Source organism: Scophthalmus maximus, chromosome 22 (assembly GCF_022379125.1).
Source record: "Scophthalmus maximus strain ysfricsl-2021 chromosome 22, ASM2237912v1, whole genome shotgun sequence".
Taxonomy (NCBI): Eukaryota; Metazoa; Chordata; class Actinopteri; order Pleuronectiformes; family Scophthalmidae; genus Scophthalmus; species Scophthalmus maximus.
The window spans coordinates 10,693,456-10,981,813 of NC_061536.1; the positions used below are offsets into that span (position 1 = coordinate 10,693,456).

A 288,358-nucleotide genomic window follows, 5' to 3' on the forward strand; every position below is an offset into this window, starting at 1 on the left:
GATTGCAGGGAGCATGACACATCTTCATGTATGCTCTGGAAAATAACGATATGTAAAGTTATTTCCTTTGTAAGTTATTGGTTGACTCATCTTTAAAGATTACAAATGAGGCAAATAAGGTTTTTAACCTATATTTTTTAAAAACATCCTTTCCCCAAACTGAACTCCATTCACCTGCATGCTGTAAATCTCAGAAACTGATATCTCAAAGACAAATAAGACCAGAACTATATGCATGAAGAGATATCGAGTAGTGGGTACGTAACATCAACACCAACCTTTTACCGTGCTGCTTTATTAACTGCATGTGCTCAATCACCCGCAGGACCAGCAGACACAGCCGGGAGCAAGAGGCCTGAACTTGCCCCTGAGAGCGTCGGCCGCCAACAGCATTGTGATGAGAAAATCCTCTGACTCCTCCCCCGAGGACCTGGCGTCCCCGGTGGCGAACGGCAACGGAATGCTTCCGACCGGCTCGCGTCTGGACAACAGCGTCATCTTCAAGAGCTACAGGTCGTCGTCCATCGATCAGACGGCGGAGAACGGAACGGCCCACCGGCCGCTCTTCCGCACCAACTCGCTGCCCGATGCGGGGCCGCCGATCGACCGCCCGAGCGGCGCCGGACCGAAGGAGTTCGGGGACCCGGCGGCGTCCCGCTTTGAGCGCTTCCCCTTCCTCGCGAACTCCACCTCCCCGTCCTTGTCAGGCTCCTTGACCGGAGCCGAGGACCCCAGTTTTCGGTTGACTCGGCCCGCGGCGCTCAGCTTCGGCGCGCCGCCTTCCAGCGACAGTCCCACCCGCCTCCTCAGCCCCACCAGCTCCATAGACCATCACAGGCCGTTCACCACCACAGACTCCCCCTTCTCTTCGTTCAGCCCGTCACTGGGGATGGGGATGGGGATGGGGATGGGTGCAGGCGCTGGGACGCAGGGCCCTCCCATCCTGCAGAGGAGCTTCAGCAGCGAGGGCTCCGTGGGGGTCCAGCACACTTCACTGTTCAACAGCTTTCATGGAAGCTCCCTGCAGCAGAGCAAAGAGCCGGAGCCTGACAAGGGCCTGGTCACAAAATACAGAGCCTTCCCTGATGCCTATGTGAGTATTATTAACATTGTCTTTGTTTGTTTTTTTAACTCGACATTAATATTTTCCCCCAGGTGACATTTAAATGCATACACTTTTCAAGAAATTATTAAATGCCAGGTTGCGCAAACTCGATATTGCCGAGGAGAATGGGGATGTTCACATTTTGGAGGAATTTCTTCTTGCGGAAAATGTTATAAACTTCCCCATTGTGGGACGGGTAAAGGTATATCTGATCTTATCTTAGGTTGTAGAATGTGGAATTAATTTATGTAAGAGCAAGGCCTCAGCTCAGGGAAGATACATGCACACAGTGTATGAATTATGTATCTGCAGTCCAAGGCAAAAAGGTAACACAATGAAAAATGTAATTTGTTTACCAACCTAAAACATATATATACTTCAATTGGTAACTATTAATTAAGTTTGTTTGACTTAAAGTTAATACTGTAACTCAATTGATATATATTCAATTAATTTGTGTGTTACCAATCCAGTCATTTTCCTCTCAAGTTGGTAAACAATTTTCTTTTTTCAGTGCAGGTTTGGTGGAACACACTATTCTCAGTCTGCCCAGTAGCCACATCTACATTAACAGCTTCCCCAACATCTCAGATTCCTATGGATGCACATGAGCCACTGTACATCGTGTGTGTGTGTGCACTTATTACATAGGCAGCTCTCGCAACATTGCAGCTTACCGTACAATGGGGAGAGAGAGATGGACTTCATACGTGTTGTGCACATAGGACGTGTGCTTGTATACCTCCCTGTCTACCATGTCAGGTACATGTGCATGCTATTCCCACCGAGCGTCACGAAATCCCAACGAAGAAGGGCGTGTAATCCAGACTTGTGTTTGCACGCATGTACGGACTGGTTGTTCCTTGCAGGCATTCGCATGTTAATGTGATGGGCTGAACTGTCGAATGTGATGATTTTTATTGGCAAGGACAAGAACACCTCGCAGTGCACACACACACACACACACACACACACACACACACACACACTCTCTCTCTCTCTGACTTTCCTTTTCTAAGTCAGGGTTTTTTTATTTTCATTTTCCTCCCAACGAAAACATCATTTTTGAACACACGGGCCACTTCCAGTCGCTTTTCCTGTTTCACACCTCTGCAGAGGAACCATACAATCTTATTGAGCAACTCCACATTCCACTAACCCTAACAGTTATAATAACCCACGGTATATGTCGTAAGCGCCGGTGAGCGCCGAGGAGCCCGGAAACACACCAACCGCCGAAGGGGGACCCCTGAGTGACGGTTGTGATTTTTTTGCGTGACAGGCAGTAAATTCCTTCTCACTGTTTTTTTTATTTTTTTTTCAATTCATTTTAAATTTATGACGCTGCTCCCTGCGGTGCCGTCGTCGATCATTTCGCTGATCTTTTTTGTATTTCTCCCCCCCGCCCTCCATGCCGCCGCACGTGACAGTGCAGGCTCGTCGCGTCCGCGCAAATACAAAAGGAAAAAACAATGTCTTTTGTAATCGCAACGCAAATGCTTGCACATCCGTGATCAAACACAAACGCTTGGGTCCAACATGAATCTTACATGCTCACATTGCCGACTCGGACACGGAGGCCGACGCGGAGCTCGGGGGCCTCTGCAGATCTGCGGGCGGAGATATCACCGCCCGTGGATGTTGTACGTTCTTCCAGACAGGAATTTTTGAAAAATTGAAAGAACTTGCAGCAGGGCCTTTATGAAGAAGGGAATGGACAGAGGGGGAGACGGTGTTGTCGCCGCACTTGTGTCACAAACACATAAAACTGCATTCCTGCCCGTGATCTCTGCGGCGGAGGCACCTGCTCATGGGCGGACACCCGCATACTACACATACGTGCGCCAGTTTTGTTTGAACTGGCGGGGGAAGGTTACTAAACTTTCCGCAGGCAGCCGTGAGGCCTATATCGGCGTCAAATGTCGATTTTTATTTTTTTCCCCTTGGAAACGTTCGCGTGGCAAATGCCCGCTGACGGCATCAGATGCACGAGATCAAATTCACCGCAATTTTGGACCGATTCTGTACGTCTTGGGGTTGGTGCAGACTCATTCTTGGCTCGTGTCCCCACGGACAATGAACAGGCTTCCGTCAGCGAGGGGGCGGGGATTCTGCTGTGACCGCTTTCGGTCGACCGATAAAGCAAAAGCGTTGCTTGTAGAAATGACAACGGAGCTCAAATATACGCGTATTCAACGCCCAGGACATTTTGAGCACGTAAGATTAACCCCCCTTCAAACCAGTCGTTCCTCAGCACGGGGTGATGTAAGTTGTCCTGATCATTTAATCCTCCTCGAAAACACTTTCTTCTTTTTTCTTAATGTCAACTGGTCGCTCCCCACCCATCCCAGCTCTCTGTCTGCTCCTGCAGAGACACACCTCGCCGTTCACCTTTTTCCTCATTTTATTTATTTTTTGCTTGATATTTGATGAAGCAGAGTTGACAGTGGGGGCGGAGTGAAGAGGAGGCGGAGGCGTGGGAGAAGCGATCAACCGTTCCCCTCCGACGTGTTTCTCTCCCCGGCGCTGTTCAGCGGCTACACGCGACACATGTTCGCGCACATTTGGAAGCGGCTTTTTGCCGAAACTGCACATTCCATCCGCGGTGCCTAATGTCTTTTTTTTATGGGACGGCGCGAACCCGTGCGTGTTTTTATGATTCAATCAGGCGCCGAAGCAGCAGTGAGCTCATCCTCTCCTCGGGAATGTTGCAGATGCTTGCGTGAACTATTCATTGTTTTGTTTTTTATCAAAATAAAAGTTGGGAAGATTCATGACGAGTTGAAATCATGTTGAATATGTATTTGACAGACAACCAATACTGGCCTTGCATTTGATTTTCATAAATGCTTTTGTCTTGCGCAGGTGATCTGAGGATATTGATGTTACGGTTTACATTTGATTTTTCAAAACAAGCCCTTTGTAACTGTAAGTGTGATGTCAGGGCCGTACAGTCTTAACATATCCGCGGCTCTCGGAACCGACAACGCACTTTCCTGCTGCGAGTCCAACTCCGGTGTCGCGGTCAGGCGGCTTGCGACGCCACGCGTCAGTCAGCGCTGCGCCATTGTCTCGGAGTTGTCCCTCGTCGGTCGAGTTGTCACTCGTCGGTTTTTGGATCCGGCTTTTCCGCCCAAACGCATCCGTTGTGAAGAGTTTACATGTGAGTGTGTTATGACAGGGGGGTTGGGGATTGTAAATGTGAACTCTCAAATCTGTTTGTGCAGAGTGACAGCAATTCCAGTGACAGCACTGTGTTGGATTGACAGGAATTATTGATTTCGGAGAAACGAATCTCCAATTACTTCTAAATTATAGAAGTAGACGAAAATGAGAAGGACACTATAAGAAAGAAAAAAAAATGATTTGATCGATTGCTTGTGAGGTAAATAACTTCATATATGATGGGGTCCAAAGTCCGAGACCACTGTCCCACGAATTCTCTCACGTTTTGACCCCCCACTCTATGAAAATGCCTGGAAAATTGGTTCTGGTCGCTCTCCCTGAGTTTGTCATTGACGTTATGAAGGGTTCACATTTGTCTTTTTAATGGCAGGAGAATTTCCCGCGCGACGTTTTGCAGACATCAGCGTTCTCACGTACAAGCCCCCCTGGAAAAATTCAGGAAATTGCCGACCTCCGGTGCGTGTCTGAACGCAGCCCACGTGCTCTCACGGGAGGCGTCTGAATCTCATCTTAACCTTTAATATTCGGGGAATTGGCTGCATGAATTAGTGTTGCCGAGGTGACTCACGCGCTCTTTGGTGAGTTAAGTTAACGTTTCTTAGGTGTGACCCGACTTGACTAAATGTCAACGCCGCGGGGGGGAAATTAAATAATTAAAAAAAACATACAGGAATTCTGCAGAAAGGTCAAGCTCTTGTAAAACGCTCTGTGGTGGGAAACTGTTTTTTTTTTTTTTTGTTCGTCCTCGGCTCACTTTCGGGCCTGTGCACCCTTCTGTCCGTTAGGGGGGAAATCTGGGGAAATTTGTTCATGTGTTTAATTAGAAGTAATTAAACACAATCCAAATGAAATTAGAACAGAGGAGCCTCTTGGTAACATGATCCAGATGATAGCCTGTTTCCTACAGAGCTCCCAGAGAGAAGAGGCCGAGTGATACCTGAGACCAAACAACACACACACACACACACACACACACACGAACACACACACACACACACACACACACACACACACACACACACATGAACACACACACACGAACACGCACACACACGCACACACACACACACACACGAACACACACACACGAACACACACACAAACACACACACACACACACACACACACTCTGTAGTAAATATCTATTTGCAAATTGCTCCGTGCCAACGCGCTACCACATTCCAAGTCCCACTTAAAGCAAACATGCAAAAATCACATCGATACCCCCAGCTGAGGTTTGGACAGTGAGTTCATTCACTAGTCGCCGGTTCTAACTGGATCATTTTTGTTCTTCCAGTGGGGGCAGTAATAAGTGAGCATCGGGTTAAAGCACAAGGAAGCGGTTTAACACCCGTCACAGAGGGTTCTTGTTCCCGCCGCGATGACAGACGGCCTGTGTCGTCGCTCGCATGGACGTGAACTATGTTAGGGTTGTTTGGCAGGTTGGCGAATGCGCCAGGTAGAAAACTGGATGTGATGTGTGCTGATTGCCGGGGTAATTGCATAATTACATTGTTTACCTCTGCCAAGGAGTTAATGTTCCTGTTTGTCGGTTCGTTGATTACGTTTTTTGTTTTTTTCGGAGAGCTCTTTTCCTGAGCTTCTCTAAGCAGGATTACGCAAAAACGTCAAACCCGATTTCCACTAAACTTTTTTCTCTGGGCGCCGGCATGAGCCCAATTCAGTTCTAAGTGGGGATGCAGATTTATGGTGTAACGATTGTCACTTCCTTTAACTGCGATAAACGACTGTAAACACAGTTACACACCTCTTCCGTTCATTCTTCTATATTTGTTTTTTATGAGAACTTGACACGGGGCGGCACGGTGGCGCAGTGGTCACCTCGCAGCAAGACGGTTCTTGGTTTGAATCCCGCTTCCGACCCATCGTTAATGAGCATGCTCTTCCAATATTTATCATATATTCATTTGTACACCCATCTTGACTTTTACCGTATGAATAACTTGCCAACTACCACGTATATTAGAGAGTTTGCTAAAATGTATATATATATATTTTCTTTTCTTTTTCTTTTTCCACAGCTCACTAAAGAGAAGGAGCACGGGAAGCTCAATCCTCGTCCCGGCAAGGTGAGTCTTGCCGCACGCACGAGCACAAAGGCACTCAATAGCCGCTCTCTGTTATGATGCATGATGCAAGTTGACATTCAAAAAGACAGACGCAGGAATACCGAGGGGGGAACTTGTTTAAGCACGACACAAATGAAGCTGTGGTAGATTTGATCTGGCAAAACTGCAAAGACGTCCATAGTTTTCCAAAGTTTTCTTGGAAGCCGTTTCCCCATTCATTAACATCTGTCACATAATTGGTTGACCTGAGGGCGATTGATACAAGACTTTAACTTTACTCTCCTTTAATTCTGGTTTCCTTTCCGGCCTCGTGGATAACTGCTCTTTCGTAACCACCCTGCCAGGAGACCTCACTGACATCGAGATTCCATTCGTCCCGCGTACCTGCTGCTCGTCCCTGTTTCCAAAGGCGGCCGCGTTAATTGTTAACTTGAATGTCATCAAATGTCAGGCCTGCTCCCGCACGCCGCCGGGTAGCGAACGCCTCCTCACCGAGGCCGCAGCGCGAAGGACTTCCGCACATTTAACGGTGGATCTGACATTTAGGCCTGGGAGCTGAACGGACGGAAAAAAACATGTCTGTGCTGCATATGCGAACGGGCCTATTAGTGCCTATTAGAAATTTGCGTACTCGTGTTCAGCCTTAAGACACAAGGAAGTTCTTATCCTAATGATGTTCAGGTCCTAATTCTACCGTGTAATCTGTCTCCTGCTCATTTGTACCGTGTGCAATTCTTCAGTCTTCAGGGGACGAGCATGAAAATTTAAGACTCACGCTTTGCCGTATGAAACTGGCTATTTTATACCCGGTCTGTTCTTCAATTTTACCCGTAGACGTATTCTTTTCTGCGGCATAGTGTGAGCTCTTTTGCCGGCAGTAATTTCTCTCTCATTATTCTCATTTGACCTGCTTCGCTACTGTTATCGTTTTGTCACCCGCCAAGTAATTTCTCTCCCCAAGCGATTTTTTCTAATCAGCGTGTCTGCCTCGGGTCAGGCCTCGAACGGCCTTTTGCTTTCAAGAGGGTGGAAAGTGTCTCACGTCTGCCCCCTGTCTTCCCTAGATGTACATCTTCGACCAGCCGGGCATGTGCGGCCAGAGGTTCGAGGTGCGCAGCGACGTGGTCGACGCCACGTCCTGGGAGCTACAGGAGACCATCTCCATCAGGGTCGTCAGAGGAGGGTGAGCGCGACCTTGTGGGCGTCTCCGGCCGTGTCCTCACTCATTCCAGCTTTCGCCCTGAGAGCAGGAGAAAGTTGCGTTTTCTTCTCGCAATTCAAGTGTTCATTAACAGCACGCTTCCAAAATGGTTGTATAATATATAATAGGTTTTTTTGTAGTGTGCATGCATACATATTACTGCTCAGAATAATTGTAGGTAACATGGGGATACACACGTGCACATCTATACCTCATACTGTTTTTCACAGCGAACGTTGTGACATGCAGACGTGAAATGAACGACGGCTGAATTGCATTCGGCTGCCTCAGTTTCAGCGTCCTGGTGCCGACTCACTGTGACACTATCCATGTTGTCAGTGTCACTGGTGCCCCCCCCCCCCCCTCCGCGCCTCGTCTTTCTTGAAATGCGAGTCTGTGTTTGTGTGTGTGTGTGTGTGTGTGTGTAATTACCGGTTTCCTCAGAATAAACCCCCTCTCCGCGGCCTTCAAAAAAAACAAAAACAGAACGGCTATTGATACGGTGTGGACACGCAAATGCCACCAATAGCTGACACACCCGCGCGCAAGCTTAAACACACACACTCGCCGCGGATGTGGAATGTTTGGCCGAGCGCGGCCAACTATGCGAGCCTGCGGTCACGCCGCCGCTTTTTGCCCCTCCCCACTCGGGGTGAGGCTGGGGGGTGATGCTGTCAACTCATGCGGCGCGCACCCACTGCGCCTTTGCCCAAACCACACGGCGATATGCCATGATAACACGTGGATAGAAGATTGACACTTGAGCGTTGGCGTTCAAATTACAGGTTTGAATCGAAAACAAACAACCTGAACTCCGTGGCATTTAAAAAAATTCAAGACGAGTATTTGCACTATTAAAAAATACAATATCATTTTCGTTATTCATCCAATAGGTGGATGGATGCCACATTAAAGGGCCTCAGCTTTATTCCACTACATTCTGTGACAATTATGGCCCTAATCCTATGATTTGCGTCAGAGAAGATTTAGAGGAAAAGTCAAATTGTCAGTGAAGTTACTGCAGTCAGGACATTTTCCTCAACTTTTCCTGAGGGGGGGGACATTTCCCAGAACTTTTCCTGCCGGACCCCGGGCAAAATGTGCAGAAAATGTCCGAGTCGGGAGCCCGACCAAAAGAGGTGACAGCAGGAACTCGAAGGAACTGAAAGATGGCTTTATAACTCTGGCCCCGTCTTTTTCTCTCCCCCCCCCTGCTCGTCACTAGATGGGTGCTGTACGAGAAGCCCAACTTCAAAGGGGAGAAATTTGCCCTGGACGAGGGCGACATCGAGCTCACCAACCCCTTCAGCCCTCCGGAGGAGGAGGAGGAGGAGGAGGTGAACGGACAGAGGGAGGCCGGAGAGCAGAACGGAGACCCGGGCGACGAGCGGACAGAGAGCGCGCCGGCCAGGAGGTTCATCGTCGGATCTCTGCGGAGAGCCGTCCGGGTACGTCGAGTTCGGTTCACGCCTTAATGTGTTGTCACGCTCCTGGAGACCTGATCTAATAAAAAACTGTACTCTGCTTTATTATTGGCTCGAGTATTATCTCCCTAACAGAGTGGTTACAATACTTCTCAGGGATGTTTTGCCGAGTGGCTTTTCAGTGACTGCCTGCTCCTTCACTCAACAGCGCCATCTAGTGTCGAAAAATAAGTACGTGGACTTGTTCCACTGATCTTGCGAATGGGAATTACAATTTTTAAAATGTACTGAACTGTTTTAATGGACTGGATTTTTTTGCCTCGTCATCCACCACAGTAGCTGTTCAGCTTGGCCCGTGCAGAGATAGTTACTCTAGTCCCACAACTTTTTTTTTAGTCCTGCGGCAACAAAAAAATGTCCACGAACAGTTGACAGCTCAAAAGTAGTAATGTAATTGAGAGTTAATATATAGCACAAGACCCATTAAAATCTCACACATTTCAGGAACATTTATATAACTGCCACGTTTGACTGAAGATGAAATGAGTAAAACTAAATTCTTGTTATCATAATTCAATACATAGTCAGTGTGTTTTACAACTGCTTAAACTATAGAACATATATTGCATCAGTGCGAATTTGGAAAATACAGCTGTTGACATATTTGTGGTATTTCGGAAATTGTGACGCCATCATATAGTGCACTGACACATGTATTTTTTACAGTGTATTCAGAAATGAATTTTAACAATACATTTCTTCTCAAGTCACAAAAAAAAGGAAAAAGATACTATTCCTTAAAAATATTAATGTTACGTATGTACAGTTAATAAAACAAGCTTTTTAACGGCATCAGAAAACATGAATGACTACTTTAAGATTTCATTTTTGTCCAATACTATTCTCGCAGGTTCCACCATCCTCCTATTTTTGATGGTGAAATAAATATTTTGTCCGCATTTGGATTCAAATTCGTGGTCTTATCTGATAATATATCCCACTGAGGCCACGACGGCACACGTGTTCTCAGTTCCCTCGGGGCCGTCAGCATTACTACAACCTGTGGTGACTCTTAACGCTCTTCCGCCTCAGGACTACAGCGTCCCCGAGATCAGTCTGTTCCCGGAGGAAAACGCCGAGGGGAAGAAGGTCGTCTTCAGAGACACTTCTGACGACGCCCGGATTTTCGGCTTCCCCGTTAAGGCCACCTCCATCATCATCAACGCTGGGCTGTGAGTCATGAGATCACGAGTTGGGAGAAAATGCGTGGCATTATTGAAATTACATTGTAACGCATTTCTTTGAATGCTGTTTTGTAAAAATCACATCGTATTCTCTCCTCCTCAGATGGCTCGTGTACGCACAGCCCTTCTTCCAGGGTGTACCGCGTGTCCTGGAGGTGGGGGGGTACTCCAACCCTGCAGCCTGGGGCGTAGAACAGCCCTATGTGGGGTCTTTGCATCCGCTCAAAGTAGTAAGTGGCAATGGACACCGTCATAGTTATTAACAAGCTCCTCCAATTATGTCCTTTTATGATGTGTGTTCGAACGTGTGTGTTGTTTTTTTTATCATAGGGGGAGCCAAGAGTGGAAAATACGAGTGAACCCAAGGTGAGAAAGTAGAATTATGCCACGATTATGAATGCTTCCGCTTGATATGAGTGTGATAACGAGTGACGCCTTCGCTCCGCCACCCTCGTGCCCGCAGCTGGTGATCCACGACAAGCCGTACTTCTGCGGGAAGTCGAGGACCATAACCGCCAACATGAGAGACTTCATGACCAGAACGGACCAGCAGCAGGCGACCTTCATGTACAATGTGGGCTCCCTCAAAGTGCAGGGAGGAATGTGAGTGAGCTGCTTTCTAATGTCCGTATTCACTGATTGATTCACTGTTCATGAGCGAGCTACGCTGAAATGGAGAAGGCGAACGAAAGGGTGCAAAACAAAACAAAGGAGCTGAAAAAATGAGGTAGTAAAGTTAACGTTAGTTAGGAAAAAATACCAAACGAGGTGATAATTTTCAGGAGTTAAAAAAACCAGAAGTGCAAAAGAGCAAGGCTGCAGACACGGGGAAAAGAAGAAAACGAGGACTTTTAATTCTAAATGGCTGTCGGGTCGTATTTTTTAAGTAATATTTATGTTTTTATATTTTGCCATCAACGCAAATAAAAACAATTAAAAAAAAACAGGGATGCTTAAATTTATTCAGTGGCATCCCATAATCTGGTTTAATTTCCCCTGGAAAAAGGATTTGGCTAGTGGAAAATCTGATTTTAATAATCTACTCGCCATGTTGGCTGGTGATCCAAAAGGTCAATTTCTAAAAACCCTGCATGTAATACCACCTGGGACCACTAGGGGGAACACAAGTTGTATGCTGCCTCTTCAAAGAATTGGAGTCCGATCACATTTGAGTGTTTCTTTTATTTGTATTAACCCCTTTGTCTGTTTGTGGTGCTGCAGCTGGGTGGGCTATGAGAAGGAGGGGTTCAGAGGCCACCAGTACCTGCTGGAGGAGGGAGACTACCAGGACTGGAGGGTGTGGGGCGGCCGTGATGCTGAGCTGCGCTCCGTGCGGTTGATACGAGCAGTGAGTTACTCTTGATAAGGACGGATGTCACTCTAACTCAACTTTTTGTTACAGAATACTATTTTGATATTGTATATATATTACAGGAGTACACATCAATAGAGATGGGTTCCAAAACATGGTACTAAATGGGCTCTCAGGCTATATTAATAAGGACTGTAATATTGACGAGCTCCAACGATATCGGTTCTGCGCTCAGTAGTGGACAAATCATTAAAAAAAATGTTCTTATCTATTATTGCGACATGAAAGTTGTCCAAAGTTGTCAAACTCAATTGTCTGTGATGCTTTTTCGGTGCACAGCAGGAATGACTTTCCTAAATTCCAACTTAATGGCATTGTTACTCTGTTCAATAACAATGAAGGATTTTTATTCTATTCTATTCGACTAAAATTAATAAATAAATAAAACATTCTTCAGGAAGGAACCGGATTCATGACAAGGTTTTGTCTAATCTGGGTGTTACTACTTTGGAGTACATGTTGCCACTATTTTACTATATTTGTCTTTTAACAAAAAATAAATAGACTGACATTTTCAAAATAAAATGACAGAATCTTTCTTCAGACTCACAGAAAAATCTTGGTGGTTTTTTTGTGTGTGTTTGAATTCCACTTGCCCCTCAGTTTTCCTCCTCAGGAAGGTTTTCCTCATTTAGACAAGGTTAACCCGTTGCCTTGCTCTTCTGCAGGACCTGTCAGACCCCCTGATGGTGATGTTCGAACAGCCAGAAGAAGAGCAGGAGGCCATGCCGGAGGAGAACACCTTCGAGGTGACGGAGGCCATACCCGACGTGGAGCTGTTTGGCTACAAGACGTCCACGCGCTCCATCCACGTACTCAGCGGGGCGTAAGTTGAAGGATGCTGCGCTCACCCGCCTCGTGCAACATCGGCGATTAACGAAGTGGTGCTGCGATACAATAACCAGGCGACTGATTTATTGTATTCTATTTCCAGTTGGGTGGCCTACTCTCACGTGGACTTCTCTGGGAACCAGTACATCTTAGAGAAAGGCTTCTACAATAACTCGGCCGACTGGGGCTCACTGGACACTCGCATCTGCTCAGTGCAGCCCATCCTCCTGGTGAGGAGCCGCGTGGGCACGAGGGGCACGAACCCATCGGCAAGATTCGATGGGGGTGGCATGTTTCTCATATGTTTGTATGTTTTTTGCAGGCTCCGTGCGACAACTCCAGGACCAGGAATGAGGTGAATATAGATAGATTTATGGATAAATGGAAGGATGGAGGTACTTTATTGATCCCAGACACCAAACTAATATTTTAAAAAATCAACAATGCAAGAAATACAAATTTTTAAAAAAGCCAAAAAATGCTAAATCTATGCAAGTATAAGGAAAATTCATATAAAGAATGTACATAATATCAGTGCAAGTGTGTAATATATTGTCTTTAGATTCTCAGTTTTATGTTGTTTGATGCAGCTCATCTGATATAAGGCTAGTGTCTCGTGTCCACAGCTCGATCTCAGTTTTAAGATCTGTTATTTGCTGTGCTGTGACAGAATTATGGCCCGGGCTTGTTAAGACAGATGTGCACTTCATTGATTGCCCAAAGGGCAGCAGATGATATCATAGCCTATAAATTTGGATATGGCCACAATATCGCTCCTCCGTTTTCCTTCTCTGGTGTCTGTCAAAGTGCAAATGTTTTAACGCAAAACTTTTGGCATGAGGTAAATCATCTGCTGCCTCGTTGACTTTCTTCCATGCTGGGAAAACCCCCAATTTTTCTTTACACGGGAAATTATTAACCTCAGAGAACAAGAATAAAATTCTAATTTTCAGGTGAAAGGCCTCTAAGACAATGACCCACCGACGTTTATCCCGTTATTTGTGCTTTTTTAAAATCCATAACTTGCATGTGGAAATATATTAAATTGTACCTTGTAAGTAGAACACGCTTTCAAAACACTCCATCAATATTGCAGAAGTATCACATTAAAAGGCTACGATATGAAAGATAAACATTAAAAACTGATTGGAAGAAATCACATATTAAGTCCACAAATGTGTTGATGTGACCTCTGACCTTGTTCCTCCTCTCCCCTTTTGTCAGATCGTTCTGTACTCTGAACCCGATTTCCAGGGACAGTGTCACCTCTTCGACCGCAACCAGGAAGCGGTGTCCGAAAGATTTCTGACCAAGTCCTGCCGAGTTGCGGGTGGAAGGTAAGGAACCATCGACCAAAGCGGGGAGACTGCGGGACAAAAATGAAACACAGAGGAATAAAGAAAAACGGACAACAAAGTGTCGTTATGAGGTCAGGGGGGATTATACAGCGAGTATGTCACCGCTGATAACAATTTTAAATCTCTGTGTTTCAGCTGGGTGCTCTACGACAATAAACAGTACTCTGGGAGCATGTACGTCCTACATGAGGGAGACTACCCCAACCTGACGAGCATGGGATGCCCCGCCGCCTACGCCGTCCGCTCTGTCAAGGCCGTGCCGACGGTGAGCAAGCTCTCTCTCTGATTGGCCCCCCACGCCGCGTAGACTCCCCTGGGCCTCTCGCCGCCGTCCTTGCCCTGAAACGCCTCCGTCTCTCTCTCCCCGTCCAGGCGTTCGCGGTTCCCTCGCTGTCGCTGTTCGGCCTCGAGTGTCTGGAGGGCAGAGAGATCACCACGGAGACGGAGATCCTCAGCATGGCCGGCGAGGGCTTCAACAACCACTTCCTGTCCGTCAGGGTCAACAGCGGCTGGTAGGTGTTGGCCTCGCGGCCGGCAGTTTTCGGTGTTCGGGTCGGGTTAGTGCCGCCGGTGTGTATTTGCACCGACGCATGGTAGCGCGTGTTAGTCAGCTGACCCAGTGGATTGACTAAATTAAACAATACCAATATGCTTGTTTTTTTTGCTCGCCTCTGTGTCCCGTGGGACGGTCAAGTCACAAAACACAGGGTGCGGTCGAATCGTCCTTCCGATCTGCCGTTCCTTGACCCCGAGTGGACGACGTCATGAGGACTCGTAGGACGACAGAGAATCCGACAAAAAAAACCCCACGTCATCGCGCGACGGCGGATGTTGGTGAAACTACAAATTAGTACGAAGATGCGCTACAACAAATGCAGCGGGGCCCCGTCCAACATGTTTCAGTGTTTTGAATATCGTGTAGAAAATCCCAACAGCCCTCCTCATGGCTGCCGATCAAATACTTCCTGGTCACTTTGAGATTTAGGATACTCCCTCAGACAATTTGACAATTCGACCGCACCCACAGTCTAACTGGGCCTCTCTCTCTCTCTCTCTCTCTCTCTCTCTCTCTCTTCCTCTGCAGCTGGGTGATATGTGAATACAGCAACTACAGGGGGCGCCAGTTCTTCCTGGAACCCATCGAGATCACCAACTGGCCGAAGTTCAGCTCGCTGCATACTATCGGCTCGGTGTATCCGGTCAAACAGGTTCGTCCAACAAGTCGCCTGTACGACCTCTTTTTTTCTCCTCAGAGCCAGAGGGTGCACACCTCAACGGGCGGAGTATCCATCCTGACCCGCTGGTCACTGTTTAATCATGTCTTTTTAGTCAACCTCCTTGTCTTGTTATAACTTTTTGGGGTCTCATTTCTTCTTTTTAAGCACTTTGTAGCACACTATTATTATAATTTCTACTACTACAGCAGAAAACCCTAATTGAATCTAAAATAAAATAAACAATACGTTATCGTTATGATAATAATGATGAATAAATAATGGTTAAATAAACCTTCATAAGAAGAATGTGTTGGTTTAAACTGTGTAGGAGAATCAGTTTCGCGTTTTTACAGTACTCCATTCCCATGAATATCAGCAGAATTTGACACCAATTTAAAGCTCCAATCGTTTATAAGTACAAAAGCCACATTCCAACCAATCCTAATGTTCTTTCATGTGTGAAAGTGAGACTGCTCTGTGAATCTCTCTTTTGTGGTGCCTTGTCTCCTGCAGGGGCACCGGGTTTTCCGCGTCAAGAACCAAGAGAGCGGCCTGTTCCTGTGCGTCCAGGGCGGAGTGGAGGAGATGAAGTCGGGGCGAGTGGTGGTGGCGGCGGAGGCGGAGCCGATGAGCGACATGTGGTTCTACCAGGACGGCCTCGTCAAGAGCAAGGTAATGCGTTGATTACAAAAAGATTATGATCTTGCAAAACCAAAATCTGAACCGGTCTGACCGTGTCCTCTGTGTGTGTGTGTGTGTGTGTGTGTGTGTGTGTGTGTGTCCTTCCTTCATACTGTAGCTGTCCCAAACCATGAGTCTTCAGGTGATGGGCAACATCGAGCCGGCAGCCAAGGTGGTTTTGTGGACAGAGACCCGGCAGCCGATCCAGACCTGGAAGACCCAGATGAGAGGCCTCATCACCAGCCTTACTTTCTCCGGCATGGTCCTGGATGTCAAAGGTACGATGAAAGAAGAAGAAGAAATAGACAACGGGCATTTGGCAATTCCCTTAATTGTCTTAAAAAAATAAAAAAATAAAAATGATGCAGCTTGAACCCGAGACTCTCTGAATTTCAAGCTGAATTTCATAAAATGATACTGTAAATTAAATTCCAGTTGTTAATTCCATACATAATTTAAAATAAATGTGCTGATCACTGTAGCGTTGCCATGACGACTCCCCCCTTTTCCTCTCCTTCAGGGGGCAAAACGTACGACAAGGACCACGTGGTGATAATGCCCGAGAACGACGAGAGGCCGAGCCAACAGTGGGAGATAGAGTTTGTCTAATAAAACCCTTGTTCTTCGTTCTTTCCCCTAAGCAGTGCGTCCACAGTGCCTTTTTTTTTTAAATTTCCAAAAATATTCCCCTTTGCATTCCGGGAAGTGGGACTCGACCGCTGTCGCCGTCGTTATGATTCTTTGATTTTTTTTTTTTCCCGCCCCATCGGAACTCCGCGACCCACGGCCACTCGTGTGAACTCCCTGACGAGGCCGCTGCGCGCTGCAGGTGAACGCTTTGCAAAGTCAGATAAGCATTTTTAATTCTTTCGTTTATTATTCTGTGCCTTGACCTGTTGCCTGCACCAGGAATGAAAAAGCCCAACTGAATGTATTTTCTGAGGCCGCGTTGAGCTGCTGCACAGCAAAAACCCTCGTATCCAGATGTATTCCACGGACTCTCTCTCTGATCCCAATCTGATCATTTGTTTACGATATGAGTATCCACACTTTGAATCTCCGTGTTTGTGAGATCGAAGGCTCATGCAAATTTCCCGACAGTAGACGCACGGGTTGTCGACACCTTCACACTGTGTTGACGATATGGGGAAAGCGAGTTTGAATAATTCATTCAGGACACTGTTTTCCGATCTAACGCTGCAAGCAGCTCGTGACAGACTAAGGCCAAAAGAGTGCGCGGCATTGTAAGAAGTGTATTTTGTGCTTTTTAAAGATATTTTTATATGCTGTGTATGTATCTGTCTGTCTTGTGGGAAATGTTATGTATACATAGAGTATATCCAAAAAATGAGCCGCGTGTGTCCAGTTTCTGCTAAGTTACTCTATTTCTTTTTGTTTTTTGTCGAAAATCTCTGTTGCCGCAGCAGCTGTATGTTAATACTTGGAGGGGACGATATAATGTAATATTAAAGGGAGTGGTTTTAAAATGTTGAAAAAATAAATAAATGTTCTTAAATAAAGCACATTTGTACCATGTTTTCAACATACTGTACATCCTGATTCCACTGTTAAAAGAAATCCACTATGTCCAGCCTCTAAAACTACTGCAAAGACTTACCCTGATTCCTTTACTGTATGCTTTGCAGTTTAAATATAAAATCTATACATAAAAAATGGATTTAAAAAAAAATCCCCCTCCCACAGGGGGTGGTGCGTCTTCATCAAGCTGGCTTGTGTCCGCAGTTCATTCTGAATAAAACTTAGACATGATGCGTTATGGTCACTCAGCTGCTTGTTATCAGGCAACACAATTAATAATAATTCCGCTGTTGCATGACTTTATAGTCCATGATGCAGCGGGATATTATAAAACAAGCACATTCAATTGATAATAGGAAAACAAATTTTTATTGTCACTGAAGATCGTAAAACAAAATCATGCGCAGCAGCACTCAGTGTGTGCATAATATATTGCCAGGTTATTAAATTATAATCACAAGTATTGAAAGCCAAAGAGCCAATAAAAGTATGGTCTCTGATCTTAAAGATCAGTGTATATCACACACATAGTACTGTCCTAAATATGACGCACACATATATCATGTTTTAATTGTTTAAAACTAAATTAAAAATACAGACTTTATTTAACCATATAAGCTTCATTGTTTTCCAACAGAAAGAGTTCAAAAGAGATCATCTGCACATTTTCAATTTGCTCCAGGTTTCATTCATTTATTTAGTTCTCCTTTGTTGCCATGTATAATGATGTATTGTGTGTGATGAATGCTTTGTTCTAGTACTCTTGGATTACGTCCCTGCTTTGCATATGTTTGGTTTTAAGCACGTGATGGCCAACGCATGCAGCTAAATATTGCAAACAAGTAAGTATAAGTTAGGTTGGATATTTTATAAATGCAGGTTGGGTATTTGTTTATAATTCTCTTCACATCCCACGCAATACTTCCTCTTCATCCTGACGTTGTATGTGCGTACATACAGTTTTGTTTTTTTTAAAGCAATGGTGTATGAATAAAAAACAATGGCAGCCTTTGTATTAATTATTTCATATTACATTTTATAAGAATATTGTCTTTTTTATTCATTTTTGATTTTAACGCGATCTTACTATCCTAATAAATAATGTGAATTCAGAAATTATAACAATCACATTTCAAACATCTATATTTTAGTCTTAACAGTCTTTCTAGCATAAATCTTCCCAGCCTTTACACATGAAATAAATACAAAAACAGTCCGCTGTGTCCCCTCCAACAGGTATTTGTAGCCTCAATCATCACATCACTTTATCAATAACAAGTCATTCCTGATGCCACATGAAGTGCAGATCCATTACGTTAAATAGCATGCTCCTTTGAACCACCAGATTTGTCAAATGCCTTCATTTCATCAATAAACGTTGTATATTTAAGAACAACTAGCAAGTGTTAAACATACAGTACATTAAAAAGGTTTTAGGTCCATTCTAAACTAGTGTCTTCACTGGAGGACACGCACATTCAGTTCACGTTAACTTTTGTTTAGACTCACACACGTTAAAGAGCAAGATCGTTTTTTTCCTTGAGGAGAGTCTTGCTATTTACCGCTCAGGGGCAGAGCTTGTAGAGCAACAAAGGCCCCAGAGGCAACAGCAGAGAGGCTTTGACTCCTGAGCCTCCATTGGGCGCGGTGGTGGTTTGGGTGGTTGTTGTTGTCGTTGTCCCAGTTGTTGTGGTGGTTGGAGATTTGGTCGTAGTTGTGCCGGATGGGACGGCCGTTTTGGTGGTCGCTGTGGTGGTCGTTGGGGCTGTTCTAGTCGTGGATGGCGAAGTAGATGTAGTTGTTTGGGGGGCAGTTGTTGTAGTGGTTGGAGATTTGGTCGTAGCACTTTCCAAAATGGTCGAAGCAGTGGCGGTGGTGGTGATGGTCAGAGGGGCAGTTGTTGTAGCGGTAAGCGAATTACATGTAGTCTTTAGGGGGGCAGTTGTAGTTGAGGATAGTACAGTTGTTGTACTCGTTGGGGGGGCAGTTGTTATAGTGGTTGGCGAAGTAGATGTAGTCGTTGGGGGGGCAGCTGTTGTAGTGGATGGCACTGTAGTTGTAGTCGTTTGGGGGGCAGTTGCTGTGGTGGTTGGCAAAGTAGTTGTAGTCGAGGATGGCAAAGTAGTTGTTGTCGTTGGGGGGACAGTTGTTGTGGTGGTTGGCGAAGTAGATGTAGTCGTTGGGGGGGCAGTTGTTGTAGTGGTTGGCGAAGTAGGTGTAGTTGTTGGGGGGGCAGTTGTTGTAGTGGTTGGAAAAGTAGTTGTTGTCGTTGGGGGGGCAGTTGTTGTAGTGGTTGGCGAAGTAGATGTAGTCGTTAGGGGGGCAGTTGTAGTTGAGGATAGTACAGTTGTTGTACTCGTTGGGGGGGCAGTTGTTATAGTGGTTGGCGAAGTAGATGTAGTCGTTGGGGGGGCAGCTGTTGTAGTGGATGGCAAAGTAGTTGTAGTCGAGGATGGCAAAGTAGTTGTTGTCGTTGGGGGGACAGTTGTTGTGGTGGTTGTCGAAGTAGATGTAGTCGTTTGGGGGGCAGTTGTTGTAGCGGTTGTCGAAGTAGATGTAGTCGTTTGGGGGGCAGTTGTTGTAGTGGTTGGTGAAGTAGATGTAGTCGTTGGGGGGGCAGTTGTTGTAGTGGTTGGTGAAGTAGATGTAGTCGTTTGGGGGGCAGTTGTTGTAGTGGTTGGTGAAGTAGATGTAGTCGTTTCGGGGGCAGTTGTTGTAGCGGTTGTCGAAGTAGATGTAGTCGTTTGGGGGGCAGTTGTTGTAGTGGTTGGTGAAGTAGATGTAGTCGTTGGGGGGGCAGTTGTTGTAGTGGTTGGCGAAGTAGATGTAGTCGTTGGGGGGGCAGCTGTTGTAGTGGTTGGCAAAGTAGTTGTAGTCGTTTCGGGGGCAGTTGTTGTAGCGGTTGTCGAAGTAGATGTAGTCGTTTGGGGGGCAGTTGTTGTAGTGGTTGTTAAAGTAGATGTAGTCGTTGGAGGGCTAGTTGTTGTAGTGGTTGTCGAAGGAGATGTAGTTGTTGGGGGGGCAGTTGTTGTAGTGGATGGCACAGTAGTTGTAGTCGTTGGGGGGGCAGTTGTTGTAGTGGTTGGCACAGAAGTTGTAGTTGTTGGAGGGGCAGCTGTTGAAGTGGTAGACGGAGTAGATGTAGTTGTTAGGGGGGCAGTTGTTGTCGAGAATGTAGATGTAGTTGTAGCAGCAGTGCTGTTTTGTCCTTGAGTCTGATTGGGAATAGTAAGAAAAAATCATATCAGTCAGTGGGAATTAACTTTTACACTACCATAAGGTTAAAACTGCCCTGCAGTTTATGTCACAGCAAGCACAGGAGTTCTGCAATTGGCAGGTTGCTATATGCACCCGGAAGTTACACTCATGGTTTAGAAATGAAGTCAGTGCATGGAGCAAGTGTATAATATCTATTTGGATAGTATTTGGATTAAAAAGTACAAAGTACCAAAATATGTTTTTTTCAATAATGCCGTATATGTGCTTTAACACAATTGATTCAATCACTTTTAATTGGCGAAACCAAACTTGTGCGACCCATATGAAGCAGCTGAATGCCAAAAGTAGTTACCATCTATCTAAGAACATGATTCACTCAATTGCGTTAGAGAAAACTCTTTTTTTTTTTACTTTTTAAAAATAGTTTGTATGTATGTATGTTTGTAATGTATTCTGTTGGATAGGCAAACAAATTATGCTAAAAATTAAGGCAATATAATACTGTCAATCAAGAATCAAGAAATGTTATTGTCATTTCCAGATCACGTTGGTACATGAAAGGAAACGAAATTATGCACTCGTAAGTCAGCAGGGTGTACAGCAGGGTGCTCAGGACGCACCCCTGGGTGGGGGGCCGGTGTTGACGATGACAGGGAAGGATGAGATGTTATGGATTCTGACAGTCTGTGGCCTGTTGGTCAAAAAGTCCAGGACCCAGTTGCACGCAGATGGGCTCAGAACGAGTATTGCCAGTTTGTCCACCAGGGTTTGTGGGATGATAGTGTTAAAGGCCGAACTGAAGTCCAGGAAGAGCAGCCTTACATAAGTGTCCTTATTCTCCAGGTGGGAAAGGGCCAGGTGGACCACAGCCGAGATAGCATCATCAGTGGAGCGGTTCTGTCAGTATGCATACTGGTGTGGGTCAACGCCGGGGTCAAGGTGGTCTTTGATGGTGGCCATGACCAGCCGCTCGAAGCACTTCATAATGATGGGGGTAAGTGCTACCGGGCGGTAGTCATTAAGGCAGGACACATTCGCGCTATTCGGGACGGGGATCATGGTGGCAGTCTTAAAGCATGTTGGTACCGTCTGCTGGGAGAGTGAGGTGTCAAAGATGTCTTTGAGCACCTCTGAGAGCTGGTGTGCACAGTCCCTCAGAACCCGCTGAGCCCGCCCTGGGACCCCCTAACCTGCCCTGTGACCCCCCCCCCCCCCCCCCCCCCCCCCCGCCCCCTTGATTATGCATCGTCAACTGTGTCAAGTGTGTCGTGATACGGAAAAATGGAGAAATCGAAACGCAACCATGTAAGTACAATACATGCAACTATCTCTGTATGCTTTCTCTACAGAAGATTATTTAAACTATTCCTCATCTTAGGATCACAAGGATATCCATCAATAGTGAATGAGTACACTAGTTCTTATAGCATTGGTACTCTCTTCCAGGGCATGTAGGCGACTACTGAGCTTGCACGCCTGAGTGCAGGCGTGTGGCGGGCCATCACGTCACAATAATATTAGTAAAAAATGCCAAGGTTGGTTTTTTTGTCCCAGTCTAGCCCTGTTGATGTAATACCATGATTAGAAATAATTATGCAAGATCAATCAAATCACATGATATTACCTTATTTCAGGATTAACTGTCTAAAAACCTACTACAGTAATTTCGAGGTTATGAATGTCTACCTTTGCCAATATGAGAGCCAGTGTTAAAAATCCCGGAGCCAGCATCTTCATGGTGGAGAGCCGAGAGGAGGCAGAGATGTTCATGAAAATGTTCCTGCACAGATGGAAGTCGGACGAGTTGTTGGAGGCTGTGAACGTTTTTCTGTCCTGTCATCGCTAATATACAGACGTGTCACGCTCCAGGAGGGGTGAATTTATGCAAACAGCATAAAGTGGCCATGCATCCCAGAGCTTGGTCGTGTGCAAGACAGTGTCCGTGTTTGTATGATTGCAGGCTCATGCAAATGTCCTGACTGTAGAAGAACCAACAACATACACCCTGATTCCACTGTTAAAAGAAATCCACTATGTCCAACCTCTAAAACTACTTCAAGGCCTTATCCTGATTCATTTACTCTATGCTTTGCAGTTTAAATATAAAATTAAAAAAGGGAAAAAAATGTTGTTTTCTGGTTTCTGCTTGTGTCATCTGTGCAAAAAAACCACACAAAAAAACGAAACAGTTGGAGCATACCTTGGTCTGTGTGTAGTCACCACACACACGTCTCATATTTCTTTGAGCTCCGCAGGTGAACAGCGCGGCGGAAGCTGCGCAGCACAGAGAACTGGATCCTGGATTAAACCCACGAGAGGGAAACATGAGGTTCAGTGCTTTCATCGAACTCATCGCGCAGCTCTGTGTTTTTTCAGTTTTGAAAAGGATTCATGAGTTTTGCAAGTGTATCACATTGTCACCACTGGCAGCCACCGAACGCAGGCGGTGAAGAGGCCTTTTGTGTACTGCGGTGACGCAATTTCATTTCCCCCTTTGTCAGGGACAACGTGAGCTCACCTGTTTTGCCCCTAAAACCTTTGCTGTGCGCAGATAAGCCCGGCATGTTGTCTGGTGGGTTTTGCTTATCCGCCCCATCCCGGTCAAAAGCTGTGAAATGCCAAAGATGTGACTTGAGAAGGGGCCGGGGGGTGGGGGGGGGGGATTTACAGTCTACGGTCATTTCACAACAAGGGTCACCTGTATGAAACAAACTCGACTGTCTGGATTTCCCCATTCGCAAAGGAATGTGAGTATTTTCTACGGGCGGGCTGTCAAAAGACATCCAGCAGACCAATGGCGTGCGTGGAAGGCGTGAGGATGCCGGGTGGTGATTGGTCAGAGGAGCTGTGAGGAGCTTTGTAGCGGTTGGAGAGGGGGGATAGGTGTGGCGTAGCAAAGGTGGGACTGAGACACAGTGCTGATTAGAGGAGGGCTGTGAAGAAAGAAAAAAAAACCCACCTACCACTACCTCCACACCTTTCCACGGCTGCCGCAGCGTTCCGTCGCAGGTAGGTAAAAGTTTGCTTTCTTTCTAAAGATGTAAAAATGTAGAAAACCACAGGTACCACAGCTCTAGGCATGTTGTTTTAACTGTTGCTCAACCTCCTTCATGCCTGATATAACTGTTTTGTTGAGACAACCGCTGGTTCCATATAATAAACTCTCATTAAATTATTAACTCCATTTGTGCAATCTAAACCACCAAAGTTGGATCTAATGTCATTCACTTTACGTTGGTGTATTTAATCATATGAATGTTATGAACCATTTTAGTCACACATTCTTTCTTTCAGGTGAAACAAAACCATGGATCCGGATTATTTCAAATCTCACGTGAGTAGCCTTCTTTTCTTTTTTCTCTCTCCTACGCTCTCACGTTATTAACTTTGTTTGCTAAGAAGCCTTGTTTAGTTGATAACACAATCTTGTGCTCTGATTACCTGCATACTCTCTATTCTTATCCGCAATGTTGTCACTTTGCTCCGGAGGCGTTCCCGCCATGCTGGAGTGCTACAGTGTACTTCCCCTGATGATTTTAATGTAAAAAAATGACGACCGAATAAAAGAGGTCACCTCAGTCCTGCGTTGCCTGGTTTGATTTCTGTGACTCGCACTGTCGCAGCGCTTCCCCCGACGGTGCCTTCCGGGAGTGTCGAATATTTGTCATTCTTTAAATTCGAGCACGATGAAAACTGACTTGGTGTCTTTGCTCGCCTTTCGTCGACGCCCTCGCGGTATGTCCGCCGGTCCATCATCGCGTCGCTCCTTTGGCTTGCGCTGCAAAAGTTCCAGCTTGTTACCTGCCGGTCAATCCTCGTGCATTTGATTGAATCAGACAGGATCTGTGACCGCTGTCGGGATGAGTGTGCACCTTTTGCGCTGCTACCTATCTCTGTTCATCATACAGGAGATGTGCTGGGGTACCCTCGGAACCGTGCGGCCCTTCTCCAACTTCCACCCCGACAGAGATGTGGTGGAGATCCAAGCAGCGCTGGACAAGAAAGGTACTGCACTTCTGCGTATGTGTGTGTGTACACAATCCTGCATCTCTTCTGCCAGTTAGCGTGCGCCCCTGCGCACTTTAAATGCTCATCGAAATCACGCTGGAAATGCCAAACATGGTGTTCCCTGCGCAGATGCGTTGACCCTGGTGAGGATCCTGACCAATCGGAGCAACGCTCAGAGACAAGTGATTGCCAAGACTTTTGGGGAGACAACGCAAAAGGTAAAGAACACAAACGAACTGAATGGGTTTACAGCAAAATTTGGAAATTTAGAAGCGCCGCTTCCAAGCAGGCCGATAATACAGGGTGCAACCCTTCTGTTTGCTCATCTGTAACTTCCAAGTGTTTGCTGATCAAATGCTATTTGCACTAAAGGGATGGAACGCACCTTTGTTTGAGGAGTGAGTTGAGCAGTATACACTTGGATAATTTGACTGTGAGTCAATACTGTGGGTAGGTCTTCAGTTGCTGGGTCACACCATATCTTATTTTACATTTAGTGTAAATCCCTCTTCAGCGGCGAAATCCCACTGTATCAGAGGATCTTAAAGAGTCCACAGAGGGGAAAGGGAAGTTGGCTTTCAAGCACAGACTTTACATGAAGATGGACAACATGTCAGCTCCCTAAAGATAATGACAAATCATCTGGATCGCCCCCTGGTGGCTAGCTGCAGTACAGGTCAAAAGGGCCCGTCTCCTCCGGGTGGGACATGGGACAAAAATCAAAAGTGCAGGTCAAAGAAAAAGGTTTGTGTCATTTTAGGGAGTTCCTATCAAACTGATATCAAATCGTTTGAATAAGTTATTTCATGCTAAAGTATGAAAAAGATGTGAAACATCATGTTCTCCATCTTTATATTGTGCTTTTTTCCCCGGTTTCATGTAAAAATGCATTTCCCGTGTATGTGGTTGAGTAGACACACGGTATCAAAGTGTTAAGCATTATTCATGCTTGATATCATTATTTTTTCCCTCTAACTGAAATGAATTTCCGATTCAACCCAAAGGTTGGTTTTTTTTGTGTGATGCCGCTTCGTCCTCAGTGTGGAGACATACACGCGACCCCAGACATTAATCTCAAACGTAAGGAAACTCTGTTGCTTCTCCAGGACCTGGCTGCCGGCGTGAAAAAAGCTCTGGCTGGAGACCTGGAGGTTCTGCTGCTCGACCTGCTGATGCCTTCTCTGCAGTATGAGGCTCACCGCCTGCAACAGGCCATGGCGGTGAGTGACTGCTCCCGTCTATACATATTTGAGGGGGCTTGGGACCGTCTGTCTGTCATACCCCATGGATGTATTATATTAACTGTGTGTGTGTGTGTGTGTGTGTGTGTGTGTGTGTGTGTGTGTGTGTGAGTGTGTGAGTGTGTGTGTGTGTGTGTGTGTGTGTGTGTGTGTGTGTGTGTGTGTGTGTGTGTGTGTGTGTGTGTGTGTGTGTGTGTGTGTGTGTAGGGTTTAGGCACCGATGAGGAGACACTGATGGAGATCCTGTGCACACGCTCTGGAGAGCAGCTTCAAGAAATCAGCGCGGCGTACAAACAATGTAAACTCACTTTCCTCGTCTTTCCCCACTTTTTTTTTTAATTTATTTTTTTTACTGATCGTTGTGGACAACCCATTATCTCTCGTTCGCAGTGTACAAGAAGGACCTGGAGAAGGAACTGAAGGGAGAAACCAGTGGAGACTTTGAAAAGCTCGTCCTGGCTTTGCTAAATGTAATCGTAAAAACACTTGATTTTAACAAAAAACATCACTCACAGTAATCATGGCTCTCCATCATTCATGTGAATAATGTTTTGCGCTTTGTCTGGGATTATTGCCTTTAACTGTGACCCTGAAATTGCAATGAATTGTATTTTTCACTCCTCTCTCCCAACAGAAAGAAAATGTCGCCGGTAGTGTTCAGAGAGATATTACGGTATTATTTTCCATGATTTTTGTTCATCTACAGTGGCCCCTGAGGGTCCCAGCTCAACAACATTTGCAGAAAACGCCTCGACGTTTCGGAAAACGTGACAATATTTCAGAAAATCCAATCCAATCCATTTCATTTGTAAAGCACATCTCACAGAACATAGTTCACCAAAGTGCTGCACATGCATGAAGTTAATCAAATAAATTCATGAAACCAACCAACATTTCGGAAAACACAACAATATTTCAGAAAACGCAATAAAATGTCACAAAACACAACAACAGTTTGGAAGACACAACAATATTTCGGATATGTTTATATGAAATGTTTCTCCAGTGATTTACTGCTCATTACACATTACCTTCTCATATATGTGATTAATATTCAGCATATATATTTGGCACAAGAGCATCAGAGAGCGTAGACCTCTGCTGAGCAATGCTGAGCGATCCCCCACCTTTTATCATTGCTAAAATAGGAAGAAAAAAAAAATATCTAAAGAAGGGGTGACACACATTTGTCTTATAGAAGAAGAAAGCTGGCGCTTGCATCCCTTGCATGGAGCATGTGGTGATTTTTTTTCTTTCTATTCTCCCAGTCTCTCTTGGCGTCACTAAATGGGAAAAAAGCAGATGCAGGACCGTGGATCAACATACTGACGTCCAGAGACTCTGACCATCTCAACAATGGTGAGGCCGCACTCGATTCTGTCTTGCACATTCCCCGCACATTTGTTTCTGTGACTTAGAAAGTCGCCAATTGTTGTTATTGGCTCGCCTGACCTTGCATTTCATGGACAGTGTTGATGGGCCTGGAGCTGGAGAGCGGACAGATGGTGGAAGAGGCGGTGGAGAAGCGATTCGCGGGAGACCTGCGACTGGGTTTAAAGGTTTTGGGTAAGTTCCGTTTGAGACCGCGTGTACATTGATTGGTGTGTGTCGTACGTGTTGATTATTCACAGACATCTCCTCGCATCTGTGTCATGGCAGTGGAGTGCATTCAGAGCCCTGATGTCTACCTCGCTAGGAGACTCACCACACTGAAGGTAAGGCGCGGTCATCATTCGACGTTTGACTGTTAAAATACGTCAATGATCAACCCATTGTCAGTTATGGTGTCATTCGCTGGATTATGGGCACGAGGAAGTCCAATATCTCATCGTATCTCATTTCTCATTTGTGGGTGTTTCTCACATCCCTGTTACTCCCGTTATATATGCATATAATCCCATTGAAGGCAAAATGTTTAATACATGTAGTAAAAAGTTCCAGTGTCGGAGATTTTTTCAAATACAACAGTTCCCTCTTGCAGACATCCACAGTGCAGGGCATCATGGTGTCCCACTCTGAGGAAGATCTGCTGTGCATCCGCGTCGCCTACCTCAAACTAACAGGCACCTCTCTCTACACTGCTCTGCAGGTGGGTCACACGGACATAATAGTGTCATGAGCACAACACTCACATGTGCTCTTTTAATTCTTTCAAAAATATAAAATGCGGCCCTTTAACATGTGAGCCTCATCGTTTTCCAACAGAAAGAGTTCAAAGGAGATCATCTACAGGCGCTGCTCGCCATCTGCCGTTCTGAAGATTAAACAAAAGCTGCACATTTTTAATTTGCATAAGTTTTTGTTCATTTATTTAGTTTTCCTTTTTTGCCATGTATGATCATGTATCGTGTAATAAATGTTATGCTGCAGAGCTCTTGCATTCAGCCCTGCTTTGCATATGTTTTTGTTTCCGTGACGTAATGGCCAACACATGCAGCTAAACATAACAAAGTTTATAGGTGCAGATTGGGTATTTGTTTTTATTACTCCTCAAATCAACCGTAATACTTCCTCTTCACCCTGATGTTGTATCTACGTACATACAGTATTTTTTGTAAATGGTGCGGTCATACTTCCACTAAATGGTTTATGGATTAAAAAAAACAATGTCAGCCTTTATACTAATTGTTTCATATTACTTTTTATTAGAATATTGTTCTTTCATTCATGTTTTGATTTTAAAGAAATGTTAATATCCTAATAATGTGTATTCATTCTTTTCAGCCTTTACACACAAAATAATTACAAAAAAAGCTGTGTCCCCTCCAACAAGTATCTGTAGCCTCAATCATTACATCACTTTATCAATAACAAGTCATTCCTGATGCCACATGAAGTTCAGATCCATTACGTTAAATAGCATGCTCCTTTGAACCACCAGATTTGTCAAATGCCTTCATTTCATCAATAAACGTTGTATATTTAAGAACAACTAGCAAGTGTTAAACATACAGTACATTAAAAAGGTTTTAGGTCCATTCTAAACTAGTGTCTTCACTGGAGGACACGCACATTCAGTTCACGTTAACTTTTGTTTAGACTCACACACGTTAAAGAGCAAGATCGTTTTTTTCCTTGAGGAGAGTCTTGCTATTTACCGCTCAGGGGCAGAGCTTGTAGAGCAACAAAGTCCCCAGAGGCAACAGCAGAGAGGCTTTGACTCCTGAGCCTCCATTGGGCGCGGTGGTGGTTTGGGTGGTTGTTGTTGTCGTTGTCCCAGTTGTTGTGGTGGTTGGAGATTTGGTCGTAGTTGTGCCGGATGGGACGGCCGTTTTGGTGGTCGCTGTGGTGGTCGTTGGGGCTGTTCTAGTCGTGGATGGCGAAGTAGATGTAGTTGTTTGGGGGGCAGTTGTTGTAGTGGTTGGAGATTTGGTCGTAGCACTTTCCAAAATGGTCGAAGCAGTGGCGGTGGTGGTGATGGTCAGAGGGGCAGTTGTTGTAGTGGTTGGCAAAGTAGATGTAGTCGTTGGGGGGGCAGTTGTTGTAGTGGACGGCGAAGTAGATGTAGTCGTTGGGGGGGCAGTTGTTGTAGTGGATGGCGAAGTAGATGTAGTCGTTGGGGGGGCAGTTGTTGTAGTGGACGGCAAAGTAGATGTAGTTGTTGGAGGGGCAGCTGTTGAAGTGGTAGACGGAGTAGATGTAGTTGTTAGGGGGGCAGTTGTTGTCGAGAATGTAGATGTAGTTGTAGCAGCAGTGCTGATTTGTCCTTGAGTCTGATTGGGAATAGTGAGAAAAAATCATATCAGTCAGTGGGAATTAACTTCTACACTACCATAAGGCTGAAACTACCCTGCAGTTTATGTCACAGCAAACACAGGAGTTCTGCAATTGGCAGGTTGCTAAATGCACCCGGAAGTTACACTCATGGTTTAGAAATGAAGTCAGTGCATGGAGCAAGTGTATAATATCCCTGTTAACATTTTCAAGTATTAAGATTAAAAAGTACAAAGTACCAAATAAAATTTAAAAAATCAATAATGGCGTATATGTGCGTTAACACAATTGATTTAATCACTTTTAATTGGCGAAACCAAACTTGTCTGACCCATATGAAGCATCCGAATGCCATAAGTAGTTACCATCTCTCTAAGAACATGATTCATTCAAGTAATTGCGTTAGAGAATACTCTTTTTTTTACTTTTTAAAAATAATTTCATCCAGTCATACATTAATACTCTTGTTGTTGCACCGGATTAGAGATTCTGTAATGTATTCTATTAGTATTTTAAACTTGGATAGGCAAAAAATTTATGCTGCAGTCACCCTGAACATTTTTCTCAATTAAGGCAATATAATACTGTAAATACCATTATGAGAAATAATTATTAAAAGACCAATTAAATTGCATGATCTGACCTTTTTAGGATTATCTGACTAAAAACCACAATGCTGTTGCCTTGTACATTTACAGGAAATTCAAAAGTTATGAATGGCTACCTTTGCAAATATGAGAGCCAGTGTGAAAAATCCCAAAGCCTGCATCTTCATGGTGGAGATCCGAGAGGAGGCAGAGATGCACCAGAGATGTTAATGAAAATGTTCTTGCACAGATGGCAGTCGGACGAGTTCTTGGAGGCTGTGAACCTTTTTCTGTCCTGTCATCGCTTATATACAGACGTATCACGCTCTAGGAGGGGTGAATTTATGACGCACAGTATAAAATGGCCATGCATCCAAGAGCTTGTTTGAGGATGTTTGCATGACGTGTGTGTGTGTGTGTGTGTGTGTGTGTGTGTCCGTCTGTTTTCGTGCATTTGTGTGTGTGCCTGGATTAATCTTTAATCTTAATAAACCCAAGTGACATCAATTCAAATATCCCTGTGCTGATGGAACTCCATGAACTGAATTCAGATAAATGAGTCTCGTTCCTCCAGGTGAATAATTGACATACTCACAAATAACAAGGAAATGGTCTGTTCATTTATTTTCCCCCTTGAATTTGTTGTGGCATAGAGGTCATTTTAATTCCAGGAAAAACCCTGAAGAAAAATGACAACCAATAAGGAAAGTTAACCATCTCTTGTTAGTTTGATAGTTTGAACCAGCTCTGATAGAGATAATGTCATGCTCATGTGTATAATATTGTCTTCGAATTTGATTTGGCAATTCTTGGATCTTTTATAACTTTTATTGCTTTTTTGCTTTTTAATTATGCTCTACATTTTTTTCGCTTTGTTATCTGAGGTCTAATGAATTGATTTTGTCTATTTAGCTATTTTACCTTGTGATAACATACTGAGTGCAGTTGCACAAAAAGAAGAATCATGCTTCAATGATACCATCTTGTGTGATACCGTCTTTGTCAGTGCACCTGCTGACTCTCATAGAAGTCAGTCTTTTATCCTGTTCTTTTTTCATGGATCATTAATGGGCCAGTAAACAAAACACAGTGATAGTGATGAATGAAATTTAATCACATGACTGTACACGAGCTGATATGACACTTGTTCTACCTGATTAAAGTAGTGGTTTTTTTTAATAATCTCAAAATGAAATTCATTTGTGATTTCAAGGGATATGCTAGGAGGGTTGTCATGTTAAAGAGTAGACGGAGTCCAATATTTGGGCGTTGGCTCAGTATTCATTTCAAATCTGCTTTAGCTCAACAAAAAGCTTTATCCTTCCTCAAACATAATTTACTCACACAATGCAATATAATACAATACCTTGACTGACTGCTGCCTGTAGTGTGTCCTGCCAACAGATACCTGTTAGATATCACATTAATCTCTTTTGTTCAAAAAAGAAAAACACAGCAGCAGGTATCCGTCACACAGCACGCGTTACAAAATATTTTAAAAATATGAGAACCATAACATATTTATGGTAACATCTTTCATTCTGTTTATTGGCTCTTGGATGTACCAGTATGAATTTGATACTACTGCTACCACTTCTAGGCTGCTGCTTTTTTCCTTCACATGTCAATAAGTAGGCCGACTCTGTCAGATTGACTTGTTAATCATTTCTTGAAATCATGAACCAGATTTTAGTTTCACACGAACAACTGAAATTTGACATTCAAAATCAATGCCAAAGCGCTTGAAGGATCAAAGAACCGAGCAACAGGCCGACAGAGGTGAAGATGTGGCTCTGTCCGTTCTTGGTGGTCATTGGATTTGTGCTGCCAACACTCGCGGCCATTGTGGGTGTGGTCCTGGTTGTGGAGGTGCCCGTGGTAGTGGTCATCTGGGAGCTGGTGGGATTGGTTCCTGTGGAGACGCCAGTGGTGCTGGGATTGGAAGGCCGGGTTCTATCGGATGTGCTAGTGTATGTCATTGCCGTCATTGGTGATGTAGTCATTGGTGATGTAGTCATTGGTGATGTAGTCATTGGTGATGTATTAGGTGACGTCGTCTGGAAAAAGGAGAGGAGACAGAAGGAGAAATCCATAACACATTATGGCACCGTGATTCATGCCACAGAGCATATCATTTTGTGTTACATTATAAAAATACTGCAACAAAAAAGCATGTTTTGTTTTCAAAAAATTGGCAGTCGTTTGAGAAAAAATGCACAAAAATACAGGCGACTGGCTGTGGCTCAGGAGTTAGAGCGGAGCGTCCGCTAACTAGAAGGTTGATGGTTTGATCTCAGGGTCCCCCATTCTGTGGGCCAAATGTGCCCTTTGGCAAGACACTTAACCCTGAGTTGCCCCTGATGACTGTGCTGGTGCAGTGTATGAACGATGTGTATGATTGTATGAATATGTGTGCGGATGGGTGAATGTGACTTCGTCAGTACAACTAGAAAAGTGCTATATAAAATTCAGTCCATTTTACCATTTACTAATGGAAAATAAAAGTGCAGGCCATCAAAATTTGTGGACATTTTACGATGACAAATATGTTTGATGACCCATTGGGGTGAATGCATACATTTATTGAAGATTCCATACTATTGTTTTAAGACAAAGAACCTATAAAAATAAGATAATGTTTTATTTCTAGCTTTGTGAAGAAGACTTTTACCTGTGCGCAGGCAAATCCCAGCAGAGCCAGTGAAAACAGTCCCAGGACATTGTGCTTCATATTGGACCAAAAAGATGATTTCCTCTTCAAGGTGAGAGCTGCAGGTAGCTGTTTTAAAAAACTTCCTCAAGGTTTGGCTCAGTCGTATTCTTGTGTGTCCTCGCTGAGGGTATCAGTTTTTGTAAAGTGTGCATTTCGAGAGGCTGGTCTTTTATAAGACACTCAGATTATTCACCTGATATCAGTTTGGACTCAGTCTCCACCCCAGTGATGAAGCACCAATGCAAAACCTCTCACCTGGCCCAGTGAAATCAATCCAGATGGATGGATAAAAGACGTACCCTGATTCTGCCGCCTTGCTGCCTCTCTAACAGCTTCACCGCAGCTCTTTTCCTCTAAAATCCTTTATATATTTATCTATTATTCAAGATTTCAAGAGAGCCATTTCTTGGCGAACATTGGTTTATTCCTCCCACACCACCTCTGGGCCAGATATAGTCAGTATGCAGAGATTTGGGTGTCTGAACAGGAACATTGATACTCGCGTTTAAGGTCATTCTTAATATCTCTTGGTCCACAAGTTTTACAAAACTGCTCGAAATGACTGTATCCAGCCGTCAAGGAGTTTATGTTTTCATCGCCATTTGTCCGTCCGACTGTCATCAGGATTACTCAGAAAACATTGAATAGGATAGGGCATGACCCAAGGAGGAACCCATTAAATTTTGGAGCAGATTAATGTGCAGACATGTTTTTTTTTCCTTTCTTCAACATGTCTAGATAGGGCGTTGGCCTTAGCGGAGGTATACAAAGGCTAAATGGTGCCACCTCCGCTTACAGCATGCAGTTAACCCTAAAACGACAAACATGGTTTTTGCTTTACATTTCTGTATGCGAATCAACTGAAATACACGGATGTGAGTGAGCTTTAAGGGGTGATGGTTTCAACTTTGGACAGATCTTGGCTAGCTGTTATGGTATCAAACCTTTTAATCGAGATAAAGTCTTCCTGCAGCACAGCGTGTTGGTGACAAATCGCTTGTGGCCACTCCATGCAAAGGTCATGCCCCTGCTGCTCGAGCACTTGGTATGTTGCTGTGGTTGATAGAAGTCTAAAGTTCATAAAGGAAATGGACTCTGTGGGTTATATAATATGTGTCTGGGAATGGGAGTGAGCAGTGGACGACAGTGATTATCCAAAGAGAAGGGATTAGTGAGGGTTGAAAATAGTGAAGTAGGTCTAATATATTCAGTTTCACAGAATTGTAGCAGTAGGGGAATTGCAAATTAATATTCCGGTCATTGATACGCAGGTGTGAAACAGTCACAAACTGAGGTCATACATCCAGCGATATGTGTCCCTTACCTCAGTGCCGCCCAGTAATGCGAAGGTCACACCGGCACAGAGCACAAGCATCCCCGATTTCTTCATCATGGTCTTTAGCTGCTTCCTTGGTACTTTATGGCTGTACCCAACCTTTCTGTCTCCTTATTTTATACCTGCCAGCTCCTCATACTGTAACACGGATGCTGATAACTGTTAGGCAGCATGAAGTGCGGAGCAGGAAAAAAATCATACCGTATACACTGTACTCTGAAGCGCTCCCAATCTACCCCGCAGATTAAAAGCACAATATAATTAAAGCACATGTTGTGATGGGTGATTTGGAAATCAGGGACTGTCCCACACCAAACAGTGGAACCAGGAAATATTGTGTCACCACAATATTTGATACAAAGCAGGTGAATAAAGAAAAAAAAATCCATGTAAATAGCCAACAAATTCTAAAACTACTTTTATAAAAACCATAATGCCTTTACTTTTCGTAACTCATCATAACTTTTTCTTGGATACTTTGCACATTCTCTCCTATGCGCAATCTGCATCTCTTAACGACATGCTGCACAGATTTTTCTATATATTTAACTTTGCTCTTCAACTTGAAGTTCATTTCTTTATCTCCCCCTTGGACTTGGAGTACTTGCTTTTTTTTCTTTTTAGATTTGCTTTATCTTTCCCCTTATTTTTCTACTTACTAAGTTTGATATGCACCAAAACCCCAAAAAGCTATTTCTTTGTATGTGAAAACCTTCTTGCCAACAAACACGATTCTGCCTCTGGTAACAATCTAAAGGACAGAGACAGTGAAACACATTTTGTTCCTGTAACAAAAGGTAACTCTTTGTGTTATCTGTGAGATCACAGCAGGTCCTTTGTTGGCGCTTTATCACGTGCGTTATCTCCATGATTAATATTTCCTGGTGTCTCACATTTGAATGTGTCTGAGAGATAACACGGTGCTCCGTGTCATCAGCATCACTGGACACTCCTGCTACACATGTAACTTGTGCATCTACGGTTTTGTTCCTCTACTTTTCTGTTTTCATGATGGGGTCCGAATCAATGCCTGAAGGTCAATAATCAAGCATTACACAATAACGTGCTGTTTTGTGGTCAATTTGATTTTACATGGTTTATCCGATGAGTGCAACTGAAGACGTCAAGTAATGTTTTATTGCCTCTGGAGGTAAATTGAATTTAACCATAAAAAAAGAAGGGGCTTATTTGATGCTCAAAAAGACGATCACATGATCTATGAATGTCCGTGGAAACTTTCAGCATAATCCATCCAATAGTTGTTAAAACTCACCAACTAAGATTACACATATTTTTATCAGTAGTTGACAAACATCTAAATAATATGTGATTGTATTGTTTTCCCGGACAATCAGAGTTGTATTCCTTCTAAAGATTCTCCACACGGTGTGTTTTTCTTTTTTTCAAACAAAGGTAAAGAATGGTCTCTGAACAGTAATGTAATGTGTGGGGTGTTTTTGACACTTTGCATAGTGGAGCTACTTTGCTATGCAAATTGCAATCAAATAAAACTAATTTAAAGTAAAATTTAAGGTAAAAAAATGTCAGGATCTGAAATGCTCAATTGTTTCATGCTATCCCTGCTGCCCCCTGCCATCAGTGGGCTTCTGGGACCAAATCTCCTGTGGGACAATACAAAAATGACATTCTTCTATAGTGAGTTACTACATTTTAGCTTTTATCAAATGCCGATAGCAACTCTTGACGTTCATCTCAGACCCACTGTGCAATAGTGCAAAAATAAAAACAAGATAAGTAATATATACAATAAATACATTCTAAATAGTGCAAAAGTAAGAGGAGGGGGGAGGATGTTGAGCTTCCTGACAGCCTCAACACCCTCCCCAAAATGTCTTTAATTTGTAATGGATTACTTTTATACTGCAGAAGTGCTTTTAGCTGCTCAATGATCTAAATACTCTGAGCAATCTATGATTTAAATTGTTCCTGTCCATCAGTGGCTGTAAGGTATTTGTGCCGATCAGCTGCTGACACAGTCGGTGGTGTTTACAGCGTCTCCACCTGGTGGCGGGAAACGCGTCCTTTTCCCTGCCAGGAAGTGACGTCACGAAAGCGGTAACGGCTCTCTGAAACAAATCGATGGAGAGGTGGCGTCAAGCTGGAGTCAACATGGCTTCTCTAAAATAATAGATAAGAGAAGCTCGATTTGGTTTTTGGCGACTATCAGGGCGAGGGGGCGACGCTCACACAGAATCCGGCCGCAGGACGCTGTTGAATTTCGGTAGGCGCGGTCTTTTCCTTCTTCTTTCTCCGGGCTAGTTAGCATGCTAGGCGGCTAACGAGCTAGCGCGCCTCCGTACACTTCCTTATTGTTTAGCTTTAGCCTAGCTAGCTGCGAGGGTTAGCGTCTGTGTCTCTCAGCCATTTAAAACACTTGTTGCTCACCAGAATAACAGTTTTTGGGTCTTGTGGGATTTGTTAACAAGTGCACCATGCATACACACAGTGGAGGACATAATATTTGACATTAACGTTTTGAAACGTCAATGTTTAACAGTTGTGTAATGTCACTAGGTACATTCAGTGAACTTGAGTACAAATCTGTGGTTTCTGCACTTTGCTTCAGTATTTTCTTTTTTCTTCCTCCCAACTACATTCATGAGAGAAGCATAATGATTTTATATATTTTGCTATTATTTAACAGCTTTGAATAATAGTTTATATACTGCATATATATTTTTTAATGTATTTATATATATATTTCTCTTTCTCAGGTGAAGTTTATTATAACTTGTGTTTTGTATTTTACTATTATTATTATTATTATTATTACTATTTTATTGTTGGTTGTGATGTTCTTGGTTTTTGCCTGCTTTTTTTTTCTGGAAAGCACTTTGTAACCCTGTTAAGAGAAGTGCTATAGAAATGAAGTTATTGATTAATTATTATATGTTTCTTGAGGTCTGGAATATTGATAGGACAAAAAAAAGTATGGTAAAGGTGCCACTTTGATGTCAGGGATAGTTGTGGTGGGAATTATCGAATCGATATGTCAAGGAAAGTATTGAACACATTAATTAGTTGAAGTCCTACATTAGATAATTACACACTTCAACCAGTTTCAACAGAAACAGCTGCGTTCACATTATTGCTTGTGATATAGTGATCTAATGAAAGTTAGCATTTTCCTGCCTTAGATACTTTTAATTGATTAAAGGGAAACTTTCCTCCAGCTCTGATTTTCCCATTGGGCACATTAGTCATATTTGTGGTCGTGGAGTCACACCATGCTTTTGCTCTTTATCTCTTATCTCAGTCAAATCCTGTTCCCCACAGGTTTGTGCAGTGATGGCAGCTTCCCTACCTCAGAAGCCGGGGATGGCGGGGATGCCCCCCCAGCAGCAGCAGCCCCACCTGCCGCCCGGCGGCGCCTCAGCCCAAGGTCAACAGCCCATGCCCCCCCAGGGAGCCCTGAGAGAGATCTCGCCAGTGTTCCTCTGTCGGATTGGACAGGAGACCGTCCAGGACATTGTTACCCGCACCATGGAGATCTTCCAGATCACACGAGCCACACAAGTAATGGACACTGCTATTTGTCTAAGCCTGTCAGCTAGCTGTTTTTAAATGTTCAAATAGCATCAAATTGTCTAATTTTATTTGCGCACAGTTCTATAACTGATGAACGATGTGTTTCTATGATGCAGCTTCCTAATGGGGTGACTCAGAGCCAGGCGATGTACCAGGACCGCTTTGGGAAGCTCCAGGAACACCTGCGGCAGCTCGCCCTGCTCTTCCGAAAGCTCCGGCTCCTGTACGAGCGCTGCGTGGAGATGACCTCTGACCTGCAGGAGGGGCCAGCAGAGGTGAGGGAGAAGCCCATGGTTTCTCCTGAGATAGGAGTTTGATGTTAAAAATGATAATAATCTGAAATATTTTTGCTTGGAGGGAATATATCATCGGTGCTTTCATCTTTGCATTTTTCACACACTTTCTTTTCTTTGTATCAAAACCAGAAACATCGTCACAAAGTAAGACAAGCGGAGCCATTCTAAAACTTGTTCTGTATGTGTTCTGTGTCTTCAGATCGTGCCATATGTTGGAGAGGAGCTGCTTTCTGTCAAAGTGGAGCCCTGCAGCTCCGCTGTCAACCAGGAGAGAAAACAAGTTCTAGAGGTGAGTGTCTGCTTTTCACTTCGTCTGAAGTAATAATCAGAAGTTGAAGATAATTATTACAAAACCCTTTTTTTTAATTTAGTGGTGTGTCCCCTATAATCCTGAAGATACTGGAACCCAAACTAAAGATCCCACACTGCTGTTGAATGTTAACTAACATAAATATGTCTTAGGTTGTGAAATATTACTAACTGACTTTAAAAAAAACAACTCATTCCAGATATTTTTTTATCAAAATGGAAGAACATTTAAATTACCAAGAAAGGGAACAGTCATACTCAGCTGTACTCAACTGAACAAAGTTTTTTTTTTTAGATTAATTCAATGTTTCAGACTATCATTCCCTCCCAAAAAATCCCAGTAATAACCTCTAGGTGGCAGTGCTGACATTGGCCACAGCAGCTACTTGGTGTGATGGAGAAATTAAATAATAAATCCCATGTTATTCGGACCTAAGATACCTTTTCAAAATCGGCGTGTTGTTTTTCTTTTATTTCTTGTTTTTGCACACATTAGACTAAATAATCCAGAGTGGGATAATATTTTTCAGACAAGTTAGGAAATTGCCACCAGGCACCCAGGAGCAGGTTGCCCGAGGCTGATGAGCTTCTTTGTTTTTATTAACAGCATCCGCTCCAAAACTTGCTCTTTCTCCCCAAAATCCTCCAGCAGCAGTCTTTTTTGATAAAGAAAAGCTCTTATTAACCGTGAGTGATTGACACATGCATTTCTTGTCGTTGACCCACAGAAGGTACGTCAGAAGAACCAGGAGATGAAGGTTCTGATGGATCAGATGAGGAACCTGCTGTGGGACGTCAACGCCATGCTGACACACAGGAAGTAACGCTTCACAAGATCAGCTCCCTTTTTACAGAGGTGAATTCCTCCACAGGAGTATAGACTGAATATCGGCAAACACCAGGTGAAAATAAGGGAATTTCTCTTTTGATTTTGGATATGGAACTTTCCCGCTTTGGGTGCACATCCTCTGTGTCGGCACACTGTCCTCACGATTTCTGTTTGCTGGGGAAAACTATAAATAAGATAAGGCTTAAATATGGATAAGCTTGTTTCAACCGCAGCCAACAATTCCTTTGTTGTGCAAGGCAGCCGACAACCCTTTCTTTGGGATTGCCAAGTTATTTTATGTGTTTATACAAATAAGTTACGGTCCTCTGTTGTCATACTATTTAAATAATGAGTTGAAACCTGTGTTGCCTCAAGTAAAAACAGAAAAAAGTATCTTTTTTCTAAAAAAAATTAAACACCATATTTTTGGTGTTTTGCCCCCAGGTTCTGACTTGACACTAGACAGACTTGGATTCAGCAGGTAATTCTCGCAGAAAGCCCAGGTGCTGATGTGACGACTGTGTTTACAATAGGAACAGTCGCCCTTATTATGCTCTGTCGGTTGTAAAAACACTATAAGTTCAGAATTCTAATTAGCCCCATGGCAGCTATGTATCTCAGGTGCTTTGTACATAAAGTGTGTGTGTGTGTGTGTGTGTGTGTGTGTGTGTGTGTGTGTGTGTGTGTGTGTGTGTGTGTGTGTGTGTGTGTGTGTGTGTGTGTGTGTGTGTGTGTGTGTGTGTGTGTGTGTGTGTGTGTGTGTGTGTGTGTGTGTGTGTGTGTGTGTGTGTGTGACTGTGTGACTGTGTGTGTGTGTGACTGTGTGACTGTGTGTGTGTGTGTGTGTGTGTTTTGAGATGAGCTTCTTGAGAGTTCGACAGCACACCTGTTTACCCTGAGGGTTTTTTGAGACTTGCTTGCCTGTGAATTTATTTTTGTAAACTGTGGGATAAAAGCCCCATAAAGGTTCATTCTTTTTTTGAATAAAACAAAACTTTTAAAACAACATTTCCAAACATGTACTGCTTTTAAATACAGGATTGACACAACTCCATTGTGGCAATTCCAACCCTGAGGGCCGATGTGGGGATGCGTGTTCTTTCTTCATGACGAGATGATGTATAAGTACTTCAAGGCGTTTCCACCTACACATAATGATGCATATTCCAACCCTGACCCTTTGTTCTCATCTTTCTTTATGCACCAACAGCTCATCTTTTCCTACACTGCACCAAGGCATCAAAGACCATGAGAATGCTTTTAAATTGGCATAATTTCACATGGAATTGTTCTTTATGCCAAGGAGAAATACCAGTATTTCAATGATGCCAACCCTTCGGATATGAAAATGTTCTTATCTCAGTTTTACAGGTTTACATGGTATGAAAATAGGTTAATTGATTTTAATAGTTTCTAGCTAAATCCAATGCATAGGATGATAGGATTTCCACAGTACTGAACATTTATAACAGTTAGGGATACAGGACCAATATGAAGTCAGTCTGTTTTTGCCTATTCATTCCTCATGATTTCTGGTCTGTCAAATTTTTTTTTTCAAGAAGTTGAACTAGGCCCCCTTCATTGGAATAGGGTTGAGATTATTCCCTGCGGTGGGAAAGTGGCTAATTAACTTTTGGTATTAACCTGTACAGTGCCTTCAAATGTAGCATGACGCAATCTGATTCCATAATCTCTGCTGAAAATGTATGTCCTCTACTTCTTATACTGGACCGAGTTGTCAAGTAAGTGGAGAAAAAAACTTGGGAGTGTCTGGGGCACCTAGCCAGAGTTTGCGTTTACAAATCATTTTATTGGTTTTACAGTTAGCATTTTGATGTGAAATTATCATGTTTTTGTTTTTTTAATGTTGGCAACAGTCCCCTGCACAGTAACGCTGAGACACATAGACAGCCGGAGTGCATGGCACCGATACCCGTTCCTCGGGTTCTTCTTGCATGAGATAGCTATTTCCTTCTTATTGTCACCGCAATAGCACTGAGAAGTGTTCAAACGAATCCTTTAAATGCTGTCCAATCGAGATTGTTCCTTCTCAGTGAGACGCCCTTTTACAGGGGCCCCGCTCAAGGCCCCTGAATTTCTTCCTTTGTGGCCCTACCGGACTCACGGAGGTGGGAGATTCATTTGACGCTCCTCTCAAACTTTATAGGCCCGTTTCTCTTCATATCTAAATGTATAATAGTCAAGAACAGTCCACCAGGGTCTGCCTGATGTTTGTACTCTGTCCTTGATGCTGATCATCTTGTCCACATCCCAGACAGTCCTTGAGTACTGCATCTTGACTTGTCCACCAGTGATTGGACAAATTGTCTGTCCAAAAGGCCACTAGACCAGATGCTCCACGCCAGTCTTTCCATCAAGTTCACGCCCTCTCCAGGTCTTTGTATTTCTTGCGGAGGACCGACACTTGGTCTTTGAAGAGCACGGGGTCCAAGCGAAACTGCGAGTGAACCAGGGGCATGTAGCCAAACCAGTTGGCGAAGGCGTTGACACACTCCTGCCGCTGGTTGAAGTGCTCCGGGTTGGCCCAGGGGACGCTCTTCGTACCCTGCGAGGAAAAACAAAGAACCTCAATCAACCATCCGGTTCATGTCCTTTCGCTTGAGTAGCCTACATCCGCAGACTTGAGCCAATGAGACCAAAAATGGTCTACCTACCTGTGGGCTTGGCAACTCTTTGTACTGCTTCCTTTGAGCCACTTTGATCGGCGGCAGGTGGGTTACGGCGGCGACCAGGAAGTTCATCAGGATGTCCTCGCAGTTGGACGTGCGGTCCACCAGAGTCCGCAGAGACTGCGGCAGGTAGTGGGAGAACAGGTAGTGGTAGTACCTGTGGGGACAGGTGACAGTGTTACACATAAGTGTGCACTATGATTAAAATATGAGAACGTGGGTAGGACGGAGAAAAAACAGTTTCCAGATACTTCGGAGAGCAAGCGGACATAGTAATCATTATTTTTAGACACAAAGATCACAGGTTCAATTCCCAAAGCTGCTGATGTCAGGAAAAAATTAACTATGAGTAGAATTTAAAGTTTGCCGCTTGCTTTGTTAGAAAACTTTGAGTAGAATACCGTTTGGTTTTATGTGCAATCGTTTACCACCTGTTTTTTAGTACATTTGTCTGTATTATTGCAAGAGAAGAAAACCTTTGGATAAAAGAAAATGTAATAATAATAATAACTTCTTTTTCATGGCTCCTTTCAAGGGACCCAAGGGCGCTTTACATTTCACACATAAACACACAGTAGGCCTTGGTGAACCGGTGGGTACTGATTCAACAAGTTTCATAGTGACATCAAAAACCTTTTGAGGTGAAAGTTTCAGCCGTCTGAAACAGATGAGACGCACTCTCTTGCTTTGTTGATATTACTGTGAAAAGGTTGTCGTATTGTCTTATCATATGACCCACATTCTGCCTCCTCTATATTCGTACAGTGTTGCCAGAGTTCGAGCGGTGACGTCTAAAATCAATACGCGTCATCTGTCACATCTAGTCTTAAAAAAGGCAAAAGAACAAAACCGTCATCTACAGGATCGTTTGGGCATTTTCAAACGACAAACACGTCTAACAGACTCTAATTTACCTAAAAAGCAGAAACTACTGTAATGTGTTAAACCTGGATGCTCTGTCTCTCCATTATTAATGTCTGATCATAATTTCAGTCTTGTACTTGCAGAAAAATACATCTACCTTAGATGAGCAAACCTTCTTGAACACCTTGCATCATACAGAATAACAGGATCTCTACATCAATGATCACAGGTGGAGGTCGGAGGCAACCGGCATCTTTATGCTAACGGGCACAGAGGCTGTGTGTGAGTGTGACATACAGAAATGAGAAGGCGGTGGGGATGTATGTTGATGATATGTATCTGGGACAATTTAACCATTTCACCACCAGTGGGGGTTTTGCTATTATAGTGCGCGACCAACCTGTGGTTCAATGCGTATGTTCTCTATTCCCTCAGTTTTCAAGAACGGGGGGGGGGTCGTAGTGCAGAGCTGTAATGGTGCATTATCTTTTTACTTGTTAAACATATAGAACAGTTAGGTCATTTGATGATTTTGCATGTAAAAGACCAATAAGGGGAAACTGACCATTCACAAAGGAAAGAGCATTTGAGGTAATGCTGATGAGTCATAAAAAAATACCATTGGGCCGAACTTATGGGCTGTAAGAACGGCTATTAAAGCATCCTGTCTGTGCAGTATGTGCATTCATATTTGATAACTTACATCCCCGCGTCATTGCACATATGGACTTGAGGCTTTTTAAAGTACACCTAAAGTAATTCACCTTTTTTCCTATCATCCGCATATGGTCATATCGTTGGCATTATTTATTTCTGTGATTGTTGTTTTCTAGGTGGAAGAAAAGAAACCTGAATGTCATGCCACCCACCAAGCCGTCTGAAAGGCCGTCTGTTTTCATCTGAGTCGCTTAATAGTGGTGTGTGGATCAATACACAAATATTGATGAATCCGATTTTCTAAACGTGTCTCTTCTAGGATCAATTCTCATTACCAGATCGATGTTTAAACTCAACACTAATTTGGGGTAAATGTGTATTTCTTATTCAGCACATTTGAAAGTTACTACACCACAACTTTTAATCTCCTAATTCCAAATCTTACATTTTAAATCTCTGCAAGCACAGAACAATTTGCAGTGCATTGCCTGCTTGTTGTAACTAAATAATGAAAGCAGCGGCTGGATATTAAAGCTAATAGTGCAGTGAATGTATTTTGTTTTTCTTCTTCAGTGTGGGTGTACCTGTGGTAGAAGGCGGCCCCAGTCAGGACGATGGAGTAGTCGTTGGTCCACTTAGAGGTGTAGCCCCAGGCGCGCTTCAGAGGATCCCAGAAGTGGCTCCTGGGAGGGTAGCCCACGATCCGCTCAGGGAAACTCCGCCACACCAAGAAGGCAAAGTTCACCTATGAGTGCAGACATTAAACACTTACTACTGTTGGACTTTTTCAGGAATATAGATTTTTTTTGTGTGAAAAGCACTGACACATACCTCACTGGTCAGTAGGACTGTATCCTCGTCCAGACTCAGCACTGCCTCTGTCTCTATGGCAACTTGAGGTAGGAACCGACTGGTGGTCTGGGAGAGGAGTACAGTAGAGTAATATAAATCTTAGTTCTGCTACTGTAAGCTATGTGTTGTCGGGCATTGAGCTTTGAGAGATGTTGAGGCCGAGGGAGACGATCGTGTTTATAGTAAATCATGAGTGAGGGGGAGAAAAAAAAGACGGGGATAGTGAAAGGGAGACAGAAGAAAGGTTGAGAATGAGTGACAGTCATGAAAGCAAACGCCTCGCGGATCAGTGGACATGTCGGATGTACACGAATGGAGAAGAGCGATGGAGAAAAAGACCAGTGAAATAGAGATGCCATAGATACAGCCAGAAAGAATTAAACAAACGGAGCAGCTGACAGCTTGTCACGCTGTCGCTCAAGACGTCAGCGTGGGCTTTCGGTGTGAGCGGGCGCGGGTCCTCACCTTCCTCCTGCCATCTGTCACAGTGAGGGGGACGGGCATGGGGGGCCATTTGCTCCGACTGGGTGGCGGCTTCTCGCTGTTCCAAAGAATGATGATCTGCAGCAGCAGCAGCAGCAGGGGAAGGGAATTTTACATAACACGTACACAGATGCATTAAATTAATCAAGAATAACCGGTGACATCAATCCAACAGAAGGGGCTGGCAGAGGTATGATTCCTCGCCACAATGTTGTGTTAAGCACATTGTGGGAGATAAGATAATGTGAAAGACAACATGACCTGTGCAACTTTAGGTGCTTGGTTTGTACTTGATCCCCAACTTCACTTAACCTTGATTTATTATTCATTTTTTGAATTCCCAGAGTCTCCAGATTCTGTCTTTGAATATCATTTTAGGATCATATCACTGCGCCAGCTATTGTCACAGACTCGGTTCAGACTTGTTGCTATGGCTCCACAGCGTTTTTCTGCACAAGAGGCACGACTACAGGCATAACAACTGATATTTCTATCATGTTTCTCTGTTACTTTGGTTCAGTTTCAGTTTCATATTCATCCTGACAGTTTGGATGCTCAAATCGGATCTGAACGAGGGCCTTCGAGTTTGTCTCGCTTACCTGTGAGCAGTACTTTGACTTGGAGACCACCTGAAGCAGCTTCATGATTGGCTGAGACTGCGAGACCAATGGGGAGACGGCCTGTATGACAGCAGTGAACTCCTGACCTGGACTGACCCCTGAGTGAGGTCACGAAAAAAACAAAAAACAGAAGAGAGTAAGAGTTTGTAAGATGCTGGTCTAGACCAGAAAGGTGTAAAATTATATACAGTATCAGTCCATCAAAGATCATCAAAACAATTTAAAATCCCTGTGCACATTTAAAAAAAACTTTACTTTTCTGGTGCAATGGATACTGCTGACAGCGACGTATAGGCCATGTTTCACCAGGACTGTACATTATCTATGTGAGCAAGTGCATTTTCCATAGGGCGCAAAGACTCTTGCCGTGATGATATTGTGGAAATTACATATTCACATAGTGGCTTTTAATTGCTTGGGAAAATAACAACACACGACAATATTTTTTTTTGCAGTATTCTGAAATTTTAAAACAAATCAGATTGGAAATATTTGACTGTGATTTGCTGGCGCTGTGTTGATTTTTTTTCATCTCTACCACCAAACCTCTCATCTAATAAAGTCTCATCGCCATCCTTAATGTGCAATCAGAACGTGTTTGTTGAGCACACTCATTTGAACCAAGTGCATGTTTACCTAATCCCAGGTAGTAGAAAGGGAAGTGTGCAAGGTGGGTTGAGTACTCTGGCAGGACCAGCAGGCCTCCTGGCAGCGAGTTCCACATGTACTTGTTCCTCGATATGTGAGCAAACACGCGGTCCTTGATGATCTGGCAAGGGGGGGGGGGGGGGGGGGGGGGGGGGGGGGGGGGGGGGGGAAATGGATGACGTGAGAAGTGGAGAAGAACACGTTGGCTTTGTGTAGTGAAGTAGCTGTTGTGCTCATCTAGTATAAGCCTGCACATTCAATTTCCCCCACCCCCCATAAGCCGGTGGATGAGAGTCTTGGAGCTTAATGTACACACCACTGCAATTCTAGCACTGACACACTTGTGTGGACGTATTACAGCGATCCCTAATGCTCTGTGTACCTCCCATTTTACGCCAACAGGAGGTGTCCATGCAGCGGCGGCAGCCGCAGCCGCAGCACCATGGATCCACTCTGAAGCCGTCTGCCTCCCTGACCTCAGGCTGACTGCACAGCTGGCTCCCGTGGAAAAGAGGTTCCCCCCTCTGCATGCTGTATGTATATAAGCAGCTTATCACCAACCTCCAGAACCTCTCCTTTATTATCTCTGGCATGAATTCCCGGCATCAAATACTACGGAGGGCTGCCAGACCTGCCCGTAGAAAACATATTGAGTGCAGAGCCCACATCTGATTTCTTCAGATTTCAGCAGGGTTAAATCTGTGATTCTGTTCGCCACATTTTTCTGTGTGCTAAAATTAACATTGGCAGCGTGTGCAAAAGCCACCGTGAGGGGGTTATTTCTTTTTCCTGGGGTTAACTTTCAAATGACTTTCTCTTAGCCGGAGCAAATACCTTTGAAGTACATTTCTGCTCATCGGGGGGGAGAAAAAAAAGGAAAAGAGAAAAAAATTGTAAAATAAAAAGATGAACAGAGATATATATGAGCTATTGCTTCATCCTGTGAAAATCAGGGGGAAACTAATTCAGGCAAGTTCTCTGTTTCTTCTGTGTACTGCCATTGAGTCTTTCAAAGATTGAACTTCTTCTGAACCACACCTGTGGCACCTGATGAAAAATAAACATTTCTCCAAGGCCGATAATGGCGAGCGGCCGGGCAGAAAATGGCAGGTCGGGGCTGATATTTGCAATGTAATGATATATCATTTCTATACATTGGGGGATTTCTCTGAGACTTCAGGCAGATCGGATGTGGGCTCCTTTGAAAATGTTCAGAGGACCTGCAGTACAACGCCGAGATCGTAAAAGAGTCGAAATTTAGAGCATGGGCCCCGATCCAACCCCGTAATCATAATGATAGAAGGTTGGTTTGAGTCAGATGTGAAAGCCCCGTTGGAAAGCCTTCTCTGAGAGAGAAGCGATGATAGCACACAGGCAGTAAACTGCCGAGAGGTGGCAACTATATGGCCGCGCGCGCTGAACAGAAAACCTGTGTTTATAGCAGTGGCTGCTTCTTTTTGTAGATGTTTTCCCTGGAAAAGGGGAAGGGAGCTGCATATTTCTAAACAGAATTGCATGCTTGCATAAACGCTAAAGCATTCAGAGTCGTAAAACATTCCAATGAGGTTTCCAACTCCGACGCCGAAAGCAACATTGCCCCTACGTTTGAGGGGGTTCGCAGAGGTCATGGTGGTCGCACCGGCGATCGAGAGATTTTGACAGAATGAATGCGACGAGGTGCGACATTATTAGAGCGACGACCAGCATTCAAAACAGATTTGACGAAAAATAGGTTCATTCCAAAGATTTTTTTTTCCTGTTGAGTTCGAAGCACGAGAGAGTCCGAAATGAAAAGAAACTTTCATGGCTGATACACTATAAACTCCTCGACAAAAGAGCAACTGTTTCTGCACAGTTATGAGACGGGAATTACGGGCACATTAATGAGTGTTGCAAATGTTCCTTTTTTCCTATTCTTTCTCACGAATTACGTGACGCACAATCCTCTGTCTGCAGGCTGCTATGTGCAAACCCCAAAAACTTCTAAGTAACTGGCATGGGGTTTGTTGTCTCTTTGGTATTTCTTTTCATTAAAATGAGACATCATAGCTATCAGCAATATAAATCATGATATCTCCAACTTAGAATTACAAGTTCAAATCACTCGCCGACTTTTCTTAACTAGAGTCCTAACTATGTGACGCGAACACTCCTAGAGCAAATAAGATTCTTTTGCTTTGTCGCACGCTGTGTGTGTGTGTGTGTGTGTGAGTGTGTGTGTGTGTGAGTGTGTGTGTGCGCGCGTGCGCGTGTGCGCGTGTGTTTGTGTATGTGTAAGCTGACCTCCAGCGTGGTGAGGACTATCTTGTCCACAGAGGAAAAGTAGGCTTCCCACAGCATCTGGGTCCTCTGCCGCAGGGCCAGGACTCTCTCGTTCCCGACTGCTCTCACCGTGGACGGCACCTGGAGAGAAAAGTCGACGGCGAGATTCAGACGTGGAGATAAGGGGAAAAAAGAAAAAAATGGCAAAAAGAGTTATACTTGGGTTGTATATGTTTTTTAGAGCGAGTGATGCCTCTTTGGAAAAGAGAGAAAGAAGTGATCCAAACTCCGTTAACTGGATTGAGTGGCTGCTTAATCTGGCTGCCTCAAAAACCCAAAACATTTTACACAGAGCTTGATTTGGGGCCTGCAGTTCGGATAATTGGACCTTAATTAGAGAGGACTTTGGTGAATTGCCGAAATTGATTTCATCACTTTGAGTGTTAAGCTCAGCGGCTCAGTCGAAGTGGATGAAAGTCATGTCGAGCTGAGAAAAGCGTGCGCAGTTGACTCCCTTAAATTCTTCAGTCCGCACGCAGCCAACGCATTGCCTAATGACTGCTATAAGCACGCAGGACGCTAAATCTCTCGTTTTGAAAGTCTCGCCTCGATCTGTCAACCACACTGTTACTGCTTACACACCTCCCTTCCTCCGCGGCTCCACCCAGGGTTTTAAAAAACAAAAGATCTCCCCGTCCACACGTTTGCGTTTCAGTTTTCCAGATCAGTGTTAATCCCCGTCCACGCAAACGTGACCATTCACGTACTCTGTGCATGTACATACCCGCGTGAACGGGAAGCAGATTGCCTTCTCTGCAACGGGTTACATACAGTAGATGCTAGGAACGAAAAAACGAAAGTTGTGAAAAGTATGCGCAGGGATGTCTTCTCTTGGACCGATGGCGAGGTGGAACTAGTACCCGTCCATACTACAACGCAGTTCCGGCGTTTCCAGTCTTCTCAGTCTTAGGTTCCGCGTGAACGTTAACAAACAAAAACGCAGTGATGTGGATGTAGCCTGCATTTCGCGAATTCAACTTGCCACCTATTTCTCTTTTTCCCTATACCCCTTCCTCCTCCTCCTTTTCCTTTCCCCCCGTAGTACACGTGAAGGACAGCCGTGTTCGTCTGAAGCGTCCGCCCACAATCGAGCGTTCCTTTCGAAAGCCTCGCGCCCCCTAACCTCACATAATGAACAGTGTGAATATTTGCACGCGTGTGTGTGTGTGTCGTGCGGGTGAGGTTTCAATGTGGGGTGCCTTTTGCGGGCTTGCGGAAATGCCACTGATGAGGTCAACTCAATCAATCCCAAGTCCGGCCCTAATTTGTAAAAATGCCTCCCGTGCAGTCTGAGCTCTCGGGGCTCGTTCCTGTTCATTAGCCGAGTGCCAATCCATGTCCCCTATCGGTGGAGATCGAAGCGGATCAATGCAGAGGAGACATGATGTTATTTGTGTGAAGGCAGAGAGATACGGTTTGCTGCTGCGCGTGAGTGACGCACACGCGCACAGAGGATGGATTAAGGCTTCTGTGGCTGTTTGATCTCGAAAGGGGCCCCAACCTGTAACCACACTGTTAGATACAGGTAATTCCTGCTTTGTAGCCTCGTGTTGGTGGATGTTTCCCAGAGAACATGATTCATTTCAAACCCGGTGAACCTCTTTGTTTTCGCACCGACGTAAACGGGGAACGTGTTGGCCTTGGGTCTCCAAATAACCCTATTAACTCTGGACCATCGTTTCTATTTCACTGCAAAAGATCCCGTCATTTCTCTGTCCTCGTTTTTTGCTATTTAACGTAATGGGAAATCAGGTTCAAAAATCCACAAGAGATGGGCGGCATAACATATAATTGAGACATTGAGTGTGTCGTAGTCATTTAGATCGCGGTACGTATCTATCTGTCGGGCCTCTTGAACAGTGTATCATATCAGGACATCCTCAGGAGTGCGATGTCTCAGATGTCAAAAGAAAAAAGCATCAGGTCTCGGGAAAAACCTCTGTCAGCCTCAGGTGAAGCCGAAACTGACGGACATTTCAACATGACAGGTCACCAAGACGCGGAACACTTGTGGAGAAGCTGTGAGAATACGGTGACAAAGTCTTTGTTGTTGACAGCGACTAACCTCAACTACTAGAAAACGAGTTGTTTTGTTCGCTAAGACGCCTGTTGGACTGGATGTGCTGGACAAGTGTGTACTTGTGAGTGAGGGTGTGTGTGTGCGTGTGTGTGCGTGTGTGTTTGGATGTGGGTCTGTGTGCAGATGCATATCCGTGTTACCTGCAGCAGTAATCTCTCGTCTCCCTCGATGACCGCCTGGTTCCACTGAATGATGTCAGAAAAGGGCAGCTCCCAACCGTTACTCAGCAGCACGGGGATACACGCCGCCTGGACACACGCACGCGCACACACCCACACACACACACACACACAAACGCACGAGTTTAGCGAGTCTTAGAGAGCTTTGTGCTCTGATCAACTGCGGTTTACAATTCAATCAGTATAATTTAATCTGATCGGCACTGTGATTTAAAAACTGAGCACACAGTAATATGATCAATGCTCTCGTGTGTAGATGTACGTGTGTGTGTGTGTGTGTGTGTGTGTGTGTGTGTGTGTCTTAGACCCCTGTAGGGTAGCTGGGATGAGCAGGAACTCATATCTCTCCCTGCCCAGGGATCCCTGGGGGGCTTGTCAAACACTGTCACTCGTATGCACGCGAAAACACAGATGTGGCTGACAGGCGCTGACTCTGTGTACCAATTAGGTACAACTACTGAGGGGACATACGCGGGGGAAACAGGTTCAGTGCAGGAAAAGAGGGAGAGGGATGCGGGGATGAGAGGAGAGTGAGAAGGAACCGGTTGAGACGCGAAGACATCAGGCTTTATTGAAGTTGATTTTTGATGTTGCCTTATCCCCTCTCCCACTGACGGCTTTTTGATGTTGTTCCACTTTTTTCTTTTCCTTTTTTTTTTCCCGGGCTTTCCGAGGCCTCCTCTGGTCTCTCCCCCTCTCTCCGTGTGTCTATCACTTCTTCTCTCTGTACTCCTTTTTCCATTCCATTTTCTCTCTCCGCTGCACTCGCTCTTCCTCAGTCGACTTGTGGTCTGGAGTGTTGACGGGTCTGGGTGTTATTTTTCCCACCACTTAGTATTATTATTATTATTATAATGTCTTCTTCTTCTTCTTCTTCTTCTTCTGCTTCTTCTTCTTCTAATTAAACCACCAGAGAACAGCAGCAGCAGCAGCAGCCAAAATGGTGGACATCAAACGTTCTCTACCCGGTCCACCGGGGCTTCCACGCTCCTGCATTTCATCTGAGAACAGACCTGCTGAAGGACACTCGAGCAAATAGGGCAACTTGTACGTGTGTGTGTGCACGTGTGCGTGTGTTCGTGTCGGCCACAGGTTACAGCAAGGTCACCCAAAGACTCTCAGGGTGATAATCCAATGCCTCTAAATTTGAAATGCAGCCCAAGGCCTGCCTGAATCTTCCTCCCAGGGGACGAGGCACTCTGCGGGTGAGTTTCAAACACTTCAAGCGCTCCGCTGCCTGGAGGTAGGGTAATGTGAAAGCCTATGTGCTGTGTAGTTTCTTTTGAGGGAGGGGGGAGGTTTGTTTGCATTGGGGGATGAAGAAAGGGGGGAGTATAGTTGGAGGAGAGCGAACGTGTGACTCTGTGTATATTGGAAAGCTGGCAGTAAGTTTGCCACCACGCTGGTAATTGCCACTTCTTTTGTGGGCCCTGCTGGCATCAAAGGGAAAGTAAAATATATATATAACTGAAAAAATCTAGTGGTTTGAAAGAAAAAGAAGGCGAGAGGAGGGAGAGAAAGAGAGAAAGAAAGGACAAAGAGATGAGACAGGAGGAGAAAGGGACCGTGACTCCTGCCCGGTGCCGGGCCAAGTGGGTTGTGTGTGGATTTGTCCATTCAGCAGACATCAGCGGTGGGGCAGGCTGCCACTTCTGTGTATGCTTCCGGACCATTCATGCTCGCGCGCTCACACACACACACACACACACACACACACACACACACACACACACACACACACACACACACACACACACACACACACACACACACACACACACACACACACACACACACACACACACACACACACACACACACACACACACACACACACACACACACACACACACACACACACACACACACAGCCCCGGAGAGCAGTGCGGCCAGGGAACATTGTAGCAGCCGGAGAGTCCAGTGTTTTGCAAAATCTAAAAACAGCCCCTACTGCTTCCTGCACCGGTGCGAGGCTGTCGACTTGGGTGGCACGGAGACGACGGCAGGGGACCAACTGCTTTACACCGCTCGCTCGCTCCACCGCCTGCGGTTCCCTTCATTGTTTTGTGCACTTCGCGCGTTTCACTGATGGACGTAAAACTAACGATTCCCATTTGTAGTGTGTGCGCGCGCGAGAGCCTCCGCGTATCTTAATGGACCCGTTTTTGTTTAAAAGGCCTCGAAAACGGCAAATAAAGGCTTTTACGGCGAGATCGCGAAGACACTTGCAGATGTGACCATTAAGGTGTCAATAACCAAGGAGACTAAGTAAACCACGGCTCTGGAACGTAAACATTCTGCATGCCGTGCACTTCCATGCTGATTTAACTGTATATAAACTGGGTCCCGTTCAACTGTGGCCGTTTCCCGTAAAAGTGTAATTTAGTCTAACAGTGTAATGTAGAAAGAAAAATGCTGCAGCTAATGCTTTTTTTTTATGATTGTGGTTTGCATGTTGGGTCATGGAGGAACTACAAAGGCCGGAAGTGCTGAGGCTCAGAGTCATTGTCATGTTGAGAAATTGCGGGTGAAAAGCATGATAACATGGCTGACGATATGACGGTGCACATTCTAAAATCATTTCTTTATTCCATAATAACATCCAGTGGGGTCCAAAAGTCTTGAAGGACCACTTCCCCCACCGTACGCTTACCTGCAGTGACTCCAGGAAGCGGAAGGAGCCCAGGCGTCGACCTCGAGGCACCAGGCAGAAGGTGGAGTTGTGGAGGAGCTCCTGGTAATCAAACCTAGCAAAGAGAAGAGCAATCATGATTTATTGTATATGTATATTTTTATTCTATTTTATTTCAGGGTTTTTTTTTAGCAGGAAGAAGCAAATCAAAGAGAATGCTTGATAAAAAAGGATGTCTATAAGAAAGATGAGGTAATTGCTGGGATTGGCCATTGAAAAGTATCTGGAAATATTTTTATAATCTTTGTCTTTTGTCCTTGTAAAAACAGGGTGAAAAAGGGAGACGGTAATTATGTAGTTGGACCTGCAGATTGACAAGTATACGGGTTACGGAAAGTCAAGTCCAGGGAGGATCAATAAGTGCAGTGGAGGAAAGACACCAAATCAGAAAGTAGTCTGAAAAAAATCTATGACGGCATTAAAATTAATTGGATATTAGACACGACCTGAGTAGATATGTAGTTTGTTTATTCAGCCCTTTAAAAGGTTGAAATGTGAAAGATCGAATCAAACGACTCGCAGAGGCGTCTAATTATCAGCCCGCCGGCGTGGTGGCGGGCGACACTCGCTCTCCCTCTGATATACGATATTCAACAGCTGTCACACATAAAAAGTCGATTTTTCATCGCTGATATTTACTCATAACGGCTCAGATTATGAGCGGTCATGAATCTTCCAAAAATCTTTCTTCCCTCCACTTCATGTGCTGGCACCACTCGCCTACGTCGTAAAAAGAGATCCGTCACTGAGCTCATGAGTGAATACACGTTAATCTCTGTTCTCTATTGATCGGGTGTTGTAAACAAGACGGCCTTGGAAACCAGCCAGGGTAAGACGACTTCGAGGGGCCCCGGCTGACTCCCCACTGTCTGCCGTCATACGTCGATCGGGTGAGCCCCACCACTTCAATGCTCATATTTCATACTTTCACTTTTTTTGGAAACCTCTGAATCAATGCACTCCTTCATCCGCCGCTGAGTGGAACGGCAACGGACGAGCGGTGCAACGGCCTCGTGGTGAAGAGCTGCACAGTGGAGTAAACAGATCAGGAAACAAACCGGCCCTTATGGGAGAGTTCAACCCCCCCCCCGCACGCTCTGTTCCTCCTCATCCCCTCATTCCAACCCCACTTCTCGCTGTACGTCTGCTCTCTGCTCCCCCCCCCCCCGCCCTCTTCTTGCTTCTTCATCCAGCTCTCTGCCTGTTTATTTGCAGAGGGGCACCTTCAGTGTAAAATGTGCCCGCCATTAATCTTTCTCCGTCACATAGTCATTTATTTAACCCTCCGTGAGTGATGAGACGCAGGCCTCTTTTCTTTCTTTTTTTCTTTCTCCCCTCCCTGGATGAGAAAAAAATTGGGATTTCACTGCTGATGTTTGGAATTAATAAAGAAAACAACAACTGCACTCTGAGTCCTGGGACATCCACATCTGAATGGGTGTCACTGTGCGAGTGTGTGTTCAATATGAATGTGTCAAAACACACACACACACATACATACACCAACACTGGCATCAGTTTACTGAAAGGCAGCCTTGTTTGACATCAGCTATGGTTGTGCTCTGATATTCCTCCACCTGTTGATGGAGCTTTGCCACTCGCCGCTGCTGCACATATTTACAGTACACAGTGTGCGTGGGCGCGTGATGGATCTTTGCGTGTTGATGTACGTTTAGAGGTATTTACACATAATGCACCTCTGGGGGGATTTTGTGTCCAAAATCTTGTTCTAAAGCGCCGGGTAAACAGTTGGCGCTGTTGAGCTACGCACGAGTTAATGAGTTTGTAGATTGCAAAAAAAAAAAAAACTCCTCTTGTGGAACTCACGCGTTTGAAAGGGGGTGAATGGATGTGCAACTGAGAGTGCGTTGCTTTCAAAAGTAAATATATATTGAATTCTCCCCCGGAGTAAGCAAATTGTGTGTGTGTGGAAATGTCGGAGTGACGATGCAATAAGGTTTTTCCAGGTTATGTGTTGTGTGTTTGTGTGTGTGTGTGTGTGTGCGTGTGCACATTGTGTATGCTTGTGTTGTGCATGTATAGTATCCAATGTGAAACCATGGCACTTTTTGCGTGTTGCAGACTCAATGCAACTGAGCTGTCTAGGCTGAACCGGTTTTTCTCTCCGGGCCTGCTGTTTGTTTGTTTGTTTGTGCGTGTGCTCTCGATATTGCAAAACTGCAAGTCAGCTTGTACATGATGAAGTTGTGTGTGTGTGTGTCTGCATGCGAGGGGGGGGGGGGGGGCCTCTGTCTGCAAATCCAGGAGTCTGTCTGGTACGCTGTGCCCGCTGCTGTACTTTAATGAGAGATTGTACTCTGAGTAAATGCGGGGAACAAATAAATCATTTAACAGCACTTTGTCTCCAACAACAAACGACCGGGCCTGCTGCGTCTCTCCTTCACTGCCCGCCTTTCTCTCTCTCTCTCGACTCCTTTTCTTTGCTTTGTCTCAGCGTTTCTCCTTTGAGTCTGCAGGTTTTTGTTTGCGTGCTCTCTGTCACACAGATTCCGCAGGGAAAACCAAGCTGCAGCGGTGTTTTCGTGTGTGAATGTGTTTACGTCCTGGATTATTACAATATCCTATACAAATCTCCTGGTCTATGCGTGTGTGTGTATTAAAAAAAAAAGCTTGGTTGCGCCCACAACAGAGCTGAAACCGTCAAGTGGCTGTAAATCAATGTGGGGGGAAAAGAAAACAGCACAAATTTTGATAGTTGATTTAAGTACATTTCCAAGTTCCACATCTCAAGACTTCCTGACATGTCCCAGACTCTTCTGCTTTTCTTGCTGTTATTAGACAGTAAACTAATTATCTCTAATAAAACAATCATTCCAAAGACATCATAACATCTTTGGCTCTGCAAACTGCATGTGTATATTATTTCTCCACGCTTAGAACTATTATTCAATAAATCAGTTTTAGGAATATTAAGCTCTAATGAAAATGATCTTGGTTTAATTTATCTTGTTTTTTTTTGTTCAGCTCCCTTCAGGACACAATTCAAGCCACAGTAGATCAAGGAGAGGCCTTCGAGGAAGAAGCTGCCACCCATTTAATGTAAGACAGAAAATATATATTGTGAAAAATCCATTGGGAAACCGTTCATAGATACAATATCCTGCACTGGAATGTCTTCTTTTTTTTGTCCAACATTGGCAACTTTAGCCTCATACATGAATCTCTGATGGTTGACAAATTTATATAACCCAAATCTAAATGAAAATCAAAATATAATTAATAACTAACCACCCCTTTAAGTGCCTTCTATTTCTCATAAGGACATTTAAAAAAATGAGCATTTGCATGTGCATGTAACAAACAATCTGAGTCAGTTGGCTGGTAGCCCGGCAGAGCAAAGCAACAGTGACTCACTGTGTATTCATGTGTACGTTCGCATGTCATTTCATATTGTGCAAGACAAGGAATGTGTGCCGCTGTTATAGACCCCCCCCCCTGCATTTTAACGTGGGAAAGCCTCTGTGATGTATACGCATCGACCTGCACTTACAGTATTATACCGAGAATGAATGCTGTTGTGCGCTCGGTGGCGGTTTGGCTTGATTGTTATCCGGAAGCCCTCATTGTGAAAGTGCACTGATCTGTGGATTACATTACACAGTCGATATACTAGTGGAACCGTTGTCGTGTCAAATGTGCATATTTGTATGAATAGAATACTGTGGATAAATGGGGTAAACATGCAACTGTGGGCAAATATTTACTATTGTTTTCTTTTATATTAATTGCGAAATTGTAAAAAATAAATCCACTTATATATTTACAGAGCCCTGTCCTTGAAAATATGAAATTCTTAGATTTAAAGGATGCAACTCTCATTAAATTGATATTAGTAATGGCTCAAAGGTCTATGGGTAATCATTTATCAACAGACTCTTCAGCTCATTGTTTTTGGTTTCCTGGCCTCAGACTTTATTGATTTGTTTCTCTCTCACTGTTCCCCTCATCAGTGACATTTCCAGACGCAGGACTCAGCATTGTGACTCCAGGTGAATACATTTTCATCTCATCAGTGTCCTGTTGATTACACACTGTGTGTTTTGAGTTCTTCCGATGAAAGATTCCGATTGTGCGTACACTTCTGTCTGTGAGTCAGCACTGCTTTACGTGTGTGTGTGTGTGTGTGTGTGTGTGTTTTTGTTTATATGCCTTGCTCCCCCCACCTTTTTTCCAATCCTCCAGTCTCCCAGGAAGACAGATATAAGGTAGTTAAATATTAAATATCCAATATGGAGCCAATCTATAATAAAGACGTTGATTGTGTGTACACACACACACACACACACGCCTGATGTCTCATGTTGGGATCTTTTTTCCATATTCTTGTCTCAGATAACCACGGTATCTTACAGAGACACAGGACTTTCTTACACCCACCCAATGTCTCTCTCTCTCTCTTTCTCTCTCTCTCTCTCTCACACACACACACACACACACACACACATACACACACACCTTATGTCTCATTTCGGGATCTTTTTTCCATATTCTTGTCTCAGATAACCACAGTATCATACAGAGACACAGACAGAGACACAGGACTTTCTTACACCCACACAATCTCTCTCTCTCTCTCTCTCTCTCTCTCTATCACAGTCACTCAGTTTCCCCCATCTTTTCTTTTCCGCCTCAGCCCCTCATGTATTCTCCCCCCCCCCATAAACACACACACACTGCACACTTATATTTAATGAATATTGACTGAGTGAAAGCAGAGAGGTGAGCGATGGAGGCGAGCAGGGGGGCCATTGTGTGGTGGTGGTGGTAGTGGGCGGGTGGAGGCTCCTTGATTGACGGCAGCGTCTGCTCCGTCAATCTCCATTGAAGGTCAGGTGTCAATATAGCACGGGCTGTGTTCCAGTATCTTTGTGTGTGTGTGTGTGTGTGTGTGTGTGCGTTCGTGTGTTTGTGTGTGTGTGTGTTCGTGTGTTCGTTCCTTGCGCGTGCAAACAATTGTGTGGTTGACCAAGGTTATGGATTAGCCGCCATGGCTAACAGGCCACTGTCAATACTCTACGCTCTTCATTTTAACGTGCACCTCGCTGAGCACAACAAGAGCTGAATGACGGACTGTCTTGATAGTGTCAACACACTATCAATTATTGCCAAAGCAATAATCCTTAACACAACATACTGTTGCTCCATCCCTGCTCCTGTGTAATATAAGGAAAACAATGTTGTGTATCATGTGCTGGACTATATATTTTTATGATTTGTTGTTAAACCAGTAAATAAAGTGGAGGGGGGGGGGGGGGGGGGGGGGGACAAGAAGCAAAGCGTCGGTTCAGACAAGGCAGCTTGCATTAGCTGATTGCTCGAAGCTGCATCTTTCATACTTTCACAATGACCAGGTTATTCATTAGCTTTTTATTTATATATTTCTTAATTTCATTAGCAGTCACATTCATGCATTGCTCCGCCGCCAACTCCTTCTGATGTGCTAATCTTTTTCTAAGATTTTTTAATATTCGTTGTGTGCGTTTGTTATAAATTGAGATTAGTTCTGCCAGAAAAATCCTCGCTGTTACAACCCTCTGAGAGCAATTAATTTATGTGTAATTACTGTAAATGGTGAAGAGGAGCAAAGATAGATGGACGTATGTAGTAAAAAAACTAAAAAACAAATTGAATTCTCTATTTTCAGGACATTTTTAAAGCAGACAGAGGTTCCCCCACATATCCTGGCACCTCTCCACTGGCTTGGTTTCAGATAAAGGAACACATGGTCTCAAATGATACTTTAAAGCTGCCAGGTGTCTTTTTTTCTCTCTGCTTGCGGCGATGGTCGCTCGCCAAAACCTTCAGCCATTGTTGAATTTACAGACACGACGGTTAATGATACGTCCTCCGAGCAGTGCTCGGGAGCTGCAGCCGCCGCGGCTAGCTTGTTAGCAGCAAAACGAGTTAGCCGACATCTCTTGTCTGACGCTTAACTCGCAACATCTCTGCTAGACTGCTATTAGCTGAAGTAGCAATGGCAAAAACATACGTATGACTGTACATAAGTATGATTATGTCCTCTGAGCAGCGCTATGTCTTCAGGACAGACGCTACAGTGAGGTCGGAAAGTCACCAGATGGGTTGGAAAGGCTGGGGCTAGCTGATTATCATTAGCATAACTTCACGAAAGTAAACGTGGGCGTCGACAGCTCTTGCCGGGCAAAAGGGCCGAAGTCTGGCGCTTAACTCGCAACCTTTTTGCGCGCTAAGTAAATAGCTGATGTAGCAATGGCATGAAAACATACGTATGACTATACGTAAGTTCGAATACGTCCTCTGAGCGGCCACATGTCTTCAGGACAGACACGCTATGCGGCGACTCCCGGTCGGAAAGTCACAAGACCGGTTGGTCGACCTGGGGCTAGCTGATTAGCATTAGCATAACAGAAATAAAAGCAAACATTGGCGTTGACAGCTCTTGTGGAGTAAAGGCCCAAAATCTACACTGCTCAGTACAATAGCTAATGTAGCAATAGCAAAAAACTTGCATATTACTCCTTTTAAAAAAAACTGCTACAGCTACAGTAATATATTCTGTAGGTATGTCATTTGTGTAATAAAGAGATTCTTGATTACAAATTTTCATATGCGTTCCAATAATCACACAGGAAAATTAATGCAAACGTGATCCGAATAATGTTTGCTGTGATATTAACATAACATTTTACTCAAAGGTTAAGTCTAGAATAAAGGAACATGTGAGCTGTGAAAATCTTTTTTTATAAAACATATATATATATATATATATATATATATATATATATTTTCCTGGTATTGCACTGATTTGTACCGATACTGAACTTAAAATCAGGTGTACGGGTATGAGACACGGTGAGACCGCAGGAGGGGCAGAGAATATTTGAGGGCAGCAAAACACAGTCAGGGAGTGGAAGACGGGGGCAGAAAATAAAGGACAGAAATAGTAGACGAGAAACAAGTAGATGCAGAGAAATATGTATTTGGCCAGCTGCTGCTGCTGCTGCTGCTGCAGCCTCTGGGATTCAGGACGACTGGAAGAGAGACAGACACACAAAACTACAGTTCTGTCTGGAGGCGATGGGTCAGGAGCAGCACGGGCAACATGCCTCACTAAATATGTCACCGAAGCAGAGGGGCAATGGAAGGAAACGAATACTGTATTTAGTGTAAGAAAATTATTATTATTTGGACCAATAAGGTACTATTCTAAATTGTAACGATTGGAAAGTATGAAATGTTAAAGTTGGGGGGGGGGGGGGGGGGGGGGGGGGGGGAGAGAAACGGGTTGAAAGACAGGAGGCTTAAAGAGGCAGTTTAGGTTTCAGTGTGCAGAGGAATGAGGTCCTTTGGTATCTTCTTACATTAAACAGAGAGAGGGAGGGAGAGGGAGGAGAGTGTCCGTGCTCATCTCTGTGTGCAGGATGTTTGATGACGTCTTATGAAAGCAGCAATGCCTTTAATCTTCGCTTTTTTTCTCCTCCTCCCTTCCCTTCATTATTTGTCTTTCAACTCATTTCGGTAAACTCTGTTGTTTTTGCATGTGTGTGTTTGCGCGTGTGTGTGTGTGTGTGTGTGTGTGTGAGTGAGTATGAGTATGTGAGTGTGTGAGCGGGAGGGAGAAAGAGAAGGTGTATCCAGATGTTAAATCCTATCCGGCAGCTGTTGTATGCACGTGTGTCACACACACACACACACACACACACACACACACACACACACACACACACACACACACACACACACACACACACACACACACACACACACACACACACACACACACACACACACACACACACACACACACACACACACACACACACACACACACACACACACACACACACACACACACACATCCTGACTTAGCAGCTGGACAGATAAGCCATCTCCTCCAATCACTCTTTCTTATTCTCTCTCTCTCTCACTCTGCCTACTCATCCTTCACTACCTCTGATGGCGATCAAGTGTCACTATCACAACAACCGACATTTAAACTGCAGCCACTGTGAATGTAAATGAAATGGTCTAAGCGACATGGAAACGTTCACAGAGCTGAAATGACAGCTTACGACTGTTTGAACAGAAGAAGCGCGCCACAAATTTAAAGCAAACTTTGAGAAATCAACGTGGACCGAGCTGTCGCTATTCTTTTTTATGGATCTCCGGTCGTTGTCTCCCCTTCAGTTAACCCTCTCTCCCATCGTCGCATAAAAAATGCCCGTCAAACTGATTCATTAAAAACTCAATTGACCGCCACGGTTCAAATGAAATGTTCCTTCATGGTCAGAGCAGCGCTGCTTATCTTGGAAAAAGATGCAGTGCATTTATATTTGAAGCTGGAAGCGAAACATTTTTAAAAAGTTGGATAAACTGAAAGGCGGAAACCAAAAATATTCGACCAGAGACTGAAATATTCCGGTGTTGTGACAGGTGGCCCTGCGGAAATCCCCAAATTTGATTCAATTGTGTGTCTAAGCCCCCCGTCTTCCCTTCTTCGTCCCTCGCCCTCCCATGGTTGCTCCGCAGCAGTGTTTCAGATAATCGCCATCCGCACGGGGCTTTAGAAATGCGGGCCAACCACGCGAAGAAAGAAAAGGACGGCAGTTATTTCCGATGCCTGCAGTGCAGTCGCCCTGGCCGCATCAAAAACTACCTCTGTGTCTCTTCGCTATCTAGCAGCCGACTCACTAATGGATTTTCTGCCACGCGGCTTTGTCTTCCACAGTTACCGAGAATCATTACAGCTGAAGGCTCGAGTGCCGGGTTGAAAAGAAGTGGGGGTTTTTTTTTTACTCTTCTCCCGCCTCTCCCTTTGCATTCGGATCCCATTGTTTGCCCCCAAGTGACAGTACATTCAGTCACACCTTGTTTCCTCAGAAGAGACACCGGAACTCCGCTGTGACGATAATAAATCGACATGTTTTCGTTTGCCTCGAAATATGACGTTGGAGTCAACTCCCATTTTCACCTTTTAAATGAACACCTAACCCTACGTTGACGGCCTCACACCATAAACAACACCATCACCGGATGCCCACCTGTTAGAATGAAATATAACATTTCCCGTTGCACAAGAATTATGTTTCTGACTTGAGATGACGGTGTTTTTATGAAAGTTTTCTCTACAGCGGTATGATTCAAATGAAACAATCACTCACTTTATTTCATTCCTCTGTTCAGTCTGTCTAATAAGCATATTTTCATATTCTCTTTAATTTGACTATTTTAATATTCCATTTTTGTGTTTCTTCTACGTCCTATGTAAAGCTGATTGAATTACCATGTTGAAATGGCGCGGCACAATTTTAACGGGAAACCTTTCTTGTGACAACATCGCCTCATTTTATGTTGTTATATAACCCCCCCCCCCCCCCCTTATTACATGGAAACACTGTAACTCATTAAAACAAGAAACTTTTCTCATCTTCTAAAATGAATGATTCACTAACTGTGTGATAAAAGCAAGTTTTGTGGTAAAACATTTGCATATTTCTTTTTGGTATCACATGAGATTCAGGTCATGATTTTTTTGCGTGAAAATTTGAAAAAAAAAAAAAAAGAATATCCTGCCCAGGCTCCTTTTAGACATTGCTTTGTTTAACGGTGTCAACGGTCAAAGACTGGAAACCACAGAGCTAAAAAAAAAATAACGTTAGACAAATACATTTAAGGCGTTATACCACTGTACGTTCCTGCCGTCCTCCAGTTACTATCCCTGTTGACTTTACAGAGGTCCTGAACTCTGCTAGACAAACCACATACCCAGACCAACCCTCTTATATCCTATCTGTTGTTGGTTCTGGACTCTGTGCTCCGCTGCACAAGCGCTCATCATGTACACAAATACACTGACCAGCGCGGCACCCTGTCATTACACACGATCCCTCCTCTGCTGAGTGTGTTCCCGTGTGTGTGTGTGTGTGTGTGTGTGTGTGTGTGTTCCTGTGTGTGTGCTGGTTTATTTTAATACCACTCTCCTTACTCTCCTCTTTGCCCCCTTTGTCTCTATCTGTTTCTTTCCCCCGTCTCTCCTTAATTACTCAGAGACGGGAGGACTAAGCTCTCTAATCTGAACGGATATGACCCCACCACCGGCTGATCCCTTAACACTGTTACTTATACCTCAACCGGGCACTTGCGCACACAAGCATGCACACATGCATGTAGAGCTGCAGCCAGACATATTCATGCAAGTATAATAAATAAATTAAAAAGGGGATTTATATCCTTAATCATGTCCATGTCATTTCATGAAATGAAGGGCAGAGAGAGTGAAGACTCAGGAACCCGAGAGGTTCTGAGTTCAAAGATGCCGTGAATGTTTTGAAGAGAAAAAAAGCACTATGATGCCATTTAATGCTTTTTTCCTTTGGAAAACAAAGTGGACAATCCGCCGAAACAGAACCGCAGACACATAAAAAAAATTAAATTAAAAAAAAGCCTTTTTATTTTTACCTCAAAATTTGTCCTGCATTCGTTTAATGGCCGAATTGCGTTTTTTACGCAGATTAAGGCTACATTAAATACCGTACTCTAAGTAGTTCCAGCTAGGCTTATCAAAGTGCCCTTTCACTAAATCTATTTAGGGTAGATTTAATTTTACATAAACCCATGTTTGTCGTGTTTAGCTGAACACGATTAAACAAAAAGCAGCAAATGGTGCAGGTTGTTCAGCAAAAAGACCGCCGGACATTGAGTTCAAAAAAGACAGCGGATTAAAATGTGGGCATTTAGCCCCGGTAACTACAAACCAAAATGAGTACATATAGTCGCCCTGAGGCATTAATTCGGCGGTCAGCGACATGAAGCCGGAGAGAGGGTGTGACAAGCATCATCATGCGGGGTTGTGGGTTATATATAGAAATGGGAGCACGGCTGTCTGTCCATTAGGGCTAAAAGCAAAGCAGCACAGGAACATGAATGTGAAGTCAGTGGGCCCGCTCGCCTCTGTGTGACGAGACAGAGACGAGGAGGGGGGCGGACTGAAAAAGAGATCTCAACATATAGCGGTCGGGAACTCTGAGGACTTGGGAGAGGGGGGGGGGGGGGGCTTGGAGGGTAGAACGGGAAAAGAGAACAAAACTAAGGACAACGGGTTTGATTGTCGGCATCTGAGGTAACAAGGTGAGAGATGTAGACGTAAGGAATCAAGGGAAAAGCGGGAACAAAGAGGGGAACTAGGACTTGATTCTTGGTCTTGGCAGGCTGCTAAATGAGTCTCTGATGTGTGCCGAGGCAGTGTTTCGACACACGAACCGTAGGTTCACGGAAAGAAAAAGAAGAACAAAACTCTATTATATCAGCAAGTCAGGTTTAGCTTTTTGAACAAATTATCGTTCAAACAAAAAAATGGGAAAGTGCCTCTGGGCCCCGGACCCCAATCGCCCTCGAAAGCCACAGTCCCTCTTGCACGTATGAAGATATTTCGCTCAAGCTGGAAGTGAGCCAGGTTGAAACTGTCTCATCAAACTGGAAGCTGTACTTCATTATTTCAAGAAAACGAGACATAGTTACAACCGACTGTAGGGTTTTTTGCAGCCTGACTGTTGCGGACATTGGTAGAGAAGAATCGGTCTTTCAGAGAGAGACAGCAAAGGTGCGGTACATCAGGACGGAAAATAAAACACAGCATGCAAGAGAGGGGTTTTTTTCTTTTAAAGAACCAGAACGAGCTCACTGTCTGCCTGCCCACCTCCCTCGACATGCAGGAGGTGTCTGCTGCAAGTCTAGCGTGACTGATCTGAAATCAGGTTTTTTTTCTGCCTTTAAATATAGAGCCGAGCAAAGGGCAGGACTCTTCCACTTCCACTCCTCCTGGTTTCTTTTTTTGCCGCGGCGTGCGAGTGCGTAGGCCACAACTCTGCTTTTTTCCCATTAAGGCCGGATATACTTTATTCAATATGCCCATCGCTGGGGCGGATGACGGAGGGTCTCGGGAAAAAACACTGAAAATGTGAGAGTCTTTCATTACCACGCTTCATTACTAATGATGTTGGGAAGGACCAGGGAGACTGGCATGAGCTGGAAGCGGGAGCAGCGAAACATGCGTCAAGGCGGCCTTCTGGGCGAAGACGAGAGGGGAATTATTTATGGTGAATTTACACATCAATGACAGTTCTCTCCCCCCTTCTGATTTCCCTGCCGCATGCTGAAAATAAAAATGTGTCGGCGGGGGGGGGGGAGTCGTGCGACGCGGAGAATGTTTTCTCCGTCTCCTGCCTGCCTGACAGTTAACAGATCTTGGTCCTTGAGACAATGACACAAGCCGACTGGCAGAGGCTGTTAACAGCGCAACGCAACGCAACACAGGCGCATTGACACCCAAATCCCATCAGCTGCACCGCGTTCAAAGCGGCACTTACCTATGGGCCTTTGAGCCAAACAGACATCCATGACAATGGAGAGCCAAAACAGCCATTAAAGCTTTTTTAGCTCTGAACAAATAGTGCCGCATATAGACAAGCAGCTGTACCAATAGCGACGGTCGAAACGCCCCGTGCACAGGTGGGGCCACAATAGGTATGGCCGTCATGCGGCGGCGTCCTTTTGAACTCAAACAAGAGGGGAAAGTTTGCCGAGACCCTGGGATCATTCGTGTGAGTCGCATGTACGGTAACGCACTCTGCGTGCCCTCGGCAGAGCTTCAAACGGCCCCTCTCTCTCTCTCCACATGAAGGCCACCGTGCCGACGCCGTGACGTTCCTCCGCCCCCGTACGGAGTACACCGTGTGACGTCGAGCCCACAGAAAGTTTCCAGACTCGTCCCCAACTTATTTTCCAACTCAATGGACGTCATGTCGCAAGAGACATGAATCCCACTTTGGACTTGAAACGCCACCGAGTTTAGGGCGTTTTATGGCCCCGACATAAAACGGTGGACGGCTGCTTGCTTTATGGAGCCATCGCTAAATAGAGCCTCTGTTCATAAAGTCCGTCCATTTATCATAAACCTTCATGGTCAAATAAGTGGGACTGACTCGCCCAGGTGGCTCAGCTGAGCTTGGAAGTACATATACTGCAGAGGAGAAGGATTACTCCAGTGCTGGAATCAAAAATATCAGCTTCATATGGAGATATTACAGTAGGCGTATATCACTCATTAGCAAACACTTAATAATAATGAGCTGAAAGGAGCTAAAGTGGAGCGTTATAGCTCCTTTCAGCTCATTATTAAGCTGAGCTGAACAGTGGAGTCCGATTAAAATCATCTCTGCTTTCATATTCAGGTACTTGTGATCCAATTTTAACACAAAAACACAGATTATATGTTATACGTTTGTGTATTAAAAATTAAAACTATTTTAAAAAAGCAGTATTTTAAATTGCACTACGAGAAAGGAAGTTTTGCATTCGGTTTTACAAAGGACAGAGAAGTGATGATTACCTCACCTCTTTTTAATATTCATCCGCCTTAATCCTCTGATTGCAAAACACCAAAATGAAACATATGCACTGTAATTGCACGGAATTAACTCAGGTTGCTGTTGTTGGGGGGGGGGGGGGGGGGCGGTTTGTTGTGCGTTGTTGTGTGGGACTGCTAAAGATCATTGGGGGAAAATTCTCTGCTGAGACTCCCCGGTGTGAACATAATCGGACTCCGTGATATTTCATCCTCTATTAATAGTCGCAGGGTTTGGGGGGGGGGGGGGGGGGGGGGCTTTGCATATTTCAGTGAGTTGCATCCTGTGCCCAATAACATTGAACAACTGAGTCACGATCAAGGCTGGCTTAACACCAGTCTGTTGCCACACAATGCTATTTATTGCATAAGCAATCTGGTTGACTAATGCACGAGTGTGAAGTTTGGATATCAAAGAAGAAGAAAATAACATCACAATGTGGGAAAGATGCCAGGGGAAACTTTGAATGGCCTTCCCCTGCTACAGTGGACATTAGGGCCGCACAAGAAACTTCTTCCTGTCGAAGTAACTAACACACAAATCTCGCAATTTTTCTGCCCGACAGTTTTCACCTGTGGTATGAAAAAAAACCTCACAAGATACACAGCCCCTTATTACAGAGAGGGGTTTTTGTTTTTTTTTAGGGGATATTGGAGCTCGCGTTGACCCTTTCACCTGCGGAGGATATCGAATGGACGAAAAAAAGACAGTCTGAGGCGGGTCCGCCGCCGAACGTGTGCAGACAAGTAGAGCGCAGAGAGGGAGACGGAGAATAACACCGGTGGAACAGACGGTGCGGGCTGTGTGGAGAACAGATGTGTTCCTTTGTGTGGGTCATAAACCTGAGTCATTCAGCGGGATGGCTGAGAGGCACAGACAATCGTAAAGAAAAGACGGGAGATGTTGGGCAGTGGGGGGGGGGGGGGGGGGGGGGGGGGGGCGCAAATGCAGAAGACAAATAAAAGCGCTCGGTGACAGGAGGCGAGGGAGCGAGGGGAGCGAGGTAGATGTGGGAGAACCAAGGGAGCGGCGAGAGCGAAGGGGGACAAAGCGCAGCGGGGGGAGACTAAATGGTCTGTTTTTTAGCGGCGAACGTGCCAGCGGTGAAATCCATCACTGGAGCACGGTGCGGCTGGCAGCTCATCTACACTGCAGCCCTTTTGTTTTATGGCATTGACGCCGCCAACGCCGCCGCGTTTTCATCAGTCAGGCCCCTGACACCGCCCTGGGGAGTCGCACATGAACAGGCATATATACGAGTGGGCGAGGGGACCTGTGCATCTGCATGTGTGTGTGTGTGTGTGTGTGTGTGTGTGTGCGCGCTCTCACTCGTTCGTCTCCACCTGTACATGTCCCGGTGTAGTGAGTGATGCGGTGAGTGTCGAAAATCCTACAGATTAGTCAGCCGCGGGGGGGGGGGGAAGAGACACCGTATGCAGCGTTGTAGGCCCCCTGATTAAATCCTTAAAATACTCCAGTAATCTACATAAGAACCTCCGTGTGAGGCAACTATGGATTTCTCTTTCCCCCTCTTCTCCGGAGCGGCAGATTATATTTCCCTTTGTGGCGCGCCCCTTCCAGCTCCGAGCAGTTCGTATTTCAGACACTAATTCCTCGTGCTCCAGAGACAGCAGCGATGTTTCCCCCAGCGACTCCCGTGGGTCATACAAGCGTTAGGCCATGTTCAGCACCAAGCTGCAGAGTGGAAACCAAGAAGCCTCGCTGATGCTTCGCTGGCCACTTTCAATTGTTTGAAACAATAAATGGCGTTGACGTAGTAGAGAATAATCTGGCCCCCACAATTTCTCGCGTACGTGATGCGTGTCTTTGGTTACGAGCGTGGAAAAAACCCAAAAAAACCCACATATCGCTTCTCCACTTCCTCTTCGTCTTTATCGATCCAGAAACTTTCCAACGGGCGGCATTAAGGAAGAAACATCATGAAATATAGATCTGATAAATGGGCCAAGCGTCTGTGAGCTGCTGTTCCTGCCCCAAATCCCGAGAAACAAACACACAACAGATTCAATTTATATGAAGGCCACGGGCTTAAAAGTGACTGTTTCTTCTTCTATGGCGTCAGACGATATCGTTTCCCCCTTGGGCCCGCATTTATTATTGAACTTATCCAGCTCCTTGCATATATGCAGTAGACGTTAATATTAATTTAGTATATTATGTCACAGGCTACTATTTCTGCAGCTGGCCTAAAAATCTGCAGTTTCTTCGAACAGCAAATGTTTTCTACTTTTCTACTTTTCAATGACAATGACGTCAGAAGCAAAACATTTTAAATGCTATTCACAAACGTTCTACGTTCTCACTCATCCACGATTCATTCAAACATTTTTAACTTTCTTCATTTCTTGTTGTGGAATAATAGCCTTCGTCAACCGCTCACTCAAAAATGCATATATTGTTTTTTAGTAATTAAGTTTAAGTTAAGTTCAGTCAGGAAGACTTTCTTTACGTCTCTCTCTCTCTCCGCCTCTTCTTAAACAGCTGACTGCGGGTGTTTTGGGTAATCCAATCGGATTTCGCTGCGATCTCAATCGGCCAATCAAGTCGTCGCTGTCAAACTTGAAATATGTCCTCCCCGCTCCAGCTGCCATGTCGGTGATTTGCTGCGACCCCGTCTCTTGCCCAATCCCTCTCACGCATTCTCTACATCCACTCAACCACCACTGGTGTCTAGTTTCCTATACTACGCGCAGCCCCACCCCTTTCAGAAATATATGCGGACCTCAAATTATAATAAATAAGGAGATTTCATTCTTCTACCTGCCTGATAACCTGTGTTGCTTTGCTGTCATACAGCTCCGTGCTGAATCCTGACGGAATACTCAATCTCCGAGATCCCCATCCTCTGCCTCCCTGCGTTCGTCCTCCGTAAGCCGGTTCATTACCCTCAGAGAAGAAAAGCCTTTAATTCAACCCGCGCTGCCCGACTGTCACCTGCATATGGATCTTTGCTGCTTCTGTAACATTCGCCCTCTGACCTCTGAGTGTCTGGCACTCTCGCACCATCTGTGCGCGTGATCCCTGTGTGTTTTCAGAACCCGGGCGGCAGGTTGGTGAGGTGATTACCTGCCGTGTGCAGGGGGGTCAGGGAGGCCGCGACCTTTGACGAACGGCTCAGTGCGAGGTGGCGAGAGGTCGCCGACCAGCAGGATTTTTCAATAACCCCCGATTGGAGCGGTGTGCGTTAGGGCTCTCACGATGCCAGATTTCCTCTAAACGATCATCGTGACCGAAAGAACTCGCAAGAACGATATTATCAGTTTAAAAAAATAACAAGAGTAATATTTTAGTCAGTTTCCTCTTCAAGGCTGATCATGACGGAACAACACAGAAAGGCTTTAGGAGGCTCTGAACTGACTATCATTTACGTTATATTAACTACCATATCTACCCAATTCGTACCTCTGTTCATTGGCTGCCAGTAAAAGGGTTAATATTGAGCATTGATTTTTAAAACATTTTAGATTCCATTTTTTTTTATAGGAAAGACTTGTAATGTCTGATCTTCAACTGGTTTTAACGGACATGGTTTGATTTTATTCTTTTATTCTACTTCATCTTTCTTATTTTTCTTTCGTCTTATTTTTTACTGTGCTGTTTTATTCTTATGTATGTTGTAGAGATTACATTCTGTAGAAATCAAGTTTAATTCTTTTTAATCATTTAAAATATTATGATTATCGTCTGTATTGGGATTTCGTGACAGCACTAACATCCATATTTGAAAAAATATGTATATTAGAGCATAAAACTGTTTGCAGCATTTCTATCCTGTGTGTTTGGTGACACCCCCCCCCCCCCCCCCTTGTCTTCATGCATGTTTGTCTCTATGAAAATTCAGGCATTCTTGGGGAGTGGGCGAGAATAACTGAAATTCTTCCGTGTGTGTGTTTACGTGTTTATGAGTGTGTGTTCATGTAAATATGGGCATGAACGTGTGGAGTCTCTGTGACTGTGTGTGTGTGTGTGTGTGTGTCTGTGTGTGTCTGTGTGAGACACCTGCGTAAACACAGATTGCTCAGACACATGGCAGACACAAGAGGTCATGTCAATGGAGTCAGTCGCATTTAAGTGTGTGTGTGTGTGTGTGTGTGTGTGTGTGTGTGTGTGTGTTGGAGTGTGTTGGAGTGGTAGTTAGGTGCATGTGTCTAATGGCATCCATGCTCACTCAGAAAGTTTTACGGCTTCCAGGCACAAACACTATCGAATACCGACTCTGGACGGTGTCGCCAGCTTATCTAGAATTACAACAACAACCACAAACCCCACACACAAGTACTAGGTCTGACCTGGACACACACACACACACACACACACACACACACACACATTGTGAAGTAAACTATGAAGCATATGACCTAAATTGAGCTGGACACAGTCCGGCTCTGTGACCTCACTTGTTTTGCAAAGACCCAACCACATATCACCAGCCTCCACCCACACACACACACACACACACACACACACACACACACACACACACACACACACACACACACACACACACACACACACACACACACACACACACACACACACACACACACACACACACACACACACACACACACACACACACACACACACACACACACACACACACACACACACACTTCTCTGGGAGGTATTTAGGGAATGTTCGGCATTTGTCTGCAGTCTGCATATCAGTAGGACTCAAATCTGTTGTGTGTGTGTGTTTGTGTGTGTGTGGGGGGGGGGGGTCTGACCTTAGTGTCTTCATTAGGTCTTCACTCTGCTGTGATCCATGGCTCAGACTATTCTATTGATTGCGGTAGTGAAGTCTTGGTGAATAATGTCTTCCACAAAGACGCCTCAAATGGCAAATAGTTTAAAGGAATAGTTTTTGGGAAAATGTGGTTTTCCGAGCTCAGCAAGAAGGTTGGAAGCAGATTTTATCCACAAACTTGTGGGGACTGTTAAAAAAGTGTCCTTCAGTCCTGGCTCTCCCCAAAAAATGTGATTACAATTTTTTCCTCCCTGAATCTGTTAAAATTTCAAGCCCAAAAAAACCCTCAGAAACTACAGCCGCCGTTTTCTGCCTCCACGTTCCCCCAATAACTCCCGCACGTGCCCTAATGTGTCCAAGCCACAAAAGCGTCTCTGAGCTCTTGCCCGTCACATCACCGGGGTCACCTTCCACCACCTTGCTCCAGGGTCCGGCGACAAACGACACAAACAAAATCCCTCCTAAACAGGGCTACCATGAGCCATCCGTGATCACGGGAGTAATGTAAATTTAGCTCCATGCCCCCCCCCCCCCTCCCTCACCGGTCAACGAGAGGCGGCAGAGGTTGCGGCTCGTGTCAGCTCCCCGGTGCGACACAATCACTCTGCCTTTGAAAGTCTGCGCTAGGGGTCTCTGAGAATAGCAACTGAGTATAAATGGACTATGGTGAGTGGACTATATTTATATAGTCTTCTATTCTTATTGACCACGCAAAGCTCTTTACAGGACAAGTCACATCGGTACACGGTCGGAAGAGCCGTCAGAGGCAAGTCAAGGTCAAGTGTCCCGCCCCAAGGACACGTCGCGATGCAAACTAGGGGGGAAGCCGGGATCGGACCGCCAACCTTCGGGGTTAGCCGCGGCCGCCCTTGTGTTTCCGCTGCACTACCTCTTCCACTTGATTTGCACAGTGCACCATGTCACATCCGAAACATTGCACTGCCGCTTTCAGACGTGCACCGACGTCCGGACATTTTCGGACACTTGTCCCAGAACTTTTCCTGCCAGCCAACAATGTTCCTGCCGGCGTGAACTTACTGAGTTTCGGACAATCTCCTGTTGCGCACGTATGAAAACGGCGAAATCTCTGGAAATTGTCCGTAAAAATTGTCTATGGACATTTTCTGGAGTTGGTGTCTGAGAACAGATTTGGATAAGTTGACAAATTTCCATCCATAACAAGATCTGATGAAAAAAAAAATGATGCATAAACCGAGAAAAAACCGAGGTTTGTTGCCGAGACTCATCCCTGACATGTCCAAGCTGTAAAATGTCCACGCAGCTCTAAAGTGGATGGTGGGTTTTTTTTTTCTCCCACCGGCCGTTCGACACAAAAGGTGGCTTCGGAAAAAAACAAAAACAAAAAGTGGCGCAGCACTACAATTTGTGCTGGCCACCGCGTCTTTCCGCCGGCACTCAAAGCCTCTCTTCCTCGCGGGCTCAGGAGAGGTCAGACGGCCCCCTCGCTGAACTTTCAGCACTTCACTTCACAGTTTGATATAAAAAAAAACAACAAAAAAAAACCAAGTCTCTGCAAAATCTATTTGCCTCAAACAAACATGTCCTCATTACACATTCCAACTTATGCAGCGGGCAGAAGTAGCGATGAAAAACAAACACCTGTGCCATTATTCCTGTGGTTCGGAGATAATGAGTTGGCGCCGATGCGTGTTGATTGATACGAAGGGAACACAAACAGTGGATTATTAAAAAACAACAACAAAAAAAAAATCAAGATTTTAGTTCACGCGCAGGGGTTTGCTTTTTTTTTTGCAATTAACACATTTTTATTTTTTTACACTCTGCGCGCATTTTGCCGCTAATTATACATCTTGACTCGAGAAGGGGCGATTCAAAACAAGGGCTTGTTGGTTACGGAGTATTTACAACGTGCTATTGCTCATTTGAGGACTTCTTCCTCCATTTTCCAGGACCGGCGGTTTGGGAAGAGCACTTGGCGGGAGTCCCACCACGCACGCCGCCTGCTGCTCGCGAGCGCACGCGGCCTCCTTATTGGCCCCCGCCGCCGCCCTCGGCTTGTGCGGCTCTCGGGAGACAGTGGGCGCAGTGTGGAGGAACTGGCCTCGCTCCAGAGACTCTCCAGAACATTCCCCAAGAGAGAGAGAGAGAGGCCGCTGCCTGGCAGGCGGGACGGTTGTTGGGAAACACGACAAACAACAGCACCGGCTCTATACAGTTGCTGCTGAGATAGGAAGGAAGAAAAAAGAAACATTAACCCATGTCGTATTACGACTGCGATCTCTGACATCTCTGTCTCAATTTTTGCAAATGCGGGAGAAAAAAAAGGGGGGGGGTGGGCTTGACGAGAGCCGCGCTGCCGTTTCTATTACAGTATTCGGGGATAATTTTTCCAGGGACGAGTGCTTATTTCACGCTTCCTAACCATAGGCGTCGCAACGAATGTTCCTGTGGCGGCGCGATGCTTGTAGACGCAGTACTTGTCCTACAGCTGCATTCCTGTCAGGGAAAGCAACTGTTGTTAAATGCAGCCAATAGAATAAAAGATCGAACCATCAGTGTTTTCCACGAGCGCCAGCCGTCGACCAGGCAGCGTCAGGTTTCTCTCCTGGTCGGTTTTTCTTCTTTAGTAGAAATCTTTCTTCTTTTTTTTTTAATTTAAAATGCAAGCAATTCCTGCCAATCGGCCTGATAATTGTATAATGTAGCAGCAGAGGTTGAATGAGGATCTGTAACGAGTGCAGAGCTCCGAGCGGTCTCGCAGCGTGAGCGGTGCACAAGGACGATTCATACGATTCAAAAAAGGAACTTTTGTCGTCGAGTAATTACTGGCCGGTTGTGGCCGTGTAGTCGGGGGAATTCCTCGGAATCTCCACAGATTGGACTGATCATTAATCCAGACCCTCGGAGAATGAGGCTCACTCACCCCTTTTCTTTTTTCTACTTTAGCTGACCTCTGCACGGTGGACAGTCCTGACAGGAGCCACACACACACACACACACACACACACACACGCACACACACACTGCTGACACTCAACCTGAGAACATAACGGGGCTCAGTATCTCTGCAGTTCAGTCACAAAAATCAATTAATTACAATGTGTAGACGGCAGATAGACTCCAGTCACATGGAGTCACTTCATAGGTTTAAGATGACTTATAAGACTGACTCTGTTTTCATGTGTGTGTGTGTGTGTGTCTCAGTAGGTTAAACTGTGATCCCCCCTCAGCGTGATCGCTCTATCGACCTGCACCACCACAGACACACATCCACAGACACACAGCCACAGACACACAGCCACAGACACACATCCACAGACACACAGCCACAGACACACATCCACAGACACACATCCACAGACACACAGCCACAGACACACATCCACAGACACACAGCCACAGACACACATCCACAGACACACATCCACAGACACACATCCACAGACACACATCCACAGACACACACGCTCTCACTGCAATTAGTGCGTAAACGCCGCCGCCGCCTTGTTATCGCCGTCATCACCAAAAACATCTGTCTCTGACCCGATGCTCGACAGTTTAGCGGTGACCCCCCCCCCCCCCCAGGTTGTGATTAATTTGACAGATTAGCCAGATTATCTAAACCACCGAACAAGAACTTTGACTTAAAAACAGAGAAAAAAAGAAAACGACTAAAACTCACCGCAGCGTACAGCAGGTCAAAGAATTTCTCCTTCGATCGTCTTCGAGTGCACTAAACACACGGTTTCGCGTGTGTAGTTATTCCCGGAGCCTTCGCTTCCAATCCCACACTACAGGTGTCATCAGAGTCAATCAATCAATCACTTTACATGTCCCCATGAGGGCTATTGATCGTGACAGACGACATAACTAGAATTTCCTCCCTCGCGGTTGTCTGCCGCCGCCGCCGCCGCCGCCACCCCGTCAAGTTGCAGGAAGCATGGTCACAATCTCCTCTTCTGCGTCATGGCGTTCAATAACCTCTGACCACCAAAATGTAATATTCCCATCTTTGTCCCCAAGCCGACGTTTGTGCCACATTTTAAGAAATTCCCTCACGGTGAATCCTGTCATATCGCATTCACGAGGCCAAAGCCTGTTCGGTGAGGTCACAGTGACCTTGGCCTTTTCACCTTTGTCCACCAAATTCCAATTAGTCCGTCCTCGAGTCAAAAGGAGGTGAACGCTTGTGCCAGATTTGATGAAATTGAAACGTCACAAGAAACAGAAAAACCTCTGGCCGCAGCTGAGCACATCATTATATAATAAATTAGACAAGACGAGCGGGAAGGTTCCACATTGGGGCCGGGGTGGAGAGCTTGGACAGCTTGAAGTATTTTATCGCAGCAGCTATGAATTCCCCAAAGCCGAGAATGAATCCCGTCTCTTGGCAACCGACGGCTGTTCTGAGCCCGTGCCTCGGAACAGCGATAGTCTAATCATAGCCTAGCATCCGTAACAAGGCGCAGCAAGCCCTCGCAGACCTCCGCAGCAAATCTGGCAACGCCCCTGGGCAGTCACGTCTGGCTAACAAGCCCAGGCCTTTATCTTAATGAATGGCCAGAGAGCCATAACGGCCCCGAAATACAGTTTCAAATGCTTTATTTATCAGGAACTATGAAGCAAAGGTATAAATGTCTGTATAGCTGAGTGAGACTCGCACACAGCTTTTCACCTGTGACTATCTGCACCATCACCCTGAGATTCACATCCCCCCCCACCCTCTCTGTGAAACCAGAGGACCGCACAGCTCGTCGCAGCTCTCTCTCTTCGGCATGAATCCTCCGCCTCCCGCCTTCCGCGGTAACGCCGGGGCCAGCCAATGTTTCAGCCCCCCCCCCCCCCCTCCCACTTTAAATATTTCACATTCGTTTTGAATAATTCTCGCCGTCGGCAGAGGCCACAGCGCGCGGGCACGCGACACAAACGCAAAAAAAAAAGAGGCCAGGCGTAAAAGTTAATTAGACGCGGAGCTGAGAGAGAGCGTCCTCCTGCTGTGACACAGTCGTCTACACTGCCCCCCCCCCCCCCCCCCCCCCGGCATACACACACACACAAAAACACACAAGCTGTATACTGCATCTAAAAGGCTGAAAAAAACAGAGAGCAAATAGTGATTCAGTCGGTGTCTCGGCCTCGGTTCGCCGCTGAGAAACTACCTGCAGAGTCGAATCATTATCAGACTGCACGAAATCCGACACGGTGACACGTGCACCACTACGGTGGATGTGTTCCGTCAAACATCTCCCGTGACTCTCTCATCCTCTCTCTGCCTCCTGCCTTCCTGGTTCTATGAACGAGCACGAACACACACACACACACACACACACACACACACACACACACACACACACACACACACACACACACACACACACACACACACACACACACACACACACACACACACACACACACACACACACACACACACACACACACACCCCCCACCCCCCCCCCCACCCCCCCCTGCGGCCGAGTACAGCCTTGGCTCAGCCGTGTTTTTAATTCATTGCGGCTTCTTTGCACACACACACGCCTTTGTGTGTCTTGTACGTGTGTGTGTGTGTGTGTGTGTGTGTGTGTGTGTGTGTGTGTGTGTGTGTGTGTGTGTGTGTGCATCCTCAAAATCCGAGTATTTTGAGTGAAGAGTGAAGTTGGCTTGAGGTTCATCTCAGAGATTTCTGCTGCCACCCAAATGTCATGGAAAGAGTAATGGATTTTCCTTAGTGCTGCACAAAGCATTGCATAATATAAAAAAAATAAAAAATAACAGTGATAAAATCTCTCATAGCAACAAAAGAATAAAACAATCAATAGCAATATAGCTCAGTAGAAACAATATTGCCGTTACCCAGGAGAACCCACAGTCCGCCTCCTAATCAGTTTTCTCTTGAAATACTTTTTTTTCTTTCTGTAAAGTCCCTGTGTTAACTTTAAGTGACAGGGTTTTTTACAAGGAAATATGGATTAAAGCAAACGGAGGTGAAAACATTACTGCACACAATTCAAGACATTAAGAAATCGTACTTCTTCAGCAACATCCATTGTTGCACAGCCACTGTCGGTTTGTCTACAACACTTTTTAAAAAATATATTTTTATTTCTTTTCTTATTATTATTTCGCAGCAGTTCTTTTTTTTAGCGCGGCCCCGGGGGGCACACCACTTTGCATTTCACCAGACCTATTACTCCGGTATGTGACAAATAAAAACTTTGAATACCACACAATGTCATAAACAGCATTGTTTACTAATCTGCTGCTTCAAAATAGTCCCCCCCCATAAAAAACCAAAAACACGACTTACTTTTTTTGGGAGTAATGATCACTAAACACTACATAGACCAGCTGTCTGGGCAAATTACGCAGCTTTAAAAAAAAAAATGTGTGGAGGAAAGTAGTAAAGTACTGATGACGGACTTGACGAATGCATGGTTGGATTAGGTATATTCATCGGATTAGCTTCCAATAAGAAAAATATAGTCTAACACCAGCCTCATAGTTTTCTTAATTTGTAGGCAGATCTATAATAAAGCGGAATATATTGGAACGGAAAACATGCGTAGAGCTTTTTAGACTAATCTCACTGAATATATAAGAGTGTATGAAGGGTTAGGGTCATAATATTTTCAGAGAAATGATAAAAGAAGGAAGAAAACAACTTCCTCAGCAATCAGCTGCCATCTGCTGCTGCTGCTGCGACCATAACTCCCCCTCTCCCCTTTTAATCTCCGCGTTTCGCTTTACTCCATCTCTCCTTCAACACTCCACCTACTCTCCGCAGTGGGACTCCGTCTCTGTTTTTCCCTCTTTCAACTAGATGTATTGTTTTTCTACGCCGCCGTCTTTGTCTTTCGTTCAGATATGGCGGGGGGTCACGGAGGATGGAGAAAACTAAACGCCCGTCTCGTCCTTGAGTGAGGAGAAAAAAAAGGAAGGGGGAAGAATGCAGCAACAGGGAGGGGTGGGGGAGGGAGGGCGTGCAGGAGGGAGATGTCCAAATGTTTGTTTATGCCTAATTGGGCCACAGATGAGCCAGCGGCCATCTCCGACAGCAGTCAGCGGGGGGGGGGGGGGGGCGCAGGAGATGGGGAACAGAGGTGTACCGCAGATGAGAAGCGCGGAGCGGCGTCGCGGTTTCAAAAAACGAGAACAGACAGAGGAAGCGAAGAGGGAGGACGCGAGTGCAGGCTGTTTGGCTGTGAGGAGAGGGAGAGGGAGTATCAAGGATGGGACAGAGAAGGAAGCAGTGCGAGGAGCAGCGGCGGGGACCTCGAGGGGGGGGGGGGGGGGGGTGATATCCAGTAATTAAACAACAAGACTGGTGCAGCATGTGTGGCCGCGCTACAAGAGCTCTCTTGTAGCCCCCCCCCCCCCCCCCCCCCCCCCCGCTGAGCACATTCAAATCGACACATTGCATCTAATGAGAACAAGATATTGGAGCAACCGTTCTCGTTGAACTCGCCCGGTGGGCTGCGGGAGGTGCAGACGTAGTGTTTCCAGCATACATAAAAGGGCATATCCAACAAATATGCAAATGCTCGTTAATTTTACCCCCGAGGCTCACGGGACTAATATGAATGCTCAGATCAAAGTTGGTGATGAAATGGAACACACCCACACCCACACACACACACACACACACACACACACACACACACACACACACACACACACACACACAAAGTCAACTGAGGAACTGGAAAAAAGAAAAAAATGCATGAAATGAACTCCTTTACACCCAAACCCCTCCGCAGATAACGTTTGTAATGGAAACACCAGGAGGCGACGCTCATCGCTGTGTACAGTAAATACAACCTGTGCGAACCTCTTACTATTAATGTGACAGAAAGTCCCATTGTCTCGGGGGAATCCGCCTGGCTGCCAAGACAAATTTTTCCCCCTGTAGGAGAGTAAAGTTAAAGTGGAGACCAGGGCAGGTACAACACATCCATTGTCCTGGCATTCTGAAGGCAAACACGGGGGGAGAGTACCTTAACGGAATCTCGGGCAACGTCTGGGTTTTTTTTTTTTTGTCCGAGAGAGAAACTGATGTATAGCCGCAGCGCCTTCCCTCTGGCAAAACATCATTCGTCTTCAAGTAAGAGGAAAAAATCTGGAAAAATCAACAACAACAACGCCCAGAAACCTTCTAAGGGGAAAGAAAAAAAACCCCATCATCTGATTGACTTGGAGAATTGACTGAAAGCAGTGTGGAGTCACGGACTTGGATTTCAGGGGACTAACTTACAGACTAGGTGATGAGTCTATTAAAGACTACAGAGACATAACCGCTGACATCAGTGCCCCCCCCGAGAGAAATTCATTACATTCCTCCCCAGCTGTCCATCAACCGTTCCCGACTTGTCTGGCTGGTTTTTTTTTTCTTTCTTTCTTTCTTTCTTTTAACACGCCAGCGAAAAAAAATTTCAATTTCCTGTGGGCGGCTGATGTCTGCTGGCTGTCGACAAAAAGCGGGATGACGCCGGGTATTTGATGTCACCGTTGTCTGGGTTTGAGCGGGGCGGGGCGGGGCGGACCGGGTTGAGGTTTTCTTCTCCAGGGGGACCCCCCCACCCCCCCGCTTAAGCTCTTGGGGAAAAAACTACAGAGAGCAGCGGGAGATTGAAGTCACTCCAGCACCCGCCTCAGAAGCTGACAGCAGAGGGATTAGTGGTTCATTTAGTCAGGGAGCAGGGAGCAGCCCCCCCCCCCCCCCCCCCCCCCCCCCCCCCCCCCCCCCCCCCCCCCCCCCCCCCCCCCCCCCCCCCCCCCCCCCCCCCCCGAGCCAATCAGAGAGCAGAACCGCCGCGGCTCATGGTGCGAGCTCGCCCCGGAAGAGCGAGCGCGAGCGCTTCCCGTCCTCCCCGGTGGTATTCTCGTCCCGCTCGCCACGTCCGGAGGGGACTGGATAAGACACGCGTGAGGGGAACCAAACGGTGATTGACACCCGGCTTGTTGTGTGCAGCGCCTGAGCCTCGTAATTTTCCGTCTTCAGGTGCGGAAGGAAGAGATACAGTGTGTGTGACACTCAATGGAGGAGAGGGGAAAGGACAGACGGAGAGGAGAAGAGGTTCGCACGGTCAGGCCTCAATAGGACCTTAAAGGGACAGTTCAGTGATTTTGAGGAGGGGTTGTATGAGTTACTCATGCGTAGTTAATAAGTCGCCTCATGGAGACGGGGATCAGCGATGTGGAAGCAGCGTAAGTCTGAGTCCCACTGTTGCAGAGGGGACCGCCGAAAAACGTCTTTTCCGCCATATTTTTAAATGCTAAACCTAAAATAAAGAGTATTTGTTCAGTTGTACGGCCGGAGGCCGTGTTTTTTTCACTGCTTCAGTTTTCCGCCAGACAGCCGTTGAAGTTTGCACTTTTTTTTCTCTCCGGCGTATAAATGTGCCTTACGCCGAAATGTCTCCGGTGGACAAGGCGAGGTTTCTTTGTAACCCAGTGCTTTGTGTTCACTATTTGGAAAAAAAAGGGAAAAAAGAAAAACTACACAAAACAAACCCCACCAAAACCAAGCGACGTGCGCCCACGGCGTTGGTGTTCCGCAGAATCACTTCCTTCACATTTGATTGAAAAAAGAACAAACCCCCCCCCCTCCGGCACTCAGGTGTAAGAACCGTCTGTCTTCTTCCATCTCTGCCCCTTGGCCAAGTGGGTTTAGTTTGTTTAATTGCAGCCACGGCGCGTCGGAGGTTGTCCCACCTGGCAGTGAGGTGATGGATGGGGAGAGAACCGAACGCCCCCATGTCCCCGCGCGCGGAGCAAGGGACGGGAGACATCGGAGGGGACGGTGGAGCCGCGGGCGGCCTCGGGTCTTCGTCAGCGCGTCGGTAAGGGAAGGAAAACTCACAACTTACAAGTTCAAACGAGAAAAACTAATATTTGACTTCAAAATAGAGTTCATTTCGCCGCTGGAATAAATGGCTGGCTGTTCATTATGTCCCTTCTTTTATCTATGCAGCGTTTTGTTATTTTTTTGTCGTTTTTCCTCTCACCTCTAGTTACTGTCTGGTTGGCTGTTTTCCATTTCCCCCGTTAACTTGGCAATCAGAGAGCTACCTGTGACTTAATGAGCGAGCGTCACGATTGAACCCGGACCTCATTTGATATTTATACACATACGCAATGTAATTCCCTGGATGAATGTGTCTGAGAGGCGCGCGGTTGACTCTGAATTTCAGAGTCGTCGTTAAATTTAATTTGTTTGCGACTCATCATCTCTGAAAGTTAACCCGCCGCGGGAGTTTTTCTTTAAACACTTTCCGCACTGCACACGCACCGCCGAGCAAATTATCTGAGTTCACCGGCTCAGCTCGCTGGGCACTGGTGCTCTGGCGCTGTCATCATTAGCGCCACTCGCTGCGGAGGCGAGTCACGCCTCGCCACTGGCCGCCGGCGCCCCCAGCCGCCCCGCAGCACTGCAGGGCCGAAGGGGTTAAGCGCGTCCGGCTGGGATGCTGGTTATGGCCGAGGAAGGCGGAGAGACGGGGGGGGGGGCGGGGGGGGCCATTAGGGATGACCTAGTGCTATCGGCCCACGGCACAGCAAAAGGCTGAGCAGGGTTCGGTGAATTAGCAATATCTCTTTTTCCCCCCAGCATAGATCAATGGAGCATCACCGTAAGGAAGAAGAGGGGAGATGGAAAGAGGGAGGGATGGCGGAGAGAGAGAGAGAACCACACAGACGAGGGGAGGCAGAAACAAAACGAAGAGACTCTGACTCTGCCCCGAGCACTTTCTCTCTCTCTCTCTCTCTCTCTCTCTCCGTGCGTGGTTCGGCATTTCACTTTCAAATTCCAACAGTGATGTGTCCAATCAAATCGGGTCCTCAAAGATCCAGGTTTTCCATGCAGTAATCGGGCCATGAAAAACTACTTCAGTGCAAATGCAGGCCAGGTTATAAGCTCAATGAATTAAGAGGCTACCAGGAACGCTATTGCACTACACCCACAGTCAAAGTCGCCCACACACACACACACACACACACACACACACAAAATCAAATGTGATTTTTCCACAGTCGCTGTCCAATTTCCGATGAAATAGAGATGTTTTGATTTCGATTATCGTATCGGAAATGCCTCTGATGCTGAAACAAGGAGTTCTACCCAGATAAAACCGCAGTCTTGTTTCCCGGAAATCGCCTTTTTTCTTATCGCCGCTCCAATAAAAAAAAAAAGCAGTTGCGCCTACGCGATGCCTCTGGCAGGCATCGCTTTCAGAGCGGTGAGGAAGAAGTGGAGTGAAAGTTCCAGTCATGCTCTGTGTGTTATCTGTTTTTTCAAAGGGCTTAACATGAGCAAGGCCATACAACAATGATAGCCATCGTCACATCCCTGCAGGGTGAGTAGCAAACATCTGTTAAAACACGTCATAGAAATCGGTGTTTTGTTTTGTTTTTTAAATGCACAGGTATCGAATCGGCGTCGCGAAGAGAAGAAATTGTTTCATCTCCAGTTTCAAACTCTTCTTTATGGGCGGAGAATGACATATACATTTTTATTAAACATCCTCGCCATGTTTGCACAACGCATAAACAATATATTGATATGTATATTGATCTTTTGTTGTATTGCTATCGCTGACAATTACATCACGATGATCACTGTTGTCGTTTTATCGCTCGGCCCGGAATGAGAAAACGATGTGAATCTTTTGCTGCGCCCTTCGCCAGTCAGATCTCGGCCCGGTTTAACAGCAACGCAAAAGCCTCCCAACCTCTTGAGGGAAGAGACATTTTCCACGAGGATCGATAAGTCACCTCAAGTTTAATCATCGCTGCGTCGGGCTGAGAGGCGATGGGGCAGTTACGGCACTCTCATGGGAAGCGGTGTCCTATGGGACACTCGCCGTCTGGCTCATCTCGCTCTGTAGTAAACCAATAGCTGTTACACAAGACTCATCACCGAGTTCTCTTTCCTGATTGTTCTTTTCACTTAGTGGTTCTCTGCCACACACACACACACACACACACACACACACACACACACACACACACACACACACACACACACACACACACACACACACACACACACACACACACACACACACACACACACACACACACACACACACACACACACACACACACACACACACACACACACACACACACACGGAAAAGAAGAAAAGATATGCCTCCACTTAAACAATTAGACCTTCTTTTTTTTTCTTTTTTTCTCCTCCGTCGCGCACACAAAAGACACAAATAAAAGATGACCAGGACCAGACACTCAGCCTGCGCAGAGAAACAGTCCCTGCCCCACGGAGTATGGATTGCAATCCGGGGAGGGTGCTTTTCGATGGATCACAGGACGTTTATTGGCTCCACGGATTCCCCTGAGTTCATCAGGCTCCAGAGGAGGAGGATGCAGGGCGGAGACCGAATATAGATTCACTCCACCACCGTCTGCTGAGCAGGCCCGGCTGCTCCATCAGCCTCTGCCCTATTAGAGGCCCATGATGGAGTGTGTGTAACAGTGTGTGTGTGTGTGGACGGTAAGTGGGCAGAGGCTGAGTGCGTGCGGGTAAAGTGAGGCGCGCCGGAGGATGTACAAAATATTACAAACGGCCTCTCACTACGGCTGAATAGCTTCTTCTACCACCGTGCATTCTCAGAGCAATGGACGAGTTGGGGAGCGGAGGGGAGGGGAAATACTCGCAGCAAAAACAAAGGGAATAATAAAGGAAGGAGAGGAGCAAGTAGAAGAGAGAGAAGTGAAATGAGCCCAAACAGTAAATCCACTTTCCTCAGATTGGGGTGCGTGACTCCCACGTGTTCGGCCGCGGAATCATTTGTGTTGCGAGCAACCCGCCAACATTCACCCGTTCTGCGTCGTCACGATATTCGCGTTTGGTGCGAACGCACCACTGCATACAGAGACGGGAGGTCACCACACAGAGTGCTTAGGTCAGTGGCAGCCAGTGGACAGAGAGGGATAACCAGGGGACAGCTGGACACACAGACGGGCTGGGCCGGGCCCGCGGGGACACTGCCGGCTGGGCACACGGCGAGAAACATGAGCAGGGGGGGGGGGGCGGGTGTGATCGCATGCGTCTTGTGTTGAGAGGATGATCAAGTGCAAGAAAGGGCAGCAACGCCGAACGCTGGGGAGACAGAGAAAGAGTGAAAGGGCATGCGAGAGGTATGCCATGCGTGCGATCCGCCACTCGTCATTGGATGGAAGGTTGGAAGTGACACCGGACGCCGCTGCCGGACCGTTGGAGGTCATTATAGTAGATGCCAACAGCGAGCTCATAGTAGGAATGGTACAAACATATCAGGTGCAGGAAATAAATACACCCGGGGGGGGGGGGGGGTGAAGATGTATTACTCCGGGGAAAGTGGTGGAGCGCGATGTGCAGGAACGGAGGGGGGAAGAGTTTTAAGTCGCTTTCATTTTTAGCCGCGCGCCGAGTTATGTACAGATATTCATAACTCGGGGGGGGGGGGGGGGGGGGGGGGGGGGGGGGGGGGGGGGGGGCGAGTCGGGCCCTGGACATTATGGTTGTTTTTGAATCTTTTCATTTACTGCAAGCATCAAGTTGACTAAGCATGCCCCGAGGCACCTGCTCGCTGAGGTATGGCGTCGCACACAGATGGCCGTGTCATTAAAAGCACGGGCCCAGCGCAATGTTTGGCTTTGAACTTAATATGCTTAATGGTGTGCATAATGTAAAGGAAATGAGGGCCGAGATTGAGCGGCGGATCGGAAAACGAGGCGGGCGCCCGCTGCAGTGTGAAGGAGCTCAGCTCGCTGAAGTTTTAATCTGCAGGAGAGACTTTTGGCGGTTGAGCAGGCAGAGGCGACACAAGGCTCACTTTTCACACGCACACACACACACACACGGCACACGCACGCACACACACAGACACACACACCTGACAAAACGTGTCTATATTCGGCGCAGTGCCATTCGGAGGAGGGCTGTTTCCTCCGCGTTCAGCGTAGTCGGGGCAGCCTCACAGGGAAGTGCATCAGGCCCATACATCTTCACACACTGAAGTGCGGCCGTGGCAGGTATAGGGTCCGTGTGTGCGGCCTCTGAAAGACGTCCGCGGCGCACAAAGGACATTTTGAGAGCAACCGAGGAAGTTTGGACTCTCTCTCTCTCTCTCTGTGTCTCTCTTTCAACTCGTTTCTCATTTATCAAAGGTGATGAGGAGGGAGACGGGGCGAGAGGTACGGAGCAGTCCCCGGCATGCCGATCATTGAGTAAGAGTTCCAGACCAGAACTCGTGAGTTATTCATGATCTTCTACGCGTTCTTCGTTTGCTGGGTAGCCAGGCGGCTGGAATAGAAGCCCTTATCTGGGGCACACAATACCGTATGGTCGGCTCTCATTGGGCTTGGCAACAGTTAACACCAGAGGTGTAGTCGCCAGCTTATAGTCAGCCAAACATGTAGCTGAGTTACCATATATTTTTCATGGCAGTTTGTAGTTAACGTGGTTTAAAGCAATAGGGAACCAACGAACGACTAGGAGTGGTTCAGTGTTTTCAATGGTTTCAGTTGTGAAAGCACGTCGGAAACATCCATCCATCGGGTTCAGACGGAGGTTAAGCTCATCTTATAGGCGAGGACGCGGCACAAGCTGTTCGGGTTTCTCACAAATTAATAAATCGGCAGGGGAACGAACGAGTGAATAGGCGAAAAAGATGTTTTTCCGCCTTTTCATCTTACCGTTATAGCGAGGTAGAATAGACTTTTAGGGTGCAATGTTTCGTTTTTTTTATATACTTTTCCCTAATGCATAAGTTGACTCTGTGAGTCATACACGTATCCATCCACCTTACGAATGACACACAAATACTCTTTTCCAGCTCGTGAAAAGTTTATTGCGTTACATAAAGAAAAGCAGGTGCGGCTCTAGAAAAAGCTAATAAGGTTGATATCTCTGCCACGCTCTTCAGACAAAGGATTTGATCATTTCGCAACCATGACTCTGCGCAGTTCCGACAGCGGTCCCCACCCTTTCCATGAGTGACAGTGTTGCAGGAGAACAGGAGCTGTGGCTTCAAAAACCTTGCCCACATTGTACATTGCGAGCAAGTCACAAGAAAAAAACGACTGTGCAGTTGTGAGAAGAGAGGCCTTTTTCACGCAGCTCACAACACCCTGTGTGTTCCTTTAATACGAGTAGAAGAAGTACAGCGGGTTCTCCTCAGATAATGGCGCGAAAGGCAAACGTCTCGCCGGAACAATCTGTTATCCGCAACTGACATCAGTCCAAACAGCCAAAGCGACGACGGGGTGGAACTCGAACAATTTGCCAAAAGTGCACGGCGTGATTGAGAAAGCGGGAGACGGTCTGTACGCGAGCCGTCGGCCCCGACGGATTCTGACGGAGTACACCGCGTACCGAAGAGAAGTACTAGCATGTCACTTTATGGGACACCCCCCCCCAAAAAAAACCACAAAAAAACCCCCAACAAAGCTGAATGTGACTTTATCTGTTGTTTACTGTGAGGCAGGATGTAAAAGGTTTTTGCTCCTTTAGTTAAGGAGCACACCTTGTACACTTTCTTCTGAGAGAAGAGAACATTTGAAGAACAAAGAGAAAATAAACCAGCATCTTCTATTGCCTTCCCTGCCCACGCACAATGTAAAATTATAAACAGCACCGGAAACTAACCGGGGGAAAGTTTTTTTTTCCCAGACTCATATATTAATATTTTAAGTATTTCAAGTCAAGCGCTCTCTTATTGATTCGACAACAGCTGTAACTTAAAAGGTCACCAGACAGTATATTTCTCATAACAAATTAATTTGTTCTACCGTGGGGACCGTAGACTACGGCTGATGCTATGAACGCACTCTTCTTTTTCTTTTTCTTTTTGCAGACAGCAAAACTTGATGTTGGATTCAGCCAGCCGAATAATGCAGCCATTGTGTTCCGACTATCTCACAAGATCCAGGTAGTTTTAATAGTTGGCTGCAGTTACTGATGTGTGCGCAAGTTGTGTTGTGTTCAGGTCACATCCATATACACCGTAAATAAAGACGGAAGACTTCTCCCACTTAAAAAACTAAAAAAAATGAAGCTAACATTTATCACGGATACACGTGCTGCCATCTTGCGCTTTTTGGATGCTTTTTCCAGAGTCTGCACAGAAGTGATCGTGGAAACCGCGGCGTGTGGGTCGTGGAGATACACGCGCTCGGCCAAATCGCGAAATATGAATTTAACGCGTGCCTCGACTTCTTCGTTTTGACCCCTTGGTCCCATCTGCCGACGTGGAGGAAGCGCGGCTTGTGACCTGCACTGCAGTCAGCCACCAGGGGGCGACCAGGAGGATTTGGCTCCGCTTCTGGGGGGGGGGGCTGTCATGTCGTTCATCTTTATTTAGTCTATGGTCCCGTCGGTGTTTAATGGCTGGGATAGTTAGCAAATATTAGTTTGCTATGTGGGAGTGTGTACTTTGTGTTTTGCCGTTTTTCTCTTTGGTAAATAGCGTAGCAGCTAGTGGTTTTGCTGTTGCCCTGTGGTTGGCGGGTGACCTGCAGCAGGGGTAGCTGAAGTTGACTCTGAAGTGAACGCCGAACAACCCGACAGCTCAGCTGACCTTTCAATATCTCACTTCTTTCTTTCCTGCGCACACAGAACTGTACCCCGGAGACTAATAAAACGCTGACTGCAGTCGTTCTGGTAAAACATATACAGAGCCAATTCGCGAGTTTCATTTTATAGGATCGGTGTCAGCCAAGATTTTTTTTTTTAAACCCGTACTGTGCTCTTCTTCTTTTCCTCCCTCTGCCTGCTACAGTGTTGTCGTTACTGCTCCTGCGTCACAGCGGCCTATGGTGCAAAAACAGGTAAAGTGTGTGAATGTGGAGTCAAAAACCTCCCAAAGTTAAACTTTAATTCAGATCATCTCAATAATTTAGTAGTTAGTAGTCGTGAAACCAGGACCTTCAGGATTTGGATCAAGTAGCTCAAGGAAAAAAAGGTGTGCCACAGTTACGGGACTAGCAGCTCTTTTCGGTGTAGCTGATGCATATTTAATCAATGCTGAATATCTGATGTCGTGTAAATAAAGGCATCTGATTGGACGCAGGATCGGGGACTCTACAATATAACATTTGCTTTGCACATTTGTGAAGACAAACAGTGCTACAAAAAACTCCTGTATGCATGATGTCAGGACTAAATAATGAAGTGATCGAGGGAATGAAATTGTTTGCACAAGAAATACTCGAGGTTGCTGAGACCCCCCCCCCCCCAAACCAAATCCCAGTCTAACCCCAATACCCCAGTTATTAGAGAAAAAAAAACTGGGGTGTATAAATCATTTTACTGATTATTAGACAGTCCTTTGAACGTGCAGTCGTTGGGATTATCGCCACGCATCAGTCATTCATCTCGCGACCGACCAATCAGAGCGATTCATTGTACATCAAAGTGAGAGAGAGAGAGAAGAAAAAAAAGAAGCTGTCATTAAAAACGCCTTTTCATCTCATTGCGAACTTACACTACAAGATATTTTCTGACCTCATTTTACACCAGATATCTCAGGCGATGTAGGAGTTTTGTGAAGAGGTGCTTTTTTAAAAAGATATACATATTTGGAAAAAAGGAATTAACCGTAAACAAGTGTGGAATTTTTCTTTGCCCCTTAATTCATTGTCTTTCCTCCCTTGGTGCCACAGAGTTCCTCAAAACACAAAGGCATAGACTTCCCCGGCATGTGGTGGTGAGCTGAAAGGTCAAACAGAGGCCCTCAAAAACTGGTAAACAAGTAGAAAATCCAGGCCACTCGTCGGATGTTTGGCTCCTTAAATGCGTCGGTCGGCGATGAGAAATGTCTTCCTCCACGTCTCTCGCTCTCTCTTTCTCTCTGCCCATTGTCATTGTCGGAGCCTTTTTACGCTCCAGTTGGCCTCGACAAAAGCCGGCAAGGTCGCCAGAGGCTTTTCCTGCTATGATCGCTGCGGTCTTAGCTGGGATTGATAAAAGGCCCGATTAGGGGGCTGAATGGACACCCATTAAGAGGACATCCACACTAGTGAGGGAGCCCTGCGGCCAAACCGTCTACCTTAACAGAACTGATAAGACCTAAAGGCACCTGACAGACTCTAGTCGCCCACTACAGAATCTGAGAAATGAGGAGGTGAGAGTGAAAAGAGCTACATGCTTAACTCTAAATGTGAAGCTTGTGTCGCTCACAAGCAGCGGCAGCGGTGGTAGATGATCTCTGGATTGGGTATTCCCTTTGCGGTTGGCAGGCAGCGCAGTGCAACCCTATCCGAGGCAGGGTGACTGAGCAATTGTTCACGGCGCAAGGCCTGCTAAAATGATAACCAACGTGTCCTCAAAATATTAAAGGTTCACCAGGCCAACTGCTGTGCAAGAATTGGGGTTGCCTGTTGGGTTGTTGGTTTTGGAGCGTGACCAAGATTGGCAAAAGCAGCAGGCCCCACAAAAGGCTGCCCCAGGGCCGTATCCATCGCAGCCCAAACCGGATGCAACTGACGCAAGCTTGGTTAAACTCCGGTCTAAACCTGGCCCACGCCCGACTCAAGCCTGAGAGCTGACAACGTTTTCAAACCAGAGAAGAAGAAGAAACCCAGAGCATCCAGACTCTGGCAAACCGGCCACTATTAAAAGTCATTTATCTATTATCTTTACATTTTAGATCAACTGAATCCCTACTGTTGACCATTTGATTCATTGTTATTATAAACATATCAATTACAGATGCTTCGCCAAATCCGTCCACGGTGTACGGAGCAGAATCAAAGGTTCATGTAAACACCTCCATGGTTTGCACTCCTAACGGAGTGGATTAAATGAAACCTCCTCTGACACTCTGAGGCTCATATACTGTAAAAACCCTTCCTCGCTTAAACCTTTGCATATACTCTCTCCGGAAGGGTGAGCGGTGAGGGGTCCAGGGGATGGGGAACATGGTGTCGGAGCAGGGAATGAATAGGTTAGCAAAAGAGGGGGACCGTTCTTAAGTTTTTTTTGCGAGCATGCATACATGCATAAATGTGCATGTAACCGACACAATGCTTGTTGGCACGCGAGACAGTTGTGTGTGTGTGTGTGTGTGTGTGTGTGTGTGTGTGTGTGTGTGTGTGTGGCATCACAGACACGGACGGGATGTCGAGAGAGCTTGGCCCCTTCGCGGGGGGGGAACGGCGTCTGTTGATAAATTAAACATTGGCCTCCCGGGGGCAACTGAAGGAGGAAAAAGCAGTGGAGGAGGAAGACGAAGGTACAGTAGGAGAATAGTTGAGGGGTTGTGCAGAGGATACACTCAAAGGTGTGACTTAGAGACAGAGAAAGAACAAGTACAGTCATTTTTAATGCAGGGATTAAAATAAAGACTTCCCAAATGTAAATAAAGCCTGTATGTGGGGTATACGCCCATCAGACAGTTAGTCAAGATACATTTTCTCATCTTCTTTGTGTATGAAAAGACCTTTAGGACCTTCCGATTACCTCATCGAGTGTCACTTTATGGATGAATTATAATGTGTTGTTTTTGCGGCGGTAGGGAGAACAACGGGGGCTCGAGGACTGGAGCGCAAACACGAGGCATCGTGACAAGCAGGTTGGGACTGGCTTGTTTCCTTTTGAAAAAATACAACATTTCAATTTTCTCAAGACAAAGGAATGAAAGCTGCGGATTTTTTCCCCGCCTTCCAGATGAGCAGTTGGGAGAGCGGCGGCAGAGGGCCCCGGAGAGCCAGGGGCCTCTGCCAACACCAACACATCCAAGTCAACGCAGCGGCCAAAGTCATCATCCCCATAAGTTGCGGTAAGGTCGGGGTAGATCTTGCGATATCGCAAAACATGCACTTTTGGACTCGAACTCGCGTGTCTCCCTCGCTCGTAGTTGTGGCCCAAACCAAACAATCATCTAAGGGCTGGAATGTCAGAACCAGGTCGGGACCCAAGACCGAACAAAGAGGTTTCTTTGGCCAAATATTTATCTGTTCTCCCGAAATACCTTAAAAGAGTCGGGTCATGCTGTATCCTGTGTGTTGACATGTCTTGCAGACACAGACGGGAGGTTGGGAAACTTAAAACTGTGGTTTGGATGTTAGAAAACTGAAGTCCACCTCATTACCACCAACAAAGATCATAAAAAGACGAAACCAGTTCGCCGGCCAACAAGTGTTGCTTTTATGGGATTTACAGATATCAAAACAGGCCGGGACATTTCTGTCAATCACCCAATTGGTCACACAATTGTTTGAGCAGAATATCGTTAAAGAAAAAACAGGCATAGAAAAAATATTTTCTATGATTTTCCATTCGTTGTTATCGGGCATTTTCCATTCGTTGTTATCGGGCATGGGGATGTTGTTATCACAGTTTTTCGCCCGACTCCACCGCGGCGGCTGGTCAATTGATCAAATTAACTGATAGCACATCACGCCCCCGCCGGAGTCTGTGTTCTCTCTCTCTCTCTCTCTCTGTCTCTGTTAGGATCTGTTTGGTGTCGACTGCATAATCATCCTCGGGTCGACTCGGGTCGGATCTGCCTGTTCTCGGGTCCTCGACGGATCGGCGTCTCTCCTGTTTGAAAGCGTATTTGGTTTTTCGGGAAAGCCGCCTGATGCGGGAGAACGTAAGTGTGTCACAGGCTACACAAATGTATTACTGTCCTTCAAGTTTTACCTATGCAAGTGAAAGGATGAGGACTCTCTTCTCCAGGGATTAACGGTACCTGACGCCATATTTTCAGACATGAACTTTGATTGTTGAGCTCGCCGCTCGCAAATGACGAAACTGAGCAGGGGGTTGTCTGAGTCAGACATGGGAGAAAAAACAAAGTCCTTCCGCAACAATGCTTAGCGAACCCGCAGGTTCCTTTCAAGCACCGGGGCGCAACCTTTGCTGCACTCTCTGAGGCACTTTGTGACTTCATAAATACTGTATGTATCTGACCAGACTAGTCAGAGGCAGATCAGAGAGAGACACGAGCCGCAGAGGAGGTGAAAGAACGGAGGATGGCGTGTACCCAGTGCCAGAAGGCTGCCTCTCATTTCCAAGTATTCTAAACAGAGACAGCAGACACGGAACACACAAACCACACACACACACACGCACACACACACACACACACACACACACACACACACACGCACACGCACAAGCATCTTCGGGAGAACAATCTCACCGGCCCTAATTACAGTGGGCTGCAGCGTTTCTTATTTGGTTTGCCAAATTCTCAAATCGCACACAGCTCCGGACGCACACACCCACGTATTCAGTTAGACCGTGCGCGAACAAGGGGCCAGTGACTTCACAGCCAGAAGAGCGACGCTGTTTTTCTCTCCAGCGGGGATTCATTTTTTCACGCACCACACACTGGAAGGATTCCTTTGTGGGGACGACTGCACGACATTCACATGCACACGACAGCTCATTTTATTCAAATCTATTTTGTTTTACTACATTTTTGTGTTGATCGTTATCATTTAATTTAGTATACTTAACTTTCATGACCTTTTATTCACTTTTTTTTTATTGCTCGTCTTTATGTTTTTTATCTATCTTCAACTATCAGATAGAAACTCACTTCTTTTCGCAACCAGTACAGTCGCCCTCTGCTGGTCATTCGAGAATGTACAGGTTTCAGCCACTTCAGCGTCGGCTTCACTTTCTGACATGGTGGCAACACTAGGGGTGGGCTGGGTGCCCCTTCTTACAGCATGGTGAAGAAGTGAACCGCTGAGTTCAAACTAAGAGATGACCCCTGGTCCTGAAAGGTCAGCCACCGTCACCAGACGGGGGACCGTTGACAGGATCCGACTCCTGCAAAGACGCGATCCGTCCAATCCACAGACGCTGGACGGAGTGCGTGGAAAAAGTGCCAGGTTTTTCTCAAACTGACTCCTTCTACCTCCGGCCATGAACCTATCAATCACCACCGGTACTATTAAATCTCTAACTTCGCAGCCCTTCACCTCGGTGACGTCCGATTAGTATGCCGCATTCATCCGGAGCCGTTAGCCGTTTTTTAAAGTCTGATTGCTCTCTCTCTCCCTCTCTCTCCCTCTCTCTCTCTCTCTCTCTCTCTCTTTCAACCTTGAGTTGCTCCAAGGAAGGTCGTGAATAATAACCCATCGGTATCCAACACCAGCCCTTGTGCACGCCAAGGCCAAACAGAGAGGTGGAGCGTTTTCGCCGGTGCACATCCTCGAACTCATTTGAATTCTCCCCCCCCCCTTTCAATCGTGTCCATCACCGATTCTCCGTCTCAAGCTTGGTCCGAATCGGAACCTGGGACCTTTGTGTTCTTCCGCGCCACCTTTTGTAGCTCCTAAATGTCCCCTCTCCGTCTTCCTCCCCTCTCCTTTCGCTCTCTCTCTCTCTCTCTTTCACACTCTTGCTCATTTGCATTCACTGTACAATGCACGTTTCGCTTCCCTGTCTTAGAGAATTCTCTTAAGTGAGGGGAAACTAGGCCATTAGGCTGCGGCACGGCTTCTCGCTCGCTTCAATATCCCCTTCTTTTGCAATTCCTCTTGTCCCGTCCCGCTCTCGCTTTCCCCCCCAACGTATTCCTCTGTATTTTCCACAATTTTTGTAACCTTTCTCCGTTTCTTTCTGTCTGCCTTGCTGCTCTTATTGCCTTGGGTACCACTGTGTCCTACCTGCAACTTGTCTCTTTGCCACTTCGCTCTGTTTTCTGTCCCATTATCCACAATACACACACACACACACACACACACACACACACACACACACACACACACACACACACACACACACACACACACACACACACACACACACACACACACACACACACACACACACACACACACACACACACACACACACACACACACACACACACACACACACACACACACACACACCAATAGACTCGTAAAGTATTTGCAGGCACCTTCTGCTCCAGCTCAGATCTCCATTTTTGGCCAGTGGCAGATTTGGACGGGATTTACGAATCATTAAATTGTTAAAATGAGTGAAATTCTGTTTATGAGAAATGGCAGGGACACACGTATTTAATCTGCCCAGCGACAATGGAGACGTAATGGGACAGTTTAAGCCCGTGCTAGTGGTCAGTCTAGATGCCTTTGGGCCAAGTCGGGATGAATCAGGATAATCCTTCTAGATTCCTTCCTCCTGTTTTTCATTTGAGCAATTTTCATTCAAGCTTTTTCTTTTTCAAAAACATTGTTCCCCCGTGAAACCTGTTGATGGTTTGGAATCATGCTGCCTTCGGGTGCTTCCAAACAGACTCTTTCCGGAGGGGCTCTGTGCGACTACGCAAACGTCCGCAAATGTTGCTCCGGACATTTTCCCGCATCTTTTCCGCCAGCCCCTGTAGTAAAATGACTGAGAAATATATCGGACTGAGCCCACATAAGAATACAGCAGGCAAAAATCTACAGTCGCTCCGCGCCTCAAAATTGTCCGGCTCTCGTGAAAGCGCCTGACTCGGATTAATCTCCAACTGCGTTGAACGGCAAACTTACTTCAGAGGGAGCCAGAGGGAGTGTTCCGTCAAAGAACATGCCGGTGTTGGAATGATTCATTTGGATTAACCTATGGTCTTGAAAAAATGGTCAGATTAAGATTTAGAATCTTGAAATGTTGCTCTGAAGCCATGTCACTGCCTGTAGTTGTGTCCTATCCATCAAACCTCTGTGAGGAAGTGAAAGTGTAGGAAAAGAATGTGATGAACGTCTGAGTCAAATTTGCGCACAACTTACACACGCTTGCACACAGTCGGGTTGCAAGAGCACACGTTGCCTTCTGACGCGTACGCACGCGCCACAATTTGTGTGCTGCGTTTGACACACACACACACACAGAGGGACCGCGGGTTTCGACGTTAAACACGCAACATCGTTTCCCATGCTCCAGAAACTGGGATGAGCGGAGATCGGCATCTCTCTCGTATCTATGAGCTTTTTTAAAAAAAAAAAAAAAAAATCAAGGCTAATCCTATCTCAACAGACCAAATCATTATTTTTTTTTTTCATCTTAAGTATTCCATTATTTTTAGAAACTCATTAAAATGTGAATGCTTAAAAGCAATAAAAGCACTGAGCTGTTAGCCCCTGGGGGCGATCAATTTACAGCCCCGCGTTCATTGCCTGAAGAGGTGGCTGGTGCGTTCAGGTTCCCCTTTGGAGTTGAGAAATGATGTCACGTTAGTCCGTTCATCTCTCTGGCTCCGGATTCAGCCCCCCTCCCCCAACCCCCCACCCCCCTTCCCTCCTTCCGCGCCCTTTGTCTGTTGGTTGCCGTCTTGTCCGGGTCCCTCGGGGCTAATCCGCTGGCGTACCAGATGCATGTGCTCATTAACCTGGTACCACCTTCTAAGAGCCTCACTGGCTGTGACACACACACACACACACACGTGCTTGCTCAGTGACCCGGACCATTATTTTTATGAGTACAGTTGTTGGATTATCGACAAAAGACGTTTAAAGGATAATGACTGGGGGGAAGGAGGAGGATGAGTCTCTACCTGGCCAGGACCTGGTTTCTACTCAATCCTTTTTCTTTCATTCCTTCTTAATCCACAGACTCCACGGATCTCATGTTCTACCCCCCTCTCTCTCTCCTCCACAAGACATTTAAAGCCTCCCTACCACCCACCCCAGACCCTCCTTCACACCTCTCTCTCTCTCTCTCTCTCTCTGTCTGTCTCTTGCCAGGGCTAAAGGCCTCACCGTTTCCCCGAGAAAAGAGACCTCGTACAAAAGGCGAGAGAGGGAGGGGAAGAAAAAAAAAAACATGGCCCCTTTTTTGTGTCCTTACAAACGGCAGCTGTCTCTCACGTTGCGTCCCCTCCCTTCACACCCTCGGAGCCGCCTCGCCGTATCCCACATCTACAGCATGGGACCGACGCCCGCCCGCCCGCCCGCCCTCCCCTGGCCGGCATCCCCTCCTCGCCGTCCCCTCACACAACCCCCTGCCTGCCCTGAGTGGCGGATTGCGAGGAATAAATGAGCTCATTCACGAGAAGCCGAGCGGCCCCGTCCCGCTCTCGCCGCCCCCCCGGCCCAATGTAAACAAGCCTGGGGTGGCCAGTCAATTCATAGGCCACGTCGAGGAGTGTGCTCGGATCGGAAAAAAAAAACGCCAACTAACTGCTGCTGATGTTGGCGTAAACGATATCTGACAAGTCGTGTTGTATAGTCGGAAAGGTGCTGAAAAGTTTGCTCCAACAGAGGAGAAGCATTTGAGCGATGCAGACGCAATTTACAGGACTCATCTTGTACGTTTTATCATCTTTCTTGTAATTGTAACTTCCCATTTTTCATTTCACATTAACAGACGTAGATAATCAAGTTTCAGAAGGTGGTCCTGTTTTCTCACCGACGCACACGGACCCTCCACGGCTCGTTTCTTATTCTCACTCCTTCATTATTCCGATTCTTGCGGTTATTAAAAGACAATCTCCTCCTGTCCGTCAACGTTCTGCACCATCTGAATATCCGGCTCTCTTGGTGTCTGCCTGAGAATTCGGAAGAGCGGAGGCTCTATAATGAGGAGCTCTGTCAGCACCGCAGCTTCAGAGACTTTCATTGCAAAGTGTATCGTATGAGTAAGTATGAGCGGAGCACGCGGGCTGTGTGACAGGGCAGTATTGTCCCGATATATCAAACAATCGATATGGTCCAGAATAATGAGGAGGTTGTGACACTTGGACAATAATTAATTCAAGCAGACAGTTAGGCTCGTATTTCCGAATGTACTGTATGATGTGGATGTATTGGTCAGGCAAAAATGTTTCACGATGGCGCCGCGTTGGAACTATGACGCACTGATGAAATCAATGCACAAACTAAACCTTCTACACCTTTAACTAGGTCTCGGTAATCACCCAAATAGTTATGGTGATCACATATCGCCATTGTTGGGTTTGAGATGAGCCCCCCCATAAAAAGGTGTTTTATATATAACCTGCACGCTTTGCCGCCTTAGGCTGTTTTCAGACGTGCACTGATTTTTTTCCTGAACTGTTTCCGGAGGGCCTGTAATGTGAGATCGCAAATGTCCGAAAATGTTATTTGTTATGTTATTTAAATATTTTTTGGTCTAATTTTTGCGTCCGGAACTTTTCCTGCCAGGCCCCCTGGCGAAAATTCCGGCAAATGTCCCCCGTAAGAATGCAGCAGGAAAACTTCCTGACCCTTCAGACGAGGGGGTGGCGCCCTATAACATTAAATATTCATGACTAACTAAGCAATAATCCAAGCTATGCAAACATCTTAATGCATTTTATGTAACTACACGTCCACATCAACCGGCGACAACTAGTATCACTTTATTTGACCTCCCCCTCAACGGTCAGCACTTACAAACAATATATATTCATAAATGGTTTATTATTACACACTACAATGTAGTTTTAAGTGTTAATTATTGTATTTGTCAGCAATATTACTTCTGCAATATTACTTCTGCGAAGACAGAAGCCGATTGAGGCGATACATTTCGAGGGTTCATGTCTGAAAGCAGCTTCAATCTCTCTCTCTCTCTCTCTCCCTCTTTTTGTTTCTGTGCACGCATCTATTTTAATGTTTTTTTTAAATTACTGCCAGAGCATTAATAAGCCAGTAGGAGGCCATGAGACAATAATCGGGAGGATGAGATGCTGCGACAGGTTCACCAAGCTGCTGCCCGGTAATGTAACATGTATTCGGTTGACGGAAGTGTTTCCTGACGCTTCTCATTATGCAATGGTTCTTTTGCGTGAATTGTTTTCAAGCCGCGGCAAAGGTCACATTCTGAAATTTAATTGGATTTAATAGAACATCATCGCGGCCCCATTATTGCTGCAATCACATTTTTTTTCCCCAACGTCTTTTATCCGCCGAGTCCGCAGCTAAAGTGGAAATGGCGAGATTATTCTCCATGCAACAACAGCGGCGTTGGCGACGTGAGGCATTTAGCTGATCTTCGTCGTGACCTTCGCTTTGGCTCAAACACTTTCGGTTGTAATAAATGTCGTGAACACCAGAACAAAATGGAAGTGTGCACATTTGTGCACTTGTTTTTCTTTCATGTTGAACACCGATCATGTTGTGAGAGTCGTCGAATAATGAAAGAGCTCAAGGTCACATTTGCTGAACTGCACTTTTTTTACACAATATACGAACAGAGGAACAAGAGAGCTGCCGCCAATCTTGACCCCGATCTAAATTTCCAAAGACTCGAGTCCGGGTCTTACATCTTTGATCTCGAAAAGCGACCCTCAAACATCATAAACTCGTACGGTCAAGAGACAGTGCGGTCGTAAAAAAGAGAGACAGAAATAACCGGTGGGACACAAACGTTACCACTGACACTGCTGGTAGAAACATATGACATCCAAAAGACCAATAAAACAGCACGTCAAGTTTAAAAAAAAAGAAGGCAAATGGAAACAAAACCATTTTTCCTACTGACTCAAACAGGTTTCTCATCTGCACATCCCCCCACTACTGCTCGTCCCCTCTGGCCCCGTGGGCCCCGGTCTTACCTCTCGTATTCCAAGTTGTCATGGTCACAGCGGGCGTCCTTGTGCTTCTCCCAGTCCTTCCCGTGGCGACACGTCGTCAGCGACACAATGTCCTTCCCGTTGTGGATGTGATGGAGGGCATTTCGGGTGTCGGAGCCGATGCCCGTCAGGTAGCGCTTCCCCTTGAACATCAGCAGGTACTTCCTCCGCGGCGGGATGGTGTTTCTCACCAGCCAGCCGCGCTCGCCGCCCTTCTGCGGGTGGTCCTTGGAGAACAGCGGGATGGAGATGTCGAAGCCGGGCCTGAAATGCTCCGTGTTGAGGCTGGCCTTGGCCAAGATGGCCTGGCCGATGTTGAAGCCCAGGTCCTCCGTGTAGTTGGGCCACGTGCCCGAGTACAGGTTGAAGATCAGGTGGTTCCGCCCGTCATTCCACAGCGGGAAACCACGAATGCGCTCGTCCATGCTGGGCACAAACTGGCCTGATAGCTGGTCCCGGTCCAAGGTGTCTATGCCGAGCACGAACAGACAGGCCTCGCGGGGGTCCGATGTGTAGTACCGCGACTCTCCTATGGACGCCAGGATCTTCCTGTAGCTCTCCGACACGTGGTCGTTCTTCTCCGACGGATAAATGTACACCCGGAACCCCTCGCGGCCCCTGCGGCGGCACCGGGAGAAGTCGAAGCAGGTCTCCATGCGGCAGCGGCTGTCCTTGTAGATGGCCGACCAGGCCTGCCGCCGCTGGCGGGGCGACTCGGCCGAGCCCGGGTCCGTCTGGAGCTCGGCCAGGTGGGCATAGCGGGGCAGGAAGGCCCGGTCGGTCCAGTTGGGCCAGGGGCGCACCACCTCGCCCCGCTGGCGCGTCAGCAGCCGCAGCAAGCGCAGCTGGACTCCCCCGCCCCAGTAAAAGAGGACCAGCCAGCAGCACGCACACAAGCCCAGCAGGACATACTTCTTACGCGCCTGCATGGGGGCCTGTCACAGTCTCTTTCTTTCCGCTCTGTCTCTCGCCCCGGTTTTTTTATTTTTTATTTTTATATTCCCGTTTCCTCTGCCCCTCAGCTCCGTAGCCTCACAGGGGCGGGGGGCCGACTTGTGACTTCTAACAAGGAGCCTCTAACAGGGGACGATGTGTTAACAAGGACATCACTGCCTCAGAGAGCGGCGCGGGCCACTCTGCCATCTAGAATGATGCGATCCCAGTTACTGCCTCTCAGTCTCTTTCTGCCTTCCCCATTTGCTCTGCACGGCACTCTCAGATGTGTGTATCAGCCGGCCCCCGCTGCGCTGTGTGCTCCTGCTGCTGCTGCTGCTGCTGCTGCTGCCGCCGCTGCTTCTGCTGCCGCTGCTGCTTCTGCTGTGTGCATTTCTTCCGCTGCTCAGCCGGGGCGGGAGTGATGAAGGGGGAATTCGCCGCTCTCTCGGGCCAAGCTTGCTGCCTCATGGTGCCTGGCGCGACCGCCGTCTGCAGTTGCCCTCCTGGAGAGAGGTAAACAAACAAGAGTGCACAGATCAGTACACAGGCAGAAGAGAAAAAGTTGCCTGCCGGGCAGCCGGCGCGGAGACATTAGTCGAGGAGACGCCGGCTCCGGAGACGCCATAACTTACACTTTGGATGGCCCAACGGGGATGTGCGTTTTCATTTGGAGAGCTTTTCATTTTGGAAAGACATATGTCCTCCGCAAACCTCAATCACATTTAATGCACAAGAACACGCAGAAAATCAAGAGGCAATAAAGAAGCACAGCTGCCAAATGTTTTTTCGGAGGCGGCCGGCGGGGGGGATTTTAAAAGTGCCAATATCCATCTTCAGGTGGAGCTCATGAAGGCAGAAGAATTGGAGAATTGGTGCTATCTAATAATAATAAAAGTATCCCAACCCTGAATAGCCACAGGAAAGACCACCTCTCCACGAAGGCCACCTATCTTTCCTGGCAATAGAGATGATGGACATTCGCCGGCCACGTGCGCCGCGACGTGCGCCGCCTTCTGGAGCGCTCTCTTCGATACGACGGTGTTGTCTAAAATCCTGCAGACTGGACTAGATATCCTCCTGCTCTTCGAGCTCCAGTCGGGACCCGAGCCGGGCACAGTTGAGCTCCAGTCGGAGGAGGGAAATAAGAGCGAGCGTTCAGCAACCCGGAATGGAGATTTGATGGCGCCGAAACGTCCGTTGACCTCGGAGAGACGGGGTAGAAGAGGCCTTTTTTGTTGCAGTCGCAAAAATTGCAAACGGTTTTTTGAGACTCGTCATTTTTTTTTGCCAAACATCAGCCCCCGTAACACAAGCAGGATACTGTATACGCACGAGTGTGCGTGTGTGTGTGCGGGGAGAACAACTCACACTGCAGGGCAGTGTTCCCACTGCCAGCTGCCACACAAAGGCAGCTTTCAGGTCTCACCTGGCCGCGCTCGCGCTCGCTCTCTCTCCGCCTCTACCTCTACCTCTCGTTCACATTCCTCGCTCCCTGCCTCTACTCCGGCCGAGCAGAGAGTGATGCCTGCCTCCTCTGTTGGCAGTGAAACAAAACGGTGGCACACTGGTGACGCGGGGGGCCAACGACGCATCCCCCTGAATCCTGCACTTTGAAAAAAACGGGCAGAGCGAACAGAGATTTATACTGTATGTGTATACTGTAAAATCCACTCGCGATGACTGTGGACATAAACTGTATGTTGTGATCTGGGCTGCAACCAACAAATTATTTTCATCATTGATTTAATCTGACGGTTATTTTCTCGATTAGTTGTACGGTCCGAAAAATGTCGATGGGGTTTTTCCCAAACTCCCGAGATGATGTTCTGTTTTGTCCACACACCAAAGATATGTAATTACTGTCACAGACGAGCAAAGAAAAACAGAAAATATTCATATTTGACAAGCAGAAAATCTGAGAATTTTTGACTTTTTCTTTCATAAAACTATTTGAACCTGTTGATCGATCATCAAAATTGTTGGCGATTGATTCAGTGGTCGATTACTAATTGATTAATTGATTTAACTGTTGCAGCTCACGTGTCACCATGAATATTTCCGGAGGTTTTCCCGCTGCGTTCTCACACGGCGCTCACTCGTTTACATTTTCCCTGGGAAATTCTAGGAGGGGGGCTGGCAAGAAAAGTTCTGGAAAAACGATACATATTGCCCATATTACCCATATTGCCCCTGATAGTTCAGATTGGCTAAAGTGTTTCGTTGTTTCTCTGGCTATACAACCACCGAACCAGCGAGCTTTCCAAGGAGGGGAAGAAACAGACATTGGGGATCCCATTACATATTCCTTATCAATAATTCATTTTCTCTTTTAGTTAAGGCATTGATTCCCCCGCCCCCTGCTATGCTTTATATCCCCTGCCACCAACGCATACAATTAGACTTCAATCTTCTTCGGGATGCACTCCGGTGGAAGGCTGCGTATGAGCGCTGTCCTTGTGATTTGTGCTTGCGGGGGATAATTGATAGCGATGGCAGGAAGGTGTAATAGAAAAGTGATGGAGGGTATCATTATGACGACGGTAATGCTGATGGGCATGAAGTATTTATTCCGTTGCCTTATCAAATCTAATGCCGAGCGATTGCACATAAGGACGCCGTCGCTTTTTTGTCCTTCTTCCTTCAGGTGTCCATTAAAGCACACTTACGTCGATTTGAACGCACCGAGGTCTCTCCATCAGAGGTTGGATCAACAAGGAGAGTTTCAATTTCCACGCTTAAACTGCCTTTTCACAAAGAGACGCCGTCATTTGAAAAGAAGAGTAAAAAAAACCTTTCCCCTGACACGCTTCCTTTCCATTTAACTTATCAAATATTTGCAGCTCAGAGCTCATATTTGAATTGATTTCAAAAGTGCACCGAGTTATTTCGAAGGCGCCGAGACATCGCAGGTCTCGAGGAGGGTGAAAATGGAATGATTGATTGAAAATAATATTTGAATATAATATTAGAGGATATTAGGGCATGAAATTGCCTCGTTTCAGATAACCGACCGGGGGGAAAAAGCTCTGGCTGTGTGAAAGCCGCTGCTTGTGTTGACCACCGCCATCCATACTTCAGTGTGCAAGGACAAGCCGCGCATTGGCATCGCGTGGCCATTAACAGCCAGCGAGCAACAATGATGAATGCGAGCCGGAGGAACTCCGGGGGCATGTCTGGGCCTGACAACATCCTTGGAGCGGCCAATCGCGGGACGCAGACACACAAACACACACACACACACACACACACAAGTGGCTTTAAGTGGTGGGAGAAGTCCCTCTGTCACGGATCAATGATGGATCATTGCGGTTGGGTGACTGGCTCATTGACTATAGGGGCCTGTAGGTGGAGGGGAAAGGGTTCAAGGAGAGGTGAGGGCCACCTTCTGTCATGCGTTGCCCCATCTTTCACCTTCTTCCCTCGGCTTCCTCCTCGTCCCGCCTTCCGTCGTTCCTTCCTCTTAGTGGCTCCTCTCCCTTTTTTGCCTCGCGCCGCCGCCACGTAAACCGACTGCAGGGGTTCAACTTAAAAAACCCAAAAACAACAGCGCTCTTGTGCGCCTTTCCCTTTTCAATTATTCCCGCTTCATCCTCAAAGGGGAGCGAGGGGAGGCGGGATGAAGACAGGGGCACAAAACGCCTGATCACAGACACGGGGAACACACTCGGCGAGGCCAAACAACTCTTTGATCGTTCGCTTGCCTTGAGTGCAAAAGAGAAAAAAACGTCTAGCAAGAGGTTCATTCCGAGTTTACTGAACAAGCACCGGAATTATGTCAACACCACTCAGGGCAAATAACTGTATATTTGCATCAGAAGTGCTCTGAAACAAAACAGCTCGTGTGAAGCGGCGGGTCGTTCTTGTACCGTCACAGCGGGACAATCCGGCTCTGTCTTGCATATCCCTGCAGCACAGGAAGTACATCTAGCTGTCGTCTCGCCCGTCTTCGCCATCCCGAGCGTGCTATAGAGTTTGAGGTGCGATCCTACAAAACGGGACAATAGTTCTTCGTGGTCGTTTTTTCGTTCTGGCAAGGGAGTTGTGGGACCATGAGGAGCATGTTCAAGTTGCTCCTCTGTTGTAAAAGTGTGAACTGAAACCAGGAACAACTGCCAAATCAACCAGGGCCGGAACGCCATCGGACGGAAACTTTAAAGTGTCGGCGAATATCTGAACGGGCGCGCAAGGTCACCAGGAAAAAGAAACAAGCGGAGGGGACTTACAGGTGAGGCACAAGGACGTTAAAGGGCTGGACCGATCCCTCTTCACTTCCTGCCCCCGGAGCTCTCTTCCCTTCCCTGACGCCCTCTGGCGACTCCGCCCTCACCAATGTCATGTGTCACTCCATCTGGCTCCCTAAGGTTTCGTGGTTTACACGTCGGGCTCATTCCGCCTCGCCCCGCCCCGCGCCGCTTTCCGGAACGGGTGCCGCCGACGATTGGCCTTTTTCCCGCGGGGAAAAAATGCGGCTGCCGTCAATTTGTGTTTCTCGTCCACCGAATGGCACAAGTGCTTACAGTTCAAAGGAGATTTCCGTCTCTCGGGGACAGAGAGACAGAAAAAAATCGTCGCCGGTGCTCGGAAATGAAATCCGCCGCCGTTACGGCCGTTCTCCGGGTAGCGGAGAGAACATTGCCGGTGTAAGAGAGAGAAGCAGCAGCGGCGGCGGCAGCTTCATTAAGTCTGGACTGATTTGGCCGGTAACACACAGCAGGTTGTGAAATGACACTGGATGGGCCCGATGCCTTGGTAAACTGAAATTTTCCATTCCTTCCCAAACGATATGGCTGAACCTTGCCAAGACAGAGGCCTCTGCCGCGCGCTGTCGCACATCCTGGATGGCGGCGCCGACTGTGAGAATCCAGTGTGTCAACGGGGGCCTCTCCGCGGCCGTACATGTGCAGGAGTGTGCGCAGCCGTCCGTCCCAACTATACTTAAAGTGCACATCTGGCCTGCGTGTGTGTTGTCGCTTGGCCGTAAAGCTGGCGACATATTAGTTTTCGGAGAAAAGCACAAATCCTGCGGCGAGGTGGACGGCTCGGCCGGGCTAAAATTAAACCCCGGACTCTGTCATTACACAGGCATGAAAAGATACGACGGTGCGACCCCGGGGCGGGGCAGAGGACAGCCGCGCTTGCGTCGCACGTGTCGTCGCAGCGATTCCCAACACTGTGACCGACCGGCGGTAAGTTTGACTTCTCCTTCTCAACTGAGTTCATCTGGGAATAATCGCCGTCGCAAATGCTTTGAAATTTCAGTCCTGGTCGATTTGGGCAACATCTGTTGTTGCTGTGGTAACACCGCATGCAGTCAGGAATAAAACAGAAAGGGGAAACCGCTGTATCTGTTACACAGCGCAGCCAAACAAACTCAGACAATAACATTTTTTCCCCCCATCGTGCCATGATCAACTGAGATCTGATTTCATGCTGCGCATGATGATGATGATGCAAGTAGCTTTTTCCAGACAATGTAAAAGGAGCCGGACGCCGGCCTGCCGCCCATAACTCGATGTTCTTCATCGAACGGCTCACTGCGGCTGCTGCTTCTTGCGCCATCGTGCCGCCATTAAAAAAACAAAACAAAAAGAATAGTCAAACTTATCTGCAGACACAAACTCCGCCCAAAAATACCTTCTTTGCTTTTTTGCAGTAGATGCATTTTTTGATGACCAATCACGGTGAGAAGCAGCCGCGGTGATAAACACACTGTGGTTTGCGGTTCCTTCACAGTAAAAACGCCAGCCCGTGTTTGGCCAGTTGAACTATTCATGTGACGCAGGACGTGTTGGGTTCAACTCCACACAGTTCTCGCAGTGTAATCAGAGGGGACAGTATAAACAGGAGATTTAAAAAAAGAATTTGCATGCTGCATTATTTCCTGCGAATCTCCAGACACCACCAAAAGGCATTTGACTTTATGGAAATAGTATTAAAAAAACAGATAAACAAATTGTAAGTTATGATCAAATATAATACTGTAGATGTAATTTTAGGGCCTGGATATTTAAACTTCATCTGAATCACAAACAAAAGGAAAAATATTCGGAAAAATATCAAACTACTTTCTTGGAGCAGAAGGTTGGGGACCACGGTGTTTGTGCGTGTTTCTCTGTTATCGTGACAGGATGACTCGGAAGTACGTATCCATTAACTATGATTGTTATTGGAGGGAAATGGTTAACGTTTCCATTACTTTCTGTCTGATCCGTAACCCGAGCTGAAGGCGAGTGTGTGAGGTTTGTTAGTTTGTGGCGAGCCAAAGAAATCCTGCAGCGGTAAAAATGAAAAAAATTAACATTTCAATAAAAACAGGCTGATAACTGGGCTGTGATCCATTCCTTTATTTTTCCCTGTCCTCACCTACGAGTTGCCCTTTGAAATTGGATTGCTCTTACACTCCCAGTCTCCCACACACACACACACACACACCAAAATATACGCATACACACACCCATATGCACATTTTGGATGTGTGCTGAACAAATGGCTTTTGCTGCATAAAAATGAAAACCTCTCCTGCGGTCTCCATGCAGCTACTGGAGTGTTTTTCCATTAGCCCGACCACCTCAGAACCACAACAGCCATAAACTTAATCAAGCGCCGGTTTCTTTTTTTACGAGGCCATTTCCATGATATGGACAACGTTGAGCGCTCGCTGCGCGTGGGCCGAGGGGGGCTCTGACACGGTTAATAAGATGTTTACCTCAAGCCGAACGCCCCGCGACGCAAAAACCAGCTCCCCCCCGGCCGCGCACACATTCCAAACCCGGCATAATTACAAGCCCGGGTTGATTAATTATGTCTCGACAACGTGCTGCACTCCAAACGCCACGAGGGCTAATTAACGGGATGAGCGAGATGGGTAGGAACAATTGTTTGGACGTCCACAGCTCGCGCTCTGCATCCGGCAACGCCGTCCACGGTCCCGGGGACGGAGAATGTGCAGATCAGGCTGCGTCGCCCCAGACGGAGACGAAGATCATAGCCAACGCTGACACACCGCTCCGAGCGTGTATGGTGGTAAAAGCCTGCTGGGGACTGTGATACAGCAAGTAAGCAGCTCTCTGGTCAGGCACCTGACACAACACACACACACACACACACACACACACACACACACACACACACACACACACACACACACACACACACACACACACACACACACACACACACACACACACACACACACACACACACACACACACACACACACACACACACACACACACACACACACACACACACACACAGAGAGCAGAATCAGCGCATCCATCTGCCTTCACTAATGCTCGCAGTGCATCCAGAGCTGCAACTCATCTTATCTCTGCAGCTCCGGGGCCCCGGAGGCGGCCCCATCTCGGGAAGTCGGATCAGATCGACCTATAAACAATTTGACCTTGACAACAAGGGGGAAGATATACGATCCGACCCTGGGATAAGGAATAGACGAGGTTCAATTAGTGCAGTAGCCCTGACATGTGAGATTAAAAAACTGAAAGGCTTCCCAATCCTGCACGGGGAAATAAGCTTTGGAATTAATTTTCCTCCGGTTTTTTTTTCATTTCTTATCGTCCAATTTGTTTCTGAAGATCATTTTTTTTAGTGGAGCAGGGTCACACTCTGCACGGTGACCTTCGGGGTTAATGGCTTCCAAAGGTTGCACACTGATACCCTCACCCTCTCCGATGACGAACGCCTCGATTATGGAAATGCCCACAGCCTCGGGGAATATGAATATTGTCTGAATATGCACCGAGCTCCCAGCAAGACAAGATATGTGCTTCTCTTAAACACCAGGGAAGGTATTACAGAAACCGTCACGAATCCAAAAGAACCATAACGACACAGGGGGGTTGCCGTTACGATAAAGCCGTTTCATAAATCAGATGAAATGCACGTGTAGGGTACAGCTTGCCGTCAGGATCCTCTCTCCTCGGAGGGGTCCTTCTCGCCACATCTCACGATAATGACAGCACTTTATTTTGGGGATCAGCGGAAGTAGCCATCTTTTATTTCCCCCCCATCTAAAACTAACAAGAGACTTGTAATTAAGAGCTGCGATGAACTCGGGCTGCTTTGTTTGTTTCTCTGGGATTCATTATTACGTGGCGGAGCACTTAGGAAGCGAGAGCGGGTAATTCTCTGCCCATTCTCCTGAGCTATTAGATAATAAATGTCTTGAACGCCAGAGAGACGTAAGATAAACAGGAGGCGGAACAAAGTTGTTGTTTTTTTGGGACCGCATCGAGAAGACACGACCCCCGTTTGTGTATTCATCTTAAAAACTGAAGTGTTGTGGAGATAATAGCTGTCGAATAAATGGAAATTCCCCAGAGCTGTGAGGCGAAATTAATTCAGAATGAAAAGGGAAGTTATGTTATATGCACAATATACTGCTCCCAGAATGCCTCAGACAGTTATTGTCCTCATTTGTAGCCTGTAAAAAAAAAAAAAAAGGCTGATGAGTAAATGTTTAAAGTCAATTTTTGATTTAGTTTTCAAAATGCTGGCCGGCAGCATTGACAGGTGAACCTGTGGCCGAATTATTTAATATTATTGGATGGTGGTGGCAAGGGGGTTATGTCCAACCCACACAGACCATCTGTCCAGTGGGAGAGGAGCTGCATCATCAAGAGTCTCCAGAGAAAGCATCACTGTCCACAATAGAATTAGGACTATAGTCATAAATGCATCCCACACACACACACACACACACACACACACACTCAGTCTGACACAAAAACATGCCACCCTCCTCCTCCTCCTCCTCCTCAGCCTACCTGACACTGATTCATGCAGGGAACCGTTGCAGGTGGCTGAACAGCAGGTACATCCAGTTTTTCGTTTGGGAGCTGGGGGAGCTTCGGACTCTCCCGCAGTTCAATCCTCACACCAGCAGCAGCACTTCACCTCCTCCTCTGTCGGTTTTACGAGCGCGCACGATTTACGCTCGGCGAAGTTAACCGACAAATTGGCACCGTCCGGACGCGTCGACGGCCTGTGTGTGTGTGTGTGTGTGAGTGACGGTTTTTTTCCCCCAGATCTCACACTCTCTACCGTTTGTCCTTAATTATTATCCAGCATGCACCTCTCCTCCTCCTCCCCGCTCCCTCAGTCGGTCGGGGCACCGCGGAGCGCGCATCCTGCAGCCGCCGGATCCACTCAGACAGACACGCCGCGTCTGTCACAATAAAGGCTGCTGTCATAATAAACCGGCAGCCCCTGTTGCACTTAAAGGGACCTTGGGGTTGCTGTGAGATTATGTTTGCTTCCTCTTTCTTTACCTCTATACGCCGGAAAGGGCATCTAGTCTCGTGGTCGTGTGTACAGCTTCAAGTAAGCCTCCTGGTGATTCCTCCCCATCTCAAATCCTAAACAGCGATGTGGTGTCAGAGCTGCTGCTGCTGCTGCTGCTGCTGCTGCTGCCTGGGAACCACATGAACAATATATCTGCACCAGACCAGGGGACTGGCGAGAGTTGAGGCTGCTCAGAGGTTGAAAAAAAAAAACTAACGCACCTTGCGATCACATTGTGATTTTTTTTGCAAACATGTGCGGATGCACAATGGAACGCGTCGTTGCATTTGGTGCCAAAACGATATTACTACAGCGGTGATGAGACCCGAGGACGAGGATCCATGTCAGCCGAATGAGCAACTGTATGATTTTCATCAGCAACCTCGGCTTGTCCATCAATTACTCACATGAGGTCCACGGTGAACACAGCCAGCAGATACCACCCGATCCCCGCTGCGCGCCCCCCCCCCCCCCCGCTGAGAGCTCGACCTTACCGGGGTGGCGAACCACGCGCTCTCCGGCTGTGGCTGTGTGTTTCCTTTTCCTCTTCACACCACGACCGGGCATTTGCGAATCAATTCAGTGGTGCGAGCGCGGGTCTCCTCCTCCTCCTCCTCCTCGTCGTCGTCGCCGGCGTGTGAATGGTGCATGTTGCGCGAACGTTGACTTGTCCACCCCCCCTCACACACACACACAACACGGTTCTTCCACGGTACGACCCGCCCCCCTGGGCGGCGGTGATTGGTCCAGAGGCTGCCTCCTCGACGTCTCCTCCGTCGCACGGTAAAGGAACAACACACACTCCCACACATCTGGATGCGACCCCGTGCGCAACTGGAGCGGTGTGGTTTTTTTTGTGGAAACGAGGAATTACGCGCAGGCATTGAAGGTGGGGGCGTCCCCCCCCCACACTTGAATGTAGTGCTTGTGTTTATTGCGGCATCATCATCCACAATGGGAGATAGCGATCGCGTCACATTTAGTGGAAATTGTGGTTTCGGATGCACCACCACTATACGGGCCGCCGCGGTGGTGGGGGTTTTGTACGAGGGACACAGGGAGGATTTTGATTGTTCTAAGTGTGTCTGTGAGATAAGACCAGTTGTCGACTGTAGGGGCACCAGCGACGTGAGGATGACATGTAAGATATTGAATCCAAATGAAGTGGGTTAATTGGGTTCTTTATTTCGGCGACAGACACATGCACGGGGAGCCCCAAAGTGCCAGAGATGTTAGGCATTTGCTATTATAGGTCTGTTTACAGTAAACCGCTTGCAGCAATTATTAAAGCTTTATATACAGTGAAGCGAATGTTTTCCAAACGATGTGTGGCCACCGCACCTTTGCGCATTTAACGGGGTGCTGCTGCACAATTTGCACGACGAAACAGCTGAGAGTGGCAGAGCCTCGTCGCCAGAGGGAAGCCGGCACATTTCTGACACTCTAGCGCCGCTGTGCGTCCAGACAAAGTCACACGCCTTTTCTTTCCTTGGCACCTTTCTCTCCTTTTCCCTGTGATGATTTCGACCCCGGCTCACGCTTCATCTCATCTCCATCACGTTTGTCTCTTTGGCCCCGACGCAGCGCTGAACCGAGCCCAGATAGCGGAGGCGGGCCAAGGGGCCTGGCGACACCAAATCGGTGGAGAGCAGCGGAGAGGCTTTCCGCGGATCAGTGACAGCTGTCACCGTCTGCATGTGGTTTAAGCAGCTTTTGGAAAACAGTAGGTGAGAAAGGGGAGCGTGGAGAATCAAAGTACCATCATTAAGTGTAGGTCTAATTGAACCCTGACGAGTTAAATCACAAATGTGTGGACACTAGTCTCCATGACAACTATGGAAAGTCCAATTAATGTGAAAGACAGAGAGGTGCTGTCGAAATATTCATACAACGATGTAGTAAGTGGACCTTGAGTTGAGATCCTCTTTTTTTAATGGGGGGGGAATTAAACATAAATAACATGATTACTTCACTATTAGTATTGTCATAATGTCAACCAGTGTTTAAGTATTAAGTATATTATTTCAACAAGATAAATAATGCACCCAAGGTGACAAGTGTCTTCACAAAAGGACAGAAGCTTTGTGCTGAGAAGATTGTGCTCTGCTCCACAACTTTGCTTGGGAACACCTGAGGACCCCTTCACGGACCATTTGCTAGTACCCACAGAGAACCTCATGAGTAAAGCGCAGTAGTCAATAGTAATTTAGCCAATTTGGCAGAATATTTCTTGTCTTTTCTGCCACTTAAAGCAGATGGACACTGTTTTTCAGTGGTTACTTGTAGACCCACTTATTTATGAGTGTCTTCGTTAGGCTACACCCTACTAACACTATTGGAGTCCACTAGCCATACAATAAACCCTCCCTCATCATGTCATACTTCTTTTTTTTTTTTTACAGAGGTGCTGATTCAACTTTATGATCGTCATGTCCAGGTTTTTTTTATTTTAAATATATCCTGTCTATGACAAGAGCAAGCATTTAAACGTTTAAGTAACGATGATAAGTAGAATGTTGCGATCTCCCACATTTTCCACGTGCCACGAATGCAGCATTAGGCTCCTCCCAAACCAGAAGTAAAATGCAAGAAGTGTCCGGTGTTTTGCCTCCTTGTCTGGCGGTAGTCCTCTTTTTGAATGAACGGGCAACTTTCGCTAATATACATCCTGTGATTTCGCTGTAAAAGCGGAGGACAACGAGTCACCAGGTGAGTGATGATGATGTATCAATATGAAACGATTGAATGCCGATACGAACAAACCCGGCTTATATTTTCGTTATGTGGCTTAATGAAACCTCACCTGCTCTGTCCTGACGACCTGTACAGGAGCTGCTCAGTTTACCATGGGTTTTCCTACCAGTGTTTTTTTTTCAAGTCAACCTAATAATATAAAAGCAATTTTTAGTTTGTATTACTGTTGATCGCCACACAGTCTCCTCATGTTATTCCGAGCTGCAGTGGTTGCATAATACATTAAAAACGCGGTCAGGGTTTCCCTCGATAATCAAATACTCTTTGTTGAATTCAAATTCATTTATAATATTAATTTGTCTATGTATTTATTTAACCTGATATAAACTCCGATTTCGTTTATTAGAAGTTCCGTTATAAAAACCTTTGCTCTTAATTATTTGCCAGTTTATTGTGAACTCTTTTGTCCCAGTCGGGATCCCGTAGAACGATGATGACGCTGGTATTTCCGTAGTGATCTCACCAGCTTTTGCTTCGTTATCACGAAGTCTGCTGTTCGGCCTAAGTTACCATGGTGATTTATCACGGTAAGAAATTAACTAGCCTCCTAGGACTAACCGGAAGTTATCTCGATAACGGCAAACCCTGCAAATCCGTGTTATGCTGCCGAGCAAATATTAGCAGTTGCTAATAATGCTAATAATGCTAACATGTATTCTCATTTTCTCTTAGTGATCCTACTGTTGGTTTTGTCCAGGGCTGCTGCAAGGTGAGCATATATCCCACTTTTAACTGCGTCTCAGATGATATGGAATGAAAACATTTTCGTGACAATGTGTTTAAACGATAAACCTCGCCTGGGATGTGTGGGAAGTTAAATAGAGACGCTTACATTTGGAAAAGCTGGACCAGAGGGGGGTAAAAAACAGGAGCTTAAACTTTCCAGTTATACAATGTTGTTGTTTTTACACATGAGAGGATCTGGTTACTCTGTATGCTCGTCCATGACCTTTGACCCTAAGTTCTGTCTGCAACAACCTCTTGTATAATCATCTACTTGTGACGTCACATCATGGGTGTATTACTTATATATAGAAATGTGCAGGAAAGCGTGTGAAGATGTGCTCTAACCGGCCTCTCTTCATTCTTTTCTTTCTCTCTGTCTCTCTGCCCCCCCCCCCCCCCCCCCCCCCCCCCCCCCCCCCCCCCCCCCCCACCACCTCCCTGTAGCCCGGGACAGGCAAACTTAACCAGCATGCTGGCACTGCAGGCGGAGCGGGTCATGACGCTCGGTGAATGGGAGGAACGCTGGCATGACGACAGAATTGGCTTCCATCAGCCTGACGTACACAAGTAAGAACCCTGCTACAGCCATCTGCAGTATCTCCTCAGTGGAATTATGAGGCAGAACAAAAGTCTTCTTAATGCATGACGGGACGACACCTTCCCCTCCGCTGAAATTGAGGGTTGGCTGACTATAAGAATTACAGAAGCAGGAAGGTCTGGTGGTTTGCTGTTAATAGTTGGTGTTTTCTGTTTTTTGTCAGATTGCTGGAGAACAACATTGAAAAAGTTCTCGCCGGACGGGCAGAAGTTTCCTTCTTCTTCCCTCTCTGTGGGAAAGCTGTAGATATGAAGTGGTATGAAAAACCCTTTACACCCAACAAGGATCACATTTGGTGTTTACATTTTCAGCTATTATGTTCAACCAAAAAATGCCAGTACCTATTAAGTAAATCCTACAGACGCTCTCTAATAAAAACATTATGTCAGTGACAAGTTTTCATCTTCCCTCTCCTCTCTGTGTGGATACCAGGCTGGCAGACATGGGCCATTCCGTGGTCGGGGTGGAGATAAGTGAGAAGGCTATAAAACAGTTCTTTGAAGAGAGCAACTTGACCTACAGTGAGGAGCCTGTCGCTGCCATTCCTGGAGCAAAGGTTTACAAGGTACGTGAAACAGTGAGGGATCATCATGCTTTCAATTGTAAGCTGCTTTCAGACATGCACTAATGTCTGGGACATTTTCCTGAACTTCTCAGGAGGGGCTGTATGTGACAATGTCCGCAAAAATGTTGCCCGTGAACTTTTCCTGTTTTCCCTTCCTGCTACATACTGTATACTGTATGTGTTAACATTAAAGGATGAGGAATGGCCGCTTACCTCTACATGTATTCCCAGACACGTTTTTTGATCCACTTTTATTTTTGTCCCACAGAGCTCAGAGAAAAATATCACTCTATATCAGTGTGACCTGTACAACTTCTCCAGGTAGGTAACGAGTGAGTGTGTTTGTTCTCCTTTTGAATAAAGAAGTTAAATTTAGCACTTACAGTGAAATTTTCCTCAACGTCACAGCTCCATCCATGGTCAGTTCGGGGCAATTTGGGACCGGGGGTCTCTAGTGGCCATCAACCCACAAGACAGAGAAAAGTAAGAGACTGAATTCGTAATTTGACTTTTCCTGTAAAAAGTTTGGTCATTTATTATACTGTATATAAAAGTTTAATATTTTGTCATTTAACCATACATCCCATTTTAATCTCTTACATTACCACAGGTATGCTTCGCTCATAATTTCTCTCATGGCCAAAGACTGCAGATACCTTCTGGACACTTTGCTGTACAACGCTGAATTACATAAAGGTACCTGTTCATATTGTGACTTAAACACGTGTGTGTGTGTGTGTGTGTGTGTGTGTGTGTGTGTGTGTGCGCGTTTCCTTCTGCTTATCATTTAATTTAGCATTTTGTTTTCATTTGATGAAAGATAAAACCATATCTTTGACCATATTTGTTTTTCAGGTCCTCCCTTTCTTGTGCCAGACGAGCAAGTGCACAGCCTGTTTGGTGAGTGTTGCTAAGAATGATCGTGGCTGAGTGTGTGTCTGTACTTCATCATGAAACAAAGCCCCTGTAAATTAACCAAAAAACTATGATTCTAATGGAAGTGATACTTTATTTTGAAATCTGAGAACTTTATGTTTGTGGGCTAACCAGGCTGAGATCATTTTTAATGGTGTATAATCTTTTTTCCTCAGGGAGCAGCTGCAATATCGAGCTGCTGCAGTCGGTGGATGCCTTGACAGACAGATATCGAGGCTGGGGGCTGGACTCCCTCACTGAAAACGTGCACCTCGTCACTCTGAAGGCATAAAACCCATCTTGTGCGAATAAAAGCTCATTTTATTCTGTAAGACTTCAGTCCTGCAAGAATTATATGCATGGAATGATATTTAGCTGCTGACAGCTGCTGTGCAATAATGAAAATATTAACACTCGCAAATATTTCATACATCTAATAAGACCATTTTTCTCAAATGACTCTTTGAGTAATCCCTTGGGCCCTTGGAAGAACTTTATTTTTATAGCAATTCTCGTAGCATGAAATGCAGCTCAAGCTGCTTTACCAAATGGGACAGAAGTTTAAAAACATTAGATAAAATAAAAGATGTGGTCCAATTTTTTTAAAAGCAGTAAAATAAGTTTTGAGCCGTTTTTTTAAATGCTCCAACAGAGGATGCATGTCTAATATGCAGTAGTGGGAGTTTGTTCTAGGACTGCAACTAATGATTTTTTTCATAATTGATTAATCTGTTGATTATTTTCTCGATTATTCAATTAGTTGTTTGGTCCATAAAATGGTGAAAAATGTCGATTGTGTTTCCCAAAACCCCAAGACGACGTTTTGATTTGTCCACATGCCAAAGATATTTAGTTTACTGTCACAGAGGAGCAAAGAAACCAGAAAATAGTCACATTTAAGAAGCTGAAATCAGAGAATTTTTTATTTTCCCCCCATAAAAACTACTCTATAATCAATTAATCGATTATCAAAATAGTTGGCGATTAATTTAGTCGTCGATTACTGATCGATTAACAGTTGCAGCTTTTTCAATATTTTTATGCAGTTTTTTTTGTGGCACGTTCAGCAAGCCAGCACTGTGCGACCTCAGTGTGCAGCTTATGTCTTAATATTTTTATGATTCGCAAATAAAATCATTCTGCATTCATGGTTCGGTTGTGTTTTTTTTGGAGGCGCTCTAGAGGTCGGAGGCCAAACCCGCCTGGAGGATGATCAATGCTTGATGTAAGGCCTGACTCAACAAGCAGCTTATTTTCCCCAAATGAATGTGTTTTTTCAGATTATATTTGAGCGCAAATGTGCATCCATGCTCTGTCCTCAGGTTGGCTGAGATATGTACATTGAACCATAGAGGGCGCCAGAGAATTAGAAAGAGCCTGAGCCCTGCTCACATGAGCACATACAAATTAATAATCTTTTAAAGGACAGGTTGACTTTTTTTTCCTCAAATCTGTCAATGTTCACATGGCCATGAAAAGATCCCTTTATGATGCAGCTCCAATCTTTTTGCAACATCCTCCCTCCGCCGGGACTTCAACAACCTTCAAATGAGTGCAATTTAAAAGAAGGTCTCATTAATTTCCCTAGTTTTCAAAAGCTTTATTTCTTTCGGACTTGCGTCTTGAGCAGCTGTGGCGCTGGTTTGCCACACAGCGCTTGAAGGCCGTCAAATAGTTCTGACATTGAGCGTTGTTCTGCGCTCAAACACATCTTCTTTTTAGAAAAGAAAGCGGCGCTCTGACACGGTGGTTGAGCACAGAATTTTGGACTCGTGTCAAAGCCACGAATAGAGGTCAACCCATCACACTGCTTCCACCACATAATCCACCTGGTGTGTGTGTGTGTGTGTGTGTGTGTGTGTGTGTGTGTGTGTGTGTGTGTGTGTGTGTGTGTGTGTGTGTGTGTGTGTGTGTGTGTGTGTGTGTGTGTGTGTGTGTGTGTGTGTGTTGATTTGTACAAGATGGCTCGGTGGGTGCAATTCACAACCTCTTGCTTCAATATGTTATATTCACCTTGACTGCAAATAAGCTTCCAATTCATGTGTTGTTGTTTTTGTTTTTTTCATGTGACCTGACTGACCGACCTGTCATCCTCTACTCGCACATTGAGACTCTCAGAGCTGTTGAGGCCTCATCTGCTAGAAAACAAAAATGGAGCTTTAAGCCGGTCCGAGTCAAGGCCGCCAGTCCGCCATCTGTGAACGCCGACAGCAGGGAGCGGAACAGAGCGGCGTTTTTTTCCGGAGCGCCGGCCGATGCCCGGTGGCCCCCTAATGAATCAGTTGGTGGCAGGAGATGTTGACACAACACAGGTGCCCATTGCTTTTGACAGGCTTCGGGCCCAGTCTCTAGCCAGAAGGGCGGACAGGGGGAGAAAGACAGTGTCACGCTTGCAGCGGCGGCGGCAGCCAGCGGCTTGTTGCCTGCTCCGCTTGGGACCCTTTTTTCCCCCGCGCAGAAATAGCTGTCGTGACCTTTTAGAAAACACAGGCGAATAAGTGGCGGCGCCTGCGTGCGTGCGTGCGTGCGTGCGTGCGTGCGTGCATGCGTGCGTGCTCCGAAGAGTATAGATGCTGGAATGAAAATGGACTGAGTGTCTGATCAAATGAGCTGAAGAGCAGGTGACACTCTTCACTCAGTTCTCCCCTTTTTTTCCTCCCCCCCCCCCCCCCCGGGTGTTTGTACAGCTTCTTTCTGTCCTGTGGCCCGGGTGGTGTTTGGCAGGAAGGACCCGAGGGACGTGTCGGTACTCTGACACTTTGGACTCGACAGGACTGATGGGCACTCGGGAACGACCCCCCGCGGCCGCTTAATGGTTGAGAGAAGAGGCCCCCCCTCCCCCCTCCCCCCTCCCCGACGGGACGGGATGTGATGAGATTGCTCATTCGAGCACAGGTACGTCAAAGTGAAGGTAAAGGTTGGGTTAGGTCATTTTCTTTTAAAAAAAAAAACAAGAATTTCAGATGGAGACGAGAGTGACTGCACTTTTTAGAAAGGGTCGACTACAGTACACAACAACTGTGACGTTTATAAACGTGAGCATCGGTCTGCCTAGGAGGAGGTAACCCTGTCTTTACCTTTCCACTGTTTGTGTGGTTGGTGTGTCTGATTCTTTATGTACGTGTGTGTTTCTATGCACACACGTACATATTTACAAACCCATTGTAACCTTGTGCTTCAGCGTGGCATGTTTCTCTTTGACCTTGGAAAGCACTTTGGGCTAAATGTGCTTGGAAAGTGCTGTTGAGAAGTTTTTTTTGTTTTGTTTTTTTCCATAACTTCTGTGAACATTAGCCATTCACTACCAAGTGAAAACGAACAAGGTTCCATTCCGACCTTCAGACGGCTCCTTTGTCCTCAAAATTGCGCGTCTGGTGCACGCCCAGGCAGGAACATCATGCACCTGTGTTTCCATTCTACGTTCTATTCTTCAACCGAACCGCTCAACCAACAAAGCCGTTGGCAGGAAGCTCGCGGCGCGGGGGGCCTCGTTGGACGCGTCGATGCAGTCTCCCGCGCGAAGCCGATCATCGAACGTACAAAATTGTCATTGCTGTGGACTAACGTGACCAGACTTTTCTCCGGGGGCTGAGTTTAGGTCCTCCGGCAGCTCTAAAGTGCCCGTTGGTGTGAACGTAAGCGTTGACGGTTGTTTTGTCTCCGTGCGTCTGGCAACCTGTGAACCAATCCTCTCGCCCCAACGCCACCCGGGATTGGCCCCTTCGCCTCCGCCACCTCCGAAGGGATAAGCGGTATCAATAATAGATGGACGGACTTTTTCCTGTATCCGTCTCGCAGCTCCCTCCCTCCGGAATGTGCCATTTGTAAATTCTCATGTCGGAACCATCGATGTGTTTAACCAGCCGGCAAATGACCTTAAGAAGCTCAGACACTCAGTGTGTGTGTGTGTGTGTGTGTGTGTGTGTGTGTGTGTGTGTGTGTGTGTGTGTGTGTGTGTGTGTGTGTGTGTGTGTGTGTGTGTGTGTGTGTGTGTGCGTGTGTGTGTGCGCGTGCGATAAGACGTCATGTCAGGATCCTGTATAACTGGAGTGTGATTGATGTGGACAGATTCGTAGCTCCGTCTGATATAGGAACGACGGCCTGACAGACGGTTTTATGTTGGCTCTGCCGGCTCTGACACAAGATTGGCACTTGTGTAAGCTGCCGGAGGCCCGGGGCTCCTTTCCCTGCTGTTAGGTCGAGTCCAAACAATCAAAAACAATGGATTTGAAGCAGGCTCCCCACCCTGGTGGTGGATACGCACAAGACGATTTGAACTAGCCGCACCACCACTTCCAAACTGTCTTGCAGACACTGGAAAAAGAAAAAATCTATTTGATTATATATTTGGGGTATTTCTTTCCCGAATACCGCATGGATCTTGTGTGTTTGGCTACAAAATCAGCTTTTTCCTTTGGATGTTTTCACCACAAGTATCATGGAATATGTGAAGTATCGCCCCTCTGATGCTTTTAATTCCCTAATGTCATTACAGTTTCTTATATATATATATATATATATGAAATTAAATTTAGTCTCCTCTTTCTTTCTTCCTTTCTTTCTTTCTTTCTGAGACAGTTCCGTCTGTCAGGGACCCAGAGACCCTATGGAGAAGAGAAAAAAACAACAACAAAGGAGATGAGTGAACGAGCAGCACACGTGTGTGTGTGTGTGTGTGTGTGTGTGTGTGTGTGTGTGTGTGTGTGTGTGTGTGTGTGTGTGTTCGTGTGTGTGTGTGTGTGTGTGTGTGTTCGTGTGTGTGAAAGCGACAGAGTGTTTTGAGGGTTTCCATCAGCATATAATGCAGACACGCGTGCGTAGATTGGAAGATGTGTTTCTTCTTCGGCACATGCTGACAGGGTCAAAAACTGAGAGGAGGATTCAGGGTAGCAGCTGAGTCTCTGCTCATGTGTGGCTCATTTTCAAAAGCGGCTCCCTGGACTGTCATCACACACACACACACACACACACAGGTCGTACTCGATTTGCCTCAGAATTTAAATCAGTTTCCTATTTGCCAGCCGGCGGTGCTGTTGAATAAACAATATAACGAAATCCACGACAACGTTGAGTGATATTCAATTCCCACACGAAGAAAAAAGCCCTGCACATCGCAATGCATGATTCACCTCGCACGATCTGTATGTGCAGGAATGAAATCGCACGGCCTCCTCGCAGAGTTTACTTGTCGTCCCAGTCGGTGATCACCTTTTTTTTGTTGTTTTCCTTCCTTTTTTTCCGTCTAGATCGCCGAAGGCTTAGCCACAGAACACTGTCAGCCTGTGTCCCTGTGCTGCCTCACACCAGGCTGACAGATACATGAACCGGTGCCACGTTCTCACACACACACACACACACACACACTGCTCTCGGCAGCAGAAGGGGCTTTGCCTTCGCCCTAATTGGCTGCGTAATCTGGGACACCAGGAGCCGAGTTAAGCCCTCGGAGGAGGGGAAGGATGAGGCCTGGGAAGCTTTGCAGTGGGGGGATGGGTCCCAGGATACTTTCTTTTTTTTTTTTTATGCTTTTAATTATTTGATTTCTTTATTGATTGCATTTCCTCAAACATACAGCATGATAAAGTCAAGTCCTCCCCCGTCCCTTTGCCAAGTTTCTCCCTGCTGTTGTTTGTTTGTGCTCAGGTCACAGCAGAGGAGCCATTCGTTGAGCACAAAGCAAGTCGCGCGGGTCGAGTGGGACCAGTTACGCCTCCTCCCATCTTCCTCCGCTGCACGCGCGCCCCGATGGCACGCTCTCACTTCCCCCCTCGCTCGTCTCAACCCCTCGTTCTCCTCGTCTTCCTCCTCCAGTGCGGCGTGGCGGAGCGGTCAGAGACACCCGACGGGGCGAGACCTGCCCTTATCGGTGTGGACGGGTACCTCTCCCTGGCCCCCGACCGAGCAATCAAAGAGGCGCTACTGCTGTGAAAGGGAACAGCAGAGACTGAATCTACAAGGGTGTGTGCAGGTTGTAGTATTTACCGCTGCCTTCAAGAGGTAGTTCAAGTTCAGCTGTCGTGCCGCGAGTTAAAGTGAGGGGAGGTGATCCCACGCCTGTCGACTGGGTCGCCGGCCAAAAACCCACCTCTTATTACCTCCTAAAGGCTCCTTTACGCTGCCTTCACGTACGATCAGAGATACCACTGTTTCAAACATGTAAACCCGCCACTCACGGCCTCTTTCGGCGCGGTAGTTAAGCAAATATAAAAAGATTCACTAGGGGGCAGCACAGAGGCGGCCGCGTTGTAATCGGCAGCGCTTGTCGTTTATTAACTCGCAGAGTCTCTCGGCAAAAAAGTTCCGCCGTTGCTGCGATGTCTTCCGCGGTGTCCTGTGGTCATCTCACTTGTGCAAGACAAACTCCGGAGAATGTCCGGACGCAATTTCTGGCGGGGCATCTTCCGGAGTTCATGTCGGAAAACCGCTTTTTGTGCCACTCCACAACGGCTAACACTTCTGGTTGGATGGTGATGGGCCAAAATGTGTTTCACCTGATCGTAACTCGTCCAAACTAACACAATTTTTAATTTTCACAATGACAGTTCCAGCAGTCGACATGAAAAATGTTAACTGGCTGTTAAACCACATCGAGTTTCAGCTCAGCATACAGTTAAATGCAAATATTATATTGTCAATATTAAGCCCCTGATGCACATTTACCTTCACGCTACAGTCTGCGTTTCACTCCTCCGTCTCATTTTCTCTGGTCTGGAGTGAAACGAGCGTTTCAAGGGAGTCACCTTGTAGCCGTCGAAGAGGCCACGTGCGATTTATGTGGCCGAGGCGGTGCCTGAGGAATTGTGCTCGTCAGTCGCTTGTGATCGGGAGAGTTGAAGGGTGTACTGTGCACAAATGGGCAGACTATTATCAGGTGGGATTAGTGGTTTTCTAAAAAAAAACAAAACCCTTAAAAAAGAAAGGTTCGAGGAAAAAAATAATGCTGTTTTCCACCTTTCTGAAGCATTTTCAGTGATCTGGAAATTTGACGTCAGGGTGGAAGACGGAGCCGGCGGTGGTTTGACACAGAGTGAGGATTTCTTTTATTTATTTTCTATGTTATTGTCTCCTTTTAATGGAATCATTCAAAAAGGAGCGTCTATGAGTGTGTGTGTGTGTGTGTGTGTGTGTGTGTGTGTGTGTGTGTGTGTGTGTGTGTGTTGTAGAAACCCTTACACAGAGACTAAAGGCAAGGCGAAGGTAGAAGGGAACGTGTGACTGAATGCACAACAAAGTGGAAACCAGTTTTCAAGGTAAAATGAAATAAAAGTGCATGTTTTCAAAACTAAAAATAGATTACAGGCACACATTTGCTTTTTGAAGCACACCTTTTAATTCTATTTAAAATAAAGAAGTATTATAAAGATTTTTTGGGGGGTGTGTGGGTAAGCAATCTTTTTTTTTTACCAGCAGGGGGCGACTTTGTCCATAAATGGCTGAACCCTGGGTCCAAACCTGCATGAAACCCATGTTAATAGACTCCACCTCTCTCCTCTGTACAGCGTTTTCATATAAATGTCATACGTCAAGAAGTGTGCGTTCATCATGCATGACGAGCGACCAATCAGATGCGTTCAGGGACATCCAACACAACAAGGGCCTGATTATAGTTGATCAGCGGCTCGAACTTAATTGGATTGATCATCATCATCATCATCATCATTGTGCTGCAATTATCGATCATTATAGAGACGTGGTGGAGATAATCCCCCCCCCCACACACACACACACCTCTCTCGTGCAGTCTCTTAATAAACCGACATCCCCCGTGTGGCAGATTCAAGGAACAAAACCAAAACAATATAATCAATAGCAATTGCCGCGAGGACCGATGAACAAAACGATAATATAATTGTTGCGCAAATTATTTTGGGCTCCATCCGCCCCGCAAGTTCTCGCGGTGACTCGAAGCTTAGAAGGCGAAGAAGAGAGAGAGAGAGAGAGGGAGGGAGGGAGAGAGAGAGAGAGAGAGAGAGAGAGAGAGAGAGGGGGGGGGGGGAGGGAGAGAGAGAGAGAGAGAGAGAGAGAGAGAGAGAGAGAGAGAGGGGGCTGCGCGTCTCGTGCGTATTTCACTGGCACCAGGACGCACGCGGAGGACTAACTGCCGTTGGCCGCGCGCACTTATGTTCTGTCAAATTTATACAGAATAAAAAAAAAGAAAGGAATAATAATAATTCCATTAGTTATAATCGTAAGAAGAGGAGAAGGAGAAGTAGTGCCGGGTGTGAGGTGTGTGAGTGAGTGTGTGTGTTGGGGGGGGGGGAGGTGGAATAACCAAAAAACGCAACACGTATCCGGTGGGATCCCACTGCTGCGCGAGCGAGACGCGGCAGGAGTTCGGAGCGAGGGTCTGCGAGGAGAGCGACAGAAGAAGGAGAAGGAGAAGGAGAAGGAGAAGAGGGGGCACTGAATCGCCTCCGTGACAACGCGCTTGAACATCGAAATATAATAATCCAGAGGAATAATGAGGAACGTTTGGATAATTCTGACCCTCGGCCTGACCGCCGCGCTCTCCGGGGAACGGGTAAGTTTCTCTCCCTCTCTCTGTGTGTGTGTGTGTGTGTGTGTGTGTGTGTGAGAGTGTGTGTGTGTGTGTGTGAGTGTGTGTGTGTGTGGGGGGGGGGGGACTTAACAGCAGTGATATGGAGCGGAGTGGGAGAACGACCACTCTCTGCTTCTGCTTCTGTATTTATTATTTCTTTTGCAGATTTTTCATGTCTCCATTCTGGGCAACAATAACAAAAAAATCCACGTTGCTCCAATCTGTTCTCTCTGTGAAGGAATAAAGGTTAAATCTTCTTTTTTTTTTGGTTGTTGCCACTTCTCACTTCGACTTACACACATTTACCTTTTTGCTCATTTGAAGTCGCTTTATGAAATACATCTGACACGCTCAAAATTTGCCCATATACATGTTCAGCGTCGTGTTCATTTTTGCTTCTTTGTGCACTTTTACTTTTAAAGGCACAGTCAAGGTTTTACTTCACCTGATTGTTTCTGTTGCTGAAAAGCTGAGAGTGTGTGTGTGTGTATGTGTGTGTGTGTGTGACATCTGAAATGAAGGATGTGATCTGTGAACTTCAGACTGTTACAGGGAGAATTGCAGCAGCCGCAGTGATTTGTTGTTTCATAGATTTTATTCACTGAGCAAACGTCCTGCTCGCCTGATGGATGCATCTTTGTCTTGTCTGCCTTCTTCTCTCTTTTTTTTTTTGGTGCAAAGACCTTGACATTTGAAATGAATAGGTGCTCCCCTGAGCACCATCACCCCCCACCCACCCCCTCCAAAAAAAAAAAATCGAATTCCCAATCCTCCCATCCAACAGCAGCCCGATTTTAAAAAATCCATACTTGTGTGTTACTGCCTCATCCCTGCATGTTGTTTCCTTCCATTTGGTTTCAGGTTCCAGTGTCTAGTTGCCACTGCAACTTGCCCCGGGGTTGTTGGCTGGAACGGCAGATTTTTGGCACTTCCATGTGCAGTGCCTCCCTCTTGTCATTATCGTCCCCCCCCCCCCCCCCCCCCCCCCCTGTTGTTTCTCTGTGGGCTGTGACTTGTCGCCTCCTCCTCTGTTCGAGCCGCTTGTCCAATTAGCTGATTCACACACTTTTGTTTTAATGACTCATTGTTTTGCATGAGGTCTCCATCACCGGAGCACTTTGTCTAAGTAAGTTTTCACAGAGGCAGCATCTGTGAGCCAATATATCATGTTGGACTATGGTAAAATCATAGATTGCGTATACAAATGAATGTAGTCCGAAGTCGTATTCTCTGGAATCACCAGCAGAGGGCGACTCCGCAGGTTGCAAAAATAAGTCCGCTTCTACGAGAAAATGATTTCTAGAGTCAGTAAGCGTTTCCCCGAAGGAGTGCACGGTTTCAATCTCTAGTTTTTCTTCAATGCAGCGTGGTGTTCGTTGGGTATGTGACAGCTGGTCCGTCCAATCGGTGCACGGTCACAGGTGTAGGTGGGCGCAACAACAAACATGGCGCTGACCAAAATGCTAATCTCAAGGCTTTTCAAACGGCGGTTCACAGCCATGCGGGGGGGGGGGGGGGGGGGGGGGGGGGGGGGGGGGATCACGGTGGGCTGCCAGTTGCCACTGATATTTTTGATGGCCACTTAAAGGAGGGTTTCCCCTGACTTTTGACAGGCGTGAGAATGCTCATCAGAGGGCATGCTTGATTATCATCATCATCATCATCATCATCTAGGTGACTGTACAAAGTGTGTGTGTAACACACACACACTTTATCCTCATCGATACCCCGTCCCCCGTCCCCCGTCCCCCGTATATCTGTGTCCCACGAAGACCTCGGTGGAAATTGACACGTGCCATTGATTCCCAATAGTTGCGCTGGTGTTGACAAGTGTCTGATAACCTGCTTCGGGGCACATCTGTCCGGGGTTTTAATTACCCCGTCACATCGCAGCTTCTGAAAATGATTTCCTTCGACTGAGCCAGAGAACTGATTCTCCCACAGTCCTATACGATCTGTCTAGATTTGTCTAGGCACCATTCATGCCCCTTTTTTTTTACTTAGAAAAACCTCTGTGGAGTGATATTGTCATGCTGCCGGACCCATGCTGTTGTGCCGTGATCGTATCTCTTGTTATTGGATGAGCTCCGCCAGGTCGTGAACACCGGGGCTGTGACCGTCCGCAGCTCTTTCTCTCAGACGCTAATGTTTTCCACTCCTCTGCTTTCCGAGTACAGTATAAATATATATATATATATATATATATATATATATATATATATACATATATTTTTATATATACGTATATATATGTTCAGCCCCCCCACCGTGTTTCGGTACACGGCGCTCACCAGATGTCGGAGGCCTGTAATTTGCGTCATGTTTCCGAGGGAAGCGAGGGTGTCGCTCACCTCCCTCTTCACGTCTGGTGATTTACAGGAGGGCTCTTCGCGCTGTCTCGCTTCTCCGATGCCGGACTCAAAGGAGTCGTCACTTCAGAGGGGAGGAGGGGGGTGGACTCTCAGATGCCTGAGGAAGCAAACTGGAGCGTGATGGAACAGGGTTAGGGGGAGCGAAGTGGGACGATGGAGAGGAGACGGGACTAGAAATTGCATGGAATGTCCAAGTTCAAGGGATTTTTTTTTTCTGAAGATTCCACATATGTGTATATATGTTTTGTTTTTTTTCTCCCCGGCATTTGTATTGGACTGACCCCATGACCCCCGTTCAGGAGGATGAGGATGCAGGGTGATGGCAGGGTCTTCGTCTCTCCTCGGAAGGGCAAGTGAGGTCAGATCAACGTGATGAACTGCCGTCATTTGGTTTTAAAAAGAAAAGGCCAGAGAAGAACCCTGATTCAATTCCAAGGGGTGGAAAGGCCAAAGCAACAAATACAAGACTTCAAGCCCTTGATGGCTTTTCGAGTTTGGGGTTGGGGGGGGGTGGGGGGGGTTAAGATGCAGGCTCTGTGTTGTGAGGGATTTATTATCCAGGGCTTCATCCATCTTCCTGTGTTCTCATTTTAAAACGTCTTCGTCCAGTCAAGTGTTTAAGCTCTGTGTCAAAACCTCCGTAACGTCACGTGACCATTCACGTACGCTCGGGCACGCGCGCGCCGCTGTGGACAGGAAGCAGATGGACTGCTTTGCCTACTTATAGCGCGTAGTGACGTGGATGTCATCATCTCGGCCCCGCAGCTTGTGTTTGAGTTTCAGTTTTTCCGATTTGCGTGCGAGTTTTTTGCGTCTGCTGATTCTGTGGCAGTGAAATGAACAGCGCACACACACACACACACACACACACACACACACACATCGGCGCACGTCCTCTTTCATTCTCGGATGCAGCAATAAGAACAAATAAGCCAACGCTACCATTTCCCTTCGGGTGGATTGATATGAAGGTTCTTATGAATCCTGAAAGCATGTTATTTTCCGCTGCTCTTGATGCTTTTTGTTTTTTCTCCCTCTAAATCCTCCCCGACACCCCTCTCCAAGGCTTTTGAACCGAATGAAACACTTTTACCTATTTCCGTCGCGAAATAGCACAGGGGTTTTTTTCCGAAACGACGCGCGTACATTCCGGATGTTCATTGCCTTCTCCCGCGATTAAAAAGCGCTACCCTTCCCATCTCGAGCGCTTTGTCTCCACAATCCACTTCGCGGCGATCAAGTGAAATGCCCATCAGTGGCGGTCGGACCCTTTTTTACGTCGTTCTTTTATTCATGAGGAGAGAGATTATGAAAGCGGGCGGGCGAGCAAGGAATAACACGCAAGGATACAGAAAATGACAAAAGCGTGAAATAAGAAAGAAAGGATGTCGAAGAAGAGGAGCCAGAGAGCCTGCTCCACATTTAATGATGCTCTTTTATTTATTTTTTTTACATGAACCTAGAGTTCGTCAAACTGACGACACGACCGAAATCTGCCACTGACACACATTGGAGGGGAAAGAGGAGTTTCTTCCTCCGCAGAGCAACTCCTCTCCTCACTTCGGCCCTTCCGGGGGGTGGGACGGGTGGGAGGGGGGGGGGGGGGGGGGGGGGGGGGGGGGGGGGGGGGGGCGGGGGGATTCACTCTGTCGGCCCGTCTGCCTGGCATTATGCAATCGCTAATGGACTCCACAGAAGGCAGGGGGGGCCGGTTCGCTGCTGGACCACTGAAAGCTCGACCTGCAACCACTCTACCCCCCCCCCCCCCCCGTCGGCTTTTTCCTGCATCGCTCCCCCCTCCATTGCCACATCCCTTTGCCAGCCCGTCGTTACCGCGGCGCCTTGGATGGGGCCCGAGGAAACGGTGGCACAATATTTCCTCTCTCCGGCAGCTGGAAGGAACGAAGGGAAAAGAATATCTTTTCCCATTTTCTTTTTTCTTCTTCTTCTTCTTCTTCTTCTTCTTCTCCTTCTTCTTCTCCTTCTTCTTCCACTTCCCTTAACATGTGAGCGCTCGCACTGACTTTTTCTAACATCTGCCGGACGCATGTGTGTGTTCTAAGACGCCCCCCCTCCCCCCCCCTTCCTCCTCTTCCTCCTCCTCTTCCTCCTCCTCTTCCTCCTCCTACTCTCTCTCTCTCTTGTCGACGAGTTGGACGGGGCTCGTAGTTTGGCGGCGGCCTGTGCATACTAGCGAAGACTCACAAACAGTCTCAACTCTGTTGACGGTGCATGTGTTTCTGTGTGCTGCTTTTGTGTACTGTTTATGCACAATTTTTTATACGGCTGTGTGTGTGTGTGTGTATGTGTGTGTGTGTGTGTGTGTGGACCCAGCCAAGGAGGCATAGGGAAAACCCATCAGGGAGATGCGGCTGCCGCGACGGCAGCGCTGGTTTGTGCCTCTGGCCACAGCCGCCGTGGACCAGCGGACTTATCGGAGGCAGACGGCACCGAGCTGCATGTGTGCATGTGGCAGTCGGGATGAAAACATTTAGACCCGGTGCCATTAGTCTTGTTTCTCCCCGCTTCCTCCTGTTCCCACCCTCTTTATTCCGGCTATTTCTTTCTATTTAATTAGCCTGGCAAATGGAAACTTCCTTGGCAGCACTGTGGTGGGCGGGGGGGGGGGGGGGTTAAGATGCAGGAGAAATGGGGAAAACCCCGTGTCAGGACGTCTGTTTTCTTCCTTTCCTTCTCTTTCGCTCTTTCTTTCTATTTCTCTACTGCCTTCCAGGTTCAGAGGAAAAGAAGAGGGGGGTGAAGGGAAATAAATGAGAGGAGTGGGAGAGAGGGGGGGGGGGGGGGGCGTCGGGGGTGTGTGAACGCCTTTTGGTATTCAGGTTTTCCCAGGCCAGGCAGGAGCTGTGTGTGTGCGAGGTGTGAAGAGTGTCTGACTCGGCAGGGGGGCGGAGTGACGGAGACCGGCCCATGTGGCCAACACGATGGTATTTGGTGTGCGACCACTGCGCGGCTCTGCTCAGTGGACAGTTTGTAAGAGCTGTGGGAACTTCGAGAGAAGTTTTCTAATGAGAGGTTTTTAAAATGGCTGGTTAACAGTGAGTAAAAAAAAACGGACAACAAAATATGTTCATTTTACAATCATGGTCGACAAAGAAAGGCAGCAGATGGGAAGCTGGAAGTAATTTCAAAAGCTATTAGAAAACAGTAGTAATTGGTTATTGAAGTAGTCACCCAGCTGACTGAGCCACTTTTTTTTCCCACATTAAATCTTAAAAAAACGAATCTTACGTTGGTTATTTGATTGTGTTTGCGATTACAAACAGCTGAATTTCCGGGGGAAATATCCTCTACGGAAATCTCAAGATGACTCTCTAACGTTGTTATTGCGCAGGTCGTAACCCTGTAACCGCTCTGGTGAACCGCGGTTTCTATTCCAGAGCGTTTATTGTAAAAAAACAAAAACCTAAGTCTGGAGCAGGGACATGGAAACAGGATAAAGATCTTAATACGATTCAAATGAAACCAATATTAGAATTTGGGAGGAACGGCTTCCTGAAAGATGCCGTGCATGGAATTTCTTAAAAAAATTGGCAGAAACGTAGTTGGTGGTGAAAGGTCAACTTTCCAATGTCGTAACTCGCGAGCAGGAAGGGCCACATGATGTGAACACGCTTGGTGATGCACAAATGAATAAAAAAAAATGTAAATAAAAATAATAAAACCCCAAAAAACAACAACACATAATTGGCCATAACTCAAGAGCTGATGTGCAGATTGTGACAAATGACTAATATGATAAAATGACGACACTTTATGTCCAAAAGGTCAAAGGTCAACTGCGCTGTGACATCATTTTGTTTGGGAAAAACCGCCATAACTCAGGAAAGAGAAGGGGACTTTGTCGCCCACATGTCCTGCAGCTTGATTGGCTGGCGGAGGTTTTCCAGTCTTGAGGTGTTCCTTTACTGTGATTATCATATGTTTTTGCAATAGCAAACACTGTATTACTGTTCAGTGCAATCTATAGTATTCGGGGGAGTGGATGCATCTGCGTTGCTGCTGACATTCCGACCCGAGACTCTTCGGCCCCTTTAGCTCCAACCCAAGATGAAGTTGGTTCCTTTATGGCCGTATTAAATGTCATATACGCGTAGAATGTGGGCAGTTCAGGTTTTGTTGCCGTGCCCATTAAAGGATGAAGTGAAATAAAAATGCAGCTTGTGAAACCGTCCTGGTCGACTTTGTTCCGCCGAATGGACAGTTGACGCCGGCGATAAAAATCTGTTCCATCTGTATGCGGATCCCAGAAAAAAAAAATCGCCGGATATTCGAAGCCATGATGTCAGCTAGTTTTGTGTGTGTGTGTGTGTGTGTTTTTTTTCTCTCCATCCAACTCCCAAGATTGCTGTGGAAAAGGGGCAAGGCCCATTCAACACATCTGCGCTCGCTCATGTTTACGAGCGCTGCTTTAATCGTCTCCAAAGGCGCCAAATTGATATCTGCACCGCCGGGGCCCTGCGAGCGGAGGGAGTGTACTTCTAATGTCTGTTGTTTCCATTATTTCCCTCATCCTAAAGTAAAAAAAAAATGAGCTCAAGTGAAGAGAGGAGGGAGAGTGGGGACGAGGGACGCTTTCTATTGAACTCCCCGCTTGGCTCATTGCACTTGTTCTTCTTCCTGTGAACGCGTGCTGCTGCGTGAGCTCATCTCATGTCAGTGACAAGATGCGACTTGTGGCTTCGTCCACACGACTACACGTTTTATATACGCTGCTGGATCCCAGCTTCAGTTTGAAACGCTGCGGCTGCATTCCGAGTCTGGATGAGCAGAAACGGGGACAGTTGAGCTGCTCGCAACCAATCGGGGTTTCGGCCATCTCGCCCGGAGTTTGCCGCTGCCGCAAATGTGCATGCGTTCATGGCGGACAAGCAGTCGGAGCAGAGTAGACAATCCGCCTCCCTGTTCCCGCGAACGCGCGATTTGAGACGATCTCTGACACGCAGCTGAAATGCTCGTTTGCGGGGTTGTTTTTTTAAAACAGCGTTCTCCTGCCGGGTCTCCGCTCGTCTCGGAGTACTCCCGGCAGTCGTCGGAACAATTTCCTCGCGAGCTTAATAATAAGCTCCAGTTCTTTCCGTGCATGGAAAAAAACACAAATGTGCGTCCATCTCCAGATCTCCGTTTTCCCTCTCCTCGGCAGAAAGAACAACCGTCATTTTAAAAAAAAAAGAAAAATCTCCATATCCTAGTTTAATTTCCACGGCGGTGACTGCTGACTCTGCTGAGGTTTCGTCTCATTGCCTCTATTTTTGGTTCCGGAGGAGGCGCCGCCGCCGCGCATCGAGAACCCCCCACCACCCCCCCCCCCCGGATCCGCGTCCAGATGTTCCGGTGCGCTGCGGACGTCCACTGGTTGAAAGTCGAAACCTCTGACCACATCATCAAACCGGGCCAGACGGTGACTCACTCTGTGAGACCGAATGAGCTCATGATGTGGGGGGGGGGGGGGGGGGGAAGAAAACAGGGGCACAAATACAAAAAAAAAAACCTTGGAGTCGACTTTCATTGGCGACAGAGGACCACGCCGACGGGGCCTCCTCACACCGAGTCTGAAGCTAATCTATAGTCTGTAATCCGGAAATAACAAAACAAAACAGCTGTGAGTTTTAGGGACATAAATCTTTTCTTCTTCTTCTTTTCTTTTTCTTTTTCTAAAACGCCGTGGAAAAAGTAACACCCGCGAACACGGCTCCTCCTGCGAACGGAGCATTAATCTCTGCAGCCTCGACGCTGGTTCTCCTCCGGCCGCCGGCTACAGTTTGATTTTTTCCGTATGTACGCATTGAAGCACGCGCGATACAAGAAGAATTGCCGGACGCTACAAGGCGCCATGTGTATCGGCAAAAACATTCCCCCAACAATTTGGGGCAATTTGCTGCCATGTGTGTTTTTTTAAAATTTTTTTATTAATAAAGTCTCTGAATTCTCCTCGGGTCATGTGACCAGACATCTGGTCGTCTACGGACATTTGTTGTTGGGGCGCTCGAGAATTTGAACTGCGCGATGAAAGATAACGCCACCGTGTGCAGGGAACCATAGACACGAATGTCTTTTTCCTTTTTAAAAAAATGAAATTCCAATCCAAAAGCCCATCACAAATTTCCCACGGTGCAAACAGACGCCTTCGAAAAAGTCGCGAGTCCAAAACCCATCAAATATTCCGTTTACCATCACATCAGATAAATCTTCACTCTGCGTGAGATGAAACCTTCAGATGTGTTTTTTGTTTCGTCTTTTCTTCTCTTGATCAATAGGTTCCAGTCCTCGTCGCCTCGGCGACGGTGTGCGATACAGGAACGTCTTCTGCCCTAATCCCCAAGATCCTAATCAACATCTCGACTGCTGCTCGTTAATCCAGTGGATGAGCCACATGAAATGATATTTTTTTTTAATTGCGTGTAATCTTCAAAATGTTATCATTACAGACGCACATATTTAAAAAATAAATTAAAAAAAAAGAAAAACTTTGGCTCACATCTAATCATGCCATCTTCTGGCTGCTCACACGATCAGAGGGAACTAAAGAGGCGATTCCACCAGGCGAGTTAATCTGTACTAATGCATTCTGTTAACAGCCATCTGTGTCCTCGACACCCGGCCGTAAACCCCTCTCAAGCCAGCATGCAGCCGGTCCTGCGTTATACGCCGAGGGATCGGGTTTATTATGATCCGGCCCAGGGAGAAAGGCTTTGGACGAGCTCTGCGACCGTGTTGATTTCCGTTTTGATTTTAAAATGCAACTAACAGCCGACGCGCTCATCAGCGAGGTACCGGCGGGCGACCTTTTGACCCCTTTACTGGAAATCTACTTCTGCGTGGTTGACCTCTTTGAGGTTGCAGGCTCGTGGGGACCTTAGGATTTTCATATATCCCCCACAAATTCTAAGCACATTATTACTTCCGCATAAAAAAAAACGGTTGAGGACCCGCTCCATACGCTGTCCTTCGCCGACACCTTTTCATCGTCGGCCTCGCTCCCTGTCTTGCTCCCAGCTCCCTGCTCCCCAACGAAAATAAGCCCCCTTGCGACGGCGACGCCAGCCGCAAGGTCACCGCTTCCCCGCTTAATCCGTGTCGTATCCAAAAGCGTTTGGTCCAACCGGTTTTCACGGGGTAATGGGAGGCGGGCGGGGGGGGGGGGGTATTGCAAATCTTGATTACTTCCATAATGATAATTTGTTTAATCGAGTGTCCGGCGTGGCGGCCGGATGGAATGGCTGCATGGCCACGCCCCCCCCCCCCGGACTCAGCAGGACGTCCCCTCTGTCCCCTCTGGAGCGCTCTTACACCGTCTCCGTAGGGTTTTTTTTTTTCCTTCAGATTCAGCACAAAGACTTAAAAGAGTGGATGTAAAGAGAATTAGGGATCTACAGAAGCTTTAAGCAGCTTAAAAAAACCTCAAGAGCCTCACAACTTCTTTCGGTGACTCTGAGCGATTGTCTCCCACACCGGTTCTTACCCTCTCTTACACTGTTCAACCGAAGGGGAATACTGCGAGATACAAATGTAAACTTGGATCATTCAGAATTCTAGTATTGATTGTCCGGGTCAGACGCGTTCACAACAGCCCTTTTTCTTCAAAGTAAAAGTATAACATATAATATCAGGGATGCAACAGATTATTATTCGATTCATTCCTGCAGCTGGAACTAAATTATGTTTTTGGGGCATTTCCGCTTGAAACATGACCGATGTTCAAATGCAGCGTCTGTGTTTCCACGAGGTGTGATGAGAATATATCTCGGCTATCTTTGGAAAAGCTTTGACAAAACTGGGGGGGGGCAAAGTGGAAGAGACATGGATGTTTACCAGACAGGAAAAGTCAACAGCGCTAGTGCGTCGCAAAAAAACAACAACCTCTGAATGTCTCAGCCGCCGTCTGCAGCAGTTGGATTATTGCCTTTTTTTTTTTTTTTATCTCTTCTCATACGACTTGCACTCTTTTGAAATGTTGAATAATAAATTTATAATATTCTGTTTGTGTGAAAAAAAGAGGTCCCGTCGCAATACTTTCCTCTCGCGACGAGAGCAGCACGCTGCTCTTATCCGTCCCGCATCGATGGCGACAGCCACTTCGACTCTGTCCTGCGCCGGCGACTCGCTGCGGCGTGCCACTTTTTACAGTGTGCATCTAATGGCCCCCCCCCCCCCCCGACCTCAACACATGTGCCGCGTGTGGGCGGCCCTGGAGGGTCTCTTGAAGATGTTCTTTTGAAGACGATCGCCTCGCCCGTTCCCCCCCCCTCTGCTTGTGTTCGGTGTGGTCTCACTCCCGCTACGTGTGATGTCGCGAAACCGCAGGACGCCTCGCGACGCGTCTCTGCTGAGACCTGCGGCGCAGAAGCTGCTGGGAACACGTTGCACTGGTGGCGGGTTGGGGTTTTTTTTTTGTTGTTTTCTTTTTCTTTTTCTTTCTGACTGCGTCTCTCCTCTTCAGTGCGGCGGGGCCACGACCCGCGGCCTCGGGGCTTTCGCGAGCACGCCTGTGTGTGGTTTGCAGAGATCAGCCGTTGACCTTTGCCGATTTCCTCGATGGGAGTTTGTTTGTTTCGTCTCTGCTAAGCTGCGTTCAGACGTGAGCCGGAGTCCGGACCTTGTCCAGAACTTTTCCTGCCAGCCCCCACAGTGAGAGAATGAAGCAGGAACATGTTTTCCGGAAATGTTCCTGCTGTAAGTGAACGCATCGGACTTGTCCAATCTCCTCCTGCGTTATTCCACATATGAACGGCAAACTCTGGAAAAAATGTTCCAGACACAATTTTCCAGACATGTTGGATGTGTGAACATCTCTCTTGAATTATTGACTCTCTTGAATCATTTACCAGAAAGTTCTGGTTTGCTCTTGAGTTCTCACAAAAAATAAATCTGGAAAACGAATGAGAAAATACTTGAAGTCCTACACCTTACATGTTTTGTAGAGCAGTATTCTTTCTCTCTGCCCTTATCCGTGCACCCGCTACACTAACATGCACCGTCGTGCAACCGACGGTCCTCGCAGGAGAGACGGCGTCGAAACTCGTACGCGACAGAATCGCTTGTCCGCGCTCGTGTCTTGAAAGCAGCGTTTCTGTTTTCGGAGGCCTTTTTTTTTAAACATGATCTTCTTTTTCATTTCCCCCCTCACGGCCGCTCGCGGTGCCTCTGCCGAGACCTCGCCGTCCCCGACCCCGTCAGCGAAGGAGGTGGTGAATTAGGAGAAAATATAAAAAGAAACCCGGAGCGCCGGTTGGCCGGCCTCCGGTGTTGTTTCAAGACCTTTTTCTTTCTTTTTTTTCAGGAAAAGCCAGACTGCAGTGTTCAGAAAGAAACCGCAGCATTCTTGCAGAATTACAGCACGGGGGAAGGCCGAGCCTGGGAGCAGAGGTTGGGCAGACGCATATTCAAAAGCCATTTTTAGCTGCAGGAGTTTTGTCAGCGATCGCTGTCCTGCGTCCAAACTAGAAAAAAGCGCAGCTCTCTCTCTCTCTCCTGTGAAAGATTGGCGTCCCGCTAATTGTGTGTTCTCTCGGGCGGAATTGGGCTCTCCGTCTTGACGAACTGCCGCTCCCGTCGGAGGCCTGGCTCGCTCCTCCGCAAAGTCATCAAAGATCGAGAATGCAGCGGCAGAAGTAGCGGCCTTATTTGGGCTTTTCCAGAATTCAATTATTTACGCAGGAAAAAAAAAGAAAGAAAGAGAGAAAAAAATATTCCCGAGAAAGCAAGGACGAGATTATTTTGTTGCTGATGAGAGGAGTGCGTCGAGCAGCTGGCTTGCATGTGTGAAACATGGAAGCGTTTTTCTTTTGTTGTGTGCAGCACTTTGTGTTTTTCTGAAAACCGGAACGCAGCGGACGGAGCGTCGGCGGCGGCGGCGGCGGCGCTTCTGTCAAACATCACCATCACAGGCAGCACACAGATGCACATTACCCAGGGCTCAGTCTTTGTTTGATCCCCAAGGCGGGCTGGAAACATCACATGTGTTATTTTTTCCCCAGTGGCGGGTTTTTATGAACTAAAAGGGAAGCGCTTGGGTTTTTCCTAGATCTAGAACCGTAAGAGTTATAGTATATATTTGCTTATTCTTTTAGATTCAAAAAATCAATGCAGCCGACTGCAATGTGGGCCGCAACCAGCATGATTTTATTTTTCTTAAAGCCGCAGTGTGTCATTTTTTTGTAATTTTTTCTGGCGGCATCTGGTGGTGAAGTTGAAAAACCGCAACCAGCTGAGCACCCGACCGGGGACACTTTATGGCGGGACGCACCGCTGATTCCATTTCCGGCTTCCGGCAAGCGCTGAAGATTCCGTATTCTGGACCGTTTTGTGCAACAAGCGCATTCGACACGACGTCGCAACCATGGCGACTCACACGGAGGTCGGGTCCACCTCATGTAACTGTATTTAACTCGTTCACAGTTGACGAAAGAACCCATCGGTGCTTCGTTGCGCGTGATTATACATATACATATATGAACACACAGTTATGGACAATACATTCAATTTCTGTGAATAAGTTCTTCTAAATGTTACACACTGTAGCTTTAATAATTTGTTGTTTTGTTTTGCCCGCAGCGGGCTAATCCTCAGCACGTGCTAACTTGACCTCGGGTGACCCCCTGTCACAGTTTGCCCACACAGGTAACGGTGTGGCCGCGGAACACTGAGGCTGCGGCTTCATGCGCTCAGCAGGAACGTCAGGATAAACAACCACTGGCTTTAGCCACAAATGAAGCGTCAGCGACTGTTACCAATAATTACCAATACTCGACCTCAGTGTCTGTGGCTCCTGAGTTCTGTGTTGGTGGGCCTCACATTACAGGAATCAGACACTTGAGTGATAATGCTGCGGAAAAAGGACTTAATTCCTTTGCCTGTGATATGTTGCCTCAAAGTTTTAGTGCTGATGCAGACCAGAGATTAAAACAAAAACAAAAAACCCCTGCGTGGTTGTGGACCCGGCGCCGAGTCTGGCACACAACTCGGCTCTTCGCCCACAATTAGTGTCGTCAATGTGCAATTACGTGAGTCACGCTTTGCCCACGTCGGATCCAGTCGCGGTTGGTGTGCCGGAGCCCGCCGATCGCCGACTCGAATTCCCCCACATCTTTTTCAATCTCGTCTCCTCTCCTCGTTCATTTTTAATTTTTTTTCCCCCCGTCTCTATAGTCAGGAGCCCAAATTAACACCGCAGCAGTTTTTTTGCCTGCTGTACTCATTTCTCCTGTTATCATTAGATCTTTAAAAAAAAAAAATCTGTTCGGCGACGGCGGTTCGATCTGTGCGTGAGCACACGGCAAAGTTGATCTGAAGCTAATATGAGGATAATATGACGATCTCTGGAAAACGTATCTGCAGAATTATGTCCGGACGTTTCCCCTGGAGCTTGCCGTTCACATATGGGGAATGGGCTCACACAGTTCAGGACAATGTCCGGAGGGGAGATCTGGGGGACATTCGAGTTCTCACATACAAAGTGTAAGTGTAGGAACATGTAACGAACACGCAACTAACTTGGAAGCTCCTCATTTGAGTCGATCGACCGGTTTGCCTCCTGCCCCGTATTGACTGTGGATTTTTTTTCCCTCCCCCGTCACTTTCACGGAAAGCGCATTCGGAAGGGAGTTATGAATGAATACATGTCCAGCATGGACGGAAGGGATGACCGGGCACCTGCATGTTCTTTTTTTTCTTTTTTTGAGACGGACAACCTTTCCTCCACACAGACCATGGACTGAGAACTTTATACCTCCAGGTTTCGCCCGTTGTGTCATGATTGTCAAGGATATATGAAAACCGTCTCGGCGCCATAACACGACTCAACGCTCGTGAAGACATTACACCACCGCTCAAAGCCTGTTTCTTCTAACACCCTCCACAGTCTAGACGCAGGATGAGCCATAGTTCTTTGACACCGTCGGGTTTTTTAAAAAATGTTTGTGATGACGTTTCGTGTAAGTCAGTTGTCAGTTATATTGCCTCTGGTTTGAACAAAGGAGGATTACAGTGTCTTTGGACAGACACGAGGCTCAGAACAGTAATGACCGCGCACATCTACATCTGCAGCGTTCATCCACCCGTACGACATCATCATCATCATCATCATCATCATCATCATGTGACACGGACGCCCAGACTGGATTAGAGCCAAAGGAGAAAATCCTCTTCAAACACAACAGTGCACCGATTCTCATTGGAACCGCTACAGCGATAACACACGCACGCACACACGCACACACACACACACACACACGCACACACGCACACACGCACACACACACACACGCACACACACACACACACAAACACACACACGCACACACGCACACACGCACACACACACACACGCACACACACACACACACAAACACACACACGCTGCTGTAACTTTGTCGCGCTTAGATTCAAACTAACTCGATCTTGGAGTTTCTGTGTGCTTCGCTGTCACTTTATGAAACTGTATTTTCCCGTCTGTAATCGAGTGATTGTGCGATTTAAAAAGAAAAAAAATGCAATTTCAGATTATCCGCTACGCTTTCTTCAGCGTGTGCGTGTGCATGTGTGCGTGTGTGTGTGTGTGTGTGTGTGTATGTGGGTGTGTGGGTGTATGTGGGTGTGTGGGTGTGTGGGTGTGTGTGTATGTGTGTGTATGTGTGTGTACGTGTGTATGTGTGTGTATGTGTGTGTATGTGTGTGTGTGTGTGTGTGTGTGTGTGTGTGTGTGTGTGTGTGTGTGTGTGTGTGTACAACCACATGGCGACCCAGACTCACTGGCTATAGTTGACTATTAATAAAACCCTGGTGCATACTGTGCTGCGGGGTGACGGCTCTCAGGGGAGCTGCCTGCCAAACTCTCTCTCTCTCTCTCTCTCTCTCTCTCCCTCTCCCTCCCCCGCTCTCGGCGGCAGACTCTCTCCCCGACGACCCGGCTCTTACTGTACCTGCCGTTTCGCCAAAGTTTGCACCTGAGGTCGCGTTAGTTTGAAACGACGAGGGCGAACGCCGTCTTTTCGCCAGACGTCGGCCAGATGGGAGCGAGGGCTCGGGGAGGCAGGCGGCCAAAACGAAGACGCTCGTCCACACATCGGGCCGAGTGGCGGTCGGACTGAGCGGCCAATTCGCCGCGGAGCCCCACCACATTGTTCTTCACTGGCATGCGATCACATATTTGTGATTTTCCAAATGTCTGGTTCATCGCTTCCTGCAGTGTAGTGAAACGTTGACCTCATCTCGCTCTCAATTTTTCTTCCGCAAATCTGGCCACGGGTTGATTGATGCGTCAGCGAGTGTCATGCCAACATCACACACACACACACACACACACACACACGCATGTCGGTCCACATACAGGCACGCTCACTGCTGGTCAGGATTAGCCCTGGATAATGGGATCAGAGGTCACCACCTGCCGCTCCTCTCCCGTCATCTCCCCGTCTCTTCTCTAATCATCGCCGTCTCCATCGCTCCTTCACGTCCCTTCTTCTTCTGCTGACCGTTGTAACGCGTGCGACTCACTTCGTCAACCTTGCTCACCGTCTTTGCGCTTCCTTCCCTGTCTTTGAATGGCGAACGCACCATCCCCAGCACGGAGAGATGGATTAAGACCTTTTTCTTTAATTTTTTTATGATGACTCGGACCTGGATCTTATTTATTTTTCAGCAGTGTCCCCAACCCTCCTCTTTCCTTCCGTCCCGCGCCCATGCCTGTCCCTCCTCTATCGCTCCCCATCATCCCATTACGGGTTTTCCTCAAATCCTCTTAAGGAAAAGGGCTTGGATGGGGAATTCAATCGCTGCACCACCAAGGATTGAACCAGATCAGCCTACAAAGCGGCAAAATCGTTCTCCAACACCCCCCCTCTCGCACGCCCTCGCCCGCCTCCCCCCCTCATGCCCCTGCCCCATCTGTCCCTCTCTCTCTCTCTCCCTCGTTCCCCTCTGCCCTTCATCTCAGGTGATAAAGGCCGAGCTGGCGGCGGTGAGAGATTGGCGTCCTGGATTGAGGAATGTGGCACATCATCATCGTCTTTTTTTCCTTCCCCTCTGCACAATGATAAGCGCGTAGACGGCCACATGTATTAGCAGGAACATGAACATGTGGTGTGTTTGATTATAAACTCTTGGTTATCTGGGTTTCCACTCCTGCAAGGCATACTCTCTTTTTTTTCTTTTTTTGGGGATATTGCAGTCATTTATTCATGAAATATTACATTTTCCAAGCAGATGGATAAAACCACATCGGGGCTACATCCACACCGCTACGTATTCCATTTTAAAACTAAGACGATCTATGTCCTGACCTATGTACTCAGGCGCCTGTAAACGTAGATCACATGACCCTTCTCGTACCATCGGCACGCACGGAAGGAAGCAGACGACGCCAATAAGGAGCTTCTGCTCGCCCATACAAAGTTTTCAAATTTAAAAACGAGGCGAGCGGCGTTTTCCCAAAATTCCCAGTTTTTGGCCCCTAGTAAAAAAAATCCGGAGTCGTGTGGACTCATAGTCAATCCATCAAATGAACACACACACACACACACACACACACACACACGCTGACGTACAGTACGAGAGCACGGACGACGCAGACACTTGCCTTGCGTGGAGGCGAAAGCCACAAGTCCGCCCCGCGGGTTTTTAGAACACCCAGTTGATGGAAACCAGTCCCTCTCATTGACAAGGTGAGAGAGGAAGCCAGGCGGTCGGAGGTGCGAGAGACGTGTGCTGTGACACTGGAGCGCTGTAAGGGGCTGTGTGGCCGGCGGGCGGGCGCCACCGACGGAAGAAACCGCTGACGATCCATCGACCGCGGCGTATCGCTGTCATTGAACTGAAAAGTAAAAGAAAAGAAAAATGTTCCCTGTACATTCAGCCCTCCGTCCCCGTCCCCCGTCGCCCTGACAACCGACTGACTAATTGGGCCCGCCTCGTATTGACCAGATTTGTTCTGCATTCTGGCTGGCGTTTGACACCGGAAATTGAATTGACCCCCGCTCGCCGATTGTTATAAGACGAGTTGATTAGCTTAGCACTAAGTCGAGAGCACATGATCGGTGATTTATGACACCGACGCCCCCTCCGAGCGCAGAAAATATGTGCATAAAGATCAGGGGTACCGAGTTCGAAACACTTAAAGCGGGTCGCCCTTTATCCTAGACATTAAGTGTACGCCAGAGATCCGAGAGCTGATTGGAGACTGAGGACAAAACGTCTGAAGTAAAGAGCCACGCTCTCTTTTTTTTTTTTTTTTTCTCGTCAGATTTGAGCACAAGAGCACAAAGACCGTTGCCGCAGTGGTCGTTGTCAGCGTGAAGCACTTTGAACAACTGTTGAGTGCGAGAACAGAGAGAGCAGAGTACAAAGCATGCGAATACACCATTGGACAAATGCATCCACATACAGCACAGTACACAAAGCCTAATTATAGTGATAGGGTTCGAGCGAAACATTCCAGGAGTGAGTGTGCGAGCGCTTTGTTGTCGGCGCTGCAGACTGAACCCACGTGCTCCTCAGGTGATAATGATACTTGAATACTGTGTATGTGGGTGTATATATATATATATATATATATATATATATATATATATATATATATATATATATAATGTGCAGGATAGAGTTGTGAGGTGTGCATTCACCGAACACGATGCGAATGTTCTGTGCGCGGTGAGATTGCTTTCGTAAGTCGATGCAAATTTCGCATCACTTTGCGCCAGCCGCCGCAAATAGCGCGAAGTGGCTTCGCCCGCTCGGGTTCAACCATCTCGACCCGAGTGAAATGGTTGGGGGCGCGTCTGAAAGAGAAGGGTTTTTTTTTACTACAACCTACTGTAACTTTAACCCCTTAAACCAAAGTCTTAGCACAGTATCCTCACTTTTGTATCCTGCTTTTGAAACCCAAAATGTGTCCCTAAAAGCATAGAAAGACACGCGGGGGGCTCAGACACACACACACACACACACACACACACACACTCTCATACAGCGCATCTACAAATATTTACACGTGCACTCAAATATTCATTTCAGTGCAGCAGCAGCACCTGTGTTAGTACAGGAGTGCATGATATTGTCGGCCTGCCGCGGCTTCAAAGACGGTATTCATCGCTTTCCAGAGCACTGACTGACACACTTGACGACCCGTGTGTGTGTAAAGATAGACGGCCATGTACAGTACGTGTATACTGTGCACCGAGTATGGATCATTGCACAGGCCAAAGCCGCACAGTTTGTGTGTTGTGATCGTGAACATGTGGCAGCTCACGTGTTCATGTGTGTTTACCTACTCTGAGGTGTGTGCATGTGTGTGTGTGTGTGTGTGCGTGTGTGTGTGTACCCAAGGCACTGTACTGAAAGTGTGTGTTTGCCCGTGACACAGGTGTGTGTGTGTGTGTGTGTGTGTGTACCCAAGGCACTGTACTGAAAGTGTGTTTGCCCGTGACACAGGTGTGTGTGTGATTGTGTGTGCGCGTGTGTGTGTGTGTGTGTGTGTGTGTGTGTGTGTGTGTGTGCACAGCACAGATTTAAACAGTCTCACCGTCAGCGCGATAGATCGCAGCTGGTCGCCCCGTAAAACCTTCTTTTTTTCCAGTCTTTGCTGCCGTTGAGTAACAGCAGTGCGTATATATATTTATCTCGGAATATGTAGCGCAAATGGTTCTATTGGTCCGTCAGTCAGTGCGATGTCCTGATTTTATGAGAGGCAATGTCTTCGCAGTATGTCTGCGAAACCAAAAATCACTGTGAACTTTGATATGGACAGTTTTTTTTCTTCTTTTTTTTTTGACTTTTAGAATATGGAAAAATAATGAAATATGACCAGCAAACCCCCTTACCAGAGCCCTGTGTCTTTCACGGAGCCCGAGTGGGTTACCGTTTTTACTATTTGAAATGGTAACTATATGAGCCTTCCGCAGACGTATCAGCTTTTTATGATTTCATTTTACAGAATGAACAGTGTGGAAAAGATGTGCATCCACAGCCGCTTCCAGACGTCGCTCCCAACTTTTCCTGCCAGCCGCCTGGTAAACATTTTCCAGGAAACTGTTAATAGGAACTATACGTATTATCCCCCCGGTGATGAAATTCTAACCCGACGCGTCATTCCAACACCGTTGACACAGTTTACCGCGTAGTGTCGAGCTCCCCGCGAATAACCATTGGAGCGTTTTCCATCCATCCATCCGCCCCCCTCGTCTCCTCCTCCCCTAAGCAGGGCCGTGTCCAAGGACACGAGATAAAGAGAGACCTGTTTTCTCCCCTTCACTCCCCTCACTGATGCTCTTGGCTCCCCTCCGCAAGTTTTCCCTTCCTTCTCCCAGCTTTTAAACCATGAGAGTCTTTCTGTCCGTCAGCTGTTCCCACAGCACAGCAGAGCCTCAGTTCTGGGGCCACGTGCATCTAAAAAAGAAACTGAGCCCCTGCATATGGAAGTGTAGCAGGAAGAGGTTGGATGCGTAACAACTCATGCATTAATTTAAATAGGGGGTGGGGGTGTATATGCACACATTCCTGTCCACCGAACTTGAGTATTACATAGCCGGCACGGAAGATGATGAATTCTTGTGCAGGGGCAGCGATTTGGGGGGGGCGGGGGGGGGTAACCTTTACCAGCGTTGGTTGTCAATCGTCGTCCGCTGGCGGTAACTCGCTTTTCACCAATCTGTCTCTGAGCTGGTTTGTTCTAACCCAGGTTCGAAGACGGCAACTTGGGCTTTAGGAAATTGGGATTGATGAATATATCAATGAAAATAATAATAAGTGAATGTATATTTTAATTCCAATATAGTAGTGCTTTCATTATGTCCCGGTCTTGTCATTGTCTTACACTCGAAAAAAGACAGTGGAGCTCATCAGAATGTCTCGAATTTACAAGATTACATTCACTCATCTACCATCTACCTTTCGGACGTGAACTGCGACAAATGGCCAGAACATTTGGTTCCGGAACTTTTCCGGAGTTTGCCGTTCAAACACAGACGAACCAAGTTTCCGGTACGCCTGTGTGGAGCCCACAGGAGGCGGGACATGACGATATTGACGAAAGCAGTGATTTCTGGCTTAGTTGTGAATTCTCCCATCGACTCCTTCCGAATATTTGGTATGTTTCTGTGACGGGTCCTTTCTGCAAGTTGGTTTAGATTTGTACGTCAGTACTCGACGTGCTATAACTTTAACATCCAGCCGATGAAGTGGTCCAAAGAGGAGATGTGGAGGGCGACCTGAGCTGTTGGTTGGAACTTCTCTCCACCGAGCAGCTCTTGTGTAACAAGCGGCGTCTCTCATGCGACTCCACTCCGCAAAGTCCCCGCCAAGTGGAACGAACCTCTGATATGAGGTGTGCATGATACGGGCTGTGCTATCACTCCCGGCTAAATGGAGAAAGTCCAGATTGTTCCCATGCTGCGCCTTAGTGCTTTCGGGTTACTGGAGTCCTTGAGATACCGAATATGAAACCTGTTTTATGTAATGTACTTGAATCGCTCTCTCTCTCTCTCTCTCTCTCTCTCTCTCTCTCTCGCTCACTCACACTGCGTCTTTTGCACTTCTCTACACTCACTCAGCTCAAGCTCTCCTGTTAAGCCTCATATTTCTCTCCTGTCTGGAGGGAAGAAAGCCGCAGCAGCAAATCGCACTCCCCCCCCCCCCCCCCCCCCCCCCCCCCCCCCCCCCCTCCCCGCTCAGCGCCAGAGATGACTGGAAGGTGAAGCCCTTTTCCCAGTGTCTAGAGTTTCACAGCTGACAAAGAAGCTCGGCTTTCCCGTGCGTATCAGAAGCCCGTGGACAGGCCAAGCAAGGGGGTGGGGGGGGGGGGGGTCGCGTAGAGCAAGGGAGGAGGAGAAGGCGGGATTTTTTTTCCGGCCTCTGGAGCAGCCGTGCTCGACAGGGCCTGGGAATCTGCAGAGCTCCCTTCATGTGCAGGAGGGAGAAAGGAAGCCAGTTACGGTCCACGAGCCCGGATACCACAGCACTGAGGTATTCTCTGAAAAGGGCCCGTGTTGAAGCCACATGAGCGCCACATTGCCCCCCAACACCCCCTTTTTTTTTTCTTTTTTTACGAGATCTGGCAGCGCCGAGGGAGAAATTTCACAGTAAAGGAGGTTAACATTGAGTTTACGTCAAATCCCATCGGGGGCCCATCGGGGGCCCCCTCGAGAGCCGCGCGGTGCAAACCAGGCGGCCCTTTAGTCGGAGGGGCGAAATATTCGGCGGTCGGGAGACGAAGGAAGTCCATGTTCTTACACGGAGACACGTCGCAGTGAGAAAATGTCGCGCCGTCGTCGTCGTCGTTGTTGTTGTTGTTGTTGTTTTTCTCCATTCAGTTGCCCGCATTAGCCTCCGAAAACGTGAACTGGACAGGTGCGAGTGAGGGGGCGGGCATTTCGGTTTCTGTCTCGCTAATCGGCGCTCTGCCTCTCGGGAAACCGTGAAATTGACTTTCCTTCCTGTTGGGAAGCAATACTGCCAGGGAGGGGAAAATCACAGCCTAAAACTAGAGGGCCGTGCGCGTCATGGTCGGAAAAAGGGAGGGGTCGCGCCTGAGTTGGCCAGACTCACAACTCGTTGTTTCCGCTCGTGTCGGTCACAGTCAAATCTCCAGTCCGCTCTTACTGCGGGGAAGTGTCAAAGTCGTCAATGTGGACGTCACATTTTTGGGAGACGGATAAACAAACACAAAGTGCGCCGCAATGTCACAGTTAGGGCCAGTGCATGGATCATGGGTACTGGCGCTCATGGCCATTGTCTGTACCAAAAACCCAAACGGCAACCCTCATGGTGGTCAACAAAGTTATTCGTGTTCATCCTCTCGATAACTTTAATGCCTCTGCGAAATATGTCTGAAGCTGCTTCCAGACGCGCAGTGGAGTCCGCACATTTTACTGAACTTTTCCTAAAGCGGGCTGTGGTATGTCCATAAAATGTCGGGGAAACGTCCGGACCCAATGTTTTCTCACATTGTCCATTGATGTTGGTTTGAGTGGTCCGTCCGAAGTGGTGGACCAACCGTCTAGCTTTGTTTTCTACATCTGCTCTGTCCTTTGCGAGGCGCGAAAATCGAAAAAGGCTGCTGCCTTTTTAATTGTCCCGCGGTCTTCAAACCGTTTCCTTAATCTTTACGGGGACGTCAAGGTTTTGCTAATGCAGCCCGTTAAAGACTGGCCTCGTCCTCGTGATAATAGTGTGCAGGGCAGCTGTGAAGGAGAGGGCTGCTCTCGTCTTTTGGACCCGCATCCTCCCGAGCAGGGCCTTGACATTTCCTTCTCGTTCGGGGTCGTGAAAAGACAACACTCGGAACTGAACGAGAGTAGCGTTGTAGCTGAGAGTGGATATTTTGCGTGATTGCTTGAATGGCTCAACGTTTAGGGCAAGAAGTGATTCATAGCAATCAAAATAATTTGCGGTTTGAACATTTCCGAGTGAGTGAGCCTCTTTGGGAACATTACACACATGCGGATTCATTCGCATACGATAGTGCCGTTGGGTATTCACTGTACAGCGGCAGGACGAGGGGTTGACTGAAAACACAGAATACAATGTTTACTGTAGTGAAAACGAGCACGTCACTCAATGAACTGCGGCGAGGTTTTGCATCGGGCGCTCACCGCACAGACAATACTTGTTCATTGTCGGCGTTGGTCAGATAACCACTTTTAGCCATACGCTGCACAAACACACACACAGGGCAGTTTCTGTGCAGGGGGCCTGGAGCTGGAAACCTCTCCTGCCCCCTTGCTAGCCCCCCCCCCCCCCCATGGCTTGAGCCCGGTGGAATGTGGTGTATGGCTTTCTGTGTCAGACGGCCGTTTGTTTTGGAATAAGAGACGATACGAATCTGAGCCGAGAGCACCCACATGCGCAGGTTGTTGAAGGGGTGGGGGGGCTTTCACCTACCGAGGGCAATGTGATCTAATCTTTCGGGAGGAGGGAGTAAATGGAAAAGGGTCGGCGTGGGGGCTGGGGCGGGGGAGGAATTTTCCTAAGGCTACTGTACAGTGCTGAGCTTATTGAAATGACTGCGATGTGGTGTTGACCTGATGTGCCGCGTTTGTCTCGGATCGCGCTGCTGGAGCACAAATCGAGTCATCGGGACCGGATTGAATTCAATGCGGTTTCTGGTCTATTTGGGCGGCATTCATCATCGAGACCCGGCAGTTCCCACCGTGAGAAAAAAAGAAAAAAGCACCCGGGACACTGTGGGGAGGAAGTGACCTCTCGCAAATAGAATAAAAAAAAGTGGAAGCTCAGGTGCTTAAGTGAGGAGGCAAGTAGACGTGTAAACCATAAACGTCAACTCCAGATTGTCGCACTCTTTTTTCTTTTCTTTTTTGCACATTTCCTCCCTCTGCCTCTCTTTCTGTGGACACAATACACAACACACACACACACACACACCGCGCAGCTCAGCTGGAGGAGCTCCAGACCCCGAGGGCCCGGGGAGAGTTTGATTTGTGTTGACTTCCGCCAGGAACTCCCCCTCTCCTCAGCCCGCGGCTCAAAGACTATCAATTAGTTCCTTATTATGATCCCTGGGAGGGCAATAAAAGTTAGAGTGGGTTCAAAGAGCACAAAGGCAGACACACACACACACACACACACACACACAAACCTTCCGTTTGGACATCCTCTCCTAGCTGGCTGCTTCTGCCCGTTCTCCCTATTCAGTGGTGGTCCGCTGGCGGGCGGCGCGACTTGAATTTAAGGCGGGACGCCAGTTTGCCACCGCGAACAGCCGCCGAACCCCTCTCTCCCCGCCGTCCGCCTCTGCGAACGTCAGGGATGCTAGGTGAATTCACCTCCTCGTCTCCTGCCAAGTGGGAGGAAGCCATCTTTTGATTCCTTCAAAGTCCAATTGGAACGACGTTCCTCGACGTAAACACATGGGGCCTCCGAGATATTATAAGTGACATCTTATGGCTATGTCATGTCCATCAATTCAAAATGCGAATTGTGTCTGGGAGAATGTTTTGTCAGTTTTGTATGGTGTCGTTCATAATAGCCTCAACCGCTGAATACATGTGGTGAGAAAAGTCAGTCAAACGTGCAAAATCGGAGCCGCAACATTTCATCGCCAAGTATTTTGGTGATCAATTTAAACGCTTGAAGTTGTTTTTATGAGAGAGAGAGAGAGAAAAAAGTCAAAATTCTCTGATTTCAGCTCCTGACATGTGAATGTTTCCTCGTTCCTTCGCTCCTCTGTGACAATAAACAGAATATCTTTGGTTTGTGGACAAAAACCAAACATCGTCTTTTCACGGGGGGGGGGGGGGGGGGGGGGGGGGTTGCCAGAAAATGTCTGGACGAGGGCTGGGCGATATGGCTGAAAACTATATCACGATATAAGTGTTTCATATCGGCCGATATCGATAATTATTGATCATTTTTAGGACCTAAGCCAACGAGATGGCGCAACCAAACGTGATACTGTTACATGATTGGCTATTAGGCGTGTCACTCCATGCGTTGCTAGGTACCAGAGGACGAGTGCCGGCGTAGCTAGACTCTTTGCTCCGGTTTCTTCCAACGGGGAAAGAAAAATGATCGAAACGTTCTATCGAACGCATTTTCTATTGATATTGATTACGTGTCTATAACGATACATATCCTTATCGTTTTATCGCCCGGCCCTAGTCTGGAGCGACGTTCTCCTGAAAAAGTTCGGGAAAATGTACAAATTTCAGGCCACAGGTTGTCTCGGCTCCGCCAGCGTCGCTGAAGCAAACGCGCAGCCGAAGAGAGGAGGGCGTGTTGAATTAAACATGAGAAGAAGAGGAGGCGTGTTTGTTTTAGTGATGAAAGTGCATATGCAGTAGATATTCGTATATGAATTATAGACGAGTATGAGTTGTTAAGCACAATGGCTGCTACACCTCGTCGAGCGACTGTGCTTGGAAAGCGGCAGCGACGGATGTTGGGTTTTTTTTAGTTTTTCCTCTGGCGTGGTGTGTTTTCTTTTTTCCTTTCTTCTATCCATGCTCCTCGCAGTTCCCTGGACGACGTCAGAAAAATAGTTTAGAGCTCGAGAGCGCGGGGGACCGCCGAGGGAGGATCTGAGGCTCTGTCTGTCTGTCTGCCCCCCCCCCCCCCCCTCCCTCTCCGCAGCCGCTTGTTGTGATGTGTTTCTGTGTGTCTTCGTCTCCCGCCTCTTCAGATGAGAGAGCTGGATAGGTGTTCGTGTGTGTGTGTGTGTGTGTGTGTGTGTGTGTGTGTTGGCACGTACGTGTGTCCCATGGGTGCTTTCATGGATACGCAGATGTTCAAGTGTGTATATGTGTGTGTGTGCATTCCTTAGAGGAACAACCCCCCCCCCCCCCCGGCCTTACTCGGAGATGAGCTAATATTTGTGGAGGTAGAAGTGAGAGCAGTGTGTCAACAGGAGAAAGTCAGGAGCCCGGGTTAATTCAGATGAATCCATATGTATCTCCCCCCCATCCCCCTCTGTCCCGTCTCTTATAGAAAGGAGGCGAGGGATGCAAATATTACACCGGCAGACTCGCAGATAGTGTGAGTGTGTGTGTGTGTGTGTGTGTGTGTGTGTGTGCGTGAGCCCCGCTAGGCAGTGGACATGGTGATTCTTGACAGGCTTTTAGCGCAGCAACCTCCAGGCTACAGGATTGTCTGCAGCAGTGGGTTATTTCCCCTCCCTCCCTCCGTCTTTTCTCATCCTCTCTCTCCTCCTTTTGTCCACCCCACTCTCTCCTTTATCTCACTCTATCTGCCCTTCAATCCCTCCTACCCGTGCCATGTGCGTCCACGTGCCGTCTTCGGGTTCTCGCCGGTCGAACAGACGGGCCACATCCATACTTCTACGCTTTTCGGGTTTTTTTTAAAATCGATCTCCGTATCAGTGTTAAAGCCCCGTCCACACTAACACACCTGAAAACATGTCACGTGACCGTTCACGTACAGCGGGCGTGTGCACACCGGCGTGAACCTCGAGCAGATTGTCCACACTGCAGTCGGTCACTTAGTTACAGGAAGAGAAACCACGAACGAGAAACAACGATGGGGAAAAGTAAGAGCAGGGATTTCATGTTCTTGGACGACGACGAGGTGGAAGTAGTATTTCAATTCGTGCTTGGGTCTCAGTTTTTGTGCCCGTCCGCACGACAGCGCTCCCCCCGGGAGTCTTCGATTGAAAGCGGGATGAACGGCAATTCCAACGTCCTTGTTTCGAGGTCGCCCGGAAACTCCGGAGGAGCGTGGACGGCACCGCGGGCGCCAGCGTAGCCGCAGTGATGCGTTTGGAAAGAGGAAAACAGTATCGAGCTGGGAGAATGACACTCGTCATAGGCAGCAGGGCCGCTGCGGGGAGTGGAGCCCCGACTTACAGTACGACGAGCGACCGGGTGTGACGGAGTGATGCTCGCAGTTCCCACGTCTGCACTTATCGCTGGGCGTCACCGTGAAGTGTGGTGTGCCTCTGCGGCTCTGCGGTGTGTTTTGGAGTGGAACTCAAACTGTTGTGTGAGATTAGTCAGCCTTCAGAATCTTCTGTTATGGAGCCCTCATAGACTGTATGTAAAAAAAAATGTGTGTATGCAGACGTGCCTGAAACCTGTATTCTCCCTAATGACCAGCAGAGGGCGACTCCACTGTCAGTAAAACGTCGGTAAACGTCTTCCTGAGGAGTTTGTGGTCTCAATCGCTCGTTGTAAAGTCTTCTTCGATACGGCATGACGTTGATTTTGTAAATGGTGCTCTCACAATTAGACGATAGAGCACCGTACACGTTGGAGGGCGGATACAGCGTGATTGACAGCTGGCACCGTCCAACCGGTGCATTGGTTGCAGGTGTAGGTGGGCGACCTCTCAATAGTTGCCAAAAATGAAATAATAAGACGCTTAATGCAGCAAGTGGATCCATTTTTTAAGAGAAGCCTCCCTCGCAGGGTTCATTCTGCAGGCAGCGCTGCTGGATTTCCTCTAAATGCTTGCCCTTTTGCTGACAAGAGCGCCTGTGCCCACGTGAAGTAACCTTGTGGTCCTCCGGCGTTCAGTCCGCTTTACTTGTCAGCAGATTGGACGTCTGGTTCGGCTCAGAGACCGCGATAAGGGCTGAAAGCGGCGACTACCTGTAAATGTCACTGGATTGATAAGAAGAGCGGAGTCTACCGGGGGGTTGCCGCCGCCGCCGCCACCACCGCCGCGTCTCCGCGCGACACGCACGCGACAGAGGACGTCGGCCTCCGTCACGTATCTAGCGCTAGTTTGTGCCTGTACTCGTGTGTCAGATAAAGTCGGGGAGGTTTATCAAGGTCAAACAGGCCGTTTCCTCCTCTCAGATCCGGACCTGATGTGGTGTCTGCGTGGCTTTGTTTTAAAAACCCGTGACGATTGCAGAGGGGAGCCGGCGGACTTGTTCACCGGCAAGCTCGACGGAGTCGCGGCCTGTAGCTTCTTTTATCTGAGGATGCTTTCCATGGCTTCGTGCCAGAACGCAAGTGTCCGCAGAAGTTGCTCCGGTACGCTTTTCTCTTCCTTCCAGCCGCCCTCGTGCAATTTCCAGGAAATGTTTTCGAGAGAACCCAGGTGAGATGAGAGCGGGGGAAGATTGGCAGCGAGCAAGTGGTCGTGTTGATGACAACAATGGGGTTCGGGACACGATATGTCTCCGGACGTTTTCCCGAGTTCATGTCTGAAAAACATCTCTCTTCTCAGCCAGACAGCAAATAAGTGTTTGTCCTGATGTTTTAACTCAATACAGTATAATTGCTTCTTTTTTTTCATATTCAATACCAATGGTTTTTAATTTTCATCTGAGTTTGACCAGGCGTGATCGTAAACTTTGAAAACTCTCAGAAAGACCTTGAATATAATGTTGTGTTTTTGCATTTTCATGCTTCAAATTTTTTATTTAAGTAATGTTCTTTGTGAAGAAATACTAAATTTTACTGGTTACAGCTTCTAACATGTTAATATTTTCTAGTTTTAAAATCCAGTCCGAACAAAAACAAAAAACATTTTAAGACATGGCAGAAAACCCTGACATTCTGTACAACCAATGAAAAACTTAAGAAAACGATAATTACATTAATCAATCCTTAAAACAATCATTAGATGCTGGGTTTACAATAAATCTTAAGGCACTTAAAACAGAATAAATGAACATTATCGTCTTCTGCGCTTGAGCCTCACTCTTTCGTTCATTAATTCAAGTATCAAGTCAGGTGAAAGTGTTTTTCATTATGACTACAAATGTCTTTGAAATGGGCCTTTAATGGGCCCAATGGGAGTTGGAGCTGCTTTGTTATCGCTCCACATGTCTGTGTGGTGTCAAGTCATGTTCTCGGTTGTGCGCTCCAATGTGTGTGTGTGTATGCATAATCAATCAATCAATCAATGGATGCTTACATACATTTGTAAAACATGTCTACTGATGCGCGTGTGTGTGTGTGTGTGTGTGTGTGTGTGTGTGTGTGTGGCCTCTATCTCATTAGTGCCCTTTGTCACCGTTTGATCTGTGGCCTGCCTCCTTTCGGTCCATTGTGCTCGTATCATCAATGCATCCAGACCTGCGGACCACATGGACCGGTGAATTGGCTTTGCCGTGCTGCGGCAGCGCGGGGGAGGGTGGGGGGTGGAGGCGGGGGGTTGCATTCGGAGGAAAACAAGGCAGGAGAGGTTAAGATAAAGTTGCTTTGAACAAATTCTCTCTTTGATCAGGGCGGCTCAGCGGTGAAAAGGCTTTCCCTCCCGCCAAGTCAGAGCCTGTTGGGAGCGGAGAGACGGAGACACGCATTGTTCTGTTTCATCTCGCCCTCTGTTTTTCCTTCTCTTTTTTTTTTTGTATATATATCTACTTTTTCCTTCTTCTTCTCCCTCTTTCACTCACTGTTGTCGAGCTGTGTACACTCCTCCGCTCCTTTGTCATGGAGAGTGCCGGGGCCCTTTCTCTCACGACGCCACAAAAGCACGCGTATGCACACACACACACACACACACTCACACACACACACACAATGACTTAAAAGCATTACTGAACACACTCGCATTAGAATGCCGAGTGTAATTAGAAATGCTGGGATGCAGCGGGGATATCTTCTCTGACAGAAGTCGTTGATCAGGCAAAAGTGTTTCTGCTTTTGTGTTTTATATCACTATAAATTCAATAGATCTTGATTTTTTTTGGACTGTTTGTCGGACATAAACAAGCAACATGAAGTTGCTACTTTGGGTTCTGGGGAGTTGTAATTTTTGGATTTATTCATTTATTTTTAACTTCAACTTTTATTTTATTGGACCGAACGAATCCACTTGAACATAAGATACAGAAAACATGATCAAATTTATGAAATGCAGCCTGACCGATATGGATTCTTGGGTGCATATGCGGATATTATGGAGTAAATTATTGTCTGATACCGATATATGGGCCGATATAAATAATAGGGAAGAAAATTGGCAATATTCCTAAGATTTCGTTATCAAAACTGTATGAAAAAATGTAATTGATGCTTGATATTTTACACTATAACCATGAACTTTATTATAAATACGTATGAATGAAAAGAAAACTCAAATACAACCAAATATATAGAACTTGAATTAAGAAAAGAGAAGAAAAACATGAATATTCATCTTTTCTGCATTAATTATTCTGTAAAAAACATCGGCCACCTGACATGTCGGTCAGGCTCTGAAACTCACATAAAATGTAAGTTACACACTTTTCCGATTATGAAAAAATGACAGAAACATATATTGATCGGCTACAAACCAATTATCGGTGTTAATGTCGTGGCTGATCGGTGGCCCGACCTGCTTTTTGTGGGTGAAAACTTCTCATTGATATTTTTTTTATTAGCTTTCTCACATTCTTTAGTAGAATTGGTTTTTTTTTTAAAACTGTCAAGCCCATTGATTATTTCCTCCAATCCGGTTTCGTTCGGCCCAGGTTTATCAGCTCGACATGCACCGAGGGGACCTGGGACTGTAGCAACCAGCTCAATGGCTCCGACTCTCTCTCTCTCTCTCTCACACACACACACACACACACACACACACACACACACACACACACACACACACACACACACACACACACACACACACACACACACACACACACACACACACACACACACACACACACACACACACACACACACAGAGGGATGATATATTGTGGGGACTCTCTTTTATACCTTTTTTTCTAAAGCAGGAGTATCAGTACAGAAAAGGGCCGTGCAGCCAACCGCAGATTGGATGAATAGAAGCTGAATGGATGTTGCCATGGATGTGTTTATAGCTATTCCAGTCACACACACACACACACCCATCGCAACACTTTAATATTTATGTGCACGCTTACATAACAGCTGTCATATCCCAGCGTTTATCTGGCTCCCTGAGCCACTTTGGTGTGAAAACTCCATTTCCTCGTCTCCTCTCTCACCATGTGAGGAGCTGCCTTTTTTCTTTTTTTTTAAACAAACAGGCACTGTTAAACTGAGCGCTTTTCAGCCGGTCACTCCATTAAGCCGGAACACAAACATTCCCACTGGTCGAGCGAGTTGCCCCGGCAACAAGGCGGGCGGGATGGGACTAGATGTTGTGGTCGGACCAACGCTTCCATTTGATCATTAACCGGGGACAGTTATTATTGCTATTAGCCACGCTGGCGGCGTAGCTAATATGTCGATGGCTTTTTAATAGTCGAGATGTTCGTTGTCTCCAGAGGACCACTCTGACTTCTCCTCCGACACTTCCATGAGGTTGACATTTGTGTGTTTGGAGTGATATCTCTCGACTCAGACGGAGCGCTGAAGTCAATTGATCGATTTGACAATCAACTGGAATTTGATGAAAATTAATCCAGATAGTGAATCTTTTTTTATTTTAACTTTTTAAAATCCCCCAAATTTTCTGACATGTGATGTGTTCTTTTAAATAGTATGTGACAGTAAACTGAATGTCTTTGCATTTTTGGAATGTTGGTCAGACAAGTAGTTTTTAAAATTGTGATGAAATTATCACCGATTTTTCACCAATTTTGCACCATTTCTCTTTATTGTTTGACGTTTTATCGGTCGATTAATCCTGAAAACAATCACCAAGTAAACTGCGAATAGGTTGCCATTCATTTTCCACCTCAGGATCAATTTCCAGTAACTCGAGTGATCCCTGAACTCTTCGTCAGGTTGACATTCTAACAAATACCTGCAGCGGTGCTGCTACTACAGCTATCACCGTCAACTCTCTGTTCTGTTTGTGAGAAAACAAACACGTGCGAGCTGCTCACACAGTATCCATCCCTCAGACGTGCAGTCAGCTGAACATTTGCGCCTTGCACCAATTCCCAGGTTATCGCGACGAGACAGATTGTCGGGGCTCTTTCTCTCGGCTGCGCTCGGCGGCCTGATCCGATCTCAGCGTGGCAAACTTCCCCCCGCTAATGACATGAGCTTTGAATTGCTCCCCCGAGAGGTTCGCGTGTTTGCCAAATTAAAGGAAACAACCGCGAACTGAAGTGCGGCTCTCAAAGCGGAGACGGCTGTGATGAACCAGTTAAAGGCTTGGCATTTTAAAAAAATATATTAAAAAATTGGCTACTAGATTTTTGTATTTAGCCGGCGGCGGCGGCTGCGACGCGGTGCACCATGTATAAATGGAGATATGTAAGTTGAAGCGGCACGAGTCCTCAACACCTTTATCTGCTTGTTTTTTGCAGATAGCAGAAGCAGCCAAGACGTCCTCTCAGGCGGATGACTTGTACCTGGATGACACAGGCTCAGGAGGTTATTACCCTGAAGACGACGATGACTTTAACTCGGGGTCTGGCTCAGGTAAGACACGTTAAACACACACACACACACACACACACCCTGACTACAGACACACACACTCGGGCACACAGGCAATTACCCTGAGGCGTGATGATATTCATTGCCAAGCCAAGTTTTATGGACCTTTTTCTTCTTCTTCTTCTTCTTCTTCTCTCACCGGTAGACTAAAGTTGTGCCAGAACTTCCTCCCTCCTCACTCTTGATCTCTCTTGTTTCTCTGCCTCTCTTTGCCTTTCGCCGCCACTCTCCCTTTTTCCGTCCCTCACTCGATGCGAACTGAGAACGCCTTGTCGCCCAGTCCTCCGCGGGCAAGTGCGCAAATTTCAGAGCGGGGAGGCGGGACGGTGATCAATAACGCTAATGTCTCCGCTCCGCCACTCGGCATGCTGGGAAATTCACGCCGTGAATCGTAGATCCCCAAAAATTGCTGAAGTTAAGCGAGACAAAGTGCACGGACACTTCCGGACGTGACAATAATATCCGCAGGAGCGAATGACCTGTCATGCGGTAGTGTTAAGTTTCACCCAGCGAGCATTTCCCCCGACATCTTATTTCCCCGTTTCATTGGGCAACGTCGTTAACCTGCATGTGCACGACGCGCTCTTCCTCCCAGGAGGCGGCGAGGAGGTGGTGCTGGAGGAGACGGTGACCGTCAGTATGGTGTATTTCGAGCCCAACGCGGCACAACCCACCCAGGACTCCACCAAAGATTTCACCCCCCGCGTGGACACAGCCACGGTGCGGGAAAAGGCGAAGGACAGCACGCCCAGGAAACCGTTCAGAACAGAGGTGAGGAAAAAGGACTCTAATGGAGACGGGCCAACAAACGAGAATTGATTTTTATTCAGTGTTCTAACCAGGTTGGCTGAAGAAGTGCTCAGAAGCGATAAAGACGAGACAGAAAGTTTTCTCTAAATGTACAGTAGGCTTCTTCACTCAGAGGATCAAGAATAATGTCGATGATTCACGTCAATCTCATTTATGTCCAATTAAATATGACGCTACATCTGGGGGAGGGTTGGATTAGCTTTGCATAAAGGAATTAAAGCAAAGGGAAACAGATAAGCCTTTATAAGTCCACAACTATCGCTGTCGGTATATTATCCCAAAAAGCATCTTAATTCATGAGCACGGTGTTACCGGGTTTGTGTTTATTTCTTTAAAGGGACAATGCACATTCAGTCACACGCATACTTGAGTCCCAACATGTAAATATTCCAGATTTAGCCATACGGGCGAGTTTTCATCTACACTTCCCAGGCAGGTTGAAGGTAAAATTCATATATATATATATATATAAACACACAAGTACATTCACAGACACTTACAGACATCATTCACAAAGCACATGGGAGGAAGAAAAGTAAAATTGATTATTAGAAACAGTAAAAACACATCTGTATATCGGCGCCGTGGCCGAACCGCGTCTCCAGACGCCGACGTGTTTGCGTGTGCGATAACCGTCGATCATGGTTCCCATCCTCTCCGTGTCTCGTGGTGCGCCAGGCGTCCACGCAGAGTCTCCCCCTTTTTATCCCCGCTGAGGAATAATAATAATCCCCGGTGGCTCATTTCTAGCCAGCCCTGACTCTGGCGCGGCACGGCACGGCACCTCGGCGTGTCTTCATCTGACCCAGTATATGTCATCAAATCCCCCCTCGTAATACCGCGAGCCGTGAGGTCGCTTTCAGGATAAAGATCAAGTGCTCACGTCATTTCTCGGTGTTTTCGCTCAGTTGCAAATTGTGTGTGTGTGTGGGGGGGGGGGGGGGGGGATTACATCTCTCTCGAACATAATCACATATTCTGGAACTGTCCTAGATCTCACTTCTGGGTTCACAGCTCCTACTGTACTGTGCCGCGCCGTGCTGCGGGCTGCATCTGTTTGGGATTAGTCGCCAAAGGTCTCAGACCCACCCACCCAGCCACCCACCCCTCTTGTCACTACCACTCCCCTTGGTCAACTGCACTGGTTCCATTCTTCGATAGTACTGGAAAAAGCGCAGGATACAATCTTCTCTATTGGGTTAGGGTTAGGAAGAGTTAAACATTTTGCAACACTGCAATTATTTATTATATGGGAAGATTGGTACTTTGCATAGAGCGTGAATCCTGGACACCAGAGGAACAAAGTCCAGCAAACGGCTCCTCGAATGCTCACCAATTAACACCACGCACCCCTGTCACTTATATCGTGTTTGTTGCGTCATGTTTTCCTGAGTCTTGTCACTGTAAGGTTTTCAAGGTAACCAGCAGAAACGTGTGAGAGTTTAAGAGCCTGGCCCGAAAAACCCAAAAATTGCCCTGCACTTACAAATCCCCCAAAAGACGGATTTAGGGATTATGCAATAACACCCAAATGAACCCGAGTCCTCCGAACACTCAGACCAGGAATACTGGAGGAGAGAATGTGACCGTCAGCTGTCAGTAAAATCAAAATCCCACTTTAAACTCTCTCTCTTCCTTCCTCCTCACCCAGGCACCAGTGCCAGTTACAGACGACATGCAGAGGAACCAGATGACTAGTACGACTAGTGTGCCCGGCTCACCCCAGGAGGCCGTCGAGGTTCACACCGAAAACCTCTTCCAGAGGACGGAGGTGTTGGCAGGTATGCATCGCAGGAAGCGAAACCAAGAGACACCAAAGCGTTTTCACACTGGGCATGTGCGTGACTGTGGTGAACAGGAAGCAGATTGACTCCTCTGTAGTCGGTTGCTTGGTTACAGGGGGAAAAAAAAGGAGAAACAACAATGGTGAAGAGTAAGAGCAGGGATTTCTCTTCGCGGGAACTGTTACGGAAAGGAGGTGCGAGCAGCGATGTGCGTCGGTTTGTGGAGTTGTCACCTCCTGAGGAACCAGTCAGGAAGCGAATGCGAGCGACTGCCTCGTCGTTTCGCAACGACTCCATTTTTTAAACTGGGGTGTTCAAACGGAAATGTCCATTCAAGGCAATCAAATATCCGTAGAATTGCGGACGGCAGGCGAACCTAGCAACAGTGATACATTTCCGAGTAAACTTGTAGTAGTGCGGATGTAGTCATAGTAACCACCAAAGATCGAACTCACAAGGACACAACTATGTCCCAGTGACCCGACTGCGACCTTGTGTTCTCAGCGAGATCTTTCTTTATTTTTGGCCTGAGCAACTCCGTTTTGTTCTCCACCGGCAAGTTCTCTGATGCACTCCGGGAGCGTTTGTTTTTAATCTGCAATATGTTGCCCCCCCCCCGAGTCTGCCACCTGATCCACTTTTTCGGAAATAATTACTTTCAATAAACTCCGTCTGCATCCCTCTTTGAAGGCCTCGCAGGATTCGCGGCGTTGTGGGCGTTTTCATGTGCCCATGCTCAGAATAGATGAGAGATGGTGGAGAGGAAACTATTTGACTCGAAATCACGGCGCATCTCCGGCGACGTTTCTCTTTCGCCGCGCGTCTGAGGCAAACGCTGATTGGCACCTCACTCGCACTTTGTTGTTACATCCATCTGGCGTTGGCAACATCGACGAGCCGCAAATCAGGACAGACTCTCTTCACATCTCTCTCGCCGATTGATAGGCTCATTTCCTCTTTTGCATATTGTTCTTGGATTGTGATGGGAGAAAAGAAAAATGTGACTGCCAACATAAAGTCTTCAGATAATGCATTTAGAGTGGAAATGTATGTCTAATGTGGTCACCTCCACTCTTCGTTCCCTCCTCCACCTCATTCAATTTACCCTTCCTCCAGCTCATAACCATTAATCTTCATCTCCTGCATGAAATCCTATGAAAAATAATTGCCCGTAATGTAATTTTCATTTATTCGCTCCGCGCACGGTGCTGCGGCGTCTCGGAGCTCGGCGGTTGGGCGTGCGCCAGGGTCTTTACCCATGGGGCCGCGGGGGGGCCGGTCAACATGTGGAAACCTAAAGAGGAGCAGAGGGCGGATTGTGGCACCGGGAGACACCTTAAACAGATTAGGAAGCTATAAAGAACCTCAGCCAGGCATAATTGGTAAGGGAGAGTGAAATAAGCGCATGTGGCGAGTGAGGAGAGTCGGGGTCAAAGCGGATTTCTTAATACAGCCTTGGTGGATTTAATTCAGATTTCCCCTTTTGTGTTAACCCACTGTTGGCCTGCTGGTTTACAATGTGTCCGTCACAGAGAGTTTTAACTTCAAACATGTTCTGTCTTTTGCCTCACGGGGGCCGTGAAGCTCCGTCCCCCTGGACATTATAGTCACAGATTAATTCGCAATAATTTGTCACAGCAAAAGAAATGTTGAAAATCCAAACTCACGGGAGTTTTTTTTCAGATTAAGATTGAAACCCAAACCATGTAAAATCCCAAATGGCGCAGGACTCCTTCATCCCCTCGGCCCGGAAGTCAGTCCGGCCTCGTGCTAACCTAAATGGAAGAAGAAAAACCCCTTTTTCTGTTGAAATAAATCATATCCTTCGGTGCGGCCGCTTTGAATTAGCAGAGATCGTCCGTCATAAAAAATCTTCTCTAGAGCAAATTTTGGGGTTTTGTGACCAAAGAAATTCCGAGGGGCTTAGATATTTCCATGCAGAGCCCTGACAATCAGGGTTGGGGTCTGTTTTAATGTAACATCAAATATAGGGGGGGGGGAGTAATCTGTGCCACCAGCTCCTTTCTTCTGAAGTCCCGATCGGCCGTCACTGATTGGAACGCAGACCTTGTCCAATCAGCCGCACTCTGGGAGCGACGCAGCTCCGTGTACCAATCAAGGACCGGAGCATTGAAATCCCCTTAGTGGAAGACTAACTCCGAAAACTCACGGCGCATTAGAGGAGGGGAAATGAACCGCAGAGAAAACAAGTCTGACTCCGTCGATTGAGATTGACATTCTTCAACGGCGTCGGTTCCGACGTCCTGCCGCCGGCGCTCGCGGCTCCGTTTCGCTGCGTTGAATCCCCTCCGTTTTTTTGGCAATGTGCTGTTCTGCTGCATTAGCGTTCCGATTTATTTCCAACGACGCGGCAGAAGGCGCGCGTGACAAAAGAGGGCGGCCACGCGTGGTCTGTAAATAATGATGGAAGGTTTTAATTAGAGGGAATAATATAAATGCAGTAGGGTGAAGCTGTGAGAGATGCGGTTCGTTGAGTCGCAGAGAGCTGCACGGGACAGGGCACGAGCCAAAGTGTTCTCCTTGTCCTCAAGTGTCCATATTATAAGCTTGCAGAAACAGGGGCCATGGCATAAGCCTCTGGTTTTGATTCTGAAAAAAATGCTACGATTGGCATTTTCGGAGGCTCGATGTGCCCGAGAAATTGCCGCAGGGCCAGAATCATTGCCAGCGCTTCTTTTCTTTTGCCAAATGGAAAATGAAGCCGTCGCGAAGCACGAGATAGAGGACGCACTTGATGTTAAATCATAAGGAGGCCGCGTAGTTTTTTTTAAGTAGCCTGCAATTTAAGGGTTCCATCTCCACGAGTAGACACCGATTTTCACCTTCCGAGCATCGGTGGTTAACCTCCCCCTCTCTGTCTCTTCCCCTTCTCAGCCGTCATCGCAGGCGGCGTGATCGGCTTCCTGTTCGCCATCTTCCTCATCCTCCTGCTCGTCTACCGCATGAGGAAGAAGGACGAGGGCAGCTACGACCTGGGGGAGAGGAAACCCTCCGGCGCGGCCTATCAGAAGGCGCCGACCAAGGAGTTTTACGCATAAGGTCCTCGGGGCCCCGCCCCCCATCCCCCCCATCCCCAATCCCATCACCAGATTGACAACTCTTCGAGAGACTGTGAAAAAACGCAGTCCACAACAACGACAACAACAACAACAACAACATCAGCAAATCTCTTACGTACACGGCGAGAAACACACGAGGAGGAAAATTTGTTTTCAAGTTGATTATGGAAAAATAGCATAAAGGAAAGCTTTTGCATTGAGTGTTGTGAGTAAGATCTTTTCTTTCTTCTTTAAAAAAAAACAAACAAACAATGAAAACCAAGCATTTTTCTCATGTCACGGCGAATCTCAGTGTATTTAAACATTTTGTGTATCATTGGAAAAAGGCTGAAAAACAGGATCCGTCGAGGGCGAGGAAGCGGATCACGTCCGTCTTCTGTCAGAGGAGCTGTTTTTTTTTTAGTCGCTGGCTACTTCTAACTGTAGCAGTGCGTTATTTGTAAAGAAAATTTAAAAAAAATCAAAAGTGGAAATAACTGAGGATAATTATTCCGTATCAATCCTACGTTCATTTGTCTCGTTTTTAATTTTTTGTCCGAGCATGTCCGATGTTGATCTCCTAAAGGTGTACTACATTAATTTATCTTTTCTCTGATGTTTAAAAAAAAGAAGAAAAAAAATTGCCTTTGTAGTTTTGATGAAGCTCTCCGGTCTTCATATTAACGCTGTTAACGGTCAATGTAAATGTCCCTTCAGGTAACAATGTCTATTGTTTGCTCTCACGTCGTTTTTCTCTTCTTCCTTTCCTTTCTTCGTCGTGTCGATATTGTCCGTCTCTTCTCAGTGTGTAGCCTTTCTCTTCTTTTTTCGACCGCGTTTTTTTATTTTCACATACCAGGAATTGAAATCTTTGAAACAAAAACAAAAAAAAAAAACATGCAAAAAAAAAAAAAAATATATGAAAATACGTGTCAGGGCTCGAGAAAAATCACAAACCTCGCTTCTGTTTTTAATTTCCTCGCTGGAACTCCTTTTTGTTTCTATTTAAATGCATTTTCTCTCTCTCTCTCTCTCTCACACACACACACACACACACACACACACACACACACACACACACACACACACACACACACACACACACACACACACACACACACACACACACACACACACACACACACACACACACACACACACACACACACTGCACATTCACTGCTCTTGCTTCCCACTGCTCCCGTGCAGCGTTGAGTATGTTCAGTGTTTTGGGCCGAAGTTTCTTCTTCTCCGTGGCTGTGTGGTGTTTTTTTGGCCCATAGCCACTTACCCCCCCCCCCCCCCCCTCCCTCCTCCTCCTCCCTCCCCATCCTTCCTATTTCTCTCTGTTGACCCTAACCTCCCTCACTCCCACCTCCTTTTTTTAATCAGTGGAGATTGGCCAGTCGGGCTGTTGTTTTCTTCTTCTTTCACCCGAAAGGAACGCGCGCCGCGGTTCGCCCGGCGGGTTTGTGGCGTCGCCTTGTCTTCGGCCGTACAGTAATGTGAAGTAGATATACAGTAGATGCTGTCACGTGGTCCAAACGCCCGACGCCACCCACATGCAGCTGTTCGTCTCCGCTACCTTCTTCCATCCCTCATGTTCCTCTCTTCTTCTTCTTCTTTACTTGTCCACTTCTGTCCTCTTTTCTTTTTTTTTTTAAACCCCCCCCCCCCATCTCTGTTCTCCTTTCTTGTCACAGGACCTAAGGTACTGAACTCTTCAGAAAAACCCAAAGACTCACAGTATTTCTTCTCCCGCCACCATCCTCTCCACCATGGCCACATCATTGTTGTTTGATCATTCTTCTCTTCCTCTTCACCCTTTCATTCTCTCTCTCTCTCTCTCTCTCTCTCTCTCTTCATTAGAGATCTGACCTTTGAGTCCAATTGCTTATTAGAATATGAAAAGATATATAAATATATATAAATGTATATTCACAAATGTTTTAAACCTTCAAAGTGCCTACCATTTAGGAAATGTACGTGCTCGAGGTGAGCATGTGGCGGGTGTGTACACAACTGAGGGGTGTAAACGACTTGACTGGCATTCTGTGAGCATGGATGACTGTAATGGTAACTTTTTTTTTAGTCTTACAAAAGCTGACAGTATTGTACCTATAAGTTGAAACAACACTACTGAATAAACATTGTGGCCTAATATCCAACCGCTTGTGCATCTTGTTTTTAACTATTACGCTCGCCGACCCGCTGAACGTGCGGAGGTGACCGCAATGTCTTCGTGGCCGTTTGTCCGTCTGACTTTGCTGCACTGGGGGTCCGGACATTTCCCCGGAAACGTATCCAGAGGGACGGTAGGTGACAATGCAAATCTCTACCAATGTTGCTCAGGACATGTTCATGATATTTTGCTGCCAGGCCACGTTCATAATTTCATAAGTGAGCATGCAGTGAGAATACACGCGTAAAAAAAAAAACATTGCTTACCAGGAATATTCAATCTTTTTTCCATGAAAGTTATTGGAGAGAACAGGATGAAGAACCCGTACAACTTTCTGGATACACTGGCGCACACAGGATTTATTTTTTTCACTTTCTTTTACATGGCGAGCTATAGGGCGTCAGCCTTGACGGAAGTATGCGCTCTCTGTTCACCCTTTAATTTTTTTTTGGGGGGGGGGGGGTGAAATATTTTTCGGACATTAAAATAACTACCAGAAGATAAAGTGGATTTAGCCGTAAAGTATTTCATCTTGTTACATCTGCTTCATTTTTTATAGAATGTGGAAAATGTCGACTACACAAACCTTGCTTTGTGATTTATTAACAACTTTTATGTTTTTGTAAAGGTATTTTAATTAACCTTCAGTTGGTGATTTTTTTTTAAACTTTGGACAAAACCAGGTTTGCCTTTTCTGCTTATTTCCAGTCTTGATATGAAGGACGGCTGATTGCCGCCTGACTCTGATTCTCTCTGCAAGAAAGTGAATAAGCACATTTCCTTAAATGTTGAACTATTCCTTTAGTGACAGTGAAAAATACACACTCAATGTTGTATTACTATCAGTTAGCATGTCCGTTATGCTGCTCTGTTGAAAGCACAGAGGTTGAGGCTTTTAGATTATATGTTTTCTATTCTTTCTTTTTTCCCTCCATAAAACCCTTTGAACAAAGATTCCTCCTGGGACGTGTTAGCCAGTGTTATTGTCAGAGAGAAGTTAAAAGGAGCCGCGTGGCTTTGTGCGGCTCATTAAAAATACTTTAAAAGGGGGAATAAAAGTAAAATTATTATGCAGGGGGTAATAAGCCTTTCTTACTATGGTTACCCTAAAGCCAGAAATACCCTACAGCAAATCCGCCCTCAATAAAGGGGTATCACTGCGGCTATTAATAGAGCACAGGACATTTAAAAATGTAGGCCTGGCTTTAACAGTCGGCAGCACATTTGCTCTCGCAGCGTTACTCAAAAGTCGGAGGGAGTTATCGATGTGCAGCTCAGTAATCTTTATGTGTTTCCAGCGTATCATTTTAGAGCCCTAATCCCGCCGTGTTGCGGTGGGGGGGGCGGGGGGGATTACAGTAATGGTGCGGATTAATCTTGCACGTGCGGGATTGCACATCTCGACAGGTGCCACGGACGGAGAGTGACACCGGTCGAGGACGAGCTCTGACAGAACTCATTTAATCAGTTCGACACCTGAAACGCAGGAGATTGTGAAACAGTAACAATGTCTTTTTTCTTATTTTTTTGATCATTGATTAAAAAAAGTTGAGCAGAAGTGTTGTCAATTAAAGGAGAGGTGGGAAACATTGCATGATATTCAAGTTAATTCCTAAACACTGTTTGATTCTTTCTACTTTACTCTCTTTTGACATTTGATCTACACTGGGTCGTGATTTCACGAGCTGCCTCATCACAATGGGGGTTATTCATATTCATACCCCTACTTCTGTGTGTGTGTGTGTGTGTGTGTGTGTGTGTGTGCGCGCGCACTGAAACCACCTTGTGATGTTTTCTTTGAAGACTGAAAAAGGAAAGAGGAGCTGAATATGCATCATGCATCAGTGCATATTCCAAATGTGTGTTTATGCATGTGTGTGTGTGTGTGTGTGTGTGTGCGTGTGCGTGTGTGTTTCTGACCTGAGGGGAAGGCAGATCATTGGATACACGATAAAGCATACCTCTGGCTTTTTGATACGTTGTTTTAGGTGAATACTCCTCTTTCTACTCTTTTTCTGAGGGAATCGGGTCAGTATGTTCTCACACGGTATGTGATATTTGCCCCGGGCCAGTTTGTTTAAGGCATCCCACCATGATAGGGCCCATTCAGGGGGGTGGTGGAGCAGAGAGCCAATGGGAGAAAGCCACATATATTGGGGCTGTTGTAGTAACAAACATTTCCCAATCTGTCCTTTCCTCTCTGGGAATGTGTTTGCCACTTTCAGTCGAAAGTTTGAGTCAAAGTGCAGGAAGGACCTACGTGCTGTTTGTGCTCTGTTTAGATTCATATAAAGGGTCAGTGCGTGTTTATGCCACGAGGACGTCAATGTAAACCTCACAAAATGTAGTTGAATGGATTTCAGACTACTTGGTAGCTTTTTTCTTTGTTCCTTTCAGTCGCTTGCTCATTTTCTATCTTTTCCTTCGTCTCTTTTATTCCCCCTCTCTCTCTCTCTCTCTCTCTCTCTCTCTCTCTCTCTCTCTCGCTCTCTTTGTAGCCGCGGAGCTGATTCAATAAAGCTGTCGGCCGTCAACTGGTAGTCAGCGCCAAACCATGCAGAAACGCTGGGGAAATGGCGTCCAAGGTAAACAGGCTGTCAGGCCTCATAAGAGCTCATGGCCGGAGACTAAGCCCGGGTCCGACTGGGGTGGACACGTAGGACCCCGCGAGCAGACACAACACCGCGCTGGAATTAGCTGGATTAATGTACCAGTCCGAGCCCAAAGCCTTGCAAATAAACTCGTGGTAATTACAGTATGACGGAAAGCAAGTCTTAGTCCAAGCGTCAACCTCAAGTCTACTGCGCATTCGTGCGCGGCGTCGCTCATGGTTGCCGTTGCCACAGGCCTCGGCCTCATCTCCGCCCAGCTGCAGCCTCTCCGCTGCACAGTGATTTACTAGCTTCAGACAAAGAAACTGCTCCGACTCTTAAAAATAACTTTTACACTTGACGAAAAGAAAAAGAGTGGTGACTCACTGTCTTTTTAGGGGAGGAAACGTCTACGACACAGATAAAGAATAATGAGGAAAAAAAAAGAAGAAAAAACAACTATTCTTACACTGACTCTAGTTTCACTTTGTGAGCACAGAGGAGTCCTGACACGAAGCAGGGGCGAAAAATACGGAACAAAGCGCAACACATCAGGACGTTGGAAGTCACACTCAAAGCAAACCTGAAGTACCGAGGGGACAAATGTCTGAAAAAGAATTCATTTATAGACTGTATATATAAAAATGTAGTCACCGTGACCGGTGCCTGGAGCCTGCATTCTCCTGAGTGACCAGCAGAGGGCGACTCGGCGCGGTTGCGTAAAGATGTCGGTTTCTATAGAAGTCTATGAGAAAATGACTATGAATGATGATAAAGCAGAGTATGCATTGGGGCGTGGATACAGCGGGATTGACAGCTAACACCATCCAATCAGTCAGACCGACTCCCTGCTCCTACTTCTGGTTCCGAAAAACCAAGATGGCGCTGGTCAAGATGCTAAAGTCAACACTTCAAAACAGCGTTTTACAGCAAAGGACAGGTAAAAATTTTAAAATTAGTGGATTGGTAAGGAATAAATCAACGTCAAAACATGATGAAATGTTAATGCTAGCTGTTAGTGACTATATTTAGTTATGTCTCCGAGTCAAACCAGCTTCTTTTTTTTTGTTGCCGAAAAGCTCTTTCCCGGATTTAAGGTTTGACTGGTCAAAGAGCACGGAGGAGATAACCCGCGCGGGAGCAGCACTTCCTCGTCTTTCTCAACACCACAGCGTTGTTCACCCCCGCGAGGGTGGCGAGCTCAGCCGAGTTCTTCCAAGGATCAGAGGTTTTAGTGCTCAAAGACGCTTAGAGGAGGTAAATCATGTCCGAATGTTGTGAAACATTGAATCTGTGGCAGCAGTTTTGTGTGTGGGCTCAATCTCCATCTACTTCGTTACTGTTCCACTTTTTTAAAAGCTCTGAGTCATGTATATATATATATATATAAAAAAAAAAAGTAATTTGGGCCTTGAGGATTTAAAGCTTAATGGTGCTTTTACCATTAAGGCAGGGAAGCATGGACTAATTATGCAACAATTTTGCTTAGTTTGGTTGATCCAGTGGGGAATTTGAACAATTTTAATCCCTTGAACCAGGTTTGGAGGTTTTTTTGCTGCTATAATGAGCTGGTTGCTGAGTTTGTTTCAAGCATTTTGCAAATTAAGCCATCACCGCCGCACAAAGAACAACACATCTGGGGGGGGGGAGATGGGGGGCGGTGTAATGACTATTACCAACACAATCTGATGATGAGAAAAGTGGTTTCCCAGCGCTCCGTTAGCAAAACAAAAGCACGGCGCAGGAATCAATCGAAAGCAACTGAACACGTGTGGTTGAGATGCTAATTAGAACATGATTCTCACTTTTGTCCAAGGAAAAAGTGGCAATGGCGATGAAATCGACAACAGAGGGGGTTTTGTTGTTTAGACGGGAGGGCTGAACAGCCCTCTATCTCCCCTTTGTACGAGAAGACAGACAACCTAATCATGTTTTTTAAAAGAAACAGAATTACAGTATGTCCAATTTCCCGTCCACTTTCGTGCAGGACAGTGATTAAACGGGCCGGATAAAGGATAGAAGGAACAAAATGGTGCCGTGAGCTCACCAGATTGGTCTCATGCCCTCTCTTTATGTAGTACCTTTTTTTTTTTTTAAGTTTTCCAAGCATATTCAGGAAGGTTAAAACAGATTTCACCCATGTCATACCCAATTAAATTTCATGATTGCACTGATTTATTTTAATAACCCCATATTTTGTGGACTCGCGACACCTAATCACCCGTTTCATAAGGAGTAATGAGATTATTAAGAACTATTTACCAAGGTAAACGGAATCGTTTAACGTTTTGTTGGCACACACAATGGTGGGTTTTGCTCCCTTCCAAACTATGTTCTGTTTGGTTATCAAAAATTAGCAACCAAATAAATCTAAACATTTTGCCGCATAACGTCCAACTGTCGCACTTTTATCGACATGCCTGCAAATCACAATAACCAAGACTGAGATTCTTGAAGAGGAAAGAGAATGGGGATCTCCAAAATCTTTAGTCTCCCTTTTGGACCAAATCGGTCAATCAACCGAGAGACTCAAATATTTTCTATCAGAAACCGCCAGAAACAAAAGTTGATCACCACCAAATAGTGGAGCTGCTTGGGATATAATGCATGTTACAGAATTTCAAATCAATACCATTTACAAATGGCTAATGCAACCTTCGACTCACATGACAAACTCAATTTGGAAAAACCACAAGCTGTTCAGTTTGCCACTTAATTACCGAGTTTCTTGATTAAAATGCGGGCTGCTAATGAATGCCGATGTGCCACCTCTCTCCCTCTTGATGGGTTTTGGAAATTATTTCCTTCTGTTTCATAAACCTCACAAGAACACTCCCCGTCGCCAGACTTCTCATCTTCCCCGGGTTTGGCCTGTAACATGATATTACCATTTCATTTAAATGCAGCCTGTTCATTGGAGGTCCGCTGAGGGAAGATTGAAGTTTTGTTTTTGATTAGGTTGCCCATGATGGGACATTTCTAATCATCACGTACTAATTAGATCTGAAGGTATGGGGACGAGATGTCATATGGATTTGTGCTCAGGGCTCATGGGAACGCTCTGTTTTCTGGGGCAGGAATACTTATTTCAGCGATGGTTTGAATTATGTTTTTTAGTGGCGTTAAGGCACCGTAACACAGACTGCGTCTGCACTCATTCACTTTTCTCTACATGAAGTATTCTTCGGAGTAACACAAATGCGGCAATGCTGTCAAAACTAGTTCCTAAGTTCCACCGGAGATCAATCAAGCCAAGAAAAGTTGAGTTTCAATGTTGAAAGTTTCCAGATTAATCCTTTAATAAATCCCATATACATTTTCAATGAGGAGGTTGAAGTCACTACATGCTGATCCCATCTTTTCTTTTGTCTTGTACGTTGTTTGATTATATATTCATCAGAGAGAGGGGCAACTTTTAAACCGCTGAACTCCGCCAGACCTTTTTTCCGAGACGCGGGTTCGCACTGCCGCCTTTGTACTCATAATCATTGCAGTGCTGCGTGATGAAAGCCTCATATCTCCAAATAAATCATCTTTCCAGGGCGTTAAAAAACCAGGGGCCCAGGAAGGCGATGCGCCTTTGAAGTCTAATCCGGATGGAGAGAATCAGAGGTTGTTGTAGAAGCCTCTGATTGTTGTAGAAGCAAGATTTAATATTTGTTAATGCCAAAAGTACTTTTTAAATTACTTGTGTGATGATGATGAGAAACTGCCCTGGCGACAGCAGTCAGTGTCAACTGGGCTCTGGAGGAGTTGTCACTTTACTTAGCTGGTGATGTGTGCACTGATGTGTTTCCAGTGCTTGAAGCCACTTCCTGTAAGGCAAGGATGGGTTTGGTAGGAATGGACAGATTATTAACAGCGAGGGTTCACCCCTGACTGGTAATAACCAGACCGGTCATTCCTGCAGCTAAAAGCTGTAGAGAACGGACTGATCTCTTCTCAGAGGTGCTGTGCTCTACTACGGGGAGCGTGCTTATGTTCCCACATCCCTATGTTCCCAACATTTGTCACCTTTCGTCAAAAGGTGGCTTTTTGCACTGGAATATTCAAGCATGCAAACAGAACGATTAGCAAATATTTACCTCTGTGTACCCTACCTGCTGTTTGGGATTAGTTGAGGACAAATTTTATTGGACAGCAAACAAAACTTGTGACTGGAAAACAACTTTTGTGTACTGCCTAAACTCCTGAAAAACGGCCTGTGGCCCAAAGCTGCAGATAGGTCTACTCAACATTTTTTTTAAAAATCAAATTCTTACCTGGAGCAACTGTAATGCATCACATCAATAATACATGTTGGCAGCAGCTTTGATGCCTGCGCTACTGTACTTCTGATAAGCGGAGCCGACATTCCTGACGATTGTGTACTCAAAATACTGCGGATGTGTCTCTCATTAGATTTAGTCCATGTGTTTACATCTCGTCCGTCATGGCTACTGATGCATTTAAAAAAAAAAAAAAAAAGAGTCATTTTTGACAAGCAGGGATTCTGTTTCCGAAGGACACTTGATGTTTTGTGTTGTTCCATCTGACGTCCGTGTCCAATCAGAGTGAAACTGAGTTGACTCGCCATGTGTAGGACGAAGTGGCGTTCCTCAGGAGGATGCACTATATGCGCAGTCTTCATCCTGCTAATGATCAGCTGTGCTGCGGCTCCCCGAGGTTTTCCTCTGCAGGGGTGTACGGTGTATTTCATCGTGACATTGATTGGACCCGATGTGCTCGACGCATGTCTGTGATCAAACGCGCGCGCAGCATCAAACGCAAATTATAATCATTTCTAGGCCCGTTGTGTTTGTTAAATCAAATCAAAAGCAGGTTATTATTAAATCATACCAGAGTTTGCATTTTAGAGAACTTTAACGATGGCTGTTAACATTTCATGCAGCGCTTCTTCTTCGGGATTAAGTTTTTATGTCATGAGATTGACTTTTTGGGGACACTGCGGGGTTCTTTTTTTTTTTTTTCATGTGACAGCTGATAAGTTATGTGACACATCACCCCGCCGCGGCAGGCTTCAAACATTGTGGCAGCATTTGCCTCCGTTTCTATTTTGATTCTTCACTCGAGCCTGCGCACACCTTCTCAACCGTCTCTGACTCATCCATTCAAGCCGCCGCGGAGAAGAACAAGACAAAATCACCGACTGAGCTTGAGCAGCGACAAAAGGCGATAGATTCGAGGAAAAAAGACATTCCCCAGTTCGACTCAACAGACGTGGCTTCTCTGTTGCCTGCATGGATGATCGTCCTTCCCTTTGTGGCCTTTTGTCTCCTCCTCGCTCGTCTTCACTCTCAGCCGCTTCCCTACCTGCTGGTTTTAATGGCTGAGTGGAGGCCCCGGAAGAAAAGAGAGAGTGAGTGAGACAGACAGGGAAGCAAAGAGGGATGATGACTGAAGGGGGAGAGGGAGCACGGAGGGAACGAGGGCTCCCGTCTCCAGGCAAGGCTTTAATGAAGAGCCTTTGAAGTTCGCTGTGATTGAGCAGCGCCCGTGTCCTCTTCAAAAGGGACCAGCATCTCTCAGAAGACATGCCGTTGTTTCATCTCCCTTTCCGCTCTCCGTCGCTCCCTCTTGATTCGCTTCGCCTTTGTCTCTGTCAATTCCATGGGAGATTTTCACCTCCTCCTCCTCCTCTCAACCCCCCCCCCCCCCTTCTGTGATCAGGACATGGATCATGTCTCTACCTAACTAACCGTGGTGGTCCCATCCCCGTCAGGACTTCTGCAGGACTGAATGGGATGTATGGGAAGGGGAAATGTGTGTGTGTCAGTGGTGATGGAATGTGTGTGTGTGTGTGTGTGTTTTGCTGTGATTGCCCATAGGTACATGTGTATCTACGGTACGTGTATCAAAGACACATATTGAGAAATGAACATGCCAGCCCCCAGCATTCAGGGAGAGATAGTGATTCCCCCTCCCATCACCCCCGGGCACTGATACCACTCTGTTATCTCAACAAAGGTATTTATCCATCCAACCCTCCTACGCTCGTCCTCGTCTCCTTCCTTTAGGTCATCCTCTCCTCTCGCCTTCTCCTTTGCAGTGGCTCTCCATTTACCCCTCCCCCAACCCAAAGATCTTCACGCCACTTTGGTGGGCTCCTGCCATATACAGTGTATGACTCCTGCCTGAAGCAATCTATTAAGGCCATGTGCTATCACAAGGAATGTATACTGTGCTGTGCATGGTTTGCATTTGAACCGAGGGGGACGTGAACTCCAGATTGCGATTGCTTGCGGGTGGTGAGGTGAAGCAATTCACTGCAGCTGTTTTCAGACAAGAACTCCATGAACTGGTCCAAACATTTTCCATAGTTTGTCGTCCACATACGAGGAGCACGGCAGGCGACTGCCCAAATCGGATGCGTTCACAACAGCAGGAACATTTCCAGAACATTCAGGCGAGGGATGGCGCCTTGGTACACCGCCCACTTGCTCGCCATGAATCTCCAAGGTCCAACCTCACTAATACGCTTGTGGCTAAATGGGAGCATCTGCCTGCAGTCAGGTCCCAGAATCTTGTGAAAAGCCGATCTACAGAATATAGCAGCATTTACAGTACATTTTAGTTCTGTACTTGTGGTTTCCATTCATCTCTGCATGGTATAAACATCCCTTGTGAAACTTGGTTGAGTTGTGTAAGCCAAGAGTTTTGTGAGTCTGCTAACTCATTTCCACACCGTACCAGAATATCTCACATGTCCAAAAATGTGTTTAAAATGCATTTGAACACCGTCAGCAAAAAGAAAAATGAAAAGACCATATGATTGGTAGTTAAGGAGACAGAACTTGTTTGATCCACAACAGTGTGATTCTTTAAATCAATTTAAGGCACCTTGTGGAAATAGCCATTTGTTCTGTTTGTATGTGGCGCACATGTTGTACAGGATGTATATGCACGCATGACTCGCAATGTGATACATATTCCTGGCAAACGTTTCACACTATACTTCACAGTCCGAGGGCCTGTTGGCAGTAAGAAAGATGCTTGGAAAACGTACGTGTAAACAGCGAAGGTCTCAGAATACTTTAAAAACTGGCTTTCCAATTATTCTGAGATACTTCACCTAAAGCATCTGGTGAGAAACACAATACGTAAACAGAATATTGCTAGTTTCCAAGAAAACAGAAGTACATCAATACAAATTGAAGACAGAGGAGAACGACTGGACCATATGACCTCTTCTTTCTTCATAGCCACGCAGTCATGTGCTTTCTGTGTTTGTTAGGGCAATGGCTGGCATGCGTGAATTTAACCCCTGGATTTCACGGAGCGGACAGGAGGCCAGCGACGGTCAGTCAGCCACTGGCCAAGCTTAGTCTGTGTGATTGCAGCCCCCTTCTCATCCAGGTCCTGTTTTTGCGGCGTGGACAGCAGGAGATTAATGGGTTGAAAGAAAACCTTAGCGCAGCGCTGCGGTTCGAGCTCACCTCTCCGCCTCGGCCTGTTTGAGCGCGCCGCCGCCCCTCGCCCTCGTTTCCCCTCTCTTACTTGAAAAACCCTGCGTGCACTTGTCTTTTGGTGTGAAGGGGGGGGGGGGGACTTTCAAGGACATCTTATTCAGAAATGCTCCAGATCCTGCAACTCAATAAGAAGCTAATCCGGCTATTTGACACAGGAATTTTGCACGGATAAACTGCACAGTCAAACCCGTGAGAAAAATAAAAATCTGTTTCGCCGCAGTACTTTTATACAGAAAATGAACACACCACCATATTGATGCTCTTTCCACCAGACAAGTTGTTTGTCACGCCAGTGTGAGGCGTTAAAAATGGTTTCACAAAGATCTCGGATCATGATCGGACCAGGTCAATTCCTAAATTGTAAAAGAAACCCTGCAACGGGGAGTAAAACGCTGCTATCAGGAAGCTACATATTTTTTAAAGGCCTTGTCTTTTTCGGTTGCCTCTCTCCTCTGTCAGCTGCTCACCGGAGCAGTTGTCAGAGGGTTTTTCAGTCCCGCTGTGCTGCCTCATGCCTGCAGAACAACTTTGATTGTTAAACCATAAATGATTCACCGAGTCATATTTTTAGGCCCGAGCCATTTTGAATGATGCATTTCATCAAGCGAGCTGCTCGGTACGTGTGCATAGTCGACACGGCATCAAGATGTCAACCAGTGAGATTTTGACTCTGGGGGGGGTTTGAAATATTTACTTTACTGCCGTGGTTTCGTGACTTTCGGAGACCTTTTAAAAAGCAGGGAGGTTTTTAAAATGACGAAAATGTGGATGAGAGAGAATATTGTTGTCTGTTGAATCCTGGCCCTTTTTTATTTATTTTTGTGTGCAGTCATTGTGCTCATAGTGCTTTCCAGGGACTCGGTTCCAGTTAACAGTACTGGTAATTTAAGCATTATCGTTGTCACAAAGCACAAAGAAGGTTTGTCATCATTTGAAACAAGTGTACAAAGTACTCAGTGTGAGACTGAGAACACACAAATCAATGGCCAATGTAATAAAAAAAGAACGCGATTGAAAAGTGATGTTAGCGAGCTAGGCTAACTAGCTTCTACTTAGACACTGGAAGCTAGTTAGCCGGCAGCTAACGTTAACACTATTCTTTTTTCAATTGTGTTATTTTAACACGTGCCGAGTTTCTATACACTCGGGATTCACTGTCAACTTCCATAGATTACTTCATCCTGTACAGCCTACAAATGTTTTTTACAAGCTGTTGGTTCTCGCAAACAATTTATTTTATGCGACCATTTATAGAATTCAACATTTGGGAGGACATATTGTCGTAGTCCATATGAAAAGCTGGGCTAACTAGCTTCTTTTCGGAAAGTGGAAGCTACTTAGCCTAGCTCGCCAACTTTTCAATTGTGTTATTTTAAAAACCTGCTGGGACATTGGCAGCTTCTATGTTCACTGTCAACTTCCATAAATAACTTCATCCTGTATAGCCTACAAATGTTAGGCTTTTTCCAGATTTCCTTTTTTATACCTGCATATTGTTGGTTTTCACAAACAATTTAGGTTGTATGACCATTTACAAAGGTCAACAAATTGTCGTAGTCCATATGAAAAGCTGGGCTAACTAGCATCTACTCGGAAATTGGAAGCTAGTTAGCCTAGCTCCCGAATGTTGAATTTTAAGGTCAGATAAACAAAATTGCTAATTTGATAACAATCTTCTTATTTTGGTTTTTTGTTTTTTTTTTATCTATGCAGTCATTCCACAAGAATTCAATTTCAATGTTTTGGTACAGACAATGCAAGTCTCTGGCGACTTGCGAGATGGTGATGAGTTTTTTGAGAAAAGTACGATTCCTTTGGTCTACAAAGGTAAGAGGACTGGGAAAAAAAAGGCCCTTTTCTCCAAAGCTCCACACAAAGGGCCACACGATTGAACCGCTCATTGTTTTGTTTCCCCCACCCCGTGCAGCTGGTATGTGCACACTAATGTACCTGTCACCTGAACTGCGGACCACAAAGAAGCCAGATGTCAAAGAAGAAGACGTTCGGCGCAGAACAGCACAATTACCCGCTCCACACATACATGCACCACACTGACATGTGAAGACCCGTTAGACAAAGTGAAGCCATTCAATCGCCCCCTTTTTTTCTTTTTTTTTTTTACGGTGAATGGATGGGAAGAAAAAGGTTGGAAATGTAGAGGGGGGGGGGGGTTGAAGCTTCATATAGACTGACAAAGGTGGGTGTTACACTTGGCAGCAGAGCGTCTCTGTCAAAAGTTTTATGTTGCAACGAGAGATATGATTTGCGCAAGAGGGAAGGGCATTGAACCTCTCCCGTCCACGGCCAAGGTTGTTGTTTTTTTTATGCTTTTCTGTGTGATTCTCTCTCAAATTGTATAATAATTTTTAAAGAAATATTAGAGCTGTTTTTTTTTGTGGTGCTGCAGATTCTGAACACACTTGGAATCAAAAGTAAAGTGCATATTGTCTACTTTAAGTATAACGTTCATGATGCATGTTGCCGGTCGTATGTGCAAACATTGCCCCGGGCAAACATAATTCTTAAGCGCTCTCACCAAGCAGTGATGGTTCCTGTAAGTTTCATGAATATGCAGAGGACGTCTGCCGTGAAAAAAATGTCTGTGCTGTAACTTGGCGAACGGCATTCTGTAGACACCATGAATGAAAAACACACAGGAAGGTTTATTTTCGTATTTTTTGAATAAAAAAAGATAACATTTCGACAATAACTCGTAATCAAAATCATCTTTTTCATTAGGGTAAACCTCATTACTTCGCTGCCCTCGGTAATCTTCAACATTACAATCAGGTAATGGAAATCAACCGATTAAATTGTAATATACAAATGCTGCATATAATAAATGGCATCTATTCAGACAGTTTTGACCCTTTTACCTGTGCAACGTCATAACGTTGTTGCATACAACACTTTCAAGCATTAAAAAAAAAAAAAAAAAAGTGTAGACATGGAAATAAAAAATTAACAAAAACAATAACAATTTTGTGACTGCGTGTTATTTCGTCGCTTCGTAAAGATGCTCTTAGCCCCCCGGAGGCCCTCTTTATTCTGTGATTATTACTGAGAGTGCCTTAAGTTACAACGCCCGTGGGGGCACACCTCAAGACGACGGCTTGTTTAAGAAGGATTTTCTTCCTTTTTTTTTTAAGAGTCGTACGATGCCTCTTGGTAGACGTGGCCCTGTTTCAGACGAGGAGAGAGAGACGAAAAGAAGAAGAAGAAAAAAGACGACACACTTAAGCGAGGCAAAACACTGAGTAACATCATCTGAAGACACACACACACACACACACACACACTCACTGCTGTTTCCCTGTTATGACTTGCTGTTTTGCGGTGCACTTTTCACCTCCACAACATCATGAAAAATATATATTTCCACCTCTTGCGCACAACTGAGACGTCTGACAGAGAGCTGAAGAGGGGCTCTGGGCATTTCTCCTCTCATTAGATCGTATTAGTTCTTTTCCTAACACACACACACAAAAATAATACTACTTTAGATGATTGGCAGCAGTTGTTGTATGCAATGACACGTTGCATAAATAAGAGGAACGGGGGGTTGAACGCGCTACCGTTTTTCTCCAGCGCTATAGTTATTCAGATATGTCACAGGGTTCACACACTCTTTAATGGCACTTTTTCTCTGTTTTCAGGTGCGGAGCGCTTCTCTATTTATGATAATGGATTTCTGAGTTCCCCGGCTCACTTATTTAGCCGGAGCCAGTGGTAACGGCGGACTGTAAATCCCATTTGTAGTGCGGCAAAGAGTGGGTGTTTTCGAGTGCGAATCATCTTTTATTCCCCCCACTTCGGTGAAAATATGAATACATTTTTCTTTCATTTCACGGGAACATCAGATAATCTTCTAATGCTCCTTCCCCTGCACCCCGTCTTCCATTCATCCTCTCTCTTAGTGGTGCAATCAAGGGCAGAGTAACCGCGTCTGATTCTCATCGCGTGAATCTATATAAGGATGCCAAGCTGTTCAAAGATGGATCTGTGATCTTTCCTCTTTGGAGAGACAGAGTCTTTTCGCTCTTTTATTGGGCAGAGGAAATTGTGCGGCAAAGTTCACAATATGAAAAACAAACAAATCGGAGGATCTCAGATTGGAAATCACAGCGTCGGTTTGAATTTTTTTTTGCGGATATACTGTATGTACGATATATACTCATGTATGCGAAATGTCACCATTGACGGATAAGGTAGGCAATAACGTTGCATCATCTACTGTATTAGAATACCACGTTCACTATAAATTAAAAATTTACGGGAACGGGAACGGGAATCACTAAAAAATTTGCCATAACCCTTCAAGAGCCCTGTGAGCTGTCGGGAGAACGATTCTTCTGATATCGCAGAAGTGCGATTATTAATTAAGTGATTGCACTACACAACAGTATTATATCACCACTGTTAACAATGGTTGCTAGTTCAAGATGGGGGGGGGGGGGGGGGGGGGGGGGGGGGGGGGGGGGTTGGCAGACAAAACAGCCAAAACACAAGTGAATAATTGACTCAAATTTGCCAGACGGACAAAAAAAACAAACCAAACAGAATTCAGAATAAATTGTGATGTTAGGCAAGAGGCAATTGTGTAATTATCGTTGTTGCCATGCTCTGCAAAAGTCTGCTGCTACAATTAACGTAGTTGTTTGTTTTTTCTCTCCCCCCCCCCCCCCGTGTTGTGTCTGAGACAGAGAAATTTCACGGCGCTGCAGTGTCGATGTCACGCGGCTATTCCGAGCTGCACCTTCTCTCCGTCCGTTCGCTCAAAATGCATACGTTGGGGCCGGCACGTCGCAGATTACAGTTTGCTTCTGAGTCCAAAATTGCCGGAGTGGGATATGTTTGGACCTTGATTCCACCCTGCGCCCAAATCACCACTCTCACCCCCGGCCGCCCTCACACCCAACTAACTACAGCCTTTGGGGAAAATTGCATTTCTTGCAAAAGGCACTCGGGGGGGGGGGGGGGGGAACCACACCCTTGTAAAGTTCTGGTGGTTGCATGCGGCCGCTTATAAAAACAGACGGTGGCCTATTAGCACTAAATTAGGCATTTACGCGGCGTTGTGAAACGATGGGGCTGCACACCCATTTAGTTCCAGCATTGCACAAAGTGGAGTTTATAGTCGGATGAAAAAAGAACATTGCGTTGTTTGTATTGGAATTTAGTTGGTTTGTTTTGTTTTATTTCCACTCCTCTGTCCATCACAGTCCCTTTAGGGTTTTTGAATAATTGACATTCATCCCCACCTATGGCCTCGCTCTTGCCTCTCGACGTCCGTCTGCCCTGGACTCGTACGGTTTATGCAAATCTCGCATAAGCGCAAACCTTTCATTATCGCATGCCATCAAACTGTGGCCCGCAGGCCTTCAAATCATGTGTTGCGCAGTAATTCCACAGGGAAAAATAACAGCAGTTTTTCCAGAAACAAAACTCTGTTGCTGACCAGCACTGATTTGATTTTTATCAGTTTTTTAAAAATTATTATTATTATTATCATGTTGCTCATATGAAGTCATTACTGTCCACAATCTGGCCCACACTTAAAGTGTGTCAATGATTCACGCATGATTCACAGAGATTTTTAGCGAAGTGTCCCGTCGGCCCGTTGGATGGATGGCCGTGAATCGTGAGAACATCCTGCAACAACCCTGACTCTCAGTACAATATCTTGTACTGTCAACATTTTAATTTCTTGCATATTTTTGGGGTTTAGAAATGTCATTCGCTGCTAGTGAGGACGCTAACACGCTGACTTAGCTTGTAGACCCGGCGAACTCCTTTTCGAAAACAAGACTCGCACGGCAAAATCAAAGAAAAGACAAATAGTAATTCTTGCAGTGCAAGAACCTTTTTTGAGGTGGTGGTGGTAATATCAATAATACTCATTATTTCTCTTCCCCTGCCTGGACACTCCGGCTCGCACACTTTTGATCTCTCAAACAAACACAACCTTCAACCTGTTTTGTGTTTTTTAACGAGAAAGCAGAAGGGGTCCTTTGTTTTCTCCCGGAGACAAAAAGAGGTGGGGCGCGCCATCACTTGAAGCGCTCCCCGTCTAGACTGCTCACCCGGCAGACCCTAATAAAGCCTCTCAGGTTTTGTATTACACCCAATCAACATGCCGCGGGGATGCGCTCCAGACGCACTTGTCGGCGGCGCAGCGCACACGGGGGACGAGCCCGCGCTTCCGCGTTCTCATTTTGAAGGGGGGAGATTCCACTTCGGCGTCAATCCCCTTTCATCTGAGCTCTTTTGCGTCACCGCCCCCTCGTACACGGAGGGTGAGATCACTATCTGAGGGGGAAAGCGAGAGTCAGGTCTGTGCATGCAAGAGACGTACGCCTGCTGTGTGGCGAACGCCGCAGCTGCACTTACAGGAAGACGTTGGTCTGTGGGCGGCGGAAGGGGAGGTGCTGCACTGCACGTGTGCATCGGCCCTAAAGCGGCTTGTGTGTTTCTTCCAAATCGGGTAGTTGGGAAGAACTACCGAGCGTGCAATCGACTGTTAATACGCATGAATCGAGAGATGAACGTACGCACGGGGGGAGTCGGAAAGGGAGCGCGTGGATTCCGCTATGGGCTCTCGGCTTTACTTTGTTCCCTCCCCGGTCGCCGCCGCGAGACAGGCGGGCGTTGTCGCGTGCCCCGTGTCACACGGACGCTTTTTGTAATGAGGATGGATGTGACCACGCCTCGGATCAAATGGAATTATACGAGAACTAACGAAGTCTGACATCAGCACAAACGAATCCGCGCGGTTGCTTTTGTACTTCGGACTGGGTTGTGTTTAAAGGTTCTTTTTTTTATTCTCCTCTTCTCAGTGTTACTCACATCGCTTTGTTTGTTGGCTAATTTTATCCAACTGCAGGAGTTCCTTCTATCGTTCCTGTCAAAATCAAGTGGGGAGCTTTGGTCATTATTACCCAAATGAATTTACAGATCCGTTTGAGTGGGGTTTGTTGAAGAAGTTGAAGAATCTCCACTGAAGCCGCATTGGAACTTGCCAGGGAATTAAAACTGCACCGAACAACCGTCTCGAACACTGCAGGAGTGTTTCAACGTCGAGTTTTGGTGTCAGTAATTCAAGTTGAAGCGATTCACAGCTCTGCACGTGTTCCTGGACAATAACCAGAGTAAACCGCAGACGCAGCCGAGGCTACAATCACCGCTACTGCAACAATGAAGTGCAGCCATAAAAATAAAAAACAACACGCTGTCCGATTCGGGGAAAGGAGCGAGGTAATTGAGGGGGGAAATATCATTATAGTAGATAAATGCCCCTTCGGGCAGAAGCGGATCAGGCATCGACGCCGTCGATCAACATGAGTCTCTCAACAAGTATCTCAAACTGCGGAGACACATAAGAAGAAACACACTTGTTGCTGCCAACGAGGCCGCGGGCGCAGGCGTGATGCTGGCAGGGCGCAACCGGAAAGATGCTCCGCCAAAAAAGATGTTTTCCTCCACGTGAGAAAAAAACAGAATATTCGCAATTTCCAAAACCCGCTTGAAACTAATACGCGTGTTTGTTTTTCTTCTTCAGCACTTGAAGATCCAATCATCACTAAGGCGAGAGAGAGCCAGAACTGTCAGAGCCGTCATTAAGTTAATGATTCATTCATTTGCAGTGTCGACTCGTGTGTGTCTGTGGAGTAGAGGCGCGGCAGAATATTCCACCTCAAAAGTTGCCGGTAGCTGCTGCTTCTGCTGCTGGCAGTGACTTTCTCTTCTCTCTTTCATCTTCCCCAGCCAACGTTAATGAGTCAAAAGACGAACAGGCAGGAAATCATCCTTTCATTCATCATTTACTCTTCTGACAGCTCCTTTGTCCGCGATGCATTTGCAAAAGTAAAGTTACGCAGCCAACCCAGGAAACCCCGGGGCAGCTTGTGCTGCATCCGCAATGCATGCTGGGAAAAGAAATATATCGCTGAGCTACATCTTCATAGCCATGCTTTCTACTACACCTATGTTGAAAATCGTTACATCCAAAACAAGTGCAATGAACCCTATGTCATATTCAACAAACCTAATATTATGTGACAGCTTTTAAGAATTTAATCTTCACTGTTTTCCATGTTTTATTATCAAAGTGTTAGGGTTAATATGTCTTCATATTGAGTACTCTTATTTTATCATGGTATATTTTGTTTTGTAAATACACATTTTATTCTCTGACTGTATATTTGATCTAATCAACATTATTGCTTTGTCTTTAATACTTAAAGCCCCAGTGTGTAATTTACACTTTATGGTGGCGCACCTCTAATTCCATCTCCGGCAGCGATGAAAATTCAACGCAACTGCAACGTATTCTGGACTGCTTCGTGCAACAACCGTATGCGACACGACGTAGCAAACATGGCGACTCACGCGGAGGTCGGGTCCACGTCATGTAACTATATTAAACCCATTCAAAGTTGCCAAAAAAATACATCTGGTCTCTGTTGCAGGTGATTATACATATATGAACACATAGTTATGGACGATATATTCAATGTCTGTGAAAAGGTTCTCCTAAATATTACACCCTGTAGCTTTAAGTAAAAAAAATTAAAAAAGAGTAGCTTGCTCATCAAATTTTTTGTTCTTCATGTGCTGGATATTGTGTTATCACCTCTTCCGACAGGTAAATAATCGCGCGTTAATTCGCCGAGCTGAACACTGACCTCGACTGGCTCCAGCTGAGAGCACAGTGGTTATAATTTTAAATTAGCATTAAAACGGTGCTAACGGCCGATCCGTTCCAGATATTGCCACGGAGGTGGGTTCTTTCTCATTTGAGACTCGATTTAAGCATGTTCTTTTTTTTTCTTAACTATTGCATCTTCACATTCACGTTCTTTATATTCCGTGAGTTCATGTCTGAAAACAACTCAACAAAAGGGAAAAGAATCCGCCAATGTAGAGACCCAGACATGCAAATTCTCTCTTCAGTAACTAGGCTGATTTATTTCTGCGGCTGTTTGCTTTAGAAATGATAATAATTGACAGCGTCTTGTCTTGCCAATGATGGAGGGGGGGGAAAAAAAAGCGCTCATCCGGACTCTTCTGCAAGAGATGGGTGTGTAAGCACTGTACAGCCGAAGCAAAGCATCACGGCCGCTCGCTTGGTTAGGGAGCGAAACGTGTATCTGCGATGTGGAATTCATTAAAAAATAACGTGGAAAAGGGGCCGGAGCCCAGAATACATCGTCTCCCGAGAGACTGACTCTCACCCACGATGCTGCCAAAAGGTGGAGAGTCACGAAGACTTGTATTATGTTTTTCCTGGGGCAATGCTTGTAATTCATTTCCGGTTCATTTAAAAGGCTGATGATGTCATTGTTTGAAGCAAATACACGTAGAAGATAAAGAGGCGGGAACGATCATGACAAGATTTTTTGGTTTGTTCTACTCATTCAAACGGCCTCGTGTATTTCTGTCCTGACGCGAAGACGGAAAGACGGTGTGGTGCCACGATCTGCAGATGAAACATGAAAAATAATTAGATAACCAAGTTCACACACACACACATCCTCTTGTAACCCCTCGCCCAGCTCGATTCCGCCCACACACACACACACACACACACACACACGGTTACTCAGCAGCAGCCGCGATTAGAGAAGGACGCATGTGGCTGAGCCCAGCTGCGGCGAGCCGGGGCCGGTGGATGTGGCGTATCAATCCCTCGGTGTCGGCTGAACGGAAAGCTAAATGAGAGGCTCTCAGATGGTGTGAGCGTTGCGTAAGCGGGGCACCGAGCGAGGTCCCGGGATAAGCTGATTACGTGGCGGACCCGTATTCATTTCCACATCCCCCGTAAAGAGCCGAGGCGGCGAGGCTTAGCGGGCCCCGCTCCTTTTTGGCGTTCAATCCGCTCCTCCCCTCCTCTCTTTTGTTCTACGTTCTACCTTTTTTTGGACTCTAGATGTGTGTGTGTGTGTGTGTGTGTGTGTGTGTGATCGGCGTGTTTACCTGTGTGTGTGAGCTGCAAACGATCCGCTCTCGCATGCTCCCCCCCTGACCCGCAGGAGCCAAAGGCAAGTGCTAAAACCTGCTCCTCCCCACCGAATGTGAAATGCACACACGTGGTCGTGCATATGTTCGCACACACACAAACACAAACACATGAATTCTTCACATGGCTCGAGTCATGTACGCACCAGGGGTTAGCAGCTGCAAAGCGACAGGACACCTGCGGGGGATGTCATCCGATTGCCGGCGTATATGTCGTGTACGCCGCTGCGTGCGTGCTCGCTGCGGCTGGGTCGACGGTAGCGACGCCGTCGGGAGGTCGGGGGTCACGGCGAGAAGCGGAGGCAGTCTAGTGAAGTGTCGGAGCTCGAGGTGACTCGGTAATGGTTGTGTTGTTTTCCACCCCGCCTCCGTGAAGAGAGCGAGGGAAGAAGGGGCTGATGGGAAAGTGAGCCCGGGGCTGGGAATGATCTTTAACAGGTGGTAACACTTCATCTGTCCTTCTCCTCTCGTTATATGGGACGCGTCTGCGTCCACGCGTGTTGCCGTGCGTGTTGCCGTGCGTGTAACACAGGGCCTGTTATTGTACGGCTAATCCCTCGCCAGAGCCACGGCGAGCAAACGGAACAACTGTGCTCAGCACGTGACAGGGCCCCCCGGGGCAGAGGGAGCGGCAGCGCTTCCTGGTTTTTCTTTTATGAATATGCCTTCCGAATTGTCTCTTTGAGCATTTGGTTCTTGCTACAAAAATGTCCTGTATACATACAAGTGGAAACCCAGTGCTTTGATTTTGATAAGATAAGATAAGATAAGATGTACCTTTGCTAATCCCCTGTAGGTGAAATTCAAATTGACACAGCAACACAAAAAAGTGGTGGCGCAAGAGGAAAGTACTTGAAGTAACAAATAAAATAAGAAGAGAAACAGAATTCAAAATAAATGAGATCAAAATAGAAATATTATAGACAATAAATGCGCAAATATGTCAGTGACATACAGATCGTTTGTGTATTTGTGCAATATGTCCTTTAAGTCCTGATTCTATTATACATGTGCAATATGTCTATGAGTTTGTTTATATACATGTGCAATATGTTCAGTAAACACATCAGTTTCCTCAGACTGTCCATTCCTGCGTCTGTCTGAAACTTTAGCTCCTGCCTCTTTAAAGGCCCCTTCCTCCCAACGAACCCCAGTCTGCACTGATTGGCCAGCTGGCGTCACTCTGTTGTGATTGGACAACCGCTTCCAACAGCCTGCGTTCTCCCCTTACCCGCCTTTGTTCGGGGGAGTCGAGACAAGCCACTATTGGCGTGCAATCGTGACATCACAATGTTACCGCATGTGTGTGTACATGCTTGCCACTTGTTACCAGCGAGCGATCGGGCCTATCATCCGAGCGGTTGTCGCGGTGTCACACTAACTGCCCCCTTTATCCGCACTCACCCCATCAACCTCCCCTGTCTATTGCCATGGCCCCGGCCTAGTTCCGCACCATCTGTGTCCATAGCAACGGGACGAAATCAGTTACTTATAATAGGACACGGGCTCAGCTGGCAGGTGGTTTGCAATGGGTTTTATCACATCCTCTTCCAAATAGGGTCACAGGGGGGTCAGGGGTCGAAGGGGGTTGAGAAACTTTTCCTCCGACCCATTTCAGAATATTATTGGTTCCTGATGCAGAATGGTACGATCGGGCCTCAGGCATCAGTATTTTTTGTGTTGTAATGTAGTTCTAATCAAATCCAGTTCTTGAAGAGTCGACTGGTGGCTCATGTTGTTCAGAGATATGTTGGCGGTTGGCTGTCGTGTTTTCCTTTACGGGTGTATATTAGTCCATCACTTGCCTAAAATAAAGTGATTCCTATAGTCGAGAGGTCCTTGAGAGGAGTGATGAAGCAGGAAAACCTTATCGTACTTAGTTGTAGATTTATTTCAACGTCTTATTGCATGCGGTGTTATGTTATGTTTTTAAATCTCTACAGGTTGTGATATTGTTGTTATACTTTAAAAAATTTGACTAAAAAAGTGATTTGGGATAAATGGCTAACACATTGATATGTTATAATCTTTCCGCTGGAGTACAAATACAAACAAATACTGCTTTCTAATAAGGCACATATACACGGTTTATATGTTGTAACTAATGGCTTTATCAATTGTTCAGTAATTATTTACTAATCCTTTATAGTTTAGTTCCAAACCAGTAAGAACTAAATTTGGGTTAGAAAGTTATAATACAAAGAAAAAGAAATCACCTTTACTGTTCCACCATTTAACTGGGTGAACATCAATTTATTTATCCACTCGCTTGCTTTATTAGTAACTTGCCGATAATTATGTATTAGCAAGTATAACTTCAGACTTGATACTAAGTGAGAAACTCATGTCTCTTGATCTAGATTGCAAACGTGTCTCTGATACAAGCCAGAGAGGTTTTTGACGACCTGGCAACCCAAAAGGTCCTAGTTAACGGCTTATACAGTTTCTTTAAAGCATTTATTATTAATGTATTGATAACTGCTTTATTTAAAACGACCAGGAAGCCTTTAATAAGACCATTCTCACGACTCAAAAATACAGATGGGAATGCCATTAGTGACCTCTCCGAGCACCCTCTCCTCCGCTCTACTTTGCATTCGTGTGTTTTGTTCGAAACCACATCAACGGAACGGCTTCACAGAGAACGAAGGAGGGAGGCGAAGGGACGGCGGCCATAAGGCGGAGGGTTGTGTCGCTTGACGGCAGCCGCGGGTTGGAGATCGAGAGATAGCATTGCGCATCGTCAGATCCATCCCCCCGTCCCACCCCCCTCCGTCCTCTGAAGCACATCTGTGCGGACGCCAACAATGGAGGCCATTCAGTGGACGCTATCGCACCGTATACCGCCATCGCCGCTCTTATCTCTACACAGGCCCTCTTCTCCTCCTCCTCCTCCACCTCCGCCTCCAATGCTCCTATGATGCGCTCTCTCCTCGTATTTCCCCCGTCCTCCACATCTCACCGCCACCTCTGTATCGCTGCTGCTGCTGTTACCCCTCGACCCCTGATAAGTTCATCAAATCCCCCCTTCACCACAGCCACTGCTGTTATCACCCTGCTGTTAACCTAGCTGCACCATGAGGGCATTACAAGCCCGCTATCGTTTGTGCAAACAGTAAAACTTTCCATTTGTCTGAGCTTATTATTAATAAAAATCCATAAAATATGTATTAGACATAAAAAGGGTGATATTTTGCATTAAATATTCGCATGTTGGAGTATTTTTAAATGAAATACCAAAGAAAATGTTGTAAAAGTTCCTACAGGTTATTACGGTTCTCCTCTGACAAAGTTCATCCAAATGTGCAACAGATCCTATGGAAGACAAATTATAATGCTATGCATCTTCTTGCATGTGTCGGGTTTTTTTACTGCCAACAAGCCAGATTGTGAAGTATCTCCACATGGAACATACAGAGTCTGATTTGCTTTGTAGGACACACGTGATCGCTGCTGTTTGAACAGAAAAAAGTTGTTGCTTTTTTTTAGCAGATTTGCTCGCTGACCTTTTACTCAAAAGAGGAAAATCAATACAGATCTTTGGATTCATGCGACCTTACTGTTCCCGAAAATGACGTCCTCACCGGCTTAATTTTTGGTGACAAAGTTTGAAGAACCCTGCCCTGCACCAAACAACAGATGGACAAAGTTAGCAACTACCTGTCGCTTTACAGAAAGATATCAGCCTCAACAGTTGCTGTAGTTGAAACCAGAAAACAGGGCCGAGAGAGACTTGCGTATCCCGGATTTACATTCATCACATGGCCAGAAACGTGAGCAGCACCCTAGGCTTTTAAACACGACCAATGTGTTTGCTCGGTTCGGTCAGAACAATTAAAAGCGGCCAATCAGGGCGGCTGTTGCTTCATTACCAGACTGCTTGATTACATGTATCAGCGTCAAAACTGTAATGAGCCAAATCCTCCCCCAATAATAAGCACATTAGTTTATTAATATTACCCCATGTCTCCTCTCTCTGTTTGCAGTGATAGACCTGAAGAAATAACCGTCACACCCCCACCACCCCCTCTACCTGCTGGGATTAGACTTGTTGTGTTTCATATAGATGACGAACCTCCCTCGAAAACATCTTTCCTGAGGTTTGACTAAATTTATGCATCAGGGAAACACGAGATAATCCGACCAATAATCCTGCCCATAGGTTAACAAGCACTTAATCTGTGAGGGTGACTCAGTGTTGTGGCTGCAGGTTGTGGAAGTTCACGATGGGGCTCACATGTATGGAGGCCAGTGTGTGTCGCCAAAATAATATTGCAAATGTACATTTGCAGCATATTTCAGATAGACGTCTGTCGATGAGGGACCCGACATGCGACTGAAAGATCAAAAAATTGCATCTTATGTTGATCGGATTTCAAAAAGATCAAATAACTAGTTAAAAGTTCACATTCATTATTTTACAAATACAATAGTTAATTATTAGTGAAGAATAATTAAATCTGTGATTTGAATGAGTTAAAACAAAAATCTACTTTTTAATTTTTCCATTATTATAGAGTAACAGTTTAAATTTAGTAAATGTGTTTAAAGGACTGATTTAACCACGTATATTCAAATGACATCAGTACAAGAATGCTGTAAATGTTCAAATCAGTAAAATTAATTATGAGGTGGGAAATGACAGGCTGACACTAATACCAAAGGTATTCTGTTTAATAATTCACATTTTTAAGATACAAAAAGACAAAATTAAATTATTAGTTGTCCAATGTAATTAAATGTTTTATTTTTAAATGTATTATGATTGTTATTGTACGACAGATAGGGACATTTGTGACATTTAAAAATATTTTTTTCAACTCACATGACAGGCTGATAGTGGACGAGTAAAAATTACTTAAATGATTACGGTAGAGAATTTCTTTTATTTTTCCTCTTCCTATCCAGCTTATCCATGTCATTAATAGAAATATGCCATTTCCACCATCCTCACAGATGCATGTGAGAATTTTGCAGGTATGCCGCAGAACAATGGAAGACATTCACATCCCTTAAGTCTGAGAAGAATAAAAACACCCCACAAACAAGCTGCTGATTTCTGTTCATCACGATATGTTAAAATTGACATTTGAGTGAGGTGACACAACAGATGATGGAATCAGCATTAGATCAAGCCTCCGAACAACGGGTTGGCTTTGTGCCAACACCTCGACTGCATAGCGAGAATTAGGCCCAAATGGCTCACAAAGGCCGTACCCCTCGAACGCAGCGATGGACACTGCTGTTTCCTATTAGTGGTGTTGTTGTCTCAGGGCCCATTAAGCTGCTCCCCACGACAACCTCAGGTTCATAGTGCAAATTAAAATGTGCTTTATGGCGGCAATGAGGAGAACTACCATGTTTTCTGTCCTCCGTGCAGACAGCGATAAATATCATATCGTGTGTCATGCACAAGGTATAATGATATATGGTTGTTTACACTACAGCCCCTTGCACAAACCGGTGCTGTTGGGTTAGAAGAACTCAAGGACGCTAACTGGATAATGAGAAAACAGTTAATCTGCCGTGTTATGACCCTCGGTGGAGCGTCCGCTAATGACCCACTTGCTGCACTTTTAGGGTGACGCATTTGTTTGAACGAAGATGAGCCGCGAAACCAGGAGATTTTTCCAGAGAAGGTACATATGAATGTTTGTATGTGTGCAGAAAAACCCTAATCCATCCATACTCCTCGGACGGACTCTAAGACAGCCGGGAGGTGCTTCCTAAAAGTTATTAGGATCCATCCTCTGGGTATCATGAATGGATGTACTGAATTTTTAACCAATTAAATCCATTCGATTTTGGGGGATTCAACGGAAAAAAGTGGAAACTTTGACCTACTGGAGGCACTGGAGGAAACTAAAGGGTAGACATTGAGATTCGCCCTTCTTGGTCCTTCAATCTGTATCACATTTCATGGTAATCGATATTATGCCTGCGAAGATATTTCACATGAAAAAACGCAAAATGTCAATCTTGAGGTGGCGCTTGACATAAAGTCTATGAATATATCTGTACAAAATTTGAAGGCAATCTGTCTGAGAGATGCTGAGATATTGTCTAGGACAGACCACCTCTATCAATATCAACTCAGAGTCAACAGATACTCAATAACAAGTTAGGACCAAAACCTCTGAACGGAGTCTTGTGAATTTCTAAAAAGAATTTCCTCATAAACTTCACACTGTCGGCTCCTGGTTTTGTTCCTGGCAAGTTCCCTTCAGTAATCCATGAATTCCTAATGTTTCACCCAAGAGGCGAAGCCACTGTGACGTCATCCAACGGTGTGTGAACTTCCATTTTTAAAAGCCTTGAGGAAGTTACCATATTTGGAGGATTTTCTCATCGACTTCATAGAAAAACTGACCTCTTCGTGCAACCAGAGGAGTCGCCCTCTGCTGGTCATTCGAGAGAATCCAAGGTTTCAGCCACTTCTGCATAGGCTTTCACTTTCCAGACCCAGAGTCTACGTCCATTTTCATATACCGTCTATGGCATCACCCAAAGAAAATGCTTTCTAAAGCTTAATATTTACATAATAGCGTAATTCCATCCATCCAGCTGACCTGAGATGCGCGTCTTTGTAGTGTGGGAGGAAACCGGAATACCCGGAGAAAACCCACGCAGGCACAGGCAGAGCATGTGAACTCTGTAGAAAGGCCCATTAGCATAGTTCATAGGACATTATATAAGTGTGTGTGAGCATCAGAATAAAAATAAAGAGGAATCGTCGTGTAACGACGGCACCTTTCTGAACCAGCTCATAGATCTAACACTTCCCCTCCTTGTCCTCCCTCTAATCCTTTCATCCTCTCCCATACTCCCGCTCATCTCACCCTGATCTGCCTTGTCGATCTCATCCAGGGGGGTCGCTCGAGAAGCTGCGGCCCCCTTTCGCGGGCGAGGACGGATCGGAAGATAAAAGGCGAGTTTAAAAGGCCGTTGACTCGGGCGCTTGTCAAGTAAATTGGGACGACGCCTCTCCGGTCCCATCAGACGCTATCTGCTTCATGTATTTATTTTTTTTCCCAATTTTCTGGACGAGACGGGCCGAGCGGCCGCTAACGAAGGGGTGAGGCTTTCTTTCCCCGCAACGATTCATCCAGTTTAACCATCGGCCTCGCTCTCGCTCCATCCGTCTGCGTTTTTTCTTTCCTTATCTCGACCCCTCTCCTTTAATCAGCTCTCATGTGATTATTTAGAGTAAACGATTGCCTGTAATGTGAGAGGGCCAGAGCCCGGGGCCCTCATTGAAAACCATAGCCGCTCTCCTGCTACCGCCATCGCCAGCAAGGTGTGAGTGATGATCTCCATATGCCCGGGCGAGCCCCTATTCTCGACGCTACGGCTCTGTGTATTAGTCATGCCTGCGCGCCATTATCACCATGTGTCAAGCGCACACCTGGTGTGTGTGTGTGTGTGTGTGTGTGTGTGTGTGTGTGTGAATACCTGTGCGGGTGTGAGGGTGGTTCAACTTTATGAGTGTGCACCCCGTTGGTGTGATGCTACTCAAGTTGGCGCCTCGCCTTTCTCAGCCGTGTAAGCTTTCCCGCCGCTACAGCTGCTCACCGGTTGTTTACGCCGACCTCGACTGCACCGCTCGCCTCACCCCGGGCCCTGCATTTCCTGCCACATATAACAAAAACCTCATCCGTGTAAATGTGCGGAACACGCGCACCGACACACCCAAACTCTGCCGCCAGTTTGCCCCCCTGCGATTCCTCCGCGCACTTTGTGATGTTGAGTTTCTGCTTCGGAACTGCTTTCAGATGTTGCACCGAAGTCCGGACATTTTTTCCCCCCCGGATTTTGCGGAGGGGGCCGTATGTGTTCCAGATTTTTCTGGTAAAATAGACGGAAAACGTCCACAGATGCCACAGAGCGTTCCGGAGAATGTTCGGACCTAATTTTCCCGGACATTTTTTGCGATTTTGTGAATGTAGGATTTAGTGCAGCGCTGTGCTATTAGACTACAGGCAACAGAGTGTCATTTTAGATAGAAGTAATAGATACCAATAACTTTAAAACCTCATCTTCTGTGATACTCTGCCAAAATCAGACTTCTTAAAGCTTTTTGTAGGCTCGAAAGTTGGCTGTAAAAAGTTTTATTTTTCTGCCTCTTCAAACAGAGCTGTGTCTGTAAAAGTGCTCAGAACACTCCTACGTCCCACTTCACTCTCTTTGTGCGTGTTCCATGCAGTCATTTGCAGTTTCCACCTCAGTCCTCACGCGCGACCTCTCGCCAAAACAGCAGAGCACGATTGCGCGATGAGTGTCTGTCACCGATTGAAACTTGCTTTGTCTTAGTCGACGCAGCGACAAGCCGGAGAATCCAAATCAAGATTCTTTTGTTGGTCCATAATTCCATGGCGATGATACAGTAAATGAGAACGTTGACACAATTTCACGCTACAGTGCAGTGATCTATACGATCCTCTCTGTTCCACATACTCGTTGCATTGATGCATTTGACGAGGGGGATATTTCTGTGACTAAGACGTTACGTTTTGAGTTCCATCTTTTGTAAAGAGATGGTAACATGTCCTGACAGGCTACAGAAAATTACATTGGCATATGTTGACGTTAAAACGTATCCTCTTGCAGAGACCGCATCATAATGCTGGTAATATGGGATACGTTATCGCAGCGCGGTTAGGGATTCAACAAGTTGCTCAACGACACTCAAACAGTCGCGCCCTTTCATGTCGCTTATTATGAACGGTACTGAAGCTGCGTTCCGCTCCACCACTGCAGTTGCATGTGTCGCACGATTGCTGCAAAAATTGAGGGAGACAAACTAAACTGTGCGTGTGTGTGTGTGTGTGTCAGGCCAAACTATTTTTTGCTCTCCGAGGGGTGTGGTGCTCCCGCTGCCTCAGACATCACAAGCCTCCGACACCCACGGCTGCCGCTCTCTGTTTTGTCAGATGCCCCCAACAAGTAGCGCCGGAGTGGCAGTCTCCGCACCGACACTTGAAAAAACACCGACTCCCACAAAGGGCTGACCGGCCCGGAGAAGGAGAGATGAAGGGGAAGTGGGTGGGAAGAACGATACAGCGAGCAGGGAAACAACACGACTAGAAGGCAAAACGGGGATTGTGTGAAATCATCTCTTTTTTCGGCTCCTTTTCAGTGTGCTGTAAATTATTTAAAAGCCTGTGCCTTTAACACATATAAACACACTCTGACGCGCACACACACACACACACATAAACACACACACACACACACACACACACACTCGTGTAGACATACGCAGGCGTTTCCCAAAAACCCAGAGTGTGTGTTTGGTGGAAGGCCAACAAATGGAGGGCTATGGGATCAATCACAGCACAGAATGGCATGTACAGCTAATAGGCAGTCAAACACACACACACACACACACACACACACACACACACACACAGAAATGTGAAACTTAAGCCAGCTCTCACCACCACACCCTGAGAATGTGCAGCGCTATACGCTCCCTGCCAGAGACCACATTTAATGAGACTGCAAGGGACCGCTAGATGATTCTACCTACACACACACACACACACACACACACATACACAATCATCAAGTCTATACATACAGTATTTCCTCCAAATCACTATACATAAACACCTGTGTGCAGAGGTACTGCAAAGTATTCTGCTGTGGAATTCATACGGCAGGTGGATACTCAGTGTAACACTATCATCCCAGAGCTAAACCATTTAAATAAGAACGTCAGGCTGCACACACACACACACACACACACACACACACACACACACACACACACACACACACACACACACACACAAACACATGTGCTTTTTATTCCATAGGAAACTACATTGTGCGGTTCAATAATCATTTTTGTGCGCGGAATGCATAACTGTGCCTTTGAAAGTGAATGTGTCCCTGCTCACATCTTCAACATACAGCACATGCGTATGTAATTACACGTGTATCGCTTATGTCTGAACTCCAGATAATGTCTGGATCCCATTTTTCTCCCTTTGCCATTAAGATATGAGGGCGTCCGACAATCATCTGCAGCAACATTTGCCTTCTCACATTCAGTGCATGTCTGAAAGCAGTTTGTGTAAGAAGAGAAGTCCTTACAGATTCATTTTAGACCAACTAATTCTTCAGGTTGCGGTAACGCAGAACGAATCAATGTGAGGATCGGTTATCAAATCACTGAGTAAAAGGTGGATTAAGATGAGAGCGATCTGATATGTAATATTCCACATTTAATTATACTTAATTTTGGGGGGGGGGGGTTCCACTACAGCAATTGTGTTAACTTTTTATGGATAACTCCTCTGTTTACTTTTGATTGAATTAATTTAGGACGGGGAAGATTTTTTTCGAAATGTCGAGAATAAAGTCAAGATGTCGAGAATAAAGTCGAAATAGCCCTCAGCGGCCGTCTTGTGGCCCCAGTTCAGCCGTCCCACGTTAGCGAAGCTACGCTAAGCTTTCGGTAACTGCGCACCTCTGAAAAATTCATTAATTAATTGATTAAACCATCGCGTCAGGAGGACACACGTTGACGTTCACGCGCAAAACACCCGTCGCCACCGCATCGTTTTCTTCCACATTCAGCGCGTCAGTAATAATATCGCAACTTTTTACAACTTGGTTCGGCAGCTAGCGTTAGCTTGGCAAACTGGCTAGCAAAACATCAACATCCGGGGTTGTTTGGTGCTTTCCGGGTCACAATTTTCGACTTTATTCTCAAAATAGTATTTCAACTTTATTCTGGACATTTTTGACTTTATTCTCGAAATGTTAAATGAATTCAAAAGAAATCCTCCCCCTCATTTTTTTTCTTCATATGCCTGGCCCGAATACTCTTCCCTAGTTTCTTCACAGGTATAGTCAGTTACTATTCAGACTCCACTTCAGCCGTCCCTGCTCCCTCCCTGTCAAAATCTTAACCTCCTCGTTTGCCTGTAAATCACCCGATATTAATTCCTCCTTCCTTTTTCTCTTTCTACAAATCCAGCCGCCTGAAGTCATCCAGGGGATCGACCGGGCACTGAGCCAGGACAGTGAGCAGAGTTTACATCTGTCTTTTCCCTCTCATCTCAATCTGCCCCATAGGTAGCTGGAGAGAGAGAGAGACACACAGAGAGAGAGAGAGAGAGAGAGATAGGCAAATGACAATGAGACAGGAAATTGGAACCAACTATATTCATAAAGAACTTAAAACAGTTTGGAAACTTTGCATCATTAATATTCACGTTCCCGCAACTGAATCTGCAGCTTCGGAGGTTTTTTTTTTAAAAAGAGGCCGTAAAAGTATGAAGGAAATGAGGTGCTGGAGAGGGAAAGTATTATGCATTTTCATGAGGTCGTTATAGATAAACCGCCACTTGGCTATAGACAGATTCACTGGGGATTTTCGCACTCACACAGTGGCTAGAAGTTGAACAACAGAAAAAAAGAAGACACTTTTCAATATGCATACCCCGTAAAAGAATAGGGTTACAACCCCTGAAGCACAGAAGAAGAATGGGATAATAACAGTCACAGGCGCTCCTTCCCCAAAGGATTCTAATAACAGAGTGAGAGGCTCCGAGCAGCCACGGAAAAAACCTAAACCGATCTATGAATTAGCTCGCAGGTCTTGTGGTCAGCTAAGCCAGGGGGAGGCCGACGGCACTGATTTGTGCCGATACGTCTCTGGTCCGACAGCCTCTCCGCTGGGTATCCTTGTAGTTTTTGTCGGCGCACCGCTCTCTCATTTCCTTGTACTTTTTTTCGTCTTATTATTTTTAATATCGTTGCTTTTGGATCTCTGCCGCTGTCGTGGCTCCTACGGTAGATGGCTCCTGCCGATATGTATCACGCCGCGGTCTCTCTCTCTCTCTCTCTCTCTCTGTCGCCATCGCCTTGACGTATGAGCAGTCGGCCGTAACCCAATCCCCATCTCCTCCCTGCATGCCTGAATAATAACATGCATGTGGAGGAAATGCAGACGGGTCACGAGGGGCTGTGACCCCGCAGTCCGCCCGGGGGTCGTGACCTCCGGGTGACTTCAACTTAAGATCCAAACATAACTCGCGGCGGCGGTGCCTCGGGGAATAAAAAAGAGAAGAGGCTCAGTTTTTCATTTTGCTGTGGCACATCGTCAGATAATGAAGACGCGTGTCTGTCAAAACGTGGTATTTTTAGCCACAATGCCCCAAAAATAACTCGACAAATCATCGCAGCGTCGAAGTCGGGCCTGACGACAGAAGATGTTTCCCGGCGACGTCCCGAAATATTAATGAGGCAAAAAAACAAACAGCTCCACTCTTTGAAGGAAATATCTTGACTAAAACATTTGCTTTCAAAGTCAAGAAGTAAATGGCATCATTGTGAGGCCGACTGATCTTTTCGTCGCGTTGACAACGATGCCTGCGGCTCACTTGCCCGTCTTTAAAGAGCGACTAATGACTCTCTGACGTCTATTGGTCCTTCCTGCGCTGTGACTAATGATGACCCGGGCTCCCGGTGTCTGCCTGGCTCCAGCCCGGTGGAACCCATGACCTCCGTGACATCACGGTCGACAGTGTGTCGGTTACCAGCTGCCGGCACGGATATTTATCACCGATCAACCTGCGGTCGGACGGTTTGTTTGGGTTCTATTTCAATCCCGGGAGTGGGGCACTGGGCCAGAGCGGACATGTGTCCGTCCTTGCTATATGCTGTATTATTGAGCTTCTGTCAGATAATCTAACAATGTTTGATACGGTGAATCGGTCTGTCATGTCTCTGTTGCTGTATTGGCAACTGCCAATCGACTCAGCTGGCGGAAATAGTAGATCATGCCTGGACATTTTCGACGCAACGGCCAATTGATTGTGTGCAATGTCACTTTCTAGAGTACTTAATACCTCAATGAACTGGTTTAATATCACGATTGTGTGTATTACATGCTGATGTGCATTGTTTTGGCAGTTGAGAAGCCTTTAAAGTCACAGATCCACTGTCTTGGGAGACTTCTCCCCACAAAAGGACAACAGTATCGGTAGTTTTTTTTCCTGAAAAGCTCTTGTGCTCATCCAAATTAATAACCGTGGAACCGTAGCGAGACACGACGGGAGCATGGACTGTGAATACAGATGGACGAGGAGTTTCCACTTCCTCCCGCTGTGCAAAAACGAAGCTAAAATATCTCGGATACGGCCGCCGCCGCCGCCATCTTGTGCTTTTTGACGTCATCTGGAGCCAGAGTCTGCGATGGATTATGGGAAAAATACACAATTGGACGAGCGCTTGAACGCACCGTCTTCACTTTCGGGTAGCTGTCATGTCGTTCATCGTTATACTCGGTCTATGAGTAGGACGTAGAAAGCACGTGACGCCGTTTGCATCCTCCGCCAACAGAGGGTCCTTGTTTCTTTTAGCCCTGAGAGCACGGAGGTCCGAAAACCCTCGGCCAAGTAGCTTTGACTCCCTGAGTGTAACCACCTTTTCTTTTTTTATTATTGCCTCCCACTGAATAAAGCGTTTCCCCCTGAAAACCAGCTGCAGACCGAGGCTGAGAAATTGATGTGTGCCAAAACAGTAACGTTATGGATCATAAAAAACTAAGTATAGCTCGAAAGTTGATAAATTGCTCCTCTCTGCCGGTTCATCCCGAGCGACCCCTTTAAAAAAACACCAATTTGACTTATTATTACTATAAAAATATGAATTTGCGCAGCTTTAAACATGACAAGTGCAGCTCATATTAGTCGTTTTGGTTTTTTCGGTTCTTGAGTCCAACTCCCCCTCACAGCCTTGTTTCTCCGTATCTTACCACCAGCAGTTTTTTTTTTCTTTTTACTGGAAATACTCATTGAAGTACTGTAATCGTCCACGAGTGTCAAATTCGATTGATTCAAATTCACAAGGACTTATCGGGGAGCGCGTTATGAAAAGGGGCGACAACCCCCGCCATCATCATTACCAGTTTTGCTTTTTTCCCGCTCGACGTTTATTATTTCTTACCCGGGCTATTTAATAACCACGACGGTTTTATTACCATCCCCCCGCGCTGTAATAGGCCTCTCATTGTCGAGAAGCCATGTGGCCTTGGGGCTAGTTGGGGATGGCGGGTGCTGTTTTTTTTTTTAAAAGATTAATGTGGTCGACGTGCGCTGTTGACACAGTCTTGTAATGTGCGTCTCCATGGCCTGGAGTTGTTCTCGGCCTCATTTTCGCATCCACAGGTAAGGACTGACATCACCCCGGAGTAATTAAAAACGATACAAATATTTTTTTTTTTTATTTATATATTCATTTCGCCACCCAAGGGCTGCAGTGTGGATATAAAAATGAATAGCGTCATAAAAAAACATAACAGGCAGGTAATTTATTGGCGAGTGCGTCAAAGGTTTCCATTCAACTTCTCCCCCCCCCCCCCCTCGTGATATAACGTCTCTGGAAGTCACGCTCTCGCTGAGCGCCATGCGTCCTGACAATCTGCAGGGGGGGAATTAGGGGGCGCACGCGACACCAAGCGTCTCGTTGCCCTTGACAAACAGCGAGACCATCGGAGCGGCCTTAGAGAACAATCGATCTGTGCTTCCTTTTTTATCTTTCTTCTTCTTCCCCCCTGCGCTAAGTTGTGCAGTGGAGCAAAATGCTCAGTATGGATCTGGCGCTTTCACCACCTTGTCCTCGCAGCAACTTTCCCCCTGTTCTTTGTCGGGGGCCGCTGTCGACAGACGGCCGGTCGCGTCATCCTATGACTTTCCCCTTCACCTCTTTCCTTGTGCCTCAGTTTCAAATTGTTACACAACCTGTGGCCCGTGGCGTCTGTATTTTTCCGCTTTGCTCCCCAGTCGTATTCCTTCGCCAAAATGTGCGCTTCGTGGCAATCCAATGCACTCTGAGAGGCTGCTGGATATGAAAGCGCGTCGCCCCTGGAAATGAGGCTCTGTGCGGGTATGACCAGACGCAGCCAAGTGTGCGGCCGGTGCCTCACGCGATGTCGAGTGTCGCGGGCCCGGCTGCTGCCGCCGCTGTCCCGGGAGGCCATGGGCAGTGGGGGACTGTGGGAGAGGTCGCACAGGTTTCAGTGAGCATGTAGCTTGCAGTAAAAATATAAACACACACACACACACACACACACACACACACACACACACACACACACACACACACACACACACACACACACACACACACACACACACACACACACACACACACACACACACACACACACACACACACACACACACACACACACACACACACACACAAGCCGCGGGCCGGGATCTGAAGTCTTAGAGCATCAGTGCAGCACGTTCACAAGAACCCAAACCCCGGTGACTCGGCCTCCTCTTTTGCTGACGATGTGTGAAACCAGGGGAGAAATTCCGCGATACATTCATCGGGTGTGTTTCGGGTTTTTTTCGGAGCTGTGTGCTCGCGGGGGGGAAAAATTAGCGCAAACATTCTTCGAGAGATCTTGTGTCGACGCTGCAGAGTCACTCAACTTTGTCCATGAGTGTCATTCTGTTTTACAGGTGTGTGTTACATAACTGTGCATATATATATATATATATATATATATATATATATATACACGTTCGCCATCAGAAGGATGGTGCAGTGTGATCTGCAGCAGCAGCTCCGGGCGTCCGTGAGAGCATCTGCACAGGACGTGTTCAGGAACAGTACTGAGTCACTTGAGAAAAATTATTATTAAATTAATTTTAGATTGCATTTACTTAATGAGCTGCAGGACATTCTAAACGTGGAATCATTAGCCCCTCTTGGCACGTCTATCTTTTAAAATCAGTTTTCATAGAGTCATTGTTTTTAACATGTGCCTTTTGTTTCTCATAATTCATTTTGGCCATTGGTTCCAGTCTGTTTCGGCGCCACTGTCCACAGTATGGCTTTTCTGTGTGAGTGCGTTGTCTGTCTCTGCTTAAGTAAAGATTAAATAAGTAAGTAAAGAAAATTTCTTTCACGCACGGCACGAATAAAAAAGCGTCAGGCAAAAGCCCGCGGAGACAGCTGGATTGATTAAACGTTCGCTCTGACGCGAGACGGGCGGTTGAAAGGCACAGCTTCAAAATGCGGCTTAGGCGCTCTCGGTGTTCACACGAGGTTGAGGATGCAGCGAACACGCCACGGGAACAATTTCGCTTTTTACTTTTCTCTCTCGGGGTGAGAGGAACAGCTCGGGACGACCCCGAGCGCCGGGCCGAGATCAGGTTGTAGTTGAGTCTAACAAAACAAATGCACCTTCCATGAAGCTCAGTGCCAGATTAGAACTGCACAGAAACACACAGAAAAGGTCTTGTTTCTTTTTTTTACGAGGACGACACAGTGAGGTTGCCGGGCAACTGGTAACTCCAAAACACCACTCAAAAAGAAATTAGAGCGCTATCATCTACCTTGTCATCGGGCGTCTGCACGCTGTGACGAATAGCTTCTGAAAAAAACTTCCCACACACACACACACACACGCACACACACACACACACCTTTCTCCACGTTGGAATTGCAGCAGGGCCGCGGGGCAGGGTTTGAACTCCTTCTCCCCAAACCGCTATTTTTTCTCTTCCTCTCCACCACCTCCATTCTTTAACGCAACTACTCCCATCGCCGCGGCGTGTGGCCCCTTTGTGGTCAGAGGACAACCCGCCTTTTTCCTCTTGTATTTCTTCATGTCCATAACCGTCGAATCGTAAGACAATGCAAGTGTCGTGACGGGGTTTTCTCACCAACGGGACCCAAACCCATCACCCTTAGTAGTTTGTGACGCAGTATTAAGATCGACCCCCCCCCCCCCCCCCCCCCCCCGCGGATTAGTTGAGAATTACAGACAGGAAACAAGGAATTCAGCGTCACAAAGTAACGTGCTTCAGTAGAAGCGCGCTTGGCTTTTTTTCGACCGCTTCACATAGTCGATCGTGTTAAGCGGGATGTTTTTGTCGAGCGCAGCTTGTGGGCGGTTCTGCTCGGCCTTGTTATACTGAATCACTGAGTCCTCTCTGATCTGGAAGCGGCCCGTATGGCTCGACATTCAGAGGGTGTATATTTACCTTTCCGAGTGGGGGGGGGGGGGGGGGGGGGGAAACCCCGTCCTCATTAATAACGGTGCGGTTGTTATGTCTCGGAGCTGTCTCGCCCCCGCCGACGGTCGGCTGACGGTTTGCTGAATATCAGATGCTTACATTTCATCTTGCATAATCATAATAATAATAATAATAAATTTCATTCACAGAGCACTTTTCACTGCTAAAAGCGATGTCAAAGTGCTACAGAGTAAAAAACCAGATAAAAGAAATAAAAAGAAAAAATAGGTTTAAAGAAGAAGAAATACATCTGTAGAGGAAAAAGTACAAAAGTTTAGCGTGAAAGCGAAGCAGCTTACATTTGGACGGGGTGAGTGGGATGGAAATGGAGCCGTGCGAGTGTGTGTGTGTGTGCGTGTGTGTGTGTGTGTGTGTGTGTGTGTACACGCACGTATCACCGTCCCCTGGCGCGGCTGAGGGAGCGGGAGATTTTTCCGCGGGGTTCCAATTTCGCCCGCTTGAACTTTGTGGTCCGGCGCGTCGCGATGAGCGAGGCAGAGCACAGCCGCGGCGGGCCGACCGCCATCCGGAGGGGAGTGACGCGGTGAGAGTCAAGGGGCCCGGGCGCACGGCGTCGCCTCCACGTGAAACCTCTGGATCCTCAGAAGCTCGGGGTCTGGTCCCCCGGCCCCCGCGACTCATCGACGTACCGCCACGCTACAAGGGGGGCGGCTTTCTCTTATCAGATTCTTTCCCTTTGTCCGCGTGGCGCGGCGGGAAGCCTAATGCCTCTTATTTTTCGATTAGAGACGCATTCATATTAGCGCGGCGGCGGCGGCGGCGAGACAAAAGGAGATGATGAATCTATGAATTTCAATGCAGTCATAGAGTCGCCCCCCCAATCTGATCGGTGCCACGTCAGGGGTGTGGGCTTATCGCGGATGGATTGGTTATGGTTTATGAGCTCTCCACGTGCAGAGGTATTGTCCCTCAAGACGCACAGCCGGCTGGAGCCTTTTGTGTTTTCATAAAGCCGATACGAGCGGGTCGTCAGGGGGCTGGGAGTCGAACCGCTGTCAGTTCCAAAAACCTCCAACTTCAGACACGGAAAGTGCAACTTTGAATGCGGAGCATGGTTCATAACACCAGGTATCAGAAATATTTAAAAATTAGGAGTGTTCCTCATTGGAGCTGGATTTGCAATCAACCCATAACCCACTGTTCCTCTCGAGAGAATATTTCTCTGGTGCATATCAAATATACTTGCAATGACTGTAAATAAAGATGGACAATGCGTCTCCACTTTGTCCAACTGTACAAAAATTGAAGCCAGAATATTTTGGGATCTTACGCCTGCGACGTCATTTTGAGTCTGCACAGTGGCGATCGTCGCGAGTCCACTTTCAGCCCGTTTTCATATATGTAATGAAAGTCAAACTTATCAGAGAGATGAACACTTGCACGTACATCGGTGTGATACCTAAACTACCTCAAATGACAAAAACCTTCTTTGGGGGAATTTTTTTTTTTCTGACGTTTACTTTGACTCTTTGAATTTGGCCCATGCTCACTGAGATTCGTGGGGATTGTGAAGTGCGCAACATAAACAATTAAGATGTGGCTCAGGCTCGTGGCCCAGAAAAGAAAAAGATGCTAGACGCTACGGCGAAGAAGAAAAAAGAAGAAAGAAAAAGCAGGACTCCCAGACACAACATGTCTGCTCTCAGCACCAGGTAGATGACCAAGTGCACACTGAGGCACAGGTGTGTGTGTGTGTGTGTGTGTGTGTGTGTGTGTGTGTGTGTGTGTGTGTGTGTGTGTGCCTGTCCCTTGGGTAACCATTGGTTTCCTTTGTCTGGTCCCTCTGGTCCAATGGGAGCCCAAAGGCTTCAGACTTTTAACTATGTTTCCCCCACACACACCCACACCCACACACACACACACCCACACACAGACAGACAGACACACATAGACACACATAGACACACATAGACACACACACACACACACACACACACACACACACACACACACACACACACACACACACACACACACACACACACACACACACACACACACACACAGCCTATATGTGATATGAGCGGGGCGAAGAGTCATTACGGCCGCAAACGCCTGCAAACGCTCACGCGACCAGAGAATTGAGACGCCGCCATCTGGCGGGGGGTTTTTTTGCACACAGGGCCGACCGAGCGGGTACGCTGGGTTTTCCGCAGCTTCTTTCCCCAGAACAGATGGACGTGGAGAGGAGGAGGAGAGGAGACAGACACACGCAGTGATACTTCCAGAGCCCCGGTGATCTAATAAGTGTCTAAAAGGAGTAATGGATCAGCGTGAAGCAGGTAAGCAGCGAGCGGCTCGGCTGCCGCCTGACCCAAGACGCACGCAGAGATAAACAATAGTCTTTATTCTCCTCTTTTATTTCTTTTTCATAGCTAAAATTCATAACAGGAATCCAATTATGTTATCGGCGTTGTATAAGGCACACGACAGCATTCCTATGACAGGTGGGTAATCTTGTGAAAAAGTGTTTTGACAGTCCGTCAAAGCGCCAACGCCGGCTGGAGTCTAATCCTTTCGGCTTCATTTTGAATGTCATTCCGTTTTTTTAGGAGGGGGGGGGGATTTTAATCTGTAATATGAAAAGCCCCCACCACCACCATCACACACTCAAACACGCCCTGATTCAAACATACCCCTATCCCCCCGGTGCTCGGCCTCCGTCTTCCCCTCCCTCCCTCCCTCCCTCCGAGCATCTTCCGTCTCTTTATTTCCACGGTGGCTTTATATTTATTTAAACCGCTTTGCACTTTTGTCTGAACCTGATAGGACGGCGTCCAATTCCGTTGTACATGTGCAAATACGACGAAGACTCTACCCTGTTCTGTTCTATAAATTGTTTGCAACATCGAAAAGCTGAAACATGAGCTTCCCGATGTTTAATCACCAACAATGAGGCAAGGGCGAAGCCGACGCCAATCGGATTATTTAAAACACCAAGATATCACCACTATCTTTTCATTTCTTTTAACCCAATTTAAAATCCCCGTTACTCTTCCTTGTCCAGCGTTCACAGTATTGCTTTAAGCGCTGCAACTAATAATTGTTTTCAGTCATTTCATGTATTCATTGATAAATCGTAATGAAAGCTTCCCAAATCTGAGGCGATGTCTTCAAATTTGTTTTATTTTGTCCAACCAACGGCCATTACACATCAGTGTACTCTATATTAACTGTGGGAAGGAGGTGGTCTGAATCTTGTGAATCGTTCCCGGAGATTCTGTAATTCTCGGATGGACTCGCCCCGGGAGAATTTCCGGAAATGTTACTCGCATTTACAGGCTGACAGGTAAAAGCCGCCCCCCCCAGCCCGTCAGGAAAAGGGTTCAGGTAAATATCCGGGATTCAGTGCACGTCTGGCAAGCGGCTCGTGTCCGTTTGGGTCTTTGACAACTCACAGCCTAGTGCGATGTGCAATTTAGAAAAAGAAAAACAAACCCAATAATAAAACGTTCTTTCATTGTTCCGTCTGTTCCCATGAGTCTCATTCTGCATCACACAGACACACGTACACATAGACACCACCCACCCACTCTCTCTCTCTCTCATGGACCTGTAAAGGCTGTAAATAGCCCCCTCTTTCACCGGTCCACCACTTAAGGACACAATGTGCACGGGCTCCAGTGAGCACGCTGAATGGCGGCATATTTGCCCGTGTTCCTCCCCTTTTCTCTGCCGGAGTTTGAAGTGGCCTCTCCTCCCGGGGCCGTGTTTGCGTCTCCTCTGTTGTGGCTGAGGAAGATGAATCATTAATCATTACTCGTGTCCCGGCCTCCATCTGTGTGGGCCCATGCTCAACTGAAAGGACCCAGACCATCCCTTTAACCCCCCCCCCCCCACTTTTGTGGGGACTTCTGTGCGGCAGTTTTTTTTGTTTCCGTGCTACAAACAATGTTTTATTATTATTATTTATCCTCTTTGGATTGTGGACATTTTGATTTAAGAGCAAAAAATCCTCATAGTTTTAACCACAGCAACCAGTTTTACTGTAATGTCATTTGAAAGCATTTGAAATATGCAAAAGTGTTCGGTTCAAAGTGTACTTCAGAATGGCACTAATGAAAACTTTCGAGAACAGAAAGGTGCCAAATCATTTCCATTAGGAGAAACGTGCTGTTTAAATTCAGAGACGATACAAATTAAAGAACATATTGAAGTATAAAACAAATACAGCCAAAAAAGGCCCTAATATATAACACTACAAATACAGAAACGATACAAACCGGAAAAAAACAAATGCGACTGAATAAACGCTGCATAATGCAGCCAGCACAACAGAAGTTCCCCAGGCCTCTAGGGGGCGCTAACAGCTTGAGCTTCGACTCGAGATCAGACAAAAGAGTGCGTGGGAAGAAAAGCATAGAGCGAATAAATTTTTTTTTTTTAAATGGACGTAACTTCCGGGTCCGGTAAATTAAACCATTGCGTTAAAAAAACGCCGGAAAACTGCATTCTCAGGAATGACCATCGGGGGGCGACTCTACTGGTTGCAGAAATGAGTGGGTTTCTATAGAAGTCGATGAGAAAATTACGCCACTTCTCACTTGATTTAACACGACAGTAAACATTTTCCTGAGGAGCTTATGATCTCGGTCGCTAGTTTAAAGTCTTCTTCAATACAACTTGGAAGAAAACTGGTGTAAAGAGGCAGATTTGTTTTAAAAAACACATTCTTTTTTTTTTTAACATTTGGCATCATTTCTGAATTCGCAACACGATTCTGTCTCGTCTTACACAGCCCGACCTACTGTATATCCATTAGACTGAGTCGTTCCATCATCTAAACGCTAATCGGTCACAATAATCAAGGGGCGGAGCTAAACCCAGGGTGCAAAAAGGGCAAAAGGCTGCTCCCCGATTCTCCCGGCAAAGGGATCGCCGCAAACAAATGAGCAAAAGAAGCGGGTCAGCCGCGGCGACGGCATGATTCAAATCTTCGCCAACGACTCGGCGTCTTCGGCGTGCAGGGTTCACTACAGTAACTTGTGGGGTTGTTATTTTTTCACCTGTCAAAAGGTGGAGGACGCCGCAGCCCCCGACCGAGGCCGGCTCACACACCCGCAGTCCACCTCCGGCGAGGCGAAATATCTTTCTCCTATTGGAAATGCAAAGAATGTCCCATCGCTGTCGATTGCTGGCCATTGCGGTACGTTTCGCCCCGGCCCGCCACAGTACTTAAGCCTGGATTTACTGCTACAAAGTCAAATAATCCAATTATCCAAGCCAGCAATGCGTGTATCTCTATCCCCCCCCCGACACTTGTATTATAGTCCGGCTCTTGTAAGCCTCTATTTTATAAAAAAAATCTGTTTAAATCACAATGAGCACATTGCACTTCTTGACACATCTTCTGAACAACATCTTTTAACAGTTACGGCTCTGGTCAAACGCGTCGCTTAGTGACAACCGTCGACCAAAGTGTGAGCTTCTGGTTTCACTCATCCACCACGTGATGTTGAGAGTTTCAACATCCCCCCCCCCCCCCCGGCCCCGGCTGCTTTTCCCATTCCCACGTCTTGGGGGAGATCGTGGACTTGATTCCCTGCAGACTCGCCGCTGGACTTTTTGCACTGCTCCTGTTTTCTGTTCTCTCTGGTGTTTGTTTCTCTCCCCGTGTCGTGTCGTGTATTGTGTCCGTCCTTCTGACTTTCGCTCGCCGTTGTTTTCGACCAGTTCTCTCCCAGAACACAATACTGAGTCGGAGGCAAATTTATCAATGATATCAAAAAAACAAGATGAAAGTGTAATATAAATCACTGCTCGAGGACGTACTGCTGTATCCGATTGGTCGAGCAGGGCTGAACTATGCATTATGTAATCAGAGTCGGTCGAGTCTATACAAGCATATGAATTAACTTCACTAACGTCGGGTCATTTCTGTCGTTGGGTTTTTTCAACTTTTATCCGCTTCTGTTTGGGGGCGACCGCACCGTTCTGTGAGTAGCTGCAGAGGCACAGTCGTACCATATTAAATATTAAACTACCTCACAGGCATCAATGCAAAATGTGCATGTGCATGTGTGTTTGTGAGTGTGTGTGTTAGTTTTTTTTTTTATGAGTGTGTGTGTGTGTGTGTGTGTGTGTGTGTGTGTGTGTGTGGCCCCTTTTCCAGCCATTTAAATGACTTTTTTAAAAAGCAAGTGGTTCATCAGCAGGTCAACCTCGAAGAGACATAGGTGATTTATGGTGTTTGCAGGAAGGAGGAGGAAGAAGAAGGAAGGGTGGTGTGTGTGTGTGTGTGTGTGTGTGTGTGTGTTGGGGGGGGGGGGGGGGGTCGTCTAACATCCCTATCCAGAATGGGACGTTTTGGCAGCCTGCATGTTTGGTGTCCCTGCCGTGACAAAACTGTGTTGACACCGCGGATGAAAAATAGGCCACGGTGCTTTCAGGAACACACAACAGCAACAACAACAACAACAACAACTCTTAAACTTCTAAAAGAGGCTGCCTCCCCCTTGACGTTTCTAGCCTGGGAAGCCTTCCTCTTCCCATGTGCGACAACAAAGCGTGGCATTGATTTTCCAAATAAATCTCAAATCTCCTCCACATGAGCTACACTCTGAAAACGTATTGAGACACGCAAATCGTTGCGCGCTTTATACGTATTTTGATTTTTATATCTGAGCATCAGCACGGCAGCCACGGCTGACCAGTCGGGTCCACCGCCTCCCTTACTCTCCTCCTACACTCGTGCGCTCCTTCCTTTCATCCTGGGCCTTTGCTTTGATCACAGTCACTCTTAATTTCCTCTCCACTTCCTCCGGGGCGGGGCCGGGGCGGGGCCGGGGCGGGGCCGGGGTGGGGGGGGGCATGCTCTCATTCTCGCGTCCCCTCTGATTAAACGCGCGTATGCGTCACGCGGGGCTCCATTAGCTGTGACGTTCGCCACACAGGATTTGTAATATTGTCTGTGAGGAGGTTGGAGAGGAAAGAAAAGAAGGCAGATCCCACCAGCGAGGGGCGATGTACTTCAGGGGCTGGACGAACGGAATCGTTGGGTCGCTCCTGCATGTGCACACACGCCAATTCACCCTCGCTCACCCCCCCCCCCTCCCACTCTCTTTATTTTGACATTTTTCCCATTTGCATTATTTACTCGGGTGCAGATTTTAATTTAAGATACCACCGCCCGTTGTCTTGCTTTTGCAAATCAACCGTTGTGAAAAATATTTTAAAAAATTCTCTCCAGCCTGTCGCAACAGAGACAAGGTTTGGTTTTATTTCATTTCTTCTTTTTGAGGACCTCGGAGAAATGATCATTGAGCCGCAGCGTGCGAGGACGTGCGCCAGGCACTGTGCCAGAGATCTGGGCTAGGAATATTAGAGAGAGGAAAAAAATGATCCGAATTGTGATTTTGTTGTGCAAGTGTTCAAAACCAAAACATTGTTATACATTACCAATATTCTTTTTTTTTAATTATCGCAACACTACTAGCTGCCAATCACACAAATATCCACAAACCCCAACGCATAATGTGCTTTATCCTCTATTTTACTCATCATTTACTAAATGGACATCGGGATGTATTGGATTAGACTTTAAACTGGAGATTGTGATGATAACCTACTTGATAGAAAGGGAAAAATATATATGCAATGCGCTTTGATTTTTGCTATTTGTACCATGAGAAGGATCCGAAAAGGATGAAAAGCATTTAAAAGGTTTTTAAAGACTTGAAAAAAAAAATAAAAAAAATTATAGTTCTATATTTACTCGCTTTCTTGACAGCAGCTTAAAATGAAGACCGATGCCGCTGTCGCGTCTGGAAGCAGCTATAGCCTGGCTCCGTTCAAAAAGCTAAAATGTATCCATCAACGGGAGCAGCCTGTGCAACCCGAGGACGACGACGACGACGACGACGGCGAGGACGTCGTCTCCTCTGCTTCACCTTCCCGAATCAGTTCCCGGTGGTTCTCAACTCTTAATACGCGGCCACGACATGTATCGCCCCTTCATCCAAAGACGTGAGCCAGGAGCCAATTCCTCTTTGCTCTGGAGGAAACAGACGCGGCTGCCGTGAAAAAACAAACGAGCCGTTTCAACAGACCAAATTCAAATGCTGTCGACTCACCCTGTGGCCCAGAGTGTATTTCCCTAAAAAACACAATGAATATATCAGAGTATGTTTAGCGCATAAATATTTAGATTAATTTTGGTCTTTACCCGTGGTCCTGTTTACCCTGTATTTTAGTTTTCCTCTCCGGGCGCATCAGCTCGGTGCTTTTCCTGTGGGTCCGCTGTTTGATGTGTGAGTGAAAAGGCCTCGGGAGTTTATGAATGAATATTTTAAAAGGGATTCAGTGAGGCGGCGGCGGCGGCGGCACAAAATGGTTCCTCTGTCCTGCCTGCGAGTCATCCCGCCGCTAGCCCCAACTCGGGTATCTCATAAAAGCAAAGCTGCATCACTCTGCTGGGAAGGGCGGTCGAGTACAGGAAGAGGCCTGTGTACGTGTGTGTGTGTGTGTGTGTGTGTGTGTGTGTGTTCAGGAGAGAGAGAGAGAGAGGGGCTTCGGGGGAGGAGGGCAGGAGAACGGACAGAAAGAGTGCGACACAGAAAAAACAGAGGTGCAGGGTGTGGGGGGGAAAAAGGGCGAAGCAAGAAATGTCTGGGGCCAGAGTTTCTAAAATGGGAACTTGTGCTGCATGAAACCTGCGGGGCCGCCACATGAGTTATGGTTGCAGCCAAGTTGTTGGGGCCGCAACGCGATTCGGAGATTGGAGCCTTATTGGTCGCGCCGTCGATTCCTACTTCCGTTGCCTCCGACAGAGGCGGAAAAGCAAAAGAAGAGAGGTTCCTGCGTTGACACTGTAACGCTTTGGTGATGAAATGTTCTTCATTGTGAGAGGTCGTGAACAAAAAAAGCCGCCGCTTGACGTTCACTTCGATCGGAACCGACAACGAAACCCTGACGCGAAACCCTGAAAGCGGCATTAAGATGAGCATAACACAACAGAAAATGCCTGGAATACGTCGTGGTTGACCGTCATCTTTTGAATTCCAGGAGAAACTCGACAATACCAATTGATGACCTCGCGCCAAGTGGGGATCCAATGAGCGACCTCATCCTCACGGCGTCGGGAGACACACACCTATTAACCCCAAAGATCCGCAACTTAACGATTTGAAATAACAGCGTGGGTTTTACGACGGCAAAAAAAAGGATGAATGTATTACTTCTATTCTTTCATATTTCCTGGTGTTTGTACTGCATGCTTATTGATTTATTCCTCTTTTTTTTTTTAAATGACATCTCCATCTTGACCGTCCTCCTTTTGCTGCTGCGACGCGGCAAACGGCCCCACAGTGGAAGTCGTGAAGAATGATCTGTATGTCTGGTTGATATTTCAAGGTCTGAACGGCAAAATGTTGTCAAAGATTGCAATTTTTCACATAGTTTCCACCTCAGACTTCATGTCAGCGAGTGAGAGTTCAGCGTCCTTGAATGTGAATTCTTTCTCCTTTTCGACACTCGACATTTTTGACATTTCTTGATGTTGGCGGAGATCATCGTGGGGAAATCCCATCCCCCGGGTCTTTTTGCGCTAAGCGTCCTGAGCCAACATCGCAGAGTGCGTCGCCTCAGACATCCCGGGGGGGGGGGGCGGGCTGCGGAGCTCAGATGGGGGCCGGCGTGATAAACACACATACAGGAATGCTGCTTTGCTGTTTTTCCAACGGAATTCACTGGCTCCGTGTCATGATGTCGTGTGTTATTATTTTTCTGCACTGACACATACGGTATACACAGTTTATATACTGTTTATATATGTGTATGTTAACGTGGGCTGTTTCACTTAGGGTCACTGGTATGTTGAGTACACGCCGGGTGAAAAAAAGTCTGTGGCAGGGATCGGACATTACTAAAGCCGCGTATCAGAACCACGTGTGCCGATACAATGGTGCATTTTTTATTAGTAGAGTATATGAATGTCTTTATCTGAGTCACTATCCAATACCCTGTGGCAACAGCTCGAGGCCAAATCAAAAGGCAGCATGACCTTCGGCAGCGGGCAGTTGGCAAAAAGAAAGAAGTAGGTCAAAATCAATGATATAAAATGATGCCGCGCAAAAGTGTGTCATATGATGTGCTGTAAAAAATGTCCCCCGTGTCTTAATTGAATAAAATAGATGGGCTTCGATGTGTTTATTAATCATAACCTCGGTGCAGCGAATCCATTATCTACGAGTCAAACTTTGTAATGTTGTAATCAATAACGTTGATGGATTTTCACAGCTAGAAGAGATAAAAAAAAAAAAAATTAAAAAAAGAAAGTCCAGTGTTAATTGCTGCTTTCAGAGTCCAGGGATTTTCAAGAGGACAATACTCTGGACGCTCAGCGAATAAAAGGACCGAAGACGACCGGGAACAGTGGGTGAGCCCCCCCAGGTGTGGGCCATTCCCGGGCAGCCAATCGGCCGCCTGCCTCCAACGGCCGCATGTGGAAAGAGCAACACATCGTGGCCAACAGGCGGAATAATCTGCTTTCAACGACGACTTTAGACATATTTCTTCTCTTCATACCGAATGTTTTGCTCCTTCAAATGACACTTTCTCATGTCAGCGACAACGCCGTGGGTCGCGATGCCGCTCGGGATGAGAAAAGAAAAAAAACCCCGCGGCTCCGCACCTTCCTGACTTACTGAACTTTAAATTCCAAAAGAATTTGACAGGAAGAGTCGCTGGTGCTTTTGAAATTGGAATGCTAAACCAGCGCTTCGTGTTTACTTCCAAAAGCGCTCGGCTTATCTGTTCACTCGGGCGCTTTATCATTTAAAGGGGTACACCCTACTTGATTTAGCACAAGAGCCTCTTTCTTTTTTTTAAGAATGAGATACGATCGTGCCCCCGTTAGTAATATTCATGCAGGGGTTTTGGTTTTTCCTGGTGTCATTTGAGAGCCCTTTAAGGCAGACGTTGTTTTTTTCTCTTTCTGATGAAGCCCCAGAATTCCCCTTTAGTTGTTTGCTGTTTGAGAAAAACAGGAAGTCCGGCCATGCCTCGGTTCATTAGCGCACGCAGCCACACACACACACACACACACACACACACACACACACACACACACACACACACACACACACACACACACACACACACACACACACACACACACACACACACACACACACACACACACACACACACACACACACACACACACACACACACACACACACACACAACTCAGTGCCTTTTTGCACGGCCGCGCAAGGACTTGTGGAGGAATTCACAGTACTTTGCACAGAGTCTTTTCTGGAAAGAGGAAATATCGAGCGCACACACGGGGAGGTGTGATCCGCCTGGCGAGGCCGCGAAACGCCGCAATGTGAGAAGAAACACCTCGCAAAAGCAAACAGAGCCATCACAAGGCGAGCGCTTGTTCCCGGGCCGGGCCTCAGGGCCGCGCTGCTCACATCTCTGTGAGAGGAGAAGAAGGAGAAGATGGAGGCGATGGAGGCGATGGAGGGAGGAGAGAGCAAGAGGGAAGAGGAGAATAGAAAAGAGAGTGCAGAATTAAATAGTATCTATGACTTTATTGTACTGCACTGTGCCTTTTATCACCTGTCTTATTCTACGTCAACATGTTTTTATTTTCTCTTTTGAGTATTTTAATGTGATTTTATCTGTTTCCTCCCAATTGCTTTCAGTGTTTTATGTAGAGCACTTTGAATCGCCTTGCTGTTGACATGTGCTGTACAGATAAACTTGCCTTGCCTAGTAGAAGGAATGAAGTTATCGGTGTTTTCATCGGCTCTGATATTTGTCCGGCCAATTGTTTTGCACCCAGCTCGAGAGTTGGCATATCATTTGAATCCTCTATTGTTATTATTATGAACGCATGTTCATTTCATTAGTTTGTGGGATTACAGTTTACATTGGAAGTTCAGTGCTTTCCCCTACCATTGAATTGGCGCCCCGCCCCGCCCCTCCAACGGGAACCCCGGCCCCCCCAGGAAAAGTCTAATTCATTTTAATAATAAGCTTTTTTTGGTGTATTTTACATATAATGCCAAGCAGAACTCATTTAAGTTCACTTTCCTTATTCCTCATTCCTGTATAAGAGATTGTGGATGAAACTTGACGTGATTTGTGAAACCTAACCCTAACCCCCCAACAACCCCCCCCCCCACACACACACACACACACACACCAGTAAACCTATTACACTGGACACTTCGCAACCATAAAAATAGTATTCAGAGCACAACAAAAAAGTACAAATAAGTTACAGTTTGACAGTGAGACTTGATCTGCTTTGGATCTGGATCGGTTTCCCACGGGCTATTTCACATTTGACTCATCGACCATTCAACGGGGGCCCCAAAATCTTACTATGCTTTTCTGCAGAGACAACAATGAGCCACGATGTCTGGAATCCAGACGATACTTTATCCCCCCCACCCCCTCTTTTCTCTCTCATTTTCCCTTCGGTCACACGCGGGCTGTTTTTGAGATACCTCCGAGCTTGTCATGCTTCACGATCTGCAATCCGCCGTCTCATTGACACACATCGCCTCAGCGACTCCACATTCCTGACGTGGAAAGAGGCAAAAAGGGGTTTGCTCGAGGATGTGGCTGTTGCTTTCAGGCTTGTCTGGCTGATTTCTTTTTCTTTTTTTTTCTCCTTCCTTTTCCTAAAGGCCACTTCAGGACGAGCCCACCCTGTACGAGCGGTATTCCCCCTCCACGGATTCGAGGTCTCTCGCGCCGAAATTCGTCCACGCAGGCGAGGACATCGGCACACGGGCAGTCCATCCCACGAAGCCAATGCTCTTTTTGTGCGGCCAGAAAAATACAGCACATGTACAGTAATGGCATTAATTCTCAAACTCGCCCCCGCCTTCTAAACTACGATGATCGCCTCAGACACTTTTTTCCACTCTGGAAAACTTCTGCTCTGATTGGAGGACGAGCGCTCCGCCGCCTGCTCTGTTCTGTCGCCACGTGCATCCTGCGTCGCTGTGATGCCTGGCGCGCGGCTCCCGGGACTGCTTGTTTACGTTGGCTACGCGGAGAACCTGTCAACTGAAAAGGTCCGAGAGCCCGCCGAGGAACCGCCATGGGGGAATATTTTCCCCTTCGCAGTCCAAACAAAACCCACGTCGGGAGCGTTTATGAAACGTCCCAGAAAAGAAAGCCTTCCCCCCCCGCGTTCCTGTGTACTGCAGATGTCTTGCATTGTTGGCAACAAGAGCTGGCAACCACATGGCTCACCGGGACATGTTTGTGATGCATCACGTTGATGGTGCACGTTAAGCGGCCAAGCGCGCTCTCTCGCGTGCCGAAGCGGCAGCGAGCATTCGCGATCTGCTCCGTCTCTCCCCCGTGAAGCATTTGTTCCCCATCGGCGGGAGAAAAAAAAAGGCCACTTCACAAGCAGCGCAGTTGAAAAGCGAAAAAAAAAAACGGCGGGATGAAACCGAGCCGAAACCGATAGCAATCAAACAATAAAACGTCCATGCGTACGCGCAGCCTTGACAGCGTTTGCAGACTTTGCACGACTCTTTGTTTTAATTCCCCCCCCGCTATCAAGATACCTTAAAGGACGAGGAGGCAATTGGCCTCGCGAGCAACCGCCGAGATGTGTTTGCAGTCTGTATTCATTCGTGTGCGTACGAGTTTGTGTGACGACTGAGGAAATGAACTGGAGAGGCTATACACATCCCCTTGAACGTATCGATGGGAACGCGCTTTAATTTGCTGCGTATGACAACGCCTCGGCGCCTTCGCTTCTCTCGTCCGTCATTTCCGAGGCGATTTGCATAAAAGTCGTTTTTGCTCCATAGTTTTCTCGGTTAAAGTTTAGTTTTTAACTTTTCATTGACAAAGCTGCCTAATAGTCTGTATGTTTTTTTCCAGCGTTGGGGCCTGAAGTGCGTGTCCTTATGTGACTGTGTGTGTGTGTGTGTGTGTGTGTGTGTGTGTGTGTGTGTGTGTGTGTGTGCGCGCGCACGTGCGCGTGCCCCGACGTTCTTTTACCACACGCATGTGGTGAGTGTGTAGATCTGGTCACCGGATCTGGACCTCCAGCTTCTGCGAGACACCCGGCTCATTGAGATCCAGAAGGACTGATTATTTCTGGCATTCCACATCTGGTAGCGGTTGAGGGCAGCGGAGCCACTTCTTCTGAGAAATATACAAATATGTAGGACAAAGTGCACATAAGCGGGGAGGGAAATGGCTCCACGCTGTGTGCCACTGGATCCAACTGCGTCCTGGTGGAGTTCGGGTTTGGGATAGGTTGTTTTTTTAAAGGAAATATCTTGGTTAGTGAACTGCTGTTTTGAAGCCTCCAGTTTAAGCATTTTGCCCAGCGCCATCTTGGTTTCTTTTGGACCAGAAGCAGGCCTCGAAGGGGCGGGTCTGTGCTTCCTCGTCTATTTGACCCTTGATTTTAAAAAAAGGACCATCGTGCTGTGTTGAAGAACTCAAGAAAATGTTTACCCACGTTAGAAATCGAGTGATGATTACAGTCATCTTCTCAGAAACTGACCTCTTTTCACAAGCGGTGGAGTCGCCCTCTGCTGGCCATTCTAGAGAACAACAGGGTTCAGGCCCTTCTGCATTGGCTCATTATCCGGCCCCGGTGACTACGTCCATTTTTATATATATATACAGTCTATGTTGTTTTTTCCACCGCGGCGTGGCCACATTAGCAGTTCACCTGTAATAATGTCAGGTTTGACGTTTCGTGATGGACTATTTGGCCAGGAGCAGAAACTTCCTGGAGTCTCTGCTGGATTCTTGGTAAGTTATTTAAAGAAATTAAAGAAAAAATGTTGTCTTGATTTTTTTCTATAAAATACTCATCGTGTGAAGTCAAGCGAAGAGACAAAAGGGTTATTATACATAATGGAGCAGCATATTCACAAAGACACACCTGAGTGAATACGTACACGCACGCACACACACACACAGAGTCCCGATGATATTATCCGAACATCTGCGGATTCATTAACACCTGCCGACACGTGAAATTTTTCATGCCTCGCGCTGCTGCTCTCCGGAGTGCGATGTGCGGCTGAGAGAATTTATTTATCTCTCTTCGTGTGCGTACACGGCGCGGTAATCACCGGCCTGCTGATGCGCATCCCTCAGTTAAGAGAGACTGTCAAAGCCCCGCAACGGCTTTGAGTGCGCCAACTTCTTCCAGTGAAACGGCCGCGTGATTGCGATGTAATTATTCAGAGTCCTCTCAGCCGATCTCCACCTGGTTGAGACCGCAATCCCGGGAAAAAAGTTATCCTTGGATGGCTTGTTTGAAAGTTGGAGCACCTTCTCTCAGGCGAACGCTGCAGTGCATCGTGAAACCCTTATTGATAAAGCGATGATTAGCGCTCCCCCTGCAGGAGGACGAGATCAGAGAAGCTCTTCACGAGCGGGAGGACTGAGGGAGGTTCGACTGCAGTGGGACGCACTGAAGCGCAGGTGGAGGAAGTATTCAGATCTTGCTTTTTATTTAGGTATTTAAGTACAATTCCAGGCAGATGAAGTGTCAATTTACATTTTAAACTATGTAAGAATGACAAAATGTACGTATTGAATGTAAAAAATGCTCAATGAAGAAATATGTATCATACATACTGCATTGGAGCTGCAACAGTTAATCGATTAGTCGCCAACTATTTTTGATAATCGATTAATCGGTTCAATTAGTTTTTAATGAAGTCAAAATTCTCTGATTTCAGCTTCTACAATGTGAATATTTTCTGGTTTCTGTGCTCCTCTATGACTAAATATCTTCGTTGCGTGGACAAAACAAGACATAATCTTTGGATTTTGGGAAACACGATTGACATTTGTCACCATTTTATGGACCAAACAACTAATTAACGATAAAACAAGATTGACAGATTTATCGATAATGAAAATAATCGTTGGTCGCAGGCCTATGCTGGATATTTACCTACCGCTTGCTGCTTGTAGGTTGTTAATGTTTAACCATATATATATGAGGCTGCATCTAATGAATGGTCAAAATGCTAGGGGTGCTAAAGGGATGTAGCCAAAGAAAGCAGCTGTGGTTGGGGAAAAAGAATCTAAGAGCCAGGCCTAATCAACCCCCACACTGTCAACATGACGGCACTGCATTGCTGAAATATTAAGAGCTAGTGAGTCGCAACCGTCAGAGTCTAATAAGATGAGTCATTTTTTTCGCGGAACAATATATTGACATTCAATTCAGCCGGTGTTTGCCTTTCCAATGAGGCCATTGAGGTTTTGAAAAGTCACAACCCCCCCCCCCCCGTCCCGTCCCGCCGCGGATTAAAAAAAGTAACAAGCAGGACCGAACGGTTGTTCCCTCCTCTCCCATCTTCTTTCCCTTTTCATCATTCCTCTTCCGACCTGCCGTCAACAGATATGATTTGTCAGGGGGGCAATGAGCAACAAATATCACCGCTCGTCGTCTTGTTTGCGGTGAGTTCGGCCCCAGTGAGCCCCCGAATGGTGCGGCTGCTTAATGACGTCTGGCCTTGTTTGCCGCTGACAGCGGTATTCACATCCAGGGCCCCTTTGGTCTCCGGGCTAATTAAAGTCATTCTTCAGTAATATTCCTAAATCAACTGTTTCCTCTTGCCTATTCGAGACCTAATTGGAAGCATGTGCACTCAACCCAAAAGGGCTCCTTTTAACCCCTGACACTTCAAGAATGTGTCCGTTGCGGCCATTGATTTTTTTTTCCTCTGCCGTTGTTTCTCCTGTCTTTATTCGTGCCAGCGGGAGAAAAGAAAAGATGTGGCTGGGACGTGTCGCCGTTTCCACTTCTGTTTTGTGTTCGGTGGAGAGATTTGTAGTCGCTGTGATGCTTAGCCATCTCGGCGTCATCAGTGCGTGTTCGTCAGTCCAAGGCCGACCCCGCGCGTCACGCTGAGAGGGTTGAGCGAGGGTCAGGGGTCGAGTACTATTATCATCTGAAGAGCACTTTTTGGCCAGAAAGAAAATAAATGTCCGGAGTCGCAAAAAAAAATTATCCGAGCCCTTTAAATGCAGGTCACGCAGCCTATTAGCCTATCAACATTACTAACAGGTCTAAACAATTCATTTATTCTAATTCAGTCTTATTCATTCTTTTACACATAAGGTGGCTGCAGTAGGCTATTTATGATTATTTGGTACTTTAACTTTGCATTTCCATAACATTGATGCAATGTTTTGCAGCATTCGCGAAAAAACCATAGAACTACTACATTAAAGATAACAGTTGACAATTTTGCTATTTTTAAGGGGAAATTCTATTCCCACCAGAATTCACATCATCATAGCAGAATATCGTCGATTGCATGTCTCTTAGCTGCCAACAGAGGGCGCCGGAGCCGAGTTAACGTCCTCGATTTGCACACTGGTGAAGTTTGTTGCCATTTTTTGTGGCGTCCTCTTCGAGGAGGGGGACAAACTTCTAATTATCTGTACCGTCCCAGGCTTTTTTGCCTCATTTAAAAGTCTCAGAATAGCTTCTCTCAAATCAAATAAAACCATTTCTTGTAATCGCCACCCGTGAATGCCGTTTGATCCAGTGCCGAAATCTGTCTCTTTTTTTTTTTTCAACATTCTTTTTGTTTTTTTGCCGTTTGCTAACTTCTCATCACAAATTTAAATCTCCGGCAGTACCCAGCAATACTATGAGAAAATTTTTTGTATTTACTTGTATTTTTTTCTATGGGCTACATATTTTTTTTACAATTGGTTCAGGGTGACATAAGGCCAACAACATGGAGAGCAAAATGTAAAAACTTATTAATAATTTCCATACCTTTTTGACAGAGAAGGGAGCCACCAGCGAGCCAATCACGCGCTGTACGTTATTTCACCAGAGGGGGCAGCGGAAAGAACTCAGGCTTCATACACGGAGATCTAAAAAAAACAAAAAAAACAACAACTTGTCATCTGCCTGCAGAAGAGTCACTGTTGAATTACAAGGTTCTTTTTCTCTTTCTACCCTGTGATTTCGCAGTGATTTCATCATCAGGTTAGCGCCTTGTAGAAATCCTCTCTGATCACAGACATTTTCACTTTGGCGTGATGCTGCTTGTTTACAACTTTATCGTCTACACTACTCACAGACGTGTACGGGTGGAACAGTCCTGCGTCTTACAGGTACTTTTCACCGCTCATTGTGAAAACTCTACTCTACCGTCAGAACACGCGTAACAGGTTATGAAGGGGAAGGGATTCAGTAAACTCTTCTAACGTTACTTGGCTGTTCAAGCTCCTTTGTTATTTGAATGCTTCTCCATTTTAGACAAATTGCCTCCCGCCTGACTTCCCTGTGTGGCTGAGCAGGCTGCGGCATAAAACGCCCATTACCAACGAAAGACAACGCAGCGAGGAGTAGCCTCGCAAACTTCAGGGATTTGAGAGCATGCTCTTTTTCTTTCTTTTTTTTTTACATTCCCGGCCTCTACACAAATGTTTCGCATGCTTCTGCAGTGAACTGCGGCGTTTATCTGGCTGCCTGTGAACTTGCCTTCATTAATGCCCCTCGATTGGCGCGGATGCGCAGGAGCTGTTGCGGAGATTGGGTATCCAAATTCATTGCGTTTTTAAATCGCTCCACGGAAGGAAAACATAACACTCCGTTTGCATGCGCAGCCATTCCATTTCAAAGACAAGTGGTTGCGATTATTTTCCAGGGCGAACGATGGCCGTCAGTCATGAGCTTGTTGTTTTGTCCACGCAGAAAAGGAAACGTGTGGCTTGGAAACAATCAGGAGGAGGCGGACGGATTTACTTGTAGAAATTTCTGATCGATTGAGCTTCACCTGTCCCCGTCACCGCTGATGACCTGGGACATCAGTTGTTTTCCAGAGGGGAGACGAGACACCTTTGCCTCTCACTTTCTGTACGTCGGTACATCTCTCTCGTTGCCGTGCCCGCTCCTCGAACGACGGGCCGCTGTTCCCGGCGCAAATGACCGTTTATGGGCAGACTGTGTGCGTGTTAAGATACCGAAAGGACAAGGTAAAGAGAGAAAGATGTCATTATGGAATAGAGCGAGCAAACACTGTCGCCTGCCTCCGCACTGCAACGCTCAACCGGCAGCAACACAAGATGTTACACAAGCGAGAGGCCGAGCTGCATCAAAGAACACTAGTCCGATTGTGTTGCAGTCATAACCGCCAGGATTTGAGACTTTGCAAAGCACAGCGCCTGTTTCCCAGGTTGTATAACGCAGCGCGGATGTTTCTCTTCACTATTAAAGACAGGTCTTACAAAAACCCTCTCAAAAACGCCCTCAGTGCTTTACAGGTGTTGATCCAACCGCATGGTTCTTTTTAAGGTCGCCGGTTGTAGTGTTTAGTGAAGGTTTAGCAAAAAAATGTTGGACCCGATGTGAATCAGCACTCTGTGCGTGTCTGTGTGGGGACATGCAAAAACTGAAGAGACATGAAAGTACTCAGCTGTGATTAATAATTTGTGTGAGACATGGTTTTTCCACCAAAAAGAAAAAGGTTGCTCAGGAATATAAATAAATGAATAAAAACTTGCATCTACTTATGGAAGAGAGGATTGGCTTTTTTTGCATCCGTGAAAAAAAATGATCTTTCTATTTTTGGTCAAGATTTGTATGAATTTTATGTTTAAACTGATATTACGCGCTTTTTTCTATTTTTTTTGCATGTGTTTTTATGAATGTTGAGACAATTCTCAATTGTTTGAATCTGTCGTAAAAAAAGATGCTCAATTCTGAATTTGACACAGCAGACACTTGTGCAGCTGTCTGCATAATCTTTCAGTGGTCACTCGCCAAGTTGTAGTTGCACAGGAACATGAATAGGAGCATAAGAAAAATGCAAATCAAACATATCGAAAAAAGACTTTGTTTGTTCACCACAAGAGTCTATAGAACTTAAATATGACCATGACTTGAACCATCACTCTCAACGAGTAAACCATATTACAGTATTTAGCACCAGGAAGTTCACCAGTGGCCTTCAAGCTGAGAGCAGGCTGGGGATCAATGTCAAAGGTCCTGTGGAGGCGCTTGGGCACAGTGGCCTCTGCTGAGAGGTAAGGGTACTGCACACGGGGGTTGGAGATGAATAATAGAGATGTGGACGCCGCACACAGCCCTGAGATTCATTCAGGAATGGGCTGATGATTGCTAATTGGTTTAGTCCTGCATTAATCTGTGTGCTTCTGCTCGTGCTTACCTTGACATAATGAATCACAATCAGCCAACTGTTTTATAATTGACTGCGACGGTTCCCAACTGCCTCTACTGGGAGAGGCTGTGGGTTGCATCTGTCCTGCCTTTGCACAGCTGCGGCAGAATTATCCCAGCAATGTTTGGCTTTTTTAATTGAGCTGGAATGTGGTGCTGTTTTGCGAGATTCAAATTGCAGAGTCAAGTCATGAATGCAGCTCACCGAATCACATCATCAACATCAAAATGACTTGTCAGGAGAGAAATGGGTGTCATGTTTGATGACGAGCTATCCTTCCCTTGACCATGTTGCATCTGTTACCCATTCGTGCCGCTTTGGACTATACATCATGACACTCACAGTATGCAATCCAACTCTTGGTACAGTGCAGCCCATGGTTATCTCTCTGCAGTGCCCTTCCGGGGGGCGTCTTCATGCACACTGAAACCTTTACAGATGGTCCAGATTGCGGCAGCGGGTCCGGTCTTCAATCAACCTGAAAGGGCACGTCACTCCGCAGCTCATCGACCTCCATAGGCTACCTACGGCCGCCAGAATCAAATTCCACTCACGCATGCTTGCCTACAGAGCGTCTTCTGGGTCTGCACCAAGTGGCAGCCCACAGTGACGTCAACCATTGGTTTTGTGAGCTGCCGTTTTGAACCCTTGAGTTTAACATTTTGGGCCGCACCATCTTGGTTTTTTGAAATCAGAAGTAACCTTTTTTTTTTGACGGTTTGGGCCTGACCGACAGCTTGTCCAGTGCACGTTCACCTACACCTGCAACCTGCTCCCATTGGAGAGTACCAGCTGTCAACCATGCTGTATCCACGCCCCAATGCATACGGTGCTTTATCGTCTATTTGACTCCAAATGGGACCATCATTTACAAAATGAACTATACAGTATATGTAACCACGTCCATTTTTATATAGAGTCTATGGTCTGAACTCAAACATACACAGGGTTATTCTCCTTCTTAGCCGTTCTCTTCCTCCAAGGAACGTTGTCTGGCACTGCCATCCCTGCACACAAGGCGATCACAGTCCAGCCTGTTCTCATTTTTGGCTTCCGTGATGGTGGAGGGAGCTACCCTCTCTATCTTCAAGAACCTCTTGAAGACCCATCTCTTCTGAGAGAACTGGTACTTATTGTGCACTTTCGATCGCCTGCTGAACACAAAGTAAACACTTCAAGATCTCCCAGTGCACTGAAGCTTCGTCACTCAGTTAAGTCAATGTGTCCTCCCAAAAAAATGCAAGAAAAGTGAAACTAACAGTGAAAAAGAGCACACCCAGATAAACCTAACATCTGGTAAAATCTCACACTGTTTAAAGGCAAACGTTATGACAACATGGAAAGACTTTAATATGAATAAATGTCAGCCTCAGAAAGAGAGAACGAATGAAACCGGCGTTAAAAACAGAACACACAACAACAAATGTCATTGTTTGAAGACGGAGCATATAGCCGGCACGTACAGTAAGTGATTTTTTTCCCCCATAAACAGCTCTCAAAGACTTCACCAAAGCAATTTTCAGTCTGATGATGTAATCACGTAATTGCTAGCAGAGTTCCCGCACTGCAGTTTTAGCTTCAGGCTCCGAGGAGCAGAGATCGGCCATTAAAAGTGGAATAAAATTATACCATTTTATTCATCTCTGTTGGATGGCCTAATGGCCTCCTAAGTCAAGAGTGTGTGGCACTGTTTTTATGTTCGAAGAAGTGTATTTTACGGGGTAATTGAAAGGCTTTTATGTCAAAAGTGTCAAGATCCAGAGCTCCGGCGCGGTCGGATTAGGCTCAACCCCGACAGAGCAGGTCTCCGACTTTGTCACTGAGAAGACATTGAAGCTTTTCTTGTCTCGTCAAAGATATAACTTGAATATTTGAGCCAAATGTTCCACAACAACCTGCACATAAAGCGGGCTGGTGTGACATCATTAAAGTTCAGGCAGATAGTATTACTGTACTGTGACACACACACACACACACACACACACACACACACACACACACACACACACACACACACACACACACACACACACACACACACACACACACACACACACACACACACACACACACACACACACACACACACACACACACACACACACACACACACAAAAATACCTTTGTTTGAGAGAGTTACAGTTAAATCAAGATGCCAGCATGAAACAGCCTTTGGTATGTCAACTTGTTCCACATTACATGGGATTAGAGAGGAAGTTTTTTGCTACAGGGGGAGGAAACTAAATCTGGAACGAAACCAGAAAAAAAACATTTAAGATGTGCTTTCCTGTGCTTTAAATCAAATCCAGTTACCATGTGACAGCTTGAATTTGTCCTTCTGTCCCCAGGAGAATGTCATACCAAATCATTTAAGTATGAAAAAAGTACAACATTTGAATACATGGAGAAAAGATTCCCATGAGAGCGGAGCAGGCTTGGGAACTGCCAAACACCTTCCATCATCATCCTCAACATCACCCCTCCATCTCTGTCATGTCATCATGACATCACCCCGCTTCCCCTCTGTTGGTGTCCCTGCGGTCTGGACTCACTAATTCTCTGGCTCAAAAAAAATACTGAGGCTCTCAAAAGGGTTGGGCGACCCCATCCGAGGCTGAGGGACAAGAAAATAACAGCGCTTGGCTTTTGCCCTCCCTGCAGCGTGTCAAAGTGAATATGCGCCGTCCGAAGAGCGCCGTGATGCAACCCGACATTACACAGCTCGGATTGCCCCGAAATTAGATAGAGCGAGTTTGCTTTGGCTGCACTCGCCGTGCCACAAGTCCTGGGAACGGTGCAAACTCCAGAAATGTCTCTAATGACATACACATGGCCCTGAAATGTGACCCAGAGCTAGAGATAATCACTGTCATTTAGTGCTAGAGCAAATCAGTGTGGGGCCATTGACACTGAGACCAGTACGGACCTACACCGGCGTTGCAGGATCAGTTTGGTGACCATGCAAATATAGTGACAATGATTTAGTCTTCATTCGTCTGCGTTTATTGCCAGCAGCTAAATTATTGCAATATGGTACCACATTTTAAATGAAACCCCAGGTTTCAAAGATTTATTTGGAGCAGAGAGAAAATGGCTAAAAGTGAAAATTTAGATTGATTTAATTGATTAGTCAATGGCGGAAAATTAGAACGCAACTATCAAAAGATGAGTTATCATTGCGGCACATTATAATTGGAGATGAAGCTTTTGGTTGATATGTCAATCCACAGGAAGAAATATTACGACGACCGAAAACGAAACAATTTCTGTCATTTTTCATAGATTTTTCAGTGAAATTAGAAACAAATGCAAAAGGAGGGGGGAGGAAAATCGCCTGTATGGCTCCAGCCACTTAAACATGGGGATACTAGTTTCTTCCCAAGAAGTGCATGTGAAGGTATTTCAAAGAAGTTACTGGGGCCAAGTAATTCAAAAATGAGGAAGAGGGAAGAGCAAAAGAGAGACTGTTGAGAGTGGACAACGTGATCCGAGTTTGACTCATTAGGATAATAAAGTTAAGAAAATGTAGCATGAAGTCCAAAATTCGCAAATGACCAATTCTGAGCTTCTTTTTTTTTTTTTTTTTTACACCACTGCAAACCCCTTTATGATCACCGCCATTTTGCATAACATTAGACGGTTGTCTTTACCTCTGACTCTGCCACGGTTCGGATCCAGCTGTAGGGTCACTAGACGTCCACACATTTCCTCCCGCACACCGACTTCCCCTGACTCTGCTCCCGCGCGTTTCTCCACCAAACCCGCAGCAGTTGTCTGACCCGCGCGGGCTCCCGTATGTGACGTAGCCTTCGGGTTTTCGGTTTCCGGAAGTAGCCACGCTCGTGTCGGCAACAACAACAACAACAACGGCGGCGTAAAAAAACACAGTTCTGTTGCCAAATTATGACAAATGTGTCCGCCACACGGGGTGCTCTCAATGCGCCCTCAGCACAAACCAGTGGGTTCGCGTTTTCTACCGGGAAAAATTACGACTTTTTTCATGCTAACGTTCGTAGCATGGTATCACGTTAGCCGCAACAGCTGATGTGTCAGTAACTTCAGGTCGATGGAAGTTTACTCAAGTGTTCAAACAAAAGAGGTGGCTGAGTAAATCAATGCTCAGTTTCTGATTTCTTATAAGACACCTTCTATTAAGGTTATATGAAGCTGCACTTTTTGTGTTAGTTATTTGTTGATAATGAATACATACAGTTTTAGAATGGGGTTGCCAGCTGTGAAAAGATAAACCTTCCTCCACAGCATGATACGTTTTCTGTTTTAGTTAAATCTCTCTGATGCAGTTTCAACCACTTTACTTTTCTGCGAAGAGGCAGCACGACATGATCTGAAGCGAAATCCAGCCTATGAACATTTACAACTGCAAACTAGATGGATCATAGTGAGAAGAAATGTTTTTTTAACTTTTATATAATTACGGACTTTTGCAGCAGATATGTGTTTTGGAATTGACCATTGGAGTTGTCTCCCAAATGAATTAAAGAGTCTAACCTTTAAAAAATAAAAACAAATAGGAAAAGACAGAAAAAAACAACCAGAACATTGTCCACAACCTGGCAACCTAAACCTGCTTTTATTTCAGAATTGCTGTGTTTGAATGTGTTTAGGTCTTTACAGTATTGGTCTGGAAGGACCTCACTTTCCTGACAAACAATTAAATAATTCATGTAGGCAATAATCAATGTATGATCTGATGACTAAAATAATCATTAGTTGAATTATCAGTGGCTTACAAACAAATTCTTAAAACTCCCAAAAAGTAGTTTTTACTTTTTAAGACAAACAAGAGGTCACAGGTCATCACTTGGGTAACGTTTGTCTTCTTTTCCTCATCTCACTTGTACAGTACAGGACGATGCCACGCCTGCAGTCCGATGTTTGGAAGCATTTCACCCCATTCATCAGAGGTGGGAGGGAGACCCCTGTCCGCCGTGACCTCGGCTGTACTCCAGATCCCCCCGACAGCAGGAGCCGGCGAGAGCCTGCCGTTGCTTATCTGCAGCACAAAGTTCCGAGGTTCCCTCTCAGCCGACAGGATGCAGAAACTTGTAGCGGTGCAAGTGAATCTGAACCTTTAAGAGCCGAGTGACTGTGAGTTCGCTCCGTTGGAGAGTGACGAAGAGAAGAAAGTTTCATTTCAATCAGAGACAAAATGAGATGTGATTAACTTTATATCACAGACCACATGGACTGTGATGCTCATTCATTTAGAAGGAAATAAAAAGGTAGCAACAAAATACAGAGAGCTTCAGAATTAATTGAATGATTAAAATGTAAATTTGTTAATTAAGTCTGAATGTACTCTTCAATGTGCAGAGTTAATCTAAACTTTGTTCACAATCCATAAAATGTGACTGAATCAGATGCTACAATGCAAACTTGTGTAATATTTTTATTATTATTGCAGTTTCAACTTTATAATCACAGCATTAAAATTAGCAGACCAACTATGGTGCATGATAAGGGACAAAATTAAGACTTCATTGCTACTGAGAAGTAGGGTTGTGTACCGTCAGTGTGTTTTCCGATAGCGGTGCTAAAACAATACTTTTCAAGCAGTACCAAAATGACAGTCAACGATAAGACAAGGTTTTTTATTGCTAAGGCAAATTGGAACTTGAAATTTCAACATATAAACTGTTAACCGTTTCCGTAGACTTACAAGAGGTTGAAGCTCTTTTGTGAGACTGTTTACATGGTGTAAATAAAAGCGTTGTATTTATTGAAGATTTTGTCTGTTCTGAGTTTTTGATTTTGTTTCTCTCAGTAAAGTTTGCTTCTGCACAATTAAAGGAAAGAGTTTAATACAAGACATGGAAAACACAGGTTGTGGTGGTGTGGGGTTCCTGCACATTATTGCTTTAAGGAACAAATAACTCCTATTTATCTGTTTCACCAAAGATTTGGTGAAACATAAAATGTCGTTTTGACTTGTGAAAAAAACCCACAGATCGCAGATATCTGCCGTGGCGATGCACTGAAGCACAATGTGTTTTCTCACTCCCCTTTTTTTCACATGCACTCACTGTTCCGTGCCTCCTCTCTCTGTGCCGATGGTTTGTCTCAGGCAGCTTCGGGGGATCTGAGGTGAGACCTGGGCCTTGTAAATACTACTATTATTAACCGTAATAGGAACGAGCTAGGAACGGCTTCTGGAGGCGACTCTGCCTTGAAGGTGGCCTGCCCGCCGCAAATCTCAGTCTCTTCTCTCCAACTACATCACTCGGTGAATCTATCACTGCCTACATCTCCCTCACAGATGCTTCTGCTCTGCTGCCTGTTGTTTGCTCTGCAGGGGCAGTGACAACAAGACGTGTGGGCAGTGATTTTGTGTGATGGTGTGTAGCATCATTTTACAGCTGCAGGTTCTGGTGATGTATGCTGTTTACGGCAGATGGCAGTGCGTTGGTTGGTTTTTAAAGTTGCCCTCTGTGTGATTTAGTCACACCAGGCAGAATGCATGAAATTACCGTTCACTCTGGGTTGTGGTTTCGTCCTTGTTTCATCATTTGTCGCAGGCGTAGATTATCAGCTTTAGTGCTGTGTGTTGTCAGCTCATGAGGTGTTCCGGGGAGGTGTTCGACAATGCCGCAGCATGATGCCATTCAAAACAACACTGGTAATTCGACACAATACAACTTTTTAAACCTTATGTCTGGTGTTATTTTATATATTTCTTATTGTCGACACATCCCGTGAAAAGATCTAAATCACTACTTTCTAATTTCTCAACCCAGTAACACAAACCATCAATCCTAGTAATTCCCACTGAAGACAAATAGATTTAACAGTTATGTAGGTTATTTCTGTTTTCATAATTATACAGATTATTTATTTTCAAAAGGTTAAGATGGGCCCTGTAGATTTTAGCAAACGTCACACACACGTGATTCGTGTCGTATAATTTTCTCCTGCAGATTAATGCACAGTACATAGCAGGACATGTATGTGAGATTAAATCAAAAATAAACCAGCCCCTGTGTTCTTTTTAATCATAGACTCCAGACTAAACTATAAATAAGACTGCATGCACAATTATTTAGTCATAACGCAAAAATAAAAATATTAAAAGCCAGGGGGTAACCAAAGGTTCTTACAATTCACCCTGAGGGGAGCATGAATATCTATAAAGTTCTGTGGCAATCCATCAAGTAATTAAGATATTACAGTCAGGAACAGACCGCAATATTCCGGAGACTGATTTAAAAGTGGCTCATGATGAAAGCTAACCTGGTTATAGTGGGAAGTTCCCACTTGATAATCACATGCCTGCTCTCATCTATGGGGTTTTCCAAGCTACATCTCTGTGACAAAGCTGTACAGTGCTTTACCTAACTAGAATACACTTACATTTAGTGGATCCATCGCTACCTGATCCAAGCCATTGATTATTTCTCTCTGCTTAAGGTGCAAAGAGCCAATCATTTCCCATCTGTCTCTCCCTGAGACGGGCATCTGTGCACACTTATGATCATCAGACAATAGTCGAGCAGTTTTAACGGTACGACGTTAAATATAGAACAAATTCACTGACGTGTGTTTAAAAGAGGCAAGTAGAGAGTGTTCAATTTTCCCCACGGGCACAGTCCACGTAAAGCTATCTACGGCATTAGCTTCACAAACGCGCTCCGGAATCCCGGGAGGTGGCCTGGCAACAACAACGACGATGGAAAACATTGTCCTTTCCTTCGGGGAATTGTGATTGGGACGCTGATTAAGCCGTCTGAATTCCCTATTAAAGTCTCGGCACGGCACATTACCCACGGAGTCTTTCTGGACACCGCGAGAGGAGATTTAGATGTCCCTCTTACCTCTGGACATGTTTAACTGTGCAGGGGCGCCGCGCAATTTGTTTCTGTAGTTGTGGGATGTGCAGCGCACTGTGCTGGGTTTTAGGAGCATGTCACGCCCCGGTAACTAATGTCAGATGAGATCGGGTGTAATTTTTGTAATCTAATCGCGTCCGCAAAGTACGGCTGCCGTAACAGCTGGTGCCAATCCCAACTGTAACTCCCCTCCGCCAGGGACCGATACTATTATCTTGGCCTGGAACAATGGTTGGCTTTAGCCATGAGTGAGTGTGCATGAGCCGGAGGGAGCGAGCGAGCAAGGAACCGCCGGGCAACTTACGCCCGGAAAACAAAAGCACACTTGTCTGGGGATCATTGAGAGAAAGAAAGTTATATTTTTACACTGGTGTCAATGGCTGAGCAGAAAACCTTGAGGGGGGGGAAAGGTACAGTATGAGATTTCGTCAACAAAGTCTTTCACTGCTCATTCATCCTCTCCATGTAACACATACTGCAGACTGTACGCTTTCTCCAAATACATAGTGTTTCTGCACATGTAGAGTTCAGTGTACTTCAGCATTTATTTCTAAGAGTTAGATGGAAAGATTGATACCACTCTCGTGGCTGTACAGCGTTTTTGAGAGAAAGTTGGAGATGGGCTAGCCTAGTTTAGCATAAAGACTAGAAGTAGGTCCCAGCAAAATTAAAAACCACTTCTAGTTCAGAGGGTCAAGAGGGCAGGAGTCTCAATCTAATATATATACTGTATATATATATGTTGGTGTGTGAGGAAATGGGCATAACATAAAGTACAAGCTGCACATAAAACAGACCTGGGAGGAGATTTGTAGCTTGGACCGTCCTGCGGGTTGGTGGCCAATGCTCGCCACCCTGCCGTCCTGCAGTTAATGGACCTAATGGGATGTCTCTGATTCCCGAAACGCGGACATTTTCGACCTTGATATGAATTTAATCTGCTGTAGATGCCTGTCTGACTGCGGTGGGCGCAGCCTGACTACAAACTGCCTCGTCAGCTTCATTTACCCCCCCGAGCCCAAAGTGGCCGACCGACTGCGTCAGAAGGACGGGGCCTTTTTTTAGAGATGACCATTGTGTCCGACCGTTAGCCCATGTAACTGTTGGCTGACGTTCGACCTACTGTAATAACAGACTGGCAACAATTTGTGGCCATAGCCTCCCATCATTTTCTCATTCCTCGCTCCCGGCCAACACCAACCCACCCTTCAACCCACTCCCACCTCCCACCCCGAGTATGAAAAACAAAAAAACAACAGATGGGCTGTGCCAAGGAGACCGTGACTGCTACTGGTCATTACCACAGTCAGGAGCCAGAGAGGTGGTGGGAGGGTTGCGATGCTTGGGTTGCAGATATGTAAAGTAACCTGGTGGCGAGGGGAGTCTAGGCCGCTCTCCCGTGCTTCTCCGGTTCTTGCTGCTCTCAGCACCTCATAATGCTTTTATAATTACATTCCAACCGAGTTGAATCATGATTAGGTGATCACAGCATTTTTGATTTTTTTTCTTCTCCTCACCAGCTGCTATAAACTTGTGCAAACATCAGGTTGGCCAGGGGTGGAAAAAAATACTTAAATCCTTCACTAGAGTGATACCACAAAGGAAAAATACTCCATTACAAGTTCTGCATTCAAAATCCTAAAATAAATAAATTGTATGTATACATAAAATGTAATTATACATAGGCCTGCTTAAGCTATGAACACTGATCGATGGTAATTGACTTTACTGTGTATATATATAGCAATTCATAGTCTTAATAACCACTCAGATCCCTTTACACTACAAGTCACATTCACCCATTCACATACACATTCATACAGCGCCTCCATAAGCATCACTTTTCTACAACACATCATTCACACACTGCTCGCACAGACGTCGAGGGCCATTTTGGATTTGGAGGAGCCGGGTGATTGAACAAACAGTCAATCTGTTTAGTGGATGGCCCACTTTACCTCTACCTACCACAGCTGCCAATTACATATTATGATTATAGATGTCGACGTCAAAGTGAAATATAAAAACTGTGAAAACACTGATCCGAGTTTGCTGTAGGCATATGACATCATGTTTTTGTATCAACTACTTGTACTGAGAAACATAAAGGTTCTGGAGAGAAGTAAAAATGTGTTGTTGCCTCAAATCGGTTTGTTGCTATGAGCTGTTGTGTGATTCTGGTTGGAATGGTGCTGTGCCTCACGAGGACCGAGTACTCGGTAGAAAAACTGGCAGCGCACACGCAACCTCATTTTATTCCAGCAAACACCGGCCTTAGCCGAAAGCCGGGGGACTCATCGGGGGATGAGAAATGGCACGAAATAACTCAAAAAAAGTAATGGCTCTGCTGGAGATGATGCCATTTGCACTACATAGGAGCTCTAGCGATTTTCATCTTTGAAAAAGTCATCTTGTACGGGGGGTTATGGCAAGACGTTATCAAAAAGGTTGTTAAAAAAAAATAAGGCAAACGTCTGGAAGAGAACATGATACAAAGCTTGTTAGCGTCAGAGGGATCTTACACTCAGTTGTGCAAACACTCTCAGTGCTTTCCTGCCGCTGGGAAATCGAAACTAACATTCAATTCTGTTGGGGGGTTTTTCCACCTAGAGGGAAAGTGATTGTCACATTGGAAATATATTGTTCTACAAAAAGGAGAAGAGGGGGCCATGTGACATGCCATCATCAATAAAGGAGGGGGAGAGATGTGTATAGAATCCAGGCCTTGAACCTGCCTTGCCATTGTTTGCAATCATCTCTAAAGGGTGTTTTCATCCTCCGTCTCTTTATCTCCTGCTTGCACTGCGCCATCCAGTCTTTTATCCGTCTTCTCAATCTGAATGTGTTCACTCAACAATATCCAAGGATTCTAGGGGAAGAAATCGAAGTAAAGACCTCCCCATCTCTCCTCCCTTACCAATGGAGGCCGAAAGGTCTACCGCCTTTGAATTAAAATGGCTCCCTTGTTTCCATCCGAGGGGATGAAGTCAGAACACCGAGCCCGACCTGAGCTGCTCTTGGAACGCGTTGCCGCTGTAGTGGAGCTACAGAAACCCCAAGTGATGCCAAGTACGCAGCTCTAACTGCTACCAGATGTACAATTATGACCACTCGCGACCACCAAGGCCCTTTTGGTGGGCAACAGAAAGTGGGAGATAAATGATTTGGCAAAGTAACGAACATTCTGCAGAAATATTTATCTGTTTCAGCTTTTAACCATTTTTTCCTTTAACTCGGGTATTTTATTGTTTCTAAGATGCCGACTCTGTGCTCTGAGCCACATTAACCACTAAAGAAGCTGTTGCGTTTTATAAGCTAATTATAACCCAAACACACAGTCGCTCAGCGGGTGTAGTGATTTTCATCCAGCTCATTATTGAGGCCAATAGATCGAGCCAGATTATTTTCTCTGTTCCAAAATAGGGGGGGGGGGGGGAGGATCTAAATAGATTACTAAACATGCTTTATTTGCCTCTTTTTGAGCATATAATGTTTATTGAAGTCGACCTAGAGTTTTCCTGAGCCATGCCAGGAAGTATATAACCTTATCCATCCACGTCAAAAATCATTTTGCTTGCCTTTGCTCTAAAGATTTGGTGTAAATTATGGGAAGGAAGCCGATAAGAGAGAATGAAAAGCATTTGCCTCACACGTTTGAGAAAGCCCCCCTTTTCTTGATTTTGTCAATTTCTAGAATGTTGCTTATCCAATTAGCGGAATAAGGAAGTAGAGGAGCTGTGATATTGACTGTTTATCACCGTCTGCTAAACTATTACTACACCTGTCAACCTTTCTTCTCATGCATTTTACATCACAAAGATGATTTACAATCCAAAATACATCCTTTTTTTCCCTTCATTTTCCGACACAGACAAAAGCAGCTTTTCATTTTCAGCCAGCGACTTTTGTTTTTTGTTGGCTGAAATTACAACTGTCGCTGGCAGATTTATCAGCTGTTGCTAGAGCTGTAATTAATGTAATGGCAGCTCCGTGACTTGGTTGCAAATTCTGTCCTTTTCTAGCAAAGGGAACTTCTTATCTAGAGAGGAAGTCGCATGTCTCGGGCACAAAAAAAGGCCTTTGGGATAAGGTCTCGCTACAGAGCTGTGTCCCAATTCAGGGGCCGCATCCTTTTGGAGGACTCCGTCTACTTCTGGGACCACGAAAAGCCAAACCGAGATGAGACAGTCTGGTCTGGGGAGGATTACCGGCTTGTTCCACCCTTCTGTAGCACCAGCCGCTTCACCCTTTGCAGCTTGCGTGCCCCTATAGTCGGCTTTTTCACTTGCACACAATGATCCATCCATTGGATCCTTTGTTGGGATGGAAGGGCACATTTCTTGGCAACATTTGAAGGAGCCCCTTTAAAATGGTACAGCCTGTTCACTCCACTGTGATACCATTGGTCTCAACATGCAGCCTCTGAACGGTGCCACCCCTGAATTGGAACACATATCATACTACCACTAATGCTAATGCTGTGTTCACACCAAACGCAAACCAAATTTTCACATTACTTGCTTGAAGTTTGTCCGAGTTTATATTTAAAAACAACCCGAGAATTGCCATCCATTCTGTGTCGGACATGGATGTCAGTGAGGTCGGGGGGGATCGCAACGCTAACCGGTTTTCGCAACATCGCATCACTTGAACAATTTGCTCGAGTTGAAATTTTTGAACTCCAGCGAATGAATTGAATGTTAGCAATCTTCGCGTTATTCGCGTTGCCCAGCTCGAGCGACGTGTAATTCGCATCGACTTAGCCGGACACAATCCTGCAGGTTATGCCAGAGCAGATAAACACACAGTTTAATTGATTCCTTACATTTTTTTTCTAAACGACGCCCCCACCAATGTACAGTTGTAAGTACAGTTTGCAAGCTGTCAGGTTTGAGTAATCATCACACTGTCCCGCTCAGAATAAACGAACGCGTGGTTAGGGCGCCTGACTATGTTTCTCCATCACCTCATATGTTATTATACACACTGTGGGAGGTCCACACTGCATCGCCCACTGATGTTTTCTGTAGCAACAATTGTCAGGGTGAGTCATTGTTGTAAGAATAAATGCATAAGTCATACAAAGGGGTTTTATCCTTTTGTAATAGTAATAAAGAATACTTCACAGTTTGCCATGCACCAAGACATAATGTCGTTTTATGGGAGTCCCGTGGAGTCTCTCATTTGTATTCAGATGACTTGCATGGAACCCAGCTTGAGTCGAGAAAAATTGTGGCCAACGCGTCTGTATTTCTCATGGTAAGTGCAGCATTTTCTTGTGTCAGGATTCGTCCAAAGTCTGCCTTTATAACAAAACACCATCATTTTGAGGAAAAGAATGGTTCGGGAACTTTTCCGCCGAGAAAATCTTACATTGCGCTAAGCGATCAGCCCTGCAATACATTTTCATATGGAATGAATAAACGGACTGTTGTCTGCATAGTAAAACACATACAGGCAAGCACCCCAGCTACACAAAGCAAGGCTATGCAAGCAAACAAAACGCTGACTCGGCCAGACTGTGGGCTCACAGGTGTGTGACAGTATATGTAAAAGGTGGACAGCATGTTATTACAGGTGTGTAGCCACATGTTGACATACCCTCCCTCCTCTGCTGACAGGGTGTTAAATGGTTCGGTCTCCTCTGACCCCGAAGGGCTTGGTGAGCAAACTGCAACTAGCTGTAACCTAAGCACCACAGAGTATGACACTGTGATTTAGCCTCAGTTTTTGCAGGTGGGAATATAGTGACTGAAAGGGTCTCAGGGAGTTGGTGCATGATCCTAAATCGCGACTGTGAGAGGCGTCGTAAATATGAATGAAATCTCTGTCACTTAAGGCCCCTGCCCCCGAAGACGACCAGTCGAACATCCTACAACTTCTTACAACGTCAGATGTTTATGGATTGTAAAGCGCCAAGTGGAAGATTTTCCCGAGATCGCAGATCACGGCTGGAAAGAGTAGCGACCAAATATGTCGCAAAGTGTGGTAGTCCATGTGCTGTATCTTGACTTAGTGGCTTACTCGAGTGAGAATAAAAACTCTTTCAAGAGATTTTTCCCTGTCTGAAAAATTTGCACTGACTAAAGAGGCCAGTTTCTAGTGTTTTTCCAACAAAAATGTAGGATGGATGAAACTTAATTGCTAAACATTCAAACGTGCATTTGTGGATCCAATTGAAGTGAATGCAATGCAGTGCAGTACTAAAATGAATCAGTGCTCAAAAACTATTTGAACTGGTGGTTGAGAGGACTTGAGTCCATCTGTCTCTGGTCTGTGAAGGCATCTGTGGCATTCGCTGACTGTTATCTGTTCCAGTCTCCAGTCTAAATTGTTCCTCTTCCTGAGTCCAATCTGGAGGGAAATAATCCTCACAACTGACACGTCTGTCTCAACAAAACTAGAGGAACAAGTGTGTGCCACTAAATATTCAAACTTGGTAATGTCACGTCTTTCTGGAGCCATGTTCCGACATTGTTATGACTCATAGTGTGGGTAAGGCAGAACAAGTGTGTATTTCCAAATTGATTTTTTTATCAGCTCCAGGTGAAAGTGACATTCCGAAGTTGATCCATATGGTATCAACACTCCATTCAAGATGTATGCATTTTGAAAATCTTCCTTTGGAGTCCTGATGCTGTCACTGATAGCGGTATCTTTTTACAATTGAAATACTGTATATGCCTCTTTGTGGTATATTTAGCGTACTGGAATATTAACTCAAATTTACACCTCAAAAAGTGTAAGCTATGAGCTAATTGGCGTATGCCTACCACGTACAGCAGTTACCAAGCATTACTTCCATGATCAAGGAGAATCATTAACTAAGTACATTAGTTTATGGGGTTATACTGTGCTGTACATGTTTAAGACCCTTATAGTGGGTAAGCTGTCAGCAAGCAAATTTATTTGTGGCACTGACATACGGACATTTTCCTGAACTTTTCCAGATGGGGATATATGTCTGAAAATGTTGCTCTGTACATTTTCCAGAACTTTATCAGGAAAATTTCACAATTGCAAAAGATTCAGGGTGGGCAAGTGGGCACGCTATCTACACAAGCGCCACCCCTTGCCTGAATGTTCTGGAAAATTGTTGTTCATATGTTCTTCAGATGCGAACGGCAAACGGGTCTGGAAAATGTCCGCAGCCATTTGTTCATGTCTGAAAAAAGCTTTCTAGTGTAACTGTCTGAAATCAGAGTCCCATTGTTCTACATTACTCAGACTTTCAAGTGCTAAATCTGCTTCTGTTATTGCAAATTGAATGTGCTGGAACGGAAAAGATTGACAAGGGCAACATAAGGTCTCAGCAAACGATCAATTTGGAAATGTACCGGGTCCAAATTAACTTCTCAGATCTATCAGCCAATAAGGAACCATTTTTCATTCAGATAACTGGATGCAAAGGTGAAAGTTTGACAGAGTTAAAATGAAAAGAGCAGTTAATGAAAATCGTCGAGGTGGCAAATTTTGAATTTCTGTCACAATAAATATACATCCTGTGCACCATGAAATATTCAATCAAACGCTGCTGTCAAGTAAGAGCCTGCTACAGTTTAACAGCTCGGAAAGGACAAATTAATACGAAAGAACATACGGATTCTTCTCTGTCTTAACCTGCATAACTTAATGTGTCATCTCTTTGAAAATAGTAAGACTTTACTTTGTCACATTAATGCCATGTTTTGTTGAAGTGAGAAACGTGTTTACGTTTCACACGTTTCACCTGACAGAAGAACGGCCGCTTGTATATTCGAGTGTGTTGAAGTTAGGCAAGAAAAAACCTAAACCTCATTCAACGCTACAACACATCATGTTGATAGAATATACCGTACCTGTGAAATACAGTTGTACACTGTCTCAAGTTACAAGAGCAGCGGAGCCGTGGAGGTAGTAGTGGTAGAACGACACAAAAACCTTTTTCTGCTGACATCCCCTTCACCCACCTCCTTATTCTCCCTGGAAATAAACCTTATCTGGTTCCCTCAGCCTACAGAGCGCCAACGTCTGTACGAATTGAATTCCCATTGATTCCGCACCTTCCGTGACATGGCGGCGGTAATATGAGTTTCAGGAAATCCATGTTGGCGAGATATGAGGCGGGAAATGATCGCACGGGCCACTTTCTCATTTGGAATTCATAGGAACCGTTAACTCACATTGTCAGCACCCTCTCAATCCCTCTAGTGTTTGGCGTGTCAATATATAAATATTAGATTTAATGCCCTCCTTCTAACTTGCTGTGGGATGACATTGTCTGCCGCTGTGGTCCGTTGCAGGGAGGACATGATATTCAGCGATATTTAGTTTGACGGATAACCGTGCTGCTTTGAGCAATAAACCATGTTAACGTTTAGGATTTAACCGTAGAAATAAAGCAGATGAAGGAGATTTTTATGGAGACAGAAGCATAAGCAGAATAAATGACTAAGAGTCTGTCTGCAGTCCACTTGTATACAGAAAAATCTCCGGCTGTTCCGGCAAAAATGATGTTAATTTAGTGGCACATTTCCCAAAGTGCAGTCTTGCAGTTTGCTCTGCATCACGTCACGGTAACTTCTTTCAGCGCGTGTGGCTTTTGCACGGTAAGAAAGAGCACATTCAAACGCTGGCCCACAGGTGCGCCGTCGTCGATAGAAGAAACTCTCTTTATGACAACACGTTTTATACGACTGGAAGGGCGACAATAAAAACCATCGCAGTGCGAGGCTGTGGGAATCAACCTTCACATACCACTGTGATAAACACACTTACTGTACCTAAATTATAACACACTTAGAGTAGTCTGCTTTGTCTCTCGCTGTCAGTTTTCTCTCTCTCAGCTGTGTATACATTAAAGTGGGATGTTTTTTCCTCCCAGCACTGGGGGTTACCCCGGCAACCCAGGAGAAAAAAGAAAGCGCGCTCGGCCGGCTGCGCAAACTGAGGTGTGGGCCGAGTCGTGGGCCTTTTCACAAGCAGGCGGGGCTGAGCCAGCAGCCCCGCGTCGGGGGTGGGATGGGATGGGCGCCGGCCAATGCCTCTGAACAGTGAGAGCTTTCAAACAGTGAGACCTGCCACAGCTGCACCACTGGTGCAGAGGGAGTGAATGTGAGGTACATCTGTGACAAATCCATACATCAGTTTTTTTCCCTTTGCTCTAGTGTGCTATATAGGTTTTTCTTGTGTGTACTTAGGTCTGCAAGTCCGCGGTAAAGGGAGCTCCGATACTCCGATACTTCCGTAACACTGTATGGTGACATCGCCATTTACGCGAGTGCGACAGCCTTGTCTAGCGGACAGCGTCCATCGCGTTCTCCTTTAGCCACAGAGCGCGCAAACTCAGCAACGACGTGGGATGACATGACTGAAGGTCTCTTGGTGTTTGTGAAATGGGTTGTCTCATCACCATGGCGTCGCAAACCAACGGTGTTTTATCCCTCAAGGGTTTCCCGACGTCCGTGCCCCGTCGCATGGCACTCAACCCTGACTCTCACTCATACCAAGAGGAGACCCATATCCTTAGAAAAGTCCTCCAGCAAGACATTGCTCGACTGTTCCATTTTCACCACTCAATCAAGTAGAAATATGCCATTCACCCTGCAAAGTGACCTACCTGTGCACCGTGCGTATGTGATAAGCCATTGCAGCACCTTGTTGGGTGACGTTGTGTTGCAGCAAAAGTTGAGCCTGATTCAGCTTCTTTCTTTTTTTTTTGCATTGCAAAGCTTTTTTCTTTCTTCGCTTTTTTCGCTGGGGCTCTGTGCACCGGTGCTGCCACTGTGCCCATGGACCAGCTCCATTCAACAGTAATGACAAGGCTACGTTTTCTTTCACACGGCGCCGAAGTCGCTTCAAAACCGCCTTAAAGGAACTGAATGGAAAAACTGTATGAACAAATTGCTGTGCGGCGTGACGACGGTTTCTTTGCATTTATTGCCTTTCTGAATTGGGCACTGGACGGAGACGTCTTTCACTGAGCTGAATCCTTGAGCACAGGGGGATTGAAAAAAGTAAATGACACCACTGCGTTTCAGTCAACCAAAAGGGCTTCAAGAACTTTAGACACAGATTTCCTTTCTGGTTCATTTTTGTGCAAATGGCGGCTGATCGGCTGCTCAGCGTGAAATCCGAACCACCTTTTCATTTATAATTCCTTGATCCCTCTCTGTCCCAGGACTCAGCTCTCCGTCCTGATTGGATGCCTCTCTTTCTTGCGCGACTCCCCCTAACTATGCATATTCACCATGTCGATGAGGTATCATTCTCCACCTGTTGCTCTCCTCAAGGATAACTGGTCCTTTAAAAAAAAAATTATTTAGGAAGACATCTGAGGCCGACATCCTTTTTTTCTATAACGTCACTTTACCCCTTCCATCCCTCCACAGCCTTGGCACTCCACCATCCAAGTGGGTTGCCAACGCTCATGCATCTTTAACAAGAGCAGAGGGACGTGCTTGTTGGAAGTTCTTCTGTGTCTGTGCGCTGCATACTCATGTGCACGGGCGCCGCTCTCGCTTGTCCGCAAAGGAGGAACACGGATGAAAAGGGGCCCAAGGTCTGGTATCGACTCGCGGCTCCCCTTAGATGGTTGACACGGTTACCTTGGTGTTCCCTTTGTACTGTATGTGAGAGGGAGAATCTGTGTGTTGTGTTTGCGTATCGATGTTGTGTGTGTGTGTGGAACGGGCCGCCGGTGACATTTACACACCACCGCGTTCTGTGTGTCAGATCAACCTGACCCTCACAACTGCGATTGTGTGGCAAAAAATACACTCCGATTCGCGTCCTTGTAAGGTCATCTTGCCTCATCTCATCAGCTCTTGAGTCAGCATGGAAACGAGAGATCTCTTCATACTCGGGTGGCGAGAGAAGGTTCGAGCTGGAAGTGCGGAAAAACCTGTCCCCACTTTGGCGGACGAGGGACCTGCCGATTTGTCCAAAAGCACAGTTTTCATTCTGCTCTCAGTGTCATCTTTGCTCACAAAAGCTCGTGCAAGAGCTGAGCTGCATTTTTTTTTGGGGGGGGGGGGGGGGGGGGGGGGGGGGGGAACAGCAGCCCCAGAGTGGTTACGGGAAATTTCAGGATGGCAGCTGAGATTTGTACAGCTGAGCTGTTGGTAATGTGAAGTCTGATGTGGACAAAGGCAACAAGGAAATACAACAGAGAAATAAAGCCTGCACTCCAGATCCCCCCCCCAAGATCATATGGTAAAATTAAACTTTATAGATAGAAGCCATGGGTGTTAATTGTTAAACCATGTGTTTGGATTAATAAAAAGAGTGCCTATTTATTTCATTAAGAATAATAGACGGTAACATAGTTTTCAGTTTACATGATAACTGCTGTCATAAGATATAATAATGTCACAGCCTGTAGGCCATGCTTCTCATGGTCTTTATAATATTCTCTCACAAATCAAGCACCACCAATTAGACGGTATGTTTTGTGTCCATTGCACTCATTGTCACTTCTCTTCCTACACGGAACGCAGTTTGACACCAATTACAAATTCTTGCTGTCATTCGGTGGGTGTGCACATGTAGGGTGCTTTGCCTGTTTGGTCTGAGCCTTCAGACTTTGCAGTTCAGTCCGAAACCAAAAAAGACCGTTCGAATGACGGGGACGTGCATTTGGGCGCATTCAAAAAAATTGCGTAGAAGTAATGCGTCTGAAGTCGGCGACGATGGCAGTAAAAAATGAACAGGCCAAATTGACAACGCGCTAACGTCACATGCACATGCGTCTACAAACCAATCAAGGTCAAGTCCAGGTACAGATTTCAATTTCCACCTTTTCGTTCTGAAGGACAGAAGAGGTCCACACTGAAAGTGTCCAGGCATCAAACACACTCCTTGTACCATGCTGTCTAAAAAGATGTTTTTTGCAAACTTTTTCCGTGACGACCGGTTTAAAGAAGTTGGTTCACTTTATATATATATATATATATATATATATATACGTTTGTGCGATTCATTGTGTTGAGACTTCAAAGTCGCACGCAATTTCTTGGAAAGCGAACCAGGATGCGATGGCAGCTTTTCCATCCCTCTTCTTGTGTGGCCCTTCGGTTTCTCTGTATTTAATTTTTTGCCTTTGGGCAAAGTGAGACAACATGGAGTACAACTTTATTTTATAAAGTCCTATTTTCATTCCCATGACAGATAGGTCTTTCTAGATATGGTTTGTTTTTTTTTCATCTGAGTGCACCGATCGCTGAACTAAATGCACAGTTTATAAATCCATGCACACAGTTTTGTAGTCTGTAAACGCAGGTTTGCTATCCCAATAAGGACTTCCCCATCAATTTGCATTCAACACTACTTCCTGCATGATAAACGGTGTTATATCATAGGGCGTGGAAACATACATATTATTTGAAGCGATTTCAACAACAGCCGCGAGAGTGAACTCTCACATTTTGCCGTTAAAGGTGGCGGGTCCACTGGGTACTTTGGGACCACGTCCATTATATCAGAGCCATTTATTCTGGCAGACAATTCATTAGATGGCAGAAAGCAATCAGACCGTGCATCTGTAATTACCAGTCATCTCTCCGATTGCCTCCATACTATTAAATACCACACTAAATATCTGGGCCTTGTATCCCCATTATGCACTGCTTAATTAAAAATGCAAATTGAGGTCCCTCTAATTACACATTAGCTGGCATGGAACTGGCCAAAGCATTAAGTGTGTGCGTGTGTGTGTGCGTGTGTGTGTGTGTGTGCGTGGCTGTAGGTGCGTGGGTGTGCATGTGGGAGGAAGGGAGGTGAGTAATCTAACTGATGGTTTTGAGTGGTGAGATGTGAGGTTTTATGAAGAACGAAAAAATTAATTGCAATGGAGAACAATTAATGGAACTTTGTTAATGTCAGTCAAACTTTGAAGGGTGAAATTAATCCCTGCACTGAGTCACTCAGCCGCTGGCACTGACTTACCAAGTGCTCAGGATTCTGTGGGAGAAGTAAGTCCACTGTTATGTGTCTTGAGGAAAATTGCCCTGAATACAGTAAGTCAGTCAAAGAATGGCCCGGAGTGCACCCTTCAGCAGGTAGCTACTGTAGGAGGTGATTTTCTTTCTTCCAAATGTCATAACCCTTGTGTGTTGCTAGATGTTTTTTTTAATATATATATATATATATATATAATTATCTGCTTAGGTTAACATGAAAGTATGTGGATCTCTTTCGGAGAACGCATCAGAGGATCGCGTCCGAGTAACACTGAGGGGAGGGACGGCGCCAGAGAAGATGTGATGTGAAATTGAATGGGACATCTTGCAAAATATAGACGCAGCCCTGCAGATGTCGCGGCGATGAGCACTGGAGTTTTAAAACACGCACTGTGTCTGCCGCTTATTTATATGGAAATGATTCGAGAGGGAAGTCGAGGCTTGTCGAAGCTCATCAAACCCGGCACAGACAGTCGCAAGTGAGAGATGTCGGTGCTGCCAAATTGACCTCATCATTGTTTGCGCGGGCTTAATATTACTTTCCCCGCCCCTGGAAAAAAAAAAACATAAAAGTGCAAACTGGAGAATTGTGTCGGCAAAGGAATAGAAAATGAACGAGGAGGGGTCGGGTGAGGTAAGGGGAAGGAAGACGAGAGGAAAGGATCCGCACAAAGAGCTTTTACATAAAACATAGGGAGCTGTTGACGGAACACGTGGGAGTTCATCTTGAGGTTAGAATTGATTTGGAGATGGACAAGTGGAACCTTTAACTCACCCCACAGCTAAACCTCACCGCCTCCCCTGTAAATCAAACATGACAGGTTGAATAACCACTACTAGAGAAACACGTGACGCGTGGAAAAGGGTAAAACAACGGTGGAAAAGGGAGGACTTTTGTCCGTCGCTGGTGAGACAAGGAGCGAGCGCGCGAAGTGAGTGATTGACCTCTTTTTAAGACGTGACACGTGACCGCGAGGCGACTGAAACGAGAAGAGAGAGAAGAGAAGAAGGGGAAGTGCGCCCATGTGCTCCACGGGTAGTCACGTGTGCGCCGACCTCTCACGGTCAGAAGTCGCCTCAGCCGGACGACCTCCAGCCTCCAGCCCACTCGGGCCCGTGGGCTGCGGCGCTCCGCTGCGTGTGTGCGCGTAGAGCCGTTTCCTCTTTCTCGTGGAAACAACAGGGACTTCTTTCCGGCCCACCGTGGGAATTTCCTTGGACCGCAAACATTCTCCCATTTAACCTGTGCACCGTGTGCAAGATGGATTTCATGTTTTCTGAGAGAAATCAAAGCCCCTTTCATCGGTATTTGTGGAATTTCATTCTCTCGGCTACGACCGCTTAGCCTGCCTTGTTGCTGTTCAGGAGGTCGTGTCGGGCGTGTGTACGATCCATCATTGCTTCTTTTTTTTCCCCGCGTTTGTTTCTTTTCAGGTGCTCAGATCCACTCCGTCACTCTGTCGAGCGTGTTTGCCCGCTCTTCGCTCCCTCCTTTCGGCCGCGGCTTGAAAGCCGAGTGGGACAACAATGTTCGTCTTTGGATTTGAAACAACTCATTTATTAAAACCCGGGGTTTTTCTCTCAATCTTCCAAATGGAAATTAGTCGTTCAAGTGTCATAAGCAGTGTGGGGTCCCGTCACCTCAGCGTGCATCACAACACGCCGTAATGAAGCTGAGTAAGAGGCAGACACGTAACAATCTCAGCAAACAATCTCATAACAGAGAAAGTAATTGACAAGGCTACAACATAAGTGAATGCTATGATTATTTTACTTATTATAGCATGAACAACTTCTGCAAACCTCCCTGCTGATACCAAATCGTTTTTATTTATTTTTTTTAGTCCATTGAACTGGTTTGAACTCATCAAATTATTCCAGTCAAGGGGACCACACGGAAGGGATTGTTTAACCACTTTGCACTGAATCGAACTCAAATAATGTCAATTGAGGTCATCTCGCGTTTGTGTCTGCTGTCTTCTTTTTTAAACGAATGAATAGTATTGGAGCTAATTGAAATGCATTACAGTGCTGCATTGCAGTGAGGCACATTAAAGAGTTCTGCTACAGTCTGGGTGTTCAGCAGAGCAGGTCATTGTGCAATGGGGAAAACTGTGTAACAAACTAGGCCACTGTTTTGAGTTTCTACTTTAGAAAAATCCAGTCCAAACCACTCCCCAGCTACCTCGAAGAAACCCACCTTCTCTGCCATCCACCGAAATCTGTGAAGACTTTGATCCCCGCCGGTCGAGAGCTCGGGGGAGCGCGAGGCCCCGCGCCAGCGTCTGTGTGCGACGGCTGGGGAAACCTCCGCCCTCTCTCACGTGGCTGTCCGCACCTCGGCCCCGGCCTGACGGGTTCTGAGGCCCACCAGACGCAAGATGGAGCGGAGGCAACAAGAGGCGCTCAGTGCAGCCTGCCTGGAAGTTCGTACTTGGCACGGGCGTCCCATTAAAGCTCGGGGAAGGCCGTCCTCCGAGCAATGTCAACTTGGCTGCGGAACGGGCTCAAATATTTGAGCAGCGCTCGGTGCCACTGGCAGCGCATCACAGGATCCTACGTGTACGTCCAAAACAAAAATTTTAGGGCACAGCAGAAGGGTGGAGAAGTGGGCGGAGAGAGAGGGGGGGGGGGGCGGGGGTCTCAAAGCGAGTGTTTATTCTATCGTCTTTCTCCCTATTCCAAACTTATCCGATGGACTTGATAAAGTTTGGGGCAGACAGTGTATACTCATCTAGTCTCTACTGAAGTTGAATTGTAGCTTTTGACGGACTGGTTGGTTTGAAAGTGTCAAATCATTTTCACCCTATTAAAACCATCTGCTTTAAAATGTAGAATGGTGTGTGAGGTGAGAAGATCTTCCAGCTAACTGCGGCCTATGTTCTTGGAGCACACCAGGTCCAGGTGTATCCTGTGCGAGTGAACCAAGCAGACGTGCCATCATGTAACATCTGTTTCGGGAAAAGCTTCGTTGCACATACTGGTCTCTTTTTTTTTTTGTAATTGAAAAGTAGGTGAAGGATCAAGTATAGATGTTATTGGGTCCGAGTAAATGAAGTTGGAACGCAACATAAATGAAAGATTTTATTGCCATTAAAGTGAATATCTCCCATGTAATAATGCAGATGAAGCCCACTCCTCTTGAAATCCATAGAACAACATCTGGACACTACCTGTGCCAAATTTCATGCTGATAAAGTGAACCAGGGCAAAGTTACAGGCTTTGGTAGGAACGTGGTCAGACGGACTCTGTTCCATGTGAGGTTTCTTACTGTTCCCGTGTCTCTGTAATGAAGACGGGTGAGCATCTGTCGCTCCATAAACGATCTTTGTAGTGCGACGCAATGTCCTCGGACCTTCGAACAGACTCAACGTGAAACACGAAGGCGTGTATCCTGGCAGCGCATTGGTCGAGCTGGGTGATTGACACGTCTATAGAACCGTCAGAGCCAGTAGAATCGACGGACAGCGTCAAAATCCCTCGTGAAGGACACCAGTCGCTATCCGCCAGGGGGCGAAACCACTGTTACGCATTTTTCCCCCGACGCCATTTGACATGCCACTTCCGCATGTGTAGGACGGAGCAGGCGGATTAATATCTTGAAATGCCCAGCTAGCTAAAGGAATCGGATTTTATGGATGGTTACTCAACTTTTCCTGCAAATGCTTTTCACGGTAAGACACAATTTATGTATTGTCGGTGTGTTGATACGAACATTGCTCAGCGGCTGGCCAGCTGAATGTTTGTCTGAGAGTTGGAGACGGTTGGAATCTGCAGAGGCCGGGCGTTAGCATGATATGTAGCCTGTGTTGTTAGCATGTTGGTAGCAGCAGCAGCTATCAAGTCTGACATCGGTGATATGTTATCGTGCCAAGTTGTCGTGTTTATGCGATACGCCGACTCGGTTGCTCTGTGTTTTTAATCGTGTTTGGTGTCGGTGAAGAGGGTTGACACTGGCGTGTAGCCGAGCGTCTCCCCGTTCCGTGCAGATGCCGTGTGGCTTCATAGCTTCACGTTTAGCACGTAGCTCAATGCCATGCCAAATATTTCATGTTTCACTTTTTGATACAAACATTTCATTTGTGCTTCGGCTGCTTATTCGAGGACAGTTGGTCGGAGAGTTACAATAAACGCGCTCTTGGAATCAGTGAACTCGGAGCTTTCACTTGATATGTTGCTTGTGTGGTTGTTAGCTTCGAATATCACGACTGTCACACGTGCACATATGGGACATGTGCAAATTTGAGTGTTTGTGCAATATGCTGATTTAGTTGCTTGTTGTTTTAATTGTGTTGAATATTGGTGTGAATGGTTGATGTTGAGGTGTAGCCGTGTTTCTAACCGTTTTGTGAATATAAAATTGAAATGTATTATTAGTTGCAAATCACTCAATAATTATGAGTGATTTTGTCCATATATATATAATCAATATTAAAAATTATATATATATATTTAATTATATATTTTTTATATTGATTATTCATTTAGTTAATAGTTCTTTGAGTTATTTGCTCATCATTTTAGTAAGAACTGTTTAAAAAGGCTAAAAATGGAGACACAATGGATAATTTTTCTAGCCAGCTTAAAGGGATAGTTCAGTTTTTTTTTCTTCTTTTAACTCCACTGATTTTTGAGTCTGTGCTCTAGTTACCAATTTCCCTTTCCAATTTCCCTTTCACTGTGATATGAAATGCTGCTTTAAAGAAAACAAGGACTATTTTTCCTATTTTTGTCACCTTCTTTTACTTGCTGCGTATATCTCATTCTGAGAAGTATTAGGCCCATAGGGTGAGCGTATGCCGGGGCAACACGCACCTATTCACATATCAAGTTTCAGCTTTGGCATTTCATAAAACCCATAACAGAAGGGAGGCCTCCGTGCAGCGGAGTGTAGCGTTAGACTATTGTGTTCCCTTCGCCTCTAAATAAGGTGAAATAGCCTGTTTTGTTCACAGTCACATCGCTGGAGGGTGGCTATACATTAATTCTCTCTCCCATTGTGTCACAAAAAACAAGTAACTGAAAAGGCAACTCTCTGGCACGCCGCAGTCTTTTCACCCCCGCTCGCCTTCCACCCGCAGGAACATCAAACCTTTTTATATGCAGATGCTTTTTGTGCTTCTGCATTTTTAATGTCTTTCTCCAAAACTGATGGAAATTCGGAAAAACATCTGATAGACACCATGTTTCTTATACGACACTGGGATTATACAGAAAGACTTTGAAGCTCACTGCTCTACATGCACTTGTACATGCATGTGTTGATATGGACAGAGACGTGTTTTGATGTGGAATACTCTAGTGCCATCTAGTGGTACAGAGGTATTGATCACACACACAACACACATTTATACATAAAAACATACAACGTCTGTCCTCACATATCCCCTCTTTGTCTCCTTTCAGTCTGCTTTGAGTCCAATAATCCATCGGGGGATATTTCAGGACATTCCGGGGCCTTAGTTCCCCCCTGTTGACGAAGGATAGACAGAACGCAGGTAGCCATAACACCAACGCCACCCTCTCTGTGGTGCAGAATCAGCCACATGGCTGGGGGACATAAACAAAACCAATGTCTCCCTTGCGGGGGGGGGGGGGGGGGGGGGGGGGGGGGGGGGGGGGGGTCGGTCGAAGTGAAAAGCAGCTTCCTTCAATTCTGCCAGGACCTGAAGGGGAAACGGGCAGTGTGTGTGTGTGTGTGTGTGTGTGTGTGTGTGTGTGTGTGTGTGTGTGTGTGTGTGTGTGTGCGTGTGTGTGTGCGCATTTGAGAATGTGCTGCTAAAAACGCACAAGATGAATCGTTATTGGACTTGACTGTGACAGTCTAATCCTCCGTCTCTGCTCTGACCCTGGCGCTCGCAGACTCTCTCTTTCGTCACACACGCCGCGTTTTAATAGTCTGCTCGTGTGTTGACCTTGGATAATTTTTTCTGTTGGAAAAGGTTTTTATGAACATCTCAAAAAGGTTATTTTTTTACAAAATAATTTAATTTGACCTTCACCTTAACCTACTCGACAGGAAACAGTAGTGTGTAGTATTGTGTATGTACTGGCTGCATCTTCAAGTGATGATTTTGAATCTTTTATTATCAATATTTGTATTTAAACAATGGATTAAATGACCATATGTGTGTCAAAGGAGCGTCTCATAGTGATGAATTCAAAAATAACGATTCTATAGCTTCTGCTTTTTAGCAGTCGATTGTTTTTGCAACTTTGCTGGATTCACTCTCACTAGCAGCTTCACTAGCAGCTTCACTAGAAACCCGCTGGCTGGCATGGAAAGACAAGTGATCCCCCTCATGTGATCCTAAAATCAATAAATGCTGTTGAGTTTTTACGCCCATGTTCGGTAAGGATTTGGAAGACGCATAAAAAATGGATACAGTTTTTAGTCGGATGTGGAAGTAAACTCCCTAGAATTGGAGCTGAGAGGTAGCACTTTAAGCCCGGTCATTGATTCTTTCTTTCCCCCCCATTTCAAATCCAGTGTGCCCGAGCAAAGAGCCAAAACAAACTGTCCTAATACTTGATGTGTTGCAGCGTGAGTACATAGGATATTCACGGAGCAACAGTAAATCCCTCAGTAATGCAGCCACTTCCTCCAATAAACAACGCGAGGAGATGAACTGCGTCTAGATATTTCCTGCCCTGCGGAGAGGCTGCCTTTTTTTTTTACCATACACTTGAACAAATAAATACGAGTTCACACGCAACACAGGTAGATTTCATGTCACGCATGCATGTGTGCACAAGAACTGAAGCCACATTGGTGCTGGAATCCCTCAGCAATGAAGACAGATTTCCCATAAAACCAACACGTACAGCCGTAAAGACTACGTACGCACACCCACAGTGACATGCACACATGCACACACTCACTTGCACTGAAGGTTGATGCCTGTAACAGTACCATATTTACAACACACAGCCTCCTATAGGCTGCTGAGTGATGAGCCGTCCTTTCTAGACAGTGTGTCTGGTACTTAACTACCTAAGCCATGACATAGTTCAGAGCCGCGTGTGTGATCATAAACCCACTTTATCACTCACACACAGAGCCAACTCAACCATTACGCCGCCCCTTGGTGAATTTAACCGAGCTGAAAAATTGATCGTGTCGTCCGTTTACTTATGTCAGCTTGACGAGATTCATGGAGGGACGTCGCGTCGGGGTGTGTTTGTTGAAAAAGCAAACTGGACTGAATTCATGTCACTGTGAATTCCACTTTTGATATTTTCTGTCCAACAGATGGCACTCATGCTTCACTGTGCCCTTAAATGTTTTTTCTCCGCACTGATGAATCAGAGGTTCTGGACAACGGCAGCCCTCACTCCCCTCTGACGTCCGTGCTGTTTGTACAAGCCTATCGGCTCATATGCTTTTTGACAGCTCTCCAAGGAACACTTGACCTGCATTCACGGCAATTTGTCACATAGATAATGAAATGGGAATGGAAACGTGCAAATATAAAACCGGCGAAGATTTAGATTGTTTGATGTGATTTATATTATTTCACTTTGTTATTTTCAAAACTTTAAATGTTCCAAGTTGTGTGTTATATTTTTCTAAATGCGTGCCCACAAATTCATGCACAGTTTCTACTTTTTTTAAAAATTTTATGCAGATGCAGTGTCAAACTTCTGCTCATCACCTGATTGAAGAACATCGCAAAACATTTCTCCACCCATCTCCTAATCTTCTCCACAGCTCAGATAAATCAATAAATCACTGCCACATGTTGCATTTCAACCGACACTATTCCCACTGCAACAATTCACAACTCAGCTTTTAGATCCCATTTTTTTATGATGGATATGGAGACAGAGAGAGAAATGGGGGGGGTTATAAAAAAAAAAAGATAACGCTTGCAGATGGATGATTTATTGAGCTGACTATTTTTACAGGTTCATGTAGCGTTGGTGGGCCAAAAGTGAACGAATGAAAGTCCATAACCCAAATCCTGCAATAACTGAAAGACTTTCTGAGATCCTCACTAAAGGTTGTTCGCTGGCCATCAGCAGAACTCCTCAAGGTTCTTTGTGTAGATAATGTAGGGTCTAATAAATACTTTCCATCCTCTTCTCTTTTGTCCCACTCCCACCCCAGGGCAGTTGGCTATCAGGGGCCCTTCATGACCCATCTGCCCCCGAGGTTTCGCCGGACTATAACTGGAATTACATACACTGCTTTGATGTCTGCCACGCTGCACTCAGACTCAGACGCTGTTAACTCCAGATTAGATTCTCTTCCATTTGCCTCCAATTCCTCCTGTGGTCATTTGCAGACTTCAACTCGGGGGTGAAGTGGAATCAGCGTGAAAGCCAATCCTGGCATCATTGATAAACACAGCTCATGCTGTGGGTAGTTATATTTTTTTATATTTACTCGTTTTAATGTTTTCCCCTAAACTTTAGTGCCACGGCTCTCTTGTGTTGCTGTGTATTTATTTCCCAGTAATCACTTCCATTTCTTGTCAACAGTAATTGACATATAATGCTCAAGAGAGGAAAAGCGAAGCGCTGATAGAACAAAATTTGTGATAAGTGTGATGAAATATTGACAGTACTTTAGGCAATTTGAAAGCGTGGAGGAGGCAGCTATTCATGCTGGAAAAAAATGGCAAATTTTGATGAGAAGGAAACAGGAGCCTCGATCTCACCAGCTTTATGAACTGTGCAGTTTTACAGCAAAGAAAATGCAAATTCGAGGCAGCAATCAGTAAATACCTCTTTTTGCTTTTGCTTGGCAAAAATTATGTGATAAGTTCCAAGAAGCGCTTGGGGGAGATGATTTTCGTTTAAAGACATGGACCATGGAGGTGTGGAAATGCCCTGATTAAATGATCAAGGATCAAGGCTATTAAATTCATGTGTGATCACCTTTCGGAAGTTTGTCTCGGGCCAGGTGGATCTGACCAGAGACAAAACTTTATCATTCAAGTAAAAAGACCAGACTTACAGCTGTCCACTCCCTGTCCACTCTGTTGCCCGGTGCACAGCACTGTTATCAGTTGTCTGGTCTGTTTCCTTATGCTATTTCGTCTGACACACACACACACACACACACACACACACACACAGACGACCCCGTGACCTCCTCTCAGTCGTGTGTCTGCACACTGATGAATTAGAGGTTCTGGGCACAGCAGGCTTCAGTTACCTCTGCCGTTCACATCCATCGCTACTGATGCGCACTCAAAGCCACACCCAAACTCACACAGACACACACACACACACACACACACACACACACACACACACACACACACAGGGCAGCGAAGATAAAGTAAGATAGCTTGGCCTGCCGCAGCCATGACATCATTTGAAACAGTAACATCACTTTTCTCTGTGATTCTCTAATTCTCTAATCAGTAATCTGTGGAGGGAGGGAGCAGACCTACTATAGCTATGTGTCATCCTCAAGTCACACAGTTGCTTTCACAAACCCCATTGAAAGCCAATGGCTGTTGTAAAGTGTCAAGTTGGGGAAAAACATGGTTAAAATTGCAATAAATATGCAATCCAATTTAAGTAACTAGCAAATTTTTACAATCATAAACAACAGCATGAAAACAAAATCTGATTAAAAGTGTGATACCGTCTCTTCACACAATCGTCTTCCTCAATAACAATACAACTCATCTGACGTCGTTTGGGTCAGAGATGTGGGTGTGTTATCCTGGCAGCAGCTAATGGAGTTCCTAGCGACATGCGGAGAGGAGGGGCATGCTGTAGAGGTTTTGGTAAACTCACTTCTTTACTTCACACCACCAGATTTATTTAAACCACTTCATTTCCAGTCTTCAGTCACAATCAACTTGACTCAAGTGACATCACTTGTGGCAATTTATAAAAAATCCATGGGCGTACAGCTATTTTTGTGCCACAAAACTATGCCCACTTCTACGTATATTGGTTAGGTAGAGGCCTTTGGGTCTGTCCAGGGGTCTAGCTGTTTCCGCCCAGTGCTAAGCTAAGCTAACTGGCTCCTAGTTGCAGTAGATTCATGTGACAGTAGTATTTTTTAAATGGATTTTCCATTTCCTTCTAATGGATTCGTCAGTCATGTATATTCAACATGTACACTTGTACTCAGGGGCTCAGGTTGGTGAGTTTCAGTGGTATTTTTTGGGATGCTGTGTTTTATCGCTGTTATGTTTCCATCGGCGATGACGGATACGCAGTGAATGATTGAATGAGCGTGAAACCTCTGGGTTTCACCTCTCTCGCCACTCAGACAACACAACCAAAAAGATTGACGCAAATTTGACATGAGCGTTTAAAATCAGCAATATGCCAGTGGGTTCCATTAGTTCACATCCATCAGAATCGTCCCAACGGGGGTTTGACGTTTTTTTGGCTGGTGAGGGGACGAACAACCCTTCGATCAGCACTAGAAATATTTGTCACTCACAGTCGACACTTATAGTAGAGAACTTTCAGCTTCACACATTACATGGAAAATCACAAATCCTCATTATTCAAAGAAACTTGAATCATGGACAGAAATACTTTAGACCCTGTTAAGTAATGCTGCTCAGTAAAAAAATATTCCTTCCCCAGAAGACGCTCTAAGCGACTGAGTTGTTAGTTTGTCCTTATCAGGACTCTGGGCAGCATTCTCTGCAGGTGCTGCCATGTAGCTGGTGGCCTTACGATGTCAAGTGTTGGCGGAGCTCCAGAAAAATGCACCGGCTGATCCCTCTATCGGCCTCAGCATTCCTGTCGCTGGGCTGAAGGTGAAGTTTAAAGTGAATTTGATTGTACGACACTTGGAAGCCTTTATTGACGTTTAATTGGACAAAATATGACCAAATTATGAGTGTTAATCCAGGCTGGTGCATAAAATTCAAATAAGTAAAGTTAAAAAGAACACACTGCATATGAAGCCCCATAGTCAGCAGATTGCACAGTTCACAATGTCTTATGTCTGGGTTTTATTGATCTTACGTTTATTAATGTAAAGCGGAGATGAGAAAATCATCAAGGGAAAATCTGTTAAGAAAAAAAAAATGTAAAGAGAGTAAGAGGTGAGATATATATATTCTGCGAGATTGGAGGCGTAAGAACAAAGTCCATCATCCTCCACCTTGAAACCATGTGATTAATAGATGGAAAAGGATCTATGAAGAGCCTGTCACGAGACTATTCATCCTCAGACTTCTGTCTCATCAATCATCCCAGCAGAGGTGGAGGCAAGAATCAGAAAAAAACTATTAAAACCCCATTTCTCCAAATGAAATAAAATCCTCAGAAGAATTATTTCTTCATAAGTTTGGAGGAAACAGTTGTGCAAAGACTGACACGCAGTTTTTAAGATTTACCTGTGCACCATTTTCAGTTCCAAGTACTGTTCGTGTTCATCGTGTGTTGGCTTGAATTCAAGTACAGAGGGGCAAGTAAGGGTGAAACTGCGGTCGGTTCAGATTGGCTGCCAATGCTAAAAGAAGGGATTAGAAAGGTTCATGCCTTGATCAAAGCAGAAATTTTCAGTCTGATATAAAGCTAATGCAGAAACATAATAGTCATTCTGTTGAATGTTATGACTACTACAGCGACTGTTGGAGCAACACTCTCCAAAAGCTTTGAATTACAAGAAAACATGACTTATAGTTCTATCATTGCAGCTCCATCTCATTTTAAACACAACCAGCTCTAATGGAAAGGTAATTAGCAGCTCTCTTTGCTGCTCACAGTGTGAGTCACAATAACAATATTTTAAAAAAACATGACGCCAGAATTTAAAAGTGGCCTTCAAAGGGATGACAAATCACCTACAAGATCTACGATAGCAGACTCTCCCCTCTTTTCCCTCTCGATGTCTTACACAAGTCTGGAACTCATTTCTGTCCCTCGTCAGATAAGGACACGAGTAGCACTTTTTCGTGACGCTCTGCAGAACGCAGGTTTGAAGCCGGTCGCACAAAGGGTCCATTCAACTACCCCGGGGCAGAAATATCCTTTCAACGCAGATGCCATCTCTCCAGCCACGCAAAGGACACTCGAGAGAGACGTGGCGGTAATAAGCTTGGAAAACTCTCTGGCAGCTCACAGCCAGACATAGCTCAGGTATGTGTGGTCAAGAGAAGAGGGACTGAAACACAACACTGACGTGAAACGAAGCAGCACTCTGGAACAAACCGCTAAATTGAGGTCAGATTTATTAAGGGCCACTCAAGGGAGCGCGTCGGTTTTCAGATTAATCGCATTTACTCACTGCTACGTGCGCCGACACACACCGTGTTAGCGGAGTCGAGCGACCGCTCTGTAATTACAGTGGAAATCTTTTTGCTAAACCTCCTTTACATTGATCACACAGACAGCGGCTGAGCGTCTTGGCACATGTTCAGCGAGTCCCGTCGCATTAGGGACGTCAGGCAAGACAGTTGTGTGCATCCTGATGCCAAATCAAATACATCATGTTATAGGTGGAGTGTGGGCATGGTGCAGTGGACTCGTATCAACAAATTGACCATAATCCCAAGCAGCTGCGAACATGATTGTATAATTACAGATAAACAGAGACGTCTCACACTCTGGCTCTCCCCGAGCAACACGCTGTAAACGTCGGTCTGTTAACACGACGTGACTTCCTAGATAAATTACGACAGATTGGTCATTGAAGTCTATTATTTTGGGAAACAAAAAGGAAGCCGGTCGTAATGAAACATGATGGCTGATGGGGTGTTTTTTATTTGCTTTATTTTCATTGTAACCACTGAGAAATTAGTTCCGAATCCCTGCAAGAGCAATTCAAACTGATGAGGACACTTTGGAGGAGGTCCTCTTACATGAGGCATTAAAAGCAGGACTATGTCAATATTTGGGAATCAATTAATCTTGCAGTGATTGGATTAGAGTGGATCATGGAGCGTCCTCCACGCGGCCGTGCCCGACCTGCCGGAATAGGTTCCATGTGCTGCGCCGACCAGCTGTCAGAGGTTGGTAAAAATAGAGGGTGTAAGAGAATGAAAAGACACTCGTGCCCCCTACGTCCTGACACCTTGCGGCAGATATGAAACCCAATTAATTGAGCGGTCCTTCCACGGTGTGTGGGAACAATCTCCTGACACCTCAGTGACACCAGGCTTTTGGGGATGGAGTTCGAGAGGGGGGTAATAGGCCGAGCTCCGTTCACATGCTTCAGGTCTCGATTTAATTTATCTCAGCAAAGAGCATGCAGACGTGTGCAAATACAGCCTCACCCTACACACTTCAGATGATAAGAATTGTATTGTGGGTACTGTATTATAACACAATATCATAACTGTAATCTGTTATTTTGTCAAATGTGAAGACCTTTAAACAACAAGGCTATCTTTATCTAATTGTTAAAATTTCTGTTGATGGTCAGTAGATACCTTGGAACTGTACCTTCTGGTTAACGTGTTGTTATTTGTGAGGTAACTTTCCCAACACGGCAGAAAAGTTTCTGTTTGTGTCGTATTAGTTTTTTCCGAACGTTTTTCACATTAAAATTTGATATACACAACCTTGGTTTACAAAATTAAATTAGCTCCTCCTCAACATAAAAATTCTGCTTAAATCTTGTTACATTTGTGATAATAATCCAAAGATATGTCACGATACGTATTTTGCATTGGTATTGATAATCTCAAAGCATTTTACAGTCAATATTCTTCTCGTACCTTTCCTTGTAATGGAATATATTTAGCGTCTTTACTTTTGAATCTGAATGCTTCTTCCAGCCATGACAGAATAGGAACAGAAACTCAAGCTCAAAGCTACTTATCTGAGATATTTGTTGTGCTTTTGAGATAAAGTTAGTTCACTCTATAATCACAATGTTTGCCCGCAGCGCCGTTTAGGCTGCATTTTATCATCACACAGCAAAGACCAAATAGCTTGTCGGCAGTGCCAGTGTTGTATCACAGTTTTCAGTTTCCAGGCAGAACCTGGACCTCGTCTAGTCATTTATCCAGCTCCATAGTGACAGGGCGGCTGTGGTGATTTCACAAGAGGGTGCTAGTCACTGTACACAATGAGTATAAAGCTGTCTTTATAGAATTAGCTACAGCTGCAGTCACAGATAGCAGTCAAATACAAACGATATGAAAATCAATAATTGTAGAATTCAGTGCTCCAGTAAATGTATCTTCATCTAATTTACACTTCATTAATTATTTTACAATTCTCAGGGTTTTTTTTTAAACTTGTATAATTATGGGGGGGATTTCAACAACAAGTGTTTGTATTTAACATATTGTAAAATATAAGATATATATTGTACTGTAATATACAGTATTTAGGGGTTTATTTCATAGTAATTTGTTTTTTCTTGGACGTGTAGTGTTAATGATTCTACATTACTTTACTCAAGATTATACAATTTCTGTATTGTATTATTATCAATATGTTTTAAACTTTTAAATGTTCAAAATTCAACTAATTTCACTATCAACCTTTGTAAATGATGCTATCAGGGCTGTTAATCACTGATTCTCTGACTGTTACCCGCTGGAAGCGAGACACTGGCTGAGAGTGGAACATTTAAAAAAGATCAAAATCTATTTCTGCTTCATAACGTGAGGCAGCTTACATTATACTTGTATTTGGCAGGGACTCTCTCTGTTTAACATCAGCAAGAGCTTAATGCTAATTTAATCTGAGGGTTTTTTGACCATCTGGATTTGTTGAAAATTTGTCATAATTTCCTGCTAAAGACAGTACCCAGAACAAATTATGATAAAACATTTAGTTGAAGCTATTATCTGAAAATAACTGTGCAATGGCTTCACAAATTTGTTTTTAGATTCCCCCTTCTCATTCATGGCAGGGGCCAAATCTTGGGGTTTGTGGGAAGTCACCAACACCTCCTGCTGCAGTGTAAATGTGTGGCGTGGGTTATAGGGATAGAACCAATACACGCATTAATACAGTGCTCTTCCTTCATCTTGAACTTCTGATACCCAACATTTTCCTCAACTTAATCGCTAAGTCTTTATACTCTCGAGGAGTCTTAGGGAAACAATTGCGACCTCATGGAAAGTTTTGTTTTTATTATTTTGCTTGGGCAGTTATAAACCAGCTGGATTTGCTGGTGTCCTTACCAAAGTCTTTTGGTACTTAATTAGAGGCTTATTGCTTATCTACAGTGATGGTTACATCATATATTCATATAATCAGACATAACAACAGACCCTTGTCAAGGGGAAAAATCAAGGTTACAGTTGAGATAACGTGGGGCCACTCAGTCTTCAGAGCAAATCTTTCAGAAAATCCGCAAAAAGAAAATGTAATGCTTGTTTCCATCCACTAATGTTGCTGTAAGAATACAGACTCTGAATAACAATACAAAATGGCGCCTTAAACCAGAAGAACCAGGTGCAACAATTTACATAATGAAAACAATGTGGAAAATGTGACAAAAGCATGGCACTTGGATTTGTTTCATGATCCGTTGTACATTTATATATGTCTTGTCCGTTAATAGTCGGTGGAAAAAAAATAGCCTACTCCTCAAATTTGCCACAAAGTGGCAAAGAGACAAACAGGAAGAGAGGGTAGCAGTTGGTGGATGTAATACAGGTATGAGTGGAATATAGCTGCAAAACCTATTCTGTCTGCGTGCAGGGGTATTACCAGAACGACATTTACGAAGTGCTAATAGGAATAGATTTTTCTGGGACTGTTTTCTACACCGTATGTGTTTGTAGCAAGTACAGATGATTTGCCATTTGAGGAAAGCCATTTTGTAAGACTTACGACTAAACCCCTTGTATCTAATGAGTGAAATGCTATAAAACTCAACGAGGAATAATGGGCAGAACCACAAAAACGTGACAGATTTATTTTCTCTCGTGAAATGACACTGAACAGAAAGAATAAAATTTGAGCGTTCAGGGTTGAAAGCTGGACCCAAGTAGCAGTCATAGGCAAAGGTGAACTGTCATTGTTGGTTATTGCTTGAATGATAAAATAAATAGTGAAAATAAGCAGCCCTGAATTTGCAAAATAAAACTCTAAACAGAATGCATGCTGTAAGTCAGAAACACAAATTCCAAGCGTGATCTAACATAGCTTTACACAATCCCTAGCTTTTCACCTCTTTCTGTGAAATAAATATTAAGCCTTTAGTCATTGTAGAGGTTGTTTTTTTTTCGACTTGCACAATACCAACTGAAGCAAGCCAGTTTCCCACAAACTGACTTAAGTTTCTGAGTGAAAAGCTGTATTCTGAGCTTGCAAAGGCAAAAATGAAAAGAGTAAAGATGTGTCAGGCTTTTGTCTGTTTTACTTTCCATGTAAATCACAAAGTTGACCACGTAATTCCTCGGAGGTCAAGAGGTCTACTGTAACCATATATCTGCCCAGTCTTCCCTCTGGGCTGGTTTGAAATCCCACAAAGGTATACACACTGTCAAGACAATGGGGCACTCGTTAAAATGGCATTTTAGAAGACTGCCGACAGCTTTCCCTGCAATTAAATTATTTCATGTTGAAATCCCCGGATGGACATTGTATTACTGAAATCAAAAGCCCATTCTGTATCAAAGGTAGAAAGGACGGCTGATTTATGGTCTTATGAGAAGTTCCCGGTGTGGCGTTGCCAAAGAGCTGGGTTGTCATCCTCTTATCCTTTCCTAGCGTCTGCAAAGGAATGTACTGTAGTCGTCATTGGTAACTTGGGGAAAATTCACCCATCCTTTCCCCCCCTCTCTTCTGTAGGGACATCCAGCCGGGAATGGTGCTGGTCTGGCCTGAAAAGTGGCATTGACAGGCCAACTTTTTAACAAGCTTTAGAGAAGCCATCATTTAAGGCCAATCCATACGTGGAGAGCTTTTCTGGCAACCGGGACATGGCATATGAAGGTGTTTAGTATAAAATGTCTCGCTCGCCATGGCAAGGGGAAGCAGTGGGGAGGAAGAAAGGGACAGCGTTAGCATGTTCAAAACAGCAGGGGTGGGATGTAGTGTTGAAAGGCTGGCTGGTGTCCAGTGTCCTGTGTGCTGTTGTGTGATAGACAAGCCACGGATGATATAAAATGTTCTGCCCCCCCCCCATACACACATTCGTTGTTAATTATTTGTTCACAGGGACCGGGTGGAGGCATGTGTATGCCATGTTCTCAGATAGACGGTAGAGAAATCACGGAATATGGCATCATTAAGAAGAGTTATGACAAATGTAGTGTGGCCAAATAACCTGCGTCAAAAACATTTATCCATGTTTCATATTCGCCATCATAGTTAAAGATACATTTTGGTGCTTTAAAAAAGCAAAGTATGGAAAGGTATAATTATTGAAAATTTGTTGAGAACAATCCAAAAGCTTATCTCCGGCTCAGTTTTTAAATCCATTTGAAGCATTGACTTTTGACATGCCAGATGGGAGGAAATTATTTTACGTGAGCATTATTTAAATATGACTGTGTCTGTGAGGCAACTCTACATCATAAAAAAAGACAACTGTGGAATTTATTTTGACGGCAGCAAACCATCTAAACCCAACAACCCGGGTTGGATGAAAAGCTTCAAACAAAACATCTTCATAAACACATTTTGAGTTCTTCTTAGTAAATCACGTGTGGTCTTAATCTCCCTGCAGCAACAAACCAGCCTGAAATCATTGTCTAGATGAGAACAATCTGAAGTCAGGATACACCCATCAAGGTCAAACTACACCAAATCGCACACACTCGTATACCAGGCCTCCTGCATAGGCTAGATTTCTTTCATCGTCTCAAAATGTTAAAGAAAGTCATTCAAAAAGAAATCCTGGATCCGCCCCTTTTCTCTGATCGGTGGCAACATTTTATGTCCATCCTTCCAACAAGATTCGAGAAAATCCTTTCTGTTGTTTTTGTATAATCCTGCTGTCAAAAACTCTGACAAACAAATGGACAAATCACAGTGAGTTTCACTTACTAAAACTTTACAGACTTTTAAACATTTAAGAACATACCTATGGTCACTGTAAATATTTCCATGTGTATTCAACTGTTCCTACTCTTCGTATGTAAAAGCATATATATATATATATATATATATATATATATACTTTAAATCCTCTTGCCAAGGGTTTTCCTATGTATATAGCCAAGAAAAAGGTCCACTGTGAAACCACAACGTGGCGTCATTGCATATTGGTTTTTATATCATGTTGATTGGTACACTTTAGAGGTTCTGGTAATTTTGTTCCCATTGGATGGAACCAGTCTAGCTGTTGCCACCTTTTTTCCATTCTCTTTGTCCTGCTAAGCTAAGCTGCTGGATGTATCTTCAGATTTACTTCACTTCTTCTGATCTAACTTTCAGCAAGAAAATCAATAAGTATTGGTATTTCCCAAAATGTCTACTGTTTCTCCAGAATTCCTTTAGCACGTCAGTGGTATTTTATGCAACATTTTTAGAGAATGATGCAGTTTAAAAGGGATGTTAATAGTGCATAAATGTTGCATTTCTGAAACCAAACTTCAGAAAATCTTTAAGCAGTGAAGAAGGAGTTTGCCACTAGTGTGTCGGACCCCAGAGGCTTTTGTACTGTCAGCTGTTTTTCTAACTTTTGCTTTTCTCAGTGCAGAGCACGGGGTGACGCTCGCCGGAGCGTGGTAGGGATATCAGGGGGGGGGGAGCATGCGCCACAGCTGCCTGCCCATCTGTGAAAAGTGGGAAGCACTGTGCGCCTCCAGGCGCCCGTTCTGTCAACTGTTACACCACTAGGAGCAACAAACAGAGCCGGCGAGATCAGCGAGGTTGGTCAAACCCCGGTGTCACGGGGGTCATGTACCATGTGGTGGTGCTTTCGCTCCCCATTTGCTAAATTAGTTTCCATTTATTTGTACTTGGTAATAGCGGCTTTAGTGCGTGACAAGTTCATAGACACACACTCAAAAGGGTGCTAAGGACCCTCACCGGTGTGTCCTGGAGGCGAGGCAAGAGGGCCAGTCATTGATTGTGTTTAGTGTTGGCCCTCTGACCCATACAACAAAGTGACATGATGTAAACCATTGGTGCACTTCTGGCTTTATTTGATGTGACAGACCTCTGGTAAACACACACATGGCATGGGCCAACTTTATACCACGTCCTCCGCCTTCCAACTAATTTCCTGACACGAAATTGATAAGGTCAAATTATCACTCACGTGAGCAGAAATTGCTCTGGTTTACGGGGGAATCGATTCATCAATCATGACAGTTAAATGAGACGTTTGTTTTTTGATGAGCAGCCGAGGAATTCGCCGCCAAGAAGCAGCTTAAGTGGTTCTCCACGTAACGTGCGGAGGGGGAGTTGTGGGGGGGGGGCATGAGGATCTGGTTTGTAGCACAGTCAGTGTTTCTGACAGATCCCTGAAACATTCCCTGCCCAAATCACCAGGTGAATAACTGCCAGTTTGCTGCGAGACAAGTGAGACACGCTCTTTTGCTGTTTGAGTTTTAATAAGGCAGCTAATAGCCCATGCGTTCTGTGAGGTGTTTGTGGTCCACGGTACGCTCTGCCACTCACTCCCCTGACCTCATTGTGTTTCTAATGGTCGAGGCAAGCGTCGTCAGACACTGACGCAATGATGCCTCACAGGTCCTTTCTATATTCCATAAGTTAGAAAAGCATCTCCGCTTTCCTAAGTGCAAATTCTCATTTTTACATTTGCGTTAAATGTTTTCCTTTCTCATCTTTTTCCCCCTCCACTCCCTGTCTTTAAAGTTTAATATCTATAAATGTCAGTTATCAGTGGGTCTTGTCAGGCAAAGGGAGAAGTGCTATCAACAATAGTGATGTGTGCCATTTATTCCGTCACATCACTTTGAGGCTGCACACGATCCCACGCACTTGCTAAATCTCAAAGTACTGCACAAGATCAACTTTTTGGCAAGAGACAAAAAAAATGAATTGCTTTGGCTCATGTGACCTTTAACTTTGTGAGTGTGCAAAGGGATGTGGTCATATCTGTTTCCCATATGGTTGTCATGAAAATACAATCTTACAAGCTTCAAACATATCCTTTCAGAGTGCTATAAATCACATTTTGGCACAGTAGCAGGTTTGGCACCCATCAGCCCGAAAATCACTTTGCAGCACTATCTCATCTTGAATGGGTGGTCACCACATGATATTTGTGCAAAAACTAATAAAACCACCCCAAGTGATAAAAGCACCTCATATCCCACAATCTTCTCGGTCTAATGTTTTGTTGTTGAATCTCAATCTCAGTCCTTTTTGCGGCAGATCAGCATGTGGATCCCGACTCGTGTATCTTAGTACGCTTTCACACCTGCTATGTTTGGTCCAGACTTTTTTTAGCTTAGTCCGAAACAAAATACCAGGTGTGAAAGTTGCCTTTGAATACAGACCATTCCAATAAACTGACATTTTGTGGAAAAGAGGTGGTCTCGGTCCATATCAAACTGGACCATGGTGAAAACACTTTTTTTTTCATAGTTTGGACCAAGTTGAGGCAGCAATAAACAAAAGTAGCGGAAGAGAAGCAAAAGTGAAAAGTGGTACCACATGCAGGGTGGAAGAGAAGAAATATTTAATTGCATTTTTTTGCAGGATTGCTTGCAGCCTTCACTTTTCATTGTATAATGTGTCAACCACTAGGACGTTCATTTGGAGCATTCCAACTGTCGAGTACTACATCGACAAGTGTCAATCGCCTGAAGTTGGCGATGCTAAAGTACAGTTGCAATGAAATTAATTAGCACAGCCATCTGCAAATGAATCAATGTCAAGTATACGAACCCCAGGTTCTGTTGAAATATGCAAGAAGGATATGAATCACTTAGCTATTTCTTCCTTCAACTCAGCTGCAGTGAACTTGTGTCACAACAGTCTGGAGTCAAAAACAAATGTAGCACAAAGAGAAATTCTTTGTGCTACATGTAGTGGTCATTCCTTGAAGCAACTGGAGGAATGTATGACTCGATGTGAAAATGAGGGAAAAGGCTGAAACCAGCAATCTTCCAACCGACAACTGCTTTTAACCCAGTTTCTGCTCCAGTCTCCTTTTGTGTGATGACATCTCTTCATTGTGTGAACCAAACACAGAAAAACAATGAGACTCCCACAAAAGAAAATATGTGAAATATATATATTTCATATGAAAATATTTTCATATTGCATTGCCTTCATCAAACCTAGTGTAATGTTTAACTATACAGCAACGAGCCAGAACTGATGACAGCACATTCTGCAGCAGTTTACCTGGCTAATTGATGTCAGATTTGCTAATTGTTGTCAGATTTGCTTTACCTTTGATGAAAAATTATTTTCAAAAACCTTTCTTTTTGTTGTCTTAAGGGGCACAAGAATTACGGTAGATTTTCAACATGAGCTAAGAAAACGTAAAAAAAAACTTGCAGGCTACATTTCACAAAAGTATAAGTTAACAAAACATCTATATATTTGTTGGCAGCAAAGCCTAAAGTTAATTTTAAAGCTAGAAACTTGACTACAGCTGCTGTATAATCGATCAAGTTAACTGATGAACCAACTGGACAACAAACTAGACTGGCAACCCAACCCCCGAGTGGTGTCACCATCTGCCATCATCAAGCCGCTGATTGATGTCAGGGGCTGCGCAGATGGAAAATATGGGAGTCACTCTGTGTTGTCATCAGGTGATTCAAATGAAGAGGTTGAAATTGAAAACAGACGATTTGTGTGTGTGTGAAAGAGAAGGAGAGAGGAGTGGTGGTAGGGGAAAGTGAGCGAGATCAGTTGAAAGAGATGCTTTTTTTTCCAGACCAACTATTCTGCTCTCTACAAGCCACCCATGCCCTTCAAACGCTGACCTGATCCTACAGACAAAACCTTTCTCACAATTTAATTGTACAGCAGTTTTATAAACTGACACTAACAGAGAAAAGTGAGAGTATTGTGTAAGTAAAATAGCTCTTAACCAAAATATAACATGTACAGAGAATAAAACATATGAGATATGAGCTTCTCTGGAGAATATATCCGTGTCATCTGCATAATAACGAAATGCAATGCCGTGCCTATGTAAAATGTAACCGAGGGGAACCATATGTAAAGAAAATATGATTGGTCCCAGTATTGAGCCCTGGGGCACTGCACATGTTAAAGGAGCGAACATCAAAACAGATGAGGAGAGATGGTAAACAGATGCTGTTTGTGTCTGAGAACATGAAACAGATAAAATTTTATATTATTGGTCCCATGGGTCTTGGTGGCCATGTGTAGTTCATTTCCCCTTATATATATATATATATATATATATATATAATTTTTGAATTTTTTAATGACTTTTCTCACAATTGTAAACATATTTTATTCTTATCGAAGAAAATATTTGAGCATTTTAAGGCTGACTGCCTTCATTACTTCAATATCCACTGTTGAAGACATTCTTTGCCTTTGTGGCTTACTGTAGCATGCTAGCTAACATAAATTTCACAGCATGCATGTTTTGTTTTCTATGATATTATTTAAACAGTTGTTGATTGATTTCACAGACCTGCAGCAGCATTAAATCCCAGTTCAAGGGAACCTTTACCCAGTTTTCTGGAATTTAATAAATCACACCGGGTATTCTTGACTGTGTTTGCTGCAAGCAAGCTGCATAAAGTTTTCATCATGTCATCACTTGCAGATAACACAAGTGTGAAGATGGATGTTGCATCAAGAATAGTATCATAACGATCCATCTTCTCTCAGGAGTTTTTATTTTATACACCTCCTTGACACGGGAGAGACTTTGCGAAACATTCTTCGGCTCTTTGCAAACTAACCTTTGGTCCATTAAAGGATTACCATTGTGACAGAATCGTCAGAAACCTTGCTTTTTCTGCTGTCGGCTGTATCATACCTCATAATATCCACAAAGGGTGCTGTGAGTAGGTGGGGTGGATAGGGAAGCGCACAGAACAAGCCTTGTTCACAAGACCTCTTATCAGATCCCCTACCCTCCATCCTTCATACTGTACATTAGGAGTCACGTTGAGGGGAGTGGGCTCTGGAGATTTAAGCAGCCCCATTCCCCATTCGTCTCTGCCCCGATAGACTGCCATACATCATCCCAAAAAGAAAGGCAGAGAGACAAAGACATAGAGGACTATGTAACACAGGAAGTGCATGTGTGACGTCCATTTTCAGCACCACTATACTGCTTGTACGTGCGAGTCACTGGACTTGATAGGCGACATGTAACTGAATGAACCAAAGGCGGTATCACTCTCACATGCATGACCTCACTCGAGTGTAACACACACAACTACACTATGACTCAATATGTGTTGTTGATGCCACAGGCAGGTTAAGTCGAGAAAAATAGCCATGTCCTGATGTCATGCTCTTTTCCCATGTAACGGGGGACGGGCTGGCCCCATTACCGCGAGAAACAAAGTAAAACATGACAAATGGCAGCAAGCTGGCTGCGCATTAAGATGAAGAGAGCAAACAAGGCTTGCCAGCAGGGAAATTAGCAGCGTACGTAAGGAGATACAGCTCGGCTCATTGTGTAGCCTCTGATGTACGACACTGGACAAAACAGCCTCTCTGAAGCCAGCAAAAGGCGTCTCCATAAGCGTCATCATGATTGATGTCGAACAGTGGTCCAAGTAGCCAGGCTAAATTAGTTATCGCTAATTAAAGCTGCATTTCTGCCTCATGCCTGCAGCAGATCAGGTTCCATTGTTTCCACAGTGTTTTGTGGAGCGGCGACAAACACAAAAGCGAGTGCCATGCAACAGCGACGGGCTTTGACAGAGAAGCATGTTTCTGTTTATGACTAGTATCTGATTTTTTTTCCTCATATTCTGAAGGAAACATATCGGAAGTCATTATCTTGTACCAGGTATCAGCCTGCGTCACCAGTTGTCTTGAGTGTTTAACTTCACTTTATCTGATGTGGCAGAACAGGATGGAGCATATGCATAGAGAATATTAGCTAAAAGCATGTGACGGGTGAGGGTCCTGTAGTTACTAATGTTGGAAACAGACTTTGAGGACACAGGACGACACATAGACTTGATTAGAGTCACATTTCCAGGCAAACCCCAAAAATCCGAAGAAGAAAAATACTGATCGTGTCCCAAAAACAGTTTGTCACGGCAATTTATAATCAAACTTTTTTGAAAAGTAGAAAAAAATATATTTTGAATGAGGTGGAGCACATAAGAATACAGCTCTGCGTTAAAGACTGCTCTCTTTATCATCTGCTCTCATTTTTATGTTTCTTACAATTTGTTATCATCCAGAATGTGATTTTAGATGGTTGTGATTCCAGTTACAGCAGTCATGAAACGGATATGTTTAAAATCATCTTATTGAAAATGACAGTTAGTGTCTGGTTCAGCGGATTTGGATCAGAATGCAAACTTAAAAAATTCAGCACCAACAGTGGGAGACTTGGTCCAACTCGTTTTCATCGACCATAACACGACACACTATATTCAAGCTACCACTGACTCAGCAGCAACCAATGTGGAAGATGCGGTTCTTTGGATACGGCAAAAGCAAACTAGACACTTTCTAATAAGTGGCATGAATCTGTCTTTCATTCTTTTTTTCTGTCAGTCCCAGGCACTGATCAATAAGAAAAACTCCTGGTGCCTTGATGAGAACTAAAGTACCAAATGTCTGCTATCATCTATATACAATATGCATTGTCTGTTAGTATTTGTGTGTATTTCTATTTGACTGTGTGTTATTTTTGGTCTCTGTGTTTTTATGCCCTGCTGACTTACACTGTTCAGTTTACTCAGCTCTCTCGATTATTGGAAGAACACTGAGTGTCATGCCTGGAGTACCACTGCAGATGCCCAGCGTCTGGCCAAAAACCTCTTCTGACCTTTGCAACAACCAAGCGGTGCAACAGAAAAGGTCATGCTTTGTTTGTCTGTTTGTTTTCACATGGGGTCGGTCAACCTAGCGACTCCAACTTCGAGAACACAACTCATTTAAGATTGATTTTGACAAATTCGATCTCAGAAATTATTGCTCACGAACTAAACTGAAATACACAATGGGACCACTCACATGCGATACACAGTGATATACAAAAAGTTTTTTAAAAATATACTGTTTCAGCTGGAAAAAATGGATTTCGCTGTAATGATATATTGGTGAAACACAGAGGCAAAACAAACCTGGGGTCTACACCGCAAATGCTTTTTGTAAATTGACCCAAAGTACTCATTTATCTTTTATTTATTTATTTTCCTCTCTCATATTGTTTTCTGATGTTTCATCATTTGGTTTGTGGCACTTCCATTGTGCCATACGCTCAGCTGTTGCACCAACAGGAGTTTGGTTGCCCCCCTTTTTCCAATACGTCTCTTTGTCCCTTCCAGTTTTAGAAAAAGAAATAAGTGAGAGAAAATCGACTCTCCATCTCAGAACTGAAATAAAAGAATCAAAGTCATAATGAAAGACAGAAACCGAGTCACGTCTCCGTTCACCACGGTCTGAACTTTGGCTCACGAGTCAAGGGTGGCAGGGATTGAGTTGGGACAGGAATGGGGCATGGCTGCTTTGACAGCAGATAGGCGCCATGCCTTTGGCGAGGGGGTGGGGGGGCAAGGATTGACAGCCAGTTTTTGCTAATGGCTCTGCGGTGTCACTCTTCCAGTGGTCCCCCCCCATGACATCATTGCTCCAGGCAGGCACAATGTCACAATGGGTTTGTTTAGGAAATCCATCACATCATCTGCTTCTGCGGCACAAATTAGTCTGAGCCAGTGCTGATGGCAATGAAACACATGATACCTCTAAGTATCGTCTGTATATGTTTTCATCGTCTGTCACGTTATTTTGTTAAAAGCCAATAATGTCATTCTCCTTGTGACTCTACCATACTCTGTGCCTGTCCAACTTCCAACCTATGAGTACCATTAATATATCTGCACAACATTTTATGATAATCCATCCAATAGTTGTTGAGATATTTTGGTAGACCAACTAAATGACAGCCCACTGCCATCCCTTCAGACTCAAGCTAGAAGCATGACTAAAAACACTGAACCAGTGAGAAATATTTATTTTCTTCAATGGGGATAAGTTTTGAGGAATTAGGGATTTAACTTTTAATTCCAAATTCCAGGAAGTGCAGCAAAACAAAATTTGGTGTTCTTGCTGGGCCTCTGAGTGCCTATACCTCTTAATCCTTTCATGTTTGTCTCTTTAAGGAAAACTGTAGGAGGTTGAGCCTTGAGCTTATTACTCTAAAGGCTTAATGCAAAGTGGCTTCAGAGAGTATATGCCACAAGAGTGAGTCTTAGCTTCCTACTCATGCACTTCAACGCATCCACGACAGTCCTTCCAAAAGCCCAAATCCACTCAAGGCACACACAACTGTATAACACCTCAACTGTCACCTCTGAACCTTTGTGCGTTGACAATTAAGTCACCAATTCACCTGCTAGCTAAATGCTAAGAGGCTATTGTGGATGAGATTAACGTCCACTCAAGGTCCCAACAGACTGAACTCAGGAGGAAATTAGCACTTGGAAATAGATCTCTTCGCTGATGACACGGTGGTATAGATGCTGGCACTGGTTCAGCATTGCCATGACACTGTTGTCCGAGAGTGTGTGTCTGTGCACTTTAATCACCATCACCATGACAAACGGTGAGGCTCAAGGGGCGAAAAGAAACAGTGCCATCATTGCGCAACCCATTTGATCAAATTCAAATTTTCCCAGTTGAAAGAAACCGGGTAAACACTGAGAGCGCCAGAGCCATTCAAGCGACGTCTGAATGAGTTGCTGAGGTTCGTCTTCGGAGTCAAACGGAACGGCTTTGCCTTTTTACAGCCGGTGACAACTACATTTATTACCCACAGTGTGTTTGATCCTTCATCCTTTGCCAGGAAACCAAAGAGCCAAATCTATTGGTGGTACGTTTTTTAAGGATGTCACACAGTTAATGATGAATAATCAAAAACTTACAAAAAAGCAATGAGAGAGATATATAATTAATAAACTGTTTTTAAGAGCGTTGCTCATAATTGGGCACATTTTAGTCATAAATCTGTAAAGTAAACCTGAAACTGTAAAAGTCAGAGGGAATCAAACAGGATTTTTTAAAACGCGAGTGATCCATGTCTCAAATGCGCTGCTCGCACCAGGAAGGACCGAATAAGCTGTAACAACCGATCTCCTATGTTCCCACATTATACATTAAATTTGACACTACATGCGGAAGACCCGTGTCAGTCTGATTGATGTCTACTCACACAAAATGTCCTCCCAAACTTTTCACAAGCAAAAAACACAAGCCAGATTCCCATGAAGGCCAGCTGCCTCCGGGCCTCGTTCAACTGACGTGACCCGCGCTGAGCCTGACTGTCACCGGCAAAATGATTATTGCATTTTGCTGAAACAGGGTGTGTGTTGGATGCATGTGTGACAGGCAGCACAGAGCCGTCCCCCAAAAGTGCATGGTTATACTCTTTGCTTTGAAAATCACTTCAGATCAGAGATTAGAGCTTGTCCTCACAAGTCCTGCAGCGTGTTCACGCAAGACAAGCCAGTGCTGACTGTAATAAAGCGATATATGTATGTATGTACATATGTTGATTTTCATGATGCAAAATAGGGTTTTAAAGACATTTTATAGAAAAGCATATGAACACAATTAAGTAAAACAAACAGTGACAGTGTGGTGCACTATTTTGATTGATCGACTATTCACAGCTTCTTCACTACGTGTAGTCTTAATTTTGCAAACTCTCTCGGTTACCCACCGAGGTGACAATTACCTCCCACTTCGTTTCCCTTGGACACAGTAACGGCACAGCGCCCAGATTTTAGGACACCGGCGCAGTACGTCAACCAACGACAAGCTCTCTCAGAGATATTCGCAAATACTTTGTGTCTTGGGCCAGTCTAGGTTATTCAAGGAGTTTGTTATCTCGGGTCGCCTTCACGCACTCTCCCACACAGAGGGCCCAACTATTGTAGCCCCCCCCTCCCCCCTGCTATCCCTGAATATACACATACTCTTTATCAAACACATGTGGGATCATACAGTAAAATATGTAAGCGTGAGCAGGCAGACGGAGATAGTAATCACTTGCACATATTGTACATAATCTACACGCACGCTCGAACATGTGCACTGTTGCACAGATTTGGATTTTTTGGACCCAGGAGGAATGTTGTAGTCCGGCCAGAGACAGCTGTGCTTCCAAGAATCAGAGATTTTTAATAGACTGTCTGTGACAAGGACTTGACCTTTGACCCAACGGCCTTTCCGCACTGCGTCTCCTCATTGTGCCTCTTCTTCTTTTGGCCTGATGATGAAGAGACATTCCATCTTCCAATGCTCACTCTTGGAGTTCGGTTTTGTTTTCTTGAAAACATAACAATGGAGGGTGCGTGTGATGGAGATGTACGGCACATAAAATGTTTGGAGATCGGGGCAGTGCATGTAATGTGGATGTGGAGGGCGGAGGGTGGGGGCGGAGGGTCGAGGCAAGGCAGAAAATAAATCTTGCAGGCTCAAGAGGTTTTTGCAGTCTTTGCAGAATCTCGCACTCAAATTGGTTACAGTGCTAAAGTGATGGAAAATAACTGCCATTCAGTCCCGGGCCCAAAGCCTCATAATAAGACGTGCATAATTTTGTTAAATTTACAGTCCTAAACCAGGGGACACCTGTTGAAACTAGGGTCCTGTTTAAAATGACCCGTTTATGAATTATTGGCAAAGGGACGCGTGTTTTCAGCAGCTTCACTTTTATGGTGCGTTCAGACAAACCCATTTTTTTGTGAGTTTGGCCACAGATTTGTGTTTTACTCGCATTATGAAACTGTAATTTTGTCCTCCATTTCTGATACGTCAGAGCTTCGGGCATGGATGTCAGATTCTCAACGCTCTACTAATCATATCCTGCAAGTTCAGATCTTTCAATTGAGTTGATGAAGCTAATGATGCACATTTCACCTCATTCTGGAATAACATTTCCGCGTATTTGGGTCATTACATTGACTTTGTATGTACAGTAATGACGCAGCTTTAGAAATCAAAAGGGAGGCAACTGAATGTTCTTGCAAATCAAACATTTTTAATCTGGCCTAAGAATGGACGACGTTGACGCCTCTATTCCATCGTCTACTATACATAGAGTAAACTTAAATTCATTTTTATGGCTATTGAATAATAAATGCCAGCCTTAAAAAATATCAAATATTGATGTTGATGTAATGAAAATATTATATGGGTTGAAACTTTACAGGTTGTTGGAAGAAATATGGCGTCCACTTCCACCTATAAGACAATGGAAAAAAAGATGAAATCTATATACATCTCACTTGGCTCGATGATGATGGGGGAGAGACAAAAGAATAAAAATTTAAAAAATCACCTTGAAATGTACACCTCCCGCGTGACCTCGTGTAATAAAGCACCTGTCATTGTACAGTGACGGAGGGAGTGGAGACGTATATATATCTGAGGGGCAGATAAATTAAATGCACACACGTTTAGACAAGTTCCCTGTGTCAACACGCAGGCAAAGGAGGCAGGTCGACCACACGAGGCTGCACTCGGAGAGTCTGTAAACTGATCCTCATAGTCTAAGCACATCCTCTGTGCTGGGGTCCCCTTTCTGCCAGGACACACACGCACACACACACACACACACACACACACACACACACACACACACACACACACACACACACACTAGTTGCACATACTCACATTCCTCTGCAGGCTCTGCAAGGGGCAGGCGCAGTGTGCTGGAAGCTTGGAGCTGTTCTTCAGGGTGAGCGTCTCTCCCTCTCTCTCTCTCTCTCTCTCTCTCTCACTCTCCCCACCAGTCGTGAAGTCAGACGGCGAAGGAGGAAGGGAAGGCAGAGAGACCAGGGGAGGTCTGACGACACCGTCCCCGCTCACCTACGCTGAAGGCACAGACTGATAAATGCAAGCACACCGCCCGGTCACATCTGCCTCTGATTTACACTGGAGGGACATCAAGGCTTCACAACCAAAGCTGTCAGTCTGCAAGTAACGTGTGCAAGGACAGAATCTTAAAAAAAAGGAGGTTTTTTTGGGGGGGGGGGGGGGGGACGTAGCATGTGTGAGAGTCTGCAGCGGCGTTCGGTACCGGAGGTCCAATATTCAGGATGGATGACACATGTTCCAGGCTACGTTTTCTGATCCAGCTTCAAAGGGACCAATCGTCAGGACAGAGAAGAAGCAGCTAAAGATACAAGGTTTAAAAATTAACCCCCAAAACTTCCTGTCCCAGGGCGAAAGATGCGTTGGTGCAACTTAGGCCACCACTTGCTGTCGCTGGCGGCACTTCTGGTAATTGTGAGCAGCGGAGGAGGGGAGCAGAGGAGGGGGACGGATAGCAGCAGCGCCAGCGGCACAGGTGGCGGCAGCGGCAGCAGCAGCAGCAGCAGCAGCAGCAGCAGCGGATCAAGTGGTGGCAGCAATTACAGCAGCAGACGTTTCCACAAGATCCAGCATGGCCAGTGCACCTACACCTTCATCCTACCCGAGGAGGATGGAGGAGGCGCCTGCAGGGACACGGGAGCCGGTAGCCCCCAGCAAAACGCCAACTCCCTCCAGAGGGACGCGCCGCCGCCCGAGCCGGAAGTTCCCAGCCAGAAGATCCAGCAGCTCGAGCACATCATGGAGAACTATACCCAGTGGCTGCAGAAGGTAAGGGCTGCGGCTCTCATATTGTGTGGAGCAACTTTCCCTTTGATAGATAAATGTTTTTCGGGGTGTAAGTCGTGGCTCAAACAAGGAGAATCATCTAAGCGGTGCAACCGGCGGGAAAAAAAGGAAACGCCGTTTTAATTACGTCCACGTTGAAGTAGCGTTGTTGAATTGCATCTCTATAACAGTCCTCGCATGAGGCCGGATCCGTTTCCTTTTGAAGTGGTCATGCTGTCGTTCCACAGTTTGTTGAGATATTTATGTTGTCCGTGGGCGTGTGTGGTCTCCGCAGAGCGTCTGTTTGTGGCTCCGCTAGATAACTTGTTTTGGTTTTTTCAGGACAGGGCTCCCAGCCCCGAACCCCCGAGCAGTGTTTGCTGTTTTTCTCGTTGTCGACACGTTGTTTGTCAAAGTGTCTGTCGGCGGGAGAGTTTATGTGCTTGTTTAGGGAACTGAGCTTGAGATGCTGAGAGACGAAAGTTTTATATTAAATATCAGGGTAGGAGACGTTTGCACACAAAAATGTGAGAAGAAATTAAACATTTGGAAAGAGTAAACGCCCCTAAACACATGATACAGGGTGTTCCAATTAACAAAACGGCTTCATCCTGCGTGGTTGGTAATATTGACGCCAGACTTACTATCACAGTTCATTTTAACTCTGCAACGCTGTTATGTAACTGTGCACTGAATTTAACTTTTTGTTTCCCGCTATCGCGCAGCGGCCTGATTGTTGCAGCTTCCATGTGCATGTCGCTCCTCGTGTCTCCGTCTGCACCATGTCGAACAAACAAAACGTGTTTTCTTCTTTCCTCCCACTCACTCTCTCTCTCTAATTTTTTTCCTGAGTAAATTACCCTTCGAGTAAATTCCACAGATGTCCAGTTGGGTTGCGCAGAGCGTCGGTCACAGAGCGGAGGTAGCCCTATGTCACCCCCCTGTTCTCCAGTGGGCTGTCTCTTTAATGGCAGGAAGTCGGAGAAAAAAAAAAACCCCAGAGACACCGAGAGGAGGAAAAGACAGGGAAAGAGAAAGCTCCCTTTATTTATCTAAGTCGAGGAAGTGTGAGTATAACTGAAAAAAAAACATGAAAGAGGGAAAAAAAAATCTACTACATGTTTGATGTCTTGATATAGTAAAAAAGTATCTCGGCGGATTTTCAAATTACTGTTGAGTGAAAGAAATCCGTTTATTTATGGAGCCATCAAGGTGTTTACCATGTTCAAATATGGCTCTACTGTGTTAATGAATTGTGAATTTTGTGACCGCCGCTGATATGGCTTGGCAGCCGCCGTGCTTTCCTAAGACATTGAGACTCCGTGTCTCCACACACGGACAGCGAGACAGTCTCGCTAAAAATGAGGACATGAACCAAATAAACAAACTTCCAAATTCGGCATATAACCGGCTCCACAGTGTTCAAGATTAGCAGGGTCTGATCTGTGAGGTAATCGCTTAGAGCCAATGGTTTGACTTTTTTTTTTGTCGACAAAAACCAAGGTGGTGTAACGTGAAAGGAAACTGCACGCACTGATAACACCTGATGGTTTTTGATGGATTACAGTGGAACCGAGGGAGGTGGTCAACCTGAACGTCATCAATACCCCGAGTCGATTCACTAGCAATCAGCATGTCCTCCCTAATCTCTCTGGACTTATCCGCTGCGCGACTGCTTCTCATTTACTCTCAGAAAGTAAACTTTTCACTCCTCAGCTCTGAGGAAATGATCGTTCCTCATCAATTAACCGGGCCTCGGTCGGTCGAGGTGCGTTACAGCGAGATGTTGATAGAGTTCGTAGCCAGGGAGGTAAAGCATCGGAGGCTCACTCCACCCTCCTCGAAAAATTCAAGATTTCCCTCCACAAGTGTCCAAATCCAAATGAAATACTGTACGAGAGAGATTTTGAGATTAGAGAACAGTATCTGTATAACATCATCCCATCGCTGGGCTGTGTATCAGCGTTATCTCGGTTTAGCAGAGGAATTTACTGTACATGGTGTTTGTCAAGCTTAAGGACCCAGTGTCCTGCAAATTTTAGGCTGAGATATGAACAAAAATATCAACAAAAACCAAAAAAAACAAAAAACAGCTTTACACTTTTTTATTGATGACTCTGCGTCTTCCCGAAAGCGATCCATGTGTCAAGACAGGCCAGGGGTGAAATAACACCGGCTTTATCTTTGCTCAGTGGACCAAATCCATCTGCGATAGTACAAGTGATACTATGAAAACACATCGGCAGCGTAGGTTGGACTGAAGGTTTGACTAATGAGACCTCCAGAATAACCTTCTCCTTAGATGTGAAAATGGGAGCACGTTAAAGCGTCTGCCTTCAGCACTGATATTGTCGTACTTCTTCCCTGACACAGATATATCGAGATATTATATATTAGATCATAGGATTTTAAAATCTGCGATAAACGGAATTCAATTAAATTCCCCAGATGTGAGGGATTGAAAATGTGAAAAAAAAAAAAACCACACGCAAAGAGTAGACAGATTAGCGCAAGAAAGAAATTGTCGGAAGCATTTCAGGGGAAGCTTGAATACACAGTGGTAATTCCAGCTAATTACACTACATGGGACACATACACGCGCACACACACACACACACACACACAAACATCAGGAGGCAGTTAACATTTTTCATTAGACACAACATTAAGCGTCCTTGCCAGTCTATCTGTCTTAATCACACCAGCTTTTTTTTTTTTTTTAACTGATTGTCTAAGAGAAAGTTTGCCCTGATGTTGCTCCAACCAGCCGTGATGAAAGAGAAAAAAGACGGAGGGGGACCGATCCAGATAGCACCACCGTGCCTGGGCGCTCAGAACCCAGTGTGGGGGGTTTGGACACGCAGTCAAGAGTGATGCAGCAAACAGCTGTTGGGGAAGCATTTTTAAGTCTGAGATCTTTCCTTCCTCAAACCAGGGTAGAGTATATGGACCCTGATAACATTCCTGACCAGTCAAAGGTGGCTGTGTGTTTGTCCGGGGATTGCTTCCCTTCCCTGGCCTGACTGCGAGGGCGAGGAACCTCGGGCAAGCCGTGCTCTGATTTTAGAGGGGAAAAATGCAGCAATGAACAAGCTACTTCACATGTGAAACAATAATTACAGTCAAATGTATTTGTGGGGTCTGGAGCCAATTCCAGCTGACACTGGGCGAGAGGCGGGGGTCCCCCTGGACAGGGCGCCAGCCCATCACAGGGCCGACATACAGAGGACAAACAACCATTCACACTTACACCTATTGGCAATTTTTATTAATTTAATTTTAATATGTGTGTCTTTGAACGGTGGGAGGAAGCCGGAGAACTCGGAGAGAACCCAAGAAGGAAAAAAAGTATTTTTAATATGAAGCTGGAGTCAGGAGACTGTTAGCTTAGTGCAGGTGTGGTTCAACCGCTAGCCCGAGACAATTTGATCCGGCCCATGAGACAATTAATAAATACAAAAAAAAGCAACACAGGAAGAAAAAAAAACGATGACAGCTATTCATTTTTTTTTTCTTCAATTAAAATAAAGTAACATGACCCTCAGGGTGGTCCCTTCTCAGTGTACGCCTGTCAGGTCATGTTCACCGTGAAGGAAACACACTTAGCTGTTACATGACATGGAAACTGTAAAGAAATGTAGTTACAGTATATCGCGCTGTCCAAGAGATATGGACTAAAGGTCATGACAAGCATGTGACACAGTCACAGCGATCAAAATTGGCAATTACAGCTGTGTAATGCAGGCGAGCAAGCCAATAGCTAAAAGACGCTGAAACTACAGAATTTGTGAAGGACTGTTTCGTTGCCGCTGCTAGAACCAGACAAAGCAAAAGACATTTCCATTTATTTCTTCTTCTCTGGCCTGCAATTAAACAACATACATACAAATACAGCCCTGTATCATTGTAAGCCACGCATGGTACTGCAATGCTTAGGATTTGTTGGAGCAAGTTTGGCTAAAACCAGCTTTGAGTAGCATCATCATCATCATTAACACTACCATTTCACATTTAAAAATCTCAAGCATTAGTTAAAAATAACAAATCCAACAGAGGGCCCTGTTTCTTAATTTAATAATATAGTATATGATCAACATAAAGGACTAGTTATTGTTTGAAATTGTTCAATTCTAGCACCACTTCTATGTCTGAGTTACGGCTCTTTTGAAGACGCCAAACTTCTTCCATGCGATATGTTTTCTGAACACAAATCAGCTGTACCGGAGCTTTCACGTAATGAATTTAAGTCTGAAATTGGAAAAAATTGCCAGTTCAAATATTAAGCATAAGAATTAGAAAGAATCTAGATCGGGTTTTTTTCGGCAACTGACGGCCGTTGGACTGATGAACATGTTGGTGTAACATGTCACGGATCTTAGCGCCAGTTGTTGTAGCTGCTGGACTTTCGGTGTCCTGAAGTGCAATGAGGATCAGTCGTATCTCACAGCAACATCCTGAGAATATCCTTTCCCCCTTTTCTAATATTCCAAGGACAGTGAAATGAAAACTTGGCACAGACAGAAGGTCCATCGTGCCAAATTTGGTTTCTGCTCTCGGGAGGGAAAGTAATAGATCTTCTCATACCCCTGTCGGTGCAGACAGTAGAGAGTGGTTGAGAGTTTCTTGAGATGGACAGCCTGTGCCAAACTAAGCTGTTGAACAAAGGGAGGGAAGAAAATCTATTGTTGCTGTCTTATCCCTGTGAAATTCCCATCATTCGGCCTCTCAACGAACATGACTGTGCTGCATAAACAGAGCTCTAAAGGGATATAGCGACATGCGGGCAGCAGCTTGTTTCCCCTCCATACCGGGAGTTCGTACGAGAAAGGGTGTATGTGTTTCTCTACTTAATGCTACGAGGAGGGCCACACAGCATGCCTGGGGATCCAAGGAGAAACCCATCTATTTTCAGGGGTGACTTCCTCTATGAGAGTTTATTTTCACTGATAACGCGGGCCAAAACCAACAATCGGATGATGCAGATAGGCTAGGAGATGCTCTGAGGAATAAAGAGTTCCTCCTTCCTGACCCCGAAACTTGTCAAAAGGAAACCATGGTAATTGCTTAAGGACGTTACAATAACAGCTTCCAGAAATGTTGTTGGTGGTTGCAGTTGCGCTATGACTCGAAAGAAAAAGGAAACGGAGCTCTCTGCTTTTGCATGTCATGGGAATAAGGGGAAAAACATTTCAGCCGTGACACAGTATTTCCTCGTGGCCAAAACTGTTAATATTGATGACCTTCGGGAAAAGGGGCATTTAGTCGTTATGTCACGCTAAATATGACAAGCCCCCTTGCCTTTCCCTCTCTTTTTTTCCCACCAGAAATCATATTTCAGTGCAGCCAGTGGCACCAAGCGTGCTGGGAATTTTTGATATTAGACAGACATGCATTTCACCCCACTGCCTCCTATATTGGAATGATGAATGAAGCTGTAAATTTCAAGGTAATTTTGGTCATGCGTCTTGAATCGGTCAAGTTTGTCTTATTGTAGCCGTAAAGCAAGCATGCGGTTCCCCTTCCATCACTCACTTAAGTGGACCGCTCTCTGGTGGTTACTTTATAAGAGATTTATTTTGTTTTAATTACAAGTTTATACATTTGCCGGGTAACGGACGAAGGATTTACGGCATCCCTTCTGAAAACATTGTTGCTAGCCTGTAGCTTGGCGCCCGCACTGACGTGTCTGAGGAATAAGTTGCGAGTTTACTCTGATGCGTTTGTGTTTCCACACACCCCCCTGATTGTATTCACTCCAGTAATGGTGCTAATTTTTCTTCATTTTGGTTTGCCGGAGGTGTTATGAATGTTGCAGCATGTTACTCAGGTATAGAGACCGATCTGTTTTAAAACCTGCATTCATTTTTTTGGCCATTTGGAGACAGTGAAACAAGCTATAAATACAAAACGGACAGACCTAAGACCTATGTAAAGATGGACGACATGTCAGCGCCTTAAAAGAGAAGTCAAAACATCCCCAATGCCCCCTGGTGGCTGGCTGGAATATAGTATATAAACGCCGCCTCCTCCATCATAGTGGATGGGCCAAAATTAAAAGTCAAAAAGACACAGCAAATAAAATATATTTTTTTGGTTATTTTATGTAGTTCTTATCACACATATGTATGTTCAAGTGTCCATTATTTTTATAAGAATGACTTTAAATGGTTATTTGATTCCATAAAAATTAGGTGAGACATCTAGATTATTGACAGCCGACACTGACTCAAGATTGGTTGAGCGTGTGAAGGGGTGGGACCCCGATACCTTACCTCCGTCGTCCATCTTTATTTACAGTCTACGCAACAGTAACAGTCCAAAACTTAATCTCCTTTAAGTCTCCTTTTCACTCTGGTCTTGTCTTTTTTTCGTGGAACCAAAAGTTGAACTGCAGAGTTGAGAGTTGGTAATTGCAAGAATCCCCCATTCACACAGACATCGTCACTTTATCCACTGTTAGTATCAAAATATTTATTATTGCAGCCTTTATGGAATTATGAGTGAGTTCTCAGCAGTGGGTTATTAAGTAATGGAAGTGATATTTTATATAGTTTATTGCTCTGTGGCTTTTTAAATGTTATTATACAAAATGGCTAAAACAAGAGCAAAAGCTTCTTCTTTTTTCCTAAAGAATGAGTATAAATAATATTATTTTGGGCAGGCAAGTGGAAGCCATTAGCAGTGAGTGTGTTATGGTCACAGGGGTTTGCCAAAAGCACAAGGTTCATGACTGTATCTCTGCCACTGCTAAGGTTGAGTGATTATGAGCCAAATATGAGATAATAATGGTGCAGATAGAACGAAACATTAGACATTATAGTCAATCTGAGTCCACAATTTGTGGGCAAATACTGTTGTGTTATCGCAGTCTGCTGCAAATCACGACCGTGCTGGAACTTACTTCAGTCGTATAGAACCAGCCGCTATCTTTCTTTTATAATGACTCAGAGCAGATGATAATATTACTCACTCGTATACTATTAATTTTCTTGCAGACTTCAGGTTTATTTAGGTTGTGAGCTGTAAATCAAAGTTTGTTGAAGGTCAAGGGGAAGTGAATCAGCATGAAACATTTGAGCCTCTTTTAGTGAATACCACAGGACGTGTACATAGTGTGAATTTACAATAATATGTCAGTATTTTTTTTCTCTTCTCTGCTGCTTTACTTCAAAGAAATGATAACACTAAGAAACATGCATGTGTTGTATTGCTGATTCTGGCCGGGAGCAGCAGAATGACAACTCAGCGTTCACTGTGAGTTATAATTCCTCTCGCTAAATGCCTCATTTTATGTTCTTCCAAGTTTTACTTTACATTGTATCCGTCAATTATTAATCCCAGAGTTGATTCTGTTACGTCTCTGAAGTTGGGAGAACAAGAATTCCTAAGGTGTCTCAGAGGCCGACTCTCCCCGGCAGATGTTTGCGTTCTGAGTGGATGTCTTTGTCCGTCAACGCCGGCGAGCTTTCCAGACGCTCCAGAGGACAGAAGCCCCCCCCCTGTCGGATCTTTGGGGGCCTTGGATCAAGTGATGCTATGATTTCGTATAGAAGAAACAAAAGAATCACAATCAGATGCTCGATTAGAGAATAGGCCGTTGAATCTGTCAGAACCGTGGCCTGACATCAGAGCGGAGTAAACGTGAAAAGAGAGAAAGACGTAGATCGAGACAAAGTGCAAGATACTGGGAGAAAGACAAACCGTTTCACCCCCTTCACAGCGTGGGCTAGATAGGTCCTCGAATGACTAATGGTGGGCCCTATTGTTTTTGTTGTGTTCCTGCGGTGCTGGGATCGGAGCCACTTGTTCTTAAAGCCTTCGTCACATTCGGGAATTACCTCACTTTATTTATTTAATCCTCTCGTCCCTTGGTGTTGGCGAGAGAGGAGCGTTGCCGGGTGAATATCGTGTGATGCATTAGCCTTAACTTCGCAGACCCACACGCAGACAGTCTGGTGCTGTGCAGAACGGCAGGCTGATTATTAAGTCTGTGTCTGTGTTTTGTGGGTGGTTTGGGCAATAGAGCGCGTTAAGGTCCCACTAAGGTTGTTAAGTGCTGTGCTTGGTGCGACACCTCATTCAGGCTGCCCACAGACAGACAAGAGATATAAATGCTCATGCACGCATATACTGGATTAACACCCACAAATCTGCTTTTATGTTTTTTTGATAAACAAGAAACACACTTTTAAACTTTGTCCAGAGCAGTGTTCGCCTCGTCTGGGACCCGAGCCAGGCTTTTCCACATTCCTCTCGGTACCAGGGCTTGAGTTGGCACAGAGACTGTAGATCTGACGGGGCAACACAGTAAAGTGGGCTAGACCCTCACAAATTAAACCCTTAAAAAACATTGTAGCCTGCATTACCAATTTGAAGTCCTCGTAAAATATTTCTCATTGTTGACCTTTTCGTTTTGAGCTTGTTGCGCTTTTTGGCAAAAATCTGAGTGGGTGTTTTCAGAGCAGGTAGTAAACTGATGGAAAACGGCACACACTTTGATGGATATTTGGCAACCCACCGTGACGTCACCAATTTGATTGTGAACGCGTCAAACTCGGTCAGTCTCCTGCTGCCATATGAGCAACTTGCTTCACAAACATCATGGTCTTCTGATCCATTGTTCATATAAAAAAACAATTTAGAGATTTCACGACATTTTCCAAGACTCGCCCTAACATTCAGGTTGTTTCACGCTGCTGCGTTTTAAAACAGATACAAGCCAGAACATTACATGTTAATACTCTTGGGTTTGGCCAGGGGCACAATCTAAAAGACCCGTTAAACATGATCATGTAGTCATAAACTGTACAGTATGTGACCTTGACTGCCACATATATCAGACTAACAATAAGTAGAACACCGTTTGCATCCCCCAAGAAGTCATGAAAGCAATTCTCCCCTCAAACTCTTCAAGTTCTGAGTGAGTAATCACTCACCACTGTTGGTTTGAGAGGTAGCTGTTCATTCTGGCTTTTGGTTGTCTCCACCATGTAGGGCCTGAAAAATGTACCCAAAGTACAGTATTTATGCAGGTGTTTTTAAGAGTACTTCACGGTACGAGACAGAGTAACACGACGGTGTGCTGCTGTGCGGCGACCTGACAGGAACTCTCCCATAAATCTGTCATTTGATCGAACAGATGGATGTTCCTTTTTGGTCTGTGTTTAAAACTAAAATGCAAATGGTTCTTGATGTTTATTTAAGTTGACATGTTTGCAGCAGTCCTGGGATGGAGAGGGTAATCCTCTGGAGGTCTGTGTGTGTATACTTCGGCATGTGCGAGCGTACAGATGAATCCGTGTCACACTAATGTCCAATTCTGCATATGAGTTTGTGCATGACAGTGTTTGACGCTGTTTGGATGTGGCGACCTTCAGCTTAACTGATGGTCTGTACAGGATAAAAGGAGATGCTCCTTCTCTGGACCCAAGTCAAAGCTCTTAGAGAAAAGAGCCTGTCACATTTTGTCAGTGCCTTTCAAACAGTACTTCTGTTGTGAACATAAATGTGTAAATCCCAGTGATGCATGGTGGATTTGATGTCTTCTCTGCACAGCACAATGCATAACATTAAAGGAGACATACTATTCAAATTACTATTCTATTCTATTCCACAGGGTCATAATTTTAATTTGGGTTATGACTTGAAAAGGTTTATATGCTCTAATGTTCAGAAAACACCTCCGTTTTCTCATGCTGTCCATTTCTGCTGCTCATCTTTTCAGCCTCTGTCTGAAACGCTTGTTTTAGATCCTGTCTCTTTCAGGCCCCTCCCTCCCGAGCCGTCTGCTCTGATTGGCCAGCTGGCCCACTCTGTTGTCACAGGCTTCCAGCACATGTAGGCATGTTGGACTAGCCGCTGGCCGTGCCTTATGCACTTCCAACGTGATGTGACATCACGATGTTACGGAAGTATCGAACAAAGGATTCACTTATATCAATCATGTGGCATTTCAAGAACGTCTTTAGTCCTTAGTGAGTTGGGAGTTTTAATCCTGAAAGATTTTTTCGATGAACAGCAAAAAGGTCAAAGTGAGGGCACTTTGGTAAACATTTTTCCAGTATACAGATCCCTTCTTTCGTTCAATTTCATATTAGATTAGATAACTTTGTTTAGCTTTTGTTTAAGTTTCACGTTTCACATGTTTTTGAGTCAAGTTGGCTCAAAAGCCGAGTTTCAAAGTTCATCCTCGATCTTGGAAACAGCAGTTGACAACCTCTAGGTCCATCTAGTACCTGAAACTTTCAGCTTGGCTAAAGGATCCTGGATGGACCGCAGGAGGAGATTTTGTGTTTGACATAGATATGGCAACACTACCGATCTGAGCTCACAAGTACATGTCTGTGGAAATTACATGATGCTCTTGTGATGATCTTGGATGTTTTGCTCAGTTGTCTGAACATGGTGATCAACGGTTTAGTTGCACTGGTTTGACATATGATCCGTCCTCTTGTTTTGACTGTGTTTAAACAGAAAAATGGTACATTTTCAGCCAAAGTAATACTAAAAATAAACAAGAACTATGCACACGATACACTGCGAGCCCTCCAAACTTTTTTAATTGTCTTCTTCTTTCCCTTGGTCTTATTTAGCTTTTTCCCCCCAGTAGAAATGATCCCAAAGACAAATTGCATTCTCAGATCACCATGTTTTTTTTCAACTAATCGTAGATGGATGAGTCGCACGTATGTTTATCCTTCAGCCTTTCTAGAAAGAACTATATCACAGCTAGCATCGGTCAATAAAGACCTAGAAACATGGTCGTTATCAGCATTTTCATCCATCAGCCGCTGAATTTTAGACAGGAGCAGAGTTTTCTAATGTTTGCAGCATGGCAGTGATACAGTAGTGGCTACGGGTGAACTGCACATTATCATTAACCGCATCATCTAATTTTCCACCTCTCCAACGGCGTCGGTGAACTGCAGGTCGCACTAAAGCATTTCCATGTGGAGAGGTTGGTCGAGCTACTGCACCTTGTCTTCCTGCTCACCTCTTTCGTGTGGATTGAATGTCGGTTCAGCGTCAAATAAGGCGAAATTCAGACACATATGCAAGCACACACACTCCAAGTGCCGCCATTACTCCTTAAATGTGCCCCATGCAGCCACTGCTGGGATATATAGGCCAGGGTGTGTTGGCCACTTGCAAAATCAACAGTGGGAGAAAAGAAAATGAGTCATGAGTAACATAATCTGGACGTGATGCGATAGCGTCAGTCCATCTTTGGTGATTGAAGCTAAAGAAAGCACAGACTGAAAGAAAGAAGGGGGGGGGGGGTCAAAACTCAGGCAGTTATAGCGATATTGGGAGAAAGTGTAACGCTGTGGTTGGCGAACACAGTGGTGATTGTAACCCTGGACGACTACGGCGAAGGTTTATAAACTATGGAGTCTTCGCTCAATGCGAGATGTGGGCTGTTAGGATGAAAGATAAACACAAATGTGACGTTGAAGGAAACAACCCCTGTCATTAAATGCCCATTCGTTTTGATTAGAAGAGACGCTTGGCTTGATAGATAGAGGCGCTGGCACTCTGCAGCCATTTTCGCCCAGCTAGGAGTTTTAACACACAACAGCCTGCGTGGTAATGTTTCTGTCATGGCTGAGGCTAAAACAAAAACATGTCGTTTTGCGTCTCCTTCTACAACTTTTTGGCATAGGGATCCCCTGCTGCGCTGTTTCGAGGGTACACAGGAATGCTATCTCAAATATTTGGACGTGAACGCCTCCACCGTGGGATAGTGGGTTTGTGGTTTTTTCCTGGGCGCTTTGGTAAAATGGGGGCAAGCTGACATGGCCTTCTGGACTGACACAAAAAGCCATCATCATGCACATTCCTACTTGGATGCGTCCCAGAGGAAAGATTCCCATGTTGGTGAACTGCGTCACAATATCTGCCCCTCGGCTGGCACTCACCGTTTACGACCGCTGGATGAATGACCAGGTCCGAGTTTGTTTGGTTGTTTGGTTTTCGTTACGCATTCCCATGTCTCGGGGCCAATACAAGGACTTCCTCTCCCATACGGCCAGATACGCGTAATTAATTGGAGTAATTTTGCCCGGGCCATTTTAACATTAGAGAGCCGGACTGAAACTGGAGGATTTGTGAAAATATACATTCGAGCCTAAGCTCTACTTCACCGTATTTGTTTTCATTTGACATGGAAAGAAGCCATGTGATGCCTCCGATAGTGATCATTGCGTCTGCTCGAGGTATGAGTCAGACATGAAAGAAGTATATGAGTGTGTGTGAGCCAAGATTGTCTGGGAGGAGGTCGAAAGGGTCCTTGACTTTTCTGGGGCATCACTCGTTCAAGGGCTACAACAGTATACTGTTGTATACAACCAGTGAGAGCTACACAATTAAATTAAAATAATACAAGACATATTACTTTATATTAGAGCTGCATCTATTTTCTGAGAGAACAAGGACTTAACATAAAACGTAACATTTTCTGCAGCAGTTCAGTATTTCTCTGGAACCCAACTTCAAATATCTTTTTTATCTAGAAATCCATTCTAATTTTCTGTATATTCAGGTCACAGGTGCCACCCACCCCCTCTTGATAAAATGATCACAGCACTGCATCCGAGGTCGGCGTCTTTATTCTGCGGGATTGAGAACAGCCTGTGCCTGCCTCCACAGGTACCGGCGATGAGCTGCTCCTAATTATCTGCACACACACACACACACACAAACACACACACTCACCCATACACTCCCACACAGAACACACACACACACACACAAGAACATTCACACAAAAGAGCTGGAAAAAAATGGAAAAGGCCTGGCAGCCGAGGCTGCGACGTACAAAGCTTTGAAACGAGAAGCCTGCTAACTCTTTTATTGTACCCTTGATTTTATGGAGGGCAATTGGGTGACAGGAAATTGTTTTACGGGGGTTATTGTCGCAAAGGGGCTTCTTGACATGCTTTTTACGATCTTTTTTTTTTTTTTAATTTTCATACTTTTCTCTACAGAAAAAAAAGTTCCCACATGCAGTGATTTGAGTTATATGCTTCTGCTGGAATATTGTCATAAAGAAGAGCCAAATCTTCCTTGTCTAGACTAACTCGGAGAATTAATTTCCGGAACGAATTTTGATCGTAAAAAACAAGCAACTATCCACATCGCTGTACCAATGTCAATAAGAGTAAAGCAAACATTCTCTTGTATGTGCTGCACAGAACTAAAGAACTCAAGTAAATTTTGTCCATCTTTTTTTTTTATGTCCAGAGAAAGTTCATGCTATTCATAACACCGTTGTCAAAATTAATTGGTACACCTCGTCCGACCTTGAAAATTGGCTTTTTATCTTACACGTGTTACAGATACAGAGAATACTTTCTGTAGTTCATCTTGCACTCGGGCGCGTAGTTAATCATGCGAGGTATGTCTCTTAGACATAACGCCGTCAGAACTCTTGATTTTAAAAAGTCCTCTGAAGCCATGAAGATAAATTCACATGGTTAGTCTTCATGTTTGTGTGTTTGTGTCTGGTGAAAAAGTGATGATGGTAATAGCAGTGAAAGCAAGTGTCAAAAAATATTTTTCGAAATAGCTCATTTATTTTCCCAAATGAAACCAAAAACCACAACAGCACATCCAGTCTCTTCTCATTTGAGATATGTGCCCTCATAAATACATTTTTATATCTCTAACTAGAGACACGTTTGTGTTTTCCAAAAACATTCAATTCTTAACATTTTACGCAGTCTGTATTGAATTCAAGCCTTTGTGTTGTAACTTGAAATAAATTGGCCATAAACGGAGATCATTAGTCATGTAAAAGATTCAACACATCACAATTTAGCGTCACATTTTCCACTCACATTTGACAGTTTGTGGTTCAATTCTGAATCCTCATCACTGAATAATGGTTTAGAAGGTCGTACAGTTTACAATTATTTGATACATTTACTGGAAAATCTATTTGAGTAAAAAAAGTTTAATTGCCCTCAGGTTAGAATTTGTTATTCCAAAGAGAGGCCAAATATTCTCACTTTCTTTTATTTTCTGCCCTGTTGACAAAGTCAGTACGACAGAAAACCTTTGAAGTGTGGCAAAAGGTTTGTTTTATAACTCGCCAAATGATTTTGGGCACCTCGTACTTGGTGCCGTGATTTACTCAGGGATTTACACAGAGGAATGGTTTGTCTTCAGGCTGTGTACATAGTCCTCATTATGTACTTGGAAATGTGCTATCGAAACGCAATTGACATCAACACAACAGCATCTTGACAGACAGACAAAGGGGGCGAAAAAGGGGAGACAAAGATCCAAAGGAGAGGGAGAGACGGCTCTGGCAATAGCCGGGTTGTTTTTCGGGATGGCAGGCAGTTTTTCTGGCTCAGGGGACCTGGAATCAACAGTTTCGGGCAGAGAAACGGATGATGAGGCGCGGGGTTGGACCACCCACCTTGCTTCTCCCTACTGGTGCAACCAATATGATAGGTATTGATCAGTTAATAGACAAATCCTTGAGTTAAGTTGTCCATACTTGTGCCGCATATGTCGTCTAACGGTGGATTCCTCACCCAGATTTTTTGTAATTTTTGAAAGTGTTTTTTGATTTCAGAAGAAATCCGAAGCGTTACAAGAGAAATATAAGGGTTACGAGGTTGAGGACTAACCAGTGAGTTAAGCTACATCAGGGAATAGTGACCTTGGCAGTAAAGCTCGGTGATGTTAGTAGGTAATAAGCTAGTTAGTAATATGTGTTAATGATTGCAGCTTATGTTAGAGCTACCTTCAAACTCTTTAGAGCATTTCCATGCACGCTCGTTCAGCGTGTCAACAAATCCAGCGCTTGACCGGTGTGGCGTACCCAGTTGTGGTAGCTATGGATTGATCGGACAATCATTGCTCAGTGAAGGGATTTATTGATCCGTCAGTGGTTCAAACCCAAGGTTAACATGTTTAAACATGTTCACCAGGTCTGTTGGCCGGTCCGTCTCTACATATATTCTGTGTGAGGAGGAAAAAAAATGTGGCAGCAATTGAGTAAGCGTCTGGTGTTGCCCACCGGGGCGAAGGTCACAGAAGGTCAACTGTGAGTTCAGTTTCAGCTGTTACTCACCTAATCTTGACAGAGTTTAAGACAGAGGGCCTTATAACTGTTTCAAGGTGTATTCAAAAACAAACAAGTCAGTGAGTGAGTAAGACAGCTTCCTAAGATACATGGATGTTGCCCTTATATATGATATAATTGTGGAGAGTGGCAGTGAGTCAGGGTAACTCCTCCTAATGCCCCTGCTAGAATGAATTACAGGCCCGGGTTTCAGAGAGGGGTGTCAAATTCACCTTTGATTGTCGGTGGCTGATAAGAAGGCGTGAGTGTATTTGCTGGCGTTGGTCCCAGGGTGGCTCGTGATACGCCCGGAGGTGCTGATTTGGGAGCGGGGGGGGGAATAGCCTGCATGCTCTGATCCATTAAAGTAGTCTGAAATGGATACAGGCCTTAGCGCAAGGGATGCGTCCCAGAAGCCAGACATCCCGAGTAACACCATCACCATCACCTCCCCACACACACACACACACACACACACACACACCCAGAGATAAGCGGAGACGTGACAGAGCCCCAGGAGTAAGTGCTTCATAAAGACCAGAACCACCGTTTTCTAACTCTCACAATGTCTCTCGGCACTGTCACGGCAGCTGTTTAGAAAGAGATCAAGACCCCCTTTTGGAGTGGAAGTTACACTGAATGGGAAATGTCAGAAAAGCAGTAAACATTTGTGCTAATCTGTTACAATGATAGCAGGGAGTACCATCTTGAGGGCTTATCCTGTTCTTGGTTCTCAAGTGATGGCAGTTTAGCAGCCACGCCATGATAATTTACAGAATATGTATGTTGGGGATCTCAGCTGATGGATTCCGTGCCTGTTCGCCTGTGATTCTTTCCATTGAAATGCTCCCATGCAGCGCAGCTCATTCAGTAATCTAAACACTTGTCCCTCTGTATGATGAACAGTCCATTTGCTCCTGTGATCTGCATCCTGCGACATGCTTAATGTTGCACAGCTTGCCATTTATGTCTGAGACAGCCCAAAGCAGCTTGTTCAGTTATTAACAGAAAATTGCACCTCATAAACTGTCTCAATGGAGCAGTCTGTACAAGTTGTATTATAGGGGTGCAGTGAAAGTACTAATGGGTTTCCAAAGAAGAGATGACAGGCAGCAACATTAGCAGAGTCACAGGCAGTCCACATGAAGCCGGCCTGTGCCAAACACACTACCTTTAACCCTTTATGCCTCAGTATAAAGCATCAAAGAGTGAAAAATAAACTTGGGTTTATATGAATCTCATTTTGCAAACCCTAGTTTTATTGAACATTCTGGTATGCCTCTTAAAAATCCCTACAGTTCCATTCTGTTTCGTCAATGAAATGTACACACAAAGAGGAACGAAGAAAATGTTATATTCTTTCTCGGACAAATGAAAAGAAGCAGAAGCAATGGGGGGGCAATCCTATATGCGGTCAGTGGTTTTCACCTAAAGCCGTATTTGGTCT

General features: G+C 45.7%; 9 protein-coding genes and 4 long non-coding RNA genes across 20 annotated transcripts in view; 9 read left to right on the forward strand and 4 right to left on the reverse strand.

Moving 5' to 3' along the window:
• The window catches only part of LOC118292501, a 34,663-nt gene extending 17,411 nt beyond the window's left edge, over window positions 1-17,252 (forward strand). Inside the window, exons 6-24 of the mRNA XM_047330179.1 lie at window positions 326-1,093; window positions 6,334-6,381; window positions 7,446-7,564; window positions 8,808-9,030; window positions 10,099-10,238; window positions 10,354-10,480; window positions 10,581-10,616; window positions 10,714-10,853; window positions 11,472-11,598; window positions 12,291-12,448; window positions 12,557-12,683; window positions 12,776-12,808; window positions 13,678-13,790; window positions 13,947-14,076; window positions 14,184-14,323; window positions 14,896-15,019; window positions 15,542-15,700; window positions 15,828-15,987; window positions 16,230-17,252. Of these exons, the coding sequence (XP_047186135.1) occupies window positions 326-1,093; window positions 6,334-6,381; window positions 7,446-7,564; window positions 8,808-9,030; window positions 10,099-10,238; window positions 10,354-10,480; window positions 10,581-10,616; window positions 10,714-10,853; window positions 11,472-11,598; window positions 12,291-12,448; window positions 12,557-12,683; window positions 12,776-12,808; window positions 13,678-13,790; window positions 13,947-14,076; window positions 14,184-14,323; window positions 14,896-15,019; window positions 15,542-15,700; window positions 15,828-15,987; window positions 16,230-16,318 (2,961 nt within the window). The 3' untranslated portion in view covers window positions 16,319-17,252. The remainder of the gene's footprint in view (window positions 1-325; window positions 1,094-6,333; window positions 6,382-7,445; window positions 7,565-8,807; window positions 9,031-10,098; window positions 10,239-10,353; window positions 10,481-10,580; window positions 10,617-10,713; window positions 10,854-11,471; window positions 11,599-12,290; window positions 12,449-12,556; window positions 12,684-12,775; window positions 12,809-13,677; window positions 13,791-13,946; window positions 14,077-14,183; window positions 14,324-14,895; window positions 15,020-15,541; window positions 15,701-15,827; window positions 15,988-16,229) is intronic.
• Window positions 17,253-23,354: 6,102 nt separating this feature from the next.
• anxa14 (annexin A14) lies at window positions 23,355-28,335 on the forward strand. Its single transcript, XM_035621090.2, has 13 exons — window positions 23,355-23,476; window positions 23,762-23,801; window positions 24,376-24,472; window positions 24,605-24,693; window positions 25,582-25,695; window positions 25,924-26,014; window positions 26,107-26,186; window positions 26,351-26,389; window positions 26,985-27,075; window positions 27,187-27,282; window positions 27,376-27,431; window positions 27,698-27,805; window positions 27,922-28,335. Exons 2-13 carry the CDS (start codon window positions 23,775-23,777, stop codon window positions 27,979-27,981), a joined length of 948 nt encoding a protein of 315 aa, XP_035476983.2. The 5' UTR covers window positions 23,355-23,476; window positions 23,762-23,774; the 3' UTR covers window positions 27,982-28,335.
• A 3-nt stretch (window positions 28,336-28,338) lies between these two features.
• LOC118292500 (integumentary mucin C.1-like) lies at window positions 28,339-30,321 on the reverse strand. Its single transcript, XM_047330180.1, has 2 exons — window positions 30,155-30,321; window positions 28,339-29,429 (listed from the first exon to the last, which is right to left on the reverse strand). The coding sequence occupies exons 1-2, from the start codon at window positions 30,203-30,205 to the stop codon at window positions 28,818-28,820; spliced, it is 663 nt and encodes a 220-aa protein (XP_047186136.1). The 5' UTR covers window positions 30,206-30,321; the 3' UTR covers window positions 28,339-28,817.
• A 789-nt stretch (window positions 30,322-31,110) lies between these two features.
• LOC118292289 (salivary glue protein Sgs-3) lies at window positions 31,111-34,266 on the reverse strand. Of its 2 annotated transcripts, none has more exons than XM_035621091.2 (2): window positions 34,055-34,266; window positions 31,111-32,074 (listed from the first exon to the last, which is right to left on the reverse strand). In XM_035621091.2, the coding sequence occupies exons 1-2, from the start codon at window positions 34,121-34,123 to the stop codon at window positions 31,745-31,747; spliced, it is 399 nt and encodes a 132-aa protein (XP_035476984.1). In that variant the 5' UTR covers window positions 34,124-34,266; the 3' UTR covers window positions 31,111-31,744. The 2 variants fall into 2 exon arrangements, with proteins under 2 accessions (XP_035476984.1, XP_035476985.1); XM_035621092.2 differs by lacking the exon at window positions 34,055-34,266 and adding an exon at window positions 32,689-32,887.
• Window positions 34,267-36,122: 1,856 nt separating this feature from the next.
• On the forward strand, window positions 36,123-40,055 carry zgc:114119 (Mediator of RNA polymerase II transcription subunit 30-like). Its single transcript, XM_035620707.2, has 5 exons — window positions 36,123-36,308; window positions 37,364-37,603; window positions 37,732-37,890; window positions 38,111-38,200; window positions 38,949-40,055. Exons 2-5 carry the CDS (start codon window positions 37,376-37,378, stop codon window positions 39,042-39,044), a joined length of 573 nt encoding a protein of 190 aa, XP_035476600.1. The 5' UTR covers window positions 36,123-36,308; window positions 37,364-37,375; the 3' UTR covers window positions 39,045-40,055.
• Window positions 40,056-40,560: 505 nt separating this feature from the next.
• Window positions 40,561-109,720, reverse strand: LOC118292050 (exostosin-1c). Of its 3 annotated transcripts, none has more exons than XM_035620706.2 (12): window positions 109,525-109,720; window positions 98,774-100,230; window positions 53,098-53,191; window positions 50,406-50,513; window positions 48,147-48,266; window positions 45,852-45,984; window positions 45,195-45,313; window positions 44,578-44,673; window positions 44,092-44,178; window positions 43,845-44,005; window positions 41,725-41,896; window positions 40,561-41,615 (listed from the first exon to the last, which is right to left on the reverse strand). In XM_035620706.2, exons 2-12 carry the CDS (start codon window positions 99,718-99,720, stop codon window positions 41,430-41,432), a joined length of 2,223 nt encoding a protein of 740 aa, XP_035476599.2. In that variant the 5' UTR covers window positions 99,721-100,230; window positions 109,525-109,720; the 3' UTR covers window positions 40,561-41,429. The 3 variants fall into 3 exon arrangements, with proteins under 3 accessions (XP_035476599.2, XP_047186160.1, XP_047186159.1); XM_047330204.1 differs by having other exon boundaries at window positions 109,438-109,720; XM_047330203.1 differs by lacking the exon at window positions 109,525-109,720 and adding an exon at window positions 108,514-109,375.
• Window positions 46,264-53,181, forward strand: LOC118292052. The gene is made up of 3 exons (XR_004786814.1): window positions 46,264-46,396; window positions 51,358-51,649; window positions 53,051-53,181. It is a non-coding gene; the product is annotated as an uncharacterized LOC118292052 (long non-coding RNA).
• Window positions 53,201-57,687, forward strand: LOC118292053. The gene is made up of 3 exons (XR_004786815.2): window positions 53,201-54,026; window positions 56,122-56,196; window positions 57,108-57,687. It is a non-coding gene; the product is annotated as an uncharacterized LOC118292053 (long non-coding RNA).
• Window positions 109,721-111,596: 1,876 nt separating the features above from the next.
• LOC118292324 (probable thiopurine S-methyltransferase) lies at window positions 111,597-115,736 on the forward strand. 2 transcript variants are annotated; one of them, XM_035621199.2, is made up of 11 exons: window positions 111,609-111,739; window positions 112,197-112,311; window positions 112,457-112,493; window positions 112,955-113,077; window positions 113,272-113,364; window positions 113,541-113,673; window positions 113,942-113,994; window positions 114,082-114,156; window positions 114,284-114,369; window positions 114,529-114,573; window positions 114,765-115,736. In XM_035621199.2, the coding sequence occupies exons 2-11, from the start codon at window positions 112,296-112,298 to the stop codon at window positions 114,878-114,880; spliced, it is 777 nt and encodes a 258-aa protein (XP_035477092.1). In that variant the 5' UTR covers window positions 111,609-111,739; window positions 112,197-112,295; the 3' UTR covers window positions 114,881-115,736. The 2 variants fall into 2 exon arrangements, with proteins under 2 accessions (XP_035477093.1, XP_035477092.1); XM_035621200.2 differs by lacking the exon at window positions 112,197-112,311 and having other exon boundaries at window positions 111,597-111,739.
• A 6,899-nt stretch (window positions 115,737-122,635) lies between these two features.
• sdc2 (syndecan 2) lies at window positions 122,636-161,418 on the forward strand. Its single transcript, XM_035620879.2, has 5 exons — window positions 122,636-123,109; window positions 155,168-155,282; window positions 155,896-156,071; window positions 157,762-157,891; window positions 160,790-161,418. Exons 1-5 carry the CDS (start codon window positions 123,050-123,052, stop codon window positions 160,951-160,953), a joined length of 645 nt encoding a protein of 214 aa, XP_035476772.1. The 5' UTR covers window positions 122,636-123,049; the 3' UTR covers window positions 160,954-161,418.
• A 36,121-nt stretch (window positions 161,419-197,539) lies between these two features.
• On the reverse strand, window positions 197,540-224,236 carry LOC118292165. Its single transcript, XR_004786846.2, has 3 exons — window positions 224,103-224,236; window positions 218,040-218,140; window positions 197,540-198,220 (listed from the first exon to the last, which is right to left on the reverse strand). It is a non-coding gene; the product is annotated as an uncharacterized LOC118292165 (long non-coding RNA).
• On the forward strand, window positions 224,153-226,199 carry LOC118292164. The gene is made up of 2 exons (XR_004786845.2): window positions 224,153-224,410; window positions 225,317-226,199. It is a non-coding gene; the product is annotated as an uncharacterized LOC118292164 (long non-coding RNA).
• An 18,483-nt stretch (window positions 226,200-244,682) lies between these two features.
• angpt1 (angiopoietin 1) overlaps window positions 244,683-288,358 on the forward strand; it is a 72,268-nt gene continuing 28,592 nt past the window's right edge. The window contains exons 1-2 of one of the 4 annotated variants that reach the window (XM_035620821.2): window positions 244,683-244,909; window positions 271,420-271,838. In XM_035620821.2, coding sequence (XP_035476714.2) covers window positions 244,870-244,909; window positions 271,420-271,838 — 459 coding nt within the window. In that variant the 5' untranslated portion in view covers window positions 244,683-244,869. Of the gene's footprint in view, window positions 244,910-270,988; window positions 271,839-272,878; window positions 272,903-288,358 lie in introns of those variants that run through there. The other 3 variants (XM_035620822.2, XM_035620824.2, XM_035620823.2) reach the window with 3 other exon arrangements.

What these genes read in the sequence shown, in the direction of transcription:
- anxa14 (XM_035621090.2), top strand. Translation starts at nt 23,775, where the DNA reads ATGGATCCGGATTATTTCAAATCTCAC. An exon ending in CGGATTATTTCAAATCTCAC is followed by an intron (nt 23,802 to 24,375) that starts GTGAGTAGCCTT and finishes TTCATCATACAG; the next exon opens with GAGATGTGCTGGGGTACCCT. An exon ending in CTCTGACCATCTCAACAATG is followed by an intron (nt 27,076 to 27,186) that starts GTGAGGCCGCAC and finishes TTTCATGGACAG; the next exon opens with TGTTGATGGGCCTGGAGCTG.
- LOC118292500 (XM_047330180.1), bottom strand. Translation starts at nt 30,205, where the DNA reads ATGAAGATGCAGGCTTTGGGATTTTTCACACTGGCTCTCATATTTGCA. An exon ending in TGGCTCTCATATTTGCAAAG is followed by an intron (nt 29,430 to 30,154) that starts GTAGCCATTCAT and finishes ATTCCCAATCAG; the next exon opens with ACTCAAGGACAAATCAGCAC.
- LOC118292289 (XM_035621091.2), bottom strand. Translation starts at nt 34,123, where the DNA reads ATGATGAAGAAATCGGGGATGCTTGTGCTCTGTGCCGGTGTGACCTTC. An exon ending in CATTACTGGGCGGCACTGAG is followed by an intron (nt 32,075 to 34,054) that starts GTAAGGGACACA and finishes TCCTTTTTCCAG; the next exon opens with ACGACGTCACCTAATACATC.
- zgc:114119 (XM_035620707.2), top strand. Translation starts at nt 37,376, where the DNA reads ATGGCAGCTTCCCTACCTCAGAAGCCGGGGATGGCGGGGATGCCCCCC. An exon ending in TGCAGGAGGGGCCAGCAGAG is followed by an intron (nt 37,891 to 38,110) that starts GTGAGGGAGAAG and finishes CTGTGTCTTCAG; the next exon opens with ATCGTGCCATATGTTGGAGA. An exon ending in AGAGAAAACAAGTTCTAGAG is followed by an intron (nt 38,201 to 38,948) that starts GTGAGTGTCTGC and finishes GTTGACCCACAG; the next exon opens with AAGGTACGTCAGAAGAACCA.
- LOC118292050 (XM_035620706.2), bottom strand. Translation starts at nt 99,720, where the DNA reads ATGCAGGCGCGTAAGAAGTATGTCCTGCTGGGCTTGTGTGCGTGCTGC. An exon ending in GCTTCCTGGAGTCACTGCAG is followed by an intron (nt 50,514 to 53,097) that starts GTAAGCGTACGG and finishes GCGTGTGTCCAG; the next exon opens with GCGGCGTGTATCCCCGTGCT. An exon ending in TTTCTACTACCTGGGATTAG is followed by an intron (nt 45,314 to 45,851) that starts GTAAACATGCAC and finishes GACCTCACTCAG; the next exon opens with GGGTCAGTCCAGGTCAGGAG.
- LOC118292324 (XM_035621199.2), top strand. An exon ending in CATCAGCCTGACGTACACAA is followed by an intron (nt 113,078 to 113,271) that starts GTAAGAACCCTG and finishes GTTTTTTGTCAG; the next exon opens with ATTGCTGGAGAACAACATTG. An exon ending in GACCTGTACAACTTCTCCAG is followed by an intron (nt 113,995 to 114,081) that starts GTAGGTAACGAG and finishes TCAACGTCACAG; the next exon opens with CTCCATCCATGGTCAGTTCG.
- sdc2 (XM_035620879.2), top strand. Translation starts at nt 123,050, where the DNA reads ATGAGGAACGTTTGGATAATTCTGACCCTCGGCCTGACCGCCGCGCTC. An exon ending in CCGCGCTCTCCGGGGAACGG is followed by an intron (nt 123,110 to 155,167) that starts GTAAGTTTCTCT and finishes TGTTTTTTGCAG; the next exon opens with ATAGCAGAAGCAGCCAAGAC. An exon ending in GAGGACGGAGGTGTTGGCAG is followed by an intron (nt 157,892 to 160,789) that starts GTATGCATCGCA and finishes TCCCCTTCTCAG; the next exon opens with CCGTCATCGCAGGCGGCGTG.